Source organism: Lemur catta, chromosome 25 (assembly GCF_020740605.2).
Source record: "Lemur catta isolate mLemCat1 chromosome 25, mLemCat1.pri, whole genome shotgun sequence".
Lineage (NCBI taxonomy): Eukaryota > Metazoa > Chordata > Mammalia > Primates > Lemuridae > Lemur > Lemur catta.
In genome coordinates, this window is record NC_059152.1 from 2579202 (window position 1) to 2867559 (window position 288358).

General features: G+C 42.4%; 3 protein-coding genes and 2 long non-coding RNA genes across 12 annotated transcripts in view; 3 read left to right on the plus strand and 2 right to left on the minus strand.

Annotated features, from left to right (window-relative positions):
* PSEN2 (presenilin 2) overlaps window positions 1-8656 on the plus strand; it is a 20377-nt gene extending 11721 nt beyond the window's left edge. For both annotated transcript variants that reach the window (XM_045537170.1, XM_045537169.1), the window contains 7 exons: window positions 1165-1232; window positions 1871-2091; window positions 2748-2846; window positions 3003-3086; window positions 3472-3573; window positions 6440-6558; window positions 7905-8656. In XM_045537170.1, the coding sequence (XP_045393126.1) occupies window positions 1165-1232; window positions 1871-2091; window positions 2748-2846; window positions 3003-3086; window positions 3472-3573; window positions 6440-6558; window positions 7905-8060 (849 nt within the window). In that variant the 3' untranslated portion in view covers window positions 8061-8656. The remainder of the gene's footprint in view (window positions 1-1164; window positions 1233-1870; window positions 2092-2747; window positions 2847-3002; window positions 3087-3471; window positions 3574-6439; window positions 6559-7904) is intronic.
* Window positions 8657-21125: 12469 nt separating this feature from the next.
* LOC123627543 lies at window positions 21126-24917 on the plus strand. Its single transcript, XR_006731331.1, has 2 exons — window positions 21126-22176; window positions 23218-24917. It is a non-coding gene; the product is annotated as an uncharacterized LOC123627543 (long non-coding RNA).
* A 6638-nt stretch (window positions 24918-31555) lies between these two features.
* COQ8A (coenzyme Q8A) lies at window positions 31556-62944 on the plus strand. Its single transcript, XM_045537167.1, has 15 exons — window positions 31556-31659; window positions 47254-47439; window positions 48968-49360; window positions 49570-49636; window positions 55874-55948; window positions 57346-57468; window positions 58558-58643; window positions 58723-58863; window positions 59315-59396; window positions 59514-59607; window positions 59840-59981; window positions 60211-60318; window positions 60480-60545; window positions 60754-60840; window positions 61918-62944. Exons 2-15 carry the CDS (start codon window positions 47263-47265, stop codon window positions 62203-62205), a joined length of 1929 nt encoding a protein of 642 aa, XP_045393123.1. The 5' UTR covers window positions 31556-31659; window positions 47254-47262; the 3' UTR covers window positions 62206-62944.
* Window positions 62945-68595: 5651 nt separating this feature from the next.
* Window positions 68596-222157, minus strand: CDC42BPA (CDC42 binding protein kinase alpha). 7 transcript variants are annotated; one of them, XM_045537154.1, is made up of 38 exons: window positions 221163-222155; window positions 200400-200491; window positions 170947-171030; window positions 166827-166922; window positions 160806-160954; window positions 158469-158562; window positions 155613-155813; window positions 153744-153992; window positions 152585-152664; window positions 148531-148697; window positions 144361-144483; window positions 141505-141638; window positions 137519-137761; window positions 137156-137266; window positions 128943-129190; window positions 126505-126610; window positions 124036-124160; window positions 122390-122495; window positions 121822-121970; window positions 120953-121044; window positions 118472-118548; window positions 103791-103895; window positions 99878-99961; window positions 96528-96633; window positions 95123-95259; window positions 94295-94434; window positions 92975-93056; window positions 90987-91203; window positions 90053-90115; window positions 88560-89153; window positions 86494-86591; window positions 83925-84009; window positions 82508-82631; window positions 81683-81800; window positions 77649-77834; window positions 72800-72917; window positions 69705-69862; window positions 68596-69337 (listed from the first exon to the last, which is right to left on the minus strand). In XM_045537154.1, the coding sequence occupies exons 1-38, from the start codon at window positions 221338-221340 to the stop codon at window positions 69206-69208; spliced, it is 5451 nt and encodes a 1816-aa protein (XP_045393110.1). In that variant the 5' UTR covers window positions 221341-222155; the 3' UTR covers window positions 68596-69205. The 7 variants fall into 7 exon arrangements, with proteins under 7 accessions (XP_045393110.1, XP_045393113.1, XP_045393111.1 ...); XM_045537157.1 differs by lacking the exon at window positions 137519-137761; XM_045537155.1 differs by lacking the exon at window positions 103791-103895.
* Window positions 222158-267853: 45696 nt separating this feature from the next.
* On the minus strand, window positions 267854-277125 carry LOC123627544. Its single transcript, XR_006731332.1, has 3 exons — window positions 276957-277125; window positions 268302-268414; window positions 267854-268113 (listed from the first exon to the last, which is right to left on the minus strand). It is a non-coding gene; the product is annotated as an uncharacterized LOC123627544 (long non-coding RNA).
* Between the last annotated feature and the right edge of the window lie 11233 nt (window positions 277126-288358).

The following is a 288358-nucleotide window of genomic DNA, read 5'->3' on the forward strand; positions in this document are numbered from 1 at the left end:
GCAATCCTCCCACCTCGGCCTCCCGAGTCGCTGGGACTTACAGGCGTGTACCCCCACACCTGGCTAATTTTTCCCATTTTTGGTAGAGATGGGGTCTTGCTCTTGCCCAGGCTGGTCTCGAACTCCTGACCTCAAGCAAGCCTCCTGCCTCGGTCTCCCAGAGTGCTGGGATTATAGATGTGAGCCACCACGCCTGGCCTCTAAAAAATAATGATAAAATAAGTAAATGAGGCAGGGTTTTAACATTGCAGTGGGGAGGTTGGTGGGTGGTGGGAAGCAGGTAGAGGCCAGCAGGTTCGGAGCAGAGGAAACAGCCTGCGTAGGAACGATCTAGGGTAGTATGGCGAGTGTGGGAAGCTGGCACCACGGTGGGCAGCAGGCGGAGATGAGAGGCTCAGCACGTGCCCTTTTGGCTGTGCACACGGCCAAGGCGGCTGCCTTCACCCCAGATAGACCAGGTCCCCACTGCGTCCCAGTGGGTTGGGGTAGTGACTGATGGGTTGGTCCTCGGGGGTGAAGCTGCCCCAAGTAGGCCAGGTGTCTGCTGAGGTCCCAGTGGTCCTGGGGGGTGAGGCTGGTAGGAGGTGATGTCCTGGTACTGCTGGTGGCTGGCTGAGGGGCTGGTTTGGGATCAGCCCACTCTTGTCCTTCACCCTCCCAGGCTTGGCCAGGAGAGGAGGAACAAGCCTTCCGGGGTTGTCTCTGTTGAAAACTAGCCCCCTCAAGAGGCCTTCCCTGACCAGTGCATTTAAAATAGCACGCAGTCTCCTGTCACTGTGTCCTGCCAATGCTGGTTTCGCTGTAGCCGTCATTGCCACCTGTTACGTGTATTTGTTTATGTGTCCTCTGTCTCCCCACATGCTGCAATGCAATGCCACAGCCAGAGGCTTCTCTAGCTTTCTCTCCCGAGCCCAGAACAGTGCCTGGCGAGTAGGAGATGCCCAGCATGTCTGTTCGAAGTGAACGAGCCGAGTAGAGAGGTGGGGACAGCATGAGGCTGTGTCACCCTTGCATATAAGATGGCCACCTGCTGCCATCCAACGTGGTCAGGGAGTAGCCTGACAAAGACTTTGGGGCTTGGGTATCAGTCCCAGGAACCCGGGGGACTTGTGATTTGGGGAGCTTGGGACACCCTGTGACCCTCCTGTCTGTTCTGTCGTCCAGTTCATCCACGGCTGGCTGATCATGTCCTCCCTGATGTTGCTGTTCCTCTTCACCTACATCTACCTTGGGTGAGTGGCAGCCATGGGCAGCAGGGGCGTCCTGGGGACCCTCTCCCTGCAGCATGCACGGATATGTGGGACCTAGGCAGGGAGCGGTGACCGTTGAGCCACAGCCCTCCCTCACGTTGGCTGTTCCAAGGGCCCCCCACCTCCGAGCCCCTCTTTTAGGGGCCTTGGCACAATGAGCGGGATGCATAGTGGGCCACGTGTCTCTTCTAGTTCCTGAATCTCATGGGGGGTGCGGAAACCCTTCCAAATCCACAGTCCCAGGCCTGGGTACTTCCTAGTTTACGGGAACAATTGCCTGTTCTGTTGCTGCTTGATTTGGGATATCAGCCTGACCCAGGGGCCCACAGAGATTGGAGGGACAAGGACAAAACACTTTTCCAAGGACCTTTTCCACATGCAAAGGATCTTCCAGGCTGTACCAATGCCCGTTTACGTAAGCCACGCAAAGCCTGAGTCTTGGTTTTACTTTCCATCTTGTTCTAGAAAATATTCCGAGTGGTTAGCTATAGGGCCAGTGGATGTGGGGGAAGGGAGCATTAGTGAACAAGGCCGGGCTGGGACTGGCTGGCGTCAAACCGTGTCAGGGCGTCGGGTCTCCACTGAGTCTCCCGCCCCCGGGCACAACCCCGGCCCCGCAGGGAAGTGCTCAAGACCTACAACGTGGCCATGGACTACCCCACGCTCGTGCTGACCGTCTGGAACTTCGGGGCGGTGGGCATGGTGTGCATCCACTGGAAGGGGCCGCTCGTGCTGCAGCAAGCCTACCTCATCGCCATCAGCGCGCTCATGGCCCTGGTGTTCATCAAGTACCTTCCCGAGTGGTCGGCCTGGGTCATCCTGGGCGCCATCTCTGTGTACGGTAGGCGGTGGCCAGCCCGGGGGTGGGCGGTGGGGGGGACACCCAGGGCCACGCCGTCCTCGCTGCTGCACAAGGATGGGGTGCAAAGTGCACCCCACTTCCAGGGAGGCCTGGGCGGTCTCCCTTCTGAGAGGTTCTCCCTTGCAAAACCCAGGAGGCCTCATAGGCTCTTGGTATTCTAGAAATAAAACCTGGCCGTCACTGGCCGCCATATTTCCCGTTATTCTTTGCATGCGGGTGGAGCACGTGCACTGTTAAGCGATTCATGCACAAAGTTATTTGTTGTTAGAACAATTGTAAGTTCTTTGGGCACAGTACCTGTACATAACCCCGAATATTAGCTGCTATTTAATTAATCTTAGTGAGATTACCATTGCCAGCATTGCTGTTTCGGTCTTAAGGATAAGGAATGTGAGAAGTGGGACTCTCAAGCCCGTCCTCTGGGTCCCAGGCACACAGCTGTCCCCGCCCTGCAGTTAACCGTTTCAGACCCTGCTCTGGGCTCCGGCCAGTGCGGACTCTGGCGAGTGTGGGATGCAGCCCAGTGTCGAGGCATGGTCTGAGAGCCCCGGTGCTGCAGGACTGACTCCTCCTTCAGGGGCTGCTTGGGATACGCGACTTTCTTTAATGTGACAAGGATGTCTCTGTTTTCCCAGATCTTGTCGCCGTACTGTGTCCCAAAGGGCCACTGAGGATGCTGGTGGAAACTGCCCAGGAGAGAAACGAGCCCATATTCCCTGCCCTGATATACTCGTGTGAGTGGGCTGCCACGCCTCTGCCCAACCGCGGGGGTCCGCGCGTGGTCTGTAGCAGGGACAAGGGACTGCCCCCAGGCTGGCCACCTCCCCCCGGGCCCTGCAGGCAGCCACTGTCAGCACCAGCGGAGTCGTAACCCTTTTCTCCCCCCACAGCTGCCATGGTGTGGACGGTGGGCATGGCCAAGCTGGATCCCTCCTCCCAGGGAGCCCTGCAGCTCCCCTATGACCCCGAGATGGGTGAGTGTTGGGGGCCTGCCAGCCTCATCACTGGGGGCAGCTTCTCCCCTGCACGCCGCTCCGCCCAGCCTGGCCTCTCTGGGGGGCACGAGTCCAGGAGGGGAAGAGTGACGTGTCATCCATAAACCATCTTGGAGAGGGTGCGAGGGTGGGCATGTTGATCCCCCTGCCAGCCTCCAGTGCTTCACTGCGGCTGGGCGTGGCTGGTGTGAGGGTCGGGGAGCCCTGAGGTCGGGGAGCCCTGAGGTCAGGCAGTGACGCTCAGGGGGACCCTTCCTGGATCTTTCTTCCCCAGAGACCAGGCAGCCCTCTGACCAGCTTTTGTCTCTCTCCCTTGCCCTCTGCTCGTGGCAATTTTGATCGTCTTCTCTTCCTGCACACCCAGAGGAAGACTCCTATGACAGTTTGGGGGAGCCCTCGTACCCCGAAGTCTTCGAGGCCCCCCTGCCTGGCTACCCAGGGGAGGAGCTGGAGGAAGAGGAGGAAAGTAAGGTGCCCGTCTCCCGTGGTCTGCTTCGCCCAGGGGTGGGGCAGAGGGCAGAGGAGGTGTGAGGGGAGAGGCCCCTGTTCATATTAGAGGTGTCGTTGTGAAGTCGGGGACAGGCCTGCAGGGCTGGAGTCTCGATGCCAGGCCCTTGGGGCTTCTGCACCCCGGCTAAGCCAGGTGGTCAGGTGACATGTATCGAGTGCCCACCCTGCGCCTGCGGTGGGGGGAGGCCAGGCCTGGGGGTCTCCCAGTGTGACGGGCACTGATCACACACACCCTACAAGCCGGTGAGGACTTGGAGGGGGCCGCCGGGAGAGCATGGGGTGGGGCTTCCAGGGGTGAAGAAGGTTACCTGTGGACCTAACTTCTGAGCTCTGGATGTTGAGTCACAGCATCACTAGAAGACGGGGTACAGGGGAACTTGCCAGACTAGCAGGCGGTCGGAGCTGAGACCTGAGCAGACCAGAGGTGTGGGAGGGTCTTGAAGACACACCTGGGGACATGCTGAGATGTTATTTCCCAGGTAATTAAAACAGCCATTCTGTTAGGACACAATCACAGACCACTCGCTGCGTGCCAGGTGGCACCTGCAACAGGCAGGTGCTGTGGCATATGACACCGCAGGGCCTCATGGGAGCAGCAGGTGGTTTAAGGGATTCTAGTGACTCAAGACGGCTGCGTTTGGGAAAGATGAACCCAAGGTGGGACCTGAAGGACGAGTAGGTCACCGCCCTGCAGACTGGGGGCGTTTGTCCCAGTGCCGACTGGCACCTACAGCTCGCGCTGGGCACCGGCTACCCGTGGTCAGCTCAGACCCCACGGGGTAGGAGGCCTGGTCCAGGGGACTGGCCGCCTCAGACACCAGCTGCCAGTTCTGGGGGCCCATGGGCCGCCCACTCTTCTCACCAACTGGCTACAGATCTGGGGCTTCCCCCGACCCCCTCAGGCTCAGTCATTTGCTACCGAGGATCACAGCACTCAGGAAATCACTGTCCTTCCAATTACAGTTTTACTATAAGGAGTGCGACACAGGGCCAGCCAAGTGAAGAAGCACACAGGGCAAGGTCTAGTAGGGTCCCCACCATGTCTTTCCTGTGTCCTCTCTTGGTGGAACAGGGCACGTCACCCTCCTGACACCTGGCTGTGTCCACCCACCTAGCCTCAGTGTCATGTTTCATGGGGTTTGGTTACACAGGTGTGACGGGTCAGTGTTTGCCACTGATTGAGCCTCATCCCCCTCCCCGCACCCCTCAGGTCTGCCGGCCCAAAGCTTCAACCCTCTGATCACACGGCTGGTCCTTCTGGTGACCAGTCCCCATCCTGAGTCATCGCGTCTTTTAGCAGAAACTCAGGTGTGGTCCACGGGGCTCATGAGCAACAAAACGCTCCTGTTACATAGGAAATGCCAAGGATTTAGTCTCCTGGTAACCAGGGACAAAGGCAGGTCAAATTCAGCAGCTTTTGCTTTGCAAAGGCTCAGCTGTGGCCTGACGCCTTCAGGAGCTCCGTGGCTGCTGGGTGTGGCCGTGGTCATCGCGGCAGTGGAGGGGGAGCCGTAGGTCTCAGGGCATGTTGTAGTCATGGACGAGCTCGTATTTTATTTTGGGGTGCCGGGGAGCCGTTAGTGCTCTGTGAGCAGGAAAACTGGAGGAGAGCTGCGTTCGTGATGCAGTCTGCCGGGGCACCAGGAGGGGAGAGGAGGTGGGGACGCAGCCCGCGTGGGCTGGCTGGCAGGACTGCGCCAGTGGCCAGTGCTGGGGGTCCCCGTGGAAGGTGGTGCTGCTCACAGAGACTTGGGAGGGCCTGCAGGACACCCAGGTGGGCACCCGGTAGACCCGAGTTGGGGGGAGCTCAGCATGTGCACGTTGTCAAAACTGTGGCCCCCAGAAGCGTAGGTGGCCAGGGAGGGTCCGGGATGCCGACAGAGGGAGGGAAGGAGAGGTGCCGGCGGAGGACCCTGGGGAGCAGCCAGAGGCGGACAGGGGCCCAGACAGGCGGGTAGCAGGAGGGCTGCGAGTGTCCCCTGGCAGCCGTGTGGTAGCTTTGCCAGAGAGCATTGGTTAGGGGACAGGGGACCTGGTGCCTCTCCATGTCCAAGTGATCTCTGGGTTCATTTGAGAGTCCCGATTTAAAAAGAAGAGCGATCAGGGAGGGGAGAGCCAGCGAGAGCAGGACAGCAGGAGCAGTGTGGCAGCCAGAGGAACCCGGACGGGAGGAGGACGGACGTCTGGGCCCGGCACACGACAGGGTGCTGCCGGGAGCAGGAGGGACACCCGCTTGGGGCCTGGAAGGGACCGGGAGGGGGGGCCTCCTTGGTTTGCATTCTTTGCCAATCATTTTTATTGTCAGCAGTGAACAGAGTCACCCTAGGAACGAGTGTCAGGGGCCATCGTACTGAAGAAAACAAACTCGAAAGCGGTTTAGAAGTCCGATTTACCTAGACAGGCGTGCGACTTACCCGTCGTGGCTGCCTACTTGTAAGGGGACAGGGTCCCAGGACCTCTTTCTTCCTGTCCATGCATGTTCTTCGAAGTAGAGAGATTAAATTTATTTAAAAATATCCGTCACCCAGACCCGGCACTCAGTGGTGGGGCAGCCCCTCCGGCCAATGCGTTGTTATTTGACCTTTTCTTTGCTCAGCGAAGCACCCAGCACCGGTGTGACCTGAGCCGTCAGGGGTCGTAGGGCACCCGACCCGCAGGTGCCCCCTTGCCCGCTGGCAGCTGTTCGGAGGCAGCCCGTCCTGTCCTGCAGTCCAGCTGGGCTGGGCCGGGCAGGGTCACCACCCTCTGACCCTGTGTGCCCTTGGGCTGGCACAGCGGCTGGTGGCATCCTCAGGGATGGTCCGCTTTCTCTCCCTGCACAGGGGGCGTGAAGCTCGGCCTCGGGGACTTCATCTTCTACAGCGTGCTGGTGGGCAAGGCCGCGGCCACGGGCAGCGGGGACTGGAACACCACGCTGGCCTGCTTCGTGGCCATCCTCATCGTGAGTGGCTGGGGCGCCCCCGGACGGCCACTATGGGGGGCCCCTCGGGGGTCTGTATGGGGGGCCCGGGGGCCCTGAGGAGTTTGCATTTGTTCTCCCTCAGAGGGGGGCCAGAGGGCTGACCCAGGCTCGCAGGAGGTGTGGTTGCCACCAAGACGGGCTGCGGCCTGCGAGGACAGCACAGGGCAGGGTGGCCAGGGGCCGGGCTCTGATGTCACCGAGCACACATGCCCCTGTGCCTAGGGCTGGCTGCTGGCCTTGTGGGCTAGTGTCAGGATACCTGGGGGGTGCTGTGGGTACCCCAGATTGAGAGAAGAGGAAATAGCTTCAGGGCCTTGCCCGTGCCCAGAGCTGGCGAGGGCCACGCTATGACTGGCAGAGCTGTGATCGGAACTCGGTCTCCCACCCCGGAGCTGTGTGCTTCCCTCCTCCGAGCCACCCAGACACCACAGGGTCCTGAGCCCGGGGGTCCCTGGAGGGTGGGGAGCAGACCCCTCACTGCAAACCCCAGCAGTGGAATTGAGGGGCCCCTGTGCTCACTTCACGTGGCCAGATGCACACAATGGGGAGGCATCCCATAATGATCTCACCTCTGGGTTTTGTCTGTTGGGGGACGTGGAGTCTCTGAGCGGTGCCTACTCCATGTCTTGTACCTGGATGAAAACCCCGGCATCACCTGGCAGGGCGGGCACAGGATTTAGGTTGATGCTCCAGTGTGTTGAGGACTTTGTTTCTGGCCACACGCGTTGTCAGGGGTGGGGTAGTAGACCCCAGGCTCCTCCCCGCCCCCAGACCAATCTGAGCCCTGCTGTCCACATGGACAGGGCAGGCCCTGTTTCCTGGTCCCCACGCTGGACCACTGCCTGCATCCACCGGGTCAGGGCAGCATGGGCAGCCCTGTGACTGCTTCCCGGGGCAGGTCTGTGCCCACGGGCAAGGCCCTGCAGCTGTTTCCTCTTCCCTTTGCTTCCTTTGGGGTCAGCCACTGAGAAGCCCACCGGCATTTCAGCTGAGACCATCTAGTTCACATGAGCGCATGTTCTCTGAGGGCATCCCGCCCCCTCTGTGTGTCCACGGAGCCAGCTGGGGCGGCAGGGGGGCTGGCAGAGCATCGCCCAGGACTGAGGACGCTGCTCCCGGCTCAGCCGTTAACAGGCGGCGTGTCGTGGGGGTGAGAACACCTGCCCCCTGCACCTCTCAGAGAAAATAAGGGGGTGTCCAGCGCTGTTGTCCAGCTGGTCCCCGAACAAGCTCCTGAGCCCAGGGACTAGGCGATTGCTAACTGCCGCCCCCCGCTGCCGTCCCGGGGGGTCACCGCCCTCAGCCTGCCCTCGTCCTGTCCGCAGGGCCTGTGTCTGACCCTGCTGCTGCTCGCCGTGTTCAAGAAGGCGCTGCCCGCCCTGCCCATCTCCATCACCTTCGGGCTCATCTTCTACTTCTCCACGGACAACCTGGTGCGGCCCTTCATGGACACGCTGGCCGCCCACCAGCTCTACATCTGAGGGCGCCGCGCCGAGGGCTGGGAGCTGCGGGGAATTTTAACCGGACGCAGTTGTGTAGTTTTACACTCTAGTGCCATATATTTTTAAGACTTTTCTTTCCTTAAAAAAAAAAAAGAAAGAAAGAAAGGAAGAAGTATCACACGTTCACTTTGTGAAGAGGAAGCAGAACCAGCTTTCTGGTGCTGGCTGTTTTGTCATGAGACGCTGGCTTGTCCCTTCGTGGGCGCCAGCCTGCCACGCCCACCGGACACGAGGGTTGTCCAGATGGACGGAGAAGGTCAGGCGGGGCGGGCGGGGGCAGGGAGGAGGGCCCCCACCCTTGCGAGGTCTGGAACCGCCCCAGGGCCAAGGCGAGCATGAGTGGGGACGTGTGTGCATCCGGAACCAGGGGTGTGTGCTCAGGATGCGCTCCGCACCTGGTGGCTCTGGCTGGAGAAGAAAAGCCAATTCCCTCCAAGGAAGATCCCAACACTGTGTCCGTGATGTCATTGTTATCTCATTACCTTTAGAAACCGAGTCCTGTTCTCGTTAGGGCAGTCACGCTGCTGGGAAGTGGCTTCACGTTAATATCAATAAACAGCTGAGTCCTGTGGGAATGCTGGCACCGGGTCCGTCCGTACATGTTGGCCCTGTCCCCGTGTCTCACCCGCACTGCCAGGGCGACCCACGCTGTGGCCGCAGGGGAGCGGGCGATTGGCCTGTTGGAGGGAGAGAGGCTTTCGACAGTCTCATCTTTCTACGCTCATTTCTTTAACTAGAAAGTTTCCTAAGCACAGACATTCGGAAAGCCAGGCCTGAGGTCTGTGGGCTCTGGTGTAAATGGCGAGAGGGCCGTGGGGAAGCTTTGAGAAAATTGTCCAGGGCGTGCCTGGGAGCCGGCAGGAGATACTTGTCAGGTAAGGAGGGGGACATGGGACACCTTAGGAAGTGCCTCAAGGCAGTGGCTGTGGACTTTATGCAGATTCAGATGACAGACCCTTCCCCAGGGCCAAGCTTGTGCCAGCCTCATATTGAGTTCATGTGGTTAACGCATTTAATTCTGGGAGGTAGGAATTATTCTTATGTCCATTTTACAGATGAGGAACCTGAGGCATGGAGGAGCTAAATGACTTGCCCAAGATCAAGCAGGGAGTAAGCGGAGTGGTTGGAACACAAACCCATGATCTCCGGTTTATAAAACACATGCTCTTAATGCACATAGACCGGTGCTCCCTGCCGTGTGTGCTTGATAGCCAGTGCAGGCAGCTGCCGTCCCGTCAAGTTTACTCAAAGCCACCCAGTAGAAATGTGTGGAACAAAGAATGTCTCCCAACTCACAGGAGGCATTTCATACATTCAGGGCAAATGTTTATATATTTCAGCATTAAAGGAGACAGCAGGGAGGAAGCGGCAACATTGCCTGAAATTGAAATGAGTGAACCCCTATTAGTAACTTTAAAAACTGAAGGCAGTTTCCCCACCCCGCATCCAGGGGAGGTGCGGCGGTGCCGAGGGCTGCGTGAGCGAGGAGGGGCACACAGGACCTCGGCGCGGAAGACCATGCAGCAGAGTTGATGGACGGAGCACGGACGGGCTCGGATGGCATCTGTAAGCACATCTCATGCTAACACGCCGGCAGGTCAGATCCACAAGAGAACCACACGAGAGAAACAATACAAGCTCTTTACGATGCTGTCGGCCAATGGTAGGGACACCAGAGAAAACAGAAAAGACCAGAAATAGAGAAACCCAATCACGGAATTAAAAAAAATATCTACTTTAATGTCAACATGGGTTATTTACTGGGTACAAAGAGGATTCTACTCAAAGGCCATTCTCAGAGGAAGAACCTTTAAATGCCTCCACCCACCTGTTAAATTTCTCTTCCAGTCCACTTTATTAAGCTAGAATTTGCAAACAGTACAGTGCTCTCTTATCATATGTACAGCTAGATGTGTTTGGCAAATGTATTTTCGCACATAACCACACCACAATTGAAGTCTTGAATATTTGTGACCCTGAAAAGTTCCTGTGTCCCTTTCTAGTCTGTTCCCTCCCCACCTCCAGCAACTGGCAACTGCCGATTTGCTTGCTGTTACTGTAGATCATCATCAGTTCTGTCTTTTCTGGGTTTTTATGTAAATAGAATCATACAGTGTAGTAGGCTGAGTAATGACACCTCAAAGATGTCCATGTCCTAATCCCTGGAACCTGTGAATGTCACCTTATGTGGCTGAACTGTGTCCCTCGAAAATTCATATGTTGGATCCCTTACCCCTAGTACCTTAGAATGTGACTGTATTTGGAGACAGGGTCTTTAAAGAGGTAAGGTAAAATGAGATCACACGGGTGGACCCTAATCCAATATGACTTTTGTCTTTATGAGAAGAGGGGATTAGGAGATACATCCACACAGAGGAAAGACCACACAAGAAGGCCGCCTTCTGCAAGCCAAGAAGAGAGACCCCAGAAGCAATCAACCCTACTGACACCTTGATCTTGGACTTCCAGCCTCCAGAGATGTAAGGAAATAAATTTCTGTTGTTTTAATTCCCTAGTCTGTGGTACCTTGGTATGGCAGCCCTAGCAAACTAATACATGTGGCAAAGGGACTTTGCAGATGTGATTTAATTAATGTGACTTAAAGGGTCTTGAGATGGGAAGACCATCCTGAATTGTCCAGGTGGGCCTGGTATAATCACAAGACTCCTAGTGAGAGGGAGGCAGAAGAATCAGAGCAGCAGGAGATGGGGCGTTGGAAGTGATAAATGGGAGTGACGTGAGGGAGGGGCCACAGGCCAAGGAATGCAGGGGCCTCTGGGAGCTGAAAAAGGCCTCCAGCCTCCAGAAGTGGTGAGTGGAGGCACCGCCCTGCCTACACCTTGATTTTAACCCTGTGGGACTCATTTCAGACTTCTGACCTCTAGAACTGTTATAAGAATAAATTTGTGTTGTTTTAGGCACTCCATTGTGGCAATTTGTTACAGCAGCAATAGGAAACTAATACATGCAGTATATATTCTCCTGTGTGTAGCTTCTTTAATTCAGTGGAGTGCTTTTGAGACTCATCTATGTATCAGGAGTTTATTCATTGCTGCACAGCACAGTATCCCATTGTCTGCACATGATGCAATGTGGGTCTCTCTTCATCTGTTGGACATTTGGATTGTTTCCAGTTTGGGGCTGTTACGAATAAAGCATGTCCCAGTCTGTGTGTGGACATGTTTTCATTTCTTTTGGATAAATGGCAAGGTCACATGGTGCATATATGCGTAACTGGTCAGAAACTGCCAGACTTTTCCAAAATGATTGTACTATTTTATATTTCCACCAGCAGTGTATGAGAGTTCCAGTTTTAGATTTGGTCTTAATAGTCTGGTTTTAACCATGCTTGTGTGTGTGAAATGGTATCTCTTTGTGGTTTTGATTTGTATTTCCCTAACAATGACTAATGATGTCGAGCTGTTCTTGTACTTATTGGTCATTTAGATATCTTTCTTTTGTTACATCTTACTAAATTTTTTGTTAGCTTTAACATTCAAAAATGTAATATGGGATCCAAAAAAGTATCTTAAATTATACAAAAAAGTAACTCATATTAAAATTTAAAAAACAAGCCCAAAGCACCCCCAGGGAAATGGATTTAAAACTTAAAGAGGCTGCTGGGTGTCCACCAGCTGGCTGCTTGAAGCCAGCAAAGCTGTTGTCCCTTGGAACCTTGGTCAGGGCCAGCAGTGGAGGGGGCAGCCCTCAGGACACACTGGTCATGGGCTTGTCCACCGGCCTGTGGCATACACAGTTCGTCTTGAACACCGGGTCCACCGGGTGGTGGTGCTGCCCTGGCTGGCTGCCTGGGGCAGGTCCTCCGTGTGCTCACTGAGCTTGGTCTGGATCACGCCCCTGCTCCTGGCACAGGTTATCGCGGGAGCCCGCCATGAAGCCCAGGATGGGGACCTTCTCGGGACGCGTGACCTTGTTGGCCATCGTGAACCTGGGCGGCAAACATCTGCTTCCTTGTGAAGGACAGTTTCTTCTTACGCTGCTGCTGGGCAGGGGCTGGGTCTGTGCGGCCACCATGGCCGCTGGGGACACGTGGGTGGCGGGGACGGCAGCGAGGGGTGGGGCGGTTGTGCAGGGCGAAGTGGGAGCCGCGGGTGTGGGCGCGGCCGAGCTCAGGCCCCTGTTGTTTGTACACGGGCGCGTCTTGTGTACAGGCTTGAGCTGTGCGGGCAGCGGGGCTCAGGGGACCGGGGTCCGCTGGTGGCCGCTTCCCCGGAAGGCGGGGCTGGGGACGGAGGGGACCGGCGGGGTCGCCGGGGCGTTTGTGTTCAGTGGCACTCCGGCACGGCGGACTCTCGCACTGCCCGTCTTCTAGGTTCTGCCGAGATGTCTCCAACATGGGGATCCCGCTCCTCCAGGTCCGGGGTAGGAGACCCCGTGTCAGGAAGGGACTTGAGAATGTCCGCGACCGCGAGTCCCCGCGGGTCCGAGTGGCGGGTCCCGAGCAGTCGAGCCGCGGCGCCCACGAGAGGCCGCGGGGGCAGGGGCGGGTGTTGTCGGTGACCGTGACCGTGAGCAGGGTCGCCGTGCACGGCTCGTCTGTGGCCCCCAACCTGTGCCGGCACGGGCTCGGTCGCCTTGTCGCACGGACGCCGTCACCGCCGATCCGGCGTCCGCTGAGGACACCTACGCGCCCCGGCGAGGACCCCAACATGGCCGCGCCCAGCGGGCCGCGGAGGCCAAAGATCCGCTTATGAGAACGACTTTAAAAACTATTAAAGAAAAGAAAAAGGGGGGACATTTATTCTTGCATAGAAGGCCTCTCAGGAAAATACAGTTGCACCCAGGTTCTACCTTGCAAATAACCTACGCGTTTAAATTTCCTCCGAAGGGAGGCCGGGGGAGAGGCCCACCGCCGTCGGGGCTGGAGACGCAGGTATTCGTGTCACTAAGTGACAGTGGCGGGCTGGAACACGCAAACCTGGAGAACGCCCTGGAGCCTCTCCCAGGAGGTGGAGAAGGGCCCCTCGTCCGCGGGGACGGGAGGAGGTTGTGACTTACGGGAAGTAAGAGCGAGGCTCTCCCTGGGCCCGCGGAGTTGAGAGGAGGCGGAGAGGGCCACCATCTTCCCTCTTCTCCCTTTGTCCCCCATTTGGAACTTGGTGGGGAAGTTGCTCAGCAGCACCTGATCCCGCACCGCCCTTCAGAGGGGGTTCGGTGGTGTTGGATGGCGGTCAGGGATTACTGCCACTGAGCCTTGGGACAGAATGAAGCTTCTCGTCGTTCCCGAGGGGGTCTGAGGTCGGCCCCCAAGTGGAGAGCCAGCAGTCCTTCCAAGGGGCCTGCTGTGGAGCAAAGTGAGGTGTCCCCTGAGCCAAGGGTCTGTCACCGAGGGCTGGGGAGGCCGGGCTGACTTAGGAGCACCTGTCCCACCAAGCCAAGAGACCCCAGGTTCTGAGTTCCGCCCCCAGGGCCTGCTGCTACCGGCAGGAAGTAGACAGCCAGGGGACCACTCACCGCCCACGGCCACCCTCTTCCACCCACTCCACGTCCAGGTCACGAGGCACAAGGCACGTCCACCCTCTAGTAAGCCAGAGCGTGCTCGGAGGGCAGCTGAGAGGCTGAACACACAGATGGATAAAACATGTGGTAGTAAAATATTAATATTTGGGGAATCAGGGTGAATTCTTTGTACTATTCCTGCAGCTTTTTCTGTGAGTTTGAAATTATCAGAATAGTTTTCGATTTTAATAATGTCCTCATTAAAACATTGAGATTAATTTTTTATTTTTATTTTTTTCTACTCCAGCATAACTTATTCTGACAATTGACAGTCTCGTTTCTGAAATGCTGTGTTCCCTGGGCCTTGGTTACACCTCACTCTCTTTCTGAGAATGTTGGATTTTGTCTAAGCCCTGTGATCCTAGAAAGTCCTCTCCCCCCCCATGCTTTGTGTTCTAGAAAACTTACTGCAAAGAACTACCTTCCCAAAGGACTTAATTAAGACTCACGGAAGCCGCCTTGTTTACCCATGCTGGGGGCAGATACATGCAGACCCTCCAAATCCCCATTCTTGGCTGAGCTGCTTTCCCCCACTGATCAATCAGAACAAAATGGGTTAAGCTTCTCTCCTTCCCTGAACTTTGGCCTGTCCTCAGCCTGAACCTGCAGACAACCCCTCCCGGGGAGGCTGCCCCCAGGGTAAACTATTCTCTGATCTACTGTCCAGTCATGCCTCCCTTCCATCCTGCTTCCTCACACCTGCTCTTGTCTTGTTTACTCTCCTGTTAAAACCCTGTTTGCCCAGCTCTTGGGAGCTGGCAGAGCTTAAGTCACAACTTCCCTCTACTGCAGGGGTCCCCTTCCTGCCCTGCCCTTGCAATAATCCTTTTAAAGAAAGTCTCTCCTTACTAAATCCAGTTTTACTTTCATTTGACAATTTACTCCTACTTTTCTTCCCTCCTCCTGCTCCTTGCTTGGTCATTTTCCAGCTTCTTCCCTACCTTTACCCTAAATGTAGGGGCTTTTCAGGGCTGGGTTCTGATTCACTTCTCTACTTGCTTCCCTTCCCCTCTATGTGATTGGGTCCATTCTGGTGGCTTACATGCAGGTGGCCTTCCCCAACATCGATCCCTCCTTACCAGCAGAACCTTGATGTGCTCAGGGTGTTCTTGTACACATTTAACGTTACTCATCTCTCGGGCTCTTGGGCATGTAGGGGTGACCGTAAGACTCAGTTCTGCCCCGTGAGTGATAAAGCAGAACTATAGTTGATGGGTCTTCCAGAAACGCAGTTGTTTTCCTGATTTTAAAAGTGGTGAGGGGCATGCTCAGTTGTGATCTGCCTTTTGCCTTATTCTTTTTTCCTCGAGTGGGACACAGATGTGATGCTTTGAAATATCACAGCCACTTTGTGACCATGAGGGTGAAAGCCACAGACAAAGCATGTATGGCCAAGAAGGAAACCACAAGGAGGCTGGGGACTTGATGACTTCCTTGAGCAGCTGTCTGCGCTTCTCCTTATGTTGGAAAAATAAACCACTATCTGGTTAAACCACTGTAGTTGGGTTTCTAGTGCACGCAGCCAAATGGAAGCCTGACCTAACTTCCAAATATGTATTTCTGTTCCAGACATCTCTGTTTACTTGATACCTCTCCCACGTAGGTATCTTAAAACTCACTCCTCTTTTTCTCTCCCACCAACCCCCCACATCTGCTCCTCCAGTGTTTACCACCCCCTAAATGCTAAGTAGTTTCCCCAGAATTTTTAGAAAGGAGCTGTATTTATTTAAGAAAATATCATGGCATCAAGTGGGAGATGAACCCCTGAGGGCACATATCAGGAAATTAATGGAATAGATACGGTGCTTTATAATGGAACAGGATTTTGAGGGTAGAGGAAAGGAGGGGAAGATGTTTCTTGTAGCTGGATGATGCAATATTTTCACATATGTTTCCAGATGGATAAACAAAGCAGAATCCATCCTTTTTCTCTTGCAACGAAGCAGCCCTTTTCTCCCTCCTTGCAGTCCTCACTCCCTTTGGGTGGTTCTTAACCAACGGCAACAGAATCCTCCAAAGCTTCATCCTTGGTAGGAATAGGCTCCGAGTCCCACAGTCACAGGCGGGGTTTCTTCCAACACGAGCTATAAACTTTCACCCCGCACTGGAGCTGCTGTCATCCCCCCGCCCCAACAGGCCATGGTGCACAGTCACTATGCCCTCTGAGGGCTGTGGTGGCAAAACAAACGGCAAAGCAGAGCTGTTCAGAGGCATCTGTGCTTGGGGACTGAGAGAGAGGACCTGACGGGACAGGAGGACCTCCCTGACTCCAGACGGCCACCCTGCAGGATGGAGCGCGGACGTGGTTTTGCACCAGCTCTCCAGGTATGAAAAATATATAGAACAATCAGGATGGTTCTGGCTGCAAGCACCTTAAGGCCTTAATAGGGGGTGACATTGGTTAAAGTGAGATAGATCTTAATTTGATCTCCAGTTGGCTCAAACGGGAGTTTAGCATCTCACCAGACAAGAGGCGGAGGAGGGTGGTTCTGGGTTTGGTTTATCCAGCAGTTCAGTGACATCATCTTTGAGTTTTTTTGCCCCCATTCTTTCCCATTTTTCCTCTCTGGTATTCTCATCCGCACAAAGCCAGGTGCGGGGGGAGAGACAGAATCTTCCTGTGTCATTTTTTTAAGGGCAATGAACACCATTCTTAGAGTCCCCAGGGCAGATTTCCCACTGCATCTCATTGACCAGGATGGTGTCACATCCCCATGCCTAAACCAATCTCTGGCAAAGGGCCTGGGAGTGTCCTGGCAGGCCTAGACCAATCAGACCTTAACCCTGAGTCTCATGGGGGAGGGGTGGAAGCCGTGTGAAACCGGGGTTCCTTAGTGTGGAAGAAATGGGACGGGAGCAGGGAAGGCTCTAGAAAACTAACAGTGTTGCTACAACAGTGGTCTTAATTTTTCTGTCACTTAAGGTCCATTTTGCCTATTGATAGAAAATATAATCTTAATTCCTGGTAAACTCATTTTTATGAATCATCCTCTTCTCCCCGAAGACCCGGTCTGTGTAGTATCAGGACATAGGGGAGGGTGGCGCAGGCACGTGTGGTCCTGGATTGGCACCTTTCTACTTTGTTTTCGGTTTTTTTTTTTAAATAAATTTTTTAATTGTGGTAAAAAATACATAAAATTTACCATTGTAAGCATTTTTAAGTGTGCAGATAACAATGTTCAGTATATTCACGTTGCTGTGAAACAGATCTCCAGAACTTTTTCATCTTGCAAAATGAAAACCTATATGCATTGAATAACTTCCCATCTGCTCCTTCCCTGAGCCCCTGACAACAATGATTCTGTGATTTTGACTGCTCTAGACACCTCATATAAGTGGAAAAAGACAGTATTTGTCTTCTTGTGGCTGGCTTATTTCAGTTAGCATAATGTCCTCAAGGTTCATCCATGTTGTTGTAGCATGTGTTGGGATTTCCTTCTTTTTTAAGGCTGAATAATATTCCATTGTATGTATATACCACATTTTCATTACTCATCTGTTGATGGACATTTGAGATTCCATATGAATTTTAGGACAGTTTTTTCTGTTTCTCCAAAAAATGTTATTGTGATTTTGATAGGGATTGCATTAAATTTGTAGATCACTTTGGGTATGGACATTTTATCAATATTAAGTTATCCAGTTTATGAACACAGGACATCTTTCTATTTATTTGTGTCTTTAATTTCTTTTAGCAATGTTTTATAGTCTTCAATGTGTAAGTCTTTTATCTCCTTGGTTAAGTTTATTCGTAAGTATTTTATTCTTTTTGAAGCTAATGTAAATGGATTTGTTTTACTTAATTTCCTTTCTGGATTGTTCGTTGTTAGTCTACTTTAGTTACGACTGAGGACCCACACCACACCCCCTTGTCCCAACTATGGGACCGTCCCAGTTTCTCCCTCCCTGCCCTTCCTCTGGCTTCTGTGCCCATCCCAGAGGCACAGGAAGGGTTGCAGCTTTCTGGGACCACAGAAAACTTGGAGAAGTCTTGGGTCCTCTTCCTGGACCTCCATGTAGTCCCTTCTGCTCCTGAGCACCTGTGTCATGGCAGGACAAGGACCTCTGAGAGCCTGTGGTCCCCAGGGTCCCAGGCAGGAGGGGGCATGTCCCCTCTATTATCTGGGGTTCTACCCCCCGTTTGAAGGGAAGCTGGTGAGGGAGAAGAGGGAGACTGTGGCCCTGGGCTCTTCTCCGAGACCCAATGCCAGCACCGCATTCTGTTGATCTCCTCTTGCCTTCTCCTCTCACCCATAACCTGGAGAGAGTTTTGCAAATCTTGTCCCTGATGGGGAAACACTGACTCAGCTTATGTTCTTAACCAGTTTTTCTGTCTCACATCTAAAGTCCAGCTGTTTTAAATGTCAAAGCAAAAAAGTCGGAGGGCTTTCCTGTTTCTGCTGGGCAGCTTCCCTTGGAGCAAAGGCCACCCGGGCTGCCGCTCAGCCTGAATGTGGGCGAGTCGGGGTGAAAGGAGGGCGGGGACACAGCCCTTCCTTCACCAGGTCACAGGTGGGCATTGACCTCTCATCAGCCTCCCTGCCTGGGTCCCTCTGTCTTGGGCTCATCACTTCCCATGGATCAGATGAGCTGATGGAGGAGGACCCTGAGTCAGGGTTGGTTCTTAGCTTAAATTCTGCAGCAGCGGTTCTCAAAGTGTGGTCCTGGGGGGCCCATGAGGTCAAAACCATTTCATAACAATGCTACAATGTTGCCTTTTCATTCTCTCTCACAAGTGTACACTGGAGTTTTCCAGAAGCTGCATGATATATGATATTGCAAGGGATTGAATACAGCAGCAGACAAGAAGCAGCTATGAGAACCCAGCTGTCTTCTGTTAGGCCATTCTATTTATTCTGTTAAAGAGAATTGCCAAAATGTAAAAAAAAAACAAACAAACAAACAAAAAAAACGCCACTCTTCATGAATTGTTTCTGTTTTGCAGAAATATGGCTATTTTCATAAAACTATGTTATTTATGCTAACATGAAATGTTATTAATTTTGTTAGTTTAAAAGAAACTGATACATCATTTTGAAAAAACTTCTCCATTGTAATTTCTAAACAGAATAGAACTAAGATAACAAAAGGTCTTCAGGGTCCTCAGTAATTTTTTACAAGTGTGAAGGGGTCCTGAGACCAAAAAGTTGGAGGACCGCTGCCCTCTCCAGGAGGGCTGCTGCTCCCCCCCGTGTCTTTACAGAAGCCACTGTCCTTCAGCCACTTCCCCTCCAGGCGTGCAGGCTCCTCCACCGCCGGAATGTCCCCTGCCGGGAGCCCGGGCCAGCACGGCCACACGAGGGCAGCCCTGCGCCCCACGGGTCCCTGGAGCCGGGCGCTCGCCGCTCGCCCGCAGGAGCCAAGGGGGCGACCGGGTCCTTGCTCTGGGGGAGGCCCAGGTCCCCGCTTCTCCAGGGGCCAGGAGAGACGCCCCGCAGGCCAGAGCCCGATCACAGCACAGGGCGGACATGTTTGGCGAATGAACGTGACTTCCGTGTCGTGCAGATGGGCCTAGAGTCCCATTTGCCACATTCTCAGCTTTCACCGGGATGTGTTAGTCCTTGTTGCCGGGAAGGAGCGGCCTGCACGCGGCCCTGCAGGAGCGCGTGGTCCCCGTGCAGCAGAGCGGTGAGGAGAGAGAGGGAGGAGGGAGGAGGTAAAGGGCAGATGAGAGGTTTTACCCAACACTAGGGCCTCCTTTTTTTTTTTTTTTTTTTTAATCGATCAGGTCATGAACATGGGTAGCAATGGAAAACAAAGCCTTGCAGTCACTGAATGCAGAGATAACATCTCACTTCCTGTTAGCCAATGGCCCCTACATCCTCTCCCAACAACCTCAGAGCAACCTGGCAGGAATGAGCTGTCTCAGCTGTCGGACAGTGGAAAGGGCTTGAGCTCTGAAGTCGCAAGACAGGGGTTCAAGTCCTGATCTGTGTCTTTTCCTTCTTACTGTAATGCCAACTGCACGTTGGTTTTTTACCCTAGATATTTATTATGGAGTTGAGTCAACTCAGGGATACATAGAAAGTCAGCAGTCTCTGCTGAAGTGTGGCCTACTGGCTAAGAAGCGTTAGCTGTGTGACCTTGGGCAAGCTGCCTAACCTCTCTGAGGTTTTAGTTTTCTCAGCTGTAAAAAAGGGATAATAATGTCATAGGGTTGCTATGAGAATTATATGATACAATAATATCGAGTATCTAAAGTGCTTAATTCAGTGCCTGGCTTATAGTAAGTGCTCAATAAACAGTGGCTATCAACATCACTGCATTTGAAATTCACAACTTTTTCAACGTCCCAGAGTCAGATAGAATTTCAGATTTAATTTGATGTTTTCAAAGTGTGTTCAGAATACTTTCTCCCCTCACGACGTCCCAAGGTAAAGGGTTCTGTGGCCAAGGATGATGGGAGGTTTAAAATTCAGGGTTGTGCATTAAAGGCTCAGTGAGGCCACAGAATAAAGAAACCTGTTGAACTTTGATTATTCCAACCTTTGTCTAACTGATTTGACTGCAGAACCTTCCAGGTTGCAACTTGTCCTGGCCATCTGCCTAGTGCAGACATCTGTCCTGTGATGCCTCCCATAAGTGATCGTGTGCACTCTACTTGAACATCCAGAAACAGAGCTCGGTCACCAGGAACAATCATAACAGCTAATACATAACATTTTGCTATACGCTAGGCACTATGATAAGCAAACGTCGTGTATTCACTCATTTAATTCTTGTAACAGCACTAAGAAGTAGAGAGTTGTCTCTTTTTATGGGTGAAGAAACTGAGGCTTAAAAGAGCTAAGTAACTTGCCTGAGGTTGTGCACATGGCAAGAAAGTGCCAGAAGGCAAATTCAGGTTGGTCCAACTCTGGAGCCCAGTGTTCCCCACCACCTGCACAGCTCCTGCGACCCACGGTGTCACCTCTCACTGTCGGGAAGTCCTTCCTGCTGTTGAGCTGACATCCAGTCCAAATCCAGTCACTTCCTTTCTCCCAGGTGCACATGCGTCAGTTTCAATTCTAAATATCTTCTGTTTTGTCATTGTTTCCAGAGCCGTATCATCCGTTCTGTTCCTTTTTCTGTTGACTTGCTCAAGTACTTCTGCATTCTGTTTGGACTAAAAGTCTCAAAAACTGAACACAATTCTGTCTACTCCACTGTAATATGATAGTTGCATTTGTAGGAAGTCATACATTATCAAAACACATGATATAAGAACTGAATTTTTTTAGAGGAGAAAAAAGGGTTAGAAGATAGAAAGTTCTAGATGTACAATAACAAAATTATTTTGTAACTGTACATCTAGCAGGAATTTTGATAACAAAGCTGTTTTTCATAGCTCTAGCAGTATTGCTATAAAACCTAAACATTAGCCAGGTATGGTGGCTGACACCTGTAATCTCAGCATTTTGGGAGGCCGAGGTGGGAGAATTGCTTGAGGCCAGGAGTTCAGGACCAGCCTGGACAACATAGCGAGACCCTGTCTCTACAGAAACATTTCTAAATTAGCTGAGTATGGTGGATGTGCCTGTAGTCGCAGCTACTTGGGAGGCTGAGGCAGGAGGATTGCTTGAGCCCAGGAGTTTGAGGTTGCAGTGAGCTATGATGCCGGCTCTAGATGTTTACCTGAAACACAAGTAAAAATATTAGGTAGAATAGGAACCTGCTCCTGCCACTGAGGTTCGTCAAAGATGAAGCTAACTGATCTGTGAGCTCCTTCGGTAGCCGGGATGTGATTTGTGCAGGTCAGAAGCCAGGCAGGGGCGGCTCGCAGGTGGTGAGATGGGCCACAGACCCCATTCGGCAGGTGCAAAGGACCAGAGTCGACTAAACGTGAGCCTCGTCCTGCCCTCTGCCCAGGCTCCCCTCCTGAGAACCGGCCAGACTTTTAGGAGGACTTCAGACTTGCACAAGGTAGAGAATAGAAGTTTGAGCCAATCTTATCTGGGGAGGCTCCACTGGCATCTCTCTGAGAAACATAATAAATATAGCCATTAGGAAAATACTATAGTATCATAAAACAAAATTAAGAATTAAGTAGGTGGGTCAGGAATTTTGCCCTTTACAATGCCGAGGCGCAGAAAGATTACAGTATGTACCTAAGGGTGTGTGTTGGCAGTGCTTGGCTGTGCTCTCAGGTTCCCTGGCTCCTTCTCCTTGTCCTCAGTCCTCGCCTGGGCGGCAAGGACAGTGTCACAGCCGCAGCCACCGGGTAGCTCCTCACCCCTCTCCCCTCAACACCGGCTGCTCCTGGGCCGGTGGGGCCTTTGGGCTGATGAGCGACGGGTCCCCTACAGTGGGAGTGAGGAATCGGTTCCTACCACCTTGGACACAGGGTTTTCCTAGTAAGGGGAAGCACGTGAGAAATAAGTTCATTAATAAATTCTTCACCGGAACATAAAGATACTTTATCTAGCGTAAGAAGGTTTTCTTTGTTCCCATCAAAGGTTCAGGCCCCAGACAAGATGGGCGAACCAAAGGTGGGGAGATGCTGGAGCCACCCGGGCCGCCGCAGGGGAAGAGTCTGTTGATCTGGCCCACTGTTCTCCTCGCTTCCAGATAAGGACGCGTGTTTGCGTGTTGACTGGTGAGGGGAGGAGGTTTCCTGGGTGCAAAGTGCCAAAGCGCGAACCCTGAGATAAAAAGTCATAAATAGACCCGGAGCCTGACCCGGAGCCAGGCTCAGTGTCCTTGGGCTGGTCGGAATTGCAGGCCAGGTCCCAGGTCTGGGGGAGGGGGGTGCTGGGGCTCAGCAGCTGCTGTGGAAATTTCCATGGGCTGTCCACCCGCTCCCTTGGGAAGCCCTGCCATCGGCATGGCACAGGGGGGGATGTGCCGTGTCATGGGTTATGAAAGAGGCACAAGACATGGTCCCAGCCCACAAGGAGCTAAGCCCCTAGAGAGAAGCCTCAGGGATGCTTGCCCAGGGCAGCAAGTGAACAAACAAGTTGGAAAATCTTGAAGCTGTAAATAAGGTCAAGGCATGGAACCGGTCAAGAACAAGTCAATATCACCTTCCGATTATTAATATTAGAGCCCATTTCACCTTCTAAGGAAAATGTCGAAAATACAAATTTCATAATAAGGGAAAAGCTGATTTTATTAATTTACTAATAAAAGACAGACAATCTATTAATGTTTTAAAAGAAAAAACAAACTTTTTACAGTTTATTACGACTTGCCAGAGTTTGATGTACTCTTAAGAATTCGGGTTAAAATTACAAAATCATCCTTAATATCAAAATCAATGAGAAATTATCCAAAGACATCCAGTTCCATGTCTTGGTAATTGTTACCAAAAGCTTTATAGTGTGTAATTTTATAAAATCAGATGTTGCAACCTTTGCAGGGAAATGGAGGTGTGTTTTCCCCCTGCAGTAAGATTTAGGTTGTATGTGTGTGTGTGTGTGTGTGTGTGTGTGTGTGTGTACGAGCGTGTACACACATGTGCATGTGCAATGCTGCCTTCCCCATGCACCAGTTAGGATGCCTTTGCTTGCAAAGTAAGAGAAACCATGCAGAGGATTTATTAGTTCACATGGCTGAGAAGTTGAATGAAACGTTTTAATCAGGGCTCCAGCTGCATTTCTCTGTAATTCTCTCTGCCCTGCCCTCTCTTGTGGGCCAGATTCCCTTTCAGGCTTGGTCATGGTTGCAAGATGGCTGCGAACAGCAACCCAGGCTACATCCCGTCTGGGGGAGAGAGAAGCTATTGCTTCTTAAGGCCACTGCACAGAATTCCGGAGCTTCCTTCCAGCCGGACCACTCGCTGTGGACCTGCCACATCATGTCATATCATCAGTTATGTTCCCTTAACGAAATCGACTCAGAACAGGTGCCTGGGGAGAGGTGGGGGTGCTGAGGGGGCTGTTGGAAAGAGGGACATGAGGGAACTTTCTGGATGGATAAAATTCTTCTATTTTTTGATTGGGGTATTGGTTACATGATATTTTCATTTGTAAAAATTTATGAACTGTAGATGTAAGATCTGTGCATTTTACTGTATACACATTATATCTCAGTTTAAACATAGAAATGTTAAACCAGTGATTATGGCATCATGGGCGAATGTCCACGTGCTACAGTGTGTCGAAAAGAAACTCATCTGAAAAAGCAGAATAGTCCCCTACTGAGAAGGCACACGGGGGCCAGGAGCGCAGGCTGGGAAGACGGAGAGATAAGCCGCAGACGTCGTTAAAGGCTGAGCTGAGCCTCTTCTGTAAAGTGCTTAATCACTGCTAATTGTACAGTCAGCTAATTACAGCAATTAGTCTTGCTTTGGTTTTAACAGCGTTGGGAATTCCTTTAAATCATTTTCCTAGCAGGACCGGGCTGGATTTTCCTGAGTCTGGCGACTTCCTCAGATGGTGGCCCGTGACGGTGCATTCTGGGGGCTACCAAACGATCCGTTTGCTGGGTTATCAGCACTGAGCGGAGCGTTTGGGCTGGGTGGCTAATCCTGGAGCCCGTGAGTCACGCGCCTCAGCCCCAGAGCACAGTGAGAGCACGTTGCGCTCTGCCCGGCCCGGCTCTTGGGGGACCGACCCAGCCTCGCGCAGGTGGATCATTCACTGCAGCGCTGTGTGTAACAGCAGAAGAATAGAAACGTCCGTATGACAGGAAACTGGTTAAACAAATTATGGTTCATCCACATAGCATAATACTTAAAACAAAACAAAACACAACACAAAGATGCTCTCTATGTGCTGGTCTCCAAAAGAGCTTCAAGCTATGTTGTTACATGAAAAGGCAGGACAGAGTGCATAGGAAGGCCATTTGTATAAAATGTAAGAGTGTAAGTTTGCATTTGCTTGTTGTATATGTATTAATATAAAGAAACTTTGAAAAGAGACAAGAAACTTAGTAACAGTGGTTATGTTTGTGTGGGAGAGTGTGGACGTGTGGGACATTGAAGCTAAGAGGGAGGTGAGAGAGGGATAGAGTTGGGGGAGATTTTTCACTGTAAACCTTTTTAAAATAGATTTTGTTTTCTGAGACAAGGGTCTCACTATACTGTCCAAGCTGGTCTCGAACTCCTGGGCTCAAGTGAGTATCCCACTTTAGCCTCCTGAGTATTTGGGATTATAGGCGCTCACCACCATGCTACAAAAGATTTTTAAATAATCAAGTGAATGTATTACCTAATGAAAGATTGAAATCAGTTACTTGAAATGTTCAAAAGTTTTTGAAAATAGGAAAAGTTTTAGGGGAAGAGGAAAAGCGTCATTTGTGAAGCTGTCATGGGGAATTTGTGTATTTAAAGCAGTAATGGACTCTGTTTTAATTTCTACTTTCTTACATTCAATGAATAAAAGAATTGTTAAACAATTGTTTTCTTGTAATGACAGAACTGTCTGGGAGCCCCGGGCTGTGGGCAGGCACGCTGGGCAGTCGTGGGAACGGTGTCCGGGCCATGACTCCGTTGCTCAGGCATCTCCCTGCTTGGAAGCAGTTCTTCTTGTGCTGGTGGTTTTGACCATCACACGGTTTCAACTTGCTTTTATTCTTAGCCACATGTTTAATTAATACCCAAATGACTCAGGAATCAAAAAGAAGACTGATGTTGGACACAATTAGGTAATCACGATAATTATGATTCTGCAAATGTGCCTTCTGACTTCTTCTCCATGTCCGGAAGCTGTGAGGGATCAACGTCTTATATAGAAAATTAAGCTGTTCCCCTTTAGAATCCAGTGTTAAAAGTATTGCAACCAGTACATAAATAGGTTTTCCAAGTATTATAAAGACTATACTTTGACTTCTGGTTTAGAAATAAAAGATAAAATTACTGAAGTAGTTGATTTTGGCGTGCAAAATCTGAGAATTTCATATATATATGTAGTATGTATGGGTCAGTACCATCAAGTGATCTAAAAGCACTTGAATTACAATAGCCAATAAATTAGATGAAATTGCAGAAAATATGGTCCTTTTTAAGTTTTTCATTTTAAAGTTTATAAATCATCTTCAGATATAAGTATGGTAACAATATAGTAAAAATAGATTTAAAAATAATTTGTTTTTAAGAGACGGAGTCTCATTCTGTCACCCAGGCTGGAGTGCAGTAGCTTCATCATAGCTCACTGCAGCCTTGAACTCCTGGGCTCAAGCAATCCTCCTGCCTCAGCCTCCCAAGTAGCTGGGAATATAGGCATGCGCCACTATACCTGGCTAATTTTTCTGTTTTTTGTAGGGACAGGGTCTCGCTATGTTGCCCAGGCTGGAGTGCAGTGGTGTGATCATAGCTCACTGCAACCTCGAACTCCTGGGCTCAAGGGATTCTCCTGGCTCAGCCTCCTGAGTCGGTAGGACTAAAGGTGAGTGCCACCATGGCTGGCTAATTTTTTTCAATTTTTTGTAGAGATGGATTCTCATTATGTTGACCAGGCTGGTCTCAAACTCCTGGCCTCAAGTGATCCTCCCACTTTAGCCTTCCAAAGTGCTTGGATTATAGGCATGAGCTGTTGTACCTGGCCAAAAATGGATTAATATAACATTTTATTGAATATATTATATGTATTACAATGTTGGGTTTATCATTAAGCAAAAATAACAACTAAAATTATATAACATATACTATGTGATAGGCATGGTCTTAAGCACTTTGCATATATTAATTCATTTAATCCTCAACAATCCTATTAGACATATATACTAGTATTATTCCCAGTTTATAGAGGAGAAAACTGAGGCACAGAAAGGTTAAGTAACTAGCCCAGGGTCACACAGTTTATAAGTAGCAGAGCTGGAATTCTAACCCAGACAGTCTGGCTCCAGGGTCCATGTTCTTAAGCGTAAGTATTTATTGAGCACTTACTATGTGTTGCTGACTGTTCTCGGTGCTGGAAATATAGCAGTGAACCAAACAAACAAAGTTTTTGCTTTCACAGAGACCGATGATAAATACACTGGTAAGTAGATACGTGTCAGGAAATGAAAAGCAGCAGGAATAAAACTAACGTGAGGTAGGGAATACCGAGTCTCCTGAAGACAGGATCAAGGGACAGGATGGGTCATAGGATGATGAGGGAAGGACTGTAATGACGTGACATTTTGTGAGAGACCTACACGAGTGCATGAGTGAGCTCTGAGGGTATCCAAGCGAAGGGCGCTCCAGGCAGAGAAGAGCCACTGTGACTCTTCTTGTCATATTAGAACACCTCGAGGTGGCTTTTTGGTTGAGGTAATATGAGGCGGGGAGAGCAGTTGAAAATAACATCTGCAAACTTCCTGCAGGAAAGAGGATATTGAGTCTTGTAGAGCAAAGTAAGGATTTTGCATTTTATTCTGAGTGAGATGCGAAGCCATCAGAGGGGTTTGGGTTTAGAAACGATATGATCTGACTTTTGCTTTAAACCGAACAAAGGATCACTGTAGGAAGATGTGTGGAAACAGCCCAATTAGTTGGCTGTTGAAACGATTCCGATGGTAGCTGATGCTGGCTTAGCCTAAGGTGCTGGGGATGCTGAGGTCAAAGCTAGCTGACTCGGGAGGTTCTTTGAAGATGGGGTGGAAGGATTTGCTCATGGATCTGGTGTGAGGTGTCAGAGGAACAGAGGAGTCAGGAAGGGGACACCAAGGTTTTTGGCCTGAGCAATGGAAGAAATGACGGGTTCCTAGGAGAAGCAGGAGGGTGTAACGTCCAGGGAGCTAATTAAGATTATCTGTTTCAAGAATGAGGTGGGATGGCATCAGCAAAAGTGGCAAAGACCTCTGAAAATTCTGTCCTCCACAAATACAATGAAAAAACCATCAAACATAGTCAAAATAAATGTTTTTTCCAGAACTCTGCAAACTCACCAAAGGCTTGCAGCAACCTGGAGAGTGTTCACTGAAGAAAAATGGCTGAATCTTAGTAACAACAGTGAGCTTTCTGGTGTTTTTACCTGCTCTGGTCTCGCCCCCAACTCTCGAGCCCTGAGGTAGCCTTGAACAGTGGTGGTCCGCATTCCTGCAGTGGCCTGGCTGCCCCCGAGGGAAAACAGACCTGACAGTCTGTCAAAGGCTGGTTCTCAAAGAACTGTCCTTATTTTACCTGTCTGCTGCTTCCCTGGCAGACCCCACTTGCAAGGCTGTCTGCATTCGACATGACTTGAGCTCATCTGTTGTGAAAAGACTTTTTCCCAGGGGGTATTTTGTCAAAAAAAAAAAAATGACACGCGTGTTTTAACTTTGCAGCTGCCTGAGGCGGTGAGTACCAGTTGGGGAAAACAACAGACTGAGCAAAACCTTAAAAGGAGTTGCTGGGGACTAAGATGCCCACAAGGACTTTGAACAGCTCTGACATATTCCCTGGGCTCTAGCAGACCACGCCCATGCCAGGGTTGTGCACATGCCGATCAAAGACCTGAGAAGGCCCTCAGATCACGTCTCTGACTGACCTTGAGGCTTTGTGCAAACAGGAAGTTACGTCAAGACAGAGCTGTCAGCTGCCCAGCTGAGTGCTGAAGGCGTGTTCTAACACATACCCAGAGCCCCTCCGCAAAGACTGAATGATTGATTGGTTCCAGGCATTTAAGGTTATCTCTGTTTTACCATTGACTTCTGAACTGAATAGAGAACTTAAGTGGCCACAGATAACAAAAAGTACTGACTTTACAAATTAGAAAAGTCACTAAGCAAACAAACAACAACAGGTATAACCAGCAGCAACAACAACAAACCCTGGGGAGGGAGGAGAATCTGATTTCCAGAGATGTCAGATTATATTATTTAAAATGTCCAGTTTTCAACAAAAAAAGTTATGAGACGTGCAAAGATACAGGAAAGTATGGACCATGCACAGGGAAAAAAGCAATCAGTGGAAACATTCTTAATGTCCTAGCTATTGGACGTACTAGGCAAAGACTTTAAAGCAGCTATTTTAAATATATATTTATACATGAAACCATGTATAAAGAACAAAATAAAAGTATGGGAATGATCTTTAACAGAATAGGGAATATGAATAAAATGATAGAAATTATAAAAAATAATCAAACAGATACCCTAGAGTTGAAAAATATAATCATGGAAATGAAAAATCCACTAGTGGGTCTCAACAGCATATTTAAGCAGGCTGGAGCATGAATAAGCAAAATTCAAAATAGGTCAATTGAGATTATCCAGTCTGAGGAACAGAAAGGAAAAAGAATGAAGAAAAAATGAACAGAGCCTCAGAAATCTGTGGGATCTGTCAAGCGTACAAACATATATGAGAGTGCCAAAATAAGAGAAAAAGGGACAGAAAAATATTTCAAGAAATATGACAGAGAACTTCCTAATTTTGATAAAAATATTCATCTGAATGTCCAAGAAGCACATGGATTCCAAACAGGATAAGTGCAGAGAGATTCACACTTAGACACATGATAAACTATTGAAAGCCAAAGGCACAGAGAGAATCTTAAAAACAGCAAGAAAAAAGCAAGTTAACCATGTGTAAGGATCTTTAATAAAACTAACATCTGATTTCTGATCAGAAATTGTGGAGGCCAGAAGACTGTGACATGAAATAAAGTGCTGAAGAAATTTAAAAAAAAAAAAAATTGCCAACTAAGCATTCTATACCCAGCAAAACCATCTTTCAGAAATAGGCTGGGCATGGTGGCTCATGCTTGTAATTCCAGGACTTTGGGAGGTGGGGGTGGGAGGATTGCTTGAGGCCAGGAGTTTGAGACCACCAGCCTGGGCAACACAGCAAGACCTCATTGCTAAAAACAAAAACAAAATTAGCCAGGAGTGGTGGCCTGTGCCTGTAGTCCTAGCCACTCAGGAGGCTAAGCCAAGAGGGTCACTTGAGCCCAGGCGTTTGAGGTTACGGTGAGCTATGATTGCACTACATTCCAGCCAGCCTGGGTGACAAAGCAAGACCCTGTCTCTAAAAATATATGTGTGTGTGTGTGTGTATGAGAAATTTAAGACATCCCCAGATGCATTTCTTCCATGTAAGAAATAAAAGGTGCCCTTCGGGCTGAAATGAAAGGACACTAGGCAGTAAATCAAATTCACATGAAATAAAGAATACTGGTAAAGGAAACCTCATAGTTAAATATAAAAGGCAGTATAAATATGCAACAATTATAAATCTGTGGTGATGGGCACACAACGGATAAAAATGTAATTTGTATGACAATTACAGCACAAAAGAGGGGGAAGAATGGAGCTATAGAGGAGCAAAACTTCAATATATTACTGAAATTCAGTTAGTATCAATCCAAACCAGAATGTTATGTTCATTATAATCCCCAGGGCAACCCTTAAGAAAGAAGGAATTATGTCAGAGGTGGCTGCTAATTTAAGATAGGATCTGAGAATCTAATTTACCACTTGATGTGGCAACATGAAGGCCACTGGCGAGCAGTTTTAGGGGAAGTAGGAGCTGATGACAATCACACCCTCATCCAACTGAAGTCTGACAGGGTAGAGGGTTTGTAAGATACAGGGAGGGATGAACCGGGGACTTTGCTACCCCATGGTCATGGTGGGGTTCACCAGGCTGGGAGGGCTGGAGGAACGTGGGCCGTATGAGGGATCAGTCGCTGCAGAAGGGAGCAATGGCCACCCTTGAAAGGCCTTGGGATTTGGGCTTTTTCCTCCTGTGCGGTAAAAGGGACCAGTTCACTTAAAGCAAGTTGTTAGCCCTGCCCTGTTTGGAACTTGAGTTACTTGGAACTTCAGTCAAAATAACGTAATTTTCCGTTAAAATTTACACTGTATTTAGCGTGGAGAGGACGGGGAGGCAGAATTCGGACTGCAGGGTGGGCCAGGGCGCAGGCAGGAGCCCCCCCCCCGGCCCCCGGCCCCCGGGTACCCAGCCGGAGAGGCCACAAAGCCCTCCCCCGCCCCCAGGAAGAAGGGAGTCTGGCTCGGGGGTCGCCGCTGTGCCCTCCCACATCACACACACCTGGAATTCGGTTCTTTGGGGGGAAACGGCCGGATTCCCCAGCCCCAGGTCGGGTCGGACCCCTGGGGAGCCACGCTCCAAGCGATCCGTGAGGAGCTGTGACGTTAAGTTCCCCTCGGGATTTCATCACCGTCAGTCACCCACCCCTCTTCCTCAATTTTGGGCGTCAACACAGGGCAGCTAACTTTACATTCTTCCAAGTAATAATATTAAAATAAACAACTTCCAATGACGTTGAATATTCATACCAAAAAAAAAAAAGAGTCTTAGAGTAAAGAACAGTCCTTTGGCTTGTCTATTTCATTGTATGCAAAACTCCCTAAATCGTTTTCACTTTTCTACAAGAACCACCAACAGCCCCGGACAGCGCCGCAGACCGGTGTCCGGGGACCACCCGCTGGAAACCGCCCGGCAGCCCCGGACTCGACGCGGGGCGACGGGGCTCTTTCCCCTCGACCCGCCCCGGCGTGGGGGCGCGGCCGGCGCAGAGCCGCCCGTCCGGGGACGAGCGCCGGCGGCCCGAGGACACGGCGGGCAGCGCGGGAAGGGGACGTGACGGGGCCTGGCCGCCGCGGCCCCTCCTCCGGGAGTTTTCTGCGGAAACCGGGGCAGGGGCCTCGCTGCGCAGACGGGACCAAGAGCAGCCTGGCCCGGCCCTCCGAGCGGCGACACCCTCCGCGCCCCTGCAGTCCCGTCTGTCCCGTCCACGTTCTCCCCTCCAGGCCCGCGCGGAGCCCGGGCGAGCACCCGCAAGCAGGGGACTGCAGACGACAGGCCACTGTGCCCACGCACACCGGGCGCCGCGGACAAGGGTTCTCAAGGCGCATGCGCGCGGGCGACCAACCCCACAGCGCGGCCTCCCGCCCCGCCGGCCCAACGAGAGGTAGAGGCAGCGCGGAGGTGGGGAAGCGAAGAGCGGGAGGGGCCCTGCCCGCCAGGGCGGCCTCTCATTGGCTCTCCTCGCTCCGCCCTCGGTCCCGATTGGCTGGCGGCCGGGCGCACGAGCCGAGCACGCTCCCACACGCCGCGCGGCATTCGGCCGGCGACGGCGGCGCAGCCAATGGGAGCGGCCCGGAGGCGGGTCTCCAGCGCGGGCCTCCCCGGGCGCGGGCGAGTAGGTAAACAGATCCGGAGCGCGTGGAGGCGACTCGAAGGTGACCGCGGGCCCCAGCTTCCTGCCGCCGGGTAAGGCTGCTGCCCGCCCGCCCGCCGCGCGCCCGGGCGCCGTCTGGATGCGGCCGGAGCTGGGCGCAACCCCCGCCCGGGTCCTTCTTGCTTTCTCCTCCGGTGACAGCGCGGCTTCCTCTTGGCGAGTGTCACCGGCCGCGAGCGCCGGGTCGGGGCGCGGCGGGCGCCTCAGGTGCAGGGTGGGGGCTCTGCGGCCGTGTCCCACCCCGTGCCCACCGCAGCCTGCCGGCCCTGCCGCGGGGAGGCAGCGAGGGCCGCGTGCGGAGCCTTGGGTCCCCAGAACGGCCCGGAGCCCCGGTGCCCGCCGCCCGTGCGTCTTGGTCGCCAGGACGGCTTTCCTGCCTCACTTTCTCGTGATAATGCTTTTCTTCGCTCCCAGGCCCCCTTGCACTGTGTCTTGGGGCTCTAGCTGTCCCAGGTTACAGGTTTGTGTAAGAACGTTGACTTGCTTAGCTGGCACCAGCTGTTGGGTATTGGATGAACCTGGGAAATGGGGCCCTTCCTGGTCCTTTTCTCCGTTTGCTTTTCCTTGGCCCTTCCTCCTACTCCTCCAAACACTGGGGATCTTGTGAGTGGTTTGGGCTTCATCCCCTAAACTTGAGCCCTTCCCTGGGTCATTCCCACTCATGGCACAGGGCAACAGCCCCCTCTGCCAAACCTTGGCCAGTTCTCCCATGCGCCTTGGGTGATGGGGAGTGCTGCAGGGGCAGGTCTGCGTGTTGGGACATTTGGGTGAGCGATGTCAGCTTCCTGAAGGGTGAGAAGCTTGTGTGCAGCCTCCCAGCCTGGATCCAGCCTGCAGCCTGTAGAAAGACTTGGGTCTTGGGTCTACGTGACAGGACCGAGGAGCTGGTCCTGCCAGACCTACCTCCTTGCCAAAGGATTTGCAGATGCATTGATGCCAGCCTGCCAGTTGCCATGCCTTGGATGATTGGGTCATCCCGGCAGGAGGGTTGCTGGGAGACTGTCTCTTTTGAGGAGGGCCCTTCTGAGAAGAGACAAAAGTGGGGGCCAGTGGGTCACAGGAGCAGCATCTTTAAGGCTCAGGTGATGGCTCTGAGTGTTTTGTTCAGCCTTGCACATAGTGCAGACAGTGCAGAATTGTTAGGATTTTTGGCCTCACTTCAGGCTATTGAAAGGAAAAGTGAACTGGGCAGTGTGTGCACCTCCCTCAGCCAATGTGTCACCTAAGACAGGGTTTCTCAACCTCCGGCTGTTGATATTTTGGACCCACAATTCTTTGTTGTAGGGGACCTGACCTGTGCATTGTAGGAAGTGTAGCAGTATCCCAGGCTTCTAGCCACTAGACTAGTGCCACCTCCACCCCCCCACCTGCTGTTGTGACAATCAAAAATGCCTGCACATATTGCCACATGTTCCCTAGAGGGCACGGGCACCCTTGGTTGAGAACCACTAGGTAAGATTCTAAAAAGGGTCACACGTGCTGCCAGGGACCCCTCTGGGTAGGCAGAGAGTAGTGTGCCCCCTGCCCTGGCCCAGTGGTAAAAGCTGTGTAGACTGGGCTTTAAAGAGGACCCACCTGTGCACCTGGGGCAGAGGCGAAACCTACCAGTAAAGAGGTAGGAGGTAGAAGCCCAGGGACATTTACTGTGCCTGCTGGGAGTGTGGCAGCGACGGGCCGGGGCGGGTGTGCTGAACAAGTAGAAGACTGGTAGTTTCTGTCCAGGGGACATTGCAAGACTCTGGGGGTTTACACATGAAATGACTGTGGGCCGGTTTTTAAATGCAAATAATGAACAGACAAGTTTAAGCTGTCTGAATTCTAGCAGAAAGGCCAATTCAGTTATCCACCGTTGGTTTTTCCAAGGTGATGTTTTATTCATCCTCATTTTTTACTCAGACATCTTCTTGTGTCTTATGATGTGGGAGGGGGCCAGGCCTGCGTCTGCAGGGAGCAAGCGTCTGGCTGCATGTCAAACATACGTGTGTGCACATTTGCATGTACTTTCTGCCCCTCCAGGAGGGTAGCAGTGCAGCGCGGACACGTGTGTAATTTGTGGAAGTTCTTTTATAGTTGATTGAAGTATCAAAGTCAAAGAGAGTGAGCCATTTCTTTTTCTTTTTGCTTTGGTCAACCTAGTCACCAAAGAGTCTTTTTTTGTGTGTGCAGAGAAAGGCTTTGCTTCTGAGTCTAGATTTTGCCTGTAGTGTAATCCAGAATTTATGTCCCAAACTGCTGGGCACGCAGAAAAGCCAAAAAACAGTGATTATTGCACAAGGCAAGGAAAAACATCCCAAGGCTGTACTAGACATTTCCCTTTCTGTGGTTAATTGACCCTGTGGGGATGTATCAGGATTTTCCTGTGACCCTCCTTGGTCAGATGGGGGTCTTTTGGGAGCCCTTTGTTGCCTACAGAGAAGGACCAGGAGAGAAGGTCACTGCTGCTTTCTCGAAGAGAAGCTTAAAGAAGGCTATTATTGGGAAGCTCAAAACTTGGCAGGATAGTTTTCCATCAAGAACCACGGACACTGAGTCATTATCTTTGTCAGTTGAAACAAGAGCTGTGTGCAAAATTAGACAGGAATATTTAGATAGAGAGTTGTCTTGATTTGACAGTGGCGTGTGGAAATTGTTCCGGCATTCCTGTTAAACGACAGCCAGGACCTTGGGAGAGCCAGTGGAAAGGGGAGCCGGTGGGAGTGGGGAGTTCAGGGGTCTTGCTCTTTCTCGAATTGCCCATGTGGGAGGAGTGGGGGCCCAGGGGGGCGGTTTATAAGAAGTGAGGGTGGTCTGAGTCCCCTCACTCAAGGCACAGATTCAAGAGACTTTGCAGGTAGAATTTCTAGACTAACTGGTTGGATACAGGGCTGAGATTTCCGGTGGGCGGAGGAGCAGGAATGTGGTGATATTACTCAGAATATCATTAAGATGAGGCAAAGCTGGTTGGGGGAAGACGGTGATGTCAGTTTTAGATATAACGGGGTTAAGGTGCCTATGGGACTATTTTTTCCATCCTTTTTTATTAAAATAATTTGCATACGTAAATCTACCCTTTTTGATGTGCAGTTTTGCAGTCTGACAAACGCGTGTAGTCGTGTAACTCCCACCACAATCAGGATATGAAGCAGTTCCATTGCCCTCTGACATTGCCCTGAGCCCCTTTAGAGTTGCCCGTGGGCCTCTGATGGGGTTTGTTCTAGAAGTGGTTTAGGTGGTTGGGGGGTCCTGCCTGGCCGGAGAGTGGAGGGGCCGAAGCAGCCCAGGACACGGAGCGGATGGCAGGGAGGCGGGGGTCCGTTCGTGGGGAGATAAGGAGAGAGGAGCGGGGCGCGGGGGCTGTGGGGCCGCAGGGTGGTGGCGGGGCCCTGGCTTGAGCCCTCAGCTGTCACAGTCGGCCCGAGGTGTCGTCGTGTGCTGAGGGAGCGGGAAAGAGGCTGTGTCAACAGGCTGAGGGGGCAGGGGCGGCAGGAGCGCCGGGGATGGGCTTGCGGGCTTGAGGGGGAAGGTTTTGTGAAAGGAGGATCCGAGGCTAAAGGGAAAACGGGTCGGGGCAAGGTCCTTGTGGAGGAAGGAGGAGGGGGACGGTCGGTTTGGGAGGAGACGGGACGGGACGAGAGGTGGGCCCAGAGTTTGTGGGTGCTCACGGCTGGGTGCCTGCGACTTGGGGGGAAAAGGAGGTCTGCTGTGGGGGGCGGGAGGCCCTGCGCTTGATACGGGAGGGACAGGGCGGGCTGCGGGGCTCGAAGGGTCGTAGGTGACGTCAGGGTCCTGGGAGGGGTTGGTTGTTCCCGGTAGGAGTGAGTGAAGGAGTGTGTGTGTGAGAGAGTGTGTGTGTATGTACGTGAGAGTGTGCGTGTGAGAGTATGTGTGTGTGAGAGTATGTGTGTGTGAGAGTGTGTGTGTGAGTGTGTGCATGTATGTACGTGAGAGTGAGTGTATGTACGTGAGAGTATGTGTGTGTGAGAGTGTGTGTGTGTGTGCGTGTATGTACGTGAGAGTGAGTGTATGTACGTGAGAGTGAGTGTGTGAGAGTGTGTGTGAGAGTGTGTGCGTGTATGTACGTGAGAGTGTGTGTGTGAGAGTGTGTGTGTATGTGAGTGTGCGTGTGTGACAGTGCGTGTGTGTATGCATGCATGTGCGCACGCAGAAGGGAGGCAGGGAGGTGTTCCTGGCTGTACGGAAAGGGCCAGTCCCCTTTTCCTCTCCCTGCCTCTGCACCAGCCAGTGGATTTTTCCAGAAGTGTGTTCGCTGAGGGGGAGGCTGCAGGGTTTCCACCTCTCTGCCTTTGGGAGGCAGAGGGGGGTCCGCCTCCGTCTCTTGCTGTTTTCACAGAATGTCTAGAAGGATCAGTGCCCAGTTTTTTAGAGAGTTATTCTTTCCAGACCCCATTACATTCCAGTTTTCGGAACAGCCGTGTGGCGTGCTCCCCTTGTTGGCCGTGCTCTGGGGACAGACAGCCGTGCCCAGTGTCTGGGAACTAGCGATCACCTAGTCACCTCATGCGTCCACGAGGGAAGGAGGAAACACAGGCCCAAAAGGAGAACCGCTGTGCCCGAGGCCACACGTGGTTGGTGGCCTCCCTGTCAGCCCTCATCACACACGTGTGGTGTCTGGGAGCGAGGACCTGGTGGCAACCTCGGTGCCGTCCGCAGGGCTGGGTGGGAGGTCGTCGGTGCTGTTCCTTTGAAAAGAAACGTTGCGGGGAAAGCTCAGCGGGGTTCAGGCCCAGCGCCTGTTTCCTGGTGGCGCGTTTCCGTTTGTCCGACACGGGCGGGAGGGTGAAAGTTGAGGGTAGGCTGATTGCCGGTGAGTTACTGTGTGACAGGCGCTTGAGCAGACACCTCCAGTCTGTCTGAGGTTGAAAAATAAGTTTGTAGTGCTCGCTGCCCGGGAGTGGGCGGGCGGGACGGCTGGGAACAGCTGCCCGCCTCCTTCCTCCCTCTGCGGACAGGCCTGGGGGGAGCAGAGGAAGCAGCAGCCATGGCACCCTGGCCTTCCTCCCCGTGTCCCTGTGCCCACCGTGGGCAGACTCACGGAGCCGGCTGGAAACCCACCTGGCTTTGCTCCCGTAAAAATTACTCTTTAAGGAGGGGGTGTTGCCGTCACCGCCAGGACATGCCGGGGGGAGGGGGGTCAGGTTTCCCTGGTGCTCGGCTCTGCACCCCTGGTTGTCCCTCTGGCCCTGGGCTCTAGATGAGGGAGGTTGGCAAGCTAGGACACGCCGGGGGCCTGGGCCCCTGCCTCGGTGACTCATACGGGCATTAAACTCCTGGCGTGTGCGAGGCACAGTGCCAGACCCTGTGGGGAACAGAACCGGGACAGAGCGGTCTGCGCTCTCCAGGCGCTTACCACGTGGGAGGTGGGACAGGGGCACAAAGGGTCACACAGGGCATCGTGAAGTGACCCGAGGCCATTAAGAGGTAAGGGAGTTCAGGGGAGAGGAGGTGATTTGAGTATGAGGGTGTGAGCAGCCCAGCAGTGCGGGTGAGACTCTGGCAGGGGGAATGGTGTTCCCGGGGCAGGAGCGAGCAGGATGTGGAAGCAGAACAACCTGTGTGTGTGTGTCTGTGTGTGCACATGTGAGTGTGTGTCTGCATGTGTGAGCGTGTGCATGTGTGTGCATGCGTGAGTGTGCATGTGTGCATGTGTGTGCACACGTGGGTGTGTGCATGTGTGTGTGTGTGTGCATGTGTGTGTTGGGGAGGCCCGTCCTGGCTGAAGTGTGGGGCATGGAGGGAGGTGTTGGGAGGTGAAGCCGCAAAGCTGCCTTGGGCCCCAGTGAAGGCCCTGGTGGTCTGCAGCCTCAGCTCTACGGGCGAGGGAGAGCCCTGGTGGTCTGCAGCCTCAGCTCTACGGGCGAGGGAGAGCCCTGGTGGTCTGCAGCCTCAGCTCTACGGGTGAGGGAGAGTGGAGGGCAGCAGGGCGACAGCCATCTCTCCGGGGCCTGTTGTCACCTTGTCATTTAGAGAAATGTGTGTGTAGCTGTGTGTCTAGGGTTGTCCCTTGTCTGTGTTAACTCACTGGTTTTAAAAGCTGTTGGGGTTTTGCATAGACATGTGGTGCCAGAGGGTTGCCTGTAACCTCAGTGGTAGAACATGTTAATTTAACCTCTTTGCGGTGACGTGTGCAAGTGTCCGTACCTGCCTGTGTGGCATTTGGAGGTGATGCTCATGGAGGCTGGTGCTGGTGTCAGCATGGCAAGACTGAGGGCCCGGGGCTCCTCCTTGCTCTTGCATGCCCAGAGGTGGTCTTCAGTGGGGCTCCTGCCTCCTTCTCCCCTTCGTGTCCAATGCCAGGCTGGCTCCTGACCCAAGCTTCGCCTTTCCTGGGTGGGATCGCTGGTCAGGAGAAGTACGATGCCCTCAGCCCTTTAGCTGAGGAAATTTCCAGAGTGGAGAGTTTGGCCAGCTGGCCTTTGAGAGCCCAGCTGGCTCCGGGGTTTCTATGACTCATAATTTTCTGCAACTGGGTGGACAGAGTTTTCAAGGTATAAACCTTGTTTCTATCTCCTGGTGAGTGACTGTTGACGAAAAAGAAAAAAGTTAATTGATTTGGGGCAGGTTTCTCATCTGCTGTCTCTCAGCTTCCCAGGCAGTAAGAAGAAGGGGCTGGGGCCTGGGGTCAGGTACAGGTGGTCCAGCACCGGACAGCTTTGGAACTCAGAGGAGATTTCCTAACTTTGATAAGCATGAATCATCCCGTCAGTGAGTGGGGGTGACAGTGCCTCGCTGGGTTGTCATACGGATTAGAAATAATACAAAGTGACAGGCAGGCCGGGCTCAGCGGCTCACACCTGTAATCCTAGCACTTTGGGAGGCCGAGGTGGGCAGATCGCTGGAGTCCAGGAGTTTGAGACCAGCCTGAGCAACACAGGAAGACCTGGTCTCTGCATACATTAGCTGGGCGTGGTGGCGTGTGTGCCTGTAGTCCCAGCTACGCGGGAGGCTGAGGCCAGAGATCGCTTGAGCATAGGGTTCGAGGTTACAGTGAGCTGGGATCACACCACTGCACTCCAGCCTGCAGCCCGGGTGACAGAGTGAGACCCTGTCTCTATTTAAAAAAAACAAAAGGGTGGTAAGGAATGTCCACAGGTGATTCCACACGGGCCGCCAGCACGCTGGGCTGCCTCTCCCACCTCGCACCACAGTGCTGGACAGACTCCCCTGGTCCCGAGAGAGGGCCACGCTGTCCTCCCCCAGCCCAGCCTGGCTCAGACGTGACACTGTGCCCGGCAGGGAGACCTGGCCTATAAATAGGAGGATTATCCAGAAAATCTCATTCATGCTCCCCTGGTCTCCCCACAACTGGCCATAAGGGCAGCTGTAGTTGTCATCCTTGCGGTGTGCCGGTTCACTCCTCAAAAAACAAAAGCATCTGGGGAGTTGGTTACATTTGCTGGGGAGCGTGTCAGAGTGTGCTCTGGTGTGTGTTTGTAAACAGTTCCAAGAACGAAACCAATAGCCCAGAAGCAGCTTTCAAGGGAACGTGACGTCCTTAGCCTAAAGGACAACTTGAGGCCAGGAAACTCCTTACAAGGCACAACCCCACCGGGTCGTCCCAGGGGCTGTGGGGACAGACCTGGGTGGGGTCTGTGGCAAACAGAAGCTCAGACCTCTCCAGGGCAGACGGGCCAGCCTGTGTGGCCACCAGGAGGCCACCATCGTCCCCTGGTCAAGAGGGGCCTGTGTGGGCTTCGGGTGGAGGCCAGTGCACACCCCCGTCCGCCGGCCTGTCGGCCGCTGTGCCTCCTCCAACAGCAGTTGTGGCCGTGAGCCTCTTGGAACAGCAGACGAGGGGGACAGATGTACAGGAAGTTGGCATCTGACACCGTCTCCCAGCCCCGGGCCTGATCCCTTCGTGAGCAGCACTTAGAATCCACCCTGCCCTGGACATTCCAGTAAGATGTGGCCCAAACAGAGCCCCTTCCTTTGGCCGCCGCCCCGAGCCCTGTGCGTGGTGAGCGGCTGCGTGTCTGTCCCGGGGCCGGAGCCGAGCTCGCTCCAGCCGCAGCCCTGCGGGGCTGTTCTCATCCAGCTCCGGTGACTTTCCGGACTTCTGGGACAGTTGTCGTTATGTTTTACTCCATTGCCCTAGGATAGGGGCTGACAGACAGTAAATATTTTAGGCTTTGTGGGCCATAGGTCTCTTTTGCAATTCCTGAACTCCACTCTCGTAGCCCAAAAGCAGCAGCCGTGGACCATAGATACGTAAGGGAATGAGCCGCCGTGTTCCAATTCGACTTTGTTTACAAGCAGGCAGCGGGTTTGCATTTGGCCGGAGAACTGGGGTTTGCTGACCCCTGCCCTAGAAGGACACTAGTCATATTACGTGTCTTCGTTTTTGGTCCAGAAAATGTGGTCACTTCACTTCTTACATAATTCTAAATTAGGGTCTTGGTTTTTTTTGGGGGGGTGGCAAGCACCCATTAATTATTTCCATCTTTTCACGCGGGGGCCACACTGGGGAAGGCAGGCGGACAGTCGGCCTGGGCAGGTGATTTTCCCACCACTCTGCTGAGAAGAGCAGTGGGGCCTCTCTCCCCAAGCCGGGTGGCCGTGCTCTATCTGCCTGGTGGCCTGTTAGGGACAGTTGTCTTCTGATGAAGGACGGTGGTGACACAAGGGCAGGAGAAGCAGCATTTATAGCACTCGGATGCGCCTGACCCCGCTGCCCATCCTGCCCTACACAAGTGCTTACGACGTGGGGAACAGTTTTTAAAAATTACACATTAATGCACTTGCTTAGTTTTTCTTATTTTAACAAAAGATATTTAAGATTATTTTTATACAATGTGTTTTCTGTTGTAAAAGGAGTACACGTTCTTTGTAGAAAACTTAAAGGGATGAAGACTGTGAAAAGCACCTGTCATCCCATCACCCACGCTCTCTCCATCACCTTCGTTCCTTCCTTCCTCCTTCCACCCTGCGCAAGGAAGGGTGCATAACCCTGGTTTTGACCTGCTTGTTTCTCCACGTGGGAATATGTGATACACTTTATTTGTCACTAGGTACCTCTCACAGTGTCATGCTAAGTGGCGGTCTAGCCTTCCCTCCTGTGGCTGTACCACTGTTCAGCTGACCAAGCTTAGACAACGTTGTGACTTTTACATTCTTGTGGCCAAATTATCACACACATCCGTTTTTAAGGAAATGCAATTTGACAGGTTTTGGCGGGATTCTGGCATAGTTACCCGGCAGGCTGGCCTGGGGAGGAGAAGGGGCAAGGGACCTCCGTGGCAGATGGGCCATGTGGGGCTGCGGCAGCCGAGTGCAGCCTGGGCCCCTCTTCAGCACCTGCCCCATTACGGGGGCTCCGCTCAGTGGGCCGGGGCCAGGCTCTTGGGCAGGGAAGGGTGGGCGCTGTTTCTCTTTCTCTTCCTCTGGGTTCTTTTTCCTCTCAGTTGCCTTTGGAAATTGGTAGCACAGAGGATATTTCAGGACCTCACTAGGTGGAAGCCCGGCGTTGCCTGGGATATTTGAGTGACGGTCCCTGTGTGTGACTTTAAAGGCTGAGGTGAAGGCCAAATCTACACAAATTCATGGATTTTGGTGTGGAAGTTTAAGTCTTTTCCCCAACACATACATGCTTCTGAGTCCTTGGAGGAAACAGTCAACTGTTTCATTTTTCAAAGAATGAAAAAAAGGGAAAATGTCAAGGATGTAAAGGAACGTGTCTGTGCTCATGGAGGCTAGAAGGTGGGAGTATTTGTGCCCAAAGTCAAAAGACTGTTCGTGGCGGGGAGGGGGCAGAAGGCCACTCACCTGCCCCCCCAGGGCCTCCCGGAGACTCGGTCCTTGCCAAAGTGTGCTGGGAGTGACAGTCTCGAGAGCCCTTGGGGCTGGCACGGTGGGTCAGTGTCTTTAAGGTCATTTGCTTTTGGTTTCTTTTTTGAGTTTCTTGAAGGAATAATGGAAAAAGAAGGGGCAGGTGGAGGATTTCTGCTTAAGGGCAAAGCCAGACTTTTTGAGAGAGGGTAGCAGGTGGAGACTCTTAGGAAGGGGTCTTGCTGGAGATTTCCTGCCTGGCCTTACATGTGGGCTCCCTTTCGCTCGCTCCCTCTGGAACTGGGGTTCTTGAGGTCCTTGGACAGCAGCGTCAGCAGCACCTGGGAACTTGCTGGAAATCCAGATTCCCAGACTCCACCCCGGACCTCCAGAATCAGAGGTTGCGGGGCTGTGGCTCAGCAGGCTGGGTTCTAACTAGTCTCCCGGGTGGTTCGAGCAGGGGCGAGGCAGTTCCGGAATGGCAGGCGTTCTCGAACCGTGGAGGGACGAGCTGAGTTCATTTCATTCAGCAAATGTTTATTACCTGTCTGTTCTGTCCCGAGCACCGTGGTGGGCACTGGAGAGACAGGGGGGAGACAGATGCGGTCCTTGTCCCGTGGCTGACGCCTGGTCGGGGAGAGGGACAGTTTACACAGGCAGATTCAGAGCCTCGTCACTGCCGCCCTGGGGTACCGGGGCCGGGTTGGGGAGGGCTTCCCGGAAGAGGTGATGTCTGCACAGAGACCCGTGAGGAAGAGAGGGCGTGGGGTCCGTGTGCACAGGCCTGCAGGAAGAAGCCCCTCTGGGTTCCAGGAATGGGGTGGCCTGGCCGGAACACAGAGTCAGTGGGGGAACGTGGCAAGTGTAGGCCTGGGGGTGGGGGGCAGGAAAGGCAGGTCATGAAGGTTCTTCCAGCCCCTTAGGGACCCTGGAGCAGGCACAATGCCTGGGAGTGATTGGATAGGATTTTCCTTTAATTTTTATTGTTTTGAGATAGAGTCTCGTTCTGTTGCCAGGCTAGAGTGCAGTGGTGTCATCATAGCTTACTACAGCCTCCAACTTCTGTGCCCAAGAGATCCTCCTGCCTCAGTCTCCCACGTAGCTGGGACTACAGGCATGTGCCACCATGTCTGGCTAAGTTTTCTTTCTTCTTCTTTGTTTTTTGTTTTTTTTTGTAGAGACAGGGTCTTGCTGTGTTGCCCAGGCTGGTCTTGAACTCCTGGCCACAAGCTGTCCTCCCGCCTCGGCTTCCCAAAGTGCTAGGATTACAGGTGTGAGCCATTGAGCCTGGCCAGGATTCTTCCTTCTACAGTGCTGGCTCTGACCGCGGCCCAGGGGCTGTACCAGCAGGAGCGAGGCTGGGGGCCCAGTGGCAGCTGGGGGCTGTTGCATGGCCCAGGTGGGAGCGTCAGATGGTCTAGGGCAGGTGGGAGCAGCATTCCTCAGGGTCGGAGCCCTGGGAGGGTGGGGTGGAGTGGTGAGGTCAGTTTGGGACATGCTGAGCTTGAGGGGCCCGTGGCATGTGGGGTGCTGGGCTGGCAGCAGGTGGCTGGGGGAAGCCTGCCCTGGAGAAGGCTGCTCAGTGTGGGCTCTGCCCCGCTTCACACAGTCGCCAGGACAAAGGGAGACTGTGCCACTTGCTTTTGAGTTCTTACACCAGTCCCCAAGGCTTCAGTGGCAGGTGTGACTAGGGAGAGACCAGAGGGGGTGGACCCTTGGCTTCTGGGGACACAGACACACTGCTGTGCCCGGCAGGAGCTGGTCTGTGCTGCAACACTGCAGTTACAAAGGGGCTTGAACCACTGCGTGGTAAATCCACACGTGGTCCTGGCCGACTGTCACAGAGGAGATGAGTGACAGGGGGTGAGTCCTGGCTGTGAGGGGGGGACTTGGGTGCGTGTGGGAATCGTCTCCTCAGGGTAAAACGTTCTCCGCCATGTGCGCCGTGCAGGGGACCGTGTGTGATGCCTCTGTTTGCTTTCTGTCTGCCAGGGTTGCCTGTTTGCTTTTTAAAAGAGCACAGCTCATTTTCCTGCGGACACATCTTGTATCTGGCCGGGGACGCACCCCTTGGTGGTGGTTTTTAGTTTTGGAGACTAGATTTGAAGGTCCCCCCGCCCAGTGTCCAGCTAAGGTGAGGTGGCAGGCCCGAGTCCGGAGTCCCCAGCGTGCACGGGACGGCGTCTCTGCAAGCTTTGGGGGAAGGTCCGAGAGTGAAGGTTCGACAGGGGACGTCCAGTTCTTCAGTCTCTGTCCCTGGGGTGGGAAGCTGCATTTGTTTATCTCTCTAGACAATATTTACTTCCTTTGCAGCAACTGAGCACATCAGGACCAGAAGAGGGGCCTGGTGGGCCGCCCGGAGCCCTCCCCTGCTGAGCAGCGCACTCCACGTCAGCTTCTGGGGGTGGCAGAGCTGGGGCTGGTGTCCAGGCTCCGAGGACGGGGTCTGCCACCCAGGCTGCCTCCTCTACGTCAATCCTGTTGTCAGCGTCCCTTGGCGTCCGGCCGTCTCCCGGCACCTGTGCCCATTACAGACGTGTCTACGTGCGGCTGCAGCCGTGAACCCCCGGGGCCAGGGCAGGCTCACCCAGGACCTGCAGGGACTAGCCCAGAGCACGGGGGAGACGTCAGCCAGCATATGCTTGAGGGACAACTGGGTGACATTTGGGTACAGTACCTAGCTAGTAGGCACTGCCCAGCGTGGGTGTCTGTCCCCACCCCCCTGTGAATGTGTGGTCACCCGGAGCTTTCCACCCCTCGGGGCAGAGCAGGCAGGTGCTGAGGCCTGCAGGAGGCCTCCCTACCTAACGGGCAAGGAGCCGAACCTCCCTGTCCGCGTTCCTCCCAGGTGACACCCTGGAAACCTCAGGGCCAGCAAACAAGGCCCGGGGCTGGGGAGGGGGGATGCTGAGCACAGCAACGGCTCTAATACTTGCAGATGAAACCGTGGTGCTGGGAGGGTTTTTAACTTGTGCATCAAATGTGTTTGGGGGCTTTTAGTTTTATTTGTTTAAAATCATGATGAAATTGCTTCCCGGTGTAGCTAAGTGCTTGGTCCTGGGTGCATTCCTGGAGGGGATTTGCAGCGAGATTTCAGGAGAGTTGAGTTCTGAATCATGTTGGGATCGTGGTGCATTAGAAGTAGGGTTTTTGAGGCCCAAGTTTTGAAAATGGAAGGTCAGAAAAGTTCTGGAAAAATACTTCCTTCTGGTGGTGGTTCCCCCTCCCTCCTCTCTACTCCTCTGAGGGCAGAGACTCCCTTGCAGAGAAGTACCCGGTGCTAAGCCCGGCATGGTGGCGCACACCTGTAATCCCAGGTACTCGGGAGGCTGAGGCAGGAGGATCGCTTGAGTCAGGAGTTTGAGGCTGCAGTGAGCTATGATGACGCCACTGCACTCCAGCCTGGGTGACAGAGTGAGACCCTGTCTGTAAAGAAAAGTCCCTAGTGTTGAGGAGGGTATGCACAGTTCACTGTGCAGGGTGAGGGGTCTGGGTGTGGCCCCTGCACAGTAAGTCGGTATATTTGCCAAAGGTGGGTGAGTGCAGGCTGTGGGTTTGAAATACGCATCCATGTGTTAATCTCACAGACGACAGACTGTTTATTAGCAACACATGTTTACAGGCCGACTGTGTTTATTGATTCGAGAAAAACAGGCCTGGCCTCCCAGTCTGCAGGAAGAGCATGTTTCGGGGGTGCTGTTTGCACATGGACAGGAGGGCTGGCTCCGGCCGTCTGTCCTCCCCGGACCCGGTGCCCGGTCTCTAGGGGGAGACTGGGTACCAATGGGAGTTTACTGGGGGGTCACTGGGAGGTGACGGGGTGTGGTGTGTGGTGAGACTTTAGTATGTGGTTATGATAACTTGGATGGAAAATTCTGGAGGATTAATAGTTTTAAGCCAAAAAAACAAAGTCTGAATTAAATATTAATAGATCTTAGGAGGAAGTTCTGAGGAAGACTGGACATCAGGCGTTTGGAATTTTCCAGCTCGCGGCTGTGGAAGACTCCTGTCTTGGTTATCTGGGTTGGGTTTAGAGATGAGCCGGGTGAAGGCGTGTTTCTGGGGACCCCTGGGGCGTGTGGTGTCGTGGATGGTCCTGCCTCTGCCATGGCATGTCCCTGATGTCTCTGAGAAGCTGCCACCTCCCTCCGCTCTCCGGCCTCGGTGGGGGCCCCTCCTCCCCACCCCCACACTGGGTGGGAGTGACGTGTGTGTCGGGGCTGTTGGGAGCCGGCACAGTCCCGTTGGAGCTTCACGTGCTCTTGCCCCGTGCTGGACGCTCGCCCTGTGCGGCTGGTTGCTCCTTGCATGCGGCGCAGGAGCGCAGAGTGGAGCTGGGCCAGCCCCGTCCCCGGCTCCCGTCTGTTTCAAGGGTACAGTTACCGTCCCCAAACCTCCCTGGCTTAGACTGGGGTGCAGGCATTGGTCCCTGAGCAGTGCCCTCTCCCTGCAGAAGCGCCTTGGAGTTGGCGGGCCTTGAGTGTGCAAGGGGCAGCGTGATGCGGGCGCAGAGCAGGGCTGGGGTCCAACCCGCGGCCGCCATGCGGAGCCGCCTGCCCTTGGCCAGTTATGAACCTCTCTGCGTCGGTTTCCCCACTTGTAAGTGGGGTCAGTAACAGCCATGCCCGCAGGCCGTCTGTGAAGATCAGGAGATGTACGGAAAGCTCTTAGCCAGGGCGTGGTGGCCGCCGTCATTTGAGGGCGAAGGTGATCTCCGAGGGCCGCTCATGGCCAGTCATCTCGAGTTCCAGGATCCTGGCGTTAGGGGCTCCTCCTTTTACATAAGAGTAGCTTTTCCCGTGCCCGGGGCAGAGCCCGTTCCTGCGGGAGTCCCTGGAGTGGCTGGGGTGTCCCCTGCAGCACAGGCGGGAGGGGCCTGACACCTGCAGACGTCCAGGGTTCTGGTGAGGGACCCGCCAGTGCCCGTGCAGGGCCTTCCCCACTGTGCTGCTGTTAATTCATGGGTAAGATCGCATGCCAGGAGTCATCTCTGTGGCTGTCCCCTCCCTCCTCCTGGGCCACACCTGTGACCAGTGTGTGTGGCTGCGACCAGTGTCTGTGCGAGGTGGCTTTCAGCTTCTCTGACCCTGGGCTACGTTAAGAAACACACTTTACATTGTGACCTAATAGAGAGAGAACAACACACACAGCCAAGGGAAAAACAAATGTCACGGGACCGTCCTACCCACGGTGCTCCTGGTGCTTCCGTTGCCACACCGTGTCGTCGCTCATTTGCTCGGGGAGCTGGTTAGACCTTCCGGCGCTGGCTGCGCTGCGGGTCCAGACTGCAGTCTGCAAACACCGCCGTGGAGAGTGGCTGAGGCTGAGGGTGGCTGCCGGGGGGAGGGGGAGGGGGTGGTGGGGAAGGGGCTCTGGCTGTCCCTGGGTCTGTCACTGGGCAGCGGCTGGGGAGGGACAGGCAGCCCCGGTCTCTGTGGGTTCGGGTCGGAACAGCACGGCCGTGAGATGCTTTGGGAGCGGGACGCGCCCACCGCAACGTATGGTCTTGGTCCAGAGGGCAGAGCACTGCACGAGGAGTCACTGCCCCCATTCACGTCCTGGCTCTGCTGCAGACCACCTGCCTCTGAGCCTCGGGTTTCCCGCAGGGCGGTCTGCGGCCAGGTGGGGCCGTGTGTGGGAGTGGCAACTCCACGGTCTCTCGTCGTGCTCGTGCCCCGGCAGTGCGGGGGTCGCCTGGAGTCTCCCTGGAGCCCCGGGCCCTCTCCTTTTAGTCAGCCTGGATCGGAAGGGGACATCAGTGGGAAAACCAAATGGCCTTCTGCCCGGGGTTTGGCGTAGAGTGGGAGGGTGTGGTTGGCCAGTGTGGCGTGGAGCCTGCCCTCACCCGGCCTCCTCTCTTGCAGCCCCGCAGGATGGCGGCCATGCTGGGGGACGCCATCATGGTGGCCAGAGGCCTGGCCAGGCTGACGCAGGTGGCCCTGGAGACCCATCTGCAGCACTGGGGCTTCGGCGGGGAGCTGCTCCTGGCGGCCAGGGCCCTGCAGTCCACGGCTGCCGAGCAGGTGGGCGCGTTCCTGGGGGGGGCGCAGGTAAGGAGCCCGGCCAGGCGGCGGGGGAGGGGGTGCTGGCGGGAAGAGGGCCGGACTTGGGCTCTCACACCCGAGGAGGGTTTTAAGCACGAGCGGGTGCACACAGGGCTGGCTCCTGCAGAGCACTGCCTGCCGCGGGTCCCCAGCAACTTCCCTGACAGTCCGGGGGGAAGCGGAAGGGCGTGTGTGCGTTCGTGTGTGTGCTCACATGTGTGTGTACGTGTGTGCGTGGGCACATGTGTGTTGGAAGTGGCATTGCAGGGGCTCTGCCCTGCGGTTGGCAGACCTGGACAAAGGTCACAGTGCTCTTCCGGGCCATGAGGCCACCACAGCGCCCAGGCCTCTGGTCAGTCTCGGGTCCCCGGACCCTTCCCTCCTGCTCTGTGAGGATGCAGTTCGGACATGGCGACTCACACGGTGCACGTGTGCCTTGGACTTCTGAAGTCTTTGTCCCTGTGATCTCCAAGCCTCGCCGCTGTCCTGGGATGGGGACAGGCCCCATGCTTCCCCCGTTTCTCAGAGGAAACTGAGACTGAGCAGTTTGCTGTGAGACGCTGTTCAGTGACAGGAGCGGATTCCTTGTCCTGCTCCTGGACAAGACGCCCTGCTCCTGCCCTCCCTCTGCTGAGGCTGTGGCCTCCACCGCCTTGTTTGGTGCCATTTCTGGCGAGGAGCCGTTGCCTCCTGTTGGATGTTCTGTGCGGGCTGCAGGCAGCACCTGGGCCCCTGGACCGGGTGACCCATTCCGGCTGAACCAGGAATGCAGGCCTCGGGCTCCCTCCGGAAGTCGGCGCTGCTCTAACTGCAGCCTCCCTGGCACTGTCTCCCCCGCCCTGTGGCCCACATAACTCCGTGACGATGGGGAGCCCTATTTTCAGATGAGGGAGTGGCAGAGCAGGGTCAGGAAGTCACTCAAGGTTACTCCTGGTTCAAAAGTAAAAAGGACCTGGATGCAAAGGTCAGGCCTTGGTGACGGTTACAAAGAAAACACGGTAGATCCCCTGCACCCCGAGCTCCCAGGGACATCCAGGCCTGGTCCTGGTTGTGACTGCCTCTCCCATGAGACCTTCTTAAACGCAAGCCCCAGGCGACTGGCAGAAGCCACGTCTGCCGTGAGGGGCTGTCCCCTGTGCCCCCTCTCTGGCTCGGAGCTTGTCCTGTCTTTTGCCCAGGTTTACCCTCCCCAATCCCTGGAAGCCCCTCCTGGGCCTTGATTGGCAGGTGAGGAACTTGCTGCTGGGGACTGGTGGGCACCTGGCCTGGCCCCAGCTGGGCAGCGGTAGGTGCTCAGTGACCTGCCCCAGCCACACAGCAGAGTCCTGGCAGAACCAGGGCTGGAGCCCAGGTCCCGGCTCCCGGGCTGGGAAGGTGCCAGAGGCCTTGGGCATAGGTAGCATCGTTGTAACCCTGGAGGGTCGGAGAGGGTGGGAGGGCGGCAGCGTGCTGTCCCATGCAGCAGGGACAGATATGGGAGGAGCTCCTGGCTCGCTCCCGTGCCCCTCCCTCACGCTGGCCTTGCTCCCTGCAGGCTCAGGACAAACACGAAGAGCCTTTTGTGGAGAACTTCGAAGACCGGGAAGCAGAGTTCCAGTTCTCAGGCCCGCAGACAGCTGGAGCCTCCGCAGACTTCTCCGCCGACCCATCGCAGCCGGGGTCCCCGGGTCACGCCCAGGGCCCAGCCCCTGCCTACGGAGCCAGCGGACCCTTTAGGGAAGCCGGGCTCTCGGGCCAGGCCACCTCCCCTCTGGGCAGGGTCCACGGGAGGCTCTTTGCAAACCCCACAGACTCCTTCTGCACCACCGGCTTTCAGCGGAGGTTCTTCCACCAGGACCAGTCCCCCGTAGGGGGCCTCACGGCCGAGGACATCGACAAGGCGCGGCAGGCCAAGGCCCGCCCCGAGAACAAGCCGCACAAGCAGGTGGTACGTCCGTGCTGGCCTTGGCCCCGCCTTGGGGACTTTGTCGGGGTGCTGCGGCCTTTTAGGAACGGGGGCCTCTTTTTAGCGGGTGTGCTCCAGGTGGCGCTGCTGCCTTTGGGGACGGAGGGGCAGTGGGGACGCAGCCTGAACCCCGCAGGTCCGTCTTGTGCCCGCGTGCTGGTCCCACAGGTCCCTTTCTTCTCTTCCTTCAGCTCAGCGAGCAGGCCCGGGAGCGGAAGGTGCCGGTGACGCGGATCGGGCGGCTGGCCAACTTCGGAGGTGAGGTGGCTGTGGGCGCCTGGCCGCCCCACCTGCCCCGCCGGGTGGAGCCGGGGCTGCCCTGGGGTCTGCGTGGAGGGGGCCGTGGGTGGGGGCCCAGCCCTGTCCCAGGGAAGGGGTTGGTGGAGTAGGTGCAATCAGTCGTTGGTCTGGATGTTTCTGTGGGCGAGTGATCCAGCTGCCGGGTTCCAGCCCGGCTCGGCTGTCCCCGGGGCTGGACCCGCGAGGTGAGCTGGAAGCTGGGCGGCCGCCAGGCCTCCCCTGGGGCAGTGTCTGCAGCAGCTCTTGTTCCTCCTGCTGCCGGTCGGCCGCCCGGGGGCCTGGGCAGGAGGGAGGCCAGGGAGTGGGCCCAGGCTCCTCGCTGGGGCTGGGTAGCCCCTCACCAGGCCTTTCGCCCTTGGGACCAGCCACTGGGGAAGCCGTTTGCTGGACCTCTGCGGCTCATCAGCGGAAGGGGACCAGCCCCTGCGGTTTAAAGCCAGTTTACCGGGCTGTGGAGCTGTGAGCGTTGTGTGCTGCGGCAGTTAGAGCAGCCGTCGCATCCAGTCCACCTGTGCTCGTTTCATACGCGTTGAGGGATAATTTTATAGTGAAGGTTTATAGCAGCCGTAGCTGCTTCTGTGACGTCGTGTGGCCGTGTGTATTGCCTATTCATGCACCAGGGGGTTCCCGCCGAAAGGGCCGTCTCCTGTGCCGCGGTGTGCCCTGCGATGGGTTGCCGAAGTGCGTTTCCTTAGCGCTCCTCTGCGGTCTTCAGTAGGTTCTGCGAGCAACGTGATTCATGAAAGCAGCAGTTAGGGCCGCTTGATTCAGATTCTGGCCTTGGGCGCGTGGCTGTCTGCAAGGCTGTGTGTAGCAGGGGTCAGATCAGTGCATGGCGATGCCGGTGCTAAGTGGTTGTGGAGACCCCCTGTCACAGGTCTGCCCTCCTGTGACCACCCATCATCCGTGCTGTTCTCCTCTGCCGCCTCTTCTCCTTTGGAAACCCACCCTGCTCATTCGAGGCTGGCTCTGGGCAGGGGCTCACGCACTGCGGGTCCCCAAAGCCTGGTCCTCTGGGTGCTGGACCGACGCGTGGCTTCTAGCATTCAGTGGAGACTGGCTGTCTTTCCAAGGTGCCGAGCAGACTAGGTTAACTGGATAGAATTTTCTCAACTGTAAATTTTTCTTCCATAATTGTTACCTTAAAACTTGGCATCTGCTGCCAACAGAACTGAGTTGTTCAAGCGTTTATAGTGTAAAGCATCCTCTGAGTGACAGCACAAGGCTATTGCTTTACTTCCCTTTCCTGCGTGAGCATTTCAAGCAGGTCATCCTAGAATGTCATAACTTCTGGGATTCTGCCCTCAGCACGAGTTTGAGAATCGCTGCCTCGCTGGCTCCATGATGGTCCTCGTGCCCCAGAAGGCCTGGCCTGTTACCTGCTTTGCACATTGCCCAGCAGTTGGGAAACACTTATTTGTTATTAAAATACTGAATGGAGGTTCTCTTCTCTCCTCCATGAGTTTGAGGGCAGGAACTACCCTGTTTTTTCATTTTTATATTATTTACATCTGTAGCTTTTTCCTGTAACTTCCCCTTCCCTTCACTCCAGACTCTGATGAGCCCCGTCCCTGGCAGGCTGCCTGTGGTGTATTTTAGGCGGGATGTCACCCTCTCCTGGGAGTCTCTGCGGGGAGAAGCAGCGGAGGTGATGGAGGCTGTTTGGGAAAAGTGGTCACAATGAGGATGTTGATGGCGAGTTAGAATTTGTTGGAACACCGTAAAGTCCTGGCGAGGTCGGGCCCTTTCGCCTGGTGGCTTAAGGTAGACAGAGACTGAAGAGCGAGGGGTCGTGTAGGGGTGTGTGTGGGGAAAAAGGCAGCTTCAGTGAAACCAGGGTGGGGGGCTGTCCGCAGAGGCGAGGGGCGTGGGCACCAGAAGGAACCTGGATGGGACGAGGCGACGCTGTGGTCTTGGTAAGTGTTGAGCCGTCTCGGTGCGCGTCTCTCGGTGCGCGTCTCGGTGCGCGTCTCGGTGCGCGCGTCTCTCGGTGCGCGTCTCTCGGTGCGCGTCTCGGTGCGCGTCTCGGTGCGCGCGTCTCTCGGTGCGCGCGTCTCTCGGTGCGCGCGTCTCTCGGTGAGCGTCTCGGTGCGCGCGTCTCGGTGCGCGTCTCTCGGTGCGCGCGTCTCGGTGCGCGTCTCTCGGTGCGCGCGTCTCGGTGCGCGTCTCGGTGCGCGTCTCTCGGTGCGCGTCTCTCGGTGCGCGTCTCGGTGCGCGCGTCTCGGTGCGCGCGTCTCGGTGCGCGCGTCTCGGTGCGCGTCTCTCGGTGCGCGCGTCTCGGTGCGCGCGTCTCTCGGTGCGCGCGTCTCGGTGCGCGCGTCTCTCGGTGCGCGTCTCGGTGCGCGTCTCTCGGTGCGCGCGTCTCGGTGCGCGCACGTGCTGGCCTCAGCCCCGGCCGTGATTCGGGGCAGCGGCAGGTAAGGCTTCGGGTCGGAGGTGCAGGATGGACGCGAAGCGGAGCCAGTTCAGGAAAGAACGTGCTGTTCCGGCCCCAGCAGTGAACTCTGGTCCTCCTGCCTCCCCTGGAGGTTCTCAGGCTGTAGGCTGGGACCCCCTGGCTGGGACCTCAGGGCTGGCAGAGGTGGGGAGTGTCCACCCGCCCGTGGCGGGTCTCTGTGCTCTGACCTGCTGGTGTCCCTTGCTGACGGGGCCAGCTCTGCTCTGGCCACCCCTCCAGGAGCGGCAGGCAGGGACAGCAGCCTGGTGTGCCGGGGGGCACATGCCACCCTTCCTGTGGCACCAGTGCTCCTGTGGTTGCACGTGGCAGCAAGACCGATGCGCTCCAGATACGGGAGAAGCTCCGCGCCCTCCGCCTGGGTGTGGGAGCCTAGTTTCTGCTTTGTCAGGAACGTTCTTGAAAACCGGGGGCTTTTCTGCCTATTTCTCCCCCTCAGGCTCCTTGCTGGAGAGGAGGGCGGTTGTTAGTCTCTACAGATATAGACGAGGAGGCTGAGCCAGGAAGTCGCCGGTCGCCCGGGGCCATGTGCTTGCTGGTGACAGCCCTGGGACGGGAGCCCAGGCCTGGGTCACGCACTCGGAAGTCCCGGCCTGACCAGGCGCCACCGAGTGGCCCTTGGAGGGGCTGTGTTAGGTCTCCCCCTCCCCCAGCAGCCCTGTTCTGGGAACTGAGGGTCAGATCCTGAGAACTTTCCAGAACAAGCCACAGAGAACTCCCCTCCCCCTTTCCTGTTCTTCCTGCTGTGCTGGGGGGGCCAGAGGACACCAGGTGGAGACAGAGAAGGGGACGGGATTGCTGAGGTTCCGGAACACTGGAAGCAAGGGACAGGGTCCTGTCCGCTGCCTTTCCACGTGGGCTTTCCCGTCTCCCGGGTCGGAGGGTTGGTGGCGACGTTGGTGACAGTGAGGCATAGGACAGCGCACTGGCACGTGGCCAGTGGCGTGGAAGTGACGCTGCTGTTGGGTGTAGCTTTGGCCCTCACGGCTGCAGGGACCCCGAGCCTTGCTGTGCGCACCTGCAGCTCCGGGCAGGTGAAGCCACAGCCACAGGGACGTGACTGTCACCACTCGGGAGTGCTTTTCGCCCAGCCTGCGTAGGAAGGGCCCTGTTTGTTGGTGTTTTATTCTTTGCCTCTTTTAACCTCTGGTGTCTGTCTGGGCAGAAAGCCAGGTGACTGCTCAAGAGCAGGCCTTGTTTGGCTCTGGCGACCTCCAGACGTCACACGGAACAGTCTGGGCCGCTGGCCCCGTGTGCCCCTGCCCGGGGCAGGCCCTGCTGCCCGCTGCTTCCCCAGTCCTGACTGCAAAGCCTCCCTTTGTGAGAGAAACGTCTGGAACTCGCTTAGAACAGGCCAGGAGGGAAGCCAGGCTGCTGGCGGTGGCTTCAGAGCCCAGAGCGGGCTCCGTGGCTGGTTCTCCTGCAGGCCTTTCTCGCCGGCCTCTCGGGACGTGGGTCAGAACAGGGACAGGCGCACCCTGTACTGACGGGCTCGGGGTGTGAGTGGGGTCCCCTCGAGGACCTGGGAGTCCCAGGCTGTGGCATCTGTCTTCCCAGCGTCACCTCCGGGTACCAGCTGGGTCTGGGTGAGGGAAGAGCCCGGCCTGGGGGTCCCGGGGATGGGGCTAAGGCAGGGCCTGGTGGGCAGGGTGGTGGCCCGTTTGTTCTGGGTTCACTGAGCAGGAGCTTCAGAGGCCAAGGTCAGGGCTGCTGGCCGGCTGGGCTTGTTCCCACCACCGGGGCTGCCTGCCGTGGGGGTCCATCCGTCCGTCTGTCGGCTGTGCCTTGGCCTGTGCCAGGCTGGTCCTGAGGGAGGTGTAGGGCCGTGGAGGAGCCTGAGGCCTCCCCCGTGGAATGTTCCTTCAGTGATTTGCTTAATACTGAGTCCTTTCCATTGACGAGCTTTGGCTCTGCCCGGGAGCTGAGCAATGGCGGGAGAATGATCTGATGGAGCCTTTGAAAGGGTCCAGCTGGGCGTGGGGGGACACACCTCTGCCCGCAGGAGGGGGGAGGCTTGTGTTTGGACCCTGCTCCAGGCAGGGAAAATCTCGATGCTGAGACAATGGTGAAGGTCGCTAAGTGTGGAGGTTGATGTGGCCGTTATCGTTTGTTTGCCAAGTCTGATAGTGGGCAGGGCGGGGCGGTGGGGGGGTGTTAATGTTTAATCAGAGACTCCGGCTGCCAGCTCTGCACCCGTGAGCTCTGCAGGACGCAGAGAAAACACGCTGGTGTCCCCACCGGGCCCCCAGACCCTGGCACCTCCATCCCGGCACACACGATGTCCCTGATGGGGTGTGTTGTCACACCTGAAGGCCATTTACACATGATCACGGCAGCTTCTGTGATGGCCGTGATGGCCGGAGCTTGGCTCATTCTGCCCCACGGTGCCACTCGGGGGCTGCCCGCCACGCTGCGCATTTGGACCAGGTCGTTCACGGCGAGATGTGCTGTGCGTGTGACACGCACACGGGGCTTCGGAGAGTCGGTGCACGCACACGCACGTGTGAGATGTCTGTAATAGTTTTTATATGGATTACTTGTTGCAATGATGATATATTGGGTTAAGTAAAATATATTATTAAAATTCATTTTACACGTTTTCTTGCATTTTTCAGTATGGCCACTAGAAAATTTAAGATGATGTATGTGGCTCACATTAGATTCCTTGTGCTCAGCACGACCCTTTTGAGCAGGAGTGATGATACTAATAGCCCTTTTATGGCGTCACCGTGTGTCCAGCCCACGGGAGCACATTGGCTAAATTGTTCAGTCCCCACAGCAGCCTGCGAGGCCGGAGCTGCCACAGCTGGGGGCGACTAAAACGTGTTGCAAAGACGTTTTTTTGAAACGGAATTATCTTGATTTAAAACATTTTTCTCATTATATAAACTTTTCAATAAGTTCAATATTTTTCATAAAAGTAGTGCATAATCGGTGTAGAAAATTTGGCAGTATAGAAGTATGTGCCGGTTTCCTTGCCCTGTAAGCGGGGTGCCCGTGGGGTGCGGCTGGGGCGGTGCCGGTCCCCGAAGCTAGAACTGGGTTTAAAGTGCGAGGACATCGGTCCCGAGTGAATCTGCTGAGTGATTGATTTTGGACAAGTGAGGTGCTAACCAACTTCGCTTTAGATTTCAAAAGGTGGGGAGGGAGGAGGGCCTGGCACCCCGTGGCCCCCAGACCTCTGCCGGTGTCTGCCAGCCCGGAGGGCAGGTGAGTGAGGGGGCCTCCCACTTCTGAGCCCTGTGAGTCCCCAAGGGCTTGGGTTGGGGACATCCTGTCTTGCAAAATGTACCGACTGCCACCACGGCGTCTGTGGCGATGCCATTCCTGCTGCGCGAGTCGAAGTTCTGGATTACTGGAGGTTCTTCGTGCAGATCTGGAGTGGCCGGTGGCATTTGGGGGCTGCCCCGTGTTGTTAGGATGTCCTTGGCCCCGGACCATCGCTGGTCCCTCTTCCCCCGGGTGCTGGGGCCTTCCCCAGGAGCTTCCCGGCTCGTGCTCCTCGGGGTGTGTCTGTGCCCGGAGCCTGTGGATTATCAGGGGTGGGGTAGGGGGTGCGTGAAGCTTTTCCACAGGAAATGTCTACCTGGAACCAAATGTCAGCTTAGAACGACAGGTGTGTATCTGCCACCCATTTACCCCTTTCACCATGCTGGGGAGTCTGCGAGGGTGCCTGGTGGGAGCCGGGTCTGCGCGGTGCTGCCCGGCCCCGCAAGCGCTGAGCGCCCCCCTCCCTGCAGGTCTGGCCGTGGGTCTGGGCTTTGGGGCCCTGGCTGAGGTCGCCAAGAAGAGCCTCCGCCCTGAGGACCCCACAGGTGAGCTGGGCCCTGGGAGGTGCCAGTCCTTCTGCCCCAGCCCCACCCGTGCCCGGGGAGTGTCAGCCACCAGGGGCCACTCACGTGGTGTGGCTTCCACGGCACCCTGGGGTGGGACCTGTCCAGACGGATCTGCCTGCTTCAGAGGCCATGTGGCTAGAAGGCCACCCCCCCCAGCCCCGAGTGGGCCCCAGCCCCTTCCTGGCTCCTCGCGGCTGTCGGCACACCCCCGCACACCTGTGCACACACCTGCTCCTGCACTCCTGTCCTGCCCTGGGCCCAGGCGGGCGAGGGGTGTGGGTGGCCGGGGTGGGCGAGGGGTGCACTTCTGGGACCGACCCCACTGGGTCCTCCTCACTGACTCGGTGACCCGGGGAGGCCGGAACCTCTGCCTCTGAGGCAAAGGTCACAACCTCTCCGTCCTCTGCAGTCCAGGGTCAGGTGAGAATCGTCACCCCACCTCGTTCAGGTGGCCGCTGTGCCTGGGCCTCTGCAGGAGGGCTCTGCACCGCGGTGCCCTGCGGAGCAGGCGGTGCCGGCTGCCCGTGGGTGCAGTCCCCAGGCGTGGGGTGGGCCGGCGCGGTGCGAAGTCTGCCCGTGGGGCTGCCCTGCCATGGGGCCTGGGCTGTGGATCAGCCGGTAGAGCCGTCTACTTGGCGGGTTTCTCGGGACGTATTTGCAGTTCTGCTCTGGGTTCCCCGGCCGCTGGCCCCTTCGGGGCTGTCAGCTCAGCCTGGTGTCTCGTACCTCCACGCCCGGGGACACCTGTCCTGCCGCATGGCAGTCCCCAGCCCTGGCTGCCAGGACGGCCTCCCCTTCACCACAAGCCCATCCCCACAGGCCCTCAGGGACAGGAGACACAGGGACACGGGGCACCACGGATGTCCTTGGAGGGGGACAGAGGGTTTAGCGAGGGTATTTTTAGTGCTGGTGCTGAAAGCCGCTGGGAGACAAGGCCTGGGTTTCTCTGGAAGGAGCCGCCACCCTTCCCCGGGCACAGCAGCCAGCCCTGCGCCCTCCCCTGCCACGGTGGCAGCTCTCGGTCCTGCCTTGCCCAAGCAGGGAAGAGGCCAGGCTTGCTCCAAGGTTACAGTTGGTGTCCTTTGTCAGAGACAGTGTTGACCCCAGGCTGGGGGGTCAGGGGCTCAGGCACCCTTAGCCCTGAGAGTGGGACCTGGGGCTTAGGCCAGTGTGGGGGTGGCCCTGGGCGGCGCCCAAGCTCTACTCCCGTCTTGACTTGGGGGCTGGCTGCTACTGTGCCCTGGGCCCATCCTGGCTCCCCCAGGTCATTGTCACAGCCGGCCATGCCCGGGGCGGGGGACGTGCCGGGATTTCCCCATCTCACTCCGAGACGCCGAGACGCCGCGGTGACCCCTCCTGACCCCTCCCGGCCGCAGGGAAGAAGTCCGTGCTGGATTCCAGCCCGTTCCTGTCGGAGGCGAACGCGGAGCGCATCGTGCGCACGCTCTGCAAGGTGCGCGGGGCGGCGCTGAAGCTGGGCCAGATGCTGAGCATCCAGGGTGAGCGGCGGGGCGCAGCGCGGGGCGGGACGGGGGTGCGCCGGGGGCGTTTCCTGGCTGTCTGGTTTGAACTTCGCCTGGGAGGCTGGACTGTGGGGGGGATGTTTAAAATGTCGCACGTGGGAGCCCACGGTGGGTTTTCTTGCCTTTCCGGTGTGTGATACGCCCCGGGGCTGTCCTGGCATCGCGGCGGTGGCTGAGGGTCCAGCTCTGTGGGCCCCGGGAGCCGGTGGGGGGCGCTGGGGACGCGGGTGTGTGACCACGGGAGGGAGGGAGCCTCCGCGGTCCCCAGCACGGGGCAGTGGGGACGCTGGACAGCAAGTTCCTCGTCGCAGCAGTCGCGGGGCTCACGCACTGGCCCGGGCTAGGCCGGGAGGAGTCAGCACCCTGGTGGCCGTGGCGAGGCCGTGAGATGCCGCCGGGGTCGTGCACTCGGCCCAGGGTTTCTGGAAGGTTCGCGGGCAGGACGGATCTGGAATCCGTCAGCCCTCAAGGCCCGGAGCTCCAGGAATCGCGGTTTGCAACTTCCCTAAGGAAAGGCTCAGGCGGGGCCCGGGCTGTGCCAGGAGAGACGTGGAAACCGGGTAGGAACAGAGAGTTCCCCGGAGGGGGTCAGATAACGGGTCATTCTGACGTTTTACTATGCTTTATTTTCTAGACTTTTCTTTTATAACCATAAAGAACTACACATGTTCCGTCTAAAAAGCCCACTTTCTCGGGTCGCAGGTGTGAGTTCAGGGTCCCCGGCTGTGCCCTGTGGCCCAGGGCCGGCCGCTCACGTGCTGTGACGCGCGGTCCCAGGGCTGCCGGGGCGGCTGGCTCTGGGTCGAGCCGGTGGCTCAGGTCCCCGCTGAGGCCCCTCGTCGCAGCCGCAGGAGCCCACGTGCCGGGTGGGAAGAGGCTCCCGGGGCGCGGAGGCATCGGGGCTGGGCCTGTCGCGTCGGCTCTGACCCTGGGCCCAGCGTGGGGAGGGGCGAGGCGGCGGGAGCTGCGCCCGGCGGGGTCGGTGGGTCGGTGGTCGCTCGGCTCCGGGCCCCTGCGCTGTGCTCAGCGGTGGGTCCTGGGCCCTGACGCCCCTGCCACCTCCAGACGACGCGTTCATCAACCCGCACCTGGCCAAGATCTTCGAGCGCGTGCGGCAGAGCGCGGACTTCATGCCGCTCAAGCAGATGACGGTGAGGTGGCTGGGGGTGCAGCGGGGGTTCCCGGGAGGTGACGCTGTGCTCACGGCCCCTCCTTGGCCTTTCCCTGCAGAAAACTCTCAACAAAGACCTGGGGCCCAACTGGAGGGACAAGCTGGAGTACTTCGAGGAGCGACCCTTCGCCGCGGCTTCCATCGGGCAGGTGCACCTGGCCCGCCTGAAGGGTGGCCGTGAGGTGGCCATGAAGATCCAGGTGGGTGCCCCGGTGTATGTGTGCCCTTGTCCCCACGGGGGACAAAGAGGGCAAAGCCGGGGCTTCCGCCCTCCACATCCCCCAGGCGGGGCCGTGTCTCCAGTGTCTGTCTCCAGTGTCTGTCCCCAGTGCCTGCTGGGTACCAGCAGCTCCAGTGTTTGCTGAATGAGCGACTCGGGGGTGGAGCAGCCTACCAGCAACCTCAGCTGGGGGGGAGTGGGGACAGGACACCAGTGACTGTCTGCCTCTGGGGGCCTGAGCTGGTGGCTGTCCTGGAGCTGGGGTGAGGGTAGACGATGGAGAACGAGGTCATGAAGGGCCCGGGGTCACGGCAGCAACGCCGGCTCCCAGCTCTGCTTCTCCAAGGTGTAGGGTGGGGCAGGGACATAGCTGGGACACCCACAGGCAGCGGGACCCCATCTGCCTGGGATGACACCCCCTCCCCCCACAGTACCCCGGCGTGGCTCACAGCATCAACAGTGACGTCAACAACCTCATGGCCGTGCTGAACATGAGCAACATGCTTCCAGAAGGTCTGAGACTGGGCTGTGGGTCAAGGGCGAGAGCGGGGAACAGGTGCTCAGGATGGGCGCTGGGGACTGCCTCCCCCAGGAGCCCCCGCCCACCCTGGTGTCCTCGTCCCCGACCAGGCCTGTTCCCTGAGCACCTGATCGACGTGCTGAGGCGGGAGCTGGCCCTGGAGTGTGACTACCAGCGGGAGGCTGCGTGTGCCAAGAAGTTCAGGTGAAGCACCCGGCCTGTCCCCTGCCCGATTCCCGCCAGGGCGGCAGAGGGGCCCTGTGGGCACTGTCGTGGGTGAAGACCCTCCAGCTGTGAGGGGCAGACGGCTGGGGTCACAGCCTGGGCCCGCAGCTGCCTCCTGCCCAGAGCAGGGCCCTCTGCCTGGTGGCCATCCCCGGTGGGTGGGTGGGGGGAGTCTGGGGCCAGTGTGTGACCCCCCCCCACCCCCACCCAGGGAGCTGCTGAAGGACCACCCCTTCTTCTACGTGCCCGAGATCGTGGACGAGCTGTGCAGCCCCCACGTGCTGACCACGGAGCTGGTGTCCGGCTTCCCCCTGGACCAGGCAGAAGGGCTGAGCCAGGAGATTCGGAACGAGGTGTCTGTGTGGGCGGGACGGGGTTGGGGTTGGGTGTCCCTGCTGTGCCCGCCCTGCGGTGTTCCTGGTGGCAGGGGTGGAGTGTGACGGAGCCAGCGGGACTTAAGGGGACAGGAGGGAAGCTGCTACCTTCTTCCACCCAGGTGACACTGGGAATCTAACAGTTACCTGGGCAGAGGGCGCCGGGTCACCTGGCGCTGCCTGATGCAGGACCCCGCCCTGTCCCTAGATCTGCTACAACATCCTGGTCCTGTGCCTGCGGGAGCTGTTTGAGTTCCACTTCATGCAGACGGACCCCAACTGGTCCAACTTCTTCTACGACCCCCAGCAGCACAAGGTGAGCCCCTGGCCCAGGGAAGTCAGCAGAGCGAGGGGCTGCGGGTTCTGGGGGTCCTAACTTGGCCCTGCAAGAGACCCACCCCCTGCTGTACTCACCCCTGCCGGCCCTGCCCCGCCCCCATCCTGGACTAGAACCTTCCCCTGGTGTCTCCACCCCAGGTGGCGCTTTTGGACTTCGGGGCAACACGGGAATACGACAGATCCTTCACTGACCTCTACATTCAGGTAGAGTCAGGAGAGCCGCCCTGGCCTTGGTCCAGGTTTTTCCGAGCCTGGGACAGGATGGCTGGGACGGCATGCCTGGTGACCGCGTGGGGGCTCACAGGCCAGGGGCTTGCAGAGGGCGAGGAAGGACGAAGGTGGGGCAGCCGGGGTTGGCACTTGTCTCCTGTTTCTGTCCTGCCCCACGGGTCCCCCCTGTGCTTCCACCCAGATCATCAGGGCTGCGGCTGACAGGGACCGGGAGGCCGTGCGGGCCAAGTCCATAGAGATGAAGTTCCTCACGGGCTACGAGGTCAAGGTGAGCAGTGTGCCCGGGGCCAGGGTACCCTGGGCGGGGAGGGCAGGCCCAGACTGCTGTTCCCTTTGGAACTGGAAGTGGAACCTCAGTGTGTAACGGGTGAAGGTGCAGGGACAGCCGCTCCGGCGTCTCCCCAGCGCGGGGGCCTCACAGTCTAAGTGCCCCCCCCCCCGCCCCAGCCCGATGGCCTCTGTGCCCTGTGACATCTGCTGAGTGGCTCCTGTCTCTGCCTCCCCCTGTCGCCCTCCGAGAGCCGTGTCGGCAAGAGCTGGAGCGGCGGCCGGGAGGGGAGGGGAAGCCCTGGACACCCTTGTGCAACCTCACTGGGGAGGGTGAGAGGGGAGAAGTCTCTCACTCGGTGTTCCTGTCACCCAGCAGCCACTCAGAGCAGCACTTACCTCTGCCTGGCAGTGGGGAGGGGGCTGGGATCCAGGTCACATCTGGGTGGCCTGCCTTGTCACGGTGCCACTGTAGGCAGGTGAGCGTCTCTGAGCTGCCCCGCTCGGCTGCGGGAGGGAGCGGCTCGTGCTCACCCCAGAAGCCCTCGGGCTCCTTGCGGTGGCGTCACTGAAAGCTGTCCTGGCCCTGGCCCTGCCCCACCATGCCAGGCCTGCTCCTGCCACACTGGCTCAGTCACTTCTCAGGTTCCTCTCTGAGCTGCCAGTTCCCTGTGGCAGACGCCCAGTGCAGGGCCCTGTCCTGGGCAGGCGGGCACCAGCTCGGGCCCATGAACTCTCGTTTTTGGCCAGAAGAGTGTTTTGTCAACACTCCGCAACTGGGCGCCACAGCGCGGGCTCATACTCTGCCTTCGCCCCAGGCCCCACCGCTCCGTGTGGTCTCCTGTCACCCCAGCTCATCCGAGTGTTGTCTTCCCGGCCCCTGTGGGTTCAAGTTTATGCCTCGGTTGCCATTTCTTAATCTGGTTAAAAACAAAACGCTCACCTGCCCGACACTCCCTCAACTTCTGAGCGGAGCTTTCAGTGAGCGCCCGTGGCCCGGGGCACCGAGGGAGGAAGCCCTGGCCGTGTGGAAGGCTCTGGAATCCTGTTGCCCTTTACCCTTCCTGTCCTCCCCCAGGTCATGGAAGACGCCCACCTGGATGCCATCCTCATCCTGGGGGAGGCCTTTGCCTCAGACGAGCCCTTCGACTTCGGCACCCAGAGCACCACGGAGAAGATCCACAACCTGATCCCCGTCATGCTGAAGCACCGCCTCGTGCCGCCGCCCGAGGAGACCTACTCCCTGCACAGGAAGATGGGGGGCTCCTTCCTCATCTGCTCCAAGCTGAAGGCCCGCTTCGCCTGCAAAGCCATGTTCGAGGAGGCCTACAGCAAGTACCGCCAGCGGCAGGCCGGGCAGCAGTAGCCGCGGACCCCGGGGCTGCGGGTCGCGCCCAGGCGGGGACGCTCTGTCCCTGACGCAGGCTCCTGGGGACGTGGGGTCGGTGCTTCGCTTGACCCCACTGTCCAGTACGAGACGGGGGCTGCGGGAGCCCGCGCTTCACACGGTTTTCACGGCTACACGCAGGGTGGCAGGACGGGACGTGCAGGACTGAAACGCAGCTGCCCTGCTCTGTCGGCATCTGCCGGTTTCCGCGTCCTCTGACGTAACTAGATAAAAAGGCGATTTTGTTTTCTCTCTCCTATACGAATGTTAAGCAGAACTGCGAGTACTTCTTCGAATCTGCCACCAGAACACAAGCAGATAAGGTTTTTGGATTTTGTCAACTGTAGTGTAAGGTTTGTGTGTCTGTGCGATGTTTCCTGCCCGCTTGCCCTCCAGCCTGGGGGCTGAGCGGGCGCAGGGCCAACCGTGCCACTCACCCTTGGGGGGCCCGGCCTGCTCGGGTGGGTCCCACGCTTTGCTGACGGCTGAATGTTCCAGACAATCGCTGCCTCGCGGGGAGGGGTCGGGAGCAGCAAGCCAGGGACCCGAGACACATACCTCGCCTGCTGCTGGAAGGTTCCTTGCGGCCAGGGCCACTGCCAGAGGAGATGCACAGCTGTCACTCGTTCTACCAAAGGGTCATCACAGGCTCTGAATTTTTGTACCAGTCTTATAATTACCTAATGGTTTCAAGTCAATAAAAAAAGTGCTTTGGTGATTGTGCCATTTTCTGTGCTTTGTGAATTTTGGGCAACGCTGACCCCTACCTCCCAGCACCGTGGGGATTCCTTCCCAGTAAAGCGTTCTCTGCCGCGATGGTGACAGCCCAGGTTGGCATCGCGGCCTGCTGGCAAGGCTTGCACCTGTTACAGCGTGAGGTCCTCAGTCCCCGAACGCGGAAGCCTCAGCCACATTCATGGTAAGAGGAGAGGGGCCAGGGTGGGAGGAGAAGCCGCAGTGTCCCTGTCCCAGCCCCCCTGCAGGCTCCACAGTGGTGACATTGGCAACTGTGGGAGGACTGTGACACCTGCCAGCTGGGCCTGCATCACAGGGGGCCCCTTCTAGAGGCCAGCTGCAGGTGAGGACCATTTCCTGGAAAGTGCCTTTTCCCTGGCCTAACGCGACTCCTAGATACGGGGTCACTCAGGTGCGGCCTCCCCGCAGCCCCTGAGCACCCTGAGAGTGCAGGTGCAAAGACCACCGGGGTCCCGAATGGGTCCTTGTAGGGGTTTCAGGCTTCACTTTGCTTTCTGAGAGTGGGGACTGCCACGCAAGGGACACGCCAGGCTTGGGAAGGATGGCGGGGCCTGGCAGTCGCCCTGAGGCCACCTGGTTGGGCGGGCAGTGGTGCCCCGGCACCAGGTCAGCTCCCCTGCTAGAGCTCTCGGGCCCTCTGAAAGGTTGGGCTGCTCTTGGGCAAACGCCCTGCCCTGCTGAGAGCCGGAGCCACCACCCTGCAGGGCAAAGAGGGCGGGCGGGACCCAGGCCAGCCGCAGCTTGAGAGGACTCATAACCCAACAGGGGGAGCAGCGGCGAGAAGGGGAGGGGAGGGGAGAAAACAAAGGACGGAGCAAGTATTTGCTTCCCCAGGAACCACCGTACCTGCTGGGAGAAGAGGGATTTTCGAAGGGAAACTGGAATGTGGTTTTGTGCCCCGAGAGTGACAGCCAGCCGCAGGGCGGCACACCCCAGTGGGGTCAGCGGGGACTGTAAACGACTCCAGCCCTTGCGCAAAGTCAGCCCGAAACTGGCCACACACACTTGCACCTAGTTTGACGTCTATACAGTATCACGTGACTGAATGACTCCCTGTGGCCATCTACCAGCACGGGAAGACACGGCACCAGAACACGGCAAATCACGGCCTGGTTTTCCTGGGACTGTCTTTGTGTCCCTAACACCTAGTGAAGGGCTAGACACACAGCAGCACAGAAAAAAGTATTTGTTAACAAAGGCGTCGACGGTTAATAATAATGACAGGACAGTGAGCCACAGGCCACAGACATTACTCTAAGTGCTTCTGTGCATTCCCAGCTCTGACACAAAGTGGGCATTTTTACAGCAGAGAAAACTGAGGCCCAGAGGTCAGGTGTTGGCACCAGGACTTGGACTAAGACAGTCTGGTCTCACAGGCTACTCTAGGTCTTGTCTAAACCAAGGGCAGGCAGACGGGTCCTCGGGCCACCTCTGGCCCCTGCACTGCAGTGAGTTTTACTGGAGCATCCACTCGTTCACGTACACGGTAGACTGAGGCTCTGCACCGCACGGGCAGGGCACCTGCAACAGACCTTCCGTAACACCCACGGAGCCAAAAACACTCCCTGGCCCGGGACAGAAGCAGGCTGCCAAGCCCTGTTTCCAACCACTGCACAGCCGCTGCCTCCAGCCCAGCGTACATTTTAACAAACCAATGTATCCACAGCAGTAAAAATGTCAATTATATGCGGACAGGGAGGGTTCTCAGATTCACTACTTAACTGCAGCCACAGTTGAGGGTTTCCTGTGTTAAGACCACCCCTGACCTTCCCTGCGTGCTCTTAGATGCACCATTCTTACTTAACAAAAGCAGCAACAGCAACTCTTGTTTAAGCGGCTACTGACTTCCTCCAATAAGCAGACATGAAATCAAAACTGCTCCCACATTTACGCTGTCGAGACCACTCAGGAAAACCTCACTGGTCTTGCAGACTGAAGTCACAGTAATGAGGAAGTTTGCCCAGAAGAGGGGAGTTGGACGCTTCAAGAGAATTTAACATTATTCTTACCTGAGCTAAGGAAGAAACTACGCAAGTCCCAGAGTAAGCCACAGGTGGCAAAACTAACCCCGTGTCCTTCGGCAGGGCGAGGAGGAAGCCTGGGTGAGGAGGGAAGCGGCAGAAAGCAAGATGAATAAGACACCTTTTCTCCGTTCCTCAAACTTCTTAAATGGGAGGAAAAAAGACAAAATACTCAGTTCTAACAGCTCCCTGTTTTATTGCAATACATCAAAGTCTGGTTAATATTAAGTGATACCAACATAAAATATTGGTGAGGAGTCTTGTTACATTTTTCACTATCCCACCTTAAATATTTCTGTGCAAAAGGATCCACATCATTGTTTGGTAGCAGAGAATCTCTTATAAAGTTCCCTAAGACACTGAGGGCGTAAAACCAAACAAAATAAAATAAGGAGTGATACGAGGCCAAAGCGATGTCTTTCCCCCTCCAAACACACATATCTGTCAGCATTTATATTCTAAACAAAAAATGATTACACCTAGGCCATGCAAAACTGTACAGTAATATTACAATGAGAAAAACTCTTAAAAATTTATAAAATAAATGATATTACACTATCAAATAAAAAGGCAGGTCATTTTGTTTTCAGGCGATTTCAAGGTTGATGTGAGTCAGTTTCCCCCCTAACTGCACGGGTGTCCCGCGGGGAGCCCTGGGGAGGAGACGCCAGGGCCGGGTGGCAGCCGCGCTCCCTCGGACGCCAGGCTCTCCTCACCTAGCGGGAGTCCGCAGAGAACTCTGGGCTTGAGTGGCAACTAAAGTCACAACAAGGAAAGAGGTTTCCCAACGGGCTCAGTGAAACACCGTGCAGCTCATCCACCCCAGAGCTGGGCCAGAGGGAGGCAGGGAGCGAAGAGCCCAGTGAATTCCGCTGTGCTCAGGGACGGGGGCTGCGGGGGTCCGGCCCCCGTCCAGAGTGGCCGGTGAGCCACGCACCTGCCAGGCCCAGCCGACCCCTGCCAAGGCTGGCCAACGGCCCTGCCGCATCCGGCGGGTTAGGGTGCCCGCCCCCCCTGCTCTGACCTTTCCTTAGTGATACCTGAGATTCCACGTAGATGCAATTGCTCTTTCAGAAACAGACGTGACCACCAAGTAACAGACGACACGAGTCTAACCATATGGAGGGGGAGGCTGAGAGCCAGCTGGAAGTGACAGATTGTTGTTGTAAACGTGACAGGAATTTCAGATTCTGCCCTGAAGCTTGAGTGTAAGAACTGGCTGGAAAACCACACAGATGGGCCATTTTTAGTTATCTCTCACAGCCTTAAACCCCGTGCTCCCTGGGAAAGAACATAATCACTAAGTGTGCGGCTATGTGTGCAAGAATATACGGATATTTAATAACTAAGAATGACGTCTGCTTTAGCAGTCACTTGACAAGGGGCAAGGCTTTTGTTTTTGGCAAAAAGAAACATATATAAGTATGTAATTTTATACACCCAAAACACGTGACAAACTTAGAATTCAAGGGTAGATAACAAATTGGCTGGACACAGTAGCACCAAATACCAACGCATACACACTACCCCAGAAATGCCTCTGGATGTGTTTTTTCTTCCTACTGAGAAATTAGTTCCAGCTGCCATGTGCATTTTTAAAACGTCCTGCATGAAAACAAAGGACGACTTCAGACAGCTATGAAGATACCTGTTCTGTGAACCCACTCCCCATCTTTCCAAAGCATTCCTCTCAGAGGCTCCTGAGGGTGACAGGCTTCGTATTCAAGCTTGGGACAAGACAGCAGGATGATCACTATCTTGGGAAAATCCTCCCCAAACCAACACCCCAGCAATGCTTCCTTCTCTCCCCCTGTCCTGAGCACACCTGGGACTGCCCTACTGTGACTGGTGACACTACTTACAGTTGCAGGGAAACCAAAGTGCCGTGCTGCTGTCCATGGGGTTAATGTGACCAAGTGCCCGCTTAGCCTGGCAGCCAAGACGAGCCCCAGCAGCTCCCTCTCACCTGCCTGCCGGGGGCTGGACAGGCTGACTCACGCTAGCGGAGCCTGGACTGTAGGGAGGGTTACATTTCGATCCTAAAAGCATCCTTTGAGAAATAAGCACCTATGGACAACAAAAATCCACAATTTACAAACTAATGGCTTGGCGTAGAGTCTCGGCTTGGGCCTGTCTCCTCTCTGCCTCGGAAGAAAAGGGAGAGAGGAGAGAAGGGGAGAGGACAGAAGAGGATGGGAGGGTGAGAAGGGGGACGGTGGCTGGTCACGAGCACCCAGCAGCTGGCTGGAAAGGGGGTTCCCTCCTCTCCTCCAGGCACCCAGTTTAGGGAGCAACTGGAGTCATATGGCAACAACCCAGCTCGAGGCCCGACCCTTGAAGCTGTGATGTACAAAAGTATTTTTACACTTCTTTTCCAAAAGCAAAAAGATTTGGGGAATTAAAACAGTGCAGCGAATTATGCCCATCCAAAATAAAATATAATCAAATCTGAGCTAGCACCAAATCCAGAAAGTTGAAGTGTCAAAGCTCCTATTTCTTTAATTCCCTGCTCTAAGCGTCTGCAGTGAAATCCCCACATGGACCTTTCCTCCCTCCCCGACTCTCAGCAGTCGCGGGGGGCCCGGCGACCCGGAAAGGCGGCAGGGAAACGACAGGGTCTGAACACGCAACCCGATTTGCAACGGCAGGAAACCTCCTTCATTTTTGCTCGACTTTAAAGAAAAGAAGAGAAAATCCTGTTTCTGTTTCTCAGAGAAACTCAGACGAAAAGTAAAAGAGAAGCAGAAGCTCTTTACTTCCATGAGATATTTTTGTGTCTTTCTCATGTGCTTAACTGGTAAAATGACTCTGTTGACATAAATTCTTCTGGTTCTGCATCTCATTTCCCTACGGCAACCAGAGCAGCAGGAGTCCGAAGGGACGTGGAACTAGGGACACGATGCAGCAGCAGAGGGGACGCCAGTCCGCAAGGCCAGGCGGCTCACGGCCGGCCCCGCAGGCGGGTTAATCACAGCCAATTTCCACCAGGTCCGGGAAGGAACATTTGGTTAAGGCTGTTTTTGAGGTTTTCTATTATTTGGTAACAAAACCCTTTCCCCGCAGGCTTATCTGGGGAAGCTCACGCCCGCCCTCGCAAACAGACTCCTCCCTGGAAGCCGTCTCCAGCCCTGGGACGGATGTCGCCCTGCCACTCGGGGAGGGACAGGGCCGGCCCAGGACAGGAGCACTGTGATGAAACTTTCCACGGACCTTCGGAAGCCACGACACTCCCTGTGCCCTTTCAAGCGGAAGGGACCAGAGGGGACAGAACCGTATTTTTACATTCATCAGCAAAAGACATCAAAACGTAATAAAAGTGAGAAGTGTGGCTCCCAGCCTACCAGAGGGAAGGACACAGCTGGGGCAGAGGTGCGCCTGCTGTTCACGCTGCTGCCCAAGTGGCTTCAGATGCGAAAACTCCGGGTCCAGGTCACCCTGCAAACCAAGCTCCCCGGTGACCGCGGCCCTTCCGAGCCCAGGGCACCAAAGGGACTCCGGCTCCTCCCGCTCCCCCTACGACTGTCAGCCTGAGGCCTGTCTCCCCTTCACGTCCCTTCCTCCGCTGGGAAACAGACAACAAACAACACATTTCTTTAAATTAAATGATCTCTTTCTCTTATATATGCATCCATCTTTCATTGAATACAAGATGCTTCCTTTGACTATATACATTCAGTCTTTAACTTCTACATTTATGGATTCATTTAAACTCTGTACTGTAGTAAAATATGCATTGCTCTAATGCGAAAGGACTTCCTGGCCACAGTCGGGTGGACGCTCGCTGCGGTGCAGGGCCGGGCTCTCCCCTTCCGACGCGGAGACTCCTGCGAGCGATTCAGGACTGTAACGAGACTCTACTGTGCGAACAAATCTGTCTAGTCTTAGTCTTACCAATTACAGTTGTGTCATCGGCCTACTGAAGCTACCTTTTGGGGGAGGAGTAAAATAGTACTGAAAGCAACTCTAAGAGTATGGAATGAAATCAGTATTAATCTAAGCTGCTTAATGAGTCTGCCTCTGCTGATGCGGAGGCCGAGGGGTGGATCTGTGCGTCGTGTCCTCGGAACTCCCGAGTCCCTCCCCTGCTACTGCCGCCAGCCCCGGCGTTCTCAGGCTGGGTGGCGGCCGGGATGAGGGTGCGAGGAGAGGCGGGTGCGGGGGAGCCGAGAGCCGCCTGGTGCCCAGTCCCCGCCGAGGGCAGCTCAGGGCTCCCAGCTCCCGCGGTCGGAGCTCTCCAGCGAGAGGCTCTTGGTCTTTCGGGGCGAGACTGGGCTTGGGGGGCTGCTCAGGTTGGAGCTGTTGGAGGCTGTGGAATGCCTCGGAGAGTCGGAGTCCTGCAAGGCCCAAAGTAAAACGCTGATGAGAAGCCGAGGCAGAGAGGGAGACAGGAGGGCTCGGGCTACCCCCTACAGCCACCCTGACCAAACGACCTTAAGGGGCTTCAAGCTGAGTAAGAGGCACAGAACCAAACAAGGGCTCAGAGTCCTTCCTGCAGGCCTTCAGAAACGCAGGTATGTTCAGAAAGCTGCAGTCTGCAACCCAAGTGACTGGCCCTGCTGTTCCCTGGCAGACAGGGACGTGACCCCTGCCACGGCTGAGGCCACCCCCGGGTGGTGGCACTATGCACTAACTAGTCTCTGTGACATATGATGTCTCCAAAACCCGGCCTCTGGGCCCAGCTGCTGCCCACGCCTCCCTCACCTCTCCGTCATAGTCCCTCGCCGGGGCATCGCCTCCTTGGTCCATGCCGCCGGAAGACAGAGAGCCCTCTGACGGGGAGGGCACGGGCTGCCGGTTCGCGCTGTAGCTTCCGCCAGAGAACTCCCTCTTCAGTGCGCTGCCATTCTGTGCAGACGAGCCTACAGCACATCAAGCAGGCCCAGTGTATGTATGTGGAAGAGGGCGATCCTTTAGAAAGCCGAGCTCACCGCCATCCTCCCCTGACGGACAGAAGTCCAACCGCTGTGCCCTGGCCCCCTGGCCCCGGGTCTCCAACTCCCGGCCTCAAGGGATCCTCCCGCCTCGGCCTCCCAAAGTGCTGGGATTACAGGCATGAGCTGCCCGTCCGGCCTTTAGTCACAGTTGAACCTTGAGGGGACTGCAGCGCCAGCAGACAGCTTGACTGCAACCTCATGAGAAACCCTGAGCGAGAAACATTCAGCCTAAGATGCTCTCAGATTCCTGACCCAAGACATTACGTGAGATGATACATGTTTGCTATTTTAAGCTTCTAAGCTGTGGGACAATTTCTCATGCAGCAAGAGATACAAGAGACACTAATACAGCATCACGCATCTCCATATTGCTAGAGCCTAAGAACAATACCTGGGCTGTTTGCTGAATGAACAACAAATGAATGAAGGAAGCTCAGTCTGCATCAGGAGACTTGAATTCAAATATCTAACATTCAAGAATACAAGGCAACAAGTAAGTTTTCTGACTGAATGGCTTTTTTTTTTTTTTAGATATTTTTAGAGACAGGACCTCACTGTTGCCTGGGCTGGAGCACAGTGGCTCCGTCATAGCTCACGACAACCCTGAATGCCTGGGGTCAGGCGATCCTCTCACCTCAGCCTCCCCAGTGGCTGGAACTACAGGCGTGTGCCACCAGGCCTGGCTACTTTTTTTAATACTTTATAGGGACAGGGTCTTGCTATGTTGCCAGACTAGTCTCGAACTCCTGGTCTTAAGTGATCCTCCCGCTTTCACCTCCCACAGTGTTGGGATTACAGGCGTGAGCCACCGCACCTGGCTAAAATGAGTTTTTCAATGTGAAACTGGATTTGGTGCAAGTAGTTTCTGCTGGAGTTTACTTGTATAGAAGTGAAGAAAGGTTTCATTAAAGTTGCAGCTGATACGTTCTGGGGCTGCATTTATGTTGGCACACTCAAGCTACACCCTTCCACCTCTAAGCCCATGCCATGCTACTGGGAAAGCACACATTTGAGAAAGTTACAGAAAAACAACCCTTTGGCCAAGAACAGTTTTCCCCAAATCAAAAGCTACAATGATCATTTGACAATCTATAACCTCAGTGCTAACAATCCAGGAACTATAAAAGATCACAGTGAATTTGATGAAACTAAATTTCAATTTCTTTAGTCAGCGAGATGTTCCACCCGTACGTTCCTCTGACCCAGAGCCTGCAGCTGTGAGCAGCCTTGCACAGCTCCACTCAGGTGGACAGCAGCTTCCCCCCCACCCCCAGAAAGCTGCTCCTGGGCAGCAGCTGAACATTATCTGCCACAGGGTACAGGTTTTCTCTCTTGAGTCCCTTGGCTCAGGGTTCTGTTCGAAATACAGAAAAGAGATGCTGCAGTTCAGGGTAGAGTAAGAAAAGGAGGCTAATAACAAAGACTGAGCCACAGGAAAACAGGCACTAGGTCATTACGATTCTACCTCCGACATAAGAAAAGTTTGTATTTAATGGAGCCTCAAACGTGTATTGGATGAATGATAAATGCTATCTCACTTTTGTGGTAAACGGGAATACTCCTGACTCTGTCCCTGGCCTTCTTTCGGCTAATCAAACATGCTAATGTTTTTCCTGACCTGGGACCTCGGCACATGCCTGGGATGTCCCACCCCAGTCCCCTCTCCAGCGGGGTAAATGGCATCACCCTGAGGCTCTAGCACAAACCTAGGAGTCATCTTTATACTCTTCCCTCTGCCTTACTTCCCCACAACGAATTCACCACCAAGTCTTACCGTTTCTACCTCAGAAAAGGTATCTGAAGAGTCCACCCCCTTCTCTCCCTTCTCTTGTCCTTTGCCACAGCTGCACCCGAGCCCTCGCCACCTCCACCTGGACCCCACCCAGACGTGGCTCCCGTCCTCGCTGCCTCCAGCCACTCTCCGCCTGACCACCAGAGTGATTGTTTTAAGAATGCAAAGCGGGGCCGGGCGCAGTGGCACACGCCTGTGATCCTAGCACTCTGGGAGGCCGAGGCGGGAGGATCGCTCGAGCTCAGGAGTTCGAGACCAGCCTGAGCAAGAGCGAGACCTCGTCTCTACTAAAAATAGAAAGAAATTATCTGGACAACTAAAAATATATAGAAAAAAATTAGCAGGGCATGGTGGCACATGCCTATAGTCCCAGCTACTCGGGAGGCTGAGGCAGGAGGATCGCTTGAGCCCAGGAGTTTGAGGTTGCTGTGAGCTAGGCTGACGCCATGGCACTCACTCTAGCCCGGGCAACAGAGCGAGACTCTGTCTCAAAAAAACAAAGAATGCAAAGTGAATAAAGATTCTTCTCTACTTAAAACTTTTCAAAGGCTTCCCTTTGCATTTTGAATAAAATAAAAAATGTCTCACCTTGGTCTTCAAGTCCCTGCTGATCTGACCCTCATCTGCCTCTCCCGCTCTACTCTGTGTCACTCCCTTTCTACCACCCTGTGGCCACGCTGGTCTGCCAGTCAATCAAAAATGACTCACACACGTCTCCACCACTAGAAATGGATGCGATTTTCCTAATTATTCTAAGTAGGAATTCACCCCCCCACGGCTACCCCTTGTTACTCTCTATTATCACACCCTGTTTATTTCCTTCAGAGTATTTATCGTCACAATGTATCACCAAACTTGTCTGTGTGCATCCCAGATGGCCCGTAAGCTCTAGAAGGCCTCCGGGACTATTTGTGCCCACCAGGCACTGCCCATCGGGGTCAGAGACCCTGCTGCTACGTGAGAACACCGGAGCATGCGTGCGAGAAGGACATGTCACCCGTGGGACTGGCAGAGAGGCGACGGGGGCAGCTGTCCCGGGGGGGCACCTTCTGGCAGCCGAGGCCACTTACGTGCGGACAGGCCGCTGCTAGCGCTCATGGAGCGGCCGGGCTCGGGCCGGGATTTGGTGATAGACGGAATACTGACCGAGCCGCTGAACACCGCCCGGCTCTCCTGAGGCCGCGGATTCTAGAAACAAAAGTCAAAGAGATAGTCTTCAGCTCGGAAGAAACTGACTTTCTGCAGAGATGTCTATTTTTCACTATAATTACGAAGAGAAAAAAAAATTCTCTTGACCAGAATGATGCAAAGAAACAGCAGATTATATAATTTCTCCCCACCCACAAAAGTAAACCCTTAAATCTTAACTAGTATGGTAAATCTCACCATAATCAAGAACACGTGCTTATACTTATTGAAATATTTATCAATAAATGGATTTTTTTGGTTGTGAAAACACTAAGTAAAAGTTACAAGGTTAGACGTGACAGCAAAGTATAGAATTACATGGACATTTGCGGAAAACTGAAACAAAGCTTTTTACTACGTATGATATTTTTATTTGCTTAGCACAACAGCTGAATGAGTCCATTTGGAGAAAATCTAATGAAAATTACATACTCCTCAAGACAGTGTTTTATGGATGTGACACTGTGTGTGCCATTCACACACTCACGTCATCGGCCACCAGGCAAATCATCAACACACATGGTAATAGTGACTCAGAAACACGACACTGCAACACTCATGGCCTGGAGGAAGTTAGTTACCCTGGGAATATCACTTGGAAAAGTTTCCATCTAACTATGGAGTGATTTTGGTGGAAAATGGGTCACAGAATGTTCTGCAAATCACACACAGCTAGAGGAGAGCCCTGGAGGTGGCCTGTGGGGCAAGCCGAGGGCACACAGCCCCGCTGCCCACAGCCCTCTGCCGGCTGCGAGCTCTTCAGACCAGGAGGAGGATGTCAGTTCTGACCAAAGCCCAGAGGAGGGAAAATATTTCAGTGTTCTTTACAAATCCTTAACTAGGCAAACTGCACGTGCCATAGCATTGACATCTCCTGCAACACCCACAACGCTTTCTCTATTTGTTGACACAGTCCCAGCCTTACGTGAGCATTTTCTGATGCAAATGGTCTGGATTTGATTTATTATAAACAGATTTACACATATTTATCTGGAAAATTTATCTACTCCTTATGTATTTTGCTTTCATAGCCGCAGAAGTGGTGGTGATCTTCCGAGCCCACAGTACCTATTTGCAGGCAGCCTCCCCCTCCCTGGTTAGCTGCTCCCGGCACCTGGGCGACAGCGGCTGACAGCAGGCCTGGGGCATGTGACAGGCAGAGCCTCCATTTCCTCAGCTGATTATGGGGATAATTAACTGCTTTGTGGGGCTTTTCTGAGGATTAAAGTAACTATGCTAGTAACAAGAAAGCAGTTAGCCCTGTTCCACTAGGCATCTTTCTTCTCGTCAGCTCTGATGACCACATGCAGCCACCTGCAGGGTCACTTTCAACCTTCCCCCCAGTCACATCAAATTGTTATTCTGACGGGGAGAAAAATCACAGATTTGACGTGTGTTACACAGGACCGTAACTCCATTAAAAAATGTAATAAACAATAATCACACATTAAAAGCAGTCAAAAGTTCAAGTTTTGTGACTTTCCCAAAGGATGGATTTGTTAAGGAAAGCCAACTGGCAAATCGGAGTTTGAGTGTAATGTGCAACTTCCCTTTGACAAGAGACGCTCTCGTCATTCAAGGCTGCAGGCCGACTGTTCCCAGGGCACTCCTTCACCTTCTCTGCACGGCCAGAAAACCACAGTCATGGCCACTCGCACACAACAAAAGCGACTAGAAAATGTATTTATCAACCTGTTGTTCTCTAAGTACTAATTCATCAAAATTGTTTGCTTTTTTTCTGAAAGGTAATACTCATAAACTGTAGAAATATATAAATAATAATGAAATCATAAAAGCTGCTAGAGCGGAGGACTGTAAAACAGGTGCTAAAAAATATTTGCTGAATAAATGAATGGATTATATCCGTAATCCCAATTTTCTATATCAAGTATTGAGATTAATTCCGTGGCAAATTCATTCATGAATTTCAAATTATAATCCTTTCTGTAGAACACAGTGTTCTAGTTAATATTGGTTTCATGTTGTGTGTGTGTGTGTGTGTATGTGTGTGTGTGTGTGTGTGTGTGTCTGCTTTAAAGACACAAAGTACATTTTACTTACATTGTTTGGGCAGAATAACATTTTCTGGGAATCAATGAATAAAATGGTAACAATTCTTCAGATAACTTGATTTGTATGCTAACACTTAAAAGATGACTGTCTTCTTTGCTATCATATGGTATAGGTCAAATAATTTAACATGTAATACCATGAAATGAGCACAAATACTTAAGGCTTTTGAGGTTAAAAGAAACAAGCCATAAAGAAACGCATTATTTCTGATTTAGTATTTCCACGAATCGATATTGGAATTTCATAAAATACCTTATCTAGCAAAACACTTATATGTTTTCCTTTCAGTTAGCAATATGATAAATTCTATTAAAGGAGTATGCAATGGTGAAAAAGAAATGTACTAATGTGGCTAAAAAATATTTTTAGTTATAATAAAACTCTAGAACTGGAACTTCAGTTCCAAGTTGCTATGAAATTGTGAGACTCCAAGGAGAGGTTACAGTCAGAGTAAGTTTGCAGTACTGACTTTTCCTACAGGCATCTGGAACGCCTGAGAGAATGTTATGGCAAAGCAACTGACAGAGGCCCAAATCTAGCAATCAAGAAACAAGCAATAATACCATTCTGAAAAACTCCATATCATACATTTTGAGTAGGATTCATATGAAAGTTGGCTGGCTAGCTGAGCTGGGCCCAAATTCAACCACTGCCAATTCAGTTCATTTACCAAATTTGCAAAGTCCATGTAATTCTTAGTGTGTTATTTGTTTAAAGCAAATGCTTTACCTTTTTTTTCTCTAAGCAAATAAAAAAATTAAAACTGAAACAGTCAATGCTAGCAATTCACACATACAGGAGCAGCCCTATACGCCCCAAGCAACGTGTGAATACCACAGCAAAGGAAAAGCTCAAAAGAGATGGGAATGTCAGTTTCAACCTCTATATTTTATTGCCTTTTCTATAAACCTTAAGACGCGTTGGTGGTGTCCTTTTCTATAAATCAAACCTACTCTAGAATAAATAGCAAAAATTAAGCTTATAAAATATACCAGTAATTTGCTAACACTGAATGTTGAAATAAACGAATGATACATACAAAAAATGTTTTGTAAAAAAAAAAAATATATCAGTTTATCATCCAGTCAGCCAAAGTTAAATAAAATAAACTTCATTATAAAGTGACAAGAAACCTAAGCTTCTGGTTCTTGCTAGGTACAAATATGCTTAAGATTAAGGGTAAAACTTCCACTGATGGTACAGTGTTTCTACTTATACATTCATCTGAAACTCACCCACCCCCCCTCAATCTGTTACCAAGCAAACTATGGCTTATTTCATCATGGTTAATTTTATTTTGTCAAATAATACATTTAAATGATTTTTTTAGTGTTAATGACAATGATGTTTAAAACATAATTTAGAATAATTTTACATCACAAAAAATGGACTTCCCACCCTACAGCTAATTTTCTAATTGGAAAACTACTTTACTATATATACAAATTAAAAAATCTATGGTACTATTGTTTTAAGCGGGGGGCATTATGGGAAATGAATTTGCAAGATACAATCCAAATTATCTTACCTTCCGCAAAACTAACTTCAGAAGCCGCTCCCCTGAAGTCAGAGTAAGCCTACAGCACCTGATGGGCATGCGGACAGCAGCCCTTCACCCCTCTACCAAGCCACCGGCGGCTGCACGGAAGGGACCGACAGCAAATGCCATGGTCCTTCAGAACGCAGCATGCTTCTTTCCCCCTCTTTTTGATTTAGTTTATCTTGGATAATGGCTGGAAATGGTTGTAATTAAATACATATCATCAACTCAAGATGAGTAAATCTAACTTATTTTTGGCATTTTTTCCTGTTACTCATGAATACTCATAGTATTCACTTTTTTTACTTTTCACTTTGGAGATTTTTTTTTTTTTTTTTTTTTTTGAGACAGGGTTTTGCTCTGTCGCTTGGGCTGGAGTGCAGTGATGTCATCATAGCTCACTGCCACCACAAACTCCTGGGCTCAAGTGATCCTCTCAGCCTCTCAAGAAGCTGGGACTATAGGTGTACACCACCACGCCTGGCTGATTTTTCTATGTTTTTGTAGAGACGGGGTCTCGCTCTTGCTCAGGCTGGCCTCACACTCCTGAGCTCAAGCAATCCTCCTGCCTTGGCCTCCCAGAGTGCTAGGATTACAGGCGTGAATCACTGTGCCTGGCTTACTTTGGAGATTTTTTAGCTTTTCAAAAAGGGTTTATTGTAGATACAAGGTCTATGGATAGGCTCTACCACAGCCTTCAACCTCACCAAATGTAAAAATTTTCTCTCAGTTAATCTGGTTATAGGGTAAGGAACTATAAAAACTTCAGAAATTCCAGGAACCCTTTCCTGTTTAACAGAATAAAGGTCCATTTGGGGGCTATTTCTCATGATGGTATCTGAAATGGAAAATCCTTTATTATACATAGATAAACCTCTAATACCATTTCAAAATAAAAATTGACATCCTCTTCTTCCAATTTTTTCTTCAAAAGAAGAAACAAAATAGAGACGGAATCGGAGGGCAATGAGGAGTAGGAGTAGAAGCTTGGCAGAAGAGATACAGGCCAAAGGAAACCACTCACAAGATGGTACCCCCAGCACAGTTACTTGTTAAGCCAGGCAACAGGAAATCTGTACATGTTAGTAAAAGTTAACACCTGACTCAGCTGTTCATACCCTCAGAGTCATAAAGCTTGGTGTACCAGGGACAGAGCGTAGAGACGGGGAATATTCAGGGTTTATGGACTCAGGAGAGAGAAATTTTTCAGCAGAATTAACAGTCATGTGATAGATGTGCTCAAAGTTGATCGGAGAGGAGATCAGACCGGAGTGATGATGAGGGGATGTGTAAGGGAAACCTGGCTATCGAAACAACAAAAAGAAGAAAAAAGGTAATAAGGCGATCGATGACAATGGATTCACATTTCAGACAACATGCACATAGAACAAATGAAGTAGCATCTTACATCAGAGCTGAATTCTTAATGAAATACTTTTAAGCCTTAGAAAGTTATAGTTTGTAATACTCTTGCCAGTTACTTAACCAGCTGATTCCCAAAAGATCATTCTCCTTATAAAATTATTCTTTTATTATTATAGTTAGGTGAGTAGAAACTGGACTTTCAGAGATGCAAGACTTCCAGAGTTTGGTTCCGTATTTTCTTATGTGATACAATCAAAGCATGGCAAAACTCTACCGGAAACATTAAGGATATAAAAGGCAAAAAACAAGCAAGAAAAGGACAAGTGAACCTCCAATAGCTTCTACCTAGACATGTTATGAAACTGTTTCTTTAGGAATCTAAAACCACTTAAAATAATTCTCTGGTATTTATGTACTTATATGTTTGCTTTTATTGATCATATTTCCTCCCATATAACAAAAAGAGTAACTATGGAATATACTACTTACTGGTTTACCTTTAAGTAGCCCAAACTTACCTCCATTTAGACACTCAGAAGAAAACATTTGTTTTTAACAAGGGAAAAATTTTCCCTTCAATGTTGAGGTGTATTTTTAAAAAATGAAATAATATAATACCAGAGATACAGAAAAAAGTTTTTGAAGTCAAGGACTTTTTTTTTTTTTTTTTTTTGGAGACAGGGGTCTCACTCTACTGCTGAGGCAGGAGTGCAGTAGTGTGATCACAGCTCACGGGCAGACCAAGTTCAAGCAATTCTCCCGGCCCAGCCTCCCAGGTAGTAGGACTGTGGGTGTACGCCACCATGCCTGGTTCATTTTTTTCTACTTTTTGTAGAGACAGGGTCTCATTCTCATCCAGGCTCGTCTTGAACTCCTGGCCTCAAGCGATCCTCCTGCCTCAGCTTCCTGAGTAGCTGGCATTACAGGCTTGAGCCACTGAGTTCAAGGTTCTGTTCTTGAAAAACAACTGTTTCCAGAAAACATCATCTCTTCATTAAAGGCAGAGGCTGAATGATTTGCTAGAGAGAACGCTGCCTGAATCCAGCATGACTTATATTCCCTTGAGCCGAGATGAGCTTGCCTTGTAGAGAGACCTCATAAATTACCTAGGCTTAAAAGAAAGGCTTCTATGTATGATATTGTTTTTATCCTAGAGACGTGAGTTAAAACAGAACTTTCTAAAGTTGTTTCTAAATAGGAAAAAAAAACCATTAATGTACATGTATTAATAACTTTAAGAAGCAAAATTACTTCTTCAAGCCCCAAGAGGTCACTGAGCTAAAAATTTTATCTTTATTAACAATTTTAGGAATGGATAAAAAGCTAGGGGAAATGTAATATGGTAAAAATAGATCTTCTAGAGGTAAAATGTTATTCTTGCATTCTGCTGGAGAAAATCTATTTTTTTTATTACCAGCAACCACTTGTAAAAAAGGTAAATGATAAAAAAGAGTCAAGAAAATGAATATAGTCTATATTTCTAAGATACACACACCATCTTATATTAATTGCTTATATTATCTTGGCTCACTAAAATACAAATAAAAAGTTCACACCTGACACAAGAGAAAAGAAAATAAAATGATGCCCTTAGCCTGACTGCCCCTTTCATATTCAAAAAGCCAACAATCCTATTTCAGGATCATTTGAAACAAAAGAAACAATTAACCTTCTAACGATACCTAATAAACTTTCTAAGCTTATAAGTATTTCATAGGAAGGAAAGCAATACTGATTTGAATAAATTAAAACACAAAAATGTCTGGGGCACATGCTCTATGCACAAATGACAACATGTGGCTTTGGTATTTGAAAACTCATATGTTAACATTAGAAAAATTTAATTCATCTTTATATTTTGGAAATAGTTCATAATGGTTCCATTCCAATAGAAAGAACATATTAAAATCTGAGAAAATATTAAAATATCACAAGCTTTTCAATGACTAGACACATAGACAGGTACAGACATGCATACTAAAGTTATTTTCATACATGCATATTATTATATTGTTTACCAGAGTCTACCCCAAGATAAACATAGTTCTGGACACATAGTAAGTGCTCCAGAAATATCTGTTAGATCATTAAATACATGTCTGTAAAAAAGCCCCAGCTTATACATCCTTTGGTAGTGAAATGAAAAAAGTTCTGTGAAAATAAAATTTGGCCGTCAAGAACAGGAATTTAGACACACAAAATCTTTGATGCATACTTCATGTACAGGACCATCCTCTTGCCTCAGCCTCCCAAAGTGCTGGGATTACAGGTATGAGCCACTATGCCTGGCCAAAAATTCCCTTTATTAATGTATTTTGTGCCTGACATTGTACCTTCCATAAGGAACAACAAAAGAGGCTTTTGACTGTATGGTTATATTATTAAAGGAGATTAAAGGAAAACCAGACTGAGGACTTTAAGCAAATGTTCAGAATGGGAAAGAATGGAGAGAAATCTGAGATCTCATTCCAAGGCAAAATTTGAAAAAATAGTATAGCTTTTATATATAATAGACAAACAGAACAGTTTTGATATTTAATGTACTCAACCTTAAATTTTTTTACTTAGTTTAGCTATATCAAGATTAACTGTAATCTAGTTTTTACATTATTTTATTCATATTTACTCAGTACAGCTAATAAAAACTTCCTATTCCAAAAGGGTAACTACTGTGAATGATTTGAATTCCATAAAGGAAGGTATATTACTATGACCATATAATAATAATGTTTTGATTGTGAAAAAATAACAATGTCATATTCATTTATAAGCAAACAAGTACAACTGATTAATTGGGATATTCACAATGAAGAACTCAGATGTAAACAAATGCAGACTTTTTTTCTTCCCATGATATAAATACAAAATTCCCTTTAAAAGTTTTTTAACTTTAAAAAACTTGACTGCACACCAAACTATATTATCTATCATTTTGTCTCTCAGTGATAGATGTTTACATCTTCTATCACAGTAGTGTTGATGATGTGATTAATTAAGACAGATTTCCTTACAAAGAGATTTGGAGCAAAATTTGCAAATCATCTGCCAAATGGCCACAAAATATAAATTATACTTAAAATTCTATGCAAAATTTAGTTGCTATCACCACCAATCATAAGGGTCATATTAAAGTTTTAGTTTACTGAGAGTACTATGATATTGAAATGGTAAGAATAAACAGAGCCTGGATAATTAGCTAACTCCACTACTATGTTCTTAATCTCAACATAACAGGTCTGTGAACCCAATCTTCATATTGTTAAAACATAACCATTTTCCTGTGTTGTACTTTTTAATGTATGACTGACCAGGCAACATGTTTATAATTGGGCAAAGGAAAAAGATTCAATTTCACTGTAAGCTGAAAGGTATGACCATTAGTGACCAAACTAACAGAGTTCTCAGGAAAAAAATGAGTAGGCCAAATATCTGTATTGAATTATTAAAACTTAGTGAAATTTTAGTGATATGGTAACTAAGTTCTGAACTTGGTTAGAACCTCTCCAATTCTAGCAGTTTCTTCTACCAACAACAGTAAAATTTCTAGAGTATGGAACTAAATAAGAACTTGATTTGTTCGGTTTTTGACAGAGGTCTAAATTTTATGTTTTTTCATCAGGTATGTATGTCATCATACATCTTAGATATATTGTGATACACTGAGAGAAACACTTCCTCATTATGCTGGTAACTAACATATCCTTTGAAGTCTATATATGTATTTAAGCCTACATGTCTATCCTCCTTCATCTCATTCGTGTTCACATGTACCCTTCGCTCCTCTTACCATGGGCAGGTCTTTTAGGATCTGTATTCCATCTCCAGGACCCATGTGTGCTATGTGGTTAAAATTAGTTGGATTAGAAATTAATTTATTTCTCATTTCTGGATCTCGTAGCATCTCCCTGTAAGACAAAACACCTGTTGAGACACTTTTTCCGTAATCTGAGTAACTTAAAAAATTTAAGCATACTTTAATCTATTTTACAAAAATAAAACTATTAAATCATGTTAATAAGGATATAATAAGAGAATATACCCAATTAAAAATTCACTTCTTTAGAATGCTTTCTTTTAAATTTTAAATAAAAGATCTTACGATTTTGTGTGGGAAAGCAGAGGGTCCTTTTAAATACTTAAGACATCAAAGAAACTCTACTCTATTTCATAGACAATTCTCAACATTTTATGTATCTCTTTTTAAATTGGTAACACTTTAGAAATGTCTTTAGATGTAACCAGAAATACTACAAGGTTATTTCTGTTTGTTCATGAAGAGAATAGTTAATCTGAACTTCTTAGACATTTATTATATGCACAGATATGTTCTCTGTTTATATTGTAGAAAAGTACACATTCCAAAAATAACTATTCCATATACATACAGAAGTGAATAAAAATATGGTACTTTAATTCAGTGTATACTCTCAAGTTAGAGAGTATTAACTAATTAAAATGACACTGAGAAGTTACATTCATTATTACAGTACTGACACTACAGATGAGTGACAGATTTTTAGGTATCAAATTTTCTTTACAAATCGAATACGGTATTACCACCAAATAGTCCTTCAGATGCTACAAGCATGATAGGTATAAATTTAATAGCTACCTCCTCTGTTGCATCCTTTCCTCTTCCGGGACTCTGAAGGAATAGCGCCGCTTATTGTTAATATTCCTAACCATTTGTTTCCGACTATTATCTGATGTTTCAGGAACTACCAGTTCATCCCCTTCTATTAAAAAAAAATACAAAGAACAATGATGTTCTCTAAACTGCTAAAATACTTTTTATCCATTAATCTCCAAGACAGTGAAAATGTTAATCAATTGTGTAAATATATTCAATTCTGATTTTTATAAGTTGTATGTTGATAATCATAGTAAATAAGCAATAATTTTCTAGAGAACAGATGTAAACAGATACATGATGATATTAAACATGGCTTATAAAATATATTTTCACTTTTACTTGATTATAAACATAAAATGACATAATCTACCTAAAGAAAACTATGGCTGCCTTAGTGTCCTGCCACTTTGACTAGCTACCCACCCCAACATCACTATACCATCTTCTCTCTCCCTCCAGGTATTGGTTTCAATGGCTTAGGGTGTTGAAGAGCTGCTATTGTTAACCCGCACAGTAATCAGGCATAAATGGTAAGACACTCATGTAAATAATAATTATTAAAAATAATTAAAATTATTTTTACATCATAAAACATTTCCTCTGCAAGGTTCAAACTATAAGATGTGGAGTAAGGAAAAGGAATTGTATTCTCACTATCTTCCTTTACTAAAGGTAAGAATCTGTTGCTATTTCTACTCTTCTGATCTTGGAGATAGATGATATATTTAATTGTATACACCTAGCAAGGCAGTGCCCATCTTATCCTACATGCAGACAGTCTCCCTGGCATTTTACATGTGAGATATGTAATTACATGTGGGAAAGCCTCAGCTCACTACTTTGGTCACCGCCACACGCCCTCCTCCAGTCTGTCACACCCAAGGTCCCCGTTCCCTCTCCTGATTTGGGCACTGCTTTGACTCTGCTCTCTTTCCTCCTCCTTCCTATGTTGACATCAGCAGGTCAGAAGCACTAAGCCCTCTGCGTTGGCGGGAGATGTATTTCTGAGGACCCAAACCGGGATTCTAGATGAGTGTTCAGAGTTTCAGTGCTACAAACTTTGGCTGGGTTCTACAGTATCAGTGAAAGCACAGAAGATATATTCAGCTATACTTTCTCTACTTACTTAGGCACTCCACAGAAAAATAACAAGGTATGTCAGAATCAAATACTTCGCTTACACAGCTATGCAAGCTTAAAGAGAATGACTTTTTGTCCAGGAGTTCACCTTAATATAGTAAAAGAGTGTGACAGTGGCCCAGATCACAGACATAGAGTAAGATGTACTTAAGCTTAAATCTGGACTTTGGCATTTATTACTCACGTGACCTTGGGCAGTAAGCTTAAGATAATATTTCCATTTAAGTTACCCTATTAATTTATATATATTTCTTACCTGCCATCTTATTTTTGAAATATATTAATCTAATTGTCTCCAACCCTAAAAGATTTAATGATCCTTCACTGTTTAAGGGTCGCACCTAAAATAACAAAAAATAAAATTAGTATTTCAATGAAACCTTTAAAAATTAAGTCACAAACTTTTTAGCCTACTTATAAAACACACACTATTAAGACCTTTCATTTATCTACTTCAAAATACAGCCCTCTCAAAAAATCAACAAAAAATTAATAATGGCTCTGAGTGGAAAGGTATATTATCTAACTTGAAACTTAAAATGATAACATTTTAAAGAAAGACTATTCTGGGCAAATAAGTAAATAAACAAATAAATGAAATTAAGTAGAAATACATTTAAACCTTAAATGAGACTTCTTGAAGTCATTAGTAACCAAATATACTAAGAGGGTATCCCCGCAGCTGCTTCATGGCTTCTTATTACCAAACACTAAACGCACACACATGATGTGGATGGAAACGCAGGTCACTGGGGAAACGAGGGACTGACTATAAATGGTGACGGAGCGACTGGCCATATGGAACCAACAAATTACATTTCTACTTCACACCATGCACAAAAAATAAATTCCAAATGGTTAAAGCCATACATGTAACAGGAAAAGCTTTAAAGTGTTTGAAGGAAAATAAAGGCTGTATCTTTATAACCTTGGAGAAGGAAAGTTTCTTAAGAGAAAAAAAGACTAACCTAAAGGCTAAGAACGATAAATTTATCCACCTCAAAATCAGTAACTCCTGTTCAGCAAAATACAAATGAATAGATAGGTCACAAAAAGGGAAAAGATTTTCCAGATCCATTATTAACCTAATATCCACAATATATAAAGAATTCCAATAAATCAGCAAGACAAAAATGGCCAATCCAACAGAAAAATGAACAACAAACATGACTAGGCATTTCATCAAAGAGGAAATATGAACGATGAATAAACATATGAAAGATTTTCAACCACATAGTTAATCAGGGATACACAAATTATTAGCAACGCTTCAGTGAGATACTACTTTACAACCCTTTACGAAAACTGTGAATTCTTACAATGGGAAATGTTAGAGAGGATGAGAGTCAGTAAGAACTCTTATATACTGCTGAAGGGAGTATCAACCGGTACAATTACTTTGGAAAATAGTATGACACTGTCTCATAAAGACGTATAACTGCATTCTCCATGTCCCACCAATTCTCTTCCTAGGCACATGACTTAAGGAAACTCCTGTACACGTACACCAAGAGACATACACAGCGATGCTCAGAATAGTAAAATGCTAGGAAATAATTCAAATGTCTGCCAATCAGAGAATCGATAAATAGGGATAAATTTACTCAAAAGAATATTTTATAGTACTGAAAAGCAATGAATTATAGTACCTGTAACAACATGGATAAATCTTAGAAACATAGTAAATATTTACAGAAAGCAAGGCAGAAAATGACAATATATTATAACGTTTTTATAAAGCTCAAAACCAATCAAATCTAAACACTACATAGTTCAGGAATATTTAAATACGCTAAAACTCCATGTTTTAGGAAACGCTAGGGAATGATAAGCACAATTTTCAGGACAGTGATTTTTCTCTGGGGAAACAGGAGTGGGATAAAGAAGCAGCACACAGGTAAACGCAGTGACACTGGTAATGTTCTGGCTCTTAAGTTAGGAGGAGGGTTCATGAATGATTGGTTTATTATTATGCTTTATAAAGGCCATGGATTCTTTCATATATATTACAAAAATTACATGATAAAAATAAAATAAAAAACTGTAACCAGCCCAAATTTACAAACTAGAGCATATTTCACAGTTGCTTTATATAACATGGTAATATTTACAAGAGCTTTTTAGACTGCTGATATGATTTAAAATTGGCACCAATTTTGCAATATGATCTTGGCTACTTTTTTTCACCTGTTCCTCTAAACCCTGCCCCCCAAATAATAACACATGTATACCATCTATATATCTATATAAAACTATTATTTTTCTTCATTTTTATAAAAGAGCAGTTCTATACTTGTAAAATTTCCCTTTATATTATGAAAGTATAGGAAAATATTAACAAAAAAATATGCTTTATTAGGAAAAACCTTTATTTTTTAATCATGAGACACTTAAACACAGTTTTGGTTAAGTTTAACCACTTTTCTAGCCTGTGAAATCTCTCCTCACAGGATTAAACATTGTATACCACTATTTGAAAAACAGTTATAATTAATAAAATCATATACTCCCTCAGAGCTCCTTAATTCAAAAATAGAAGGTAACACTGACATTTTAGGTTCTAGGAAATATTCTAGTTGTTCATCATGATAACAATCATACTCAATATAAATTGAATGCATTAATAATAAAGATAGTATGGTTTGAGCTACCTATAATGAAATGAACCAGCTTGATTTTTGTTTTTCTTACTTTTAGCTAAGTCCCAAACTACCAATTACCCCTGCCACAAAATGCTGAATTAATAAAAAACATCTAAATAGTCATATTAGTGTTTTTACTTAAATTCATTAACTGGCTTTGCTCACATTTTAATGTTAAATTACCTTTTTGAGAGGAAGAGTCTGAATCCATTCCATAGAGTTCACATCAAAGACATCAACTGCATTTTCACTATACACTGAGAGATACGGTGCATTGTAACCTAGGAGAAAGGAAGGCGGGAACAGCCTGTTGATTACTTTTAACTATTAACTCCTAAACATTTTGAAAGGTCTATGTTAAATAACCGTAGAGTGAAATACCATGAAAATCCTGTTGTTACCATACAATAGCACATCAACACAGTGCTGAAGTAAACGGATGCTCAATACACCCTTGTTGAAGGAAAGGGTATCAATGAATGGTGACACAAGCAAAGAGAGAATAAACAATTCATCTGAGCTTAAGGTTGCAAAGTGAAGTTTTGGCAGAGCTATACATAAAAGACAGATATTCCAACTCTTACTCCACATTAGAAGCAATACTCTGAATTATCATCTGACTTGGTTACAAAACAGTATTTATTCTACATATGATGCCAGAGATAGGCGTATATATTTCAGAAGGAACAAAACATTAAAAATAGTTAAATCTGGGTGGGTACGATTAGAAGTATTTTTCTTTTGTTCTTTTTATCCAGATTTTCTCATTTTTCTGTAATAAGCATCTATTGCCTTCCTAAACTTCCCTCCAACGACCCTTTAAACTTGACTGGACCTATACCCATCATTCCTCTTTCTATTTTCTTATAATGGAAGAGGTTTTACTCCTCCAGCCCCAAATAATCCCTCTACTATGTACTGAATTTCACCCTGTCTGGCCTTCTTGGGGATCTCACTCTATTTCCTGCATTACCCACATAGTCAACTTTTTCCTAGTAGTTCCCTGGTGGTTTTTTTCTCTTTAGCATTTAAACATGCTCAAGTATTTTCCATTACAAACAAAACGATGTGGATTAGATACTCCTCCTATGCACTTCTATAGAACTCTGGACTTCTGCTATTGTAGTACTTATTTTCTACGGCAATTACTCGTTTTATCATGAATCTGCCCTACTGCACTCTATGCTCTGTGAAGGTAAGACTGTATCTATTTCGTTCACTGCTACAGCTCACACAGTGCAATGGCATACATCCAATAATAATTATTATTCAATAACGAAAGTATTCAATAATTAGAAGTATTCATTCATTCACTTATTTATCTTTTCAGGGCCTGGGCCCGCCCGCCCTCTCTCCCCAGAGAGAGAGGGGAAGGACAGGGAACCCCAAACCACCTTCCTTCAATAATTTATTAATGTCTTAAGAGTGAAATAAGCAATTTAAAATATCTCCTTATCTAAATAAAAATGTGAAACTGAAAAACACCTCTTATGGATGCTATTTATACCTTTACATAAGTGATTCAATAATTCACTTAGTAATTAATCTTCCAGAATAAGTCCTATGAGCTATTGATGCTTACAAGCGCTTTATTTTGGGGGACAGTGAAGATAATTTAGGGTTATTTCTAAACACAACACAGGATAAAAAAATTAATCTCAGTCAAATACTCTACAAAAAGATCAGTTTTACTTATGCACAGGTTAATGCTGACCCTGTCTGCCTAGGCCTAACTACACATGGTTTTTTTTTTTTTTTTTTTGAGACAGAGTCTCACTTTGTTGCCCGGGCTAGAGTGAGTGCCATGGCATCAGCCTAGCTCACAGCAACCTCAAACACCTCAAACTCCTGGGCTTAAGCGATCCTACTGCCTCAGCCTCCCGAGTAGCTGGGACTACAGGCATGCGCCACCATGCCCGGCTAATTGTTTCTATATATATTTTTAGTTGTCCAGATAATTTTTATTTCTATTTTTAGTAGAGATGGGGGTCTCGCTCAGACTGGTCTCGAACTCCTGACCTCCAGCGATCCACCCGCCTCGGCCTCCCACAGGGCTAGGATTACAGGCGTGAGCCACCGCGCCCGGCCTACACATGGTTTTTATATAACATAATTAATACTTAGAAAACACCATAAGAATGACTTAAATAATCTGTTATTAGCAATGACAACACTTAGGAGACGAAGTAGAAGAAAAAGGAAAGGGAAAAGACACAGAGGTAAGCCAGTGACAAGAAAGGGGCTCTTACAACAAGAGGAAGGATTTGCTGGCCACATCAGCTCCTGCTGTCTGGATCTGCGGCCCTGGCAGTCGGTGTAGACGCCGATGCTGCTAAAACACAGCAGGTACTCTTTACTGGAGATCTCGACTGCGCAGAGAGCATCCACTGGCTGGTGTGCAATGAACGACAGTGTGTGGTCATTGGAATGGAGCAGACTGTACGGACTTCCTTCTCCATTCAAGGGGTATCTGAGGAATCCCGACTGGAACCCCACACAGAGCTGTTCGCTGAAGATGGCCATCCACTGGACATTATATGGGACTTGAATTTCCTTAAATTTTCTGTGACGGGTCTTGCTCTGAAATAGTTCGTAACAGAGGACCTGCCTTTTCATAGCCACGCACAGGCACGTGAGAGCTCCATGGCACACCTTCCCAGAAGTTATGGTTTGACAGCCTTTAGTTTCTGCCAGCTTGTAAAAATCCGTCTCTCGCCCATCCAAAGCTGACATAGGAAAAAGTCGTACGTGACGATTTCGTCCTGAGATCACAGCAACGAGCTGATCATTTGGAATTAGTTCAATCTGATGAATCTTCTTATTGTCACCAACTCTAATAATTTCTACACACAGAAATAATAATAAATCAAATGCAAAGTAGTTTTCTTTATTAACCATATCCAATTATACTCAGAGGATATATATCAACTTGTAATAAAGACACAGGGCACACACAGAATAACAAGAGATCAGAAATCACAGAGAAAAAGGAAGATAATTAAACCTGCTATAATTTGACTCACTTATAGTAGGTATTAAATTTATCACTGAGATTTCTGGCAGCCAAGGCAAAGAGTTCTTGTGTAAAAGCATGTCAAATCTTCAAGAAAAATTTTTCTGTGGGCACTTAATTCTAGGGAACTTCGCCATAGGGTTCATATTTTTAAAAACCAAGTTAACTCATATTTCTCTGAAGGTATTTCTATGGGTAACAAACTAATGAAGCTGAAATGCATTGTTTTCCCATGATCTAACTTCATATAAAGACAGAACTGAGAATACTATATTCATGAATACCAAGTTAGAGGGGTTTCTCTTTATTTCAACGAGCATTTAATTTCTCCCTAGAAAAAAATCTGCTGTATTGGGACTGTGGGGGGAAAAAACCCAAACACTTTAATAGTCATTACCTCTTACTAGTATTAACAGAACAACAAGAAACTCAAGTTGTATTTTTTCTCAAGTACCATCTTTAGAAATGCAATCTAAGTTCAAACAGCAGAGCCGTTAAATAAAATGACACAACAAAGACAATATACACTTGAAGTTCTAGAACTCAGGGGCATTACAGGAATTGAAAAATAATCTTTTAACTTATAAACATCAAATTAAGTCTGAAAAATTTCAGTTACAGAATAAATAAGAGCAAATCTTGCCCTGTTTAGAATGTAGAATTTAGAGTTTAGAATTTTCTAACAACATAGGATTTAAAATTACTCCAAAATGTTAAGTTTTCTCTTACCATCTTTGGTGACATGAATAACAAATAACCCTTCTTCATTTCCCAAAGCTATCCTTTCATGATCTATGTAAGACATAAATATGAAACATTTTTATTAGGTAAAAGCCATGTAAAGCTAACAGAATAAACCAGACAATAAGGAAATTTGGTGCAAAAAAATGGAAATAAAATAAATTTAAAAAATCAAAACACAGTAATAGCAATTTACACTATTAAATTTCCTTTTACACTACAGTGGTAAATATCTCATGTCTTTCTTAAGAAAACAATAATTAAAAAATAATCTTTATCAATATCTACAAAAAAAGTAAATGTTTATTCAATAAATGGTAAAACAAAAGAAAAACAAAACCCAGTTTGTTAGTGCCCTGGGTCCAGTTCCATCCATTTCTTGTTTTGGGAGGGAAAAATCATGAAAGGCATTTGAACCTACTCATTAAACTTTTTGTTATTTACTGGAAACTAACAGAAGAATTGGATGTATACGTAAGAATACAGCAAAAATTTAAACCGTCAGACACAGAAGCTGTCATTTGTTAAGGGCATTTATTACGCAGGCTCTTTGTTATGTAGTCCATCTTTGTAGACTTCCCAATAACCTTAGTAAGGTAATCAATATTTACATTTTACATATTAAACTTACGCTCTAAGAAATTACCTTGTTCTAAGTCACACAAGCAGAAAATAGATTAGTAGGTTAATCTTTTGCACTGTAACTGTTTCAGAAGAAAATGTACTTAGAAAGTATACTCTTGTTTACTGAAAAACAAAGATCTTACATAGGATTCATTCATTCAACAAACATTTACTGAGCGTTTGTGATATAACACATAGCATGTTGAACAAGGAAGATTCCTAGATGAAAGCCAGTCCCTGTTCACAAGCTAGATTAGTAAACAATTATGAAAATAGGACAAATGTTTTAAATTCATACCTATGATTGCAGCTGCCTGCGTTGTTTTAATGAGGGGGAGAGTGCTGTCATAAGCTTCTTTGGGGACATAGACTGAGCGGTCTCTGAATTTGTTTTTCTTCAAAATCTTTTGCAATTCACTCAGCACTCCTACCCACTTACTCTTCTCATTCTCACTATCTGCTAGCATCAGGATCGAACATTTGTTATTAGATGCTGAGAGCTGGGAAGCTGTGACCTAGAACAATTTAATCAATATTCATGATATTAGAAAACAGAAACCCTTTAGGCTAGTTTCAAGATTATGCTAGCTCGCTTAGCACTCACCAATAAAACGAGCATGCATTAAGTGATACCTTTAATGGAGTTTAGCTAGCATACATCAGAATAACTAGTTTTAGCACCAGAACTCATGACAAAGCCAAGGGGCATATACCATTCAAAATGTTAGTTTCATTTTCCTTGCACTTTCCTTCCACTTTTATAAGTGCCAGTACATTATCACTAAGAATGCATTACAAATACTCATATAAGAATAACAACTGTCATTATTGAGTAATTACTGAGCACTTGGTAGATCTAGGCACTTTGTAAGTATTAACTCATTTAAACCTTTTAACATCTGTACGACATATTAATAGTACTGTCATTAAATCCTTATTGTATAAAACTGTGATACAGAGAAAGTAAATAATTTTTCCCAGGGTATATAACTAGAAGTCTAGGATCCTGTGTCTTTGCTCCTAAGCACTATACCATAGTGACTTTCAACTTACTTTAAAAAGTCAGAAATACTTACATTTTCTCTTACTTCATAACAATAACTCACATTATCATTAGAGAAGACTGGATCACTTGAATTAGTATTTGAACGGAGGCTTATCAATATACAAACAGCATTCACAATAAGAACAGATTTAAATTTTATGTATATGGGTTCCTTATTAAAATAGGTAAGTTAAAACAGGTAAGTGGGCCTCCATAGACTCCACTGCTGGCTGGGAGGAGACTAAACAGTTGTCAGTCTGAGAACTGGGAGACTAAGTATAGTCTTTGTCTGACCTTCCATAGATACGAGATTCACAGACAAGTACTAAGCAGATAGGCATAACTATAGGTCAGTAGTCACTTTTTTTTTAACCTCTATTGTCTTAATTCACCAACTCAAGATTGCATTGTAGTCAACAGCCTCCAAAGATGGCTACCAATGATGCCTCCTATGGAATTCCATTCTTTTCACTGAGAGGTGGAGTCTATCTCCCCTCCCCTTAAAATTGGTCTGACCTCATGACTTGCTTTGATCAACATAATGCAGAAGGGTTATGCCTTTTTGGGCCCAGTCCTTAAAAGGTCTGGCAGCTTCTTTTGCTCTTTTAGAAGCCAGCCACTGAGAGCTCGGCCAAGCTCGTAGTCATCAGGGAACATGGACAGAGTCCACAGAGAAGGGAACTGAGATCACCCGGCTAACAGTCAGCACCAAGACCCCGGATGTGAGAAGAAGGTCATTTTGGATGTTCTGGCTCCAAACGAGCTGAACGCAGCCAACACCACAAGAACTGTACACAGCTGACCCACAGAATAGTGGAAAATAATAAATCATTGTTGGTTTAGGCCACTAAGTTTTGGCATGGTTGTTACAAGGCAGTAGATAACTGAAATGCATTAATTTTTAAAAAAAGAAACCTTTATTTTTAAAAAACTTGAGAAACCTCACATATCCAATTTTCCATGTGGCCATATTTATTTAAAAACTGAACTGGGGCTCAAAAACATTATCTATCAGAAAACATATTTCAGAAGCCATATAGTCATGCCTTCTACAAGTCTTTCACTAATTAAATATTTACTTAGCACCCATTTTCTATACATTCAAGTACTGGATAATATGAAGTGTACAAAGAAATACAAGATTTGGTTCTACTCATAGTAATTTTATGATTTAGATGGAAAGGCAAAACATACTCATCAAAAATAAATAATTCAGTGATCAAACTATAGCACACACTTACTCTAAATATACAGGGTATATCTTTTCGACTTGCATGAATAACATCAGAAGCCAAGACTGAACTCACAGAAAATTCTTCATCCCTGAATGAAAAGAGAAACATTAAAAGTCAGTATACGCAGCATTGTGTGTGTGGCTTTGAGTGTGTGTCTAAATAACACATATGAAGCAATCCGCAAAGTTTAACTACCCAAAACATCCAATTGAATTTAAAAAATTTATTTTTCCCCCATTGTAATGAATAGTGCCTGAAGTAATTTATCAAGAATAACTTAACAGTGGCGCATGATACAAGAGCTAGAAATAATTGCTGGCATATCCAAAGTCACAAGGCTAGCATATATGAAGAACTGGGACTTGAACTCTGGTAGGTCTCCAGAGTTTCTAGTGGAGTCTCTTGCCTCCCATAATAAGTCTTAAGTGCCCTCAACCCAGCTCATCTGACATATTATTGTTCCTTCAACATCTAAACCAGATTTCTTCCACAATAATTTATTTCTTGTGATTTCCTTAATTTTGTTATCGGTACCATCATTCCCGTGGTCGTAGGAGGCTGGACACATAGTCCTCTCCCTGCTACCTTTCTATGCTTTCAGTAGGTTCTGTCAGATCGTCCTTGCTGATGTTTCTCACACCTGTCCCTGCATACTCTGTCCCCGTGGGAGAAGACAGTGTGTCTGAGATGCTGGTGTGAAATGCCAGTGTGAGGCACGACGGGGAATTTTGGTTTGAGTCACGGGTGGACGTATCTGGACGGGAGATACGTGTCTGGGGGCCATGAACGCACGGGTGATGGCAGAAGCTACGGGAGTAAATGAGACCACTCGGGGCCGTGCCTGGAGTCGGGAGAAGAGGAAAAGGAGAGCACTGCCAGGACAGGGGAAGGATCTGAAAAATGAGACCAGAAACATCCAAGAGATGTGCTTATTTAAATGTTTACTGAATCATTATGTTTTCCAAGAGCCTGTCTGATTTTGAGATTTTTGTTTCCTTTCCTCACGTTAGAATTATATTCCAAGCCTTTACGAGACACAAACATCACACGTTAGGCCTCCTTAAACCGGTCTTTTGAACTCAAACACCAGCTTGTTTTCCTTGACTCCTAACCCCACAGTCTCAACGAACATACCAGCCTGTCCCATGACCACACCTTGCTTCCTATTTTTAATTGTTACTACATCAACATTATTAACAGTAAATTAGAAATTAATATGAAATTAGATTATTTAAATGAACCATGCCAATATAATTTTTTAAAAATCAGAAAAATTTGAATTCCTAGGCTGCAATGACACAAATATTTTTGCCTTCGACAGCTTACCTCATGTCAATCACTTGACTAATGACAACACTGGGCTGAGAAGCTTTGCCCTCAGCAACGTCGTACAGAAAGAGTCTGAAGTCACAAACCACAGCCAGTGCTCTCTGCCAGCCTTTCTTCACTCCGGCTGGCTTAGGGATCTTAGTATTGTTTCAGGCAAACAAACAAAAACAAATCCAATGAAAATGTCAATCAGACCCCTTTAATTACATATGTGATTGCATGGTGAAATCATAAAGATAATGTACACATCTAAGTTTGCAACTCTGGCTGGTGAAGTAGCAGATGGGACATAGTAACATATGTGAAAACATGAGAATATATGCATCAAACACTGAATGACTTTTTATTCTGAAAGATTTTTAAGTGGCACCATTTTAATTTTCATTAGTAATTTATTAAGATAACATTCATCATTTTCTTTCTAAATAGCATAAAAAAATTTAGTGATAAGATGAAATTCAGCTTACACTGTAAATATTACCCAAGATAACAAGATTATGCCTTGATAATATCTCATAATTCATAACTATATGCCACCTCTCTGGCAAGAACAGGTGCCAAAGATTCCTTTACAGAGATTTTAACAACTGTTCATCATGAGATAGGGACAATACAGAAAAGTCTGAGACATTTTAGAATTTATTTCCAAGTAACAAGTATGTTTTTGCTCTCAAATCATTACTCTGAATGAAATAAAATTATTAGATCAATTTTATTCATTTAATTTACTGTCAAGTAATATGTTCTTAAAATGACTATATATTTTATTTTAATTCATTAATAAACCTTAAAAGATTAATCTAAACCCAACTTGATCATACTTACTCTGACATGACCTTCATATGCTGTTCCTATTCCTTTCTGTGGATCTATACCCAGGGGACCTTTCGTCTGCTCAGGAGGAACTGGACAAGCAGTTGGTGCTTTATTTACACAAGTTATATGACATGAGAATCCACACACTTTCAGAGGGAAAAAAGAAACGTTTGATAAAAATTCATTTCAACAAAAAGAAAATTCACTGAGAACTCACTGCATGCAAGGTCTTGTTAGATGAATGCTTATCTTTGATTTTATTTTTTAATCCTCAACATTTTCTTTGGCTTCAAATCCATGTATCCAATGGACTAGTTAAAACAATCTAATATGGATCTTCTACTTTAGTTGTGAGAACTAACCAAACATAGAGTGCATTGCCCTAAAATGCTATTAATTTCCCCCTTACTCAAAGTGGTCAAATACAGGCTAGCTACAAGTATACATAAAGGGAACAAATGCATCTGATGGGGATTGATCACATTCCCCCTAAGGTTCCTCCCAACCCTAAGAGCAGAAGAGACTGGAAATGGAAACTAGTACTAGAATTTGAATTACCAAGTATCTTCTTTTCTGTTTCATGAGATAAACCAGCAAATCATACATAAGGTGATACTGTAGTAGCAAGTCTCACTTGATTTAAAAAAAAGTGTATTTCTAATACATTCATAAATTAATAATATATGCCATTTATAATTTACATCATTTCTATTTCAGAGGTCCCAGGAAAAATAAAGAGGTTCCCAAATAAATATACTTTGTTTTCTGTTCCAATGATCCTTATACTTTCTCCCTTGCTTCTCAGAACGTGAGCTCCACGTGGGTGGGTTCCTGGTCTTTCCCCCGATCTGCTGCTGCATCCCGAGGGCCCAGAAGCACAGAGGGGCATTCCATAAACACGTGACGAATCGCACAAAAAGGGTAGGGAAAAACCTCTGCTATTCATACTAAGAATGAAACATCTTTGAGGCATACTGGCAGACTTTTAATATTTCTTAAAAGATACCAAGTTGCTGCCTAGTTTTTAATAATTTTTCTAATAAATTAAACAAAGGTTAAAATTAAATTAATAGATTCAAGGATAACTTTTATGTCTTTCACCATAGAGGTTAATGGATTTTGGGGACCACAAATGCACCTGAATAATGAAACAAAGATGAACAAAACATTTAAATGTATTTCCCGTAAAAAATGTTTCTAGGAAACATCTATCTGTCTAGGTTCTCTAACATTCAACAGACAAGGTGCTTAGCTTATTGTTTCTATTCCTGTTACACACACAAAAGCAAAGGATTAAGTAAAATAAACAAGTAAACATTTTATACCTTTTAAAGAGAATAAAGTTATTCGATTACAATTTAGATAGTAAATGCTAGGACTCTACAGTCACATTTTCTTTCCACTTTGTTCTTACCTTCACATGAACAGCCTTGTCTTATCAAACCCACCATCAAAGAGGTACACTGATGACATTTCGTAGGAGTAGTAAAAGATTTTACGAAAAACTGGTGAGTCTTGCGCTGCAAAACAAATTGATAAAGCATACATGTTAATTATTCAAAGGAGTTCCATAATGTGAGCCCCTACACCCCACAGCATCTTCTAGAATGTTTTTTAAATAGAAGTAGAATGAATTCTTTCTATTTCTCTTTGTATCTTCTTCTAGTTTATACTCTTTAAATATTTTTAGGCAATACTGAGCTGGAATAACCTAAAATAAGAAGTTAAATGATAATCAATTGCTCTGAAATGCTATTTGAAAAGTATATAATATAAACTGTAGCTTTTTTCTAGCTCACAAATCTTGGCTTCAGGATTTTTATAAATTCCCCAAATTATCCTTCAGCAAAGAGTTAAGCGAAATCTTGCATATACGTGCCTATATAACTACAGAATTTTAATATGCTTTATATCTTCTTAGGAAGAACAAAAAGTAACTGAAAATTCTTATTTCTATTCTAAACCACGCATTTCACCTTCTGGGACCAAGAACAAATAATATATTTCACAGATCTCTTTTTTTTCCATGGAAGGAGGCAATATTATGCTTGAGCAGATAAAAATATCACACAAATATATTATTCCAGGGACAGATGGCAGACTGAAATTTCCCACTGAAAACCCAGTAAAGTTCTCTAAATCTGGTCTGACGTCTATGATGGTAAGCCAATGTAGACTTTAACTCTTCAGAATACTTCTTTCTTCTTCAGATTAACTCTTCAACATGTTTTAACAATAAATGAATTATAATGAATAATCATTCCTTCATTCTGCTGTGTGAAGTTAGGAACAAATAACTTCTATCTCTCACTTTCCTCAGGTCTAAAACAGGATCAAAATTGTATCTACTTCAAGGGGGTAGTTAAATAAGTATTAATATAAACAAAGCCTTTCAAACAGTGCCCAGCACATAGTAAGCACTCAAAAAATACTTTCTATTTTCTCTTAGACAAGGTCTCACTCTGTTGCCTGGGCTAGAATGCAGTGGTGTCATCACAGCTCACTGCAACCACGAACTCCTGGACTCCCCCGATCCTCCCATCTCAGCCTCCTGAGTAGCTGGGGCCATAGGCGTGCGCTACCATACTTGGCTAATTTTTCTATTTTTTGTAGAGCCGGGGTCTGGCTATGTTGCTCAGGCTTGTCTCAAGTGATGCCCCCACCTCAGCCTCCCAAGGTCCTGGGATTACAGGTGTGAACCACTGCACCTGGCTCAATTGCTCATTTTTCAGTGAAATTACTTTTCCTGTCATTTTCAGGGAGGGGTGGGCTAGGATACTTTTTCTAGCTCCGTGGCTCTAGATTCCCTTTTCTGTTATTTTCATAAAATGATAAAAAATACAACCTCATACTTTCTGAGATCTTCATTTCCTCTTCTTATATATCTGAACTTTTTTTCTTCCCTGTCCTGCTCAGGTCTGAATCCACTCCCAGCTGTTTCTCCTTAGGGAAGGGTGTTAGTTTTGAGAACTCGTAACTCTAGCAGTGCCAGGTCTTCCTCCATCACACTCACCTGTGGAGTGGAGCCTGCAAAGTCCCCTCCCACTTTCTGCCGTTCTCAGAATTTTGCAGCAGTACTTGATGGTGTTTTGGTGGTTTTTCTGGCTCTCAAGATCATCACAAGTCCCTTTGCCTTACCTTAACTTTCTCTAGTATAATTTTAAATACCATGTAGGTCTTGTGGATAGATGCTGGTGGTTTGTTTCCCTCGGTTAGCATTTTGGACTTTGTGGGAAATCTTTCTGTCTATTCTTGTTTATGTCTTATTTGTGGGTTTTAAAATTCTGCTATCCTTTCTAGTTGTCTATCTTTTTATGTGAAGATTCAGTGAGATTCAAAGTTCCCACTGCTATCAAGTTCCCAGAATCTTCTACTCACTGGATTCAAAAGATGCACTGACAAATACTTTAAATCAAAAATGTTTTTAAGCCAGCTTTGGTGGCATGTGCCTATAGTCCCAGACACTCAGGAGGCTGACAAAGGCTTGAGCCCAGGAATTCAAGACCAGCCTGCCTAACATAAAAAAAAAGTTTTTAGATTGCTTTAAAAAAGGTGGTATTGATTCATATTTCCACCTATAATGTATCACAGTACCCTACTTTTAATGGGGATATTTATGTGTAAATGTCAACGGATATCTCATTATTACTTTAATTTGGTTTTTCCAAACTTCTAGTAAGTTTGAGCATCTTTTCAGTTTATTGGCTATTTTTATTCGTTCATTTGCTTATTTCTTGGCTTTTAGCCAGTTTACTATTACTGTATAGTTTATTCTCTTGTTTATAAAAGCTACAGGTGTATGCAGATACTAACCTTCTGTCTGTCCTCTATTTTGCATTTATTTCCTACTATATTGTTTGTTTACAGGGTGTGTATTAAAATTTCTAATCTATTTCTAATCTGCTTCTCTCCCTAGTTCTATCATTCTTGCTTTACATAGCTTAGGGCTTTATAGTTAGGTCCATATACAATCATGATCATTATTGTTTTCTTCATCTATTATTCCCTTTATTAGTATACAACGTTCTCTTTTATGCCTTTTAATGTTTTTTACCTTAAATTCCATTTTGTAGTACTTACTTGTGACCTCTACTTTCCTTTTTTTCTCTACCTTTCTATACACCTTTGCTTTAAGCCACGAAGCTGCCACCTGATTTTCTCAGTATGTTCACTTTGCAGGAAGCCAGCTGCTATGTAAGAAGACTGAGACTGTCATGCTGGGAGATCAGGAGCAGCTCATCAACAGCAATAACTGCCTATCATGGGAACTGAACATCCAGCCCAGTCGAATCTTCAGCTAACTTCAGTTTCAGCTGATGTCTTACTATTGATACAACTACATGGAAGACCCCTAATGAGAATTTCCCTGTTGAGCCCTTCCCAAATTCATACCCCAATAAATTGTGAGCATTAAAAAATGGTTGTTTTAATCTACCAAGATCTGAGACAATTTATTACACAACAAGAGTACTGTGTCACCATGTTTTCCTTTTGTCTCTTTTTCCTTTCTGGTTGCTATTCAATGGATAGCATTTCCTTCTACAGATTGGAAAGTTACACCTTTTATTTGCTAATCTTCTATTTATTCTCTTCAACCTAAGAGCCATACTTACGCTTAATTTCCTTATTATCAGTATTTACTTAAACATATGATTGTAACTTTGAAGAAATCAGTATCAAAAAATCAAAGCAAATACGCAAAGCAGAGGAATCCATTCTTATTTTTTTTGGAATACACTATGCTTTGTTAACTAGCTTGAGTACCTTAGCTGGAAGGCCAGTTGAACCCGGACATCCTTTTTTCTTTAAGGTTGGTGTGTGAACTGGAAGTGGAGTAGAGTCTACAATCTGAATCCAGGGGCAAAAAAGGAGATAAGTGTCATGAAATGCTCCATCTGTTTCAAATATAACTTGAAAAATACGAAAGTAAATAAAACCAAATAAAATACAAATAAAGCAAAAAGTTCTACTAATTTAAAAAAACTCAATAAAGCTAAAATTCTCACAGTGTTAATAATTTAAATTTCTGACTGCAATATCTACAAATATTTGTTCACTTACTAAAAATTATTTAAGTTTGTAAATTTATTTAGTAAAAATAAATAATTTGGAAAAGAAAATCCATGCAAGAAAACCCAAAAAAGTTATAGCATGTAGCCTACATAAAAATGAGAATATTAATTTTCACATTCATCTGAATTTTCCATATTAATTCCAAAAAGTATCTGAAAGAGTTTTTAGCAGGATTTATAGCAAAAATAGAAAATTATTTTAACTACTCAACTTCCACATGCAGAACATATATTACATATACAGAACACAGCTCTGTGGATTTGAATACATAGCTACAAAGATTGAGATTAGTGGGATTTTTATGCAGAAATTAATTTCCAAAGAAAGGAGTGAGATTATTTAATATTTTTGGAATTTTCAACTTAATATAAATTTAGTTAACAACAACATCTTTATTAGTTAGCTTTGTAAAATATAGTATTCTTTTATGGGTTATTATTGTAAGATTTGTCTTTGAAGAAAGGAACCAGTGATTTTATTGGATGTTATTGTGGGCAAAAAGAGCCGTTGCTTAATTAGCAAAGTATAAAACAAGACATGAAGAATAACTGCATTTTAGCATGCTAAGCAAGAAAATAAGAGGAAAAGTCCTTGCATAAGGTTACAGAATATTTTAAAGTATTAAGAGAAAAACAGATGGTCTCCTTTTGCCTTTGTTACTATATCACCACCAAAATTAGAATATTTTATATGCACTATAGCCTTAAAATGGAATTCAGTTGAGTTTCTCAGAGTTTTCTGTTTAATTGTGAGTTTAGTTCTAATTTAAATTTTATTTACTTTTAAACAGCTTGAAAAAGTTTTATACTCAATTTATAATTTAATATTTGAAAAGATAAATATAAAAGATAAAAGAGAACAACGAAAAGCTATACTAAAGTTAACAAAAAATAATAAGAAACAAAATTGTCATTCGAATTTACATAGAAAGTCCTAGAGAAGTTCTAAGAATTAAAGAGTCAAGCAAAAGTGCTGGATACAAGATCAACAGAGTTTATAAAGACGGTCAATGCCTAATAAGAAAATATATTTTGAAAGGATTCCACTCACCATAGCAACAAAAAATTTAAGGTATCTAGGGACAAATTTAACAAGCAATATGGAATATATTGAAAATAATAAAACTTTACCAAAGGACGTAAAATACCTAATATGTACACCATGTTCATAGATGGAAATATTCAGTATCATGAAGATGTCAATTCTCAAATAAATCTATAAATTCAATGTAATTCCAATCAAAAGCCCCACAAGGAACTTGATAAGCTAATCTTAAAAGTAATCGAAAAATAAAGGGTCAAGAGGAAATGGAAGAAGAGTAAGGTGGCTCACCACACCAGGTACCAGGAATTATTTCAGAGGTTTAGCAATTAAGACAATTTGGTGTCAGTTCAGGAATAACAAAAAGAACAATGGAAGAGAATAGAGAACTCCCAAGCAGATCCATGCATATAAAGCAGAGACAGCATTACAAATCAATGGGGGGAGAGTCAGTTGTTTATATGGGAAAAAGAGATTAGAATTCCATTTCTCATTATATATAACAATACATTTCAGTTTGATTAAGGTCCTAAACATGTAAAAACAAAAACTTAAAAACTTTTAGAAGAAAATCTTTAAAATTTCTGTACAGAGAAAAACTGCTTTAAAAAGACATAAAAAGCACAAGTCATAAAACAGAAGATTGATAAATATAACTACTTTAAAATCAAAACTTTCACAAGACAAAAAATACCAAAAATAAAATTTAAAAATAAGCCACAGACTGCGAGAAAATATTTGCAATGCATATAGCTAGCAAAGAATTAGCATCCAGAATATATAAAGAACACTTAAACCACAGGAAAAATAATTCAATAGAACAATGGACAAAGGACATGAACAGGCAAATCATCAATCATCGATAAACATATAAAAAGATGCTGAATAACACTAGAAATGCTAGTTAAAGCAAAAATTTCACTTCATATCCATCAAATTGGCAAAAGTTAATGTCTGACAATACAAAGGGTTGGCAAGGATGTGGGGAAAAGGGGGAACTCTCACACACTGCTGGTGAGAGTGAAAATTGGTCCAACCACTGCAAAAACAATTTGGCAAGATCTGGTTAAAGCTGAGGATGCACGTATCACCTAACCCAGTAATTCCACTTCTAAGCACTTATGCTAAACTGACTCTACACATTTGCAAAAGTAGGATGTTCACTTCAGCATTGATTGTAATACCAAAAAGTCAGAAACCTAAATATCCAACCATAGGAGAATGGATAAATAGTTGTGGCATACTCACACAATGTAAGATTATGCAGCAGTTATCATGAATGAACTTAATGAACATGTATCTGTATGAATAAATCTCAAAGTCATACTTTTGAGTGCAAAAAGTTACAGAAGGATACAGTAACATTTGTGTACATTTTAAATACTCGGTAAGCATCACCATGTATCATTTATGGATAATGCGTCATTTATGGATACAAATGAAATAAACATGTAAAACCAAGGAAGGAAAGATGCACCCCAGCTTTAGGATAGTTAGATATGTCTGGGAAAGTAGAGAGGGGAGTGGTACAGAGGAGGGTGTTTCACGTTTCTGGAATATTTTCTCTGAATAAAAATCTGAAAAAAAAAAAGGGAAAAATGTTCATATCTGTTAAATCTGTGGATGATGGTTACATGGGTGTATATCATATTCTCTGTAAGCTTGAAATATTTTATCATTAAAATATACAATGTATAAACCCGAAATATTAAGACAATTATAATTTAAAAACCAGAGGGTCTCATTAACTTAGCCCACCTGAAAGAATCTATCACAGGGTTGGAAAAAACAAGTCAGAATCTGATTAAAACTCACACTTCACTTCAGACAGCTTTTCAGATTGACCTGTCTGCTTCTACCGGAATGTCACACACAGTTCTGGAGATTAAAAAACGAAAGCAGGGAGCTCTGTCTGAACGGTGATGCTGAGTGAAGGCCCAGAACTGCACCCTGAAGCAAGATGGCAGGAACTGAGGTACAACATGCCTCTAACTTGTGGAGCAAATGATCCCTCTTGAGAAAACTGACCAACTGATTGACAGAAGTGTAAAGACAGCACAGTTTTTTTAAATTACTAAAAGGCATGATTTAGTTGAATGCCAGTTGCTGTTTTAGCAGGTAAACTATTCAGTTGCCAACAGTGGCAATTTTATTTTTTAGCTCTATTTATGATGTCACAGATTAATTATATCACAGCTTATAAAATTTATTAGAAGACTTAAAATGTGAGAATGACACCTGGACTGCCAAGTGCCTACAAAGTTTGTATATAATTCCCAAATTTACACAACTCTATCCTCTGTTCTACACAGTTCTCTAATTAAAATAAAGACTGCCTTTATATTTTTTTTTTGTCTATTTCAGGTTGAATATTTGGGGACAATTTTTCTACTTTAGTTTTCTACTTCTATCTACATTATCAGTTAAGTGTAGTGATTTCAATAGACTGACTTATTATGCAACATATTTGACTAAAAGAAGACAGATTTCACTTGTTTTTTTCAATTCCCTCTTTCCTGACACAAGTGAAGAGTCGGGGAGCAAGGCTGCTCCAACGAGGCACCTTAACTGGCTCAGCTTCACTAGAGGTGGAAGGAGATGTGGACCTTGACTGGATGTAAAACTTGACGCTCGGGTTCCGTACATGTGTGTTCTCAACGGGATCAGTCTAGGAAAATAAGTCAGGAAACACAAAAAACCCAAGAAATCACTTTTAAACAGTGTGCAGCTTGCAGTCAATTTCTGTAAGGCATGATTATGACAACATTTCTTAAGAAAGGAGGATGACAAACTTTAGTTTGAATATTCACGTTGGGACGTGTCATTACACAAAATCATAACCGCTAGCTGTAATGTAAACACGGGTTAAGACACCAGTAGTGAGCCAAAGGCTCCTTCCCAGTCTTCACTGATCCCCTAACTTGGAGCACTCGTCTCCGCTCCGTGTTCCGTATTTGTATTCCACATGGAACTTCTGTCTTTCACAAAATAAGTCATATATGTGAAATACATGCAAAATATTTGATACTTAATAGAGACGTACCCTACAGATAAAGAGATAATTTTGTCCTTAATAAGAATAAAATTTGGTCTCTTACTAGTCATTTACTGAAAGTAAAAGAAACTACCTGTCAGCTCCATGCTGGTGACTAAAGTAAATCTCCTTTTTATTTTGTAGCAGTAGAAATACCAGCACTTACATCCATCCAGTTGCAGTCTTTTAAGCCAAGTATGTTTAGAAATTAAAAATGCTTTGGGTTAAAATTTAGCATAAAAGATCTGATGGCAATTTTCAAAATTACTAGGATTGAGTTTTTAAAATGAAAGGGCAATGAAGACAATTTGGAAAGGAGGTTAGGGAACTTGTTTCCAATAGGGTGTACAGCAAGAACAATGCTTAGATCAGAAATTACAAATCAGTAAAAAGGGCATCAGCTTAAGGATTTTAAATATAAACTTAAAATTTTCCTTTGTTATTATTACGATTACTATTTTAGATGGAAGACATGATGACAATAATGTACCCCTTAGAACTGCCAGGAAGAAAAGATTCAGGTGCAGTCATGAGAATGTTTTGACAAAGTAGAATTATTTGAACAACTGATTAAAATAATAATGGCCCGTGCACCCTTGTACTCGAAACTAAATGAACAAACAAAACCTCTTTAAAATTCTGGGCTGAATAATAAACGACTGGGAATAGATATACTTGGAAACAAAAGGCTTCCCTAGAAATTAACTTCTCAGCTCTGTTTTCATCTCAACAGAACTCTGGGCACATGGCTTCAATCTCTAAGGCTACAAATTATTTTCTCAACTTAGGGATATTTTCCCATCTATAAATAATGTATACTACTATGGATTTATGATACGTTACATATGCAGAAAACAGTAAACTTCTGTTCAATCTGGAAAATTTTAAAAATCTGACAGATGCTCGGGAGGGACAGGCTAGCAGGCTGCAAACACTAAGGCAACCCTCTACTGCTGCCCGGCTATGACCTCCCAGGATGGTGGGCATAGACAGGTATTGCAGCAACCCCAAAACAAGGCTTTGGTGGGGCTGATCAACATGGCTACCACCAGGCCTTACCCTTTAATTTTTAGATTTTGGAGAAGTGAGGAATAAGGGTCTCAGTGAGGGAATCTAGGGGATTTGGAGCAGCTAATGATTTACCAACTGCTAGGAAAGTACTTCAACATTTTAAAAACTGGGACTGCTGAACTAAAGCTTACCGGCTGAGTAACAGCTCTGCATGTGTGATGTGGCTGATCTCATAAAAGTACTGTCCCTTGTGAAGCTGGAGAACCAGGCCTGAATTCTACCTCTTGCCTCCAAATTCAGTTCTTTCTGTTTTACACAGGCATCTCCATGGCAGAGATACTCAAAGTAATGTAACAATCATGGAGGCTGTTACATTATCTCATTTCCTGACAGTGAATTTTTTTTAGTGTGTTAGTTTTATTGTAACAAAGTAACTTGTACACTTCTAGTGTTTAAAACTGAGTATCATCTTACCAGTGAAATAAAAGAAAACTTAAAAATGAACAGGTACAAAATTACAATAGAGAACATCAATTCCAAATGGGATCCTACAAGTTCTGCTGATTCTTCCCATCAAGTGACAGGGCTCAAGTCATCATTAGGAGAAATTTTTTTTTAAAGTGTCGTCTTAAACTGCAAGGATGTCCATTAAACATCACAATTACACATGCCAAAGGAGAAGCCACGTTGACAGTGAATTCTGACTAGGAAGAGGACAGTCAAGGAAGAAAATGGGACTCAAGACAAATTCTGCCAGTTCACAATTTTATTCAGGGACAGCCGGGGAGAACGCAACCAATTTAAATCATTAATCTGAAACGTGACCCTGGACTGGGAATAAGGCAGAAATGTCTTTTATGTTCTAAAAATCTCTTCCTTCTAGTTTCTACAAGATTATATACGTGGTAAGGTAAATTAAGAGTTCATAAGGGAGGGGGTTCAGTTAAAATTGGACTGATAAGCAAAGCAGAATTGATACATTTTAAGAACTTAAAACTGAGTGTCCAAGTAGAGGATTTTCTATGTGCAAAAAACTGGGCCATTTTCAGAAAATTTAAAAGTTTCTGACCTGTCACAAAAGCCTTTAGCCCTGAAGCTTCACTGAAACACAGAAAATCAGCACTTTCTGTGTGAAGAATGCTGGGAATAGGACTGAATAGTTAATGTACTGGCTTTGTAACCTCTGGGTCCAGTGACTTTAAAAACTCTTTAAAAATGAGAAACACAGTAACTTGCTGTTTCCAATAGTACTGGTTGACATTTTACAGCAGGCCTGCTCTCTGAGCCATGTAAACGTGTTCTGACAGAAGTTGAGCATACTGTTTGATGCTTTCTTTGCACTGAAATTAGAATATGCTACCTTAAGCCATTCTGTCAGTACATGGTCTAATGGGATGTTTACATCATGAAACCGGCAAATCTAAAAAGCAGGGCTCCCCTCGGCCCCAAAAATGGTTGTTAAAACATTCACCAGCAATGTTTTAGGACCTTCTGAAAACGTGAAATTATGACAGTGTGATATTGGGTAAAGGAAAAATACACCATTAGTTTCATCTGTGATTACACAAACTAGTGACTCAACTCTTGAAGCTTTTAATATATACCTCTTGGCTCTCCTGAAGAATCAGTTTTTATTAAAGTCTAACAGACCTAACTAGTGTTCACCCATCAATAAAAATGAGAGAGAACAACAGAAATGAAGATAGATTTTAAAATAATTTTCTTAGCTGAATGAGGTAAAAGGTAGTTATTCAAAAGCAGAAAATGTTTCAATTAAAAAGATAAACCAATACTAATTGTAAAAATAGAATGAAAATGGCCATACTAGCTTTTTTAGAGCTGTATGCTCTTAAAGTAAAAATCAATTTCAAAGATTAAACAAAACCAAGTTAGTTTCCTTCTAAAAAATTAAAAATAAGTAAAAACAGTAGAATAACATTTGGAGATGGTATTAACTGAACAGATTAAAAAGTTGAACTATGCCATTTATAACAATATTCTGACTTTTAATTTTAAAAACCCACCATGAATATATAATTGTGGTTTTAAAATTACCACTTTACTTTCCAAGTGTGTTTCTCATAAAGACAAGGAACAAAGCTTAGTAAAGATGAGTTAACTCAGAGCAAAAAAAGTTTTAAATATCAAACTTAAAAGAACTTCCCAGGTCTTTTAAAAGACTCTACTAGAAGCTAACAACATTAACAAATTTTAATATTTCATTTCCTTTCTAGATTACTGCCAGTGTAAATAATATCTCAAAAGTGGTATGACAATAAGAAAAATACAGTATCACATATTTTCTTTATCAAAGTTTTAATTATCAGATTATGCTTTTCAAGATGTTATTAATTTTAACTATAATTAAGTGCTTAAGAATGCATTTGTAATTAATAGCTTATTATATTAACTAAGCAGCAATTAATTCTATTAAACTTTCATAATATTCAATGACTCCGGGTTAGGATTTAAAGAATAGACTAAAACTCATTTTAATAACTGGCAATGATTCAGATATCATATGGCAGCAAAGCAACTGATTAATACCACCAGTTATTTTTATACAAAGCACTTAAAATCCTAAAAACAAATACAGTCATTATTAATATTATATTTAAACCATGGAAATTAAATTTTTTGCATGCTAAAACATTATAGCATTAAGTATAAGCAATGAATTGAATAATGCAGCAAAAGCTAATAAATATGATATACATCAATAGTAGAGATATTTTAACTCAATAATCAGATTTATAATAGAATAAAAAAGGGGAAACAGTAAAAGGCAATAAATAGCTAATATTTGTTGGACAGTATATTTTGATATTGTCCAAAGAAGGACCTTAGAAACAAATCTTATCTGAACAGTGTAAGCAATTCACTCAATACTTCTAAGGTGCAATCCACTGAGAAAAATAAATAAGGAATATCTTTATGTAAATGCAATTTAAAAAATGTTTTGGTTAACCGATTTTTTTCCTACATAAACATACTTTAAGGAGTTATTCTGAGGAACAGGCACTAGAAACATCTATTATACTCTAGTATCAGTTTTTACTTAATGCTCTGTCTAAAAAAAAGAGCAAAAAGCTGAATATCAGCAGTATTGTTCACACTGCAGAACACTGTTATACGAAAAGTCCACAACGCTCCCAGAATCTATTATGATTTTTCTAATAAATGATCCTCAAATGTATTCTTAAAGTAGTACATAAAAATAGAAAGGGTTTTTTTTTTTTTCCTTTCTTTCCAAGATCAGGCAACTGTCTGATTTTTAGATGCCTCATTTATCAAGAATTCCTCAAATTATGAGTATGGTCTTCCTAATAAATAATAAAAAAAACCTAAAACTACTTATCTTGAATATGTGTCAATGGGCCTTTTTTACCCCCCAAAATAATTACAGATTTGTACAAGTAGCAACATTCTCATAAGAAACTTGGTTTTTAAGTAAAAGATACAAAGATATGATATGAATTATAAACAGTGGACCTATCAAAAAATAGCTTACATCTAACATGCTGTTTGTATTGGTAAATATAAAACTACATCAACTGAAAAATATCCAGTTTTTATTAATTTTCTTTATCCTTTACCTAGAAGTATTTTGGACACAAAGTGACAAGTAATCTAATATTTTGTATTCAGAACACTTAAACCTCAAACCTCTGGTGAAACAATTATTTCTGTTAATTGATCTAATGATAAAAAACCAGTATTACAAAAGTACTGTATCATTTGGAAAACAGTAAATATAATATTTTATCACTCTAAAACAAATCACAACAACAAATTACTGAAGGTTGTGACTAATAAGTGTAATCTTACTAGTTACAAATAACATAACTTATTTCTCTTTATGAGAATTTCTTCTCAAGTTATTTTCAATATATTGATTTGAATATCTACTCTGGAGAATTTACAAATGTTCTAGAAAAACAAAAGAATGTTAACCCACACATTGGCTATTTATTAATATAATCTCTGCTCCAAACTCTAAAGGAACAAGCTGAAATGAAACATTCAGTGTTTCTCACTAATAATGAAATCACGATGGAACTCTCCCTAACCATTTATATTCAGACATTAATAATACTGTTAATAACAAATTTTTCTTATACTATGCTTAATTATAAAGAATGTAGGTATTCAAATTGTAAACGAGGCTTAATAGTATACTAGAAAAAAGAATATGGGAAACAATTTAGTAATACTACCTCATTTATATGACATTTAAGTTACTTATAAAAATTTTTTTTTTCTTTTTTTGAGACAGGGTCTCATTCTGTCACCTAGCCTGGAGGGCAGTGGTGCAATCACAGCTCACTTGTAACCTTGAACTCCTGGGCACAAGTGATCCTCTCGCCCCAGCCTCCCAAAGGGCTGGGATTAAAGGTGTGAGCCACCACGCCCAGCCATAAAAGTAGTGTATAATTTGTCTAAAAAACATGGCATATAACATAAAATCATATGCTGTTACATTCAAGGCCACTGTTAGGAACGGTAACTATTTGTGTCTACTGAAATGCACTGATGTCCCAGGGACTATTGGGGTTCTGCACTACGCCACTGAGATATTTGTATTTAACTGGTGAATAATTTATAATTCTTCAATCATCTCCTTCACAGGCACGACCACTTTTCAGTGGTTGACTTTTTATTTGTCAGATACTTAATCAAGGAAAACTGAAGGCGACCAGGAAGGCAGATAATCAAGCCCATCACCTCTGCATTTTAAAAAGTTTTGTAATTATAAGTCAATAGATTCTGGTTAATTGTGGCTTATTCATATCCTATAGAATTAAGAGTAAGGACCTTATAACAGTTACTTCCTTCAAAAAATTTTCCTTATTTCAAGATTCAAAGAAACGCTCCAGGCGGCCAAGGCCCCAGAAGTCTGCAAGGCAAGTGAGATGTAACTAATCCATAATAAAATTAATCAGAAAAACAAAACCTCTCTAAATTATAACCTGATTAAAAAAGTTAAAAATTTAGTCAATTCACAGGCTGATGATTTGAACTTAATATAATTGGGCATACAACATTTTGGTCTTCTCTTGTAGAGGTTATATAATTTATACTCAGATTAATTTGATAAATCCAAATACCTAATGGTTTTAACTCTCTACAAATCTCAAAATAACCAAGAACTCAATTGAACTGGCAATCTGCTAATAAATTTCAGTAATTAATGAGATCTCAGTTGAATTCAGAAAGACCAGAGGATGCAGTAGGCCACCCTACTACTTCCCGCGTTCTCCATAAACCAGAGAATTCCCTGATCTAGAACTCTCAAAGTCCAAGAATCCTGGATTTAAGGTATTGATCAATATCAATGATCATGAAGGTGACAGGTGAACATTAAAAACTTATATCTATTACTGACTTTTCTTTTTCTTTTTGGAGTCAGCATCTCTCTCCGTTGCCCAGGCTGGAGTGCAGTGGTGCAATCATAGCTCTCTACAGCCCAGAACTCCTGGGCTCAAGTGATCCTCCCACCTCAGTCTCCCAAGAAGCTAGGAATACAGGTCCATGCCACCACACCTGGCTAGGCTTTTTTTTTGTTTTTTGGTAGAGACAAGGTCTTGCTATGTTGCCCAGGCTAGTCTTGAACTCCTGGCCTCAAGTGATCCTCCTGCTTCAGCCTCGCAAAGTGCCGGCATTATAGAGCCACCACCACACCCAGCCTACTTTACCCTTTCTAACCTTACTATCTTAAATAGTATATCAAAAATCCCAACAAACAGTATCAGCTAGCCTATGACTTTCAAACTGGGATTATGCACGTATATACATGACTGGTGTTGGGATGAAGGGTGGTTTAGGAAAATGTGAGACTTTTCCACATATAGATTCCCCACTCTAGGCATATCAGAATCTTGTAGCATAGGGATAATGGTGTACCCATTTCAGGAGAAAAACAAGAAGCTAGCATTAGCACTGGAAGATGTTTATAGTTTGCTAATAATAAATATATAAAGACTTATACATATTTTTTAAATCTTGGAATTATCTTAGAATACAAAGGATTTATTATTAACATCTCCTCAAATCTACACATATAAGATATTTAGGGAGATTCCTTTGAACTACATTTAAAAAAAAAAAAACCCTCTCAAGATTTCTCCAGAACTGATTTACATAAAACTGTAGTCAATAAGATCTATAATTTAAAAATCTTGTACAACATGAATTATCACGTTTTCTTTACACGTAACTAAAATTACTAAGAAATACATATTTATTTATTTGTTTGTATCATATTCTTATTTGGAAACTCATTTACTTTGATCGATTTAGAAAGCATACTTTAGTATTACTTTTTCCCCCCAATCAAAATAAAAAAGATATCTTATTATCTTAGTAGTTTGGTTATAGAAATTTATATGAACATTCCTAAAGCTTTGCGGCCAAAGCCAAAAAACCAAAAAATAAAAGAAAATACATAAAAGCATAGTAGCAATAGCAGGAGCAGCAGCACAAAGCATGCAATAAATGTAATAATATGTCACAAAAACGTTAACATGTTCTGCAACCGCAGGCAAAAGGATGAGAGACGGGGTAGAAGGCATCAGGATGGGTACACAAAGTGCAATAGTCTCTTACACGTCTGCCTTTGCTAGCTGGAGTACAGGATGGAGAGCGCTTCAACAAAGAAAGGAGAATACTACATGTTACAAATATTTACACATGTAAGACTCTCAGTGACTACTAGGGCATTCACAGACAAAATATATGAACATACATATAAAGCCACATTTTCAGATAGGTTGAAAGTACGTACATTTTCAGGAAAAACTGGAGGAAAGGACAGTAAAGAAACAGTTGCTCAGATTAGGGCTAAGGTGAAGCATAAACTTTTCATTGGCCCATGTACAAAAACAGTGACCCACAAAATAATCCTCCATCAAGTGATGGACAATTTCTTTTCCTGAAAGGTTGGCAGTGGCAAATTGAAACATATGAGAACAAAAAGGATCTAGATAATTCTGATTTAGCACTGGCAAGTATTTAATAAGAGATTTAATTAAGTAGCCTTGTTTTAAGACATTTACCTGCCAAATTCTTACTCTTTTCAAGGATGATTCTTTTAAATGATAAGAGCTAAATATGACTTCAGAATTAATGATAGTGGATTAAAATGAAAACACAGTTATTTGAACAATACTGTCTATCCCAACTAGACATTAGGCTTAGTCAGAGGAGGGACCTTCGCCTTTTTGACATTAAAGCATTAAGTAATTAGAAAACAGTAACAATTATCTCAAAATATTTTTCAAGTTTCTGAAACTTTGTGATGCTCAAGCAGAACTTCACAAATATAAACTGCATTCAGGCCATTTCCTATATTCAATACAACCTAATGTTTATTGAGAGTTTATGATATGTCAGGTACGGTGCAGACAGTACGAGGGATTGAAAGATAAATACGGCATGGCAGTTCAGAGACTGGTAGGGAGACATAATGCCAGCAACAATGTGACAACTGCTATTGTAGAGATATGTACAAGGTTTGTATGGGAACCGAGAGGAGGGAGTACAAAATTTTTATGAGGACCTACAGAGGGGAATTTATACACTGGGGTCTACAGGAGTTAGAGAAAATTTAAGAGAAAAGTGAAAAGTTCAAGTACAAGAAACATTGCTTAATATTATGGGCCTGATTTTAGTCATAGGATTAAAAATCTTTACAGTATGTGTTTTAAATTTCTGTCTTCTACCTATTCTCACATGTAATGAACCTTGCCCAGGTATAGATGAAACTATGCTGCCGAGCCTCAGGTTTCTGGGATTGCTTATGATAGAAGGTAAAAGAAGCTGGGTGAGAAAACAATGTTAAAATCAACAGATTAATGAAAGCAGCTAGGAACCATGACAAATTAATTAAATATTTTGGAACATCTTAGTATGATTCTATATGAGGTTAAAACCAGTCTAGAACTCAGCCTGCCAATACTCTCAGACTACTTTCTTCTCTTATATTCCAGAATACAGGCAAGGAAAACAGTATTAAGAAGACCACACAGTTGGACTACAGATACTATCTCTATTCTTTTATATTCCAGAGCTTTAATTCCCTGATTTACTCTTTCCTCAGTATACCAGAGTAAGACAACTTACAAAAAGCAAGCTGAATACATTCCCATTTGCCAGGCAAGTGGCAATTTCTGTTTTTGTGAACTTGGACTGAATGAACAGAGTGTAGAATTGCAAATTAATAAAACTCAAAACTTACCTAGCATATATTCCACATATGACATGTTTATCAAATATAAAGAGCAAACAGCTCATTGACTTATATGGGAGAAATACATGACTACAATTAGTATTACCTTTAATACAGTCAAGCCAAGCGGTTTTTGACTCAACTGAAAAGAAAACAATGAACCGAAGAGAGTAGGAAGTTGCTGTAAACTTGGGGTGACAGTCTCTGCGTCTGGTCCACTGGGATCAAGGGACTAGATCAGGGAGAGAAATGGGAAAATCCAAGCTGCTGAGCTCCATTTGCCCCTCACCCAGTTACCTAGAGGACAAGGCTGGGCCCAATATGGGCTAATCACAGACAGTCCAGGATTGGATATGTGGGATTAAGGGAAAAGATGAGAGTAGAAGAAGTAATTTCCGCAGCAGACGGGATCTTGGTATCTGTTTTACTGCTTTCTTAATACCTCACCAGAGTGGTCTCAATTTCTTTTCTTTCTTTCTTTTTTTTTTAATCTCATGGTTTTTATTTGTGTAACTCTAAAGGAAACTGATGATGAAAAGGCATCTTGTTCAATTTCTTATAAAATTAACTCACACTCTTCTTTATCTGTCCTAAGCAATGCTATGCATAACCACTTACCACCACACTTCCCTATTCTCCCAAAGATTGAGAACCCTAAAAAGCCATTCTTATTAATCGGAGAGTAATCTATTCCTTCTTACTAATAGGAGAGTGCCGTGATAAATAATGGTTAAAATCACTGAACTAAATATTTTCTAAGGTACTTTTCTCCTTTAAAAGTCTATGATTCCACATGTAGATAAGCCCAAATGCCTACACCCTTACAGAAGCAGAGTGTGTTGAAGAAATATTCCGCTCTGCCCGACTGCCTCCTCTCACTTTCCGAGAGGGAAGGACGTGACTGGTATTACACACGCTCCTCTGCTTCTGTCAAAGCTACTCGTACACACGGAGGAATGACTGAACAGTGTGACTTAAAATGAAAGTATCCTGATCTAAACATCTTCCCCTACTGCCAAAATCCCAGCATTCACATTTGAATTTTGAATTAATAGGCAAAACATGCTGAGGAAAAATTAAGGGTGGAAGAGTGATTATGTGTACTGTTTTAAGTAAAGAAATTATGGTTTTAATAGGCCTGTGTGGGTAGGTCAAAGTAGGAGGAGGAAACCAGAAGGCAATTTGAAAGAGGACGGGCAGGGATGGTAAAGCTCTGACAAATCAGAGGGCACCATGAGAACTGGACTCTTGAGGGCAGAGAGAGAAGATCAAGGACGTAGACACCAAAGGAAACTTGATTTCTGCAATTCTGCTTAATACTAGCATCATTCCCTCCTATACCTACAGTTCTAGCTGCAATTCAGATTTTAGGTCTTCAACATAATCTTTTCTACAGCAATGAGACAGAAAACAAACAAACGAAATAGCCAGAAGCATGTGTACTACACATTCGAGCCTACTTACTACAGAGGCTGTCACATATTATAAGCATCATGCACAATATAACTAGATTTGCCACAGAGAACAATCAAGATTTGGTTTGTCCCTTAAGGATCCAAATGCTTAACAGAAAGGGAGCTACAGAAGAACTTGAGTTTTATGAGTTTTAAATGTCTTGGATGCTGAACTCAAGCATGGCAAAGATTGAATACCGCTGTTCAAAACGTCATTCCACTACAACTTTGAGCATAAGATGAATGAATGATAACTCTGGGAGAGGCGATCACAGTTACAAACTATAAAGAGAAACAGGTTTGTGCCATAAAAATATAGATTAAGAATATAAAATATTTTTAAAATGTGAGCTCACTGCTGGCCTCCACCTGACTGACAAAAATCATTTTCCAATGGTCATGTGATTCAACAACTACGAAGGAAAGCAGAGTGGTTCATACCGGCGGGTGGAAGTCTGAGTGATGAAGAAAGCATTTAGTGAAATTGAATTGATGGACAATAAAGGAAGCTGAAGGGAATACAGAAAAAGGGAGGGAACCAGCTTATTAAGAATAAGGAAATACTAACCAGTATTATTGAGGGCATTATATACACTGTTTCTTTAAATCTTCAAACCTTATGAGATTAGCTCTATTATATTATTCTTATTTGTCAGATGAGCAAACTAGGGCACAGAAAGGTTAGATAACTTCCTCCAGTCATATGCCTAGAAAGCAGTACAGGCAGGATTTGAGCCTGCTTATACACTTAACCAATAAATCAGGAGGAGGAAGCTTAGCATGCAAATGAATGGGAAATCATGCCTTTTAAGAGCTGGAGTACGAATCAAAGATTCGGCAGCTTTTGTGAACTCAACTCCTTTTTACTTTATAGTAGGGGTCCTTTGTACTGCTATAAAATTTGGTTGTATGTTTGATTTGCACTTATGCTGCATAATGGTGGGTGAAGGAAGAGAAAGTATATACTCCGGGAGGAAATTAACAGCAGGCAATGGCTGTGACTTGGGGCTCAGGCATGACAGCCAGGTGGTGCCCATGACAGAGGGCCTGTGACAGCGAAACCAAGCCAGGGACTGGATGAGGCGTGCGTTCCGGTAGGGGCTTCTGCTGAGAAGAGCTTATTTATTTGCCAAAATACTACTGTTCCTATTTTTATAATCAAAGATTTTTTTTTTTGTGGGAAGAAAGGGGATGGAGAGAACAGTCAGAAAGAAAAATGAAAATGGTTTTCTAGTGGAAAGAATCAAAATAATTTATTCAAACTTCCTTCTCATTCTTTTTAAGGTAAATGATATCTTTATAGAAATACCATATTCAGTATTTTAACATACTGAATAGCAGATTATAACGTGCAATACCACTGTACATCAAGAGGATTCTCTTTTAATCACAACATAGAATTAACCAGAATAATTCTTTGTCTCAAGAATAACAAAAGTTTCCATTTAGAATAAAAATGTGCACACTTTGATATGAATAACTCAAACATATCAAAAATCACTTTTTTGTTCAATAATTTTAAAACATCCAAATCAAGAGGTTCCTTTAGTGGAGATTATGCTTGACTACTCTTCTGAGCATTGTAAGTATTCTAACAAAACATTTATAGAACGTCCACTGGTTTTAAAAACAGTTCTATGTGCAACATTTGCATTTGAACCCATTTTATTCCCCATTTCTACAAAGACTGAATGTTCAACAAGATAACAAAATGCTCCATGACAAGGATTACTGTGGCATTTAATGTGGAATAGAGGGAATGTATATGCTAGGCAGTAACGTAAAGAGAATGAATTATACACATTTAATAGGAACTTCTAAATTATTAAATCTGTAGAATTAATTCTGGAGAGAAAACGATAATGTAGTCCATTTACAGTGCACATACCACGTTAGCTAAAATCACTTTTCACATTAGAAGAAAAATTCTGTCAGCATTAAAAATTGATTTATACTCTATTATTGTGTTATAATAAAAGCTATTGAAGAATTTAATAAAAAGTCACTTTTTCTGATTATACAGCCAGAGGTTTATTTGTAACCAACATAGAAATTAAACAGTAAAGTGCTGAAAAGAAAAAGGTAAAATAGAAATTACCATGAAAAATAAAAATGAGCAATTATTTATATATATAGTGATAATAATTAAATAAACATTTCAGTCTTTAGAATTCTTGCAAAGAATGGAAATCAGAGATTCTCTGATGGCCAACGCATTTTTCAAGTATACTTTTACTTTATTATGTTTAATAATGATAAAGCCTTCATTATATTTAAGATAAGAAAGAAGCATATTTTGGCCCACAGGTAAATTTTCAAGTGTGATTATTTCTAAAACTGACTGCATTACTAGGCAAATTCTTCAAATCAATTCACTGATCTCTTTTACTGAAGGATGCATTGGTTTGAAAATCAAAGACTTACGTCATCCAAAAAATCAATCAGTGAAGATGAGGAAGAAGAAAAGGAATCCTATTTAACGAATACAGCAATAAAAAAATAGAAAATATGGATGAAGCAATTTAATAAGAACAAATAATAAATCAAAAATTTTATAAAACAATTAAAAGGCAAATGACATTAATTCAAATAAATAAATGAGAAAAGTAGTCACTGTCATTGTTCTCAAGAAACATCACTTTTTAAAGAGTGATTATTTTGCATTTTCCTAAAGGAATGTAATATAATTCACATAATGTGCCTAAAATGTAATACAATGAAGCTCATGACAAATCATTAATAATCGAATTAAATATAAGCACTGTAGAAGCTAACAACTAAAAGTAAGCAACAGAATCTCTGCTTCTAAGTCTTCCCACTAGAATGGAAGTTCTCTAAAGGAGGGACTTTTTCTATTTTGGTTGCTATTGTATTTCCAGCACTTAGAATAGTGCCTTGCACGTAGATACATGATTATTATTTGTTGAATAAAGATACAACCACCAACTTAAATTTTCGGAGACAAAGTATACTTTATAACATGAAATTGATTTTTTTCAGCAAAGAATTTAAATAGTGAGGAATGATCAGTATTTCATTAGTATAGAATCTGCCTAACAGAGTCTGTATAATACTTTTAACAAAAAGCATTCCTTATTGTATACTTTCCCAAAAATTGAATTGATTTGGACCAGGAATCAGCAAAAATACTCTATTGTGAGCTCCAACATTCTTCTCTTGCTTTTTTTATTGTGGCTCTATACTTTGGAGAAGAAAAGTGTCAAAATTATTTCAAAAGTTGGGATTGTTCTGCTCTTACTGTTTCTTAGGCAAGATGAAATCGCTGTTACATCTTGTAATGACTCACGTTTAGACCTTTGTTAGACGTTTTGTTCAATACAAATGTACAGTCTCCGTAAGAATGCAGAACATATTCCTTTCCTAACATGTTTTTGTTTATGTAAGATTCTAGGTCCTCTCATGTGGGATGCAATAAAACTTTTATTTTAAGAGAACTTTAAATCACAAAGTGAATTTTAAATTGACCACAAAGGATATTTGAAGAGTTTAATACTTACTTCAAATTGATCCAGAGCATCGGTAGGCGTATTCAAAAATGCCAAGAAAGAATGCTGTGAGTCTTGGTGCTCTATACCTAGAAGACAGCAGCAACTTTTTTTTAAACTACAACAATTAAAACTAATTTTCATGGATAGCCTTTCTTTCCTGTCTGAATCCATTAAAAGCTGTTCATAAACTACTGTATTTCAAATCTGATCACTATTTTAACTTTACATATTTAAAAAACTAAAATACCTTAGTGTTTCCTAGAATATCACTTAATAGTTCAATTATATCAGTTTGCATGAAATACTTGCTTCTAGAGGTATCTGAGTTATTCAGTTTCTTTTTCCATACAGTACATCATTAGAAAACACATTAAATGTTTTAGTAAATTTGAGAGAATTTAAAAAGTAGGACATAAAAAATCCTGTTTAAGTCTGATTTTCCAAGCTAATTTAATACCAAACAAGGTTTGTGCTTTGAAATACTCTTATCAGCATAAACTATGCACTGACTAACGTAAATAATCTTTTATAAGAAAATAATGCAGTGATAAAACAAATGTATTTAATTATAAAAACACTTTGTCAATCTGATTTCAGGAACTATTTTATTGGCAGGATGAAGAATCCAAGCCCAACTTTTCTTAGATGAATTTATAAAAATGCATACATATCTCTGGGCTATGGTATTAACTTTAAATGCGTAATTTCCAAGATAATTCTTAAAACATACAAATGATGATAAATACTAGGGAGGAAAAAGCAGAAGACAACCAATCACACATTTTTGACTTCCATATCCTTAGGAATTGACATCAACTGAGTTTGTGTGCTTTTCCTATTATCCGCTCATAATATAACATAGTTACAAGATAAGGCCATATGTTCAGCAATTCATTCAGTCAACAAACACTTATTGAGAGCCTACTATGTGCCAGACACTGTTCTAAACACTGGGGAGACAATAGTAAACAAAGCATTAAAAACAACCCTTGCTCTCATAATATAAAGACCACATCCTATTATCAAGTAGTATAATACATTATAGCATACAGTAAAATTTTATTCTCCAATATTCAAAATCCTAATAAAAAAGCTATGTTTAACATGTCTTCATAAAGCAATCGGACAAACTTAAGTCTCTTTTTTTCAAATTCAGGTCTATTCTAAAAAAATGCAGTCAAGGTCACCTGGTGTGCAAGTCATACTCTACAGTGGTCTCTTTCCTCTTAAATCGCCTTTAGGGCTGCAAGTTGTCATAAGTATTCTTTATCTTCTCCTCACTAAATAATACATCTCCCATCTACTCTTTATGAATTAAAACCTAGCTTGATCTTCATTTTAGCCTGATGGCTTGTGCTCCCAATTTGAGTTCCTATTCACTTTTTCTGGTTTCCTTCCTTTTCTTGTTCATTAAGAAATTCAATCCACTAAAATTTATTGAACACCAACTTTTTTCAGGTTAGCTCCTTTATGTGATTTCTCTCTGTCCTTCCCCATTTTATAAGCACATGCAGAGCAGGGCTGGGAAATGACAGGAAAGCACTTAAGTCTAATAATGTGAAGCCCAATAACTAGTTTAGTTTCTAGTGATAGCATTTGTCAGAAAAATTAACTTTGAATAACTGCATATAAGATACCCCCTTATTTAAAAAATAGCATTCTAAATTTATTTTTTTTAAATCTTCACACTTTTAATGCCCACATTATGGAAAGAAAGCTTAAGAAGTTCATGGAATAGAGCTATCAAACACTCTGACTATTCACATCAGTGGAAAAATGCTCAAGTAAAGTTTTCAAGAAAATGGTAATAAATCCTAAGAAATTCCACAGGGTGAGAAATTTAAGTAGCAAAATGGAAGACATCACTGAAATGTCAAAATAATTCTTCCTTACCACATTGCTCTATTAATAGTGAGTTAGATTAATCTTTAGTTATTTCATACAGTTTCCTCAACTACCCTGGGAGTGAATCCCCTCCAAGATTTTGTACATTCTATGCACATAAAAAGTGCTAAAAAAAAAAAAAAAAAAAAAAAAAATCCCTGTTCAAGTACCCTCAGCAAATTCTGAATGTTAACATGTTAACACATGTTGCCATTGTCAGAGTGATTGCCTCATACTATAACATTTGAGAATATTATAAAATAAGAAAATTTTTTCCAGTTACAAAAATGTCACTGATGTAATAGTCCATGCCACTGAGAAACTAATCAAATTTATGACAAAGTGACTTTTCTGTTACTATAAAATCATTAAAAAATGTATATTAAGTAAAACAACATGACAGAGACCAGTCAACCAAATATGTGTGTATGTGAACATGTCATATATATACACGTACACACACACACACACACATATTCATACATGAGTGCCAGAACTGCTATGTGGGTAATTCTCCCACCTACACAATAAGGTGATTCGTATGTGATAAGGTGTATTCGTAACAGAACAGTAAGTTGTGGTTGATGCAAACACACATTCCCATACCCTTTTCAGATCTCAGCTCTTCAGTGTCCTTTATCAGCTGTTCGATTTCTGATAGTAGTTCCAAGTTCTTCTTCTCTGAATCTTTTAGTTTACTTAAATAAGAAAAAAGAAAAAATGTCATTAATTTTTACTGCTGGTTAGTGAGCCATCTTGAATGTAGCTGGACTTCATTTGGTTTAAACATCCGTCATACTAAATTAGAGGACTACAAACAACTGCCAGAAGGACAGATACAGCCTGCCACCTACTTGTATGTAAATATAGTTTGACCAGAACACAGCCAGGCTCATTCATTCATGAGTACTGACTAGAGCTGCTTTTGTACTACAATAGTAAAGTTGAGTAGTGGTGATGGAGGCTGTAATGGCTCTCAAAGCCTAAAATATTTACTATCTGGCCCTTTATAGAAAAAGTTTGCTGACCCTGAGCTATATTATCAAATTAAAAAATGCTATAAAGTCAGAGGTTAGTTTTAGACTTCTATTAGATTTCGTTCATAGGCAACCAACCATGAAAGTGGAGGATATTCATAAGTAGGTTTACAATTTTTCAATTTGACTCGTGTCCCTGATTTATGTACAAATGTATAAACTCATGTCCTGGGCGTAAGGAGAAAAGATCATACTTATTCCAAATTACAACACAGAGAATGACATTCAGTAGCTCTTTATGCTGAGATTAATTGGTATACTCCAGAAAAAGTTCTGTCCCTTTTCAATGCCACACAAGCACATTTAAGGAAAGCATATTTAATTTGTCTTTATTATTTATAACAAAAGTTCATAAACAAAAAATTTACATGTAACTTCTATCCAAATAATTTTTGACAAATGTAGAAATTATTCTAGTAGGATATTAGTCAATCTTACCATTCTGTTATGATGTTAGATGCTTTAACTTTATTAAGCTCTTCTTGGATGGCCTGTTTGGCTCTTATTTCCGCATCTAGAGCTGACTGCAACTCCAGTCTAGCTGACATATCCAGTTTTGCAAAACGACGCATTTTCCAGGGCATATCCTATGAAATGATATGACTGTGTTTTTAGCTCCATCCTATTTTAACATTTAAATTTAGTAACCCAAGTGAATTTGGAAGCTACTTATAAGCACTATCTTTCTCTAATTACAGAATAAAATAAAAACATTACTTGTGAAAATGTATTATTTTTCATTAAACTCAGAAATAATTATAAATACAGACAAATGAGTTTTTAATAGTTATTTCCAATAATGGCTATCCACACAAATTACAGTTAAGCAGCTACGTGTTATGTTTTCCTAAACTGAAAAAGACTTAACTACCTGATTTCTCATGAAAAACTATACAGAGGGCTAAAGCCTAGACAAACTGATATAAGTAATCATATTTATTATAGTGTTTTGGGAGCCTTGTTTTTTCTAATATGATAAGCCTCCACGCAAAATGATACAGCTTACTGTTGCTCGTGTACCCAAGCTGGAATTTCTTAATGCTTCCAATTCTTCAGTCATTTTAGAAGCCAAGGCCTGAAGATACCCTCGTGCATCCTTTTCATCACTGACCCTAGAATATACACAAAAGTAAAACAGAAAAACTTCAGTGTGATATATATTATTTTAAAGCTTCATAGAGAAATAAGTGATACAAATTTAAATATATTCTTAAATAATTTATTTCAAAGGGTCTACCATAGTCCTATTGTCTATCAACAGCTGGGAAGGTGACTGTACTGTTCAGTTATATATATAACTTAGAGCTGGTGATGTGTAGGAAAGTCCGAGTTACTCATATCTGATAAATTAGTCAAACTTCACCCTTGAACCACAGAATTAACTCTTTAAATCTAACATTTAACACACATGTGTATGTGTGTGAGGCTTTCCAAAGAATATTATGATTTCTCATTAATTGGATTTTGCCATTTCATCTTATAAAAACACAACACACCCATCTTAAAACTGAAATATACCAAATTTAGAACGTTTACGTTTGAAGTAGGATATTCTGCAAATATTAGGGATGTATCATAATTAAGTTCTTCTGTTTTCTAAAATGATCAATAACATAATAAGAGAAAAAATTAGAGTCTACTGAAACCCAATTTCTACTTACTATCTTAAGGCTATCTAGCTGATAAAATTATTATGATTTTAGATATAAAAGTTTTCCCATTATATTCAATAGGAAAAATTCTACATTTTGGAATTTCTCAAGAAAAAGTTTCCATTTGTTATATCTCCTCCAAAATAACAGGGAAGGGGGGGGGCGGGTGGAGCCCAGCACATAAAAATCTATAAAATAAAGTCCTATCTCAGAAAGAATAAAAACCATTGGTATACAGAAAGCCATGTTGTACAGAGAAAAAAAATAGAATTGAAATTTGAGATGCTCTGAAGTATATTCTAATACACTTTTGGGAAGACATTTTGTCTTTGTATAAAACGGTTGTTTTCACAGATAAAATCCAGGTCACTGAAGCTATGAGGAAAGTATATCTCAGGTAAATCAATATGTATCCATGATGAATACAGCAGACATGTTTACATCTTAACCCTTGCTTTAGCATCTTATAGAATTTAAACTTCTTGAGGAGTCAAATTCATATCTATCTATCTTAAAGAGGCCCTTTAAAAGGGGTTTGGTACTCTATGTTCTCAGGTAGGAGGCTTTTTAGAATACAAGCAAAAGAATCTAAAAAGAGATGAAATAAAACCATTGTAAAAAGTTGCCCACTCTAGTGACAGTTACATATTTTAGGCTCTACATACATGTACATATTTTTATTGCCTTTTAAAGAAAAATGGCTTTAGAAATTATTTTAAGAAAGTTTGTGCAGTAAGAGGCTTTTTCCTTCTAAAATTCTTTGAACTTGGCAATCTTTTCATTTAATCATCTGATTTATAGTGTAAAGCATAAATGGGGATGGGGGAGATTACCGTCTTTAGGGTACAAGGATACTATGTATAGTAACAATGAAGAAAACTGTATTATCAATTTAAGCGGCCAGGCTAATCGACCCCAACTAGTGCTGGTTTAAGCTTCGGAAATGCTGACTCGATCATTCCACAATCATTCACAAAAATACATTTAAAAAACCACTCACCACTGAATTATTTCTGTGATTTGGGCTTCCCAATGTGCAACGGATTCCTTCTTGTCTGCTAGATCTTTCACCTCTTCTTCTAACTGCTGGTTTCGTATACTTAAGTTCTCATACAAAGTGGTAAGCTGAAAGGCAGTTATAAGATGTGTGACTTTTAGGACCAGGAATTCAAGATGCTCAGATACCTGTTGTTAAATCTGATAACTCATCATTTTCTACTCAAAAATGCTTGTCTTTTTATTATCACATACACTTCTGGTCAATGAATTTGGAAATATGAAGTACTCTCTGAATTCTCCTGCTACCTTTTCTGTGAACATTCTCTATTTGCCTGAGGAATGGCCTATTTCTGCTGATGACGTCATCTCATTTGTTGTCTAAAAATGTCTTTATGTCATTTCCTTTTTTAAAAAAAAAACGTGCAATTTCAAGCATATACAAAATGGACAATGTAAGTGAATTCCCATGAGCTCACCACTCAACTTTGGCAATGATCACCTGCATGCCAATCTTGTTTCATTTTACTCCTGTTCTCTTATCCCCTCCTGTATCATCACATAGGTAGTAACTGTTCGAATTTCCAGTTATTTCAACAAGTCAAAAAACTTAATTTGTTAAATTGAGTCATGACACCAATCAGTAAACACAACTTAATGGTTTGATATGTCTTTTAAGTCTATTGTATGTATAGGTGCTCCTCCATTTTTATTTTTCTTGTAATTTATTTGTTGAAAAAAGTAGGTTGTCCTGTAGTTTCTACATTCTGAATTTTTGCCTTCATTTTTGAAAGATACTTTTGCTATATATAGCATTCTAAGTTAGCAGTCATTTTACTTTAGCACTTTGAGATGCCATTCCTTTTTCTTCTGAATTCCATTTTTTTTTTCTTTTTCTGATGGGAATTCAGCTTTCAGTCTAACTTTTAGTCCTTTTAATATAATGTCTTTCTTCTCTGGCTGCTTTTAGGATTCTATGTTGGTTGTTAGTTTTGGGGGCATTTTTCCAGGATTTGTCTAAGTGGGGTACAATTTCTATTTATCACCTTTAGAATTTGTGCTATCATTTGAATTTGTGGTTAAATATTTCTCATAGGCTTAGGAAAATTATGGGCCATTAACTCTTCAAGTATTACTTCTGCCACAGTCTCTCTTTTCTCTCCTTCTGGGAAACCAAATATTTGTATGTTAGAGCTTTCTACCATGTCCCCTATTTCTCATATCCTCTTTTCTACATTTGTTATTCTTTTTAATCCCTGACCATACTTCAGTCTGGAACTTTTTTTTTTTTTTTTTCCCACATATCCAGTCCTTTCTTTGGCTTTCTCCAATCTGTTGTTATTAATAAAACTTTCTATTGAGTATTTTGGTTATTTTATTTGTTTATTTAAAATGAGTTTTAAAAATCCATTTATGCTACTATTTAGACAGTTTCCACATTTGTACATGTCAGCTTTATAAGATTTTATGAAATGAACTAACAGTATTCTTTCTGAAGTCATTTTCAATCAAAGTCATTTTTAAAATGCTTTAAATCCTTATGTAGCATTTTTTTAAAATACTAAATAATCACGGAGAAAATAGAGAAATAGAGAGCTATATGGAAAACAATGGAAAATTGAAAAAGAATGAAAAATCTCTATTTTACAACTATTTAGTCATTGTCTTTCAGTCTGTTACTAATAATAACTAATAATTGAACATAATACTTTCACTGTAGGAAAATTCTAAAAATCATCATAAAATGCAGTTATTTAGCCCTTCTTATTTAAATGTAAATAGAATTATTAAAATTTCTGGTTAATATTAGGATTTTTAAAATTGTTAAGAATTGGCACAAGATATGCAGAACAGTGGCAGTTTGAGAAAACTGAGGTACTAACTGGAAAAAAATTCCTTTAAGTATTTGATATTTTATTCATAAATATTGCTACTTCTAAGTTCAATACACGGTTCTGTTCTTTATTCAAGTTAGAATTTAGGCAGAGTTGTTTTCTTTGGATTATCATCTACCCCCGGTATCATTTCTGCTATTTTCAGTTCTGCTTTGGGAATATGAAATCATGCTTGTTGTAATTTCTCCAAGTTTGGCCTAACTGTCCCTGCTCTTCCCACAGCGGCCTTAACTTGACCTGAACTTGTCTGGCCTGAATTTAGCCAGCCATGATAGGTAAGTGATGAATAAGTGAGGAAAAAATAAAACAGAATAGGTGGAAAGTGAAATAAAGAATAGAGGCTCAAAAAATAAATGAGACAGAATAAGATGAGAGACACAAAACTCTCTCTACAGAAGACTCCTGTCACAGAACGGTAAAGCCAAAAATTGGCTGTATCACATAAGCAATCACAGCTTGTAAGGAAGACTATTACACCAAAAATGTATAGCAAATATAAATTTAAAACCACAATTCCTATCACAATGTTGAACACCTAGCATATGCTCAATTCATATAAATGAGACTGAATCACTCACCTTATCAAGTTCACTTGTCAGCTTTTTATTTTCTTCGGTTAATAACACTTTTTCTCGTTCATACTGTTGTTTGAACTCATTTTCAAATTCTTCCCTTTCACTTTGACTAACACAATTCAAAACATAAAAGGAAAAAAAAAGAATTAAAGGTCAACTGGAAACGTAAAAGGAATTATTTTTGGAATAGTTATGTAATGTATAGATACCAGACTGACCTCCACAACCATTATTCACATAGAATACAACGTGATTACATGACAATGACAGGTCTGATGAAAACACTTTCCAAGAATTTACAATAATGATGACTTGTTCACTCGTTCATTTAAAAAATATTTATGGAGTGCCTGCTAGGTGCCAAGGAGCTGCTGAAGGCCCTAAGGACAGGTCCTGTCCTCATGGAGCTTGCGTACATTCCAGTGGAGGAGGACTGGCAATAAAAAGGGAGTAACTGAACTAATTTCAGATAATAAGTTCTACAAAAGGAGTGAAATACGGTAATGTCCTCAACAGTATCAGTGAGGGGGGTGGCTAATTTAAATTGTATAGTCTGAGAGGGTCTGAAGGTTAATGAATAAACTACCAAAATGAAAATAATAACTGCCATCTGCTTCATATTCATTACGATTTATCAAAGACAAATTAGTCTGAGACCAAACTGACACTTCTTTGTGTATCTGCACCACAATATGCTTAGAATATACAAAGTCATGGACACTTCAATATTTAAGATTGGGTCAGAGTCACTTTCTAGCGATACTAATTGGATTAAGAATAGTATTTCAAACATTTTGTTCATAATTAGAAACTAATTTATATCTAAATTTAGACATTTTTAAAAATTTGCTTTGAAATAATTTCATTTGTATAGAAAAATTAAAACAATAGTACAAAGAACTCCTACACACTCTTCACTCAGATTCCCTAAATGTTAACATTTTACTACATTTGCTCCATTATGTGTGTGTGCACTGACTTTGTTAGTCTTCTTATGAACCACTGAGAGGCAGCTGCAGATATTACACCTTATTACCCCTAAATACCCCAGTGTGTATCTCTCAAAGTCAAGGACACTCTCTGCCATGACCATTAAGCAACCTTCCAAATTAGAAAAATCAACATTGCTAGAATACTGCCATCCAAATTCACAAACCCAATTCAAGTTTTGCCAACAATCTCAACAAAGTCTCCTTTTCTTATCCAGTCCAGGATCCAACTGGGAAATGTGTTGCATTTAGTAGTTATGTTTCTTTAGTTTCCTTTGGTCTAGAATAGTTCATCAGTCTTCCCTATCTCTCTCAACAGTTTTAAACAGCACAGACCTCTCACTGTGGTAGGTGTGGTATTCTCACCTGGAACCTCTTCCTTCGGCCCCAAACAGACAGCTCTGTGGTTCACCTGTTCCCCTCCGTCAGGATCTCTGCTGCGCAATGCAGAGAGGCGGCTCATGCAGGTAGGTACCCGCCATGGTGTTGTTGGTAATTTGGACCAGCTGGATCTCAGACCCCTGGGATAGCGTTCAGGTGCTAGCGGTGGTGGACTAGGTTAGGTCATACCCAGCTCCCAAGTCCCTGGATGACATGATTGAATCTGGGGGGACCAGAGGCCGGGCTGGCAAACTTGCCCTCAGCCTCCCTGAGTTCAGGAGCTGCTGTGATAGTGAGAGGTGGGGTGATCTCTTGCTCTGGCAGAACGTTTAGGCAGGAGAAGAGTACATTCAGCAGCCTAAAATCCAGAAACCTGACTATCACTGGTAATTTCTCCTGCTCCCTCATTTCCAGGCTCTGTCCTTCTGAATCCATCCACTTCTCTGCATCTTCACCAGCACCACCTGAGACCCACCACCTCATCTCTCAGCCGCATTCCTCCCTCCAGTGTGCTCCTTCCAGTCCATTCCCCACACAGGAGTAGGAGTGATCATTCAAAAATATAATTGTGTTACTTTCCTTTGATGGCCTTAAAAAAAAAGTGCAAATGCCTTATACTCTTTCACGATCTTACCTCTATTTTCCTTTCCAGCCTCATTTCTCATCACTCCACTTTCCATCTGTGCTTCCACCACAGTAAACAGCTTTTATTCTCTGGATGTGCTACGCTCCCCTCTCCCGTCAGACCTCAGCACATTCTCCCACCTCTGCCTGGACACTCTGGACACTCTTTCCAGCTATTTCTTTCTTGATTTCTTAGGTCTCAGCTTAAAAGTAATTTTGTCCAGAAAGTCTACATGTACTCAAGTTACCTTTTGTGCCTCTCCTACCTGTGCCCCTAAACTTATCCCATTTGCTCTTCTATCGTGCTACATTGTAATTTTCTATTTACCAATCCTGATTTTGGTCTCCTTGAGGACCGGAACATGCTTATTGTCTACATATCTCCAGTACTTGATATAACAGGTACTCGATATTTATTGCTTACGTAAAAAATAATTTGATTCTTACCTTTCTCTCCTGGTTTTTTCCAATTTGTCTTTTAAAATCATAATTTCTTTGTTGAGAGCAAGTTGTTGGCCTTCTGAATCATGCAGTTCTTTCTTCAGATTTTTAATTTCATTTGCATGTATTCCTTCTCTTTTAGATAATTCTTCTTCATAAAAGATACTTTTCTTTTCCAAATCAGTCTTTAGTTTGGTTATCTCTTGCTGATGTTCTATGCTGCATACTCCTGGTGAGTAACTAATTTGTTTTTGCTATACAAGTAATAACAAAAGATTAGTTCATCTACAAGAGTAACAAAATGTCAAATAAGGATTTCTTTCTAAAATATAAAGAACTGTTCATATAAATGCATACCATTTTTTATATATCACACAAAAATAAAACTTTGTATTAAGGCTACTAATTTTTTTTTTTTTAGATAGAGTCTTGTTCTGTAGCCCTGGCTAGAGTGCAGTGGTGTCATCGTAGCTCACTGCAATCTCAAATTCCTGGGCTCAAGTGAGTCTCCTGCCTCACCCTCTAAAATAGCTGGGACTACAGGCACACACCACCACACCCAGCTAGTTTTTCTATATTTTGCAGAAACAGGGTCTCACTCTTGCCTCAGGCTGGTCTCAAACTTCTGACCTCAAGCAATCCTCCTGTCTTGGCCTCCTGAGTGCTAAGATTACAGTCATGAGCCATCACGCCCAGCTCACTATTAACTTTTTGTCTGCCATATGTGTTATAAATATGTTCTCAGTTTGTATTCCTATGTAACTTTTGTTGTTATTTTTTATAGTCTTCTTCACAAAAAGATTATACATCAATGTATGTGAATTTTTTGCTGGTACTTATATCATTTGTTTACATTTAAATTTCTATTAAATTTCTAATTCATTTAGAATTATTCTTGGTATATGGAGTAAAGGAAAAATCTAACTGCAACCTATATCTGATGAGAAACAGATAAGTTTCGATCACATTTGAGTCTTTAAAAAATTAAAATGGGGGAGGGGGTAGTAGAGTTAGAATGTATGAAAAGAGAGAGGACTTTTGCATAGTCCCACAAGAAATGGCAAAGCTCAAAACTAATATTTCCTTCATATCCCTGCTTAAAAAAAACGGTAGGTCTCTTCATTTTTAGGTAGGACATTAAGAAGGGGGAGAAATTTGGTTGAAATCCACCTTTTTAGAAATTAGGCTAACATATCAAAACTCTGCAAACAGAAGAACAAGCCAAGCTTTGAAGTAATAGAAGAAACACTGAGGAAAAGATAAATACATCTTTTGTAATTTTAAAAAGGAACAGGACCAAAATTAAAGGGCAAATGATAAACTGGTGAAATAGTTGCTGAAAATATTTTAAAAAGTAAAATTTTACTGTGCAAAGAGGTTACAAGACTTGACAAGACTACAAAATTAAATGGGCAAATGACTTAAAGAGATAATTTACAAAGCGAAAATATAATTAATAAACAATCCACTAATAAACCAAGTAATGCAAAAATACAGTTAAAACTTCTTTTGCCTCTCATATTTGCAAAAATTTGTGACATTTATCAAATGCCTTAAAAAAATCACTAATTTCACTTCTAGGTATCTGTTCTAAAAAAAAAACGACAAACGTTTGAGGCCAGGAGTTCAAGACCTGGCTGGGCAACATAGCAAGACCATGTTTCTACAAAAATAAAAAAAAACTAGCCAGGTATGGTGGTATGAGCCTGTAGTCCCAGCTATCTGGAAGGCTGAGGCAGGAGTATCACTTGAGCCCAGGAGGTGGAGGCTGCAAGGAGCTATGATCCAGCCACTGTACTCCAGCATAGGTTTCAGAGAGAGATCCCACGTTTAAAAATAAAAAAGCAAACAAGAAAATGATATAGAAAAAGCAGTGCATAAAGGTGCTCATGGCAGTTACAATACTGAACAAATAAAAACAGGCTAAACATTTAATAGAGAATTGGCTATATGGGATATTCTTCTTGAACTATTTATAATCATTAAAATTATGTTTGTGACAATTTTTTAATAGTAAGTAAAAATGCTTATTGCATTATTAAATGAAAAATACAAGTGTTATGAGTTAAACTGTGCCCTCCATTCATATGTTAACATACACAGTACTCTGAAATGTGATGTTATTTAAATACAGGGTCTTTCAGAGAGTAATCAAATTAAAATGAGGTCATTAGACATGCACACAGGGAGAACACTGTGTGAACATGAAAGCAGAGATCAGGGTGATGCATCTACATGCCAAGCAATGCCAAAGACTGCCAGCAAGACAAACTTGCCAATACCTTGATTTTGAACTTCTAGCCTCCAGAACTGAGACAATACATGTCTGTTTTTTAAGCTACCCAGTCTGTGGTACTTTGCAACAGTAGCCCTAACAAACTAACACAAGAGGGTAAAAAAACTAGTAGCATACAACCTTGAAAAGTATCCTTTTTAAAAATAATTCTTTATTGAGGTATAATTCACATACCACACAATTCACTGATTTAAATTGTAAAATTCAATTATTTGGTTATTGGTATATTATAGTATTAATTTTTTAAGTAGTAAAATATATATATGACAAAACTTTCCATTTTAGCCATTTTAAATGTACAATTAAATGGCATTAATTACATTTGCAATGTTGTATAAATATCACTAATATGTATTTCCAAAACCCTTTCATCATCCCAAAGAAAAATTCTATAATCATTAAGAATTTATTGCCCATTCCTCCTCACCCAGACTCTGGTAATCTCAATTCTACTTGCTGTTTCTATTTATTTGCCTATTCTAAATATTTCATTTAAGTGGAATCACACAATATTTGTCTTTTTGTATCTGGCTTCTTTCTATATATATCTGTTCATCCACGAACAGATATAATTTTACTTCTTCCTTTGCAATTTGGATGTCTTTTATTTCTTCTTCTTGTGTAATTCCTCTGACTAGAATCTCCAGTAATCTTCAATCCCAATGGTGAAAATGGGCATCTTTGCCTCATTCCTGATCTGAAGGGGAAAGTGCGCAGCTTTTCAGCATTGAGTATGATGTTATTTTATCATGTTGAGTAGATCCCCTTCTATTTCTAGTTTTCTGAGAGTTTTTATCATGAAAGAATGTTAGATTCTGTGAAATGACTTTCATGCAACAATTAAGATGATCATGTAGTTTTCTTCCTTTGGCTCTATTAACGTGACGTATTACACTGATTGGTTTTCTTATGTTGAGCCACTGGTTCATTATACACACACTTGGTCATGGTCTATAATCCTTGTAAAATGCTTTTGGATTTATTAGTATTTTGTTTGGTTATTTGTGCAATTATATTTTATAAAGAATGCAGGTCTATAATTTTCTTGTGATGTTTTTATCTGGCTTTGGTATTCAGGGTAATGCTGGCCTCACAGAATGAGTTAGGAAGTATTCTCGCCTCTTCTATTTTTGAAAGAGTTTGAGAAGGACTGGTGTTATTTCTTCTTTCAATGTTTGGTTCAATTCAACAGTGAAGCAGCCTGTTCCAGAACGTTTCTTTGCTAGAATGTTTTGATTTGCTTGATTCAATGTATTTGTTATTGGTCTGTGGAGATTTTCTATTTTGTCTGGGGTCACTTCAGGTTTGCTTCTAGGAATTTGTCCATTTCATCTAAGTTATCTACTTTGTTGGCATACAATTGTACATAGTATCCCTCTTACAATTATTTTGCTTTCTGTTGGTCAGTAACAAAGTATCCAGTTCATTTCAGATTTTAGTTATTTGCATCTTCTCTCTCTCTCCTAATTAAATGTTTGTCAATTTTGGTAATCTTTTCAAAGAACTAACTTTTGGTTTCATTGATTCTATTATTTTTCTATTCTCTATTCTATTTATCTCTGCTCTAATTTTTATTATCTCCTTTCTGCTATCTTTGGGTTTAGTTTGCTTTTCCTCTTCTAGTTCCTTAGGTGTATACAGTCAGGTTATTGATTTGAGATCTTTCTTCCTTTTCAATATAGGCATGTGCAGCTATAAATTTTCCTCTGAAGACTGCCTTTATGCGTCCCGTAAGTTTTGGTATAATGTGTTTTCATTTTCATTCATCTCTAAGTATTTTCTAATTTCCCTTGTGATTTCTTCTTTGATGGTTGTTTTATAGCGTGTTTACTAATTTCCACATATTTTTTTGAACATGTCTGTTTTTCTTCTGCTACTGATTCCTAGCTCCATTCCACCATGGAGGGGGAAAGCTATTTCATACGATTTCAATCTTTTTACATTTACCAAGACTTGTTTCATGGCCTAACAGATGGTCTGTCCTGGAGAATTTGCCATGTGTACATAAAAAGAATGTGCATTCTGCTATCGTTGGGTAGAAAGTTCTACATGCAGATGTCTCAAGGTATCCCTAGGGGACTAGTTCAGGACCCCCTCCTTGGATACCAAAATCTACATATGTTCAAGTCCCTTATATAAAATGGTGTAGTATTTGCATAAAACCTATGCATATCCTCCCAGACACTTTAAATCTTCTCTAGATTACAGTCATGTGTCACTTAAAGATGGGCATATGTTCTAAAAAACCTGTCATTAGGTGATTTTGTCCTTGTGAGAACAACATAAAGTATACTTACACAAACCTAGAACATATAGCCTCCTACACATCTTACAGCCTATTGCTCCTAGGCTACAAACCCGCATGGCATGTCACTGTACTGAACACTGTAGACAACTGTAAAACAATGGTGAGTATTTGTGGTATCTACACATAGTAAAGAACAGTAAAAATATGGTATAAATGATAAAAAATGGTACACCTGTGTAGGGCATTTACCACGAATGGAGCTTGTAGGACTAGAAGTTGTTCTGGGTGAGTGAGTGAGTGAGTGGTGAGTGAATGTGAAGGCCTAAGACATTACTGTATACCACTGTAGACTTTGTAAAACATACACTTAAATGTATAATGTATAATGGCTACACTAAAATTATTTTTAAAAAATTCTTTCTTCAATAATAAATTAACCTTAGCTTACTGTAACTTTTTTTACTTTATAAACTTTTAATTTCTTAACTCTTTTGTAATAATACTTATTTTAAAACACAAACACATTTTACAGCTGTACAAAAATATTTTCTTTCTTTATATCCATATTCTATAAGCTTTTTCCCATTAGTTTTTTGGTTTTTTTCTTTTTTACTTTTTAAATGTTTTTGTTAAAAACTAAGACATAAACACACATACTAGCCTAAGCCTACACAGGGTCAGGATTATCAAGACATCAGTAGGTGACAGGAATTTTTCAGCTCCATTATAATCTTACCAGACTACCATAATATATGCAGTCTGTGGTTTACCAAAACATTGTTATGTAACTCATGACTATACTTACAATATTGAATACAATGTAAATGGGTCTACAGCTGTTATATTGTATTGTTTTGGGAATACTGACAAGAAAAAAAAAATCTGCACGTGTTCAGTACAGACACAACCATCCATTTTCTCCCCCAAACATTTCTGATCCACGATTGGTTGAATCCACAGATGTGGAAACCATGGATATGTAGGGCTGACTATCCATCTATCTATCTATCTATCTATCTATCTATCTGGTAGGTCTAGTTGGTTATAGCATTGCTCAAGATCTCAATATCTTTATTGATCTTCTGTCTATATGTCCTATCCATTATTGGAAGTGGGATATTAAAGTCTCTAAGTCTTGTTGTTTGTAGGACTACCTATTTCTCATTTTAAGTCTGTTAAAAATGTTCTTAATAAAGTGAAGATTCCTACAATCTTTAAAAGGGCTAAAATATGTTTAAAATTTACATGTGTATATCTCTTGACCAAGACATCCCACTTTAGGAAATATGCCAAGGAAACTACAGTGTGGTAACAATCATACAGAATACTTACTGAGCCTCTACCATGTGCCAGGCTCTGGCGTAAGCACTTTAAATGCATTAACTTATTTACTGGGTAAATCTGTTATTATTTTGAATTTATAAATGACACAGAGATGAGTGTTTGACAGGGAGGTCAATATACGTGATTCAGAGTGTTCAACACAGCAGTGTTTACTATAAAACAAACAAACAATAAACTATGAGATAGAACATGGCACTGAGAGTTAGAAAACCTGGGTCTAAATTGTACTCTATCACTTATGACTGTAAAAGTGAGACTCCACTCTCTAGCATGGACTAGGTCCTACAGTTTTGTTAAAAGAATGTAAGTTACCAATTCTGCAACCTAGAGACCAAATTTGGCCACCAAAGTAGCTATTATTAAGTCAAGAAGAGCCAAAATTATTCACCTGAGGACAAAATTAAATGAACTACTTCTGAACAGATATTAAGGGCATGGTGCCCTATTTATAGTCCTCAGTTCCTTATGGGAACATGATAAATCCAAGGGAGCTGCTGATTTAACCTTATAGTACCTTAGTTTCCACAACTGAGTAAAGAATATAGGAATATAAGATGTGATAGTCTCAATATCTCAATATCCTCAAATAAAAAGAATGCCTAAGATTTCTTCTAGTTTGCACTTTATGATTCTTACTAACCAAACCACTTAGAATAGTGCTGGAAACAAAGCAGGCCCTGACTAAAAAGTATTTGAGACAGTGACATAATGACTTCTATACACTAATCCTGCTCTAGAGGCCTAAGTGTATATAGAAGACACATTTCTACTTTGTAAGCCAAGGAAGACTGCATATTCATGATGAACCAAAACAAGCAAACTCCCAAAACAAACACAAGAAATAAAATCTAGGCCGGGCGCGGTGGCTCACGCCTGTAATCCTAGCTCTGGGAGGCCGAGGCGGGTGGATCGCTCGAGGTCAGGAGTTCGAGACCAGCCTGAGCAAGAGTGAGACCCCGTCTCTACTAAAAATAGAAAGAAATTATCTGGCCAACTAAAAATATATATACAAAAAAATTAGCCGGGCATGGTGGCTCATGCCTGTAGTCCCAGCTACTCGGGAGGCTGAGGCAGTAGGATCGCTTAAGCCCAGGAGTCTGAGGTTGCTGTGAGCTAGGCTGATGCCACGGCACTCACTCTAGCCCGGGCAACAAAGTGAGACTCTGTCTCAAAAAAAAAAAAAAAAAAAAAAAAAAGAAATAAAATCTAGAGCTTATATTTCTATTTATAGCAGAATAATTACTTGTAACCACTAAAATTCAGAGAAAAAGTAAATTCTGACTAATTCTACCATGATTCATTCATTGATTTAACACATTTATGAATATCTGGATCTTGCCAGGGTCAATGTATCTGTCTATGTTTTCAGTAAGCTGGGTAACAGTGAAGGTGGGGATACAGATTCGCAAATGAATAATTACAGTTAGAGCTGTGCCACAGTTATTAATAGAATTCTAAAGCACCACAGAAGGAGTATCTAGACTTTCTGAGATAATGTTTGTGTAGATTCTTTTATGTTCTGGATGAGTAAGACAATAGACTACGCGCGGTAGAACAGCAGCTGACAGGCAAAGCAGAACAAACAGGATGGACAAAGTTTATAGTCAAAAAAGGGCAAACACTACATTCAGACTATTATTAATATTTAATGCTGTGAAAATATGACATCAATTTAATCGTAATTCACTCACTGTGACATACATAATGTTATTATACTAACAGTTACTGAGCACTTATGACGTGTAAGCTTACAAATGTATGTATGTTCTCCTGACATTAAACAGTTTTACAGATGAGAAAATTAAGGTAAAAAGAGGGCCAATGTTTGTCCAGTGTTACACAGCTAGTAATTGGTGAAGTGAGAAATTAAAACTAGGTAGTCTGACTCTAGAGACGACACAAGGATTTCCCTTGCAAGGCAACTTTTGCTGAGATGTATTCCCCCATGCCCATTATCATCTCATCCCAAATAACACAAGTGTCTGCAAAGGTACCCCTGAGTCAATTACAACATAGATAGAGGGTCTAGATATCTAACCATGACTACCATGCAAGTTACCAGTACATCTTGTTCAGGTAAGCAATCCTTCATAAATATTCTAACTCCTTCCTGATAGATTAGTATTTCCCACCAAACACAGTCTTCCCTTCTCTTCAGCATGATCAGGAAATCTGTATCAGCTTCCTACTGGTAAGAGGAGAACTAAAAATACTAGCTTTGAAGGGCAGCTAGTTCACTCTACACCAAACAGAGTACATAAGCTAACATTCCTATCAAGCCTAAAGAGAAGAAAACTGATTAGGCTTCATAAAGGTGAAATTAAAAGATACCTTCAGTCCCTCCAATTCATTTTCCAGCTGCTTAGAATAGTGCTCGCTCTGTTCACGCAGTTTCCTGTCTTTAGATGCTTCAGCAGCTAGAGCTTCTGTATGAACTTCCAGCTTTAACATAAAATGAAAAAAGCAGATTTTGTGGTTTTAGTTTTTTCAAACAAAACATTTTTATCCATGCCAAATTACCTTGTAATAGGAAGATAACTCAAATGTTGAAATTCACATTAAATAATAATTATCAAACTACAAAAATAACTTTTTAAAAAAATTAGAGAAAAAATTACATATTATTTCACTAGTCTCAAAAAGCAGCTTTAATCACTATCCCATGGGCACTATAAAATTTGCCTGACTACTAACCTCTTTTTTGGCTCTTTCTGTTCTGCGCAGTTCTTGCCTTAAGCTCTCAACTTTTTGCATCACCAGGTCCACCTCTTCTTCCTTATCTCGGACATGGCGAGCAAGTTTCTGTTTTTGGGTGTGCAATTCTGTTAGTCGCTCATTGATCTCCATGAATTCCTGCATGGCCAGTTTCCTCTGACAGTGTGCGTCTTTCAGCTCTTTGGATTGGTTTTTTAATCGCTCACTAGCCTGGACTAGGTCCTACAGTTTTGTAAAGAGAATATAAGTTACCAATTCTGCAACCTAGAGACCAAATTTGGCCACCAAAGTAGCTATTATTAAGTCAAGAAGAGCCAAAACTATTCACCTGAGGACAAAATTAAAAGAAAGGAACTACTTCTGAACCGATATTAAGGGCATGGTGCCCTATTTATAGTTTCAGTTCCTCATGCTAACATGATAAATACAAGGGAGCTGCTGATTCAACCTTATAGTACCTTAGTTTCACAACTGAGTAAATAATATAGATACATAACATATATATAAGATGTGACAGTCAAAATAAAGATTTTGTGAAATTTAATGAATACTTGTGAGTTTTTTTGGTTTTTTTTACATGAAAGACTACAAATGATTAAAAACAAAACAAAACAAACTTGGGTTGCGGGGTTGCCCTTGATGGGGAAACTAAGCCTTAAGCCAGAAGCAAGGATAAAAAACCAGACCTGAGACTCCCACCTAAAGTGAGAAACTTAGAGGGAGGCTGAAGTAGACAGCTCAGTACAGCTACCTGCCTCCCAGCAAAACAAAATGCAAATCTTCTTGTGTGTGTGTGTTGGTGGGGGAAACCTCAATGAAGTCTGAATTTTTCACATATTAAAAGCAAACAAGTATGAGCTCACAACCACAGATTCCCCAATGCCCAAAGAACAAACTACCATAATCAACAACAGAAACAATTAAAATAAATACCAAAGGTATTTGGGTATTAGAATCATTAGATATCGACATAAAATTGCTGTGTATGAAATGCTTAAAAAAATATAAAAAGAAACCATAAAAATGGGAAAATGACAAAACACTATTAAAAATGACCAAGCAGATTTACAGAAGAACTTTACAAAACATTTAGAAGTGAAAAACAAACGTGTTAAAACTAAAGACATGGATCTACCAATTTAGGAAGTTCTACATTTATGAAGCAAGAAAAATAAAAAGAAACCTACACCCAGAAATGTTCAAAAAATGAAACTGGGTAATACAAAAGAGAAATAAAAGACCTTAAAGGGAATCAGATGGGGGAAAAAAGGCAAATCACCTATTCCCCATCCTAAAAATAAAATTTGAAAAAAAGAAAGAAAAATAATCAGAAATAATTAGAGCAGACACTAAAGAAGTAATGATAGGAATAGAAATGGGGGGAAATATTTTCAAAGACATGAGAAAATAATTAAAATTATATACCCAGAAAATTTACTTTTTAAGTATGAGGTTTCATATAAATGAAAATTGACAGAGCTTACCACAGTCAGATTTGCACTAAAGGAACTTCTAAAGCTTTATTTTATGGGGGGCGGGGAAAGTGATTTTAGAAGGAAAGTCTATTGCAAGAGAAATGGAGAGCTAAGAAATTGGTCAATGTGAATAAAAACAAATATATATTTAAGAATATATTATATTATGTTGAATTTGTAAACAATAGATAACAGCACGTAAGTTGGTCAATAACAGCACATAAGTTGGGAAGAGGTAATATAGGTTAAGTATCCCTAATCTGAAAATCTGAAATCTGAAATTTTCCAAAATCCAAAACTTTTCAAGCACTGTCATGATACTCAAAGGAAATGTTCACTGGAGCACTTCGGATTTTGGATTTTCATATTAGAGATACTCAATTGATATAATGCAAATATTCTAAACTCCAAAAAGAATCTGAAATCCCAAACACTTCTGGTGCTAAGCATTTCAGATAAGGGATACTCAACTTACAGAATTAAAGGTCCTTAAGTTGTCTGGGGGGAAATAGTTTACGATATTGAATTTAGACTTTGTTAATAAGCGTGGTAAAATTCAAGAGTGACCACCAAGACTAGAAAATAGTAAAATGCGAAAAATTAAAAAAAAACCCAGAAATGTCAATTAAAAAGTTAAGAAGTGATTTTGCAAAATGAAAAGAGTTCTGGAGATTGTTCTCGTAACATACTCAACATTACTGAACTATGTACTTTAAAATGTAGGAAGGATATTAAGAGGCATTTCACAGAAAAAGAAATATAAATGATAAATAGACATATGTAAAGATACCTGATCTCATTAGTAATTAGAGAAATGCAAATTAGGATCACAATAAAACATCCTTTTACACCTAAAATCTCAATTTAGACTAGATTGGCCAAAAGTAATAAATCGTGTAATGTGAAGTATGGTCAAACACAGAAACTCCTATGCATTCCTGGTGGAAATGTAAATTCGTACACTTTACATTGGAAAATGATTTGACATTATCATAAAATTTGGACTATTTGGTAACCCAATTAAAACATGGACAAAGGACCTGAATGGAAATTCTCTAATTCATTCTACACAGGGCCAATAGGTATATGAAAAGGTGCTCAATATCACTAATCATCAGAGAAATGAAAATCAAAACAATGAGATGTCTGTCATCTCATACATATTAGAATGGCTATTATTAAAAAAACACAAACAATAACAAGTGTTGGCAAGGAATGTGGAGAAAGGGGAATCCCTTCCTACTGTTTGCAAGATATAAAGCAAATCACTTATAATTCTTTATTGGTATAATCTGTTTCTTTATAGCACTATCCTCTTCTCAAAATATATGAAGAAGATTCTTAATATTAAAACTTACTGAAAATTAGCAAAGCACCTGTTCATCATAAATCTAGGTATCAGGTTTTCATCCTTATTACATTAACCAAATTTGGCTGAGTAATCCTACCAATAAATACAAAATAGCAAACACTAATATTACTATAATATTATTAAAGCAAATAGAACATCTGTTTTAAATGCCAAATATCATTAGACTGGCCATGAATTTAAATGGATCTTTATAAAACATTGCTTGAAAATGCCTTAGCAGAATCTAATTCAATTTAATCTTTAATAGCTTTCCCTGTTAATTCTTTTGATTAGCTTCATTAGCTAAAGGTTGTTTTATTTTTAATGACCTCCATTTCTTCCCTTGCAACAAGACTTATAAATCCTCCCAAGAAGGATTTTATTTTGTATTATCACTGTATTATATATTATATCATTGAATACAATTTGTACTATGCCGTAAGTACTGATCTTGTTTGGGTTGGCTCTCATTAGTCCCAACATTTTGTTTGTTTGTTTGTTAATGAAAGCCACAGTGCTTAACAGCATGTGGTTCAAGTAAAATATTTTCTAGTGCTTGAATATTATTTACTCTATTGGACTCTGTTAGGAGAGTCTTAACTATTAATAAATTTTTTTTACATTTATAATACTGTCTAAGTGTTACACAAAGTACTTATGAAAATAACTTTAGCTTGTTTATCCATGCTGCTTTGACAGATAAACATTTTTTAACATAATTAACTCATTGAAGAAATTTTATACTATAATCTTTTAAGAATGTTTGTGTCAGCAAGCTATAACGAAAACATGCCTGTATTCTACATTTTTTTCTATAGAAGCTAAATAGATTCTACTATTCTCTTATTTCTCATGTTTCTTTTTCAATAATATTCACTTTTAATCAAGTGCTTTATTAACTTCCCAAAAGAACAGAAGATTCTGAACTTAAGAGCCTCAAGAATATAAAAATAAGAATTTTTAAATTACTAAATCAAATGACATATACCAAAATAATTCTTTACGTTTTTAAACCAACATTTTTTAAAGATAAAATATACTATATATTATTATAATTCATTATGAATGCTTTCAGTATTCTAATTACACAAGATTAAGAATGCTGAGAAGACTTTAACAATCTATTCATATATTTTTACCTTATTTAGATCTTCCCTTTCTTGTTGTAACGTTTTGATTTGTTTTTCACAAGCCTTGATTTGTCTAAAAGCATCATCTAGTTCTCGCCTCACAGAATTAGCTTCTTCAAGCTGTTGTTCCAAATGACTTGATTCTAAAAACAAAAGACAATGTGTCTATTACTATTTGTAAAAAAACAAATGATTGAACCCAAGGTTTAAAACAACTAAACTTTTTTTAAAAGAAGTATTCAGAATTTGATATTAGGGCTACTGACACCATATAACCAATGTAACTCATGACACATTAAATTCATGTCAGTTCACTGTGAAGATGGGAAATAGCATGTGCCAGTATGAAGATGTGCAAAACATATGTACAGAAATGCCTTACGTATCTATTAGGACAAAAAGACAACACCTCCAAAAACAGCACCTTTAGACTAATTAAAAACTTAAAACTAAAAAAGAACAAAACCAACCAAACAAAAAAAGACAAGTTTGTCTCTCTTGTTGGTAAACATCCTAGTGCTGAAGTTAGTCAAATTATTTTAAGATGGTTTTGCTTCTAATATTGTGGTTCCAGATCACCCAGCCTAGTTTACCCCTGTTTATTTGAAGAATAAACTCTGATTTCCAAAAGTAAGTATCTGAAAACCTCTTATCTGAATCAGCTCTTCCATTTTAATACGAAGAAACTCAGAGTTGAATCATTTGCCTAAGGTCACATTGCTTAATGAATACCAGACCTAAGGCTAGAGGCCAGGAAATCTTCCAAGGACCTTGCCAACTTACAAAGTAATGTTATTAAATAATGTTTAACATTATCGGATCAGAAGAGTTATTATGAAACAAAATAAAATCATGCTTAAATAAAATTTAATAAATTGATAGGAAATGTTCTTGGTATCAAAAGTAAACTAGCAACTGGGCACAGTAGCTCATGCCTGTAATCCCAGTGCTTTGGGAGGCTGAGGCAGGAGGATCACTTGAAGCCAGGAGTTCGAGACAAGCCTAGGCAACATACCAAGACCCTGTCTCTATAAAAATTAAAAAATTAGTCAGCCACGGTGGCAGGTTCCTGTAGACCCAGCTACTTGGGAGGCTGAGGCAGGAGGATCACTTGAGCCCAGAAGTTCAAGGCTACAGTGAGCTATGATGAGGCCACTGCACTTCAACCTGGAGAATGAGAGCTTGTCTCAAAAAAAAAAAAAAAAAAAGTCAAATAACAAATTAAAGAACTGAAGTCACTGAAAATAGAGAAGTCTAAACGCATTCATTGTTAGCTCCATTCTGGATATTTTCTGCTCTTTACACCTTATTACTCGAAGTGTCATCCCCATATAAGCAGCATCAGCATCCTCTAGAGACTCAGATATGCAGAATCTCAGGCCTCACCTCAGACCTAAAGAATCAAAATCTTTACAAGATTCTCAAGTGATCTGTACATTAAAGGTGGAAAGAAGTGCACAAAGTATTTCATATTGTTTAAATGAAGCAGTGTAAATAAAATGTTAATCCTACTGAGAAGAGCATTTCATCTGTGTAAACAATTTCTATAGTCTAAAAATCATTTAAATGCATTAGTGTATCATGTACTAAATGGTTCTAGACGCCATAAATAAAATAATTTACTAATAACCAGTGCCATAAATTTCTAAATTAAAAAGGTAGCTCTTTTGAAAGTCTAGTTATATTTATGGATGGTATAGTTTTTAACAACTTTTTAAGATTATATGCAAAGTTGTATTTAACTGGTTTTCATACTGTCTTAGTACCATTTAATGAATCTTTTACATGAAGAAAACAAAAGATCACAGATTTTTTAATCTTATGGATCACAGGGTGTTTACTCTTACATTCAGAAAATTATATTTTATCATCTTCTCTAATTTAAGCATTTCACATAGGAATCTTTCTACTTATAATAATGTCTTTCGAACATGTTTAAATTATATTTTTTGTTATATTAAGTTTTTAATATATTTCAGATTTCAACAATTTACTTTTAGATAACAATTTACTTTTGTTATTTCCAGTAAATAGGAATCAAAATTTAGCATGTAAAGCAGCTGACTTCTGTCATTTCCTGGTTCACTTTAATCAAATTTTATGGCTAAGGAAAATCAATCTGAAGTAGTAAAATGGTATATTTAATAATCCCTTCTAAGCACACTTCTTTTCTTCCCTAACATGTTTAATTTTTTTTTTTGCAAATTAAGTTGCTGACTTCTTTCAACTGCTCTTTGTTATAAACAAAAAAATTCAGTATTTTATAAAATTTCTGCATCATATAAAGTTTCTAAAAACTATATCACATGGGATAATTTCAACAGCCTTTAAGGATATTTTATTGTACTATTTTAATACAGGTTCTCTTTTAGCTTCACCCCAGTCATTTCACTTTGGCTGCTTTGCAATGGAATTGTTAAAAAGAGAAATATATGTCAGATTTCCATGTTTCACACTTCAGACACTTTTAAAATGCTTAAAAAGCCCAAAATATTCATTTAAGCAACAATCTGTAATTATGAGAAGTACAAAAAGAAATGTACTCGATTAAGAAGAGTTAGAAAAGACAAACCCACCTAATTTTTAATAAAATTCTCCAATATGGAGAGAGGCACAGCACTTGTTTATTTCTCCTCATGTATTATTCACATGTATTATAATAACTCTTTGCTTATCTGTTTCCCAGATCAAAACGTGAGCTCCTTGAGAGCAGAACTGACTTATTTCTGCTGATTTGCCTTTTCCTCACTGGCACTTAACTCACATCACACAGCACAGACAGCTACTCAGTAAATGGTTTTTGTGTGAATAAACCATTTTTAATAATCTACTAAACTGAATTAATAGTAAATCATAGAAATTTACCTGTTACTTGTTTCCTTAGTTTTTCAATTTCTTCTTTTAAGCTTTTTATCTCTAAATCTTTGCTTGCTGTCAGTGGACCATCAACAGTTGAATACTGCAGAGCTTGGACAGTCTGTGTTGATTCTTAAAAAAAAACAATAAAAAAATGGTTACAACTAATAACAATATATTTTTTGTAGAGAAATTCTTATATAATTCTATAGGCCAAAACATCTACCAATTGAACAAAAGCATGTAAACACATTAAGTGTTTACAATTATACCATGGTTTAAAATTATACCAAATATAGAAAAGAATCTACCTTCTAATATGTGAGATTTTTGGTTTTAAATACTGTTGGTGGAGTTTGCCAGTGATTCAACTATTCCACCCCTTTTGGTGCTAGCAGAGAACATGTGATAATTCAAAAACATTATGTCTGTCAGATGAGGTATGAAGAACTGAATCTGGTGTGTAAAGGGGGTTTTAGACATGTTAATATATGTATGTAGAAGAACTGCTAGCCTTCCCAATTTTTTGTCTGAAAGTTGAGGCCCATCCATAGATAACACTGGCTCATCAATTTAGTTAAAACAGAGATTAATTTATCTTGCAGTTTGAATCAGAAGATGTAAGGTATCAAAGAAACATTAACCTTACTGATGTTTATTCCCAGGTATTATCAAAAGAGATGGAAAAAAAGAAAACTTGAAAACCATTTTGTATCAGAAATGAAACCACCATTATTTTAAAATAGGTTTCTGCTATTTACAGAGTTCTCAAATAGTAAGTCTCTCCCTTACCATAATTCTTTGTTAGTGCAAATCATTACTGATTGCTGTGTGTGTATCATACTCTTTCATACACTAAAAATTATAAGACATTTGGAAAAGCAGGAAAGCATGACCAATAGTCAAAAGAAAAAACAGAAATAAAGGTAGACTCACAGATGATTCGGGTGTTAAAATTGGCAGACAAGGAGCTTAAAATAATTATTATTAAAATGTTGAGGACAATAGAGGAAAAGATAGACAAAAAGATGGGGACATTTCAATGGAGAACTGAAAACTGTAAGAGAACCAAATGGATATTCTTGAACTAAAAGAGATAATATCTGGAATTAAAACTCACTGGATAGACTTAACAGCAGAATGGATATAGCAGAAGACAGAACTAGTAAACATGAAGGAAGGTCAACAGAAAATACCAAACTAAAGCACAAGGAAAAAAAGAATAGAAGGAATAGAACAGAGCATAAAGGAAATGTGGGATATGATCTAACCTATATGCAACCAGAGTCCCAGAAGGAGAGAAGAAAGTGAACAAAACAAAGAAATATCTACACAGATTACAGCTTAGAATTTTCCAAAACTGATAAAAGACATTAATCAAGATTATAGAAGCATAATGAATCCCAAACAGGATTTTATATTAATACAAAGAAATCTATACCTATGCACATCATAGAACTGTTTGAAACTGAATTTAAGGACAAGTTCTTAAAACCAACCAGAGGAGAAAAAGATACATTATATTCAAGAGATGAAGATTAACAGCTGGCTTCTCAAGAAATATAATGGAAGTTAGAAAACAATAGAATAATAACTGTAGAACATTGAAAGAAAAAACTGTCAAGCTAGAATTCTAACCCAGCAAAAGTATCCTTTCAAAAAGAAAGGCAAAAATAAAGAAATTTTCAGACAAACAAAATCTTAGAGAATTTGTCACAACATATTCACATTACAAGAAATACTAAAGGAAGTTTTTCAGGCTGAAGAAAAGTGATTCCAGATAGAAACATGGATCACTAGGAAGAAATAAAAAGCAACAAAAAGGTAAATAAAAAGATATTTAAAAATTAATGAGTAATAAATATGTGAAGCAACAATACAGTAAATGAGAACCTCATGCTATGCTGGAAATATTCTATACAATGATATGGGTCTATATACATATAAGCAATTATTGAGCTTACGGTTAAAAACAGAATGCTTGCACACTTTATGTATATTGCCGTATCAGTAAAACAAGTAAAAAAAACTAACTTGGGCCACAAAGGGGAAGTAATTCACATGCAGAGATCTTAGCAACTTATTGAAAAATGGGAAAATAGTCTGTTCTATTGATGTCTATGGAGCCTTTTTCTCTACTGGGCTTCTGAAAGTAAGCAAAATTTTATGACTGTAAAACTTTGATTTTTTTCTCTTGTAGGAGTTACAAGTTCTTAATTACTTGTTCATACATATATTTCTTCATTCACAAAATATATAAGTAACATAAACATTTTATCCTTTATGTTGGAGAAAATAAAGCATAAAAGAGATATTGAGTGCTGGGAATAGACGTAATACTAAATTATAAATAGGATGGTTGGGCAAGGCTTCAATGAAGGCTTCATTCAAGTAGAGAGGTAAGGGAACACGTCATGTAAATATCAAAGGAAGAACATTTAAGGTAGGGCAACAGCTAATGCAAAGGCCCTGAGGTAGGGATCTGCCTGGCTTGTGAAAAGAATAGCAAGGAGCCTAGGGTGGCCAGAACAGAAGGAACAAAGAAGAGAATAATCAGAATGGTAAGAAGAAGTCAGGTCATATATCACCTTAGGCACTGAAATTAGTTTGGCTATTAATGTGACGTGGAAAGCTATTGGGTGTGGGATTAACATAGTAAAATAAAATTATCTAAATTGTTTTAATAGGATTATTAGGCTGATACGTTGAAAACAAACTGAAGAAAACCTGGGGTGGAAGAGATGTGGGGTCGGGGGGACAGTGGGGAAGGAGATAAGGTAGAGAAACAAGTTAACAAGTTATTACAGTAACACAGGTGAGAGTGGGCGGTGGTTTGAAACAGGGCAGGAGCCCCACAGTGAGTGAGAATCAGACTCAGGACCTACTGTGATAGCAGAGCTGACATGAGTTGCTGGTGGATCTGATGGGGGTGTGAGAGAATGAGAGGGTTTAAGGATGGCTGTAGGGCTTTACTTCTGAGCAAGTGAAAGCATGGAGTACTCTAACACTCAAAGGCCAAAGAGTTAAGGAGAAATCAGCAAAGGAGACTGAGAAGGACTAGCTTTTGAAGAAAAAGAAAATCAAGAGGGTAAAGTGCCCCAGAAGCCAAAAAAAGGAAAGAGTTTTCAGGAGGAAGAAATGGTCAACTGGGTCAAATGTTGCTAATAGGTTAAAAGATGAAGACTGAGAAATGATCACTGGATTTTTCAATATAGGAGAGGAAAATGGGATAAGGGAAAAAAAGTAGGATTGCTGGGCAGCATTCAGAACCGACCTGAGATTGGTGTTCATGAATTTGAAGTGATATTAGTAAGCATGTTGTATGTTTTTTAAGTAGGCTACCTTCAGCTGCACAGTTGTGGATGCAAAGTTGTATTTAAACAGGGTTAATATTCTGCCAAAGGAGTCTGACAAAGAGAAAGGGGAACAATAGATTTCAGGGTATATGTGAAGGTATCACTATGACCATAGAATGAGAAATGAGGGTGTAAGAGAAACAGTGAAATGGTGATAGATTTGTAGGTATGGTGGAATTAAAGGAATATTGGGGCACACCAGAGAGCGCTCACTAGAAATTATGAGCAAGAGATTATGGAAGATTTGCTTGAAGCTGAGATTAATGATGGGTTTTAGATATTGTAATCTCAAGATGTATCTTACTACCATGAGATAGAATAGATGAGATAGGGTGGAGAAGGAGATCACTGAAGGTGAAGAATTCAGAAACTAAGTCAAAATCTTAAAAGGTTCACCTACGTGCATTTTAAATCACCTAACATAATGACAGAAGCAACGCTGCAGAAAATGACAGTGTGACAGGAGCTAGAACTCTTAAGGATTGAGCCAATATGATAGGAAAAGTCATTAAAGTGTTATCCTGGTGTGAGAAGCATTCCATTTTTCCTGACAGTCCCATTCCCTTCTCCCCAGAGGTATTTATTCTCACTGTTTTATATATACATATGTACCCATAGGAAACAACGCTATTTTTGGTTGTTTGCTGTTAATTGTGTGATTTTACATAAATGTATTATACTGTGTTCCGCATATATTTCTACAACTTGATATTTCACCACTTAATAAAAAAATGTCTTAAGATAAAACAACCACTTCTAATAAACAATTCATAACACTATCAGTCTACTTTAAAAAGGGAAATTATCTTTAAAATATATTTACCTTGAAGCTTTCTGCTAAGTTCAAGTTTTTCTTGTTCAAGGCGCTTAATTCTTCTTTCATAAGCTTCAGTTGCTAAGTTGTTGTCTAGAGTCCTCTGAACATTAGCATCAAGATCCAGGGTGGTGGGACCTGCTGTAACTCTCAAACAGCTCCTATCAGAGAGAACACTGAAGAAAGAAAAAAATATGCAGGTTAATATCGTAATAAAAACTTTATAGAAAAAAGACCTCCTTTTAAAACTGTTCATTTAAAACATGGATTTGAATACCTAGTTTAAAAACATTTTTTTGCAAAATCACCAAAAACTACCTTTTATAAGCATTTTTTAAATGGAAACGTAAATCCCCCCAAATTATCTTTGGTTATTCTCGATCTTTTGTGTGCCCACATAAATTCTAGGATTATTTTTTCTATTTCTGTGAAGAATGTCACTGCCATTTTTATTCTAAGAGTTCTGTTTACGTCCAGTCAGTGTTTCTTTATTCATTTTCTGCTTCAGTGATCTCTCCAGTACTGTCAGTGGAGTGTTGAAGTCCCTGACTACTAAGATGCTGCTTATTTCTCTGCTTAGGTCTAAAAGAACCTGCTTTAGGAAGCTGGGAGCTCCTGTTCTAGGTGCATATATATTAAGCGCTGTTACGTCTTCCTGCTGAATTGCTCCCTTTAACATTATATAATGACCATCTTTGTCTTCTTTTACCATTGTTAAAGTCTATTTCATCTGATATGAGAATGACTATACTTGTTGGCTTTTGGTTTCCATTTCTGTGGAATTTTTTTTTTCATCCCTTCACCCTAAATCTGTATGAGTCCTTTTGGGATGGATGTGTTTCCTGGAGACAGCAGATACTTGGGTTGTATCTTTTCATCCATTCGGCCAGTCTATGTCTTTTAACATTCAGACTGTTCATGTGTTAGTACTGATATGTAGGATGTTGTTCTGTTCATTACGTTGGCTGATATCTTATTGTTTTGTTTTCCCTCTTGTGCTGTTGTTTTATAAGAGCTGTGAGCCATCACTTTTGGGTGTTTTTATACTGGTTGGTGTCTATTGTGCTGTTGCATGTATAATGCACTTTTGGGCATTTCCTGTAGGATGGGTCTTAGTAGTGACAAATTCCCTCTGCGTTTAGTCCGCATGTGGCCTGCCCGTTATATTATTTATCACTTCCATCTGCACCTCTTTCCCGCCCTGCGCACTTGTCTCAGTCACAGTTTTGGTAAGCCCACAAGCTAACCCTAGCAAAAATGAGTCAAAAACAAACATCGCTGGAGAGCTTCTTTGGAAAGGGGGAATGACCCAATGATGAGAGAGCAGAAGACTCTAAGACTGCCAACAAAATGAAAGCTGTGTTTAGAAGAAAATACTGGCTGGGCACGGTGGCTCACGCCTGTAACCCTAGCACTCTGGGAAGCTGAGGCGGAAGGATCACTTGAGCTCAGGAGTTTGACACCAGCCTGAGCAACAGTGAGACTCTGTCTCTACTAAAAATAGAAAAAATAGCTGAGTATTGTGGTGCGTGCCTGTAGTTCCAGCTACTTGGGAGGCTGAGGCAAGAGGATCACCTGAGCCCAGGAGTTTGAGGTTGCAGTGAGCTATGACACCACTGCACTCTACCAATGGCAACAGAGCAAGACTCTGTCTAAAAAAACAAAAAAGAAAGCAAAATACCAAGAGTCCTACTTAAATTACGTGTTCATTACAACAGGTGATTCACATTCTCCAAGGCTGCTTCATGTAATATGTGGTGACCAGCTAATCAACAAAACCATGAAACCTTCAAAACTGCTTCGCCACGTGGAGACCAAGCACCCTGCATTAAAAGACAAGCCTTTGGAGTTTTCAAAAGAAAAAAATGTGAACACAAAGAACAGAAGCCATTATTGAAAGCTACGACTTCATCAAATGTGTCTGCACTGAGAGCATCATTCTTAGTGGCTAACTGCATTGCTAAAGCTAAGAAGCCCTTCACTACTGGTGAACAGTGGATCCTGCCTGCTGCTGAAGACATTTGCCATAAACTTTTAGGAGAGGCTGCAGTTCAAAAGGTGGCACGTGTTCCTTTTTCAGCTAGCACCATAACTACACGAATTGATGAAACAGCAGACGATACTGACGCACAATTGTTAGAGAGGATTAATGAGTCACTGTAGTACACAACCCAGGTTGGCAAGTCTACTGATGTTGCAAACAAGGCAACAATGCTTGTGTTTGTGCCATATAGTTTTCAGGAACATGTGCATGAGGATATGTTATGTGCACTTTTGTTGCCAAACACCACCACAGCTAAGGAACTATTCAAGTCTTTGAATGATTACATATCAGGAAAACTGAACCGGTCATTTTGTGCTGGTACATGCACGGACAGAGCGGCTGCCATGACGGGACAGCTTTCTCGTATCACTACTCTGTTCAAGCAGCTCTGAGATGGATGCAGAGCACACATGTTTTCTCTTATACACGGAAGTGAGATGGCTTTCTAAAAGTAGACTGCTGGCCAGAGTTTCTGAGTTATGAGAGCTGCTCCAGAGATTTCTTTTAGAGAAAGAGTCACCACTGGCAGCACATGTCAGTGACACAGAACGGGCTGCAAAATTTGCTTACTTGTGTGACATATTTAACCTGCTCAACAAACTCAATCTGTCACTTCAGGGGAGAAGGACAACTGTATTCAAGTCAGCAGATAAAGTGGCCGCATTCACAGTGAAATTGGAATCATGGAGGCGATGAGTTAATTCCAATGGACTTTTAACATGTTTCGAACATTAGCAGAGATTTTCAAAGAGACTGAGCCAAGGCCTTCTTTCTCCCAGTTGGTGTATGATCACCTATCTTTCAAAAGAGTTTGAGCATTACTTCCCACCACCAAAGACCCCTGAACTGGCAAGGAATGGATCTGCAACGCATCTGTGAATAAGCCAGGTGAATCGACTTTGTTGGTGCTAGAAGACGATCAACTGCTTGAGATCGCGAATGACAGAAGCCTTAAAAATATGTTTGAGACAACTTCAAATCTCCATACGTTCTCGATTAAAATCAAGGAGGAATATCCTGAGATTGCCACAAAAGCACTGAAAAGCCTGCTTCCATTTCCAACACCCTGTCTTTATGAAGCAGGGTTTTCTGCAGTGACAGCAACCAAAATGAGATTATGGAGTGGACATAAGCAACATACTTTGGGTGTCACTATCTCCCATCAGCCCCAGATGGGACCATCTAGTTGCAGGAAAACAAGGTCAAGGTTCCCACTGATTCTGCGTTATGGTGAGTTGTATAATTATTTCATTATATATTACAATGTAATAATAATAGAAATAAAGTGCACAATAAATGTAATGTGCTTGAATCATCCCAAAACCATCCCCCATCCCCCACCTCCAGGGTGCATGGAAAAATTGTGTCAAAAAGGTTGGGGACTGCTGCACTAGTATAATACAGTATACTTGCCAGACAGCAATAGGGGGTACTTAAGGTTGGTAATCATGAATTTACAGTAAGAACCAGTAAGAATGGTCAGATATTTTTCCCTAGTCACTTCGAACTGCATTGGTATAGGAAGAAAATTAAATTTTAATAATCAATGTTGACTAAGCAATACAAGAAAATGAGAGAAAGTCAAGGAAACTGAGGTGGCACACAAACAGTGATGACAATCATTCTCTATGGAATTTACACACTGAGGAGGATAGAAAGGGTATAAGTAGAGAGAGGGTCAATAAGAAGACGGTAGGATTAATGTGCTGAATATTCTTGTGCTTGGACACTTAGAGAAAATTTATTCAATAGGAAGAGACTCTTCTAATTCTTACCCCATTGCTAAGGGTTAGATTCTGTGCTCTGTGTTTGCCCCATTCTTTCCCTTCAAAAATTAGTTAAAATTCTTGTGTATTTCATTCATTTTGTAAATCTAACTTTTTCCAGCAGTGGACTCATTCTATTTTTTAAAAAACTATAATTTACAAAGCTTTCTCATATATTACATTAAAAAAAAAAAACCTCAATTCACTTCAATTTGCTTTAAATTGTCCAAACTATGTTAACTTTCAAACTTACCAGCTACTAGTATATGTAAAACCAACAAATGGCAGATGGTGGCCAGAAAATGCGGTATGTGTTGGTGGGGGCATCGTTTCCTAAAGGAGGAAAAACATCCGGTAAGAAACAGATAGCTCTAACCTGTAGGTTTGGCTGTAAATATTAACTGCCTAGAGGAAACATGCAACTGTTCAATTTAGAAATACTGTTAAGTTTGGTACAGGTGTTTAGTGATACAAACTTTAGACCATGTACACTGCTACCCCAAAATTCTAATAAAATGAAAACAAAGATTGATCATCTGACTGATACTGAACTTACAGTCATTATTCATGTATTCTGTATTTTCACATTTGTCTAGAAGCTAAAATTTATCTGTAAACCCCAAATCAACACTTGCAGTGATTCTGCAATCATTCACAGACATGTGCGGAGCAGAGAAAAATGTGAGTCATCCTCTGCTCACATTCCTAGCTGAGGTTGAACAAGAGAGACTCTGCCTTCCTGTTTAATCTTTTATATTGACACTATAAACAAATGTCCTTTACAGGGTCTATTTAGCACCACAGTTTTCTGCCTTTTGCAAGCAATTTCACTATCAAAAATGGCCCCCAAGCATAGCACTGTCTAGTGTTTCTAAGTGCAAGAAAGGCAGTGACGTGCCTTCCCAGGGAAAATGACAGGTGTTAGAAAAGCCTCATTCAGGGATGAGTTACAGCACTGCCGGTGGCGAATTTCATATTAATGAATCAACAATATGTATTACATAGGTGTCTTTAAACAAACACACATAAAACAAGATTATGTATTATCCGATGGCAAAAATGTGACCAGAGGCTGACAGGAACCTGTATCTCTCTGGAGCAGTGGTTCAATATTAGCTAATACAGTGTTCAGAGCAACACTGTGAACTAATTTGTCCTCTTAGGAAACCTACTTGCATAACTTACCTAAGAAGTAACTCTTAGAATTTCAACTTTGCTTGTAGTCATGGATAACCAAGTTCACCTCAGTTAACTCTCTTAATTTCTTGATTTATGATAGAATAAGCACTGAAAGCCATGATAACTGATAACTGATAATTGTATTACCCTAGCAAAATACTTGCAAACCAAAAAATTACTTTATAACCATATTAAAAAGAAACAGAGGAGAAGAACTTCAATGTCATACTTACAGAATTTTTTAAACAATCATCATCCACATCAAAATTCGATGTATCTGTTGGGCTACTAACTTCTGGAATATAAGGTGCTTCACAGTTCCGAATGTTATCCCAGTCAATTCCATTGAAAAATGGGTGCTTCTTAAAATCTTCTATTCCATTTTGACCAAGTCGATGTTCTCTGCTACATATGAGCCTTCGAATAAGATCTTTTGCATGTTCAGACACATCAGTCACCTGGGCTGGAAACTGAAACCTCTCCTAAACAGAGAATAATAGAAGCAAAATATAAATTAGTGTTTAACTTACTAAGTTGATTGACTTATTTATTTTCTTGAAAATAACATCTTCTTTTAACAACATTTAATAAGTGTATGCTGGTACAAAGTGCTGATACTAAGGAATACGGGGATGAATGAGAAAAGATCATTTTTCTACAGAACTTTAATTCCATATATGATTTAGTCATACATGAAGTATAGAAAGAAGAATAAATGAAATGCTAAAATACCTTAAACTGGTATCAGAATGAAGAGGAATTGATTAAAAGTGGTAGAATTTGACTCAATTTTTCAACAGAGTGTAACTGATAATGTTCATATAAGTCATATACTAATGATTAACTGATTATAATAAAAAAACATTTTTAAAGGATTTAATATGTATCTGACACTATTTAAAGTACTTTACTCATTTAACTCATTTAATTTTCACGATAATCATCTTAACTGGGTACTACCATTATGCTAATTTTACAAAAGAAGAAACAAAGGCACAATCACAAAACTAGTAAATGGCAGAACTGGAATTTGAACTGAAGCTGTCTGACTCCAAAATCTGTGCTGTGAAACACCAAGTTTTACTACAATGATTTCTTTCAGAAATACTGTACATGCTACTTATAACCTTGTAGGTATTTCTAGTCTTTCAACTGTTTACAACCATTTGAGAAGCACTATCTTTGCAGCCAGGTAGAAGAGCATAAATTCTGCAAAACTGATTTATATAATATATATTACAAAGCAACTAATCGTAACTGTGTCACCAGAACAAATTAAAAAGAATAGATTACCATTCCCTTCTATGGGATATTCCTATTCATATTCTAGGTTTTTGTAATTGTCCACAATCTTCTGAGACTGACTAATCAAAACCTTTATTATTATTATTATAAACAATCTATTTCTATTTCACTTAGAACTAAATGGATTAAAGTCTTGTAATTTGTTCCTATTGTATATCTGGACTGTTTTCAATGTTTTATAATCATAAATAATATTAGAATAGGTATCTTAGTACATGCACCTTTGTTCTACTGAAAATTTATAAGGTAGAATCCTTGAAGTTGCTCACTTAAAAGCTCTAACCATTTTTGAAGGTTCTAGATGCATACTTGCAAACTTTTAGACAGAAAGGCTACATGAATTTATATTCCTCTCAATAATGTCTTAGAATGCTCATCTCACTGTATTATTTACAGTAGAGAGTACCTGCCAATTTGACAAGGAAAGAAGCATCTTATTTTAATTTGCATTTCATTTATCAATACTAAAGTTGAGAATTTTTTTACATGCATTCTAGACTATACATATAATAAGCAATGATATAAATTGTCTGCTTATGACCTTTGTTATTCTATTGGAGATACCATTTAATTTCCCAGTTATTAGCATTTCTAATAAAATATAGGAGAAAGTTAGATTTCATAATTTTATGTATAATTTATGGATTTTTGACAATTCTAGTTTATCATGTCCCCTACCAGCATAGAAATGTGATCGTTCATTATTTTTAGAAAAATATTTTTCCTCTTTAAATATCAGATTATTTTATTATAGTGTTATTTATCACATTAATTTGAAAAAAGTAAAATACACTAACTTTGTGATTCATGATTTTTCCATATGTCTCCACCAGAGATTCTGCATAAAATGGTGTTTCTCCATAAAGCATTTCGTACATACAGACCCCCAAAGACCACCAGTCACACTCAGGGCCGTATCTGCCTTTTCCATCTTCCATGGCTTGAAGGATCTCGGGGGAGATATAATCGGGGGTTCCAACAGCCACTGAGGACTGAACCTGAAGAAGTTCACATTTTTGTTAATCTACTGTAATATATTAGAAATAATAATTTTAAATTTAAAAGTTACTTAAGATACACAACATTATTTCATAACTACATCTTTGTTATTATTCAAATTTAGCCTTCTTGTACATACAAGTTAAATTTTATATAATCTCCACATTACTGATTTTCCAGATTGTATACACTATATAGAACCTTTATTATAGCTGTTATTTATTTCAATGACTACATTTAGGGGAACAATATGAATTAAACCATGATAGCCATTAACAACAAACTGAATATTTGGTTTAGGGCATTCTTATTATTTATATGTCTAACCTGTATATATTAAAAACATGAAAGCTGTGAAAATTTTACAATTAGATGGGGAAAGGGAACTACTGAAATTTAGGCCTATACTTATGAAAAGCCTGGAGATTATGTTAAAGCTCCTTAACGTAAACCTAAGAAAATAAATGTCAACAACATATAGCAAATTACCTATTAATAAAAAAAATTATAGAAGAATAAAAGGTATAGCCTTCAAAAAATAAAGTCCCAATAGAGAAAAAAGGTGAGCATATTATTATTTATTATAGCTAGTTAGACGTAAATTAGAAGACAGGTAATTTTAAAAATCCTGGGCACATGTGTTGTAAGGTACTCTGAAATAAAAGAATATTGGCCCTTTATATGTTTTAAAAGAACGTATTTAAAAAATGAACATTCTCAAGGTACAATAATAGTTAATAGTCTGGATTTTATAGACTAAATTACCAATTCTTAGTAATAACAATAGCTTTCCACTGTGTTAATATTGAGTAACCTAAAAACTCTTCTACTACCAACTCTTAAAAATAAAACTACTATTTTAATAAACATATAAAAAAATCCTTTAAAAAAGAAATATTTAGGGGTCAGTAATCAAGAAATGATTGAGAACCAGAATGAGAAACATCAGAGACAGGGTGGGATTGAGGAATTGTTGGTTTTCATTTTCCAGGTACTTGGATTTTAATACACACAAGGGAACAAAAGGAAAGACCTTGCCTTACATGAGGTGGGGAGTTTGGAGAGAAAGGGATGCCCTACAGCGTATAGTGTAAGAGAAATGGTGAATTATTTCTGCCACAAAGCAGAGAAAGACAACAAGAAATTTTATCTATCTTGACTTTTGGCTGATATGTGGAAAGTACCTCCTCCTGTAGAAATATGTAACTTTTATTTTTTGATTCTATATCACTATTCCCAACACTTTTCTGTTCAGTCTAGTGATTTCTGATTGAATCTTGGTCATTGTAAGTAAAATGTTACAGAGAGTATGGATTCTGTTATCTTCCTCTGAAGAAGAATAATTCTTGTTTAAGCACATAAAAAAAACACTGACTAATCTCCTTGAGCATGTGTTAGCTTACAGTTAGTTACACTCTGTGAGTACAGATTTATACAAAACCCAAGATTTGTCTCAACCCCCTCTACTTGGAAGAGAAACTTCCAAACTCTGTGGACCTTATCAGGGCTTGGATTTAGACTGTTAAACAGGTTGAGAGCAGGTCTTAGGTGTTACAACAGTGTGAAATGGCTCTCCAGAGCTGAAAATTCAGTGTCTGCAAGCACTGTATCTCCTTCAGCATTGTCTGATCTCCAGTATTCTGTTCTATTTTCAAAATTTCATCTACTATTTGGCAAGTCTCGTGTGATCTTGTAGTGCACATGTATAGCCCAACCCTCAAGAGGTATGCCCACATGGATACCTTAGGTCCTCCCTCTGCACATTTCCCTCCTCTCCAGTGTAAAGCCCTGCAGATTCCAGCTATTGCAGCTAACCCAACTCTGATCTCTTCCCCTAATCTCTGAAGGACTGCTATACTCTGTTCTCACAATAGCTTTCTGCATTAGAGTCAGGAACTGTCCCAGTTTTGAGCTATTGTGAGTTTATTTGTCACGGACGATAGTTTTATGCTGCCTGTTGTCCAACGCCTGAAAACAGTTGTCTCAAATATTGTGTCCAGTTTTACAGTTGTCTACAGTGGGAGTGCCGATTATTCCATCCATCATGGCCAGAGGCAAAGGTTGCATAATCTTCTTTAAAGAAATTATCTTTGTAAGATAAATTTTCAGAAGTCAAATTACTGGTCCAGAGTAATGTGACATTTTCATGCTTTTGGAGTGTATTATACTAAATTATTCTCCAAAATTTTCTGCCAATTAAACTGATATATATCTGGACCTCTACAATGCAGCTAGGAAAATGAAGTTCAAAAAAATAACAAAGAATAAAACTGGGCATATAAACTTTTAAGTAAATGAAAGAAAACAACTAAGGGGTTTACGGTTAGCAGAAGTTAAGCAAATGGGAACATGAAATTAAATCAACCTAGAGGAGTTTCTGAAAAAAGGATTTATTTGTTGAATGCCGTCCCTCAGAATAACTATGTAATTGGGAAACAATATAAATGAAAGTGAGAACAAAGTTGCATTTTCTTTTTCCACGTGAGACTTATTTTCTTAACCACTCCGGAAATTTAAAAATATCTCAAGTACAATAATATTTACCAGCTAAAGAAGGAGTAAAAAAGGGTCTGATAAAGGGTATACCAATCTTAAGATAATTACTATAATTAATTATAGCATATATAATTAATATAAGATTTATCTTTATTTACCGTTCCATCTTCCATCAGCTTCAGACAAGAACCAAAATCTGCTAACCGAATATGTCCATTCATATCCATCAATATATTGTCAGGTTTAATGTCTCTGAAAAAATAAATACATACAATTTTTAGTTGGGAAAAATAAATATAATCAGTTGCTTGGTAAGATAACCTTTTTGTCTGAAAATCTCAACTTCTTTTAAAAGTAATACTTTAAGAACATTTATTTAATTACTTTATAGATGCAATTCCTGGCTCTGATTCATATTAAAACTTTCTTAAATAGGTAATTTCAGTATTCTCCTGGAGATAAAAAGTACTGTGGTAATTTTCATTCTGGTTAAAGTAAACCATTCTCTCTTCCTTTGGATTTACACAGGTTCCAATGTGACTAGAGTAGGCCTACTTTCCGCATACAGAGAAGAGTCATAATTACCTGATAATCACACAAAAAAAATACTATTTTCTAGCCCATGAAATTGGACAGGAAAAAATATACTCTCTAGACCCTGAAGATAACTGCAGATAGATAAATTCTCTCGTACTTCAGGTCACGACAACACAAAGCAATTGCTTCATGAAGTTGATTTTGCAGAAGAACTGAAACAGTTGCCAAACATAGATTATAGATTATCTATATTATTTAAACCTTTCACTATTTGTAGATGTTAAGTTAATGGCTTGAAAGATATCCAATTCTAAGTAATAAACTATGTCATACTATAATTCATTCTTGAGAGCACAAAACCATCTTATGCTTCACAATTTTAAAAACATTTCCATGTCTTTATTTCTAATAAAATTTGTGACTATCAGCAACCAACACAGTACATGAATAGGCAAGAGCCAAACTGAGATCCGATAAAATACATACTTTTTAATCACAATACTCTTCCTTTAATAATGTCCTGGAACTTCACTACTAATTAAATGAATCAGCATAAGACACTCACATCTTAAAACAACCAACACAGAAAGAGAAACATCCTCTCCTTCCCACCCTTCACGTTCTTCTCAGTGACCACTCCCATCACCCAGAATGTAAAAGCAACAGTCACTGCTGTCTTAGAGCCGTGGTTCTCCAAGTGTGGTGACCAGACCAGCAGCACCACCACCACTTCGGAACTTGCTAAAGATGTCAATTTCGCATCTCCATTCAATCTATTGAATCAGGAATTCTGAAGTTGACCTAACAACCTAAGTTTTAACATTCCCTCCATGTGACTCTGATGCATGCTAAAATCTGAAAATTATTATCTTGAAAAATGGTTTAGTTTCTTTCTAACACAGCAGTATCCCTTTACCTCCTTCTCCTCAGCATCTTTCTCTTTTTCTCATTTGGCACAAAACAAAGATTTTTCTCATTTGAATGATTAAATCACCAATAACTTTGTGATGATTTCCTACTTTCTCTCCTTTTAAAATGTGAGGCTGCCTGGGCCGGGCGCGGTGGCTCACGCTTGTAATCCTAGCACTCTGGGAGGCCGAGGCAGGCGGATAGCTCGAGATCAGGAGTTCGAGACCAGCCTGAGCAAGAGCGAGACCCCGTCTCTACTAAAAATAGAAACAAATTATCTGGCCAACTAAAAAAAAATATATAGAAAAAATGAGCCGGGCATGGTGGCGCATGCCTGTAGTCCCAGCTACTCGGCAGGCTGAGGCAGTAGGATCGCTTAAGCCCAGGAGTTTGAGGTTGCTGTGAGCTAGGCTGACGCCACGGCACTCACTCTAGCCTGGGCAACAGAGCAAGACTCTGTCTCAAAAAAAAAAAAAAAATGTGAGGCTGCCTTTTAAACTATCCAATGTGTTTTTAAATTTTTTATTAAACGTAAATTATAGTTTACAACGAAAGAAATTATTCCATGAACATCAAATTATCACCTTCCTATAAAAATGTCTCTTCTTACATTTATACAATCCTTGAAAGTATTTTCTTGAGAAACATAAAATACATAGGATGGGTCTTAGCAAATAGATGTAGGATTTATGGCTTAGAATTCCAGCTAATATCAACATATAAGACTCAACTACAAGGAAATTGGCAAATACATACTCCTTGCGAGATAGAAATCATATGTAAACTTAAATAAGAGTGTTTTTAGAAGTGTTCTGCAGAAATGCTGATTGAAAGTGAGAACTTTTAGATATACACATACATATTGGTTTAAGCACATCAGTTCTGTAATACTGACAAATAATGACGATAACGACAAAGCAAAACAGCCAAAATCATCTCAAAACAATTTTCGTTGATGAGAAACGTATCTAAGACCATAATTAATAAATTTCTAGATATCACATAGTAACTGGCAGGCTGGTGCAAGGAAGGACTATTGTCTTACTCACCTGTGTACATAATGGAGTTGATGAACTGAGTCAATTGCTATCACCATCTCAGCCAAGTAAAATCGAGCCATATCTTCAGGCAATCTATCTTCAAATTTGCTGAGTAGAGTAAGCAAATCCCCACCAACATAATAATCCATAACTAGGTACTGTGAAAGAAAAAATAAAATGTACTCAATAAATAAGAGTGAAAAATTAATATAATGTATCCTAAGGTCAAAGAGGGCTTATGTGGTTAATTACTTATGCAGTTAATTAACAAGAAGCTGTGTGTGATGATTATCAGAAATCATTATAAGACATCTAAATTTCACACAGCAGCAAAATAAAATTTTTAAAAATTGGAGCAAAGAACAACACAGGATCACCATTTTTTGTTGCATTTTGCAATCATCATCATCTTCTTCACCTACAACAATGGTCCACAGCTTTACCAACAGTGTCTATCTTCCACCTTCAGCCATATACCACTACGTATTTCCTCTTAATAGACCCAAAACCCCTTGGATCCCTTCCCTTTCAACCCTTCAATGTGCCTTACTCTTTAATCATAAACAAACTTCCCGCAGACAGAACTAAAATGATGAATAAAGGAACTATTCCAGTTTTCCTTGACTGCTAAACTGGGTTCTGGCTTTGCTTACTCATACCCTTTCCCTGCCATGTCCTCAGAAGTAAATTAGCCATTACTAAGACAGAATTCATGGCAAGTGCAGGAAAGGAGCAGTAAAACCAAATTCTCAAGAGAAAAACAATAAGTTGAAGACGAACTATACTCGCAATGAGGCTCTGGTGTTAGGGAGACAATATGTATCAGTAAAAGCACACAAATAATAACCTCACATAGGAATAAAACTCCTCTTCCTTTATAACATATCCCAGTGAATGTCACCAAGATCTGGCAATCATTCTTTTATGCTTTCTCTTTGATTCACCACAAAATTCAATTCAATCATCAAGGTCTTGCTGAGTCTATTTCCTAGCAATTCTCTGTGGAAATTCACTTACTTCTACCCCTATCCAGTATCACAATCCTCTCCTAACACAGGCCCCTGGCCTCTCTTGACCACATTACTGCTACCAGTAATAAGGGCGAAGTAGACAGCTTGCCATGTTCTAATCCCATCTTAGTATCATCCACTAAATTATGTACCTTTTCATGAAACACATAAAATGCACACTTGCTATAACTCTGTACATTTGTTCATAAATTAGCTGTAGTAATAGGTAGGTTAGAAATGAACGTCAAAATATTTACCACAGCATTCTTAAATTGGATAGCACTGTAAATCATGTGGCTTCTTTGGCTATTTAAAAGCTACCAGGATTAAAAGTTACTATGGAAAATAACAGCGTATAATAAAATTTCCTTTTTTAGTATCTAAAGCTAGGTTTGTCAACATTTTTTGATGGTATTATTTTATAAATGTTCAAAAGAAACTCTTCAATGATAACCAAGACTTCTGACTCTTGAGATTAACATATGATGAAAGTTCCCCTAAACTAAAGAAAAACTGGCAGATTACAGGAGACTTTATGACTAGCGTGTTCCGGTCCTCCTCCACTTATTGTGAAACTTTCATTCTAGTGTAATTAGTGACTGGTATATGCAGGCCATTTCTGAGAAATGTCTCTGAAAAAGAAACGTTAATGTCAAATGCAAAGAGAGTAAATAAAACTAAATAACTTAGATGAGATAGAAAGGTAAATCACAGGTCAGGCTGTTTTCTCATCAAAGTTTTGGCAAAATTATGCTATATAAAATTTGGCATTTGGATACTTTCTAATGTTTATAACAAAATGTAGATTTTTAAGCAATACATACATCTACAGTGTTAGATCTATCTACAATAGAATATGTTGTCATAGTGGACTTTAGTCCTCATTATTTGAATACATTTGAAAATTATCATGATAAACTGCTATAAGTTTGATAAGCAAAATACTTGGCATACATTTTATTTTACTCTTCCAAATTTTGCTAACAAACCTGTGCAGATTAAATATACATGATACATTTATCCCTAAAATTTCTTGTAAGTAAAGTAAATCCAATTCAAACAACATTCTGTTTAGTTTAATGCCCAAACAACTAACACATGCAAAGCTCTATGGTATGGCTCTTAAAAAACTCTCACAACGCACAATAATATAATACATATGGTTTATATGATGATTCAGTAAATTAGAAAAGAAAGTATCATAAAACAATATTTACTCTTACTACTTGCCATGAACTGTCATTTTACATTCTATTTAATCTTTAAAGATTATGCTTATAAGCCATTAAATTGATTTTATAACTCACTAATGGGGCAGAACCTCCAGTTTGAAAACCTCCATTTTTATACTCTGTAAGCACTTAAGGGATATAAAAACAAGTAATATAATGACCTTGTTTGAATATACCTAGATGTGGCCTGAAATCGGATAAACCCCAAAACTATTAAAAAGTCATAATTTTATTTTAGCTAAAAATAGTAGGGTTCATGCCATTTATTTAAAAATTTTTTTAAGTTGTGCCAAAAACTTGGAGATATATACGTATACGTGTTAGTCATGTAACAGCAGTACTAAAAAAAAAATGCAAAGGTAAAATGAGATGAGGAAGATTAATTCCAACGGGAAATTCTGGAAATGACTATTTTAAGATGTAGAAATTGAGCACAGGAACAGGGGAAGAGAAATGGGACTGGTATTAAAGGTATCATGGGCACTAAAAATAAAGGCAGCATGTAGCTGAGTACAGAGTATATTCAAGAATGAAGGGCATTCCACTGAGAGTGAAATGTAGGCTTTGGGAGTGAGAACAATATTTCCAGTCTTTTTTCTTTTTAAACAAATACCGTATTTAACACTATTGACCATTTCCTCCACCGACTCTCTCTTGTTTTCATGGTACACTAACTTGACTGTCTTTACTCTGACCATTTCCATTTGTTTTCTTCTGGGATTCCTCTATCTCTGTCTTCTCTAGGCACATTTGTTTTCACCTTTTATAAGCATTACTCAGTTATTCCCACTTAGTCCTTGTAGTCACTGATATCTATAGCAGGAGTTGGCAAACTTTTTCTGTAATGGGCCAGACAGTAAACACCTTAGGCTTGGTAGGCCAAGAGGCAAAATCAAAGATACTATGTAGGTACCCACATAATAAGAGAAAAACAAATTTCTATACATTTCTCTGGTTTTATAAACAACCAATGTCCTCAATTTGTTGAGCAACTGTTCTCACCAAAAGGCTAATACATTTTCTTAGACAAGTTTATTTTTCCTGGGCACACTTCTTTGGCCACTGCACTCAAACATGATTTAATTAACTCAACATTGGTAATTGGCTTTCCTTGCTTGGCTAACAAATGAGCTACTCAGAAACTTAACGACAGATACAGACTCATTTTCATTTTCTTCTTATGAAGAAAGTCTGCTGTGATAGCTATTCTTTTTTAAATTTTCTGATTTTTCTGACTGCTGCTTTCCTGTGAGTTGGGAATGTGGTAGTAGTGCTTAGTCTGGCATTGTAGACATATATTGTATTTATTAATTCATTTGTAGTATGGGTGCATAAACACAATGCTCTGCCATTTAATTCATTAACATAATAATCCACACTCTACTATGTCTTAAAACCATGATATTTGAAGACAATTTTTCTCTTCTTTCCTTATTTTGACATGATGGGCATGCACTATTAATAAAAATAAGAATAAAATGTCACAGTATAGCAATGTCAAAACACTACCAAGTTATAACTGTGTCACTGCTATTTGTAGTGTACTAAGCAGCAGTACAAAGTGATGAGAGTAACACACAATGTTACCTGCTGGCATAGTACCAGTCTCTATCACAACTAGTCAGTTCTGCCACCGTACCACAAAAGCAGTCATACACAATATATCAATCAATAAGTGTAGCTATGTTCCAACAAAATTTCATAGAGACTGAAATTTGAATTTTATATAACAGTCATACATCATAAAATATTATTTTTATTTTTTTCAACTATGTCAAAATGTAAAAATTGCTCTCAGCTTGCAAGCTGTAAAAAACAAGTAGTAGGCCAGATCAGAGCTGCAGGCCATAGTTTGCCAAAACCTGATCTATAAAGTAAGTACCCCAAGATACATAGTGCTGTTTGTGCACCAGAAGTACCAGACTTATATATCCAACCCGCTGAAGGAATCACATGACAATTCAAACCCAAAATATACCAAATTAATCATCTTCCCCTCCTAAATTTTCTCCCCCTCCTTATATTCCCCAGCTCAATTCATCAACAACTAACCACTGAATTCCACAAGTCAGACACAGGAAAAAAGGCAATCACTGTGACTTCTCTCTTCTCCTCTGACATCCACTCAAACACACAAAGTTCCAATTATTTCACCTCCTAAATAGTACCTGAAACCATATCCTCTTCATTCCTACTTGGATATTATCACCTTTATTCTAGCCCTCATCAACTGTCATGTGAATACTGTCGAAGCCTACTGGTCTTCTTGCCTCGAGTTTTGCCCCTGAAATCCACAAGCCACAACTGCTACCAGCACATTCTATGCAAAATGTAAAACTGATTAATTCACTCCCCATACAACTTTCCTTAAAATAAGAATTAAGTCCAACTCCTTAGCATGATCTGTACTCTAAAAGCCTCATTTTATTTCTCTCTCTCCTTGGTTACTCTAATCACACTAGCCTTCCCTCAAACAACCCTTGTCCTTTCTGGCCACAAACTCTTCTATGGTTCTAAAATAGCAGTTTTCAAATTTGCTCTGGGAGGGACCCTTAAGTAACCATGTAAGAAGGCAGAAGGAGGAAGGCAGGAGATCAATCAGGGAAGTGCCATTCCTATATGCTTTATTGTCTAGGCTTTCAGATACAATGTCATTTAAAAACACACACCAGTACCATAACCAAAATTAAAAAAAAAAAAACCTGAAAAAATGGTTGTGAAAGTCTCATTTGCTTAGCAGAACATATAAGACCATATTAGCTATATGACGTGACTCTCTCATCCCTTCCTCCCTAAACCTCTTCTCCTGTCCTCCACCAATATGAAGGTAGTAAGTTGCTTCACATCTGCGCTTCTGCTCACCCAGCCCTCTCTGCATCTTCTCCCTTCGGTTTAGCTAATTCGTATATGTCTATCTTAGAAGAGTCTTCGTTGATTTCATACTTTTGAACAAATGAGATATTTTTCTCATCTGAAATAACCTGAAAATATTATTTACTTGATTTTGGATTTATTGCCTGGCTCCCCTCATGAGAATGTAAGAAGCAGAGAGATCCTTCATTTGTCTTACTCACTGCTACATCTCCGGAATCTAGAAAACAGTTCCTACCACACAGCACACATCCAATGAGTATTTATCAAATGAATGAATTTTCTTATTTATTAATTTTTATACCCCAGTTTTTAATGTAGTGTCTGGCACAAAGCAGGATCTCAACACATGTATGCTAAAAAATAAACCTGGAAATAAAAAAATGAAGAGTCTTGAATAGCAAGCCAAGGAGTTGTATACTCTTATTTTCCTATTCGCTTATTTATCTCTTCATGCTTCTAATATTTTTACTTTCCTCCAAGTTCCTTCCCAACTTTTGTTAAGTGATTCATGATACCAACATAAAATCAGATATAGGCTAGCTTTTCAGTGTGGCTCTACTTAACACAGCACATGCCCACTTTGAAAAATATGTGAAATTCTAAAATGCAACAGAATACTACCAATACTACTGGGAAAATCATGATAAGAACAAATGTTGAGCACTTCCTATAGCATTTAAATAATAGGAATTAAATTTGTTTGGATTTAGTTTTGACTTCCTTATTAAAAAGCATAAAAAATGCCAGTGGAAAGGTATCAAATTAACGGGGGGGGGGGGGGGGGTCGCACATCAAGTGAACTTATACTCTACGAAATGCAGTGATTTTCTATTAATATATAAAACAATGCTTAAACAAAAATAATGCTAATTCTTCCAACATAAAATTAATAAGGACATAAAAATGATTCTTACTAAGTTATTGTCATCCTGGAAAGCATAGTGCAAAGTTGTAATCCATTTATTGTCTCCATTCACTAATACATCCCTTTCTTCACGAAAACATGCTGTCTGAAAAGGAAAAAACAAATTTTAGAGAACACCTTATTATGTAAAACTAGTAAATACAACTAGTAAATATTATGCAAACAATTGCATCAAAACAAATGAAGTTTATACCAAATGAATGGGCAATTTCACCTTCAATTAGATTATTAAAATCTACAACATTATACTTTGGTTCACTTTAGGGGAAAAACAGAATCACCTGACATACTATACTGAGTCCTGTTTTATACTTTAACTCACTTGAGGTTACACTTGTGAAAGCTTTCAGAGCCTACGAGACCTCTCCCGGCTGTATCTTACTATCACAGCTACCTGAAATTTTATAGACACTCCAGCTAGACCTTGATAAACATTATTTCATTTGACTGATGACTCCAAACTAAATAAGGCTCCAATGATTTTAGTCAACACAACAGATTAAACTTTGAGTTCCAATCTACGCCATACAGTTTAGTGAAAGAATTAATTTTTAAAAATAAAAAATACAAACTGCTTATGATATAAAATTTCAAACACACACAAGAGTAAAGAGATCAGTATAACAACTCCCTCCCTTCAATGTATCCATCACTCAACTTCAACAATTATTGTATTGGTCAATCTTATTTCATTTATACCCACTTACTACCACCCCTCAGCTCCATGTATACACACGTATGCATACCCACACATTTTTTAAGCAAATGCCAAACAGCATATGATTTTATCCACAAATATTTAGCTATTAAACCACTGCCTCAGACACTGAGTCTAGATGTAAAGTACAGTTTACTTTTTTCACTCCAATATGCCACATTGTCCTTAGCTGCTTATCACAATTGGCGGGGGCCCTACTGGCATTTAGTGGGTGGAGGCCAGGGATGCTGCTGAACAACCTACAATGCACAGGACAGCCCCTACAGCAAAAATCATCCAGCCTCAAATGTCAACAGTGAACCTGTTGAGAAGCCCTGTCCTAAATCAGTATTAACCAAGCTATTAATATGATGCAGATATATCCTGGGGTTTATAAAGGTGTTCTGGGTATTCAACATGTTTAAAGGCTATAACAACATCTACTTGAGTTACCTTTAAAAAAAAAAAAAAAACTAAAACAGCCCCCCCACCCTTTTAAAAAGAATATTTGAGTCTCTAAGAAAGCAACAAACACATAGGAGGGGTTACTGGAGATCCTCAGATTCAGTCACTCACTTTCTCAACCAAATGTTCATCCAAACATTCTGCTCGCCACAGTGATGTTGTTTTTGTTTCTTGGTCAACTTAGTCTAATATCACACAGTGATGTTTCTGTCTGTTATACAGTTTAAAATTTTTTTTATGCTTAGTCATATGTTGCTTAAATTTTATCCTCAATGGACTACTGGGATAAAGAGAAACAGGAATACCTATGTTGAATAAGAAGTTAGTAAGGACCATATATGTAAATAATAATAATTCTGCAAAGCTTCCACAGGATTCTCTTCACCATATTCGTAAGGTGCATTCATCAGATTAATAATCTTATACAGCACAATAAAATTGCACGGATACTTGTAAATCATGTGTTAAAAAGAAAAACTCCACTGACGACTGTAACCGCTTTGGCTTCTCATTTATTAGAAATAAAGACTTCTCTCAACCATGAAGTATTATCACAGAGAAATTCTTTCAAATAATACTGAATCCTTCACTAATATGTGAGAGGGGAAAACCACAAATTTTCCTTTTTAAAAAATAAGTGAAATTTTAAATTGCAAAATGTAAGAATTCCAAATATTAGGTCTTACATAGCATGACATCAATTTACTTTAAAGTCTCCATTTTGACATATATTTGATGGCCAAACCAAACATGAGATATATCATTTTTAACTTATTTGTCAGTAAAAAAAAACTTCTAATATAACTTAAAAAAGAGAAATCACTTGGTAACATTCACAATTGCCCAGTGCGTGAGAAACAGACACATTTACATACTATGAGTCCAAAGATATAGTGGTCCAACTTTTATATAAAATAATTTAATTGAAGCAACGGTTATCAAAAGTTTAAATGTATTTTCCCACCTCCACCTCAACCCAGGAGTTCCACTAGAAAGGATTTTAATTTGAAGAGTGGGTAAGTTCCAGAGTCAGCACAACATGAAAATCCTTTAACATAAAAATTATGCATAAAGTCAAATCGAGATCAGTATACACAAACTGCAGTAACCTCAGGAGAGCCCACAGCAGTATCGCTAATTAACTGTGTTTCACAGTAAAAAACTTTTTGAAAATTTTACATTGAACATATTTCTTGGGCACCATGACTGGTTCTGAGGTACTAGTTTCTCTCTTCTTTTGAAACTTCTCTTTGACAAACACATGTAATTAGATTTGGTGAAATAATTAAATGTATTGATAGTTGGAATCCATCTTACTAAGAATTCACACTATGGAGAAACTCAAGTACTCTGATATATGGGAATAAAGATTTTATTGATTGATTGATTGATTGAGAGAGTCTCACTGTGTTGCCCGGGCTGGAGTGCCGTGGCGTCAGCCTCACTCACAGCAACCTCAAACTCCTGTGCTCAAGCAATCCTCCTGCCTCAGCCTCCCGAGTAGCTGGGACTACAGGCATGTGCCACCATGCCCGGCTAATTTTTCTATATATATTTTAGCTGTCCATATAATTTCTTTCTATTTTTAGTAGAGATGGGGTCTCGCTCTTGCTCAGGCTGGTCTCGAACTCCTGAGCTCAAACAATCCACCCGCCTCGGCCTCCCAGAGTGCTAGGATTACAGGCGTGAGCCACCGCACCAGGCCAGGAATAAAGATTTTTACAACATGGTTCAAAACAGTAAAAATAAGCGAGTTTTTTAGTAGATGCATGGGGGGAAAAAAACTGGCCCAGGTACAGTGGCTCATGCCTGTAATTCCAGCACTTTGGGAGAAATCACTGGAGCCCAGGAGTTCCAGGCTGCAGTGCGCTATGATCACGCCACTGCACTCCAGCCTGGATGACAGAGTGAGAACCTGTCTCAAGAAAAAATAAAATAAAAATAAAAAACTGAAAGCAAAAACTTGGCCAAAATGTTATTAATTCTGGGTGATGGAACATAAGTTATTATTAGTTTCCTTTTTGTCTCTGGTTATATTTTTAAAATTTCCCAAAAGAAAGAACGAACGAAGAACAACTTTCACCGCAACCATACCTGTATCACCATGGAATCCCTTTTGCTTTTCCCTTTATATTTGCTCCTCTTTGGGTTGCTACAAGTACTGACAGATAAAGATTTCTAAGGGCTAATTTCTCATTATCCTCCTACAGATGTTACCAAACTCCATGGTTATTGCTCAGCCTACTCCTCAGTATGACCCTTTTACCAGTTAAAATACTGAAATGCCTCTACACCAGGAGGTTCTGCTCCCCCGGTGGCCTGTCACTACGACACAGCACAGCAGGGACCTCCAGAACTCCAGCACAAATCTATTGTGATGTCAGTTCTGACCACACCGTATCAGCTGCTAGGTATTTTTAATGTCTCTCCAGCCAATCCTTCCCTCACATCTAGCACCAACATAAATATGCTAACAATTATTTCACTACTAGATTTTATTACAACTCCCATAATATAAAACAAAATATAAAGTGCATAATCAGCAATAAACAGAATTCTGAGAGGGCACATTCAAAACTCCTGCTGACTTGGAGTAGAATCCAGATAAATACAGAATAACACAAATTATGTCATATTGGAAATCAAACATTACAAAATTTCTTTCTATAAAAAAATTGGTTTACACACATCCTTTGAACACAGCTATATAAGCCCCACATTACAAGGGTTTCCATTTAGTTTTCAACCAATATTAAACTAGTATCACAAATAACTTTTATCACAGTTATATCATAATTGTGAATTATTGAATTTGTCTTTTATGCCTTAAAAAAGTCACCATAGATAAAATATTACTAAATGATAAAGATCTAGTGGTTCTACATAATTTTATAGTTCTCTAAAAATATTACTATATTTAAATATTCTGATACAATAAGACTCTTACCTCAGCTCTTTTCAGCATTTCCCACTTATTCAATATTTTCATGGCAAATACTTTATCTGCATTTTTTAGTTTTACTACAGCAACCTAGAAAAGATAAAGGAAATATCACTTTTAAAATATGACAAATAATATTTTCTTCAGTCATCCATTTTCCTTTTTCCTCTCTGTAAAAAAATAAATACCAATTATCAATTATTTCAATGCAGTTGAAATTCTAAGATCCTAAATTAAATAATGTTGTCAGGTGAAAAAGTTATATTAGTGAACATGTGCCAAATCAATGACTGTATTTCTGAACACTGTATCAGTTGGTGATTATATATGATATCCTCCTTTCCAAGTTTTCTGCCCTGGAATTTAAACTCAACATCTGCTGTAACTAAGAAATTGACCAAAACATACAACATGAATGAACTAGAGCTTGATAAACAACGCATGCCAAATTCCAACACGATGCTACAGGGAATGCCAGCTGCCAAAACAAACATGTTCTGTGGGGATCAAACAATATGAAATAAACTGAAAATGATTCTGTTTTTCATACCACGTACTCTTACACACTATACCATGATCCCCATTCACATGCACCCCTGTATAGAGATACACATACACACGTACCTAGAAAGCAATTAAGACTAACAGTTTTAAGACTTTACACATCCCTTCCAACAAAAAAGGAACATATATTTCTGTATTTTATATTTCACTTATGAATCAAAACTGTCAAATACAAATAAGACCCCATTCTCCCCCTCAACACACTGATTACATTTCTATTTCTAGCTCTCTGCTTCAATTTGACTAGCTAATCTGTAAGGCCCCTTCCAGCTCACTGGATTTGCCACAGGCCTGAGGCTAACCTACAAAAGGAAAGACAAAGCTTCATCAAGATGTTCACTTAACCAAGGGGCAAGGAAGAGGAGACAAATACTACCCTCATATGCAGAAGGAGAGGATGAAGTATACACAGCAGATCTTCAAACAGTTCAAAGGGATATTTCCAAGAATAGAGAATAGGTTTAAACTCAAGTGCCAAAATAATAATAATAATCTTAATAGCAAATGTGCATATCAAAGTAATTTAATACATCTGTGGACAGGTGCAGTGGCTCACACCTGTAATCCCAGCACTTTGAGAGGCCAAGGAGGGAGGATTGCTTGAAGCCAGGAGTTCAAGACCAGCCTGGGCAACATAGCAAGCCCGTGTCTCTACAAAAAACAATTTTACAAAATTAGCCAGGTGCAGCAGTGTGTGCCTGTAGTCCCAGCTACTCGGGAGGCTGAGGCAGGAGCATCACTTGAGCGCAGGAGTTTGAAGCTGCAGTGAGCTATGATCATGCCACTGCACTCCAGCCTGGGGAACAGAGTGAGTTCCTATCTCAAAAAAAAAAAAAAATTGGATCAGACTACAATAAAAGTAATATGACCATATAATTAAAGTAAGTGTATAACACTGAACATTTCTTTGTAATCATCTTAAATAGTTATGACTGTGATTAGTTTTTCATCAATTAAAATGGTGAGAAATAAGAGGAAGTTATCTCAATTTCAAATGCAACCACGTGAGTCTTTAATTATATCTGGTCATAGCTGGGGAAATGATTGGTCAGTTAAACTGTTCTGCCAATGGGCTCATACTTTAAGTAAGGGAGCTGTAATAAAGAGCAAGGAAAAACTCAAAACACTGTTTCACTGAGATCTCTGAAAGGAAGAAAACACAAGCTGAGCTACTCTGTAGACTCTGAAATCAAACTTTGCACAACTAGGAAAGCACACGGACAGGACAGGAGCACTAAGCTAGACAAGCCCACGCTTAGAACAAGCAAAAGACACGAAAGCCCATCACTTACACCCTATCTTATTCTGATTTAGGGAAAAATGGCTGAAAGACTCCAAAACTTAGGTACCCCCTAAGTTAGAAAAGTACTCCTAGCACTGTATAATTCACCAGTTTTCTCTATGTAACAGTGTGTAAGTATCTGATGATAACTACTAGTGATAGAAAATGTAGTACCAACCAACACACTGAGTGTGGTCTAAATGCTAGGCACTACGCTAAAAATTCTACACAGGTCGTATACAGTTTTATATAGGTCCCTTATCTGCAATTCTGAAAGACACAAGGTTCTCATAACTCATTTGGCAGCATGTACTGACATCAGGCTATTAACAATCTTTTTTAAAAATGTCAGTGTAAAAACAAACGCCGCACTGCAGAAACACAAATGCATTTGCTTACGGGGTGCTGCTCCAAACCCCAATAGGGGTGTTATATAAAGTAAAGTATATAATCACCTGTCCGAGATCCAAAGGAATATACTGGAACCAAAACCACCTCTGGATTACATAACTGTGCAGCGGGAACAATGATGATGCCTAGTATTTAATGAACACTCAAACGCTTAGCTAGCATTTATTGTGGCTACTTAGGGGAGTGGTGATAACATGGACTCTGAAGCCAGTATGAATCCTGGTTTGTCATTAGCTGTATAATTCTTGGCAAAAAACTTAACCTTTCAATCCTTCAGTTTTCTCATCAGTATAATGGAGTTAATAATAGTGCTTTCCTTACATAATTGTGGTAAAGAATAAAATAATTAACACAAGTATAAAGTGCTCACAACAGGGTCTGGTGCTTAGCAAGTATTCAGTAAGTGTTAGCTATTATTGTGTGCCAGGCACTATACTAAGCACATTTCAGCCCCGTCTCCTAACTCCCATTTGCTCTACTACTACTGTGTGGCAGACAGTGTAACTCTCACGTTTTTTAATTTCTTTAACTACAAGAAAAGAAACTTGCATCTCTTCAATTTCTAACTTTCTATAATTTTATACCAATGACACATACATTTACATAGAAATATAGATAGAAATACCCTCAATTAAATACAAACACATAAAAATAAAACTAAACCACAATGTTCACCATACTGTGGTTTTCAATAAACTACTATTTTCTGATAATACAAATATCAGGACTAATGTAAATATTCTAAATGATGAAACTAAATATGACATATCACAGAATGACAGAAATTTATTCATATGCTTGAAAAAATTATTAAAGAACACACTTTAATAGGGAAAAGTTCACAGTATAATGCTAAATGAAAGAAAGTTCATTAAAGTTTGTACACTGTGATATTCTGTCTATATATACACATAAAATATGTACCATAAATTTCTATGCCATATCTAAATTGATAAAGATAAGTATCAAAATATTAAACTACCAGGTATTTTTAGGTGATATGATTTCTACTTGCTTTTCTACATTTTCTGTATGAAACGTGAAATTTAGAGCATGGACTGGGAAAGCAGGGGATACCACACCTCATTCTGGTCAGGAAACGCCCACTAATTTTTGAAGTATCGTAGCGTGCCTGATAAGGGCCAAAATGAGAACCACTCTACACATCTGTGTGGTAACCAGGACTGTCACACACTGCAGAGTAAAAACATTCTTAAAGCCATCTTGTAAGTTTCATGTGCTGCCTAAAAACTTTTCTGGAATAAGGTGGGGTGTGGCGAAATGCTCTTGAATTATCAAAATGATAATACAATGAGAAAAGAATATAAAGCTTACAAAGTAATAAAATAAAATGAAATTGATCTTGCTTAGCTCCTTTAACACTACAAATCATTTTTATGTTCATTTCAGTAGAAGAAAATCAAGAAAAAGAGGATTCTTTTAGAACTGTTAAGTTCAGGGCCTGTATTTTCAAGAACCATAGCTAATTAAAATGTAAGCATGTAGTATGTTAAAATGTCCTTTCTTAATTTGATCAAAATGAAAAGTACACTGAGTATAAACTGGAAGATTATAAATTTAACACAGAACAAAGATATATTTTTAGAAACACTTAGAGATGTCTTGAAAAACTTCATAGTAAAAACACTATGATATTAGAAAAACTGCAAACACTACAGAAATAATCATTATGTGACAAATTTACAAAAATCAGTTTTTAAACACAGTTTAAGTACCATCATTTGTACCTACAATCTATAATTTAAGAATGATCACACCAAATAGGATTTCAATACCCAAGAAACAGTTACCATAGAGTTCTGTAAATCCACTCTACTACAGTATATCTGGAATTCACCAAAATGCCTCTGTTCCAACCCATTCCAAGCTACCATTATATTTTTCCTGGATTGTCCTACCTGACCTCTCTGCTTCTGCCCTCACCCACCCCACCCACAATCTATTCTCAAGGCTGCAGCCACAGCGATTCTGTTGAAACGTGGCTGAGATCATGACACTCCTCTGCTCCACAACTTCCAATGGTTTACCACCTCTCTCCAAGCCGAAGTCAAAGTCCTTACTACAACCTATAAGGCCAACATGTTTCGGCCCTCCAAACTCCCTGAACTCATACTATTAATATTTTGCTCCTGGTTCACTCTGATCCAGCCACAATGGTCACTTTGCTCAGTCCTACCTCAGGGCCTTTGCACTTGCTGTTCCCCAGGCCTGGAATACTCTACCTTCATGGAGTCACACAGCTTGCCCTCTCATTCCCTCACTGAAATGTCACTCTGCCCCTTCCCATTCTTTGTTTCATTTTCCCATTCTTATCACTATTTCATAAACTATATATTTTATTTATGCATTATTTATTTTTTGCTTAATTCACTAAAATATACACTCTATGATTTGATGCAAGTTCTTTGCTGTAAAAAAAAAAATCTGTGAGGTCAGGGATTTTTCTTCTTATTTATTCACTAGTATATGCCTAGTGCTTGGGAATCAATAGGTATTCCATAAATACTTATTGAACAAATGATGAATGATTTGTAATCTATGTGGGTGTATATATATGGAAAGATGTAAGGTGTCAATATTCTCAGCTTCAAGTACACTACTAAACTGATGCTCAAACTCAAAAACAAGGCATTATGATCAAAGAGATACAATTGTATATTTTATGATTTATTAAGTGTGTATCAGATTATTCCAGCTCATTCTGCTCTCTTAACAGGCTTTCAAAGTCTTTACAACCTGGCCTTTATTATCTTTTGTCTGTTGCTGATCACTACTTATATTTTCATGTCTTTCTTTCCTTTTTATCTCCTCTATATAACATCTACCATCATTTACAATTAATAATAAAATAACAAAAAACAACTCTTATTTATAGAAAGCTTACTCTGTGCCTGGCACTGGACTAAAAGCACATTCCATATACTACCTCATTTAATCCTTACAAAAGTCTAAAATAGGTTCTACAATCCCCACTTGAGAAATCAGTAAACTAAGGTTTGGAGAAGTTAAACATCTTGATCACAGTCACACAATTAGTAAGTAATAGAACCAGGATATGTACCCGGCCTATCTGATTACAGGGCTAGTGTAGTTTACTATTACAAGTACTGAAAAGTTCTATAGGTCCTGAGAGTTCTTTCCATTCATCATACTTATAATTTTGATACCTATTGACATGTTAATAACGGTGATAATTATATGTGTAGAAATCACAGTGTTTTTTGTGTTTTTAAAAATTGTTCTGTGAGTGAAATTTGTGTTCAAAATATTTATTAAAAGCGAAAAAAATACTAAGTCTCTTTAACAAGCAAACTAAAAACACTACAAAGAATTTACTAACAGCTAGAGATATCCCCTCTATGAAGACACAAGTTAGATATACAGCAGCAATAGTCAAAATATTTTAAAATTGGTACCACATAGGCATCAACCAATCAGAACAGACACTGGCTATAAAAATACAGTATGCTCACACCAGTGTGCCCCTACAGACTGAAGACTAGCACCATCAAAGGTGAATCATGCAGTGTAACTTCAAACTTCTTTTACTCTCCCCATGCGTTCCAGGAGAGCCAGAGTAAAAGTGATTTTAAAGAAGAATGAATGGCTAAAGGTAATTCTCCTTTCAGACCCTAGATTATGCAGACACATAAGGGCCTAGTTATAGTAATTAGAGGAAGCAAGCTAATTAAAAGCTTTTGACACCTGAAGCAGGGGTAGCAGGCCAAAGCAGCAAGCTTTCACAACAAGCTCTGAAGCCCAGAAGCCTTGAAGCTGCCGGAGCAAGGCTGGAGCAGGCAGAAGCGGTGAGCCACCAGGAAACTGTGGACAGGCAACACCCAGGGCGTAAGTTAAAGGTTTTCCTGAAAGCAAAAAGGAAAACCCAGCGTTAAGTTAAGCAGTAACTGACAACAATTGAGTTGTAGAGAGAAGGTTCTTAACTTACAGAGCTGCTGAATTTCAATTATATCTTGCTCACTGTTTCCCATGATTTATGCATTTCTTGTAGGAGTTACATAAATTATGCTTTCTTTTTCATGGTTTTGTTTTCTTTTTAAGAAAAAGCATACAACTGATAGAATGTTCCTATCAGAGGTGAGCCTATCCACTGGGCCTATATACCTATTTACAAATTCCTGGTTAGAAGACAAAAATCCCTTGGAAGAACCAATTATCTCTTTAGGGTCTCTGCATTTCTAAACCTATTAGTTGATTTAAAAAAAAAAAAACCACAGGGTATGTAAGCCCAGCAGAGATATTTTAATCAGGAATGAATAACTAAGAAGTAAAGCCCATAATCCAGCCAATCCTACGTTTCTGTATAAAATTAACTGTCCTAAAATCACAGAGTAAATTATCAGCAAACTGTTTGTTGCTTTTATTTTACATACTTTAATCAATATACATATAGAGCAAGAACATACCAAAAAAAGACACCTTCTCACACTAAATCTCAAATATTATCAGTCATGCATTAAGTAATCTGACTGGATCCCAGAGTCTAAATCACACTGGCCTGTGACCAGGCAGGAATTATTCCCAGTCGACTAACTACTGGACCGCTATCTGCTGCCACCAGCTCCCCAGCCCTCATTCTTCAATTCTTCCAAGCATTAGGACTGGACAGCACATTTGGCTGTCCTTAAGTTAAATTAGGCTGTCCTCACTTATCCTAATGAGTAACTGCAAGAAATTTTCCAGTTCCCTGTCCTGTCAGTCTCTTTTATGAAATATATATATGTATGTATTCTTTAGGTATTTTTATTATTGCTTCTTTTTTGTCCATAGCTCAATCTTCAGCTGAGCCCTCAAATCTACCCACAGCCCTACCATTAATTCTGTCATTCTCAACAGGCCGTTACCGATCTTCTAAAACGCCCTGGGCCAACCTGCCACATCATCTATCCCACATCTGTTCTATCCACCCTTCACCCTGCAATTAATGACCTGGTGGCCTACTACATAGATAATGGAATAGATATCCTTCACAGTCCCTCATGCCATCTTTAAATGTGTCTGCATTCCCACTTATCCTCACCTCGTTTCCTTCTGAACCCAAGGAAGAGGTGTCCCTACTACTTTTCAAGGCTAACTATCATTTGAGATCTTGATCCCAGACTCTCTCCTTCCTTCCCTTCTTGCCCTTATTCAAGATTTCTTTCTTACCTTCAATCCCCTTTCTCCTGGTTCCTGGCTATCAATTTCTAAGACCATCCCCATCCAAAACAAAATATTAAAATGAAAACTTTACAACATCCAATCTTCCGCTCAAGGAACTGGTATCACATCCCTTCCTACAACACATCATATCTCCATAAAGCAGAGTCTGAAAGAGTAGTATATGTTTGCTTTTTCCACTTGCTCATCATTCGTTTCTCCACCTCTTCCAATCACCTATTTCAATCTAGTGTCTATTTCACTCTACTAGACTGAAATTATTCTCTCAAAGATCAATAATGACTTTCTAATTTCCAAATAAAATACACTGTTCTCAGTTCTCATCTGCTTTAATCTCTCTTCATTATTGGACACTGCTGACAATCAATATACTTCCCTCCTGGATTTTTTTTCTGTAATTTGTTAAATACTACTCCCCATGGATCCCTACCCTACCTATTTTACTTGTCTCCTTCCTGACTTGCATTATCTATTCCAAGAGCCTCAGTTAATACCTCTGTGCTGATGACTCCTATACATCTTTATCTCTTAATATCTAGACCCTAGTTGCCTACTAGTTATCTCTCTAGAATGTTCAGCAAATTAAGTAAAAACCTGCACACCAAACCCATTTATTCAAGTTGCAAACATCAATAATCTATTAATTCTACCTTTAATGCATCACTGACATCTACAGTAACTTTTTCCAATCTGTTTCTCCCACCGACCTTCCTTTCTCACTACCACTGGCCTAGTTCAAGCCCTCACCATTCCATCTGACAAATGATAATGGGCTTCTTTTTTCACCACTTTACTATATGCCAGATGTTATGTTAACTGCTGAGAATACAAAGTTGAGTAAGATAGTTCTTGCCTTCAAAAATCTCACAGTCCAGTGTGGAAAAGCATACCTAAACAGTAGTACGTGGACAATAGTACTACATGGAAAGAAGAGATAAAAACAAGATCCTATAAAAAGCAAAGGAGAAAGATTCCTGACCCCAAAAGTGGGAGTGAAGGAGGGAGGTGTGTGATACGTGAAGATGTATGTTAAGTTTCTTAGCAGAGGTGACGGACACCTGAGTCTTACCCACTGAACCCCAGAAAAAGGGGACTCAAGTAGATGTGATTTGGGGAGAAGGGATATCTGGGTAACTGGACAGCATGGGCAAGGCACAGAAGAAACAGCGTGGAGGGTGGAGGGGTGATGATATGCAGAGGTAAGAAGCAGTTTTCTTTCCTAGGAACACAAAGAACACAGCAGAGAGTAGCAAGAAATGATGCTAAAGGGTCCAAATAGTAGAGAAGCTTGCATGTCATGTTTATAAACTAGAACCTTAAAAATGTAGATAACAGGGAACCACTCTTCATAGATGGTTTTAGCTACATCACTCTAGCAAGCAGTTCTATAAAGAATGGTTCTGGCTGGGCGCGGTGGCTCACGCCTGTCATCCTACCACTCTGGGAGGCCGAGGCGGGTGGATCGCTCGAGGTCAGGAGTTCGAGACCAGCCTGAGCAAGAGCGAGACCCCGTCTCTACTAAAAATAGAAAGAAATTATCTGGCCAACTAAAAATCTATATAGAAAAGATTAGCCGGGCATGGTGGCGCCTGCCTGTAGTCCCAGCTACTCGGGAGGCTGAGGCAGTAGGATCGCTTAAACCCAGGAGTTTGAGGTTGCTGTGAGCTAGGCTGATGCCACGGCACTCACTCTAGCCCGGGCAACAAAGCGACACTGTGTCTCAAAAAAAAAAAAAAAATCATTTGAAATCCAGTGAAAGCATTAGGTACAAAAATGCTTTAGAGAGCATTTATAATATAGAGAAAATAGAACCTAAATATTCTTTCATTCATTCTGCAAATACGTATTACATACCTACTATGTACTAGACACTACTGAAGGTGCTGGGGAATTGCAGTGAGCTGACAGAAAAAAAAATCCTTATATTCACAAAGCATACATTCCAGCTTAACAATAAGGAAATGGTTAAGTAAATTATGGAACATCCACGTAATAGACTTACGGTGCCATTAGAAATAAGATTTATAAAGAAATATTTTAATACATGGGAAAAAGACAAAATATTTCGTTTAAAAAAAGCTCATCAGATACTAACGTTTCTAAAACTACCCCAATTTTACTACCTATAAATAGAAATAAAATTGGAAGAAAAGTCCCAAAATTATAGAAGCAGTTATCAATGCCATGTACCTATCCCTCTTGCTGATTAGACTGTGACTCTAATCAAGGGACATGAAACATGACAGGATGATTAATAAGTATTATTTTCATTAGTCTAAAGAGAAACATGAAAGAAAAAAAGAACTTCATTTTCCTATGTTTTTAATCCCTAATAAAGAAAATGATTACACTGAAAAACACTGTGCTCAGTACCAAACATAATGAACAAGAGAAATTCACTCTCTTTCCCTCATAACAGAGTGTATAATCTATTGGTGAAGACAAACGTCAAGCACATAGTAAGGAATTTAATAGTTGTAAGTGTAAATGCTTAGGAAGAACTCATATGGTGTTCTCATCTTCCTCATTAGAAAGATAAAAATATCTTATCTCTTTTGTTCCCATTTTTATAAACTCATACATCCCTTGACTTCACTCGTGTATTCATTCAGTTCTTTCACTGATTTCCTTCTGCCATTAATTGTTTCACTGATCTCCAAATATGAAATGATTCTAAAGAAGCAACAGGTGATAACAAATACATTTTGTAAAGCAGGAAAGACCTCTGATTTCCTTGAAAACACAATGACTATTAACATTGACCTTAAATATTTCAAAGTATCTGAAGGAACTGTATCAAAAGATATGAGGACTTGGGCAAATTCACTCTGCTCTACTTCCTTTTTCTGTAAAATTTATTCTACAAACTTTTCCTTCCTGAAGTTCAAGTAAGGAGTGAGTAGAAATACTCAAAAGCAAGAAAGGCTCCATTCTCGCTCTTAGATTCAGGAGGCAAGTGCTGAAAAAAAAGTAATTCCCCTTCACTTCTGTCCCTACGATTATTCAAATGAATTAGAACTCAAGACTAGTCCTCTAGCAATTGGCCTGGATCCCCATATATCAATATTACTCTCTGTTCCACTAGCAAAGTGGGTTTTTGTATGGCTGGCTGGAAACCTCAATTCAGCTAGCTGGATACACAGAGGAGGTCTGCCCAGAAAGTACCCAGCCACTGTTAACCTAACAAGAACATACTGCGTGGCTGGATACCTTCCGGACAGACCTCATACTTTGGGTCACTTTGAGATCCAAAGCTGGAAATCAAGCTTTGCATTTGGGGAAAAAAATAGTTACAAGTCTCCAGTTTGGCTCCAAGTTCAAGTCTTGATCCCTTTTAACAGGAGACTCTGGTAACTTTGAACCTGATGTAGCTTCAACATCCTAGTTAAAACCCAGAAGCAAAGAGAATAATTTGATCCTCACCCCCCTGCACAGCTCAAACAGGATGCAATTATATCATAGCCCAAATATCAAAAGTATCAAAAACGTCCTGGATCGAGGGAGGGTATAAGGACTGAAGATATTCATTAATGATAAACAGAGGCAGAAACGGGAGGATTTGGGGTTCTCAAAGGATAGAAACACTTAGTAGTATGAAGAACCTCAGCTGTGTAAACCAGCCAAGAAACCGAAGAATAAGAGCTAGGAACACTGACTTTTGTTGATATTTTCTTTTAAACTTAGAAGAAGACAGTTTTGAGATGGCAAACTAGGGAACCTCATTTACTTCCCTCTCACCTTCAGTCTCACAAAATGACAGAAAACATTGAGTTGTTTAAAGTAATAAACCATAATAACACTGGAAAATAAGAACAGGAACATCGGCTGAGGAGATATTTTAAAGAATTCCTGGAATCTAGGATGATTAGAACAGGATTAGACAGAGAGAGAAGAATGGGGAAACCACAGCCCAAACTACACTGCAGAATAAAATCAAAGCACAGGTAATAGCAATGACACAAAGTCCAAAATCTACAAAAAGTAAAGAGAGCTGATAGAGAACATGTCAGTGTACAGACTACAAATTTTATTATTTTTGGTAGAAAATACAATAGTATACCTAAAAAGTATAAAACAATCAAAATTAAGCCATCCTCACAGGGTTAATAAGAATTCTAGACAGAAGTATAGTTATAAATTAAGCATTAACCAGGCTGCATTTGGCCCACTTCCTGATCATTTGCATCCCCACTGTTCCTAAATATAAAATTTGTGATCTTAGGCTGGGGGCAGTCGCTCACGCCTGTAATCCTAGCACTCCGGGAGGCCGAGACAGGTGGATCGCTCGAGATCAGGAGTTCGAGACCAACCTGAGCAAGAGCGAGACCCCGTCTCTACTAAAAACAGAAAGAAATTATCTGGCCAACTAAAAATATATATAGAAAAAATGAGCCGGGCATGGTGGCGCATGCCTGTAGTCCCAGCTACCCAGGAGGCTGAGGCAGTAGGATCGCTTAAGCTCAGGAGTTTGAGGTTGCTGTGAGCTAGGCTGATGCCACGGCACTCACTCTAGCCTGGGCAACAGAGCGAGACTCTGTCTCCAAAAAAAAAAAAAAAAAAAATTTGTGATCTTAGAATCATAAGGCTTTTGCTTGAGAATTGCTTAAGACATTTTCCAATTTCTGAACTTCAGTGGAACAGCTGACATCAACCGGTTTGAAGACCCCCACAGACGAACCACATCAGAAGGAGAGGGCCGTTTCCCCATCTTCCTGTCCCATGACTTCACACTTAGGCCTACTCCAAACCCTTCAAAATCTCTAGCCCCCAACTCCTCCCAGAGGCAGATTTGAGGTTTCCTCCTGTCTCCTTATCGGGTGGTCCCACAATTAAACCCCTTTTTCTGCTGCAACCTGGTGTCTTCCCAGTATTGACCTGCCACACACATCAGGCAACAAACCTATGACAGTTACCAAAAGGAAAATGAAATACTAGAAATAAGGTAATTTGGTAAGGTAGCTGGGAACAAAAATTAATTAAAATTAATGAGCTAGGATATATAAATAAATAGCTTTCATGTTTTTCCAAGTAAAAAGAAAGAAAGTAAAGAAAAATAGTAGAAAATACCGCATCAGTAGCAACAACAACAAAATACTGAGTACGGATGATAATGATGAGCAAAAAGTTTATGAAAACTACCCATCTCTCTTCTCTGAAATTATAAATCTGTAAATTTAATTTTATCCCAATGAAAATAACGCTTTAAGTAGAGAAGTTGAGTGTAATGTTGACATAGAAAAATGAAAACTTCCATTTCTGGCAGTATGTAAGATTAGATACCTTGAATTATTTCCTAAGTGTCATAAATGTAAGAAACTACTAAAACAACCTTTTAAACACATTTACAAGCTGGGCTGACAGAAAAGGATACAACATCAATATTAAGTGTATCTAAAAATACTAAAGGATAAGCAAGCAACATAGCTGGCTTTTTCACCCTGATGTTTTCTACCAAACTTTGAAGACTTTGAATTTTCACCTTGGTGACTGTAAAAAAGCTGGTAGGGACAGGAAATAAAGGCTAGGCAACATACAAGGTGGAAATCTAATGGGGAACCATATATAAAAACTGTGTCCTACAACTCGTAAGTGGATTTACAATAGTCACAGGGTACAAGTTCCATATACAAAAAAAATCAATTGCATTACCATACACAGGTAAACGGTAAATGTTCCATGTGTACTAGACAAGAAATGCGTATTCATCAGTTGTTGAGTATCATGTTCTGTATCAATTATGCTGGATTTGTTCATTGTTGATGACATCTTTATTCCTTACTGATTTTTGTCTACTGGTTCTATCAGCTATTAAACAAATGTGTTAAAATCTCCCACTATGAAATTAATATGTCTACCCGTTTTACTCTGTCCATTTTTAATCTATATACAGTACTTAAAAGCTATTAATGAGGTAATACAAAGTTACAATGGGCACAGTAAAATAAAAAGTAAGTACTGGTCTTTGTCCGTGGTCCTGGCACAAAGCTCCTAAAACCCTTGGAATGCGCAGAGTCATGAGAATGCTTTTTGTATGTTAATGAGACGACTGGTGGCTGGGGGCCCTTAAATAGCTCCAGGATGGGGGCTGGTCACCAAACTTTGATTAGAAGCTTGAAACTTTTAGTCCTATCCCACAACCTCCAGGGAAGAGGAAAGAGGCTAAATATTGAGTTAATAATCAGTGGCCAATTATTTAATCAGTCATGGCTACACAACAAAACCACCATTAAAACCCCTAAATAACAGGGTTCATCAGGAAGTTTCCAGGTTTGGTAAACACAATGAGGGGCTACGAAAGAGGGCATGGAAGCTCCACATCCCTTCCCCTCATACCTTGCCCTATGTGTCCTTCATGTGGCTGTTCCCGAGTTGTATCCTTTATGATAAACCAGGAATAGTAAATAAAGCACCTTCCTGAGTTCTGTAAGTCATTTTAGCAAATTATCAAACTGGAGGAGGGGGTCGTGGAAACCCCCAGCCAGTCAGAAATATGGGTAGTCTAGTACTTGAAACTGATGTCTGAAGTGGGGGCAGTCTTGTGGAACTGAGCCCTTTAACTTACAGAATCTCAGATAGTGTTCAAAATTCAACTGAATTGTTGGATACCCAGTTAGTATTTAGAGAGTTGAAGAACTGACTGAAGTGAGGGGAGAAAAAAACCACACACACATTTAGTGTCGGAAGTACTGTGAGTATTTTCCTGATGTAGGAAATCGGTTAGGATGTGGCATTTCATTCTTTATATGGGATTAGACGGAGAAATACTTCTTGACCTAAAATCCACTTTGAGTTTAGAATGGCCACACCAGTTTGTTTTAATTTAATGTTTACGTGACATATGTATTTCCAACATTTAACTTGTAACTTTTGTATATTCTCATATTGAAGATACATCTCTTCAGAGCAGCTATTCCTGAGCTTTGTTTCTTTATCTAGGTGAACAATCTTTTTCTTTAACTTGGATTATTTATTCAGTTTATATTTTGTATAACTACTCAAATATTTGGGTATATTTATGTTTTTTATTTATCCTATCTGCTCAGTATCCTTTTCTATTTGTATTTCATCACTTCATTTTCTGCCTCTATAGGGAGAACGACAAAACACTGAGGAAGGAAATAGCAGAGGACATAAACAGGTGGAAAACCATACCATGCTCATGGATCGGCAGAATCAACATTGTTAAAATGTCTATACTACCCAAAGTGATCTACAGATTCAATGCAATCCCTATTAAAATACTCACATCATTTTTCACAGATCTAGAAAAAATAATTCTACACTTCATATGGAACCAGAGAAGACCCCATACAGCAAAAGCAACCTTAAGCAAAAAGAATAAATTGGGAGGCATCAATTTACCAGACTTCAAGCTATACTACAAGGCTATAGTAACTACAAAGCATGGTAATAGCACAAGAACAGACATAGATTAATGGAACAGAACTGAGAACCCAGATACAAAACTATCCTCATACAGCCATCTAATATTTGACAAAGCAGACAAAAACATATACTGGCGAAATGAATCCTTATTCAATAAATGGTGCTGGGAAAACTGGATAGCCACATGTAGAAGACTGAAACAGGATCCACACATTTCACCTCTCACAAAAATAAACTCACGGTGGGTAACAGACTTAAACCTAAGGCGTGAAACTATAAGAATTCTAGAAGAAAATGTTCGAAAAACTCTTCATAGACATTGGCCTAGGCAAAGAATTTATGAAGAAGACCCTAAAGGCAATCACAGCAACAACAAAAATAAATAAATGGGACCTGATCAAATTTAAAAGCTTCTGCACAGCCAAGGAAACTATCATGAGAACAAACAGGATGGGAGAAAATATTGGCACGTTACACATCCGATAAAAGGCTGCTAACTAGAATCTAAATAGAACTCAGGAAAATCAGCAAGAAAAAATCAAACAACCCCATCAAAAAGTGGGCAAAGGACATGAACAGAAACTTTTCAAAAGAAGATAGACTAATGGCTATCAAACATATGAAAAAATGCTCCACATCTCCAATCATCAGGGAAATGCAAATCAAAACCGCGATGAGATATCACTTATCCACAGTGAGAATGGCCTTTATCAAAAAGTCCCAAAAACAATAAATGTTGGCATGGATGCGCAGAGATAGGAACACTCATACACTGCTGGTGGGACTGCAAACTAGCACAACCTCTGTGGAAAGCAATATGGAGATACCTCAAAGAGATACAAGTAGAACTACCATTTGATCCAGCAATCCCATTACTGGGCATCTACCGAAAAGAACAAAAGATATTCTGTAAAAAAGACATCTGTACTCGAATGTTTATAGCAGCACAATTCACAATTGCAAAGATGTGGAAACAACCCAAGTGCCCATCAATCCATGAGTGGATTAATAAAATGTGGTATATGTATACCATGGAGTTCTATTCAGCCACAAAAAAACAATGGTGATCTAGCACCTCTTGTATTATCCTGGATAGAGCTAGAACCCATTCTACTAAGTAAAGTATCCCAAGAATGGAAAAACAAGCACCACATGTACTCACCATCAAATTGGTATTAACTGATCAACACTTAAGTGCATATATAGTAATAACATGCATTGGGTGTCAGGCAGACGGGAGGGGGCAGGACGGGATGGGTATATACACATCTAATGGGTACAGTGTGCATCGTCTGGGGGATGGACACGCTTGAAGCTCTGACTCAGGTGGGGCAAGGGCAATGTACATAACCTAAACATTTGTCCTCCCATAATATGCTGAAAGTAAAAAAATAAAATAAAATAAAAAGATACCATCAACAGACTTCCTATGGCTCTTCCTGGACATTTGGGGCCAGGGAAGCCATTTCTGACCAGGTCTGCATTTATACCAACAAGAATACCAACAGGGAGATGTCTTCTGAAAACCTGCTTACCTACTTTTTAGTACAGGATGGCTACATGGGCGTTTTCTCTCTGAAGCCTAAAATTTCTGGACTGAGAAACCATGTTCTCTCTCAGCCTTCCATATAGGCTGCAGACCCCATTCAATCCCTTCATATAAGCACCACTGCAGTGGATCTCCGCCCCCATGTACTGTAAGTAGAGTAATACTCTCAAGTACAGAAAGACCTGTGAGCCTGGCTATACTCCTTCCTACAAAGATGACAAGCACTACAAGCTTTTACAGTGTCCCTTCCAGGGAGCAGATCGTGGCTGATTTTTACAAGAACAGCCCAGTAGATGGAGCCTTCTCCATATATGCGGATTTCCTGCAGCCCAACTCTGCAGTGTCCAACATGAAACAATGAGGAGTGGCCAAACCACCTGCATCCTGGGCTGGAGAGTGAAGAATGCCATCCTCCTCCGACTGTCCATCAACTCCTAGAACACTGAGTGGGGTGGCAAAGCCTACTTCATCTTCTCTAAGCAAAGGGCTACGGTGCAATCAAATCAGAGATAGTTAGAATCTCACATCCTGATTGGTACAGTGAAAAGTTTTAGCCTACTGCAGCCCGTCCTGCACAAGTTTTTGCTTAAATATGGCAAGTTAAATTAAGGTGGGGATGGGAATAGAAATTCCTTTTATTCTTTTACGTCAGATAAAATTCAAGAGTTTAGACAATGGCTAATGAGCTGCTTCACCAGTGAAAAGACTGGACTAGAACAAACTCTGTGGATACTATTTGAATTATCTATTCTGGGTTAGACAGCACTTTCTTACACAGAAAATAACTCCAAATGCTGGCTACCTCTTGAGCTGCTGACAAGGCAAAGTGAGCCCTTTAAATTTCATAATAAGGGCTCTCACACAGACCAGTGTCCTATATAATAACCTGCTGCTCCAACTCCTACTACAACCTACCTCCAAACCAGAACATCTTCAAAGAGCAAAACTCAGTGAGAATCTAAAGGGTTTGATTTCAGGTTTTCCAAAGGAATGGCAAGTAGAATCCTAACAAGGAGGATTTAAATTCCCATATATAATCAGTACCTCTTAGCAAGTAGTTACTTTCTAGATTTGGAATAAGTTAAGAGGAGAGATGGTGGGCAGCCCTTTAAATGAAGAAAACCACTTTCTCCTGGGGTCCCTAAATCTGTTGAGCCTTCCAGTGTTACATACCCTCTCTATGTTCTTTTCAGTAGCATGACTATTTTAAATAGAAGCTTTATTTGCAATGTACCTGGGCTGATGATGTGAATGAACAATTCTAACACATGCTGGAATTACTGTGCTAGTTGTAGACTACATATCCCAATAGATTAGCTCGAAACAAAACTAGGTGGTCCCTACTAAATACTAATATGAATGAATGACTTACAGACCTCTAATCCTTTGGGGAAACCAGTTTGGGAGAGCTTCTGCTGTTTTTAAAAATCACTACTTTAGCAATTGTTTTAAATTGGAAAGGAATAACTGTGCCATTTAAACTTCCACCTTCAAAAAATAAACATGTGTATGTCTTGATTTTTTTACTTGCTTGACTTACTAATTTCTGAGATGGCAGTGTTAAAAGTTCTAAAACTGTTCAAAATTCTGAAATTCCCCTACCCAAGTCCCATCAGGTGTTACTTTATAAGTTTTAAAGCTAATTTGTTAGACAAATATACATTCCATGATTATTAAAGTTTCCTTTTAAAATTATTTTATAATGTTTATAATTGATAACATACATACACAAAACTACAAGGCAAATGTAGAGTTAAACAAAATTATAAAGTGAACATATAACTAAACCCATATCAAGAAATAGAACACTGCAACCACACAGAACCCTCCCCCATATTCCTCCCCTAACAGTGGTTATTTATACATACAAAAGTAAATGATTTCTGAATGTGTATAATTATTATCAAATTATCTCTTTTATTTGTAGTAGGTTTCAGGTATTATCTTAGATTTCTGAGGTAAATAATAACAACATATGTATAATCCAATGTTCTAATCTTCCTTTCCAATTCTTATACCCGATCAAGTAAGATACATACTGTCTTTTTGGCAGGAATTATATGTGTTTGTGACTGGGTTATTCCAATTCGTTTTTGTTTGACTCTAATTCTGAACAATTTAATTGATACCAGCCTTGGTTTATGCACCAGCAGAAAGAAAGAAGAGAGAGCAAAGTTACTACCAGGGAGGAAATTGACAGAGATGTTTCTGTGATGAATAAAAATGCTGTGACACTTCTTAAAAGATGCTAAATTCTTGGAGTGGAAAAAAAGATCTATATTAAGTAATTACTAAGAAAATAATACAAAAAGGTCTGTCTAACAAGCCAATAGAGAAATCAAAAGCGAATGCCAAAATATATTCAAATAACCCAAAGAAGTCAGGAAAAGAAGAATAATGATGAGGCAAAGAGAAAATAAACAGCAAATGGCATACCTAAATCTACCATATCTGCAAATATATTAGTAATAAAAGGTCTAAACCAGGTTTCAGCAAACTATGTCCTGAAGGTCAAATCTGGGCTATCATCTGTTTCCATAAATAAAGTTTTATTTGAACACAACCACAGCCATCATTCATTTACAAATTGTCTACGGCTACTTTTCACAATAAAATGACAGAGAAGAGTAGCTGCCAGAGAGACCATATGGACTTTGATATCTAAAATATTTACTGTCACTTAATAGAAAAAATATGTTGAGCCATGGACTAAACAGCCCAATTAAAGTGCAGAGATTATCAGAATGTGTAGAAAATGCAAAATCTAACTACATGCCATTCACAAGAGATTCACTTTAAATACAAATGCAAGAAGAAACGGTTCACGTTTCTTCGGACCATAAGAAAGTTGGCTGGATTGAGGCAAATGAGACTACAAGACAAGGAGTATTACATTACATGAAGGTAAACATTCCATAATGACAAAACAGTCAATGTACAAGGAAGATGTAACAATTACAAACGTGTATGTACCTAGTAAGAGCTTCAAAATGCATGAAATAAACAGTGATGAAACTGCAGGGGAGAAATGGACATACCCACAATTATATCTGAGGACTTTAATACTCCTCCCTCAGTCATTCACAGAGCTGAACAAAAATCAGTAAATTATGTAAGATCTTAATGACAGCATGAACCATCTAGACCTAACTGATATTTGTAAAACACAATAAGCAATAAATATAGAAATGCACACGGAGGATTCACAGAGAATAGACCATATTCTGACCATAAAAGAAATTTCAAAAGTATTGAAAAATTAGAGTATGTTATCTGACTATAACAAAATTAAATTAGAAATCAATAATAATGAGATAACTCAAATGGACCTAAAATTATTAAAAGTAAATTATGTACTTAATATCAATATTAATAGCTCATGAATCAAAGAGGAAATTAAATAGCATTTTTAAATGAATGACAATAAAAATACAACATATCAAAATCTGGGCTGTACCTAATCACTGCTGACAGGAAAATTTATAGCTATAATACTTAAATTGGAATGAAAAACAATGAAAAATCTAAGTTTCTACCTTGAAAAGCTAGGGACAAAATGAGCAAATTAAATCCAGAGAAAGTAGAAGGAAGAAAATAAAGATAAAGAACAGAAATTCAAAAAGTGAAAAAGACAAAAATATAGAAAATTCACATAGCTAACAGCCATGTTCAAATAATTGACATCACTAAAAAACTTCTATCATGACTTTTAAAGAAGAGGAACAAAACCAAATCATAAATATCAGCAATGAAAGGGAGAACATCACCTCAGATTCTACAGACATCAAAGAATAAAGGGGTATTATGAACAACTTTATGGCAATAAATTTGAAAACTTAAATGTAATAAACAAATTCCACAAAAAACAAAACTTAGCTGACATAAAATGAAATAGAAAATCTGAATAGCTCTATAGGCATAAAGATATTAAATTATTAGGAGTAAATTCCTCATAAAGAAAAATCCAAGTCCAGATAAATCCAACTCCACTGGTAAATTCTATCAAATATTTAAGGGGGGGAAAAACCAACGTTATATAAAAATCTTTTGAAAAATTAGAAAAGAACACTTTCCAATTCATTATGTAAGTTCAGTATAACCCTAATACCAAAACTTGACAAAGATATTAAAAAAAGAAAATTATAGGTCAACAACATTCCCCATGGAAATAGATATAAAAATAGTTAAAATATTAATAAACTGAATAGAGGAGTATCTTGAAAGGACAGTTAATCATGACCAAATGGAGTTGATCCAAAACATCGGGATTTCAAAAATCATACAACACCAAGGGCATGATCCATGAAAAGAAGCTAGACTTCATTAAAATTAAAAACTTCTGCTCTGTGAAAGACAGTCAAGAGAGTAAGATAAGCCACAGATCCAGAGAGAATATTTGGAAAAGATATATTGGATAAAGGACTGCTGCTATACAAAATATACAAAGAACTTTTAAAACTCAACAATAAGAAAACTAACCAATTAAAAAATAGGCAAAAAATCTGAACAGGCACCTCACCAAAGATACGCAGATGGCAAATAAGCATATGAAAAGATGCTCCACATCATAGGTCATTAGAAAACAGCAAATTAAAACAACAATCTCTACACACCTATTAGAATGGCCAAAACACCAACAAGATCAAATGCTGGTGAGAATGTGAAGCAACAGGAACTCTCTCTCACTGATGGTGGGAATGCAAAATGGTACAGCCACTTTGGAAGACAGTTTGGCATTTTCCTACAAAACTTAAACATACCATTATCATATGGTCCAGAAATCATGCTCCTTGATATCTACCCAAATGAGTTGAAACTTTATGACCACACAAAAATCTGCACATGGATGTTTATAGCAGCTTTGTTCATAATCACCAAAATTCAGAAGTAACTAAGATGCAGTAGATGAATGGATAAATAAACTTTGCTACCTCCACACAATTCAATATTATTCAGCACTCAGAAAGAAGCTATCAAGCCATGAAAAGACATGAAAGAACCCTAAATGAACATTACTAAATTATAGAAGCCAATCTGAAAAGACTACATACTATATGATTCCAAATATATGACATTCTGAAAAAGACAAAACTATGGAGACAACAAACAGACCAGTGACGGCAAGGGGTTAGGGAGGAGGAGGGAGGAAGAGGCAGAGTGCAGAGGATTTTAAGGGCAGTGAAACTACTCTGTATGACACGGTAACGGGGGATACGTTTCATCACACATTTGTCCAAACCCATAGAATATACAACATCAAAAGTGAACTCTACTCATATCCTATAGTTCAACAATGTATAGCCAATGACTAATCAATGTTATTTCTAAAAACCAATGAGAGTTCCTGTCAAACAACTATGAAAAGCCCACTCCTTATTCCCTTTGGCCTTTAAAAACCTGCTTGCATCAAAGGCCGAATAGAGCATCCAAAGCACCCCGGAAGTTGTTTCAAGCAGCTGTCCTCACTTTGGCTTAAGTAAACTCTAAAATTGTATTTCGTGCCTCATCTTCTTCCGTTAGGTCAACAACATACACGGAAGTTTCTTAAATGTTGCTGAAAATAAATCACATGCAAATATTACTGTAATACAAAAAACTGTGTGATCAGGGGTTTTTTTGAGGCCACATTACTGGCAAAGTGATCTATTTTTGAGACAATAAAGACTTTAAAAAGTAAACAAATAAAGCGAACCCTACCGTAAACTATAGACTTTGGGCAATAATGGTGTGTCGATGCAGTTTCATGGCTTGTAACAAATGTACCTCCCTGGTTCTGGGTGTTGATGGGGGTGGGGGATATGCATGTGTGGGAGCAGGGGGTATACAGGGACTCTGTACTTTCCATTCAATTTTGCTGTGAACCTAAAACTGCTCTAAAATATAAAGTCTATTTTTAAAAAAATCAAAATAATCGACTATATGAAGTTAATAAAAGAAAAAATTATTTTGAAAATTATTTCAAAAGATATAGAAAAAGCCTATGACAAAATTCAGAACCATTAATAATTATATTTTTAAATTTTCAATAAACTAGTTATAGAAGACAATGGATCAACCAGGTAAAGGGCACCTACCAAAATGCCTACAATTAACATCATACTTAACAGTGAAACACTGAATTTTTTCTCCCTAAATTCAGAAGTGAGGTAAAGATGTCCAACCCTTGTGACACCTATTCAACACTGTATTAAAGGTCCAAACTAGTGAAATAAGTCAAGGTAAAGAAATAAAAAGTATAAAGTCTTAAAAGTAAAAAAGAAATCATCCCTATTCTCAGATAATCTGATTGTTTACATAGAAAAACGAAGGGGCAACCAAACAGTAAGAAAACTATAAAAAATAAATGATTTTAGCAGGATTTCAGGCAAGATATAAAAATCAACTATGTTATCTACATATTAGCAGCACACTGTTTGAATATAAAATTTTTTAAAATATCATTTATCATAGCATCAAAAAACTCAGGAATAAATTTAAGAAGATATGAAGATGACCTATATACTAAAATCCTTGAGAAAAAATAAATTAGACCTTAAAAAACAAAGAGAAACACCTAGCTCATGGACTTACAGCCTCAATATTGTTAAGATGTCAGTCCTCCCAAAATTTATCTATATACTCAATGCAAATTCAATTACAATACCAGCAGGCTTTTACGAAAATTGATACACAAAGTCTAAAATGCAAAAGTCCTAGAATTAAAACAATCTTGAAAAAGAAAAAAGTGGGAGGATATACACTCAAGAGCTCACCACATACTCTCAACTTTACAGGAAAAGCTACAGGAATCAAGACAGTATAGTACTGGTATGAGGACAAAGAGATAAACGAAATAAAACAGAACAGCAATAGATCCACACCTATATGGCCGATTCACTTTTTTGACCAAAGTGCCAAAGTGATTCAATAGAGGAAAAAATAGCCTTTTCAACAAATGGTGCTAAAAAGATTAGATATCCAAATGGAAAAAAAAAATGAACCTATCTCACATCACACATGAATTAGAGATGGATAATCAATCTAAACATAAGAGCCAAACTATAAAACTTTAGGAAAAAACTTAGGTAAATATCTTTGCGACCTGGGCATAAACAAGGGTTTCTTAGAAAGAATAAAGAAAATACTAACCATAGAAGAAAAACAGTGGTAAAATTAGACCATCAAAATTTAAATCTTCTGCCCATCAAAAGACATTTTTAAGAAAATGAACCATCAAGCCACACAACAAGTGAGAAAATAGATAAAACATATACCTGATATAGAACTTTTATAAATATAAAATAGGAAGAACTCCTACAACTCAATAATAAAAATACAAACATCTCAATTTTTTAAAACTGAGCAAAAAATTAACATATACTTACTTCATAAAGGAAGATATAAGAATGGTGAATAAGCACACAAAAACCCATCATTAGGTTGCTATGTAACAAAGATCCAAACAACAATGAAAATTAAGACCACAGGATACTATTACATACTAGAATGGCTAAAATTAAGAAGACTAACAACAAAAAATATTGGTGAGAAGAGGGAACAAGCAAGAATGTAAAATGGTACATTCCCATTGGAAGAACTATGCCAGTTTCTTCTAAACTTAAACATGTACCTACCACTTAGCATAGGAGTTCCACTTCTAGGTATTCATCCAAGCAAAATAAAAACGTATTTCCATTAAAACTTATACAAGAATATTCATATCAGCTTTATTCCCAATAGCCAAAAAACTGGAAACCACCTAAATGTTCATCAACAGAATGGATAAACTGTATAAAATGGCATACCACCCAACAATAAAAAGAAAGTATTAATACATGCCATCACAAGGCTGAACCTCACAGACATTATCCTGAGCAAAAGCTGGACACACAGAGTACATACTATATAATTCCATTTATATGAAATTTTCAAACAGCCAAAATTAATCTGCAGCTAAAACTCAGAACCGTGGTTATCATTTGATTGAAGAAGTGGGGAACCTACAGGGAAGGGAACTTCCTAAGGTGATAGAAATATTTTATACCTGATAAAGGTGATCCATTTGTCAAAACTCATGGAATTGTACATATACAATTAGTGTATTACAACATATACAAAGTTTACTTCAAAAGATGTAAACAAACACAAAATATTTGAGTTCCTAGTTCAGACGGCTTCATTGGTAAATTCTTCCAGATACTTCTTAAAAGAATTCCAATCTTACACAAATGCTTTCAGAAAACTAAAAAAAGATGGAACACTTCCCAATTTTCTTATGAGCTAAGCATACCATTCCAAAATGTAAGGAAATTATAAGACACACAAAAGCCACTCTCTCTCATGCATGTAAACAAAAAGGTTCTAAACAAATTAGCAAATCAAACCTACATTAAAAGGGCACATCAGGAACAATTGGATTTACATAGTAATACAATATTGGTATATTTGAAAATTATTATAATTTCCATATTAACCAAATATAGTAGTTAAATAAAATCAAAATAGATACAGATCAAGCTTTTGATAAAAGTTAACTCCTCTTCACAATAGAAGAATCTATAGACTAGCACTAGAACTAAAAAAAAAAAAATAACAATTGAAAAAAAGTGTTAGCAAACTTCATACTCAACAGTATTTACTATTTGTGAATGCTGAATTCACAAACCAGACAAGAATGTCCTTTTTCACTGCTTCAGCAATATAGGAAAAAGAAATAAAAGGCACAAAAATTGGAAAGAAAAAATGCTGTCATTATTTAGAAATGATATAATTTAAGTACACAGAAAATTGTTTAAAATTTATATATAAACTAAAATTAATAAGTTAATCAGATCCTTAAATAAAATATACCAAAAAATCAACTGTATTTCTATCCTTGCAACAAAATTGGAAAATAGAAAATTCCAAAACTGTCATTTATAAACTTCTCAAAAAACATCAAAGACTTGTAAATAAATTTAACAAAACATGAACAAGACTCCTACACTGAAAACTATTAAAAAATTAATGAGTAACATATTTAGGGACCCCTGATTTAAAACAAAAGTTCCTTTGTAATGAAATGCGGAAAAGGTAGTCTTTATAATAAATGATACTGAGAAACCACAAGAATAAAATGAACTTGACCTATGCCTCAGAAAACACAAAATAGTCAAGACCAGATGGATCAGACATCTAAATGTAAAAGATTTATTTTGAAAGATTATACAAAGAATTTTTTTTAATACTATAGGAAAAAATGTTCATGACCTTGAGGTTAGAAAAAATTCTTAAAAACAACACAAAAATTGCTAATCATAAACAATGTTTAACTTACTGGACTTTATTAACACAACTTCTGTTCCATACAATATCTATAAAGAGAGGTAAAAGCCAAACCACAAAAAAGATTTTTTTAATACATGTGTGTGAGTATATTTCCAACAAAGGACTTGTATCCAGAATGTACCAGTTAAGTCAGACAGCCCACCCACCAGGCTCCTACTCCCCCACTCCAAAATGTGCACCTTCAAGAAAAAGGATATCCAAGTGATGTGAAGTAGTGATATGACAATGTGTTCAACTTTAAGAGTTATCGGGAAACACAAAATGAAATTACAATGCGATACAACTACTCACTCACTAAAAAATTGGCCAAAGTAAAAAAAAAAAAAAAAAGTGATCCAAATGTTAGGTTATGAAACAACTGGAACCTTCATATACTATTGGTGGGAGTATAAATCAGTCACCACTTGGGAAATTATTTGGCATTATATACTAAAGCTAAATATGTCTACTCTGTGACCCAGCAATTCTACTCCTAAATTTATATGAAACACAAATAAGTGCTTATGTCTCCCGAAAGACATGTACAAGAATGTGCATAACAGCATTATTTACAATGGCCAAAAACCATGAACAACTTGAACACCCACCAACACTACTATGAATAAATAACCGATGGTATATTCATACAAAGAAATACAGCAAACCCACTGAAAAACAAGAATCACATAATGTTGAACAAAAGAAGCCAGAAACAAAGAGTTATACTATATATAATAATCCCATTAATATAACAAAAACAAGCAAAATAAATCTATGATGATAGAAGTCAGAACAGATAGTTAACAAGGAAGTGGTTATTCAATGGAAGGGACAATGGGAGCCTATTCGAATGCTGGAAGTGTTCTATACCGTGATTTGCATGATGGTTTGCACAAGTTTATACAAATGTACAAATCCACCAAGCTATATTTACATATTTATATGTACCTCAAAATAAATACATTTTCAGACAAAAAAGGCAGTTCATTTATCATCAGCAAACCTACACTAAAGAAATACTAAAGGGAATTTTTAAGTCAAAAGGAAAAAGATCCCAGAGGGAAGTATGTCAATAGAAGTATGTGAATGCGAAGAGCAAGAGAAAACATAAATATGTGGGTAAATCTACCCAAATCACAACAGTATAATCATATCTTTTGGGGTTTCAAATATACATCAAACTAAAATACATGACAGTAATGACAAACAAGGGTAGAAATGGGGCAAGTGGGAACTGACAAAATAAAAATTTATCAAGGATACATGTGGCATTCCCTACGGGAACCAATAAAAGAAGGTAAAACTAAGAAATTGATGAGGGAGTAATTTAAAATATTCCATTAATCCAAGAAAAAGCAAGAAATTAAAGAAAAATAACACAAAATGGACAAGACAAATAGAAAACAAATAATAATAAGCATTATAAATACATTAAACGTCAAGTGACTAGATACACTCCAATTAACAGATAAAATATATGAGACTGGATTAAAAAAACAAAACCTAGCTATACTTAACAGTAAACACACCATAAGGTTACAGAAAGCTAAAACTAAAAGGACAGAATAAGATATTTAATGCAAATATTAATAAAAAGAGCTGGAGTAGCTCTACTAATACCAGATTAAGGAAAATTTAAGTAGAAAAAAAAAATTACACACATAATTGGAACATTCCATAATGATGAAAAGTTAATCACCTGGAAGATATAACTCCATTAAGTCAAATGCATTACAGAGATAACAAGAACATTTCATAATGATGAAAGAGTTAATCACCAGGAAGATATAACAACTCTGTGTTTATCATCAGCAAAAACTGAAATAAATAAAAAATAACACTCTCTTAGGGAATGATAAATCAAACAGAGAAAACAGAAAGTAAGGATGTGGAAAATTTAAACAAGATTAATGAATTTGACCTAACTGATATTTATAGAATACCGTATAGCAAATTTCAAAGGACTGAAATCACGAAGTGGATGCTCTCTAACCACTATGAAATTATGTAACTCAATAAAAGAAATATAAATAGAAAATCCTCTAAATGTTTAGAAATTGAGAAATAAACTTCTAAATTCATAGATAAAAAACCAATGGAAATTTAAATCACATTGTATGATGAGCAAAATAATAATGAAAATATAACATATCAAAACTTGTCAGCTGTAGCTAAAGCTGCTTAGAGGAAAACGTATAATCTTAAATGCAGATTTAAAAAGAAGAACTCAAAATCAGTGCTCTATGGCAATAAATTAGAAAAACAATAGCAAGTTAAAACCAAAGAAAACAGAAGAAATAAAAGATTAAAGACAAGAAATTTAAGATACAGGATATGAATCTATAATACAATAGCAAAATTCAAAAAGCCAAAATTAATTCATTGACAAACCCCTAGCAAGATAAATCAAAAAATGAGAGGTACAAATAACCAATGTAGTAATAAGTCTGAAAAACTAGATGATATGGATAAACCTAGCAAAACTGGCAGAAAAATAAGAAATCCAAGTAGTTCTGTTTCCATTATAGAAATAAAATACCTTATTTTAAACTTTCTCACTAGCAAATTCTATGCTCAAATGCCTTCACCAGTGAAATCCTGTAAGGTTATAAGAAGAAAATAATAACAATCTTCACAAACTCTTCTAGGAAACAGTAAAAGAGGAAACGTTTCCCTCTTTTTATGAGACTACCATAACCAAGACACCAAAATATGATCAGAACATTAGAAGGAGGAAAATTACAGACCAATTTCTCTCAAGAGCACAGGTAAAAAGATCCTAAAAAAACACACCAAAAAATAGCACAACAAATCCATTGATACATAAAGAGGATAATACATCACAACCAAGTTGGGATTACTTTAGGAATGCAAAGATAGTTCAACATTTGAAAATAACTCAGTGTAATTCAATACATTAACAAAGTAAAGGAGAAATATCATGAGTGTCTCAAAAGGTACAAATAAAGCATTTTATTAAAATTCAACACTATTCATGACTGTAAAAAGTACAATTAACAAGGTCGCTGGATATGAGGTCAATAAACAAAATTCAATTATTTTTCTAACTACCCAAGAAAACAACTAGAAAATGAAACCTCAACAATTCTAATTAGAATAACATCAAGAATATCACATATCTAGGAATAAATCTGCAGAAAGATGTGGAGGTCCTGTACACTGAATGAAAAATACAAAACATTATTGAGAAAAATTTATAAAGCCCTAACTAAATGAAGAATATACCATGTCTATCGATTAGCTGACTCAGTGTTATCAATTATCTGCAAATTCATCTCCAGTTTCCATGCAATCCTAATCCAAATTCCTGTGTGTGTGTGTATGAGTTGAGTAGAAATCAAAAAACTGATTTTAAAATAATACGAAAATACAAGGGGATAAGGAGACATGGGGAGAAGGAGGTGAAGGGAGGTGGAGGGAGGTGAAGGAAGTGAAGGAAGACAACCACATATCAAGACTCCTTACAAACTAGAATAATTGAGAACAATATGGTATTGGCACAAGGAGAGACAAATAGCCCAATGGAATAAAGGAATCTAGAAACACAGTCATACCTACAATAACATATGAAGTACAAATGAAAATGTGAAATGTCTTAGGAAAAAATTCCATGTAAAAATATTTCATTCAAAACTTTAATATATTTTCTGAAGAACCATCAATTACAACAAGTAAGTAACACTTCAGTTAAATTATCTCATGACTATATAAAACAGCTTCCAAAACAATTAGCAGACCTTTTATAAAATCTTAATCTCTTACCTCCCCAAAAGCTCCTCGACCAATCACCTTTAATATTTCAAAGTCTTCTCTATGTAATCGCATTTGTTTCACTTTAGAAGTAAATGGTTTAGCTGAAACAAAAGAGCATATCAATTACTTTCTTAATGCAATGTAATACAAATTAGATATAAATAACAGTGTTTCTTACTTATACAAAAAAATTCAAATTATGATTAAGAATTAAGCCAGAGTATTAAAAAAAACTCATCAAAGTATCTAAGAATAGATTTAATTTCCCTAAGAAAATATATTTCCTTTTTATTTCTTATATATGAATTACATTTTTGGTGAGAAACATTTTTAAAACTCCAAACAACATATAAAATAATGCAAAGCAGGAGAGATATGAGACCAGTTTATGCTCATGCTAAACATTCTACATATGCTATCAATGCTAAATATATACTTTAGCACAGAAGTCCAAGAAGTAAAAGCAGATTTCATGGCACCAGTGAGCTCTTCAACAATTCCACCAAGTAATTTAATATTTCTTTCATACTTATTCATTTATTTACTACTTTAACATGCCTTTAGCAAGAGCCTATGCTATACAAAGCATGGTGGCAATGACTGGAGTTTTTAAAAAGTACAATATGGCACTTTCCTTCAAAAGCTCTGTTTTCAAGAAAGACCGAAAACTACGCCTGCATAAGATGCACAAAATGTAACCGTGTGATAAACTTCCTAACACAGGTAAATATAGAGTGCTTCAGGATCAGTGAGACATGGAACACTAATTACGTGAAAAGAATGCTTCACAAAGGACCTAACAGAAGAATTGAACACTGAAGACTAAGTAGAATTTTTGTTCCTTTGCCTGGATTTGGACAGCGTACACATTCCACGCACAATATAAACAAATGAGAAGAGTAAGAAAGTCAATTTGGGATGATAATGGTAAATAATCCATTGCTAAGAAAGGTAAAGAAACGGGAACTGGAAAATGGGAATGGCCTTGAGTATCATGCAAGGAATTTGGATATAATCCTAGCAATAAATATGGGACAAATTAACGTCTTTAAGTGAGTAAATCAATTACATATTCTGCTGCCTCCAAGAATTTAGACATGTCTCCTTTCCTCTCCTTGTGTCCCTCTTTACTCTCACACATAAAAAGAGTTGATATGATTAAAAGACCATTATATATGGGTACAGCTCTCTTCTCTCGCTCCCTTCCATGGAGCCAGAGTGTGACAAGACCAAAGATACGTATTTGAGCATTACAGGAGTGAAACAGACAAGGCAGGCCTTACAGATTGCTTTGGTCTGGAAGTGCCCATTGAGCTAGCTCTAACTAGTTTAGAAAACGGGTGTTCTTCTCTGCTTAACCGAGTGTACTAGAGATTTCTACATTAGTACTTTAAATTGTTAGGAAAGGAAGCAGAGATTAGACCTCTACTTGGAATTCATAGAGAAGCAGATCAAAGAAAGAGACCAAGTTTGACTAAAGGTATGAAGGATGTCATACGGGGGGAGGGGGGCAAAGGGGGTGGGAAGAGGGAGAGTGGGAGAGGGGGCCAGGAAGTGAACACTGATAAAATGACCAAGGCATCTGGTTTTGAAAAAATTAGACTAGGTAAATTGTGAGACTGTGGCCCCTGTCTATCAGTCGGGGTCCCAGTGGGAAACAAATTACCCTAATTTGAGGAAAGTTTATTTACAAGTGGACTATTTGCAAAGGTGTGGGTAGCATAGAAGGGAACCACAAGGAATAGTGCAGTAATCTGCGAACAGTGTCCTTCCCTTTCCCAGCTTCTATACGAGTATATCAGAAATACAAATGCTCCTCAAGTTACAATGGGGCTACATCCCGATAAACCCACTGTAAATTTGAAAATATCATGTCAAAAATGCATTTAATGCTGCCAACACAGCAAACAGTCCCCAGTTTATTATGGTTCAACTTCCAATTTTTCAACTTTACAATAGCTCGACAGCAATATGCATTCAGTAAAAACTGTAACCCTGTCCTAAGACCTAAAGACTGGGTCCTGATAAAGTCACTGTAAAGTCAAAAAATTGTTACGTTAAACCATCGTAAGTGGAGGACTGTCTGTAGTTGGTTAAGAAGGATAAGTATAGAATAGATAAAAACAAAACAAAACACGTGGAACCCACATGAGACTAGCTGCCAGATAGCTCTAGAAAATATAACACAGCAGCCTATAGCACAACATTTAGCAATTCCTGAAGTTTACCTTCTAATTCACTTTACTTTTCCCCCTCAATGCTTCCAAATAACCTGACACTCAAAAAAGTATATGTACTATATCTTTGTTTTATTACCGACCCTAAAGACAAAAACAACATTTCATCACAGACTATAGTTATTTGTAATCCAATTCAGTTCCTACAGAATAATTCTATATATAACCTTCCTTTGGTTAACATCCTACTTATCTAAAAGGTGAGGAATCTAGATATTTCAATCCTCTGAAACACTACTGCAAAACAACAAAGAAACTATTTTTTAAACCCGGAGTGACTGAAGTATGATTCAGGTTAGCACATGATTCGCAAAATGATCTCTTTAGCAAAGGCACAAAGAATGACAATCTGTCAAAAAGTAAATAATATCTTTCCACACAACATATGATGCCCTGGAAACACAAATAAAGGAGAACCATAAAACCATGAATAATTAGGACTGACGACTTTGTCAGTTAGACAAGTTTTATGGGAGCCTATACCATTAACATAAATTAAAATAATAACCCTGTCTAGTCTTCACTCGCTGGAATCTCCTAGAATAAAAATTCCATTTCTTTGACATTGCAAAACTATTCTATTTTCAGACATTCCAAAATTGGTCTACATCACGAATTTCTTCAGAAGGCTCACAGTTTACTAATCATTTATTTAATTCACTTAATAAATATCTCAGAATACCTGCTATATGCCAAGCATTGTACAAGATGCTGGAGGTACAAAGATAAATAAAACAGGCCCTGTTTTCACTAAAACTTGAAACCACAAGTGTTACTCCCGCATATAAAACTTTCAGTGTTGTTGAATACAAATTGCTAGTGAAAAGAATATGATGTTCACATTATAAGAAATCAAAGCAAAGCAAATTAGCTTAACATGACTATTTTATTTTTTAAGAACCAAATAGGCCAAAAATAATAAATCTGAAACCACCATGTATTGAAAAGAACATGAGTAATAGGTATTCCAATACATAGCTGGAGGGACTACTATTAATTGACTACAGTCTCTGTGAAGAAGACTTGGTTTTTCTTTTTCATTGTCTTAACATAGTATATTATGTAAATTGACTTTATAAGTTGACTATTTTTGCATATTTTAGAATAAATCATATTTGGTTGTAACATTTTAATACACAGCTGAGATTGTTTTGCTTGATATTATTCAGGAATTTTTGTGAACAAAGTTTGTCCACAATTACCTTTTTTCTGTGATGTCTTTCATCTGATAGATAAACCAAACTCATTAAATGTGTTGAGTAGTTTTCTCTCCTTTTCTATTCTCTAAAACAGAAGCATTCCACGTTGTTTAAAGATCTCAATGTGAAAAACAAAATTATAAAACTTTTAGAAGACAACATGGGAAACTATGACTTGAAGGTCTGGTAAAACTTGTTAGTGAAAACATCTAGCATGTGTATCTTTTCAGTGGACTTTTGTTTATTGATTTCTTTCATATTATTGTTGTACACTGCAACAAATGCCATTAGAAATCAATAACAGAAAAACAACCAGGAAAGCCCATAAGCCCTGAAATTAAAAGAAGAAATTAATAAGATAATCAGAAAATACTCAGAACTACACAATAAAAAATAATACATATCAAAACACCTAGGATACAGCCTAAACCAGTCTAGTTTTTACAAAAAAAAAAAAAAAAAAAATAGAGCCTTCAATATTTACACTGGGAAAGAAAGCAGTCTGAAAATTTAGGTGTTAAACATACACATAAAACGTTAGACCAACAAAACTCAAAGTAGAAGGAAGAAAACAAAAATGTAAGGGAATAAAATTATTTGATTTGAAGATAACCATATAACAGAAAGGTCTAGGTTGGGCACAGTGACTCCCACCTATAATCCCAGCACTTTGGGAAGCTAAGGCAGGAGGATCGCTTGAGCTCAGGAGTTCAAGGCTGTAGTGAGATATGATCATGCCACTGCACTCCAGCCTAGGTGACAGAGTGAGACCCTGTCTTTAAAAAAAAAGAAGAATAGAAAAAAAATAAAGAAAAGTTTAACAAGGCCAAAGAATGGTTTCTTGAAAAGACTAATAAAACGATGAATTAAAAAATATTGGGAATGAGAAATTAAGATAAAACTGCAGATGCTGAGATTAAACAAATAGAGAGTATTACAAACTTATGCCAATACATTGGAAAATGCAGAAGTAAACAAATTCCTAAAAATGTTTTTAAAAATTGAAAACTTGAATTGTCCTATAAACAAGTTGAATGAATAGTTTAAAATCTTCCACACACACACACACAAAAAACAATCCTAAACGGCTTTACAAGTTCAAACACATAAGAAAACCCACACACCTACACACCACAACACGCACACTGAGGGCACTGAAGCAATGACACACAAGTACTCCTCAGCAGCAATGAGCACACATAGCATCCAGATACTGGTTTCTATTTACCATTCCTCACCAAAAGGAACCGAGGTTCCTGGGAGAAATGGCTAAAATGATCAGAACATACACATACCACAATAATGGACAAAAGGACATTATGTGCATCCTGGTGTGATGCACCAAGAATGAACAGAGAATCACTTGTGATAACACGCCTACCACAGACAAAACCTGAATCTAATAATCAGGAAATAATCAGACAAATTTAGATTGATAAACAGTCTACAGAAAACTGGCCTGCAATATGACAAATTTCAAGGTACAACAATGACACGACAAATAAAGAAAGCTTGAAGAACTGCTACTGATTAAAAGAGACTATAAACCACATGATAACTAAAAGCAATATGTAACAGGGACTGGATCCTGTATCAAAAAAATTTTTGAAAAAACCAATGTAAAGGATACTATTGGGACATTGGTGAAATTTCAATATTTAATGTATATTAGATAAAATTATTATATCAAAGTTAAATTTGCTAAATTGATAATTATATCATAGGGATAGCTAAGAGAATTTCTTTATTCTAAGAAAACAGATGTTGAAACGTAGTTAGAGTCATGATATCTATAGTTTATTCTTAGCTGGTTCAGCAAAAATTGTGTGTGTGTGTGTGTGTGTGTGTGTGTGTGTGTGTGTGTAGAAAGAGAGAGCAGCACAAACGTGGCAGAGTGTTAAAAATAGGTAAATCTAGTAGAGTATATGAGGCCTTGGTAAACTATTCTTACAATTTCTATATAACATTGCAATTTTCTAAATAAAAAAGTTTTAAACCAAGATTTCAATACTAAAACTTTAAAGAAGTAAAAACATGTTCTCCACCATTAACAGACATTTCTTTCAAAATGGAAGAAATATGTGAGGAATAAAAATGTGTTAGAACCAATGATACCTAATTCAAACTTGCTGTTTAGCTAAAAGTAGACACAGTTAACTCATATTTACAGAACTTCATACACAATGGGGAAAGACTGAAGGCTTTTCCCCCAAGATTAGCAATGAGACAAGGATGCCCGCTTCAGCCATTTCTATTAAGCATAGTTCTAAAAGTTCTAGCCAGAGCAAATAGGTAAGAAAAAGAAATAAAAGGCTTCTCCCAAATTGAAAAGGAAGAAGCAAAATCTGTTTGCAGATGACATGATTTTTATATGTAGAAAACTCTAAAGAATATACAAAAAACATTGTACAGCTAACAAATGAATTCAACAAAGTTGCAGGATATAAAATCAGCACACAAAAATCAGTTGTATTTCATACTTTCCTATATAATTCCAAAATAGGCAAATCTATAGAGAAAGTAGATTAGTTGTTCCCTAGGGCTTGAAGAAAGGGGTAATGTGGAGTATCTGGTCACTAATGGGCGTGGGATTTCTTTGGGGGGGTGATAATAATGTTCTATAATTGAGTTGTGATGGTTGGCATAACTCTGTGAATATACTTAAAAACATTAAATTGTACAAACAGGTGTATTATATAGTATGCAAATTTTATCTCCAAAAAAAAAAAAAAAACCACTACTGGAACTGACACAAATGATTCTGATGCCTGATATATTCTTTATTGTAAATTGCTAACTGGTATTCTAGTTCATCTACTTTGACTAGTATAAATAAGATTAGCGAATATATCAGTATCTCTGATTCTGATCAGTTCCAAAAGCTTAAAACTTAGAGCTTAAAAAATTCACCAAAAAAAGTCTTCATTATTCATTTAACTCAGCATTTATTTAACTCTTTATTAAGTACCTATTCCATATAAGCCACTGCACTAGAAATGAGAAACATTCTGGGTAGTTAGCTACTCAATCTTCCCATAGCAACAACTTAACTTCCTCACATTTCTCTTTCAAATATCTTCAGTTATCACCACTATTAACAATGTATAAGTCAACAACAGACTCATAGGAAATTTTATGTAACAGCTTCATAGGAAATAAATTTCAAAGAAAGAAAAAATAAATATAGACACTGTATAAATTTACTTCCACCCAGCTAGTGATAACAGTATTATAATATAAATTGGTAAGGTTTTTTAATGCTGGTCAATAAAAATTGTTTTTAAACTATTTCATATGTTTAAAATATGATAAATGAGAAAAGAAAATGGTTTGGCTACTTAGTTTATCTTAAAAAGAAATTCTGCTTAATTAGACTTTGGGGAAAGAGAATTTAACAAAATAATCGTAAGGTCATCTGTAAGAATAAATGTAGCAGAATAGCCAAGAAAACGTTTAAAAAGAAATATGAAGGCCTTTACCTTACCAGCTATTAAAATGTGTTATAAAATTATCAGTTCAAATATAGATAATCTAAAAAACAACCTATGTATACCATAAATGTATTAGAATAGGATATTTTTATGTTCTTGGGATGGGGAAGAACTTTTCTAATCAAGATGCCAAAAGCAAAATTCTTAAAGGAAAAGATAGAAAGATTTATCTAAATAAAAGTTAAAGTTTTATTTTATATTAAAGTTATTTTTAAAAAATACTCTAGGCCAGGCGCGGTGGCTCACGCCTGTAATCCTAGCACTTTGGGAGGCCGAGGCGGGTGGATCGCTCGAGGTCAGGAGTTCGAGACCAGCCTGAGCAAGAGTGAGACCCCGTCTCTACTAAAAAATAGAGATGATCTGGCCAACTAAAAATATATATAGAAAAAATTAGGTGGAATGGTGGCGCATGCCTGTAGTCCCAGCTACTTGGGAGGCTGAGGCAGAAGGATCGTTTAAGCCCAGGAGTTTGAGGTTGGCGTGAGCTAGGCTGATGCCACGGCACTCACTCCAACCCGGGCAACAGAGCGAGATTCTGTCTCAAAAAAAAAAAAAAAATACTCTAGTTCAAAAGAAAAAATACAAATGGGTAAAACATCTGTATTCTATGATGATCAAAGGGTTGCTATCCCTAAAATTCAAGGCGCTCTTGCAATGTAGTAAGAAAAAAAGACCAATATAACAGAAAATGGAGAAAAAGCATAAGTGATTTTTTAAAATCAATATAAATTGATTTTAAATACATTTTTAAAGTCACAAATCAAGTATGCCAAGTAATTAAGAGATCTTGTTTCAGAATCAGAAAACCTTCAGTTCAAAATCTAGCTGTCATTAAATAGCTATAAGATCTTGGATAAGTTACTTAACGTATCTAACTCTCAGTTTCTTTATGGAGACTAAATTACTTACTAACTCAAAGGTACTAGCAAGGTAAGAATTGTATAAGTAGATAAAACGAAAACTTCAAAAAGGCAAGAGCTGGCTGTAAGGTGATTAATAAAATCAGGGAGGAGTTCAACTTACAATGAAGATAATGATGACAAGCGGAGACTTCAGAAGAATGTATTAGTCTGCTAAATTGTTTGGGTGTCAGACTGAGACAGGTGCCACACATGCATCTGTCCGTGGTGCTGAACCTCCATTAAATGTTAGGGTATAGTTCATTTTAATTGTGAAATACTCATGACAATTTTTCAGGGTTTCCTAGGAATTCTCAAACAGGTAAGCACTAAAAGAATAGAATGGAAGAAACAAAGAAAAAGATATAAATGACCCAATGCTTTTGGAACATCTTAGCCACTGAGAGATGACCAGTTTGGGGGCAGGAAAGAAGGGGTTGCTTAGTTTGACAGTTTTCAAATATTCATGTATACCAAAGAAAGTCTTACAGAAAGATTATGGAATTAGATAAATTTGAGTCTACAACAATTCTATAGTACATATCTCCTAAAATGGTTGATAAAAGTCAATATATGATGAAGGGTGAGGAACTTCCAGTGGCCCTATCTCCACTAAAATTCTCCCCCTCCCACATTTTGCAACACCTATGAACTAAAAGTAGATACCTAACCCCAATTTTCCCAACCAGATTCTCTCTCTCCCAACTAAAAGAAATAGAGACTAGAAGTCACAGGAGAGGATCCTTGGGCAAAACATAAAAGAAAATGATTAGCTTTACTTTGTCAACTGTAGAAGTTTTCATTGGGTAACCTCTAAAGGAACAAAAATGGAGCGTATGTCTTTCAAACAAGTAGAAAGGAAAACTGAATTAGGCAAATGTACTAAATGAATCCCAAAGACAGTGAGAACATATGGAAAAATGAATATAGGGAAAAAATATATCCAAATGAATCTTTATTTACAATAAATGTAAATAGCCTACATGCTCCAGTTAAAATACAAAGATTTCACACACTAAGGGTGAAAAATCCAGTTATATGGTGTTCCAAAAACCATCTAAACACAAGGATACAGAAAAAATAAAATTAAAAAGATGGAAAAAGATAAACCAGATAACTAATGTCCAAATAAAGGTACATTATTTATAGTAACATGAGGAGAAACAGGGGAATTTTAAGGCAAAAAGCCTCACTACGGATAATGACTGCCATTAGATAAGGTACAGTTCCATCAGGGAAATATAATAATTCTACAGTTTAGGTACCTAATTAACTTAGCCTCAAAGTAATATTGGGCAAAAACTGGCAAGAGTTATGTAGAAAAATTGGCAAATCTCCCATCAAGATAGGTAATTTTAATACATATCTCTCTGTAATCAATATTTATAAATATTAAATACTGTGATGTGACACAAATAAGTCAAATATTTTAAACTAATGACTTTTTAAAAAAAAAGGCATTGGAAATGAAAACATAGCTCTAAACAACTCACAGGTCAAAAAGGAAAATAGAAATAGGAAATTAGCATTCAGAATGGAACAATAATGAAAAGACAACATATCAATACGTATGGGATGCAACTAGGGTGATAATTAGAAATCTTAAGACTTAAAACTTATATTAGAAAAGAATACTGAAAATTAACGAGCTAATCACAGAACTTTAAAAGATGAAAAAATAAAAGTAAATGAAAGAATACAAATGAGTAGAGATTAATAGAGAAATATTAAAGAGAAAATAAACCACAAAAAATTGACTCTTTCAAAAGATAAATCTCTACAAACAGTGATCAAGAGAAGACACAAATAATTAACAGTAGAAATGAAAAAATGTACATAATTACAGATGTTAAGAGATTAAACAAAATTATTGTGAACAAATTTATGCCAATAAATTTTAAAATTAGAAGTGTGCGAGTTCCTAGAAAAATTCAACTTGTCAAATAATCAAGAAGTGATAGAAAACTTGAATAACCCTGTATCTAATAAAAAAATTGAATCTGTATTTTAAAATCTTTCCAGAAAGTAAACTCCAGAATGAAATGGATTTACCACTGAATTCTTCCAAATTTCCCAATATTAAAGGTAGAAATAATACCAACATTACTGGAGGGAATACATCCCAGATTCTTGTTTTATGTGCACAGCATAATCCTGACACCAAAACCTTACAAGGACAATATAAGTAAAGAAAACTACAGATTAATCTCTCTTGTGAACATAGTAAAAAAAAAAAAAAAATCCTAATCAAAGCATTTGTAAATCAAATCCAGAAGTACGTTATACATCACAACCAAGATGAGCTTAATCCAAGAATGGAAGATTGATTTAATATTTAAACTTCAATGTTAATCACCACATTAATGGAATAAAAAGAGATGAAAATCATATTGTCATCTCTATAAATGCAAAAAGTGATAAAAAATTCAATGCCAGTTTATATTAAAATAACAAAAAATTTTAAACCTCTTAGAAAACTAGGAATATATATACTGGATAAAACCTGTAAGTAGTTTTTAAATTAATTTCTAAAGCCAATATTGCCAAAGACAAGATGCAAAGCCGGGCCATCAGACTGAGTCGAAAGCCCAGGCTTTCTCCACTGCACGCTAGCAGTGGTCATGAAATATTTTTGTTCACATACTGTCTCCACAAAGGTTTTGAAAAACCATGATTGCCTTAAACACTTTTAAATTATAGCTCAAATGTTTAATTGGAGGTTTAAATGGTTGTAAATGATGTAATTTCCAATATATTTCAGATTGCATATGTGCTTTAAATAGAATTCCATCAAAACCCGGAATTTATGAAAATTTATGGAAAATGTCCACCATATATTTGGCAAAGCCAGTCCTCACTGTCAACCAACAACAAAAATAACTTTTCTGTTAGAACAAGTCTGACTTTAATTTTTAATTCAAATAATGGATAATAGAGTTTAGCCACTGTTTGTAAGCTAGTGAAATAAAACATCTGCTTCAGTACTGTTTATAGAAGCTTTTTTTTTTTTGCCCTCCCTCAGGAGCTGCACATTCTCAAACGGTCCCTTTTGTTTTGTACCGAGGAGATTTTCACAACCCCAGGCATCGTACTACAGCAAGATTTGAGATGAGTGAGAAATATGCCTTTATTTTATAAGAATGGGAAATGACCAACTGTAAGATGGGAATGGAAAAAGAATATCAACAGATTTCGGAATGTTCTCAACAGACAGATTTTAGAAAAGCGTACTTAGGGAAGTTGAAAGGAAGTTTACGAGAAACTAATTCCCTTAAAACTGTATGTATCCACATAACCCTTGGGAAGTCTTCATGCACCATGGATACAGATACCCCAATTTGAACACTAGGAGACAATACACTAGATTATCTCCTGAGCTTTAGTAGACCTTTTAGAAATAAAAATGCCAATTTATACTTACAAAAAAATTCAAGTTTAATTGATGTAAGTAAATGGTAATACATTAAAAATGGACTCCATTCTAGAATCTGCGTTTTCTAACAGGGATCATCTATAGTACGTGAGGATTGTTTTGGCTGGGATGGGGATCATGTTCTTAGCCTGCCCCTCTTCGCCTTACCCTAAGGTAAGCTCGCCAGGCCAGGGACCCCAGCACAAGACGTCAGAGAGTCGGGGCCGCCTCTGATCGCCTCTGCACCTGTGGTCCCCTGAGACAGACTCGCTGCTCCTTGTGGCCAAGACTCCATCAGCAGCTAGGCAGTGCCTGTTCCACAGTCCAGAGTATCATGCCAGGTCTGCTGCCTCTCTCCTCACCAAATTCTCTCAAATTCCAATCCTCCATCTCCACAAACACCATGGCCAATGTGAATGCAGAGAATGCTGAGCCTTATGAAAATTTACACCAAGTCAAACTAAGAAAGTCAACCTGGTGCAGCCTGGTGCCCTAACAAAACTCCTAGCCTGATGCAGTTTATTTAAAAAAAAAAAAAAAAAGTCCTTTTAATCATTAGGACTCTCTTTCTTGATTGGCTGCTCTGGTTTTACCCAGATCCAGGGGAAGGGGTGGGTAGGTTTAGTGTCCTAGCCCTCAGCCTCCCTTTTTATCCCCACCCTACCCCAGGCATGCTGGGAAACTCCTCAGAACAGCTCTTAAGGCAATGAACACGCCCAGCTCCCCAGCCAGTGCAACACAGGCAGTCAGCCAGCCAGTGGCCACCAGCCTCGCCCCCGCCCTTGGAATTCCAGGCAAGGGCCCTTCTCTTGGATCCCATGGTCCAGTAGGCATGAGGCCCTCAGAAGCTGCTGTCCCAGAGGCCCTGAAAGCACCTCAGAGCCCACAGGGCTGCCCACCTCCAGTTGGTGAATCTCCTATGGCTGGTCCCCCAGGCCTGAGCTGAGTCAGACGCAGCAGGACCTGGAGGCCCTGAGCAACAGGCAGCAATTATTAAGAAGTCTCTGAGTACCCCCTACCCACTAACCAGAGCTAGAACTTTTGCAAGTGCTCCAACTCAGGCAATTAAGTTGAGGACAAAACTCAGGGGTCGGGGCACAGGAGGGGGATCAGCACTGCCCAGAGACTCAAGAGATCTCAACTTCCACTCTGGCCCCGTGAGGAACCCATGAATAACCCTGGGAAGCACACGTGCTTTAACAACAAAAGGGGAAGGGGAGAACCACCTGGCTGTGGGTAAAACCAGAGCAGTCAGTCAGGAAAAAGAGTTCTAATGATTAAAAGGAAAAGAAAACTTTAAAGTTAATGAGTAAATATTGCCTAGGAAGGCAATATTAATATTCTTAGGGTGAGAACAGAGATTATCTGAAAATCATTTTTATGGCTCCTATTCAGCACTCTTAACATGATTTGATCACTTCTCGGAGTTTAAACTAAAAGTAATTAAGTAGATGTTTACATAACACTTTAAAATGTCTATACAGAAAACAGGCCGAGCATGATGGCTCACAACTATAACCCCAGCACTCTGGGAGGCCGAGGCGGGAGGATTGTTTGAGCTCAGGAGTTCAAGACCAGCCTGAGCAAGAGCGAGACCCTGTCTCTACTAAAAATAGAAAGAAATTAGCTGGACAACTAAAAATATATATAGAAAAAATTAGCCAGGAATGGTGGCGCATGCCTGTAGTCCCAGCTACTTGGGAGGCTGAGGCAGGAGGATCGCTTGAGCCCAGGAGTTTGAGGTTGCTGTGAGCTAGGCTGACACCACGGCACTCTAGCCCAGGCAACAGAGTGAGACTCTGTCTCAAAAAAAGGAAAAAAAAGAAAATGAAAAGATGATTTGAAGATCTTCTGAACCCTTGGGTGAAACCCAGTGATAACAAACTTTATAGTAATGTGATTACCTAATTCCTTTACTGAGGAACCCCTGATAGCTATTATGTATCTTTAGGTCTTTCCTCTTGGGCTGGTCAGATTCTCCAAAAAAGATTCTTCTAATCTTCTGTCTTTGTAATAAAGGCCTAGTTACCAGCATGCTGGTAGCCAAGCAGAAGTACATAAACATTTATTTAATTCCCCTATTTTCAATACGAAATGCCCACCATAAACTATGCCTGAAGTTGCTCAACCCAGAAAACCTCTGTTTTACAGAGAAGAAAAATCTAATCTTTATCTAAGGAAGAGAGGGATAAAGTAGCCCAGAGGCATGCAGTAGGGGAGGTGCTCTAGAGTCCTACTGCTTTTAAGCCAGCTTCAATTAATCTGGCTTAAAGGTGAGTAGTAGAAAAGGTAAGCAAAAGAGTTTTGGGGATGATGGAACTGCTCTGCACCTTGACTGCGGTAGTGGTCATATGACTCCACAGTTGTTAAAAACTCATAGGAGGCCGGGCATAGTGGCTCACGCCTGTAATCCTAGCCTTCTGGGAGGCCAAGGCAGGTGGATCGCTCAAGGTCAGGAGTTCGAGACCAGCCTGAGCAAGACCCCGTCTCTACTAAAAAAAAAAAATAGAAAGAAATTATCTCACCAACTAAAAATATATACAGAAAAAAAATTAGCCGGGCATGGTGGTGCATGCCTGTAGTCCCAGCTACTCAGGAGGCTGAGGCAGTAGGATCGCTTAAGCCCAGGAGTTTGAGGTTGCTGTGAGCTAGGATGATGCCACGGCACTCACTCTAGCCTAGGCAACAGAGTGAGACTCTGTCTCAAAAAAAAAAAAAAAAACCCTCATAGGATGTACATCAAAAATCGTTAATTTTACTACATGTAAATTTTGTTATTTTAAAACAATTTTAAAGGTGAGAGTGAGAAAAAAACATATATGGTAAAGAGCTGCTCCCTTCTCCTTCCTGAGCAATTCAGCCCTAAGGATCAGATGATAGTAACGCATCAATGTTAATTTCTTGATTTTAATAGTCGTATTGTGGTTATGTAGAACAATGTAGAAAATACACACAAACATACATATATTTGAGGATGACAGATTTACCAAATAAGGCAACTTACTCTCAAATGGTTCAGGACCAAAAAGATTATACTACTAATTTTTCTGTAAGTTTTAGATTGTTTCAAATTTTTTTAAATTATTTCCTAAATGTAAAGAAAAAGATTACGAACAAGGATCATATAAAAAAATCCTGTATACCACGCTAAGGAGTTTAAATGTCATCCTGAAATCTATTCAGTAGTCACTGAAGGATATTAAGCAGAATATTGACACGATCAAAGGATCATGTTAAAAGTGGTTTTTTTTTTTAATTCCTTCTGCTAAACAAAGGTCCTGGATGTGGAGGATTCACAGTATTTTCAGGTTAGAGGAACATGTAATAATGACGTTACAGATTATTTAGCATTTAATGGAAAAACAAAAGCACGCTTAATAAGGTCAATAAGATCAAGGAATGTAATTCATTTATACATGTTTAATACAGAGAAGTCAACTGGGCCAGATGTACAGAGGTTGAATAAAACCAGGATAACCCATGAGCTGCTGCACTTAATTGGGATTATCACAGGCACACAGGCAAAAGAAACAAATATGATCACACTTAATCACAACCTCAAGCAACCTAATACACAATGGACTCCTAGAAAAAACTGTCAACCTAGCATGCATCGTCAGAAAATGGGGTGACACATTATAAAGGTATGCAGCAAAAAGGCAGACATAGAAATTACACTAGACTTGCAAATATTATTGTGGTTTTAACCATAAATTCTTAAAAATCTTTGTAAGTAGAGAGTATGGAAAATCTTTATGATACCGTATCAGTATGTCAGCTTCACCACATACCTGAGCTTATAGTCTGTTTTTAAATGTTTTTTAGTTATGATTTTTAGTGAGGGCAAGGTCATAGGTAACTAGCAACAGTATCTCAAAATGGGGCTTTAGCCATTGCAACAACAAAAGAAAAGTCATTCTTATGGCTGGTATGACCTATACTTACAGTGTGGGTCATTCAAAAACAAAAATCATTATGGAAAGAACTTAACTCATCAAGGTATAGCAAAAGCACCTAAGCAACTGCTGGTCTTCAATACTTAAAACCTGAAGTCACTTTCACTGGCAGTTTCATGAGTAACAAGGGATTAGAAAAATCTAATAGAACTAGCAAATCCTCACCTACATCAACCCTGAAGTTCACCTGGAGTAATGAAAAGATATAACCAAGGAACTACTACTGTTGTTTACAGGTCTATAGTTATTCCTCAAATTAAACAAACTATACACCTCTGATGATCAATGAAAGTCAACACTCATTAGCCCAAAGTCAGAAAACCAAAATGAGAAAGAAACAATGAACCATCAAAGAAAATACAAAGGAGTGAAGTTAATTCCTCTGTTCATTAAGGTCTTCAAAATTAAAAATGCCCAGTCAGTCACAGGTCAGACTCAAGTAGCAACCCAGGCACACAGTATACTCATTCCTGTTTCTCTCATTCTCTCCCCCTACTACCTCACCCCTCCATATTCATTCCCATTCCTCCCTTTCCCCTTTCCCCCACCTCCTTCTGTCTCTTTCCAAGTATCTTGTCCTTACTTCCCCTCAGTTCTTCAGTAGGTCCCTAATCTATCATATGTTCTTTTTGAAAAAGGGAATTATGTCTATAGTATTTTCACTATTTAACAATCAACATATTATAGCTTCATCTACACTAAAGTATTTCAAACTCTTTTGATCTCAATCTACAGTAGGAAATACAAGAATAAGAAATATAAGAAAAGAATGTTTTACAGAACTATTTTTTCTACATATGATGTACCTGATATTTTCCATTTTAGTCTATTTAATTTTTTAAATACTGGTTAGGCCTAGTAAACTGATTTTAAAACCTATCACAGGCCGGGCGCGGTGGCTCACGCCTGTAATCCTAGCTCTGGGAGGCCGAGGCGGGTGGATCGCTCGAGGTCAGGAGTTCGAGACCAGCCTGAGCAAGAGTGAGACCCCGTCTCTACTAAAAATAGAAAGAAATTATCTGGCCAACTAAAAAAATATATATATACAAAAAAATTAGCCGGGCATGGTGGCTCATGCCTGTAGTCCCAGCTACTCGGGAGGCTGAGGCAGTAGGATCGCTTAAGCCCAGGAGTCTGAGGTTGCTGTGAGCTAGGCTGATGCCACGGCACTCACTCTAGCCCGGGCAACAAAGTGACACTCTGTCTCAAAAAAAAAAAAAAAAAAAAAAAACCTATCACAACCAGCAGGGTGAAAAACAATGAGCTACACACACAACAAACTGGCAATAAATGTAACAAGAGAGAAAAAGTTTGGGGAAAAAAATTTTGACTGCCACAGAAAAGTACTACAATAAAATAATAATATGAGCTAAGCTAATTCTTTTACCCTAAAATAGCCTGGGCTTACTGTGTAAATGTATTCAAGTCCTAAGAAGTATGGGATCTTTCATAAAATTTACAACGTATTATTTGTTTTTATACTGCTATGCTAAGGTATGCCTTACATTTCCACATGAAATAAATATATTTCTAGAATTCTTAAAGTGTTAATCCTGACATGCTCTTCTCACTCACAAAGCAATATTTAAAAAAAAAAAGTTTATGTTCCTAAAAACATTAACTAATGAACATCAAGTTGTTGCAGTAACCATCACCATCTGGCAACTACCACCTCTAAGTGTGACTTCTTAAGAGAGAGAGAGAGAGAGAGAGAGAGAAATAGAAGAAAGAGAAATGCTGTAATAATAGCCATCACTTCTTGAACATGCGTCTACCATGTGCCAGCACTGTGTTGGATAAAATAATTATACTTATTCACTAACATTCTTAGACTAGAATAGCACATCAGGTGGCTAGTAAAAACGAAACAAGTGCTTAACTAAAATTTCTAAAGACATTTATAACGATCCTAATTGAGTTCTTAAATAAAAATAAATTTAATCATTGGTATAAAATAACCATTTTGATAATTTGGTATCATTAGTGAATTCTACGGAGGGAAAGCTAACAATGAGGAACAGCAGACACAAACAAGGGAAGTATCCTAGAAAAGATCAGATCCTTCTCATCAAGCCATAATCACCCCCACTCAATTAACCCACACATAGAAAAAAATGTGAATAGCTTTACAATTACTCTGAAAAAAAGTTTAAACCATAGTACCTGCTGATGTGCTCTTGTAATAAGCTTATTAATCAGACTATTTTCTGTGTATATACATAAAATCTGAATAAACTATAAAATTACTGTTATTTAATGATAATTTGTATGAAATATTACAAAGTTCAAGATTCAGAAAGCATCAAAAAACATTGATCCACATATAGCCTTGCACATTTCTTTTGTATTGAATTATATTATCTTACTTTATTTTTCTAAGTAAATTGGTAAAGAACTCCCTAAAATTCCAATTTCCCATTTCAAAGTAGGGAGTAGCCAATTCAATGAATAATGTATTCATTTAGTCATTACTAGCAAATCAGTTTCTAATGTAAAAGTTATTTCTACTTCTATAACTCCACTGTAACTTTTTCTAGAGTTATATTTGACATCCAAACTATTATTTTATAAACAAACATACAAACCATAATCATTTCAACAACTTAAAAAACAAAGGAGACAAAAAACATAGTCCTTCAAATCTTATTAGCTACAACTGGAAAATAACACATATTATTAAATTTAAAAGTGATCTATGGTCTTAAGGCACTTTTATCCCCTTGCTCTAGTGCTCATTGGCCTAATCCCCTCTTCTGCTCTACTTATTTCCTCCCTGAAGCCATCAGCACCAAAAGCAAGGAATGCTGTCAAAGGAAAACAACACATCTGACTTTAAATTGTCGGTTTTCTTATGAAGAAAACATTAACTGTACCAATATAAAAAATGAAATGGACCATAACCAGGAATAAAATGAAATTGATGGAAATGAAGCAATACAGCCAGTTAGAATCTTGGCTGACTCCACTGTAAAAGTAACCTATTATCAGCATAAAAATAAGGAGCATCTAGCTGAAACTTTCATTAATATAAATTCTGAACACAAATATATAATACAGAGTATTTAAATATATTGATCTCCCATTGCAAATATTGGGTCTTTTGAAGATTTAAAGACCCATTATTTTTTGAATTACTAAAAATCAAACTAAAAGTTATATCATTTAGGGCAAATCTAAATTATCAAATTTAACCCCAACAACAGTCCCTATAAATTTCCATCAAAGAACCAAAAAATAATGTTTGAAACATTAAACTGAGGTCAATCTGGAAACATCCTTCATCTAAAGTGTTTCTTATATGTTAGGTAATGAGAATAAAATAGGACATTTCCTCAAAATATAGCAATTCATACATGAAGAACAGCTGGTATATTTCAATACCTAAATGAAAAGACTGGCATTCTTAACCTAAATTCTCAAATATCTTAAGGATAGTAAATACTACTACTTATGACACACTTCTTGACGGCTTTTCCATTCTTGACTTTCTTTTCTTACTCTTTACCCAAACTTCTGTGGCTCATAACCCCCACCGTTCAAGAACTCATATTCGGACTTAAAAATGCCTAAGACTTAACAGACACTGTCTAGCCCTAAAGTATACAAAATAATTCCTTAAAATTCTATTACTTTGTTCTCTATTACTGAAAAACAATAGGAGTTTACTTAAGAAATTGTACATTTTTGTTATGCCATACATCAAACTTCTAATAAGACAAAATGTGAAGGGTACTACAAAAATCTAATTTACCTTAAATTGTGAAAAGGCTGGTTTGAAATTATTTAAAATATATTAATAAAAATCATACATATTCAGCCAAACACTTATTTGAGTTTTGGCTTATTTGGCTTACAAAAATATATAAGCAAGGTGTTTTTGTACATACAGAAGAAAGAAAACATATTTAATGGAAAATATAAATTATTCTTATAATACAGCAAATATCTCACAGCATAAAACTATTATGTAAACTCTAATAACCAGAAGGCAAAGGAGGATATGATTTTATGATATGATAAAAGTCATAAATCACCTATAAAATTATATTCACTACTGGTACAAACAGTTCTCCCTTAATTTTACAGATAAGAAAGGATATTAAATGACAATCATAATTGCAGACTAGAGTGTCACTATGGAACCATAATTTAAGAACTCCAATTCCAACTCTGTATCAAATATTTTAATTCTTAAAAAAAAGCTACAAAACTTCTAAAGTTATGAAACGTGAGATGTAAAACTACATATGCTTTGTAAAATACTTTACACATAAAAGACATGTACTCAAAAAACCAGTATCAAAGTCAAAATTATCTCACTCTTAAGAGAGAAGTCACTTAAAAGACGGTTTAGATTTCTCACATTCCCATTATGAGTCTGGTAGTCTTTTTTAAAATCATCCTATCCACATTTATATATTTTTTTAAAACCTCATGACATCATGTTGCTAGAAATCTTCCAATACTGGCAAATTGAATAATTAAAGTTTGTATGTTCAGTCATTCTTGAATCAGTAGTTTACCTGAGAAACGAATTTTTAATAAATTTTGAATCCAAAACAATGAAATAATCAGCACTTGAGTTTTACTTCAAGAAAATAAAGTTTTACTTGGGAACAAAGATACTTTAGTACACAAATTTTCTAAAAAACTAAAATTATTTGTATGCCAAAGGTACAAAATACTATTTGGCCAAAATCCTTCAAAAGCCAATGTACCACCATAGCCTCTGGGTGATCCTGTGTACTTCTTCCAATAGAGAACTTCTGGGCGTTACAGTGCGCCCTGGATATAACAGAAGCTGAAGAACTTAAGCCAAGCCTTCAAGCTTGAAGGTCACATGGAGCATTTGCTCACATCATAGATCTAGTCCACTAAAGTCAGTCTTCTAAATTACATCTATAAGAATGGAACCAAAAATCTAACCAGTTTAGATTTAAATTAGAGTTAAATCTAACTCTCAGTTGGGAGCTGCCATCAACTACTATCACAAAATTTTTAAACTATGTCATTTTCTACTACAAACATAACAATTTTTGGAAAGCCAATGATAAGTAGTTCCCTTTGCTTATTCTACATAGACATGAAATAAAACCCACTGATCATCACCTTCAGGCTCCTGTTGGCCTAAGATAAACACAGATATTTTAATATCTCCTCCCATTTTGGGAATGATTTCCATAGTCTGGAAAGGAATGTTTCCACCAATGAACGCCTTTCAATTTAATGGCTATTATGCTGCCATGCATTAGGTGAGCAATATCCCACATTTGCCCATCACAGGATTTATTTAAAATCTCTTATTGTTGACCTAAAAACACATGTCCTTCATCATAAATTCCACATTAGCCAGGCCTTAAGTCAAGGCAACAATTAAGTGGCATGGTTTTACTCCTGGGAAAATAATTACTAAAAACTAGGAAAAAAACCCTCGAATAATTGGTGTCTATTTTAGTACTGTGGATATATATTTTTTCTTTCATTACAGAGTAAAGCGTTTACTCACGATAACTCTCTATAACAATTAAACCCTAATGCCCATCTAAAGATTGAATTTTTTTAAAAAATACAAACTTACCCCATTCTAGGTATTCAAGAATGTTCTTCTCTCTTCTCAGTGGAGAATTATTGCATTCATCATAAAGGCAGATGAGTATATCCAGTAACGTCTCCACGCTGAAGCACTGCCCATTGGTCTGAGCCGGCCCGTCCAAAATAAACTGCTCCAACTGCCTCAAACGCACTTCTCCAGACATGTTTGCTTCAATTTCTGCTGGCTTTCCTTGAAATTATTATCACGATCTTTACTTTTATTATTCGAATCTAAATTTCAAAAGGGGTGGTTTTAAAAATAAACCACTTGTTATTCCAACAACTGTCATGAAATGCCGGTGCTGAATTAAACATCCAACACGCCAGTCACCTCACTTAACTGCAGCGTCTTCAATTTCACCCATATACACATATTCTGAGGGCACATTACCATAAAATATATATTTGATACATTTTAAAAAGAAAAATACAATTAAATCGTATATTTAAATAAAATAATAATTAAAAGTACAACGGACTAAAGAACCGACACTTCTTTAAAAAAAAAAAAAAGACTCTTCTCCTTCATTCAAAATTCAACTCGTGCAACATAATCCTGAAACGAATCCGGTTGCATCATTAATGAATAAAGTCCGATTTGCATCAGCAATTCGCTTCCCGGGAAGAAGAAAAATAGAAAAGGGAGGAAAAAAAAAAAAACCAGAACGTATAGAAGGGGGAGGGAAAACCAAAAACGTTGCTGCAAGTCCTCCCAACCACCGCTTGGATAACGCATCGGCGGCAATTCCGCCGCCGGGAAAGGGCCGGGGCGAGGTCCCCGAAGCTGCCCCTCGGCTCGCAGCTCGCCCAGTCTCGCCCGGAGGAGGCTTCTCCCTTCTCCTCCCGAGGTCCTTCTTTTTTTAAGGCTTCTCAGTCAGTCCTGTTTTCAACGCATTCCGGAGAAAACTCATCATTTTTCTCCCGGCGTCTCCCAGGGGCCTGACCCGCGGCGCGGCCGGGGGTGGGAAGGCGGCTCCGCGGCGGCGGCGGCTACTTGGCCGCCCGAGCCCGCTCCATGGCGGCGGCCGCTCGTGGGCCGGGCCCGGCCGCGCCGCGCGGAGAGCCCGGTGTCCGCCACACCCGCACGGCGACCGCCGCGCCGGAGCCTCCGATGCCCGGGGGGGGGGGGGGTGCTCTGCTGGATTCAAAGGACACGGGCGGCGGCGGCGGTCCCGGCGGCTCCAGCAGCGGCTCGTCCCCCTTCTTCACAGCCCTGCGCGAAGGGCATCTTTCCTCAGCGCGGAGGGAGGCGACCGAGGCGCAGGAGGAGGGCTCGGCGCCTGCGGGGAGGAGAGCAGAGGCTGCCGCAGCCCGGCTCCCAGCCACTCCCTTCCTCCCGCTGCCCGCCCTCCCCCGCCCGCCCGCTCCCGTCGCGCCCGCGCCCTGGGCCCCGCGAGGCTCCCCGGTCGCCGCCGCTCGCTCGCAGGCGGACGCTCGCGCGGCGCCCGGATGCAATATGGCGGCCGCCGCCCGCTCCCACGCGCGCGCTCACGGCCTCTCGCCTCCGCGCGCCCCCCGCCGCGGCCGGGCGGCGACCTGCGGCCGCTCCCCGCGCAGGCCCCGGGGGGACGCGGGCCCGGGTCGCTGCGCCCGCCTGAGGGGACGGGCGGGGACCGCGGCGCGGAATGCAGGGACGCGGACGGACCCGCGAGGCCGCGGCGGCGGCGGGAGGACCGGGCCGAGCCGCGGAGCCGCTGCAGGACCCGGAGCTGCGCCGCCGCCCCCGGGGCTTCCTCCTCGTCCCCGGAGACGCCACCTGTCCGGCACGTGGGCTGCGGGGCCCGGAAGCAGACGGCCCCGGCTTCCAGCAGGTCTGGGAAGGACGGTGCCTTTCCCGCCTTGACCTGCTCGCCACCCGGCCCCCAAATTCCGTCCTCGCACCCTCCAGCGTCGTCATTTCTGGCGTGTCTCATGGCAGCACTGCTCGTGTTGCTTCCCAGGACAAAAACAATGACAGACTTGTGCGCGCTATCACCTGAGTCGTGTGTGCGCGCAAAGGACAGCATTCCCACCCCTGTTCCCCAAAGTTTTCCTACGTGGAGCCTCGTGTTTTCTGCTCCCGAGCTATTCTAGCTGCTGCCTGTTTTTCCCAAGCCACGGTTCCCACCTGGGGGGGATGCAGGCTATGAAGGGAGTCAAGACAGATCCCCATTGTCACCAACCCTGCACACACGCAGACTTGTAACCCAGTGGCACCACGCGGGAATCTGGGCAGCAAAGGCGAGTTGCTGACGAGCCACGCACCTGATGCCTGTAGGAGCCTTGCAGGTTTTTGTGAGTCTACGTTTTAGGGAGAGCTCTGTTTACAAAATTCTCATGGAAGGTCGTACATTTAAATTAAGACCACAAACCCGGGTCATTGCATTTCTGTTCTTTCCTTTCGAAACTGCCGTCTCCTTTCATCTTTCTCCAAAATGCAATGATTTTTATATTCCTTCGTCGCACCTGTGGGGCAGGTGTTTTCTATGTTTAATGCCCACGATTGCATTTTTTTACATCTCCATGATATGGAAGCTGAGAAAGAGCTAGAAATGAAGGTCTAGACGTAAAGTCTAAAAACAAAGGCTAACAAGTTGACTCTAGTTGTTGCGATTCACAAACTATTGTGAATTTTTTGTGAAATCTACACTTGCCAAGTCTACACTTGCTTGTAACACAATAAGAACAGCGATTTTTTTCAATGTGCTCTTGACAAGAGTGATAAATAGGTTCAGCCAAAAGGTCAGTCATTTCCAGCCATGACATCTTTGTGTGTTGTCTAATTATAAAAGTAACTAGAAAAGCAAAAAGAAAAATTTAATCCTAACACAGATAATAGTCAATATTTTGGTGTTCATTATTCAAGTCTTTTTCCTGTGCATTTTAACAAAAAATGATACATAGTAAAGCAGTTTTATAGCCTCCTGTTTGCAATTAGCAATGTATTATGAACCATCTTTTCAGGTTAACAAATGTTCTTCAACAATATGGTTTTTAATAGTGAAGCCAACACATTTAACAATTTCATTGACCATGAGATGAAGTAGCTAGAAGGAAGCAATTCCTTCTGCTTTTTCAAGTGCGGTACACCAAAGAACTGGCTCCAAATACCTACTTATCCAACTTACTCGTATAAGTAACTATAAAGAAGTTTAAAAGAGAGAAACTAAAACACGTTAGGTTTCAATAAATGCTAATTAACAATGGGAGTACATGAGAAGTAGATGTGTTTTTAACAAAAGAGTCCAGCCGCCAGCCCTCTACCTATTCTGTTAGCACTTGGGTACCACCCACAGTCCAGGGCATTGATGGTTGCTAAATAACCCTTTCACATTATTTAGAGAGTAGAGGGGAGAATTTATTTTTATTTTAAAAAAAAAAGGCACAAAGAGAAGGAAGAAGGTTGAACCCAATCAATTTTGCTTGAATAATTCAAGCTCAGAGACTTAATAATTAACTAGACACTACACACATTGTGCGGGTGTTATTTTAAATGTTCCGGTTGAAGTGTGAACATGCTTGTTAATGAAACCAGTCTTAATCCAAAGAAAAGCACGGCCCAGCAGCTGTACAGTGCTTGAAGTGTTCCTGCAAAACAAGAGTCCCACAGGCTGCCTGGCAGGGCGTTCTTTGGGGAAAGAGCCCTAGAGGAGGTCTTTGTGAAATTCCGCTTAGGGGCCTGGAGATTAGATGTATACCACTGCAGACACCCAATTTGTTTGAAATAATTAGAGAAATTTTTATGAAGATGCTGGGAATTAATCTGACGTTTCAGAAAAGAAAGAAGACAGGAGAAGATAAGTTGGGAAGGTTTCTGGAAAGAATAAGGCAGGACAGAAGTCATTAAGCCTTGTCCCCAATACCAGCTCTCTTCAACTAATCTTCCGATTCAGACCTAAGAGCAGGAGAATTGATCCACCAATTAAGATTTATAATAATCAACCCCACTCTTACCTTGGCATATCTTACTGCAGAATAACTGTAGGTTCAATGTTGGAGATCGGGACCCAAAACAAGGTGAGTGCAACGGCAGGGCTGACTATGTAGTAACATTGAGGATATTTTACCATATCCCATTTTAGACCAGCTAGCACATCCTGACCCTGCAAATGCATGACTTGCCTTAGTAACCTCAGAGGTTAAAACGCCAGCAAAGGCTAGTCTTCGCTTCATGTCAGGCTCCTGACATACATAATACTGACTGTGAAGGCTTATGTTATGGAAAAGAAAGACTTTCTAATTAATAATTGCTTCCTTTACAGAACACCTGTAAACACTGTCTTGGGTAATTTAAGCACATATTTATTCAATCGTCGTAACCATATGAAGTAGGAAAATGATCATCTCCATATCATAGATGATGAAGGAAGCTGAGGCTTCTAAACTTAGATAATTTGTGAAAGATCACACAGCTGCGGACACAGGAGCTGGGAGTCAACACCAGGCATGTCTTGTGCCAATGCTCGTGGCTTTAACCACTAAGCAAGCGAGGTCTGAAAGATCTGCAGATTCGGTAAACCTGACTCCTTCCTGTTGTAACAAGGATGAAGTGGGATATAGCTGTTAATTAGAAACTGGCGTCAGGGCAAAAGAAGGAGAAACACACATGCTATGTCAGGGTTCCACCAGCAAAGCAGAAATCACCGATGTATTTAAACCAGAGAAACCTTAATCCTGGCACGTGGTTCCGTGGGTGCTGGAAGAGCTGAGGACACACACAGGTGAAGTCAGGTGACCCAGTGTGGCAGCAGCAGGAAGCTGCTCCCACCCTCAGGCTGGTGGAAGCTGGAGCCACAGAATAGACGCAAAGGCTACTGGGGAGGCTGCCCTGGGCAGAGAGAGGGGTGGGGAATCCTCTTGCCCCACCTGTCCTGCCATTTGCAGCCAACATGGACCCTCTGAAAGGGAGTCTGTGTGAGTTGGGCCCAAAGATGTAGAGCAGAGCAGGCAATGGGTAAGGAATGCATGTAGGGCAAACAGGAAAGGATTTACACACATCAGATCAACACTGTTTCAGTTCTACCCAAACTAGGAAAAAAAAATCAATAAAACAAATATTTTGTCTCAGAATAACCATTAAGTGGCTTTTGAAATGGCACAGTTTTAACATAGGAGCAGTTTTTACCTCTTCCTTTTCATATTTATTTTCCCCTTTCTTGTTTGGTTTGCTGGTTTGGGGTTTTTGTCCCTCAAGAAGTTAAAATCAAACTAACCAATCTTCCTTATTAGGGCAGGTTTACTTAAGTTCACAGACTAATATTTCCCACTTGCTTGTCAATGGATCTTGCCCACCTCTCCCTGTCATTAAATCTGTCACTTAAATCTCTCGTGAAAGCTCTGCATAAACAAGCTCTACTATAAATGGAACTTTCAGAAATATGTTTGGAGTCAAACATTATATTATAATATAGATATTGTCAGCTATTAGAGCTATTTAGTAAATTTGAACATTAGGAGGTTAAGTGGCATTCTTCTACAAATTTCATCAGCAGGAAATGTTTGGCAAAAGTCTCTGCAGCAATGTGTGGTGACAAAACCAAGGCAATGAATCCAAAGTGTTCCTCTCAGACCGGAGGCAGGAGTGGGAGTGACATAGCCAGGACCTAGGGGCTGGCAGCCAAAGAAATAAGAGCTGAAGAATCCAGTTACCACACTCTGGAAATTGTTCTGGCCAAGATTTCTGGTGACTTCCACATTACCAAAGCCAATAGGCAATGCTCGGTCCACATCTCATTGACCTTTTAACAGCATTTGACAGCGGCTGATCAACCCTCTCCACTGAAACACTTTTCTTCACTTGGCTTCTGCACACTCCTGCTTTTCTGTGACCTCCCTGGTCACTCTCAGTCTCTTGTGCTGGATCCTCCTCATCGTCAGACACTGGAGTGGCCCAGGACCCCATCTTTGAACCTGTTCTCTTTTCTAGCTACACCCATTCCCTAGGTAATCTCAGTGAGTCTTAAGGCTTTCAATACTGTCTATGATGTTTTGAAAAACATGTCACACATTCTTCAACACTCCCGTTGAGAGGTCGGGTCTGTATCCTCTCACCTTGAATCTAGGCCAATCTTGGTGACTCACTTGTAACAAACAGAATTCAGAAGAAGTGATTGTTTAACTTCCCAGGCTGGGCCACAAGAAGCCATACAGCCTCAGCTTGTCCACTAGAACACTGTCGCTGGAACCCTACACTGCTTTGTAAAATGTTCTGCTGTTTTAAGTTCAACTGTCCTAAGGCTGCCATGCTAGTAGGGAGCCCAAGCCACATATAATCACTCATTCAGCAGCATGAGCTGCCAGACATGTGATTGGAGATGCCTCCAGATGAGTCCAGCCCCCACTGGTCAAGTTACCCTAGCCAGGACTCCCAAGACTTCCCATCTTGTGAAGCAGAGATAAGCTCTCACCACACTCCCAAATTTCTGATACGCAGCATCCATGAACCTAATGATTGTGTTAAGCTGCTAAATTTTGAGGTATTAAGTTATTAAGTATGAAATGCCTGATTTCCTTAAATACTAAGTTTGACAGTTGATATCTCTGACAATTCACTTTGACACTTCGTGTTTTATTTTTATTGTGAAGGTATTAATACATCCTCAGTCTTGCAAACACACATGTTGGCTTGTGATTATCTTTCAAATTGTTTTTAAAGGCAATTTTTGTGAAACCATGGATAAGTCAGAAATCCGTGTTATTTTCTAATGTGAGTTCTGTCGTGGAACAAATGCAGCACAGATAGCTTGAAATATTAACGAAGTATTTGGGAAGGATGTGGCTACTGAATGCACAGTATGTCAATGGTTGGAGAAGTTCCATTCTGGTGATTTTAATCTTGAAAATGAGCCACGTGGGCGACCCGAGACCAAGGTGGTAATGATAAGCTGAAAGCCATAATGAGAATCCATCTCAACCTACATGTGAATTAGCAGCAAGGTTTGTCATTACTATTCCAACAATATTGGATCATTTAAAACAAATGGGCAAGGTAAAGAAGTAGGAGAGATGGGTTCCACATGAATTAAACGAGCATCAGCAGAGAAATATTAACAGTCTTGAAGCTTGCCTTTCTTTGTTGTCGCAACATGAAGATGAACCATTTCTGCACTGTATTGTTGTGTGATGGAAAATGGATTCTTTTTGACAATTGCAGGCATTCGGCACAATGGTTGGGTAAAGATGAAGTGCCCAGTCTACGGCCATACCACCCTGAACGTGCCCGATCTTGTCATCTCGGAAGCTAAGCAAGGTCTGGCCTGGTTTGTACTTGGATGGGAAGATGAAGTGCCGAAACACAGTCCAAAACCGAATGTTCATCAACAGAAGCTAATGGTGCCTATTGATGGTCCAGCGCTGGTAATATCCACTCAGCTTCATGAAACCTGGTCAGTTGATGACAGCAGATGTCTACTGCAACCAATTGGACAAAATGGTGAGGATGCTTGTGATTAAGCAACCGAGATTGGTCAATAAAGACAGGCCAATCTCTTGCAAGACAACACTCACCCACACTCACTGTTCAAACTACAGAGGCTGGACTTAGAAACTCTCTGTCATCCACCATATTCACCAGACCTTGCACCAACTGACTGCCACTTCTTCCAGGCTTTGGACCACTTGTTATGAGGAAAAATATTCAATTCTCAACAAGCTATGGAAAACACCTTTCACAGTTTCCACGCCACTCGCTCTTCAGGCTTCTTTGCTGCTGGCATAAACAAGCTACCACTAAGATGGCAAAACTGTGTCAATAGTTTAGGCACATACTTTGACTAATTGTACTGCTTCTTGTTTGAGATATGATAAACTACACTTTTGATTCGAAATCGGACATTTCATATTTAATAACTTAATACTTTGTTATGCAGCATAGTAACCAGAATAATATATAAATGCTGATAATGCCCAATTTATATTTTGATCTAGACCTTTGCCCTGAACCCCAGGCTTATCTTTCTGCCTATTTGACATTTTGTTTAAAGGCAATATGTTTGAAACAGAAGGCTTTAACCTGCCCCTTCCAAAAACAAAGGAAAAAAAACCATGATCCTTTTCCAGAGTTCTTATTTATTCAGCTCCTTGGCATTAACCCAAACTTTGTTTTTCTGTCACCCTCCACGATTAATCTATTAGCAGATTTGTCTACTCTGTCTTGAAAGCAGGTGTAAAATTCAAAATACTGAATAACCAGAATGGCCTGGGCTCTAACCAATTACAACAGCTGCTGGTCTGAATATCAAAACACATGTGACCACTTTTTACCAGCTCACTGCTGCCCTCACGCTCCAGCCTAGAACCCTCCAATTGCTTCCCACTGTACTTGCCATAAAAACCAAAATCCTGCCAGAGGCTACGAGGCCCTCTTTCTTTGTTTAAATGTTTGTTTATTGCCTGAATTTCTCCACTAAAATGTAAGCTCCCTGAAGGTAGAAATGCTGTGTTATTCACTCATTACCTAGTGCCATCAACCACGCCCTGGTTTCTCCTGGGCTTTGGCTGTAGCATGTTAACGTTCTCAGAGAACCAGGAGCAGATGCTGTCTCTTCCCAGTTCAAGGAGACAGGTCCCCTGTTGAGCTGCCTACTAAGGTTTTTCTTACCTGAGAAGATAATGCTACCACCTCTCCAGGAGCTTGTGGGTGACTGGCAAGTGGTCTCTAGAATCCTCTCATTCTAGCATTACAACCCTGCAAACTCCTAAAGCACACAGGAACAGAGACATTTTTCTCCAAGAAATACAGAAGATTTGTCTGAAAAATTTATTAGTGAAAGACAAACTTTAGGTAGGTTATTAAGGCTGGAGAACTAGATGTGATGGCAATGTCAAATGCTGCACAACAGCCATCAAGCAACAATAACAACAGCTGATACTTACTGAGCATTTTCTATGCCAAGCACCAAACTAAGGCTTTTATATTCATCAAATTCTCTTTAAAATCCTATAGGGTAGAAGCTCTCATTTCCATAAAGAAAAACTGTGAACTGGAGAGATTAAGTAACTTTCCCAAGGTTATAAAGCTGATAGGCAGTATCATGATTCCAGCCCAGGTGTTTTCCTAGATTACCTCATAGCAAGGTAAGAGAAACTAATACCAGTTACCTGATTAACAATTAGACTATGACCAGGCACAGTGGCTCACACCTGTAATCCCAGAGACTGGGGAGGCTGAAGTGGGAGGATTGCTTGAGCCCAGGGGTCGAGACCAGGCTGGACAACATAGCAAGACCCTCTATTTTAAAAAATTTTTAAAAATTAGCTGGGGCAGGTACCCGTAGGGAGGCTGAGGCAGGAGAATGGCTTGAGCCCAGGAGTCCAAGGCTGCAGTGAGCTATGATGATGCCACTGCTCTGGGTGATAGAGCCAGACCCCTTTTTAAAAAAATTTTTTTCAAAAACAATAATAAGTAGACCATGCCCTATTGTCTAACCGAAAGAAAGCAACTAAAATAACCTAACTATAACCTTGAGGCATAGAAGACACTCTTTCGCAGAGGTTGTGTCAATTGTTTTCCTTATTAGAGAAGAGCAAACAAGAGAGAACGGTTTTATTAAAATAGGATTTGTTTCGTGGAGATAGAAAGAGAAACTGTTCATCACTGGGACAGTAAACCCCAAATGCAGACACAAAGGGAGACTGTGGAATTGTAATCTCTGAAGATCTTAAAAATGATCATTTCAGTTTGATTCCAACAGCCGTCTCTCTTGCACGGTTTGGAACCCACCTGCCAGAAGGTAAAGGGACCAGAACAGATGTGCTCTCCGGGCCCCTTTCAGCAGGAAGATTCAGCATGGGGCACTAATTAAACACACAGTCATATGGTGGAGCCAGCGATTATGTTTTAGAACAGACCGCGACCTTTCTCTGACCCCGAGGACAGCAGCATCAGCATTTACAAGCCCAGTGAAATAAGGCCCTGTCAGCAATATTCCTTACAATACAAAATATAACAATAATGATAATCAAAAGCACCAAGACATGAACCCACGAATAGGACGGTATAGGGAGCACCCCAGGCTTTCATGAGAATAAGGGAAGTGAAAATTCAAGACAATCCAATCTGAGATCTTAACAGGGGCTTTCCCCAAATAAAAAAAGACCCCCAATATTATAAGACGCAAGGAAAAATCCATGCAGAGGACAAGAAACAATATAAAAGACGTCGTGAGTATTAAAACATGGGACCTTATTCTAACCACTTCTTCAGATATTAGCATGACATAGGTCAGGATAAAAAGCTAGAGAACAGGCCTGGTGGCGCAGTGGCTCATGCCTGAAATCCTGGCACTTTGGGAGGCTGAGGCAGGAGGATCACTTGAGCCCAGGAGTTTGAGGTTGCTATGAGCTATGATGACACCACTGTGCTCTAACCCTGGTGACAGAGCAAGACTCTGTCTCAAAAAAGAAACTAGAGGGCAATATCAAGGAATGATGTTAGAAGAGAAAAATATTTTTCTTAACTGTAACATTAGGTTTTCCTGTTCTCTGAAATTTTGTTTCTTGTAATGATAACATGTTATCCTACATAACAACTGATCATTAGTGGATTATTTTCTCAGCCATGGAGCTGAGTTTTCTCTGAACCATCCATACGCTTTTGCTCATCCTGCCCTGTGACAAGGGCATGAGCGATTTAATGACTAGCCTCAATGTAAGGTACCATGTATGACTGCGGAGCAAATACTTTCTCTACATAAAAATAAATTGTCAGCTGGACATGGTGGCTCCCACCTGCAGCCCCAGCTGCTTGGGAGGCAGCTGACGTGGGAGGATTACTTAGGGCCAGAAGTTTGGGACCAGCCTGGGCAACAAGCAAGACCCTGTCTCTACAAAAAAAAAGAAAAAAGAAATTAGCCAGGCATGGTGGTGCACACTTCTAGTCCCAGCTACTCACTCGGGGCTGCAGTGGGAGGATTGCTTGAGCCCAGCCTGAGCAACAAAATGAGACCCTAAATCTAACAAATAACAATAATAATAAAATAAAAATAGTCTAGGCAGTGATAAAACTACCACCTTTTCCTCATTCGTATCTCCTACTAAAAATAGAATTAACCATCCCGCAAAAGTATTAGCTAATCATTAACAAGTACTAGAGTAACCATTCCCAAACTCTTTTATAATAAACCACTGTTAAGATGTTTGCTGAGCGTGGTGGCTTGTACCTATAGCCCCAGCTACTTAGGAGGCTGAGCCAAGAGATCACTTGAACCCTGGAGGCTGAGGTTATAGTAAACTGATGACACCACTGCATTCTAGTTTGGGCAACAGAGAGAGACTGTGCCTCAAACAAAAACAAAAAATGTTTTAGTTCATTCAGGCACCAAGGGGCATTGACCAAGGCCCCCAGTCTGCATCAGGAAAAATTGTAAGCAAAAGTATCATAGTATTGTCAATGTTCTTTTAGTTGGGAGGGGAAGGTTGGTTGTAAGAAGGGAATGAAGCAGAGACGTTTCCCTGAGAAGCTGAATTAGAGTAAACTTTGGTTGCTCATAGAATAGAACAGGCGACAAAGGGGATTTTTGCAACAGAGAGAAAAGAATAAGCCACCTTCAGTTCTGTGAGGACCAAGCTGGGACAAAAGAATCAGCCCCCCCATCCCAGAAAGGACAGAGGTACAGGTTACTAAATCCAAGCATGGCTAAGTGAAATCTACTGTGGGTGACTTAATTTTCAAGTGGCCCAACCCCATGAGGACAGGATTAAGTGGAGCCAGTTCTGACAGGAGGTTGGTCAGGTGGGGGCCGGGATTATATTAATAGAAGACGGTGGTCTTTCTAGGTGAGAGTGCCACTGGTCATTAAGAGGTGGGAAGAGGACATATGGCAGGAACCCGTGGGGGCTTGCAGGTCTCAGCCAAGAAGGGACAGACTCCAGTTTCAGCAGGGAATTGGAACAGACGCCAAAAACCAAGATGCCAAGCCAGGCACACAAGCTAAGCAGTAGAACAGGGGTTGGCCGGAAGCTCTCTGCGGTGTCTCAGGGCTAAACGTTACTTTGGGCCAGCTAGACCTGAGATTTAGAAGCAAGGGCCTGTCGACCTAAAAAGAAGAGGCTGAAGCACAAAATATGGTTTAAAGCAGCGGTCCCCAACCTTTTAGGCACCAGGGACCAGTTTCATGGAAGACAATTTTTCCACGAGGACTGAGGGTTGGGGGGTGGGGAGGAGGTGGTACGGACTCAGGTGATGATACCCGGCCCATCTCCCAACAGGCCGGTGCTGGGCTGTGGCCCAGGGGTTGAGGACCACAGGTTTAAAGAGTTCACTTGAGCCAAAGTTAAGACCAGCTGCCTGGAAGACTCAGACCCAAGCAATCTTAGCTACAAGTTCCATTGGGCCTTTGTTATAAGCAGATTCTTAGAGGCAAGAAAGTAGCGGGGAGGGAGGGAGTGTGCTGATACAAACTTGTTTGTCAGGAATTCCCATTGGTTCACAGAAATGATATTGATTAGTGATTGGCTATACAGTGTTGAGCTATAGGGTGTGGGTTATGGTGTTCAGAGCGGCCTTATTAGGTTAATTTATAGCTACTTGGAAGAACAAGCAGTTTCAAGAGAGAAATACATAGCTAGCTCAAAGAGGAGAGAAGGACATGATTGCTGTCTCATTTAATATCTTTCTGGGCCTGATAATTTAAAAGGACTTGCATTCCTCAGCTAAAAGGTCTTTTTCTCCTAAGGCCTGTTTCAAGATCTTGCTCCCTATCGGTCAGAGATGTCAGTGTGCGCTAGCCCACAGGCAGTGTGGGATGGAGCCTGGAGTTCATCACTGCTGGTACCTGGATAAGACCAGAACAGTCATGGACTGATGCCACCGGCCTAAAACCATCTCCCTTGCTACCCTGGTGCCTAACGCTTCTGACAGTCTGACCATTGCTTTGAGTTAACGTTGAGTCAGGGAACATCTTTCCCAGGCTGGATATCACCTACAGCCTGGTTAGATTGACCTGCCACACTTTGGAGCACCGGAGCTAAAATGCAAATAATGATTCCTCCCTTGATTGGCTACCGTGGGGACGCCATTCAGAGTAGAAACTCTGAAGGTTTGATAATAAAGAACTATTGTGGAGCTATGGACCATGGTTTAAAAGCAAATTAGCCTTTTAAAGAAAGTCATTAGAAGAGACAGCTAAGGTATAAAACCCTCTGCCCAGGGAACAATACGATGGTAATAGGATGCCTGGATGACAGTTTAGACTGTGCTATCCACTCTCTTTCCTACACTCGCATTCAGCAAATATTAATATACATCGAGCGCTGACTATATGCTGGTGTGTTGGGCGTTCCTCAGTCTCTGTGAGGTTTGAGAATACGATGTTCTCATTCTTACACTCTCTCCGGCGTTCTCTTGCTCTCTCCCCTGGTTTCTACCTTACCCTCACCTTCAACCTCTGTAATGTATCTTCTGTAGCAATTTCTGTTTATCTACGCCTCCCTTTCCTCTGCCTACCTTCCTTCTCCCTCTGTTTGTCCTTTCTCTTTTCTAATCTTTTCTCATCTTTCTCTCTCTCTTGTTAATTTTTTTTTAGAAACAGGGTCTCACTCTGTCACCCAGGCTGGAGTGCAGTGGCACAATCATAGCTTATTGCAGCCTCAAACTCCTGGGCTCAAGTGATCCTCCCGCCTTGGCCTCCCAAAGTGCTGGGACTGCAGGTGTGAGCCACCTCACCTGCCTCCTCTTTCTGTTTTTTTATTCTCTTTCCACCACGCTTCCCTTCACTCCTCATAATGCTGAATGAAAAGCAATTTTTAAATATTTATTCAATATAACCAGTCTCAGTGGGGAAAAACAACAAGTATCCTCCTAAGGAAGCTCCTTTTAAGGGACAAATACGTGACGTCAGCACGTATTAACACACTCGTGTAGATTTGGATGAATACCTCACCTACAAGAGATAGGGCATGGAAGGAGGAGAATTCCAGGTGTGCAATTTTTCCTGATGATCGGTGAGGGATGCATGGGACACTCCCGGGGACAGTGGGAAATGGGCCATCGGAGCAAGTGTTTAGTGGGAAGCCTGTCCTGAGCCTCTTCTCACAACACGCCCGTGAAGTATCATCTGCAGTTGAGGAAATAGGTGTAGAAAGCCAGTGGCAGAGCTGGAACCGGGGCCCAGTCTGCCTGAAACCGAAGCCCAGGGTGACAGAACAAAGAGCATCATCGCCCGCTTAACAGTCCTGCCCGCCAGAGCAAAGCCGGGTTGGAAAAAGGAGCCACAGTAAGACGTTCTGCATGCTCGTGATGCCACCGCACTGCTCTTGTTCCGCCTCGCACGCGGTCCCCAACGGTGCTGGCGCGGACCCGGAGCCCAATAAAACATCACTGAACGCACGAACAAGATTCAGAGCCGCAAGCACTAGAAATTTCTGAACTGGAAAAAATCACTATCTTACCCAATTCAGGAACCAGGCAGCCCCTGCATAAACACCCCCAGGGACAATCTTCCTAAAACGTGAGTCGTCATTTGGCCACATTTTTGATACAGCAGTTCAAAGCCTTAAACTATTTTTCTGCTATTCTCAACTTTGTAAAATCTCACCTGTCACTAATTCTTTAAAAATCATCAGCATGGAAATATATATGTGTGTATTTGTGACATTTGGTGGCATGGACAAGTAAGTTACTCATTTTATTTCAGAAAAAAAATGAAATTTAATAGATAACTAAGGAAATCTTTTTGTCTGGATACTTGACAACTGTTAAGTATGCCTGATGCCCTGGTAGTCCCACTCTCTTTACAGCTATTCTTTTTTTTTTTTTTTTTTTTGAGACAGAGCCCAGGAGTTTGAGGTTGCTGTGAGCTAGGCTGACACCATGGCACTCTAGCCCGGACAACTGAGTGAGACTCTGTCTCAAAAAAAAAAAAAAAAAAAGTGCTTGCTGATTTACTACAAAACTTCATAAATAACAGCAACGAATTTTTCCCAAAGTCAACATGGGAATGCACTATGGGTCTTGCTTTGATGGACAAGTCTACATTTGTGGCAAGAATGCATTCCGTTTTTCTGTGTTTCCCTGATATTTGAAAGCACAAATTAAGTGTTCCTTTGTTTTCTTCTACCTAGAAGGAATTTAAAAGAATCATAAAATATTAGTATTAGAGAGAACCTAGAAATCTAATGTAACTTTCTACACAATGCAAATCCCTTCTGCAGCATCCCTGATAAATCTTCACCCAGCATCTTTTTGAATATTTTCAGTGATGGGGAGCTCACTGCTGAATGAGGCAGCCTGCTCCTTACTCAGGAGCTCTAGTTGCCATAAAGGGCTGTGTTAACTCCTTATATCAGAGTTGCTCAAGGTATGGTCCCTCAGCAGCAACATCGGTATCACTTAGATGCAAATTCTCAGGCCTCTACGCCACATTTACTAAATCGGAAATTCTAAGAACGGGCCCCAGCAGTGTTTTAACAAGCCCTCGGGTGATGCTGATGCATGCTAAAATCTGAGAACCATTGCCTTCCATATAACTCCACGCAACAGAATTGGGTTGCAGATGTTAGAAATCTAACTATAAGATTAGCTTTAGTATAAAAGGGGATATTTTAATTCATGAGGCTCAGGATAATCGGGTAGCACACAGGATCAAAGGGATTGATCAGGACCTACAGGACCCGGGTTCTGGGACTGGAAAGGAGAAACATCTCACACTCCTTTGTGCTTGCTCATGAATTGCTCCAACTGGCTCCATCGCCCACCCACCCTCAGCCGTGTGTCACTGTTTTTTCTGTCTCTGCTTGTTTTTATTTTCTTCTCCTGCAGACAGGCTCTGCACAAGGTGAAGGTGGCCACCTCCTCTGCCCCAACACCTGCACTCATACAATCACGTCCTTCTAGGACTTGACCTCAGAGACACAGCTGTTCCTCCCCAGGCTCTAAATCAGGAAATCCCGGGGAAGAACTCCCAGGGCCGGAAATGTTAACCAAAGAAAGGTGTTGGGAAATCTTGCCGGGCAGACAAGTAACAATAGCTACTGTGGCCTGTTACATAAACTATATAGTCAAAATAAAATAAATAAACAATATAGTCAATTTTACTTCGAGAAAAGGAAGTTTAGAAAGAACAGTTGCCTTCCCCAGATCACTAAGTCAGTGAAAATCAAAACCAAAAAAACTTAAAAGCAATAATATTTAAGACACCATAGTCACTCATTTACTAAAGACTTTTCTAGAAAAGTTTAGTACTTTTTTTTTTTCCGGGAGGAGAATTTAGGTTTTAAGTCAACATATCTGTGCTGAACTTTCTCCCTCATGAAAAAAAATAATTTTATAAAAATAACTGCATGAGTCTATAGCAAAACAATTGTGAAAGGGATATAATTTTTCCTATTGCAGACAGACGGTTGAGATTTTTTTGCATGTATGTCATTCAAAAATGATTGTTACAAACTTTAAACTTGGCAGGAATGTACTCCCAATGGAGGAAGGGAAAAAATCAAGCCAATCTAAAGTCATGAAGATTTAAATAATGTATTTAAGAACAAGCACAAAATAGGACATTTTATGGGATTTTGCAAGAACTTTGACTTCAGGCTTCCTGATGCCTTAAAAAAATTTCATTTAAGCATTCTACTTTTTAGCAAATGATTATTTTTTTTAATGTGCCTTCTACCTAACCCCAGAAAAAAAATATATTAATGAGGCATACAAGTTAGGAATGTATATGATCAAAGCATAAGAAATTCCAAAGATTTTCATGGCAATATGCATTTGATCCCTTTAGCCATGAGCTGGTCTTTCCATTTTCCCTTTGAACAATATCATAGCCCATTATGGTTTTTATTTTTGGACATATGATAAACCCTATTAAATGTGCCATATAGCTGAATCCACATAAGAACCTTAACTCTGATTCTTGAATGTCTAAATTTATAACATTGTTGTGTTACACCATTTGTGGACAGTTCCGTAAAAATATACACCATACTAGGTTTTGTCTTTTCAATTTTACATTTCCTTCCACCAGATGGGCCATTGTGGTGCCCCAAGACAGCCTATGACTAGGACTTACGTCATGCAAAGCAGAGGTGAGTCATTGTGGCCCTATGTGTATTCTGAGATTGAAGCTCTTATCAACATTCGATGAAGATTCTATACAAAGTAATTGTTTCTCAATTCTTAAAATCATTATTGCCTCTTCTCACAAATTTTTTTTTTTGCAGAAGCAAAAACACATTAGTGGCTCTTACATAAAGGTCAAATCTTGGTAAAACATGCGCTCTCTATTTTTCTATGACCTTTTGCAAGAAATGTTAAAATCTAAAACTGTGTAGAATAGAGGGATTGGAACGGGTTTCCCTTTACTAGTAATTCCATTTTAGTACACAACTGGTAAAAATCAAATCAGAAAAATCCCATTCTATTCTCCATTTTGGACACTATATAAATCCAACCACACCGTTTTGCCACAAGCAGATTACTTGCAAAATGCTAAATTCCAATTGTCAGTATGGACACGCCCAAAACCATCCGACCTACTCTCACCTGTCACTTTCAGCTGGGACTCAAAACTGGTGACATCCTAGAACCAGTTCTTGTTTTAGCAGGAACATACACAAAGCTTCTGGCTGAGGTCAGAATCTTGCTTTAGGATAGGTTTTCCTTGTGGGTCCTTGTACGCTAGTTCCATGTATTAACTTCCTTCTCTATTCAGAATTCCTGACCAGTGAGGGTTAACATATATAATTATAATTTTGATGATGAGTACGATGGTTATAGTAATGAAGATGATCTCACAATCATTTAAGGGGCACTTCCTAGGAACCGGCCACTGTACCAGGCATAGCCTGTTCTGCTCCAATGTCTGCATCTGTCTTGCAAATTAATTCATACGTAAATGGTAAATGAGGGATATCAGTATAATCAAGATTGATTTCATATGTGACTTTCCCTAGCATGTTACTGTTTGCAGCTAATGTCCCCTAATAAGCTTTTAAAAAACTCATGATGGAATCCAATGCTAAACATGGTGCCCGTTCCCCACCACCCCCCTTCCTCTTGGTTCTGTCTTGGAAGCGCTCGCTGACCTTCGGTGTGGTCTGCGTGTCTCCAGAACTCGGCGGCATCAGCCCCCACTTACACCCTCCTCCATCACACAACACCCGTCCTTTTCTTAAAGGCCAGTCTTACATTTACTTAGCATCTCTTTTTTTTAGAAGTTTAACTGTGGTGGTATTTTATTAGGATGAGTGTTGTTATTGTCACTGCTTTGGCTACAAAGGTGTATAGGTCTTGAATGACCTGCCTCAGCCCTGTTTTCTCCATAAACCCTCTTACTTTTAGTGTGCAAGTTCCAAGAGCGACTAGCTTGTCGTTTCTGCACACATGGCAGCAATGCCCATCGGCTCCCCCTGTAGTCTCGTCCAGTTCTCGCCGCCGTTTTATGGCATAGGTGTGACTTTACACGTAATTCCTGCTTCCCTGAAATGTATAAAACCAAACTGTCACCCAGCCACGGTGAGGCCACTTGCTCAAGGCTTCCTGGGTGTGGCTCTTCAGGCCATGGTCACACATGTTTGGCTCAGAATAAACCTCTTGAAATTATTTTACAGAGTTTGGGTTCTTTTCCGTTGATCCTTCCATGGAAGGGATGGGCCTTAGACCACGTGCTCAGGGGCTGCGTTCTCTGTATCACACAATAAATCTGTTCTTCTATTTCCACCTCCCCAAGACTTCTCACACCCTCCTCAAAACTCTGCAAGACAGTTGGAGCACCTCTACTGCAGCCCGTCCTCACGTTCAGTTCTTAGGGGCCAATCCCAGCACATGCTAGGACTGGCTCGGATGTCCTTGCCAGGATGTGAAACTCCTACTTGCAGGAGAAAGCTCTCATATCAATTACCTCTCACCTACTGGCCTCAGATTCTGCCCTCCCCCGCCCAGCTCCCTCAAGATCAACCCCACACATAGCCTTCCCACTTCCTGTCTGCACGTGCTGGCAGCTTTGGGCACCAGGAAGAGAGGCCAGGAGCAGATCCTGAGGGTGACACACAACATCCTGTGGGGCAGCAGCCTCAGGGGAGGTTTTTGAAGGCTCCCTGGGACAGGGGAGGCTTCTCCACTCAGCACGGGAGGGTGAGCTGCTTCTGCTGAACTTGAGAGTTCAGGAGGGCCTGGGGATGCAAGATTCTCCGACTTACCCACCCAAATGTCCCCTTCCTATGTCCTGGTGTGCCACACGTTCCCTACCAGGGCTCTGACTTTGACACAGGAGACCTGTCGACATTGTGCCTTGTCCACTGTTTGTTACAGCTCTGCTGTCCTCAGTTAAATCCTGGGCCTGAGTTACAGAAGCCAAGAGCCTTTTATTAGAGCCTTTTATAATCAAATGCCACCACCGTGAAGGCTTTCCGGCTTTCACAGCATGTCCTACGTTGATAGTGACAAGCAGGAGTCTGTCGATTTCTTTTTCAAGGCTTCTAGTGCTGTGAACAAGACCCAGCCAACTGCATGTCCATATAATACGCGTTGTTCCCCTACCATTCACTGTCATGACTATGACACAGGACAGTGCCGCAGTATTTACCTGCATCTCACCCCCGTCCATCACTGGTGAGATTCTTAGGGACTAGGACGCTGCTGTAAACCAACTGTCATTACCACACCTCGCGACACCAGTCAGGGGCCCTCATCTGGTGATAAGGACTGGAAAAAGATCAAGACTCCTTTCTGAAAGCTCCCTTTTTACAGTCACTTCTGTCTTAGCCTGAATTTCGTTTCGAAAGGCCAGTGCGGGGGCTCATGCCTATAATCCTAGCACTCTGGGAGGCCAAGGCAGGAGGATCGCTTGAGGCCAGGAGTTCGAGACCAGCCTGAGCAAGAGTGAGACTCCCATCTCCACAAAAATTAGAAAACATTAGCCGGGCATGGTGGCGCATGCCTGTAGTCCCAGCTACTCGGGAGGCTGAGGCAGGAGGATCGCTTGAGCTCAGGAGTTTGAGGTTGCCGTGGGCTGTGATGACGCCACTCCATTCTAGGTGGGGTGACAGAGCAAGACTCTGTCTCAAAAAAAAAAAAAAAAGAAAGTAGAATCTAAAATAAGGGCTTACATGCAGGTAATTTATTGGGGTAAGAAATCCAGAAGAATAGGAATGAGGGAACAGAAAGAATAAAACAGAAAAGAAGGGAAAACAACCCAAAGGCATGTTATTAAGCTGGTCAATCCTGCCGGAAACTCCCCGAGGCTCCATGTAAATTGTGAACATCTCCCATTGGCCAAGGGTTGCTCCAGGAAGTAAAACTCCCCGCCAGGTGTGCACAGCCACTGCGACAGGATGGCTGAGCAGGTCCCCCAGGGAGCCCATAGGGAGGAAAGTGGGAGAAATGGGACACAGCCGAGGTAAGCGCTGTGGGGTCCCCTGCAGGCTGCTGGCAAAATCCTCAGCGATCAGGACGTCGCTGCAAGCCAGCCCCCCTTAGCCTCACTGACAGCGGCCACATCCACAGCCAGAATGAAAAGGGGGACAAGAGGACGTAACACACTGTGCAAGGTGCGTCTGATACGCTGCCTCTCACCTGCTCACCTTATCCTCTTTGCCTGAACCTTCTACTTCATTTACCCATCGCCGATTCTCTTCTGGACACGGTCTCAGCAGGGAGTCTTTTTCCCTCTGTCAAGATTAGCCCAACAACACTCTTATTCTTTAATAGCACTGTTCATCCAGTTCCTCTGCAATTTCCTCTGTGAATTATCAGATCAGACTCTTTCCTTAGGTTGTTTCTCATATTATTTAACCCTCCCCCCCTTGGTTATAAATTACAAGAAATTGGTGACAAAGTTTCCTCAGGTCAGGTCCCCCGGGACACAGACTCTGAGACCGAGATTGGTGTGCAGGAAGCTGGCAGGGGTGTGTCTCCTGGATCAGCACCGGTGGGGGAGGGAGGAGGTAGGCTCGGCGGAGGGAGGGGCTGAACTGGGCTGCAGAGGCAGCAAAGCCCGGCTGCAGCCGGAGGGGACCCCTGGGTAGCCCACCTTAGCCCTCCCTGATGCAAAGGGAGACGGACCTTTTGTACCCTGCACCCATCGGTGGTTGACTGGGGACTGGCCCCAGGGAGGGTCTGTCCTTGGGCAAGGGACTGAGAACATTCCTGGAGAGTGACTCAGCTGAGATCCCTGAGCCGCTAACACTCCCAACAGCTGGGGAAACGGACTCTCGGTGCTGCAGGGAAGTTCTGGGCAGCGCATCACAGTATTGACTACAGTCCACCCATCCCGCTGCTTGGATTATTTTCTTTGTAAATTAGGTTTTGCAAACAATTCCTCCAAGACTCTGATTGGTTCTTTTTCTGGGAAAGTTAAGAGGAGGATTGGCAGGAAACACCCCAGCTTCTGTCCCTGCAGCGATGCCTCCGGAGGCTCAGGCGGGTTATCTCGCTCTTCTGCCCAGTCTTATCCCCGCACCCTCGGCCGGCGTCTTGGCCGGGCTCAGCGGCTTACTGGGTGGGGTGACTGAGACACTCAACATTTGATGGGTCTGAGACCCTAGTTGCCATGTGCTTCTAGGCTGCCACTGTGGCACTTGTCCATTACCACCAAAATTGGGAGAGGGAGCACCAGGAGATTCCCCTGGAGATGACCTGGGCACCAAATATACTTTTTCCTGGCACCATTGTATATCACCAGTCCCCCTCCCTCCTAGTGATCAGTCTAGTCCCCCCACTGAGTCTCCAATATGACACATCCCCAGAATAGTGACTCCTTCTTTCTTGTCTCTTACAAGAAGCCCAGAGAAATTGGGCAGCAGCTGTAAAGCTTAATGGGACTCTAGCTGTGTCCCCTAGTGGGAGTGTTTCCCTTTAGGATGTGAGACCTCTAAAGCCACAGAGTGCAGAGTGGCAAGAACGGAAAGCACACGTCCGTGTTAGTCAGCGATGAGAAGCGTGGCCACCTCGGCTTCCACCTTTTTTCCTAGACCCACGTGCTCTTACTGCTGGGGACTCTACACCACATAGTGGTTGCTGATTTAGGGTGTGTCCTGCAACCTGGACAATGGTGCCTCATCTTCTTACGTCATCATGCCCAAGCCTAAGCCTCCTCGGCCCCGTCAAAGGCCATCCCATCCCTGTAGCAGGCTGGCAGGGGCTGGGCGGTATAATATTTGGTAGGACCAATTGATCTCACTGTCATGTGTCCACTTTCCCTCACCTTTGCTGTAAAGTGGGTCCCTTGAACTGATATAATGTCATATGCGATTCCAGGTTTGTGGATCAAACACGCTCTAATCATTCAGAAGGTGGTGCTGGCTGACAAACCCACATCCGTCTGTATCAACTCTTATCAAGATTAGTTGCTGCCCCTTCCAGTGTAGAAAGGATCCGATGTATTTAAGTTGCCACCAAATGGTTCATTGGTCTCCTTGAGTGATGGCACCATATTGGGTACACAGGGTTGGTTTGCTGTGCTGGCAGGTTGGACATTTGGCAGTTCCAGAAGCTAGATCAGCCTTGCTGAGCGGGAGTCTGTGCTGTTAGCTCATGTATAGCCTACATCCCTGCCACATGGCTACCCTGCTCACGTGCCCATTGTGCCAACACCAGGTGGCTGATGACAGGGGCTCAGTCTTGAATGGACCTATGGGCGCCAGACCATAGCATCCACCATACACGGTAAATTCTTCTTTCTCAGATGAGAACTAATAAGCATATCAGTCCCTCCATTATAAGGAAGAAGACTTAGCCCAGATAAATTAGGCTTAAAATCATCAGCAGTATTAATAACATGGTAATTGTGAATGACTTCATATAATGCCAAGGTCAAAAGGGAAAAAAATATATCTTCTCTTCCCCCAAGGATGTTCTTTTTATATTTTGTATGTTCTTTCCTGTAATAATAGCGTGATGGAGAAACAAAACCCTATCTTGTAAACTTCCTACAAACTTTTAATATCACCCATATATAAAGAGAAGACTTAAAATCTGTCCAAGTTTTGACACAGGCCCTTTTTCAATGTGTTCTCCAGCAGAGTAATTCTGGCAGAGTTGGGGACAGGCTAGCCTTTCTAAATTATTCTTCTCTGAATGAATAATATTGGTTTCACATCTGTGTACCTTTGCAAATTCAGGCTTTTTGCCAGAATGTCCTTTCTTACCCCATGCCCAGAATTCTATTCACTCTCCAAGAACCTCATCAGCTCTCCCTTCATTCATAGGATTGCCAGATTTAGTAAATAAAAATACAGGACACACAGTTACATTTGAATTGCAAATAAACAACAAATAACTTTTAGTATAAATATGTCCAAATATTCCACGGGACATACTTATACTAAAAATTATTGTTTGGCTACTCCCTTGCTGAGTTTGGGAAACCTGCAAAGTTGCAGGTTTGATATTAATTGCAGGCAGCAGGGGCTGATGTGGAAATTAGCAGTTAAACTTTAGACTTGTTCATTTTGATATGTGCCTATTAGAAATCCAAGGGGAGATGCTGAGGGAGCAAGTAGATGTTGAAGTCTGGAGTTCAAAATAGAGATCTGGGCTGGATGGAGATGTAAATTTGGGGCCATCTGCACATGGACACAGTCAGCAAACTTAAAGCTGTTGGTCTTGATGAAATCTCCCAGGGGAGCGAGTGTAGACAGAGAAGAGAGAGGGCGGAGCACTGACCCCTGGGGTCTCTAAGTGTTTAAAGGTTAGGTGGACAAGCGAGTCGTCAGCCAGATAGAAGGAGAACCAAGAAAGAGTGTCCAAGTGCAAAAAGTGTTTCAAGAAAGAAGGCATGATCCTCCGTGTCAAACTCTTCTGAGAGGGGAGGTTAGATGGGGCCTGAGCATTGGATTTAGCAACCTGGAACTATTGACTCCTCAGTAACAACTGTTTCATTAAGATGGTAGGAAAGAAAGCTTGATTGGAGTAGGATTGAAAGCTTGATTGGAGTAAGTTCGAGAGAGAAGGGGACAGAAAATAGAGACAGCAAAGATAGACAACCCTTTCCACGGATTTTCGCTATAGCCTGGGGATGATCCCAAAGATGAGGGGGAAAACAGTGACACTGGTGACAAGGGGAACAATACCAGGAGCAAAGTCCTTGAATAGGAGAGAGAGAATGGGAAGGGAGATGGAGTCGTTGGCCTGAGACAGGAGCACGGACAGAGCCGCGGGAGGGGACTGAAATAGCGGGTGTGGGGAGAGACACAGGGAGTGGGCAGAACAATCACGTGGGAGTTTTAGGATGGTTCTTCTTTCCTTTGGGAAACCAGAAGCAAGGCGGGAGCAATGAAGAGGGAGGATGTGTGGCTAGTTTGGGAGAGGGAGGAAGGTGTGAAAGGGTCAGCTAGGCCGGTGGAGGCATGAACTCCGGAAGGGCAGCAGGACGGCCAAGCTGCACGCAGGCTCCTTGAGAGTAGTGGTCGTGAATTGAACTTGGGACCGATGGCACGGTTGTCCATTTTTACGTCAGGCGCATTCAGCTGCCCAAGTGCAGGCAGTGAGTGGGCTGAAAACTGCATACAGGCAAGGGTGGGATTGTGGCAAGCAGATATGTCAAAGTGAGAGAGAAGCCAGGGAGCCTAGTGCATGAGCGAGAGAATGTTCACAACGATTGCCCAGGAGATCCGAATCCGATTAGGATGGAAAAGAGGAAGGACATCCGGGGGGGAGGGACAGAGCAGGCGGTAGGATCAGCGGATTGGAGGATCCAGCAGGATCGAAGGATTACTGGGCTCAGGGTGCTAGAGAGAGAGAAAGCTGGAAACATAGGAAGTGGGAGTCAGAGTGGGATCCTTAAAAGTGAGTTCATGGAGGGCTCACAAGTATGTGTAACATGACGTCTAGGCTGTGACCAAGCGAGTAGTGACTGAAGTAGGGGAGAGATGGCTGGAAGGAAGAAAATCAAGGAACCGAGAGGCCTGAGAACCGGATGGGGCCTCCACATGTATGTTGAAACCACCAAGAATTAAACACTGGAGAGAGTGATAATGAACAAATGTATTAGTTTTCTATTGCAACCCTAACAAACTTAGTGGCTTAAAACAATACAAAGTTATTATCTTACGGTTATAGAGGTCAGAAGTGTGAAATCAGTCTCGAGTCCGGGTGGCAGCAGGGCTGGTTCCTTCTGGAGGCTCAAGGGCGGAGCCCTCCCCTCACCTCTTCCTGCCTGCAGAGGTTGCCTGGGTTCCTTGGCTTGTGGCCCCTTCCCACAGCTCCATCGTTCCCCCCTCTGCTTCTGTCTCACCTCTCCTTCTGGAGGACACAGACGGACCCTGGTAGTGACACTGGGCCTCCCCGGATCATCAGCCATCTCAAGATCTCTACCTTAATCACATTTGCAAAGTCTCCTTTGCCGCTTACATATTCACAGGTTCTGGGGATTAGGACGTGGGCATTTTGGGGAGTTCATTGGAGTATTGCTGGCGACAGCAGGAGTGAAAGAGGTCAGATGCCATTTGCCTTTGGGGAAAAGCAGTGACTGGATGAGGCACCAGGGGGGCTCTTGGGGGGCTGATCCGGGGGCTGGTTACACAGGTGTGTCCACTTTTTGGAACTACATTGAGCTTTGAGGATGTGTGCACATCTCTATGTATTTTATACTTCAATATTAAATTTAAAAAGAAAAGAGCAGGAAACTTTTGTCCCGTTTTCAAGCAGCTGACTTTTCTTCTCAGTCAAGTGCGGCTCAGGGGCGTGCAGCCTTGACTTGTCGGTGCAAGCCGGAAACGCAGGATCTCAGGCCCCTCCTCAAACCTACTGAGTTAGAAACTGCACTTTAACAAGATTCCCGGGTGACATGAATGCACAGTGACATTTGAGAAGTGCCAATCTAAAACATAAACTTGTAAACAGACAAGTGCGATATGAAAGTGTCTTGAATGACAGGGGGGAGAGAGGCCCAGGGCACAGTGGAGGCCAGAAGAGGCACCTGTCACCCGGGCCAGCTCGGTTTCCCTGAGTTTGCTCCCGAGCTCAGAGATGCTGGGATGTCTAACTGCCGTCAGTGTTGACGGAGAACCTCAGGCTTGCTACGTCCCTTAGTTACGGTTTAGCATTTTAGTCGAGGGCAGTCACTGGTTGGAGCCGACACAAAAGCAGCCTGAATTCCAGGCCACAAAGTGCTACCGTGATCGTGCAGTTGTTTAAAAAGATAAACGGCCTCCACAGCGAGGGACAAGGGAAAGTAGGACAAGCACGAGGAGAACCTGATGGAGGAGCGCTTCGCAAATAATTAGTGGCTAATTTTAGCTGATCAGCTTACCTATTTTTTCATTACTCGGTAAAACGGAGTTCCAAAACTGGGAGACTCGATCCTGCAGAAGAGCCCTCGACATAATTAATATTTAAGATGCGATGATGCCGTCCCAGGCAACAGATGCTGAAGGCAGGGCCCCCCGTGGCGTCGCGAATGTGGGGAGTTATAATTTTTCCTCTTTCTTCTGTTCGTCACCCCTGTCATCACCATTACTGTATTTCTCCAGAATGTTTGCTTTTTTTAAAAAATGGGGTCATAAAAAAATAAACTGCAAGTGCTCATAATTCTAAACGCCGTGGAGAGGTGGTTTCCTGTCTTCGTACAGGCTACTTTGTTTCCTTTGTCCTTGAGTCACGATACGTTGTTTTAATTGTGACACTGCATTGCTAACTCGTTCAGCCCGTGGTCCACTCTGCCACAGACGCACCTTCCTCAGCATTTATGCCTTTTCGGCCTAATGCCATGGAGTCTGTATTTGTAATTCCTAACGCTTTTAATGTGCATTTGTCCCTCCTGAGATTAAAAGCAAATTTTGTTATTAATGGATGCATTTTCTGATCTTTCAAAGTCATGGTGCATTCTATTCCTAACAAATTGATAGCGTCCTCCTCCCTGCAAGTGGGGGCCCTCTCCAAATTTAGTGAGCGTTTTCAATATTTTCATGAGTTACTGATGAAGAACGGCCCTCGAGGATGTCCTTGGGTTGATAAAGAGCCGCTGATAATCACTGTTTAGGCATTTCCAACATGCTCATAGTGTTACCAGTATCTCAGCCCTTCCCTTAGAATATCGCGTGACACAGAATGAACCCTCTTACTTACGTTCACATAGACTAATCCACCCCGCCCTGCCCACCACCGCCTGCCACCGACCGCCATATACCCTGCCCCTTTAGCACAAAAGGAAATAATATTGGTCTGGCATAATCCTCTTTTTGCCAAGCCATGCCCTGGCATTAAAAATGTAAGGAAATAAGACTGTTTTTCTCTGCGTCATGGCCAAGGCACTCTGCAGCAAGGCCCTGTGGTTTCTGAGCAGTGTTCAATAGGTGGGACAGAGAACAGGCTGGGTCATCTGATGCCCAGAAACACACACACAGACTTGGATATTTATTAGCAAAAGTGGCAAGAATGATTCAAGAGCTGAGGTCACCAGAGTCTGGGAACACTGGATGGGGGGACAGACGGCCACCCTGGATAAAATCTGACCTCCTTCCACGATCTCACTCAGCAGTCTGCTGGCTCAGACCAGCCTACAGCAGCGGCCAAGGGAAGCTCACAATTTTTTGTCTAAAACACAAATGCAGACAACCAGCAAGCAACGACAACTCCACGCTCTGTAACAAAAAAACATACATTGCTCTGTGTCAAATTATACCTTAACCATGCACAGGCAGGACCCAGAGCAGCTCGATAATTCTCCTACTCTGCTTTAACTTGTCCTGATAATTTACTTTTTGGATCAAATCCCTGCCATTTTCTGAGACTCCCTGGGGAATTATTTTCACTCACTAGAACCACCGCCTTTTCACGAAGTAAAACTCATTCTTCCTTCTCTTGTTTTGACTTGACCATAACATTCCCACTGTTTGTTCAGGGTCAGGTGTCTGCTCTTTGCATATTGGGTTCCTTTTCAGTGTCAGAATCATTGTTTCAGTTGTAAGCAGCTAGACATCAGGGGACTGTGTGTGTGTGTGTGTGTGTGTGTGTGTGTGTGTGTGTAGATTCTTTTCTTACTACAAGTATTCCTCATCCTGTGGCAAAGGGGAAAAGACTGCCAGATCTCAGTATTGAAAAATAAAGAAAGCAGGGAATGAAATCTCTAATGGTTGCCTGAAGACTCTCAATTTCATGATTTAAAAATTCTTTTCTTCACTACATTCAGTGGATTGAAATTGCTGTGTTAAGTGTGGCAGGTGACAGGAGGCACCTGCCCTCCTCCCGGCTGGAAGAGCTACTGAGCAGCAGGACCCCTGCACTGCCTGGTCACAGCTGTGACAGGCTGACTTCTCCCTTCAGAAGAAGCCCCACTGGCCCCAGGGCACCAGTGCACATGGTCTAGACTGGTCCCCATTGGCACTAGTGCAAGTGCTTCTAGACTAGTTCCCAAGATCTCAACCTTTGATCCCTTACTTCTTTTTCAGTGACCTGACAAATGCCTGGGAACCAAGGTCCCTAAGTTAGCAGGCTCCCCAACAACCAGACCCGCTCCCCTTTTCCTTATGCCCCCGTTTTGCTTCCCCAGGCCTCAGCCCCACTGGTTCAAAGGCCCAATGTTTGTCCCGCTCTCCCTGATACGCCTCTGTTTACCTCTATGTCCTAACCTAGCCTATCTTCTCCAGAACTCATCTACCCAAAACAGGACTTGTGACCCAGAATCTCACTTCATAACCAACCTAGCTGCTGCATGTCTGTTTTTCACACTGAGCACCACGAGCAACACGGGATCTAAGTCAGCTCTGACACCTACAGCAGATAATTGGTTGGACTTTTTGGCACCAAATTCTACTGTGCCTGGGAATGGGTTTGTCCTTGCATGAATCATTCACTCCCATTGGTTCATTCATATATGCGTACATACGTCCATGCATTTAGAGACTTATTTTTAAAGCCTTTGTTAAACATCTACCATGTGCCAAGCAAGGGAGAGAGAAACAAAACCATATTACTATCCTTAAGAAGCTCACAATCCAGTAGTCGAATTAGATAAATAAAGATAATTATGGTTATAAAACAATGAAGAAAAAGCAGTGATAGTGAAATGCAAAGGGTATTTTGGGAGTTCGGAGAAGAGGTGTCTTACCTGGCTTGGCGGGTTAGAGCAGACTTTATTTATTTATTTTTTAATTTTTTATATTTTTTTATTTATTTTTATTTTATTTTATTTTTTCTAGTTCTCAGCTCAGTGTTGATAGAGCAGACTTTTGGACCAGGCTGGAGGAAGATCCAACTTATTACTTGGTATGAGTAATAATGAGTCTTAATCTAGAATTAAGACTGCAAGTGAAACCAAATTACATCTCAGAAAACGAAGTTCTAGGCCCATAAAGGCTCCGCCAACATATGGAAAAGATTTGTATCATGTCCTTGACCGAATACATCCAAACTTCAGGAGGCAGCTTCTTCCCATGGGCACGTTAGGTGGTAGTTGTTATGTCCTTGGGAAAAGTTTGGAAGATTCCAGGCCCACTTTCTCTGCTCTTGCTCATTAACTATTTTCATAACAGGTCTTCAGAGGAACTAATACGCTGGCGACTCAGCTGTTGCTGAGAGATGACCTCTAAAGTCAGAAAAGTTGAATGCAGACTCAGGGAAGGTTTGGACTGGCCTCTGCTAACAGAATTGCATCCGGAATTTTCCGTACCTAAAAATGCCTTAAAGAGAAACATCAGCCATCCATATCTGTATGTGTACAAGCCACACTGCTGATCTACTTAGGCTTGCTGCTTCCTACAAATAGAAAGCGAAGGAAAAAACAGCTTTCAGTCAAAATGAGATCAACTCATCTGACCCACAAAAGAAATCCAATTAATTTACAATAAGACAATTAAGGCAATTCCCATGGAATAAGCTAGTTTGGGCTTTTAACTAATCCTAAGGAAAACTTGGAGGCCAAGTCGATTTAGATGGCAATCTAAACATTCACATGCTTCTTTGGAGTTTGGGTCTCTTACTTTCATAAGAAGGGTCCCTAATATTTTCTTAACAAAAAGTGCTGCTTGGATTTTCCTAATTTTTGTCATTGCTGAGTGCCCAAAAGGCAGGCATGTGTCTCATTTTTTTGTATCCCCAGTGTATAACTCTTAGAAAATAGAAGAAATTTAATAAATGTTTATTGAATGAATTTTAAATCCCACATTTGGCGCTGGGTGGAGGGAGAGGGAGGAACTAACCCAATCTCTGTTTGCACAGGGCAGTGAGTCACGCACCCCTGGCCTGGCTCCAACCATCTTAACCCAGAACATAAGAACAAGCACTAATCCCTATTCACAATGTCAATATTTCAAATTGCGTTTATTTGCTGGGTAGGGTCCCTGTTTGTTGATGTTTCTCTCCATGTTGTGTAGCACTGTTTGTCTGCCCTTGACCACGTTTGTCCACACTGAGGGGAAGCTTAGACGGAGTGGAAATGACGCCCATTTTAATGGCTTCATGGCACTCAAGTGGGTACTTAAAGACGCTACTTTGAATGGAGTCTTTGGGAGACCCTAATGGGTGACAGCATTCTAAATGAACAGAATACCGAAAGAACAGCCTCTCTCTTTGGAAGAAGAATACTGAATTACATCACTGTTTTTTCAAAGCACAACGCGATCATTTAGAAAACGTTCCTCATTACTACAGAAGCCTCTGGCTCCGTGCTCCAGCGTCCGTCTGGGGTTGGCAGAGGAAGGGGAGATAGCAACGGAGGAGGCACGACGTTGTCATACATTTTCAGCATATACATGGCCACCCTTATGCATGCTCTGTAGCTCCACCTCCAACAAATGTCCCCGCAGGGACACTCAGGCTGGGGCACCTGTGAATCTGCAGTTCACTCAGGCTCCTGCCCTGCTGTGAACCAGCGTCACTGCAAGATGGAACCACAGAGCTCGGAGGGACTTTAGGGAGCACTTCTTAAACGTACAACTTTCCGCGGTCCTACCCCAGAGACGCTGATCCAGCAGGTCTGGGGTAGGGCCCGGAATTCACCCCGGGAGATGCTTGTTATCAGCTAAGTCCCGGAATCACTGATTCTTATTCAGCTAATTAATTTCACAGACGATGAGATTGAGGCCAGAAAGATATAATGACTTGCCCAAGGTCACGCCACAAACCGATGCTCAAAACTAGGAGCCATTTTGTCCCCTTTATCCCCCCCACAAAGATGCTACATTAATACCTTAATTCATCTCCTGGAAATGAAGCTTTTTTTTATAAGCAAGTTGGGCATATTGATCTTTGTCTTATTCTGCCACCGCCTCCAGCATGTGCTCCATTAAAAATGTAATGAAGGCCAGTGCCCCACGTGGGGATTTGCAGAAAGGAAAGGACAGCAGAGATCATGCTCTGTCCTTGCAGAGCTCCAACTTGGGCTGTCTGCAGGGTTCCCTCCCTTTTGAGAAGCCGGTTGTCTCTTTCACATGGCGCCCATGTGCCTCTAAGGGATGGCTGGGATTTCCTAGCAGCCGTGTAAATCTTCAGTCTGTCATTGTGCCTGATCTCTCCCCACTCCCCCAACCGACCCACCCTAGTAGTGAATCTACTACTCTCTGAGCACTGCGGGCTCCCCGCGGTTCCTGCATTCACGTGTGCTGTGCCCTGAGCCTGGAATCATCCCCCCACCCTCATCCCTCTGTCCTCATCCAGCAAACTCCTACCTGCCCGTCACATTTCAGTTTCAAACATCACCTCGCTGACAGGTCCTCTCTCAAACGGTGGGCACGGTCATTCGTCCTGCCTTACTGGCTCCTGCCGTGCTGCGTTTGAGTTTTTAATTTATCTGTTTATGTGTTTGGATTCTTCACTGAACTGCGAGTGAAGGTGCCGAAGGGCAGTATTGCGTTTTACCTGTCTTGACATCTAGGGCAGGTAGCACAGAGAGGTCGATCGCAAATGGTGGAGAAACATGATACCGAAACAAGTATCTCTGACTATAAATCTTTGAAAAGCAGTTTTATGAGATATAATTCACATACCATACGATGCACCCTTTTAAAGCACACGATTCATAGCACAGACTTCTCCCAATGTCAAAACAAAAAAATAAATAAATAAAGTAGACAATTCAATGGTTTTAGTAAGTTCACAAGGTTGTGCAACCACCATCACAATCTAATTTTAGAACTTTTTTGTCCTCCCCCAGAAAGAAACCCCCAGCCTGTACCTTTTAGCTGCTTCCTCAATTCCCCTTCACCCCCCACCCGGCCCTAGGTAACTACTAAACTACTTTCTCTATAGATTGCGTATCTTGAACATTTCATATAAATGGAATCGGACAATATAAGGCCTTTTGTGTCTGGCTTCTTTCAGTTAACATAGTGTTTGCAAGACTCATCCGTGTTGTAGCATGTGTCAACACTTCATTTTTTATGGCCAAATAACATTCCAAGAAGGATATCCCACATATTGTTTATTCATTCATCAGTTCGTGACGATTTGAGTTGTTTCTACTTTTGGGCTATTATGAATGATGTTCCTTTGAACATTCACGTACAAGTTTTTGCGTGAACACGTGTTTTCATTTCTCTTGGGTAGAATTGCTAGACGTGCAATTGCGAGGTCACGTGGTAACTCTATGTTTAACCTTTACAGGAACTGCCAGACTGCTTTCCAAAGCAGCTGCACCATTTTGCATTCCCGTTAGCAATATATGAGCGTTCCAATTCCTGCACATCCCCACTGACACATGTTAGTGTCCATCTTTTTAATTATAGCCATTCCGGCGGGTGGTATCCCATTTAGATTTGCATCGCCCTGATGACTGATAATGTTCAGCAATTTTCATGTGTTTATTGGCTATTTGTATATCTTGTCTTGGGAAATGTCTATTCAAAACCTTTTTCGATTTTCAAATTTGGTTTTTGGTCTTTTTCATGTTGAGTTGTAAGAGTTCCTTTTTATATTTTAGACATAAGTTTGTTATCCGATACATAACTTGCAAAAGTTTTCTCCCCTTCTGTGGGTTATTATTTTACTCTCTCTGTGTTGTCCTTCGAAGCACAAAAGCTCTTAATTTTAATGAAGTCCAATTTACCTATTTTTTCCTTCTGACATTTGTGCTTTGGTATCATATCTGCGAAACCACTGCCTAACCCAGGGTCATAAAGATTCACCACCATGTTTTCTTCTAAGAGTTGTACACTGTTAGCTCTTACATTTAGGTCTATGATTGATTTCAATGTAATATTTGTGAATGGCCTGAGGTAGGTATCCAGCTTCATTCCTTGTCTGTGAATATCCAATTATCCCAGTACCATTTGTTGAAAAGAATATTCTTTCCCCATTGAAGTGTCTTCACCCCTTCGCAAAATCAAACTGACCATAAATGTGAGGGTGTGTGGACTCTCAATTTTTTTCCACTGAGCTATATGTTTATTCTTCTGCCACGACTAATGAAAACCTTTTTATCTTTAATTATGGACTGGAGGTCTTTGTCCACGCCAATAATTAAGTTGGCAGCAATGAAATTTGAATCACAAAGCATCCCTAAAATTATAGTAAGCTCAAGGTCCGGAGACAAACCCTGACCTAGGGGGCACAAGGCAATGGGCTTCCACGGCTCAAGGCCTATTCTTGGCCGCTGTTGAGATGAGGGAATCATGGGTCGCCTGTTCCTTGGAACTGGCCCTGCTGCCGCTCAGCAGGCTTCTCCACTCCAGGGAGTCCCCCTGAAACCTTCCTTTCTTCTTCTGCTTCGAAACACACCTTACTCCATCCAAATCTTACTCTCTCCCTCATCCTGAGATTCATACTGTGAGTTTCCCAGTACATTAGGTGTGGTTTGCAGTAGGGTGTAATTCATCTCCTCCACGTATATTTATTGAGCATCTGTTCTGTGCCCAATTTTGTTCTTGGCTCGGGGAATACAGGAGTAAACAAAACAGAAAATGCCTTGACCTCAAAGAATGTACATTTTAGGGGCGCAAAGAAGTAAATTAAAAACCCAAGTAATGCAATGAATAAAGTAATCCCAGATAGTGATACCTGCTATGGGAAAAATCAAGAGGGATGAAAGGATGGAAAGGGAAAGGGGGTCTCATTTTAGAAAGGCTTGGCAAAGAGAGCCTCGCTAAGAGAGTGGTGTGGAGGGTTGAAGAGTGAGCTGTGTGCAGATCTAACCGGGGAGTGACCCAGGCAGAGGGGACAGCAACTGCAGGGACTCCAAGGAGGTACACAGAGCAGCAAGAAAGCAAACGTGGCCGGAGCAGAGTGAAAGGGAGGAAGGGGCAGGAGGGTGAGGTCAAAGAAGGAGCCCACGGCAAGATCATGCAGCGCTTTGTAGACCGGGATCAGGAGTGTAGATTTTATTCTAAACGTCAGGGAAAGCCCTTGGAGAGTTTTAAACAAGGGAGTGATGTGATGTGATTTGCACTTTAAAAAGAGCAGAAAGATAGAAGAAAACACGTAAAAATCTGTGTGACCTTGAGTTAGGCACAAATTTCTCAGACACGATACGCAAAATCTTGGTGCATGAAAGAAAAAATGGAAACATTGGATTTGAGAAACACTAAGCATTTCTGCTCTCTGAGAAACACTGTGTAGAGGATTAAAAGACAAGGCACCGTTGGTCAGACATGTCAGGAGCTTCAGAGTCACCAGTCCGTCCTAACAAGTAAAAAGCTGAACAAACTGAAAAATGAACAAAATGAAAACAACCAGTGAGCGGGAACCAGTATGGGGAAGAAAAACTTGAACTGTAATCGACAGACCTGAGCTGGAGGCTGGGGGGGTGAGGGGAGGACAAGTCTCTGAGTCAAACACTCCAGGGGACAGAGCCGTGGGGGGCACACTTGTGTGAGTTTTACCTCCAGGAGCTTGACTAGGTTCTCACAGTGAATACTGGACAAAAGTGCCCTAATTCTTCTGGCAGGACGAAGGTGGAAAGTTTCAAAGTGTTTTTCCTCTGCTCTCACACCGCACAACCGCCACCAACACAGAAGACTTCTGCCACCAAATGTGTGGGGACATCTCCCCACCAACAAGAAGACAATCAACCCTGCAACGGACACCAGCTGGGGATCCTCCGATTTGGTTCTAACACCGTCTCCCTGGAGACATCGGACCCCATGGGTTGAGAGCTCAGCTCCACAAGACACTCTCGGGCCCTCCTTCAGATCCCAGGTGCAAGTCCAGGCCTCTGGAACTTCTGGCCGAGTGGCTATAAATCGGGGTTCCCATGACCCCCTCTTTGGGTTTGATTAGTTTTTGCTCGAGTGGCTCACAGAATTCAAGGAAACACGTTTAGCAGTTTATTATAAGGGGTATTGCAAAGGTTACAGGTAAACAGATGCATAGGGCAAGGGACGGGGGAAGGGGCATGCTACCCTCCAGGTGTTCTGCTATCTGGAAGTTCTTCAAACCCTGTCCTTTTGGGTTTTCAGTGAAACTTCATTACACAGGCATGATTGATTAAACCATTGGTCATTAGTGATCAGCTTAACCTTCAGCCCTTCTCCCCTCCCCAGAAGTTGGGGGATGGGACTGAGAGTCCCAACCCTCTAATCATGCCTTGGTCTTTGTGGTGACAGTCCCCCTCCTGAAGCTACCTAGGGGTTGCCGGCCATCAGTTAGCATACAGAAAGATATCACTTTGGAGACTAAGGATTTTAGGAGTTGTGTGCCAGGAAACAGAGTCGAAGACCACATATATATTTTATAATATCACACAGGGGTGGGGGAAGAGGAAACATTTGGAAATACACCAAAGCATTCTGTGTCCCCTGCCTCCAGGAGAAACTAACCAGAGCCTAACCTGCTGGAGTTTTATCAGAGCCTAATTGACCTGGGAGAGGAGAAACACTCAACTCCGACCCACTCCAGCCGTTCTGTCCAACCGAGGCAAGGGAAGGAGAAAGCTAACAAGCACTGGTGAGGTTCCTAGTCCAGAGGCACAGGCTCATCAGAAAACTGAGACCCGATCATAGAACTATAGTCCCCTGCTACTTACAGGGGAGCTCTCTTCCCCTCATACCTGACCACTATGTCACTAAGGGTCTATTTACCACTGTTCCTTTTACACAGTACATCATTTCCGGCTATCAAGAAAAATTACAAGGCATGCTAAAAAGCAAAAAAAAAAAAAAAACAGTTTGAAGAAACATAACAAGCATCAGAACCACACTCGGGATCTAGCAAGGATGTTGGAATTATCAGAGTGGGAATTTAAAACAACTAAGAACTCTAATGGATAAAGTAGACAGCACGCAAGGACTGGTAAGAAATGTGAACAGAGAGAAGGAAATTCTAAGAAAGAATCAGAAAGAAGTGCTAGAGATAAAAAAAAAAAAAAACACTGGTTTTTCTGTTGCCACGTAACAGAAATGAAGGCTGCCTTTGATGGGCTTCTTAGAAGACTGGTTGTGGCTGAAGAAAGAATCTCTGGGCTTCAGAACATCTCAGTCAAAGCGGCCAAAACTGAAAAGCAAAGAGAAAAAAGACAGAAAAGGAAAGAAAAGAACACCCAAGAACTGTGAGACACCCACAAAAAGTTTAACATATGCGTAATAGGGATATCAGAAGGGTAAGAAGAAGAGGAAGAAACAGAAGAAATAGTTAAAGCAATAATGATGGATGATTCCCCCAAATTAATGTCAGACACCACAAGTCCAGGAAGTTCAGAGAATACCAAGCAGGATAAATGCCAAAAAACAACACCTAACCGTACAATATTGAAACTTCAGGAAATCAAAGATAAAGAAAAAATTCTGAAAGAAGCCATAAGAAAAAAAACACCTTACCTACATAGGAGCAAAGATAAGAATTCCCTCTGACTTCTTCTTAGAAACCATAGAAGAAAGAAGAGAGTAAAGTGAAATATTTAAACTGTTAAGAAAAAAAAAAAAAACCTATAATTCTGTCCCCTGTGAAATTATTCTTCAAAAGTGAAGAAAAAATAAAGACTTTTCATACAAACAAATATTGAGGGAAATTGTTGCCAGTAAACCTGGTTTGCAAGAAATGTTAAAAGAAGTTCTTCAGAGAGAAGGAAAATAACATAGGTCAGAAACTGAGATCTACAGAAAGAAACGAAGAGCATCAGAGAAGGAATGTGTGAAGATAAAATAAAAATGTTTCTTTTTGATCTAACAGATAACAGTTTGTCCGCAATAATAACAGTAACAATGTATTCAGTTATGTATGCTTGTATGTGTTGATGCTTGTGTTAATGTAAGTAAAGGAGTGATGGCAATGATACAAGTGACAGGAAGAAGGAATTAGGATTATTTTATTACTATAAAATACTGACACTACCCATGAAGCAGTGTAGTTTTATTTGAAAGTGGAGTTAGATTAGTGGTAAATGAATACTGCAAATTCTAGGGCAACCACTAATAAAACAGAAGTGTAACTGATATGCTAAGAAAGGAAGGAAAATGGAATAATTTTATGAAATACTTGATTAAAACCACAAAAGACCAAAAAAGAGTAGAAAACAAAAATAGGAGAAAAGAAAAGAGCAACAAATAGAATATAGCAACAAATAGAATAGACATTAATCCAATTATACCAATAATCACTTTGAACATCAGTGGTATAAATATGCCAATTAAAAGATATTGTCAGAGTGGATCAAAAAACAAGATTTAAGTATATGTTGTCTACAAAAAATCCGCTTTAAATATGAAGATACATATAGATTAAAAGTAAATGGATAACCAAACATTTAAAGAAGAAATTATGGCAATTCTTTACAATTTTTTTCAGAAGGTAGAAGCAGAGAGAACACTTCCTGATTCATACGACGAGGCCAGTATCACCCTAATACCCAAACCAGAAAAGACATTACAAGAAAAGAAAACTACAGACCAATATCTCTCATGAACATAGATACAAAAACCACAATACAATATTAGCAAATCAGGCCAGGCATGGTGGCTCTAGCCTGTAATCCTAGCAGTCTGGGAGGCAGAGGGGTGGGGATCACTGGAGGTCAGGAGTTTGAGACCTGCCTGAGCAAGAGTGAAACCTCATCTCTACCAAAAATAGAAAAAATTAGCTGGGCATGGTGGTGCACACCTGTAGTCCCAGCTACTCTGGAGGCTGAGACAGGAGAATCTCTTGAGCCCAGGAGTTTGAGGTTGCAGTGAGCTCTGATGATGCCACTGTACTCTACCCAGGGTGATAGAGCAAGACTCTGTCTCAAAATACATAAATATATAAATAAATAAAATTAGCAAATCAAATCCTTTGTTTTTTTTTTTTTTTGGAGACAGAGTCTCACTCTGTTGCCCTGGCTAGGGTGCCGTGGCATCAGTTTATAATAAGCAATAAAAAGAAATGAGCTATTGAAACACACTCCAACATGAATGCATCTCAAATGCATCATGACAAGTGAAAGAACCAGAAAGACTATATGTTGTGTGATTCTGTTTATAGAACATTCTGGAAAGGGCAAAACTATAGGGATAGAAAATAAATCAGTGGCTGCCTGGGGCTGGAGGCAGAAGGAGGGGTTGACTACCACAGGGTGCAGGGGAATATTCTAGGGTGATGGACCTATTCTATATCTTCATTGTGGTGGTGGTTACAGGCTGGCATACATTTGCCGAAACGCCCAGGTGAATGATGATGCTGTTCACCAAAATGAGGATGGCTGGGGGAAGAGCAAGTTTCGGGGGTGTGGAATCAATCAGACATGTCAAGTTTGAGAATCCTACCAGACACCTAAGTGGAAGTGGCACGTATGAGCCTGGAGTTCAGGAGAGAAGTCAGAAGTGGAAGTATAATTTGAGGGTCATCAGCATTTTGGTGGTATTTTTGTATTTTATATAACCACACCACCAACAATCGCCAGATCAATGTCACCTGTGTTATTTCTACACTGTGCAGTGAGGGACAGACCACCAAGTACCTTTCGTTCATTAGTCCTGATGTCAATGAGGATAAGACAGAAGTTACTTCCTCCAGTTTACTTGGGACTAAATCTGGATGTACCTAGTGAAAAGCCAAGTGCCTATAGACAGACCTTTACCTTTGACCCACCTATTTTGTGAGTGTCAAGTTGCAGTTCAAAACAGAGCTAAGGGCCTTAAAATTTGAACCACTGCAAGCTGCAAAGGAATGCCAGATTTGATTGGTCCTATAAAAGTGATTTATTGTACATATGCATCGGTGCATACGATTCGTAAGTATTTTCAGCAAATTGAAAACATATTTTAAACATATGGAAATTAGCAGAAATAAAAGTGAACAATAGATAGTAGGGGAAATAACACACTAGATTTGTGGCTTCTTGGAAGTTGGAAAAAAAAAAAAAGAAATTGCCTAAACAAATCCATCCTACGTAAACAAAAAGTTAAAAGGAAAAGTCAGCTCTAATTCACTCAGTGTTTGCACTTCTATGTCAAAAGCATTTTATTTCTTGTTTTGTCTTGGAATTGGTTCCCTTATGTAACACATGTCAAAATAGCTGGAAAAATGTGATTAACTATTGCCAGCTGAAATTCCTGTCCCACAAGGACAACTCCCTCCTGGCTCTTTATTTTCTTTTCATATTTTGGGCGCTGTGAGCTAGTGGTTGGAGCACGGGCAGGCAGGCAGTGAGGCTCTGCAGGAGACAGGATTCCAGAACTGGGCCATCTAAATTTGCAGGTATCATTAATTTACTAAGTCCTCCAGCCAGAGCCCCTTAGAGACTCACTGTGGTCTCACACAGGGTGTGGTCAGCAGGAATTTTGCCATAGGCTATGTTACCGTAGGAGCCAATCTTGTTAAAGTGTAATTTGGGGGCTAAAGGAAGAGGAATAGATGAACCAAAGGACTTTCATAGACTCAGACACAGCACTAATGCCTTTGCTTTGGTTACCTCACCCACAAAAGAAGGATGGCATTGTACACATTCAAGAACCTACTTTCTAGGGGAGGTTTGAAACAAACATACAGACAAATTCTTACCCTATTTCCACCAAATGTACTGTTTTAGGTATCTTGCAACCTCTCAATCTCCCAGTAAATTCTCTCTAATGAAGCTCATAAACCTGCCTAGAAAGTTCGTTTTGTAGTACAAGACCCTCTTAGGAAGGAATACATTCAAAATGGCCAAGATAGCTTTTAGGTACTACGAAAAGGTTTTTTAATTGAGTTCTTTAGATGGCTAATACTAAATAATACTAAGGGGAATTTGCAAAACAATCACAGGAATAAGTGAAATAATTCTAAAAACCCTTTTGTGTTTAGGGTGCTAAGTAAATCTTGAAATTTTGACATCCACTCTGCTATTTCTCAAATACTCTCCTTTCTTGTTCACCTTCCTTTTGTCCACCTTCAATCAATCAATGGATCAATATTTATAGAACGTTTACAATAGAGCTGGCATCAGAATAGGTACCAGGGAGGATCCAGAAGATATGGAATACACTCAAGAAGTTTATAATCTATTTAGGAAAAGTCTAAGAATCAAAATAGCAGCAAGCAATGTACCATCCAAGCATTATACACTTATTCTTCTGTGCTTTACAAATATAGTTGGAATCTGAGCAAGGAAGGTCAGCGAAGACCGGAGTGCTTAGGAGAAGCTTTATGACTCTCATCTTTCTCCTGGGGGGAGAGTGGGGAAGGAGGAATATCAAGCATAGAATCTTGAAGCCTGGAGCCTGGAAGATAACAATGCCATTTCTCACTAAGCAGGCAATTTGCCATTGTGTAACGACAAGACAAGGAGATGTATCAAAATAGGGTGTCCAGATAGCCTAGACCCAAGCTGCACAATATGGCAGCCACTAGTCACACGTGGCTATCTAAATATAAGTTAAAGAAAATTAAATAAAATTTAATTTTTAATTTTTCAATCTCCCCAGCCACCTTCAAGTGTTAGATAGCCATATGTTAGTGGACCCATATTGGATAGTACAGATATCAAACATTTCCCATTACTACAGAAAATTTTCTTGGACAGTTCAGGTCTAGAATCACAGAAGTGTGGAGCAAGAGGCAGGAAGGCATAGCTTGAAAAACTGTCCCAAGCCAACTGCCATTACTGCTGCAGCTGGTTTCAATACACTTTCTGTGGCCACAAGGTGTCCCATATCTGTCCCATATCCAAAAGGGGTTTAATTAATTTAACAAATATGCATTGAGCACCTACTAATACAAGGCTGGGTGATATGAGAGATACAAAAGTGAATAAACCAGGTTCCAGCCCCAAGAAGCTTAACACAGGAAGAGATAGATATGTGTATAGGAAATCTAATAGCCCAATTAACACTAAAGTATAGCCACAGTACAACAACTTATCTTATAACTTGCACCTGGGAATCACATAATTCTAGAACAACCCCCCAAAAATGTGTACAAAGATGAAAAGTCACCATCGCAAAAACAAAAGCTAGATTTTGGTCATGTCTTGATAGTTTAGATCAGCTATGAGAAGCAAAGCAGCAAGAATGGAAGCAACTGTATTTGCACTTCAATATGGCTTTTAAGGGGAGCTGGAGAATAACTCTACTAATTTTGGGAAAGGCTGTCATTTGTGGAAAATATAAGGGAGAGCCACACTTCAGGAAGCAATAAATAAAATCACAGGACATTTCTGAGGAGTAAGAAAAGCAAGTCAGTTTGAAGCTGAGAAATCACTGTTGAACAGACTGTTAAAGTGTGAAGCTGACATGAAAAGAGTAAAGCCAAGAACATGGTAGTTAAAATAAAGTGCAGATCGCATGTGGAATGTGGAGTCCCTTGTTAAAAAGCAGACAGAAAATAGTGCATAAGTAAAATACCAGCTCAGCAGGTTTGTAGATCTCTATCTCTAGAGCCAATATGAATATACATAGAGGAATATTTGTGTTTTGCAGCTGTACCAAAGCATCTGTCAGTAGTTCCATCATCATTACTTGGGTATATATTTTTATATCTACACAGACACATTTGAGTAGGTAAAAATATATGCTGCGTGTGTTCCACTATACTAAAATATTTACTTAATGATTAGCATTAAAAGTTCCTAGTAAGTGTTTTTCTAACCCCATAGCTCCCTACTGACTAAGGACACACTTCTCAGTTCCTTCTTCTCCCTCTGAAATCCTGAAAATAAGGTCCAATATAAGCCCAGGGAGGAGACGTAGCTATTATAAATAGAGATTTTTATGTGATCACCGACTCACCCAAGTTTTAAAAATAGACTGAAGTGCTACTCCCTCCAAGATTCATAGAATTTGCCTTAAAAATAAATATGAATGGTGGGCTGAGTATATGGCTGAACTCTGTGCCCATATTTGTGCAGGATCCCTTAAATCCAGACTGATGTTGCTTCTCTACGCTGATCTATTACTGCAGATGGCTCTCATTACTCTATGAAATTAACCAGGTGAGGTTAATTGCTAGGTACCATAATCGAGTGAGTGAAACTAGCTTTAGTCTGACAAAATCTCCAATTCAACTGCATTTTCTTTCTTTCTTTTCTTTTTCTCTTTTCTTTTCTCTTCTTCTTTTTTTCTAAAATGTGAATTACCCAGAAGATAAGAGTTTCACATCGAGTCAGGATCAATTCAAACGGAAAGACTGCTGTTAAGAACTCGCATGTCAAATGGGGCTGTCAATTTTTGCATTAAATTACTAACACATGTTTTAAAGAGAATTATCCATGTCATCTAAGTTTTCAGATTGGTCGGCCTAAAGGTGTTCACGGCATTCTTTTTCATTCTGCATTGATTTGTGATTTTGTAAATCTGTATGTCCGGTGACGTCTTCTTCATGATTCCTAATACTGTTTATTTGTGTCCTTTTGCTTCTTGATCAGTCTTATTAACGATGGGGTATTTGTATTAGATTTTTTCTTAAAACTAACTTTTGTTTGTATTTATTTAGTCCGTTATGATTTTGTTTTCTGTTTCACACTTTTCCGCTCTTGTTTTTATTGATGCCGCCTGTTAAGGGTCAAACTGTGCCCTCCCCCACAAAAGGTAAGTTGAAGTTCCAACCTCCAATACTTCAGAACATGACTTTATTTGCAAATAGGGTCATTGCAGATGCAATTAGTTAAATTGAGATGAGTTCATACTGGAATAGGGTGGGCCGGGGCCCCTAATCCAACATGAATTGTCCTTCAAAGAAGAGGGAAATATGACCACAGACGTAGACACAGAGGTGGGCTAATGTGCAAACACACAGGGAGAACGCCCTGTGAGGACAGCATTGGAGTGACACATCTACAAGCAAAGGGACACCTGAGGCCACTGGAAGCCGTTGAAAGAGGCACAAAGTAATTCCTTCCCTAGTGCCTTCTGAGGGAGCATGGCTCTGCCTACACAGACGGTCCCCGAGTTAGAGACGGTTTGACTTAGGGACTTTTGACTTTGCAATCTGTGAAAACAATACACATTCAGTAGAAACTGCACTTCCAGAACCCATACAACCATTCGGGTTTTCACTTTCAGTGCAATAGCCAATAAATGACACGATGTTCAACGCTTTATTAGGACATAAGCTTTGTGTTCGATGATTCTGCCCCCCTGTAGGCGAACGGAAATGTTCTGAGCATGTTCAAGGTAGGCTAGGTCCTCACCGTTAAGTAATAATCTCAAAAGGTGTATGATTTCGGGTTCTCAGTTATTTTCCCTGGCATTGTAAAGACATTACTTCATTGTCTTCTGGCATCAGATTTTGCCAGCGAGCAGTCAGCTATCAGTCAAATTCTCATTCCTGTGGGGTGATATGTCTTTTCTCTCTAACAGCTTTTGAGTTTTCTCTTTATCTTTGATGTTATTAAAATACGTAGTTTTACTAAGATGTGTGATTTTACGTTTTTCCTGCTTGGTACTCCATGTGAGATCGCAGATCTTTCTTTACGGAAAATTCTATTATCTCTTCAAATATTGTTTCTCCATCATTCCTTTTATTTTCATCTTCTGAAACTCCTAGTAAACATGTTGAAACCTATCAATGGATCTTCCATCTCTCTTAACTGCTCTCTCACATTTTTTATCTCTTTGTCTCTCTGTTCTGTTTCTTAGGCAAAATCCTCAGCATTATCGTCAATCCACTAATATTCTCTTTAACCATTTCCAGTCTACGGTTTATCTCATCTACTGGATTTTTATTTTAATGACTATATTTTTCATTTCCAAGATTTCTAGTTGTTCTTTTCACTATGCATGCATTCTTATTTCATTTATATTGGCATGTCTCCATAACATCATGCTTCTTTAAAACATGGAAGTTATTCCTGCATATATCTCTTTGCACATTATAAACATATTCAAACCTTTTCTCAGATTATTCCATAAATTAATTTCAACAGGAGTAAATTCATGTTCTTGTTTTTTCTTTGGCTGGCTTTCTTAGCATTGGATTTTGGTTAAGGAGCTCATTTTGAAACTAGGCTTGCGTTCTCTCTGTCTCTCTCTCTCTTTCTCTTCTTCCCTCTCCTCCCATTGTGCTTCCTCTCCCTGTCTAGTGGTTTTGTGATTGCCTTCATTCTGCACTTGACTCACTGGGGCCCCATTTCAGACCTAGGTCTACTCATGGTGCTTCCAAGATCCAGCCCAAAGTGATATTAAGGACAGCACAGATTTAGGGACCAAGACAGGGAGTGGACCACTTCCTTTCCTAGTCACAAGGTTGTATCAGTGTCCTCCCTCTACCCTAAATCCACAGTTTGCTAAAAGCTGTAGCCCCAGGCAGGAATAGCTTCTATCTCAGCTTCCTTTCGTGAGTAGGAGGAGCCTGCTCTGCCTCTGGCTTCAAGCAGTGAGCCTGGCTTCAGTCTCCTATCTCCGCATGGAGCGCTTTTATTTTAATTTACTCTGGAAGAGCCAAACTCTAGCTGATATTGCCTGTTTCCAGACCCAGGGCCCCATAAGCATGTGGCTTCCGCTCAGCTCACAGCTTTGTGTTTCTGCTTCAAGTCTGGGCCGCAGAAGTGTTTATTTAGTTTTGAAGCTTGATAAACTCTATTTGCCACTGCTATGTGTGTGCAGTAAAGACGTGTCAGAGAACACACTTTCAGAGCTGCGTGAACTAGGTTTGCATGTGACTTCCTCAGCAAATTGAAGACTCTGCAACACATTCAGTTCACCTTTTTAGGGGAGAGCAGGATGTGGACTGCGACTATATGTCACAATTAAAATAATGTCAAAAGCCTAGTTTTTAAAATGATGTTCTCTTAACGCCTGTTTATCTAATAATTAATTAGATTATCCAATGATCTGTTTAATAATTCTGTTGTCATGGTATTGAAAATATCAAACTTTCCACCTTTCAGTTAATTTTCTTATCTACATTTTCATAGAATAGCAAGCATTTTCTAAAAAGAAAAAAGAAAAATGGGGAAAATGTCATGTCAGCCCCTGAATTCTGGAATTTTCTAGTGATTATTTTTACCAAGTAAATAAGCCCAGGAGTAAATGAAATGTGGTTTACTGCTTATGCTTCCTGGAATTTCTTGCAGCCAACGCAGAATTATAGCACCTCAAAGTTGGAAGAATTCTTCATATGACCACACTGAATTTTTTTCTTGTTGGTGTGCATAAAATTTGTGAAGGTTAGTGACTAAAAGGCTAAGATTTTAGAGAGTCCTGTGGCAAAGGTAAAAAACCCACTTCAAAAGAAGTTCAGACACCCAGCTGATTCCTTTGAAGAGAATTCGTTTCCATGAAAATTGCCCTGAAAACTTTCGCTTTCTTATCATTCCTGTGTTCCCTGGAGTAGCACTTTTAATTCCTTCGAAAACTTTTCCTTTGCATTCACAAGCGGCCTCGCTTCCAGCCTGTCCAGGCCTTTAGCTATGACTTCCTCACTAAGCCTAATCATTTCTAGCTTTTTATTTAAAGTGAGAGACCTGTACCTCTTCTTTTCCCTTGAACACTTAGAGGTCATTATAGGGTTATTAACTGGCCTAATTTCAATATTTTTATGTCTCAGGGAATAGGGAGGCCCCCAAGCAGAGGGAGAGAGATGGGGGAACGGCCAGTCCACCGGCCAGTGGAGATGTAAAGACAGGGTCTCTCTAGGTTGCCCAGGCTGGTCTCAAACTCCTGGCCTCATACAGTCCTCCTACCTTGGCCTCCCAAAGTGCTGGGATTACAGGTGGGAGCCACTGTACCTGGCTGAAAATGTTTGAAATATTGTGAGAATTAGAAAAAAATGTGTCACAGAGACATTAAATGAGCACGTGCCGTTAGAAAAATGACAAATGATAGACTGACTCAATGTAGGGTTGCCACAAACCTTCAACTTGTGAAAAACACAGTGTCTATGAAGTACAATAAAGCACAATAAAACCAGGTGTGCTCATACTAATTGCAGAGAGTTCTCAGGGTCTCAGTCCACCGTTGCTCCTGTAGTAGCCTCTGACATGCTCTCTGGCTCTGGCTATGCACATTCCCAACTTCCTCCTGAATGCTTCTACATACCACTGAAACATAGAGGTCTGCTTCACTCTAAGAGCCCACAATAATGCCTTCAGCACGTGCCCTTTTCCAGGAAACAGATTTTTTTAGTTGCAACTGCTGCTGTGTAGTATGGGGGGTTAAACAGACTACCTGGTTTTTGTTAAAGAGAGAATGACGTCCAGGTTCAGTGGGTGCTTCCTGCAAACATAGCTCCCCATGATACTATAATCATGGACTCTGTTATTTCCTCATTCTTGTTCTTATATAAGTGACATAGGATATATGGCATGGGACATAGTTGCTATAATATATTTTATATTTGCTGTTTGTTTAGCAAATCTTTTCATAGCTAGGATTAGGCTATTACCCTTGTCCTATCTGAATTATATATAATATGCTATAAATTAAAATAATGCATGGTAAGACAATTTTAAGTTATAACTCTGCCCAAGAAGGTGATGCTTATTTTATTAAAGTATTCCACATCTTGTCACTCTGCATAGCGCTGGCTCCCAGTTTGAAGTCACAGCTTCTACCTGGGGGTCAGCATGCATCTTTGGGCCCCCAGTGACTTAGAAAACCTTAGCTTAGTAGACCAGGTTTACAGACCCGGGGAGGACATGGAAATTTCAGGTTTCTAATCCAGAATCTTCTTCCAACTTGCTGTGTGGCCTTCCACGAGTCATTTCATACTCGCTCAGTCATTTCTTCATTTCAGCATGGAAATAGTGCCTACTCGCTTCTCCGGGGCACTGCAGGAAAGGGGAGAGGGGTGGTCAAAAAGAAAACAACCTGAAGGTATCAAGAGCCCCTCAATAGTCCTGACCCGCAGTGAAAGGAAAAACAAGGCAGCACCGGAAACCCGGCTCATATGTAGCCAAAACCAAAGGCTTGTTGTTGTTGTAAAGACAAAGGGACAATGTCTGATTTTAACACTCACACATTCCAACCCACAGTCTTCCAGGCCTTTCCCTGCAGCCAAGCCCGATGGCAGGAGCCAGGTCTAGAGGAAAGTTTCCAGAAAGCAGATTTTGGCAAAGGCTTCCTTTAAACCTGCAGAGAAGACAGTTTAGGTTTTTTTTTTCTTTTTTAAAAAGAACATTTTCATTCCTTTTTTGCCACAGAATTTCATGGACTATGTTTATTTTTCCTTTTCAGGTCATAGTATACGGATTTTTCACAGTCAGATGTGAGGAACAGACATATTTCTTGAGGTTTTTTTTTTTTTTTTCCCCTTTCTTTCCTTAACAAAATTCTTTCAACTTGTAGGTGGAGCCAAAGTCTAAGATTGTATTTTGAGAGAATCGTTTTTCTTATGTGATCATTAAATGACTTCAGAGAAGGAATGAGGTACTGACGTCCACTTTCTCACTGCTTGGAGAAGAGGCGAACACGCCCCACGTGAGAGGAATGATTACTGATTTGAATTTCAGTCTCTGGACAAACGGCCTCTGTGGCCCGGAGTCCCGGCACCCAGGGACAGCAGCGGGCCCTGGGTCTGCTTGGGATAGTTTTGCAAACCAAAAACAACCACTGCAAGTGCACTGGTTTTAGAGGAATGTCCAAGAAAATTGCCCTCCTTCTCCTCGCAACGTGTCATTACAGAAAAATAGAAGCCCGTACATTCCAATCTGATTCCATTTCACTCTGCAAGCCTGGAAACTTTGCCATGAGGTCAGGGGCTGATTCAGAGCTCCAGAATCCTTTTGGGGCCGCAGACGCTATTTTAAAGTGGACATCCCTTTGAGTGTCGCAGTGTTATTCTGCTAGGATCACGGAATAAATAGGGCTCTGTCTGATGAGAACTCTTAGTCCTGGTAAACAAGAACCGGGACGCCTGGTGGCCAAAGGAGCTGCCTTGTGTTTTAAAGGTTAGGAGTTCAAATCTTACGAGTTTGCGCTTGGGTTAAAGCATGCACGTATCTCGGTTGAAGAAGCAATGACATTACTCAACGGAATCTGGCCTAACCACAACTAAGTTTTAGCTCCAATCAATTAAACAAATACTTCCTATGGAATTCTTTACCTTGTAGAGCCCGGACCAAGGGCCCACATTCCAGAAGGCACAGGAAAGCTTTACTTTCCAAGCTTCCTGCCCCTGTAGTGTATGTATATTTAATGCTTGATTTTCACCAGGTAGACACAGAGCTCATAATTGTCACATTCTTTACATTTTGATATACCTGTAGCCCCAGGCCTCCTTTCTCCTCTCTTCGTCTTCTTTTTCCCAGATTTTCCAGGGAGATAATAATCTACAGATTTAAAGGCATGTTCTTTGCACAGATGATTCATTGGAAATAGGCCCCGTTGAAAGAAAGCATAACCTGTATTAGGGCCTTTAATTTTCGTGGTCCAATCTTTATCATACCTTGGTTTTCACTAGCATTTTACTGTCTATAAAACACTTTACATTTATGATCTCCTTTACCCTCAGAACTATCAGGGGAGGTAAATATTGTGCCCATTTTGCACAGAAGAAAAATGAGACCCAGAGAGATTGAGACTTGCTCAAAATCACTCAGCCAGTTGGGGTCAGCGCTGGTACTCGAACTCAGGCCTCTACAACTCTAAACGTTTTCATCACTGTAGAAGAATTGCCCCTAACAGCACACGATTGCTGTAGAATCATATTGATATTCCAGATTTTGCTGCTGGCCCTACTTTATGGAGCTGTGCTTGGTGACACCACTGCCATCTTGGAAAGGAAATGTACGCTCAAGTTCCCCATAGATGCTAATCACTCAGAAAGTGCCAACGGTTGTGTTGCTTTAATTAAGTGATCTGCTGTCCCATTCGCTCCTGTACACCCACAAATGAAGGGGAATAACTGACCCGTGGTGCCTCCTGGCTCCCAGAATGCCTGAAATTAGAAATATCCCAGTATTGTGACCTGAAGTAGCCTCAGCAGGAAGTTCTGTTTTTTTAATTATGACTCTAGTCCATTATCTTTCCAGTTGCTCTTATTGCCTGCGGGGCTCTGGGCAAATCATTCCCAGGAGAGCTGTCTGTACACATGTGAGATAAAGACAGTAATGATACCTGCTCCCCACCTACCTGGCAAAAGTGTTGGGAAAAGCAGCAAGATAATGTCTGTCCTGTACTTTCAATGCCTAGAAAGAAAGACAGGGTTTCTGAGCAAGGCTGTAATTATATCGAGCCGGCAGTGATATCATCGTCTATATTATACATATGTGGTCGCTGCCTAAGACACGGCTGAATATAATTTGGCTCTTATGTTTGATGTTTTAAGGGCACGGTGATGTTACAATAAGTTAGCCGAGGAGCCGAAGTTGGGAAGGGAAAGTATCCTTTTCTTTTAAAAAGTCCTGTACGACTGAAACTTATTTTAGGCTAGTGTCCCCAGCTGGTCCCACAATTAGGACCGCCTCCAGCGTTCACAAAGGCTCCTTGCATGGCTTCTTCGGTCACGTGGGTCCCCCTCTAGCTGGGTCAGGATGCCATGGCTGGAGAGAGGTCTGGAGAGGAGAGAAAACGTGTCCGGCTCTACTGAGGGACCACCAAAATTTGAAAGCCCAAATGGAAGATCTCTGTAGCCATGCTTCTAGAAAACCCACGCCGGGCAGGCTTGTTCCCATAGAGCAACGTCCTGTCCTACAGCTAACAGGGCCAGACCAGAGGACCTTCCCCCAGTCATCGTTTGAATTTGTTTGAAAGAATAATTCTAAAACTTAAAACCACAGCTCATCACTGTATTGGGGACACGTTAGCACGCAGGAAGGGTGAGCACCAGGGTGGTGTCTGGCACAGAGTAAAAGGGACCAGAGCATCCTTGTGAGTGAAGCAGTAGTGAGCCACGAGGTGAGAAGGACCGTAATCATAAAAGCACGAGGTGCCATGGGAGCATATAAGGGGCACCCAACCGAGAGTGGCAGGAGCAGGAAGGAGGGTGCAAGGAGGAAGGTGTGCAATGGCTGCCCGGAGGAAGGCGTGGGGGAGCCCTCAGTTTACCACGACAACAGCGTAGAGTGTCAGGCTTTGTATTCAATTCTAGTTTGCTTTTTTTAAAAAACACTGGTCACAGCCCACTACAGGTCTCAATCCACAGTGTGAAAATCCTACATTATTAGAAAGGATTTCCTCTTCTGCACACCTGTTGGCCTTGTGATCAAAGACGAGACAACAGAATCAAAATGTTTGCTCGGAAGCTCTTCAGTTTCTGCCACTGAACACACAATCGCTTCCATCCCATCTCAATGCTATTTTTCACGAAGACACGACCAACCCTCTGCATTTGTCTCCTACGGCCGCTACAATAAATTACACAAACTTGGTGGCCTAAAGCAAAGACATTCGCTCAGGATTCTGGAGGCTCGAAGTCTGAAATCAGTTTCTCTGAGCTGAAATCAAGGTGTTTGCAGGGCTGCACTCCCTCCCCAGGGTCTAGGGGACAATCTGTTCTTTGTCTCTTCTTGCAGCTCCTAGTGGCTGCTAGCATTCCTTGGCTTGTGGCCCCATCATTCAGTCTCTGATTCCCTGGTCACGTTGCCTTCTCTTCTTCTGCTGTCACATCTCCCTCTGCCTCCCTCTTCTTTAGGGCCCCGCCCCCCCCCATAATCCAGAATGATCGCTCCATCTCAAGATCTGTAACTCAATCACATCCACAAAGTCTTTTTGCCATCTAAGGTAATACTGGCAGGTTCTAGGGATTAGGACGTGGATGTCTTTGCGGGAGAGTAGCATTATTCAGCCTAACACATTGTCGCTGTCTGAATCACCTAGTCTCCAGCACAAACCTGTTGAATATCTCAGTTGAGTTTCTCTTTACTTTCTTTCAAGAAGGCAGAATAACCCCTCTCCTCTTTCTTTAGAAGATAAGAAAAATGAGCAAAATGATGGGAGCTGAGCCTCTACTATGTGTTAAATGATTTACATGTTCTCTTCATAACTAGATGGTGGGTAGTTATTGTCACCATTTTACAGATGGCAAAAGTGAGGCTCAGTGAGGACAGGTAATTTGTCCAAGGTCTTCTGGCAAGTAAGTAATAGAGACAGAATTTGAACATGGATCTGTCCTACATCAAAGCCCATGTGCTTTCTGTGATACAATATTCCTCATATTTCAGTAGCACACTAACATCTCATAAAGGAAAAATGCCGCCACAGATCCCAGTTTGAGAAACAACTGACTTAAAGAACTAAGTTTTATTCTACAAAAACATAAATTTTAAAATGCTCAAGTTGTCCCCAAATGCTGGTGGCTGACAGACCTCAGCATGAGAAACACTACAAGATTTCATGGTACCCTGCCCCCTATTTCCGAGGACTTCATTGTCAAGGATCTTTTACAGCCAAGACCCAGGATGGCTACATTTCAGCCACGTCGCTCTGCTGCTTAGCGATGGCTTCTAGGAAACAAAGCATTTGCCGCTAATAAGATTTTAACACTAGCAATCTGTTAACATGATAGATGTAAGTTAATTATTTCCCCCGCAGAGACACTCAATGAACTTCAGTCAGAGTAAAGTAATGATGATGGCATTTTCTGAACTTAATCTAAATGAAATTTTACCTGGATGTCCCACACAAGCCTTGTTACCCTTGTTCTTTTTTTTTTTTTTTTTTTTTTTTGAGACAGAGTGTCACTTTGTTGCCCAGGCTAGAGTGAGTGCCATGGCGTCTGCCTAGCTCACAGCAACCTCAAACTCCTGGGCTTAAGCGATCCTACTGCCTCAGCCTCCCTAGTAGCTGGGACTACAGGCATGCGCCACCATGCCCGGCTAATTTTTTTTTTTCTATATATATTTTTAGTTGTCCAGATAATTCCTTTCTATTTTTAGTAGAGACGGGGTCTCGCTCAGGCTGGTCTCGAACTCCTGACCTCGAGCGATCCACCCGCCTCAGCCTCCCAGAGGGCTGGGATTACAGGCGTGAGCCACCGCGCCCGGCTTGTTACCCTTGTTCTGCCACATGCCAACCACCTACGATAATGTCGAAGCCTAATGCTCCTCGAGCAATTACTTGGTTGCAATTACGATGTGCCAGGCACTGTTCCAGGCACTTTACGTGAATTAATTCATTTACTATTTAATGCTCATGAATACCCTATGAAGCAGGTCATAGTCTTATTGCTCGTTTACAAATGATAAAATTCAGGCACAGAAAGGTGAGGTTAGGTAGTTTCTCCAAAGACGTACGGCTAGCAAAGCGTGTAGAGCTATGATGAAACACAACTGCCTGGTTACAGACACCAGCTTTTAACGCAACTGACAACGAAGATGTTCACTCTGTGTCCAGCATCATCTCCTGGGCCCAGGCCTGAGATCTGGTGTTGCACAGAGCTCCAGCCCTGTCCCTGTCTCAGTCGTCCCTGGCCTATGGCAGTTTTGCCGTATCAGGCTCTTTCTTGAGACTTTATGCTCGCTGTTCACTGTCCAGTCACTTGGGGATGTAGCCAAAGGTGAAATGACACTGTCCCTACATCGGATACTAGAAATTCCAATCAACTTTACCTACCACCTGTTCCAAACAGCCTCTACAGTAAAGAGAAAGTGGAATATCTCCTCCACCATCCCACACTGTCTTCACTCTAATCCCTCAGTTTACCCTTTTGTGACCTTTTTCCTTCAAAGGTTTCTTTGGAAAAATGCTGGGATTGCAGAATAGGCACCATGTGGCTTGTCCTTCCTAGGAATGGATAGACCTCCAATTCCAAGAGTTCCCTTGACTGCTTAATCATTTCTTCAGTTTTCATGACCCAGACATTCTTGTATTCTGATCGCTAAACTTTGTCCATGTCAGTGAGATTCATCTCTAGTTGGGATTCAGTTTCAGGCGACTGACGACCTGCACATAGCTACGCTGTCTAAGGTGAAGTACTTTCTCACATTCCTAGAGCTCCGATCTCTTTCTAGCATGTCCCAGGGTCAAATGTGCAAGAATGCATTCTGCCCAAAGAAACGAACTTAGTCTGTTTTCTTGTTTGCATTTCTGGGAGGCATATTCCTGGTCCCTGTCCAGCTGAAGCATCTAATTACCGAGCTTGGAAACCCCTTCCCTATGAATATACAGTAGTCCCCCCCCATCTGAGGGGGATACGTTCCAAGACCCCTAGTGGTTGCCTTAAATTGTGGTTGGCACCAAACCCTGAATATACTATTTTTTAAAATATGATAACTGAAATGGCTACTAAGTGACTATGCTTGGACACAAAGGGAGGATTCATGTCCCAGAAGGGACAGAGTGGGACAATGTGAGATTTCATCATGCTACTCAGAATGGTACACAATTTAAAACTTATGAATTGTTTATCTCTGGAATTTTCCATTGCAACCTCAAACTCCTCGGCTCAAGCAATCCTCCTGCCTCAGCCTCCCAAATAGCTGGGTCTATAGGCACGTGCCAGTGTGCCTGGCTAATTTTTCTATTTTTAGTAGAGACAGGGTCTGGCTCCTGCTCAGGCTGATCTTGAACTCCTGACCTTGAACGATCCTCCCGCCTCGGCCTCCCAGAGTGCTAGGATTACAGGTGTGAGCCACCGCAACTGGCTGGTAATTCTTCTGTTATTCTGTAGTGTGATTTTTATTAAGAGACGTCAGCTCTTCCGAGGAGCAGATTTTCAACTAACCGATCAAGAAGTCTGGTGAGACCATTTCCATCTCAGGAATCCAGGTGGAAAGAAAACCAAGCTATAGAGGCTGGGGAGGGGAGCTCGCGTCTGAGCACGGTTGGCCTTGGCCCTGCCTCTCCGAGGTCCCAGCAGCCCCTTTACAGGATCCCGGCTATGACGATCGGTCATTCCGGCCATCCTTTCCCTTTGGGGGACCCCGACAAAGAGCGGAGGCAGGACTCCACTTCCTACTGTAAGAGACAAGGAGGGCAGAGGGTTCCCCACTTTGCTCCAGCAGCCGGGAAACCAGCGCATCACCTGGGCTCAGTGGATCAGTGGCCCCAGAGGAGCCTGTGGGAAGGCCAACGTCACTTGCAGTGGCTGTGCCGGAGCTGAGTGTCTATCAGTGTGGCAGCGAAGGGTCAGCATGGTAGCAAGTGCCAGCAGTGACGGCCCCAGCAGCAGCACACTAAGTAGATGCTCCCAGTGGGCGGGTCTTGGCTGGGCCTCGCCTCCCTTGCTTTTTACCCATTTCCATCACCTGAGTCTGCAGCCTTCTATGCACAAAGCAAGGGTTGAGGCGGGAAACTTCTGCAAGAAATCCTGTTCGTGCCCCGTCACCTTCCCAGCCCACCTAAAGCCTGGTCAGTCTCCAAGTGGAGTCCGCCACATGATCTGCGAATTCAGCCACAGCGCACGTAGGAAAAGACGGCTTGTTCCCTTATACCCGCAAGTCTGAATGCCGACCTGGGATTCGGCACGTGCAGACATTGAGGGAAACAGGAAGGACAAAAAGAGGCCTGAAATGGGTGATGTCTCCCAACAAACACCTTATTCACCAGCGACTCTGCAAACCGGCTTTGTCCCAAAGCCCAGCCGCAAGACTCCGCGATGCTCCTGAGCCCAGTGGCTGTCATTTTGGAACATGCTAAGTGTTTAGGAAAGTCTGGGAAATACCAGAGTCCAACAGTCTCTTCTTGCTAATAAGGAGCCTAAAAGATATCCTAGGGCGACTTCCTAATTTTCCAGTCGCAGCTCTCTTGGAGCTTCTGTCTGGTGAGCTGCCCTGCAGACCCGTCACTGAGCTGCCCGGGACGAGCTCCTGGTGACCCTTGGGAGGGGACTGGAGCCTGAGAATGTCAAGCTGGAGGGGACCTGAGTGATCATCTCCTCCAGCTCAACCCCCTCTGTTTACAGATCTGAAAACGGGGAGCCTGAAACCCACCCAAGTCCTGAGAGTGAATGTGCTTCCCTCCCTTCTCCTATTTTCGTGCAATTTTCCCATGGCATCCAGCCAGAGCATCTACACCAGCGATGTCTCGAGGATTTATGAGGCCAAGCAATCCTTTGGGTTTCTACGCAGACCTAAACAGGAAACCCACACAAGGAAATGCCCTTTCTGTTTGCAGGCCGAATTCCCAGGATGCCTTCACCAGAGTGCCCCGGCTGGAACAAAACAAAGGCCTGGCACAACAAATGCCCTTAGCGCCGAAGGCAGAAGTGCCCTCCCCAGCCCTCCCCAGCCCTCCCCAGTGCCGGAGGCCCTCTGTTAGTTTAATGAGAACAAGACTTCCTTCTCTCAGACCTAGCTTTGCTCCACTGGTCTAGATGCTGCACGGGGGTGTCAGTCCGGCGACATCCACTGCTTGCAGCCCCAGGTGGGTGTCAGGGCCCTACCTCTCACCCCTGGGCAAGGCCTCTGGGTTAATAAACCAGGCACCCTGCTCACTCCTCTCCTATTCCGTCTCTACGTTGAGCCCCGTCTAGGGGATGCCTTGGAACCGAAAAAATATTCCCCAGCCAAGGAGCAGCCAGATGCTACTAAGTCCCTTTGTGCCACCACTGTGCAGTGTGACAGCCACTCAACCTGACACAGCTGTCTCACTTTTGCTGCAACCTCAGCCCCCCGTGTCCTGCCAAATCTCCTCTCCCCGTTTAATCAGTCCACCTGCCCTGGTGTCCGGCCACTCCAGCCCATGACGACCTTTTGAAATCTGTTCAGCTCCCCGTGGAAGACGTGAGACTTACGAAAGAGACTGTTGCCCAGGGCCGGACAGGAAGGAAGCCAGCGTTCCTGGCGCACAGAACAGCACTGCGATGCGGGTGACCCTTCGCCCCCTCCTCAGGGCGTCCCCTTGGGCTGACACCGAAAATAGAGTCTGTCCTCCCTGCTGCACCCCCTCCTCCCTCGGGAAGAAGACAGAGGCTTGCAGTGAGTCAACAGCATTATCAGGGCTTGACTGTCTTTCAGGAATTACCAGATGTTGGGAAGAGGAAAATGTGTCATTTCCTTTAACAAATAGTCTGGGCATCTGTGTGTTTCCCTTCGAGCTGGCTCTTTAGCAGACTGTGATGCAGCGATAGGGAAGGACAAATCACCCCGGCTCCTACGCTCAGGGGTGCTGGGGGCCTCCTCAAACCCTTCGGACTCCAACCCTCTATTGAGAAAATACTTCTGGATGGTGAGAGGTCGCCTGGTGGGTACAATGTGTATTGCTTCAGTGACGTTTGCAACGAAGGCTCTGACTTCACCACAATGCAATATGTCAACTATTAATGTAACAAAATTGCACTTGTACCCCATGGATATATACAAATAAAAAATAAATGGGGAAAACCAGAGAATATCTCCGTCCTCTGAATGCACAGGGATTACCACAAGAAGACGGCACAGGCAGTGGTTAAAAGAAAGGACTTTGGAGACAAGATAAACGCCCTAAGGGAAAAAAGACAAGGGGCCAAGGAACTCTGGGAGAGGTTTCGGGTAACCAAATTGCTCATCCTTTCCCCATGTCAGTGGTTCTCAGTAGTGAGCCGAGGTGGGTGACACTCGTCTGGGAACTTGTCCCACACCCCAGCCCGACTGAACTGAGACTCTGGGGCGAGGCCAGCAATCTCTTTTGACACGCCTTCCAGGAGCTTCTGATACTGCTCAAGTTGAAGAACCACTGGCCAGGATAGACGCACTTGTAGGGCTTCCCAGAAAGCAAAAAACAGCAGTACGGGATGATTACCTGAGAAGATGCTTTGGCTCCTTTGCAGAGGAGGGAGGAAAGGGTGAGGCTATCCTGGCGAGAGGAGGATCCTAGAAATCGAAATGCAGTAACAACAAATAAAAGTACTCACGATATAGCCACATCTCTTTGCTCATACTGCATTCATTTGTAGCATTTCTAGAATATGGCTTAATGATGTAAGAGTAAATTCACAGTATACATTTCAGTTTAAATAAAATGTACAAAGTGGGCTGGGTGCGGTGGCTCACACCTGTAATCCTAGCACTTTGGGAGGCCAAGGCAGGAGGATTGCTTAAGACCAAGAGTTCAAGACCAGCTCGAGCAAGAGGGAGACCCCGTCTCTACAAAAAATAGAAAAATTAGCTGAGCGTGGTGGCACATGTCTGTAGTCCCAGCTACTCAGGAGGCTGAGGCAGGAGGATCATTGGAGGCCAGGAGTTTGAGGTTGTAGCGAGCTATGATCACGCCACTGTACTCTAGCCAGGGTGACAGAGCAATTCCCTGTCTCAAAAACAAATTGTACAAAGCGGGACCAATTATTTAAAATGTATGTGCATATCGATCAACATATGGAATAAATACTAGAAGATTATACACCAAAATATTAACAGTGATCATCTCTGGATACTGCATTATGGATAATTTTTATTTCATCCTTTATGCTTTTCTGTTTTTCCCCTAATTTTTCCATAGTAAATAGGTATCTTTATGACCAAAAAAAATTTTAATACAGTGACAAGTTTGTTGGGTCAAAATAGTCATTTGAACAAATTTGTATTGCCCTCTCCAGAGGCTACCGCTCCGAGAATTTATGTCACACAGATAATTAGCACCACCTGTTACATTTGTGCTAAAACGGGCATGAGGAATGTTGGATTCGGGATGCAGAAAGAGATTGTTGAACTCCTCAGCTCCGGTTGAAATTGGCACAGCAGGGAGAGCTGCAGAGAAATGTGAGCCAGAGCCCACCCTGGGGCCCCGGGGTCCAGCACCCTCATCACCTCCAGGGCGTGAATCTGGGTCACCGGGTGTTCTTAGCAGCCCACGGACTGGCTATCCCTCTAGACAGCTTTGCTCGGAAGCCCTGGCAGCCTGCTGGTTTTTACACCCTGATTTCCTAATGGGAATCGGCCCCAGGCAAGAACAAAACAAAATAAAAAACACTGACAGGGCCCTCAAAAGCTTAGAAAGGAAGAAAGGACAATGGAACGTGATGTAAGGGTCGCTAAACAGCCAGTGACTCAGCGCTTCTGCGCCATCAACACCAGCTGCAGCCCGGACACACACACACACACACACACACACACACACACACACACATACTCTGTGCAAACATTGCACTGTCTGGAGAACGGCAAAAATTCTGACTCTCTGACTCTCTTTAGCCGCCAAGCCACAGAATCAAAGATTTCTGGGGCTGCAAGAAACATGGCAGAATGCATAAGTATATCGGACCTTAATTCAGTTTTTCATTAACATCTTTTATCAAGATCCCTAAGGAGCTGGACACTTGTCACAGGGTCAAATTCTTCAAACTGGGAACCGGTATCTGCCTGCAAGCGTGGCTAAATCTCACTCTAATGCCTTCTGGAAACATCAAAGCATGAAGTGTGGTTAGTGTGGTAGCTTTTAGTGTGGGCTCCTCAAGCCTTTGGGGGAAAATTGCCACTCTCTGTGAGTCATGGGAGGGGCTGGGGGAAGATTTTGCACCAACTACAAATGGGAGTGGGAATGTGTCCCACGGTTTTGACACAGGCAGTAACTCTGTGTGCAAATGTATCGTCTTATTAAAAGATGCATTTTTAAATTCAGCCTTTTACCTCAATCCAGGAGTCTACTGAAGCAGCCCCACCCCTGGGGGCAGCTGGGCTGGCCCCTCTCCTCCCACGTGGCTCTGCCCCACTCGGCCCGGGGCAAGGATTGGGCTGGGCCTGACCGTGAACCACGACATCCATTCATGGGACCAGCGCTGCTCATGGGATGTGATCGAAAAGCAACTTTATTTCTATCATCCACGGCTCCTCCAACGTTTATTCCACGAAGAAAGCTCTTTCCTACCATTAGATAAAAACTCTGAGGACTCCAGCATTTACCTGCTCACTCTGCGGTATTAGATCATTCTATGGGTGTTTTAAATCATGAAATACAATCTCAGTTCAGAAATTAGTTGCCTGCGCTAAGTATGCAGAATATTAACATCGTGTTAATAACATGCATTCCCACGCCCAGCCTCTGGGACCCAGCAGGCTCTCCTGTGACCATCCTCTCATCCCTCCCGGCTTCCCGGGCCAAGTCTTGGAGCGAAGTTAGAATGATGTGCATCCCAGCCCGCTCTCTCTGCCCTGAGGCCTACGTTTGTTGGTCCCTGCTCTCTGTAAAAGTGGAATTCTTTCCTAAATGCAGCCTTATCTTCTTTCTCTACCTACCCGTCTGCCAGGTCTACTGCAGCTTCCTCAGGAGTTCTCCAAATGCAGGTCCCAGAGTGTTCACACCATGAAAACAAGCAAACGCTACGAGTTAGGATTTCATTCTCCCCCTTCACACCCAGTGCTGGTTACTAACATTTACTGGCGTGCCACTGCGTGCAGTTACAGATGCAATGAATCTTACTGTCATATGTCTCTACGTCTGGAGTCTCCATGCGACATGGCGGGTGCACAGTCAGAGCTATGATAAAGAGGCCTTCACTTCACTTAGGAACGTCCCAGGGTGTGGCCAGCAGGGGTGAGCTGGAGGGAAGGACAACAGACTTCTCAGGGCCTGAGGAAACACCTGTTTTCTAGGAAAAGTAATTTCCTAGCAGATGTGGGAGAGGAGCGGGGACACAGGCTGGGTGGTTCGGGAGTGGCCCACCGAGGCAAGGCGGCCCCATTTTCAGGCCTAGAGAGGTCTGAGCTCTCCCAGGACCTGCCCAGCGCCCAGCAGCAGGGCAGGTGCACTGCCCCCGAGCAGCAAGGCAGTGCAGCCTCCGGGGCCCCATGGCTGTGCTCAACTCTCTGGTCGGTCACGGAAGGTGGCAGAATCTGTGACAGTGAAGGCCACCACGAGAGGAGGAAACAGAGGGTGTTTGGGGAGCCCCCTGGGATGATTGAAGCCTTCCCGGGAGCTGGCAAGGCCAGGAAGGCCTTTGTCATCTACCCGCAGTAGGCATGCAGGTTTTGCTCATCCGGCTTGGCAACTTTCCCCATGGTGGTGGGGGTGCCCCAGGCTAGGAGGATGAAGCCAGGAGTGGTGAGAACCCCAGGCTCAGGGTGTGGAGGGCCCATTCCTGACGGTGACAATTATGATGATCCCTGCAGAGGATAAGGGAACAGAGAGAAGCCTTTAACTAAACAGTAAAACACCCTGTGGCAAGGGCGCAGGGAATGACAGACTGGCAGGGCCAAGCCCCTAAAGGAGCATGAGCTGTGCGGGGGGTGAAGGGGCAGAACCCCACGTTGGCAGAATGAATTTCCCCAGCAAGTCCAGGACCCCTGAAGCCCAGTTGAGAATCTATCACCTTGATGCCTAAGGCAGGAAAACGTTTATAAATCAAATCCATTCTGTTTTCTCTATTTCTCCAGATTTGTTTTCTTCGTGGACTCATTATTTTTACCGAACCTGGGTCTAATTGGATTTTTTCCTATTGCTACCAGCCGTGTGTAGCCCCATTCGCTTTCTATTACTGTTAGAGAGTCTTTCCTTTACGCTAGAAATTAAGCCACACTTGCCATTCTTAAAAACGTTTAAATTTCCATGCAAGTTCCCTTGACCTGGTTTTCTTTTGTCCTCTTGGGGCCCAGAATCCCTGGTAATGACACCTTACAACTCACTGCAGAAGACAGGAGGACGCTGATGTCAAAGGCAGAGGAGCGACAGCCCCTGAGAAGAGCCATCTTTTCTCTTTCCCTAGGTCACAAATTAGGGAGAGAAGTTGCCAAACTCTAGCCTCGCTTGATTTTTAGACACCAATGTAGGCAAGTATGACACGAGGAAGAGAAAATTAAACCCTAATGCAAAGAAATGCATTTGATTTGAAGGTTGGATACACGGCAGCTCTAGTATGAGGTAGTAATAAATGATATATTTTCACATCCAAATTTAGAAAAGGAGAGAAGCCAAAACATGTGCTAACCAGTCTGGGAACAACACCCCCAAACCCACCCAGGCATTCTTAGGCTTAAAGGATAATTATCCCAGATGTGGAGGTACCAGGGCATCCTGAAACCGAAAGTTCTGTCTGCGGTATTCAGCCCCAGTCCGACTTGTCCTGGAGTCTTGGGTCCCAGGCTCAAATCTATCCTGTGGGAGCTGGCAAAGACCTGAGGGTTCTACCAACTGAGACCTCTCTGCGCTTAATTAAAATGGGCAGAGACTGTGCCTCCGCCCCCAAATTGCTATGTCTATTACTATGCTACCATCTAATGGCGAGGTGCATTAAAACACAAATGTAACCTGGTCCAGGAACCACTGACTACCTTTAATTTTTTTTTTTTTTCATGGTGAATAGTTTCGATGTATCTCTCTATCTCCCCAGATAAGTCACCAAATTTTCTCCACAGTTCTAAGATTTCTGGCAGGGAGAAAATAATGAAGTCTGTAATTCGACTATCTGGAAATAAAATTGTGTAACATTACAGAGGACAGAAAGATTTCCAAAACACTCTCAAAGTGTACATCATCAAAGAAAACTATTATTTTTAAGATAAATATTGTTTAAACTTTCCCATGTATGAAAATTTCATAACAACACAAAGATAAATACAGTACAGTACGTGCATAATACATTATCGTCTTATGGAGAGGATAAAAATTAAACCATAACCCAATGCAGAGACTATCCACTGCTCTAAAAATAAAGTCCCCTGGCAAAAATCAAGTTTTACTGTTATGTAAGAAAAAAGATAGCAGATTATCAACGCTTTACCCTCTGCTCCTGCTGATTTAAGTTTGCAGATCATTACAATTTATTTGGGGATTTTCCTCCCTGTGCTAAATTCTGGAAGCAGGAATCATTTTGGGAAATTTACTGAGCAATGAAACAAAGAATGCTCCTCCCCACCCCCAAGCTCTCTCTTCTCTCCAAACACACAGGACACACATATCAGGGATTTTCCACTTCCTGAGCAGTTTCATTTGTGTCACTAATAGCTCAAAATCACAGCAGAAGACAGCCAGGTCCCCGAGAGCTCCCAGGACACAGCCAGAGGGTCCACAGTGCATCGAGGCTTGCTGCAGAGCCCCCAGACCGCAATCCTCCATGGTCTGGGAGGGTGATGTGGACAGATGACAATCAAATACTCAACCAGCTTCTGGGGTACAAACTGCCACGGGAACATAAAGCAAGATAGGTAGGTAGAATGAGGATACCCTGAAACATGGCTTCCAACACCAGCTGTGCTGGGAAGTTTTGAGCCATGTATTAGTAAACTTAAAAACAAGCTATAAATGCAAATTTCAAGTTGATTTCCAATCAGGAGAGTGGGCGAGAGTCCCTGTAACACCAGAGAATACACCTTCGGGGCTGGGACGCACACTGATGTGCCCCTTCCCATATAGCGCCTCTCCCTCCCCACGACTAGCGCAGCACACAACAGTGGGAATCATATAGTGCTAAGTTACAAGCATCCATCAAAGCACAGAACTGCACACAACTACCATCGCGCTTCCTCTCCTGGCTTTATTTTCACCCCGGCACACAGAAGAGGTACAAGCAGCAGTCACAGCTTCCAAATCAGTGGTCCTTAAAGTTGTTTTCAATCATCAGCAGCATCAGCCAGGAACTTGTCAGAAATGCAAAGTCTCGGCTTTACCCCGATCCTACCGAATCGGAAACTCTGGGGGTGGGGTCCACACATCCGTGCTTAAACCAGTTCTCTGGGTGATTCTGAGGTGCACATGAGCTTGAGAACCACTGCTGTAAGCGAAGACACAGAAGGAACACACAGGGATGCGGTTTGGTGGTGACAAATGGCAAACGAGGGTACAGCCGAGCCTAGCTGGAACTTGAAGCTCTGGAATTGACACTGTCATCCTGTCCCCTCTGCTCCCCTCAATGTCTAATGATGTGTCCTCTTGGTCCAGACCACCCCAGCAGCTTTAGTGAGGTCGTCCGGCCTAAAGAGCCGGGTTATTCTCTCTGGGAACTGGAGCAAAGCCACCAGAGCAAGGCTGGTAATCTGAGGTAGAGTTAAACAGGTCCCTGGAGACCCTATATCTCCTTACTTTGTTTTTTAATCTGTAGGATCAGTGGTTCACTTCCTAGTCCGGCAAGAATGGTTGGCAAGCCTTGGCTGTTAGGTGGGAGAAACCCTGCCCTGGAACACGGAGATCTCATGGAGCACAAAGGAAACACCGTGGTCCCGCGAACAGCTTGGGGACCGAGATAGCAACAGAACCACCAAGATAACCCCAGGGAAGAGGAGGAAAAGCCATGCATTGTAGGGTTGTTCTTTTCTGATAAATATAAAAGTCTAAATAATACCGTAACTAAAACCCATATTCCCACCGCCTAGAATTCGTAACTTTTAACACCGTGGCAAATTAAAAAGCAGGTTTCTCAAAGCTGTGAAAAGACTGCATCTGGCAGGGAGCTGGGGAGGGGGGAGGAGAACAAAAAAGAGGCAGTTAGAATAGAGAGAAACAAGCTAAGTATTTCTGAAATATTTTTTAACAAAGAATTTCCTCCAGGTTCTTTTATCAGAAAACATTTCGAATATGAAGTTGCCCCATAGCTGCTAATAATAGCTTGTAAGTTTGCCTAGCTGGAGGCTGGAGAGTTGGAATTTACAAATAACGAAGAGCAGAAAAATAGCTGGATAGGAAGCCAGCTCTTTTCCTTGGGAATAAATACAATATGCTTTTGTACCTCGCCCCCACCCCTGCCCCCTGCCCCCTGCCCGCCCCCGCCGTGAATTGAGCAGGGAAGAAATCAGGCTGGTCCAAGAGAAATCAGGCTACAGATCATGGAAGTGCAAGAATTTCCTTCACTGTTTATGACATTGGGGCCAAAGTCTGGAAGACCTAGAAGGGGGAGAACTGTCACTCGGGCATTCGCTCGCTGGCTGGGACTACCACGTGGTGTGACCCATCAAAGCAGAGAGGCAGAACACGTGCTGATGTAACGTTCCCGAGCCACTAGTGCTCATTCCCGGGGTGGGGAAAGGATGGAGGTGTCCAGGCTGGAAGGCTGGTCCCCAAAGAGGACACAGCCACACGGTGCTGAGCTGGCCAAGGGAGCAGGTGGGAGGGGCTGTCATCTTTGCTCTAATCCAACCAGTTTTGCAGCTGTCGGGGTAGCCCTTATGGCAATATCCAGAACCTCTGAAACGATATCACCTGTGGCTCTGAGGGTGTGTTTTCTGTTATTTCATAAGCTCATTCCATCACTAAAGGAAAAAAAAATGTTAAAACGCCCATCTTTTTCTGTTAACCACAGCCGAGAACCTCTTCATTGTTTAAATAAATTTATTTCCTCTGCAGCCAGGGCAAGGATGGAGGTGGGCAGGGGGCTTCCTTTTGCTGTCTAAGGAGGCCAGAGGAGGGGGAACTTAGACTAGACAACCACTGGGTACCTCCCTTTTGTGCACATATTGGCAAATCTCACACACTCATTGGGGAATTTAGTAACCGTCCTGTGCCCCCTCCCCCCAGGTGACAGCTGTGCTGTAACAGCAGGTCGGAGCTCTATCAGCTGACACACCCCGCCCCCCTTTGCAGAAACACCATGTGCCATCACAGTCACAGGCTTTTGAGGACCATGTGCAGTGACCTCCCCCTGCCAGCTGCTGTGCTTAGTCCCAGATCCTTCAGAACCTCAGTGGAAGCAGTGGGAGCCCGGGCCCCCCTGCCGCTGCCAGAGCACACGGCCAAGCACGCCTGCAGAAACGCTCAGGCCCATTAAAAACCAATAACAAGAAATGGATTTTTCACCTGGTTTCCTATGCAAAAAAATATATATATATTAGGAGAAAAAAAAACAGTGTAGAATACGTGTGTGTGGCCGTGTGTGCATTGCTCCTATCTCAAATTAGAAATTCATTCCTTCAGCCAGTAAACACTTTTGACACCTATTATGTAAAAAGCTCTGGGCTAGATTCTGGTAACAAATGTGAGTGAGGCGTAGTGCCCGGCTTCCAAGAGCTCACAATCTGGAGGAGAAAAAAAAATCACCCATAAAAACCAAAAAGTCATATTAGAAGTTGGATAATAAAGGCGTATTCATGTATTCAACAAAGATTTATTGTGCACAATGTGTCAGCCTCAAGTATGAACAAATAATTTTGAAAGCACAGAGGCCAAATGTAACTGCCATTTCTCTTTCAAACATGAAAGATGCGATTGAAAAAGAGCCCCCATGGGTATAGTCTCCAAGAACCAGATCTGTGTCTTTTTGTATACCCGTCATACCTGATATGTGCCTAGCAAACATGCAATAAATACTGCATGATAAAGAATGGATTTTCTGTCCTGTTATTCATTAGGCATTCTCACCCTCATCTTTCTCTGCCATCTATCCACCAATTCTATAAACACTTACTAAGCACCTGCACATATGCTGGGAGCAGGGGCTACAGAAACAAGAGCACGCAGCTCTTCAGAGAAACAGGAGGGAAGCAAAACAGAATCTCAAAGGATGTGCTAGAATAAAACCAAGTTGTGTGTGTCAGAGAGACAGCATTTCAGGCAGAGAGGACAGTTTGAGAAAGACAGAGAACTGGGCCAAGTGCAGTGGCTCACGCCTGTCATCCTACCACTCTGGGAGGCCAAGGCGGGAGGATCACGTGAGGTCAGGGGTTCGAGACCAGCCTGAGCAAGAGGGAGACCACTCTGTTTGAGCTGGGACATTCATATTTTCCTGCCCTCAGACATCAGCATTCCTGGTTCTCTGGTATTCAGACTTGGACTGGGACTTACACCATTGGCCCCCCTGGGTCTCAGGTTTTCTGGTTTGGAGGAGAACTACACTACCAGCTTTCCTGGTTCTCCAGCTTGCAGATGGTAGATGGTGGGACTTCTTGGCCTCCATAGTCACGGGAACCAGTTCCTACAATTATATATATATGTGTATGTATATCCTATTGGCTCTGTTTCTCTGGAGAACCCCGACTTCTACAACAGGTGAATAAATATCTCAGGCAAGGGAGACAAGCAAAGATGCAGGTGTGTGATACAGAATGACGCATCAGAGAGCTGCAGGCTATACAAGGTGGCTGGAGCACATGAAGTTCAAGGCAAGGAGTGGTCAGAGACAAGGCCGGGTCACATGTGCCCACAGATTCAGAGGAGAGACATTATCATGCAGTCCTGACCAGGGTGCCGAAGTATGGAACTATTGTACAAGACCAGTGAAAGGGGGCCCATGGGCACCAGGGATCAAAATTAAAGAGGAAATGACTGATCACAGGTAAATGTGTTACCCTCCCAGAGTACGTCTGTTGGAATGAAGTGATGAATGGGCCATTCGCTAAGTAGATCCTCGACACGTTTGTTGCATTGAACTGGCTAAAGCATTAAGATTAAATAATAATAAATAGACACCAAAACATATTTATATTAATAAAGCCATGAAATGAGATCGAGTCAGAGATTGAGGGATACATGTGTCAGGTCAGCTTACTGAGGTTCCCGACGCTGGGACCCGCCAGTTCTTTGTACTCTCTGAGTTGCAAGACTCGGGCAAGTGCCGGGGCGGAATCGGGAAGGATGGGACAAAAAAGAGAGCAGGCGGGAAGGGGGTCAGTACTCGGCACCGTGCCAGGGGGGTGAGGATCCTCGGGTTCATCCTGCAGAGAAACACCCTTCCCACAGGGAGACCGGGAAGTCCCGGATGTGGCGACACCTGAAGGCCACACACCTGTGCACCTGCCCGCAGACACCAGTCCCCAACACTAGGGGACACGGCTCTGGATTCTCACGTTTGCTCCTCCTGGCACTGCGTCCCCTCACGGGACCTTCAGCTTCCTGTGTCCTCACCAGGTCTTTGCTCTTCCCGCCCTTCCTCCGTGTCCCTGCCCTTCCTCTTCCTGCCAGCTCCACGTCATTTTTCTTTTTCCTCACTCAAGAGTTTTCGGGACTTGATAAATCCGGGTCTTCTACGTGCACCCTCCAGGGGTCTCTGGAGCCCGCTACCACCGGCCTTGCAGCACCGAGCTTCCCATCTCCGTGTCGGATTCTAACCCGGCTCTCCCCGGTCTACACCCGCCTTCTGACCGGGGTCCCCGCGCGCTCGTGCCCGGCCGCAAAGCGACTGAATCGGTGCCGGCCGCGGCCCCCCGAGAAGGTCCCCGGCGCTGTCACGCCCCGCGCGGATGCAGCTCAGAAAGGCCCGGGGAGGAGCTGCTTTCCGGGAACCCGGCCTGCGGGGACAGCGCCCGGCGGGGAACTGCAGCCCTGCCCGGGCCGAGGCCGCAGGCCCAGGTGCGCCCGGAGGAG

Bases quoted from the DNA above. Each gene is read 5' to 3' on its own strand.
- COQ8A (XM_045537167.1), top strand. From the start codon at position 47,263: ATGGCGGCCATGCTGGGGGACGCCATCATGGTGGCCAGAGGCCTGGCC. The intron at 59,982-60,210 runs GTGTCTGTGTGG...CCCTGTCCCTAG, and splicing joins GCCAGGAGATTCGGAACGAG to ATCTGCTACAACATCCTGGT. The intron at 60,319-60,479 runs GTGAGCCCCTGG...TCTCCACCCCAG, and splicing joins ACGACCCCCAGCAGCACAAG to GTGGCGCTTTTGGACTTCGG.
- CDC42BPA (XM_045537154.1), bottom strand. From the start codon at position 221,340: ATGTCTGGAGAAGTGCGTTTGAGGCAGTTGGAGCAGTTTATTTTGGAC. The intron at 126,611-128,942 runs GTAAGAATCAAA...GAATTGTGTTAG, and splicing joins GAAAAAACCAGGAGAGAAAG to TCAAAGTGAAAGGGAAGAAT. The intron at 94,435-95,122 runs GTAAGTATGATC...AACAATACTAAG, and splicing joins CATATGAAGGTCATGTCAGA to ATCCCTAAGCCAGCCGGAGT.